Here is a 223,260-nt window from a genome sequence, read left to right on the forward strand (position 1 = left end):
ACTGGAATTGAATTGAAATTTATCCCAGACCTGTGATCTTTGGTGTTACAAACTGGAAGCGTCTCTTTCTCCCTCTGCAGGTCATTCTGTGCTGATAAATGATGGTGGACATTTCTTATCATTAATCACTGAGAGGGTGGAAGTGAAGTAATCTGTCATCACCTTATTTTAGGCCCTGCGAGACACAGTGAAACCTTATAAATCCTCAAGAGGAGCTGATGAGCGTTTAGGATTAGAGACCCTAAGATGGGCTTTCAATTGAGTCTGCTTCCATTCTGCTCCTTGAGTTAAAACATGCCAGAACAGGATAACACGCCGACTGTCGGGAAAAATATGCATCCCAAGTTTCAGAAGGAAGAGGCAGGTGACTCTTTCAGCTTGCCAAAAAATGATTTATGTGTGTTAAAAAGGAAAAACAATCTTTCCTCTACACAGTCATTTTGAAAGAACCACCACACAAATCATTTCAGATCTTGCACCGCTGCTTCCTAATGGGCTTGTGATGTCATTTAGTTTTATATTATGTAATTTGTAACATGTAATTATGTAACATTTGTATTACTTTCTGTCAGTGTGATATAATGGGGATTTAAAGATGAATATGAATGAAGATTGTGTATCTAACTTTGTTTGTGTGTGTGTGGTGGAGCCTGACAGCTTATCTGTTGTCACTGTGTCTCTCTTCAATTATAGCAAAATTATGAACGAATCTTCGATAACAACTTCAGTTTTGTTGTTGCTGTTGTAGTTTTGTTGTTGTATTTTTCACATGGAGATTCTGAGAAACAGCCAACATCTGTCTGTAATGCATTTCACGTGGGAGAAAAGTAATATGGTCTCAGTGCTAATGGTGAAAAAGAAAAGTGGTCTTTCATCCAGAATGGTTTAAAATATGGGTTTCCCTTAACTGATCAAGAGCACAAATTCACATTTTACTTGCGGTAGAAAATGTAGGTTAATCTGTCAGCGGCTGGTAAAACCCCTGATCTGTGAAAGTTCCTCAAGGAAAATGTGACTGTGCCACCCACTGACTGCTGGTGATAGTATCTCAATGCATCAGACAGCATGTGTTCTTACATAAGAGCTTTCACCAAACCACACCCTCTGCTACAAAACCATCCTGCAAAAGGTATTCTGGGGTTTACCTGCCAGCGTTACAAGGGGGCAGAGTGTGCACATTAGACAGGATGAGGTTGGCTGCTTGGTATTTCATCATTACTGCACTGACATTAACCACTTGTGGTATTTGGAATTTGGAAAAAGAGCTCTATACTTGAGCTTTGTTCAAGATCCTTATCAGAGCTCAATTTGGGCAAAGTTTGGATGCGAAGCTGAGTTATCAGATGTATTACTCCACAAAGTCAGTTGCTAAACCCTGCTCTGATAAAGTTTCCAAACCAGGAATGGGGCCACAAGAAAGCATACAGCAGAAAGCATTTTCCCTTTTGCACTGGGCCAGTAAGAGGAACTGCCAGTCTGGTGATAATTATAATCATTAGAGATGACGGGAGACTAAGCTAATTAACATCTAAGGACCATGTCTGTTAAATGAACTGCTCAAACAAATAGACCAAATAAACTCAAACCGCGACCACACTCAAGCTTACCCTGCTGTGTACCCTCCTTCACTGTTAGTTTACAGCACAAAAAAAAAAAAACACGATTGTGTTTTGATTTCTAAATAACAAGGCAGTTAAATTGAAACGTGGTATTTGCAGGGGCACTTAAGGTAAACCAGGTAAACCAAAACACTGGCTTCAAATATGATTCAAAACAACCTTTCTTTGAACTTCCAAACATGTGCAAGACATCTAAAATTGGTTTCAACTTCTCCATTAAACAAATCTTAGTGCAAGTTTTCTAGAACATATTTTTTTAGAATGAATGATGTTGATTTTATTGATATTGTAAATTATACTTTACTGTTAGCATTGCAGAGTACATGAGGATTTTTAGAATAAGCAAATGTTTTGGTCAGAAGAGTTCGGCAACATGGTACCACACTGCCTAAGTGGACAGTCCCCTGGGAATCTATTTGCATATTTTGTTTGCCCAAGATCAGATGTAACTAGCACCGTGCTGTTGTTTTTCTTTGCTTTCTATTTTCCCTGCCCTTTGAATAACCTATAAATGGCAATGCGTTTTTATGTCTCCACTTATTTCCGCAAAAATTGTTGCTTCCATATTTAAGTTAACTACATAAAATCTACAATCTAAATTTCACTGTTTGCGTAATTTCAACAGGTGTGTGCCTGAGAATGTACAAATCGTGTATTATGATTAGGTGTAACTTTATAAATGTTTCTAACAATGGCATTCACTGGTGACCCTTTGTATACCATTGTTCTCAAAGCTCTCTCTGTAGAGTGTTCATTGCGTGTGGTCTGCAGCTGTAGCTGCTGCAATCATTTTAACTCCCCTTTCTTGCTGCTGCTCATGGGCAACTCTTTTACCACTTTCTCTCAAATAACAGTGTTCTCTGTCTGCCTCAGAACCCCTAAAAGACTTTCCCAGCTCGCTCATTTCTAAGTCTTTGCATCCATTCTTTCTCTGTTTTTAAGTCTCCCTCCCGCCCACTGACCCCCAGCTTCTCTATCCCTTCGTCCTTTTCTTCGCCTCTATTCTCATGAAGTTTGCATTCCACACCTCCTCTGCAGACTGCACACAAAAGAGCAGAAAGCGCCACTCCTGACCTGTGGCAAACATTCCAGTCCTCTAGGCCCTCTCATTCAGCCAGAGTCCCTTGCCCTTCCAGTAACATCAGCCAGTCTGTCTCATCTACTGCTTAGGGATGCCACTAACAGGAAAACAAAAACAACTAATGGTCTGTCAATGCACTTGCTACATGCTCTGAAATATTATTGTAGAAATTAGTAAAATTTTTAAAAATGTATTTGAAATTTAGGGAATATTATTTAAAAAGCAGTGTCTACGTTCATTTGTTGCACAGTGTATATTTAGAGAAGTCTAATCACACAATCCATCTTTAATTATGATGATTCAAAACAGACACTGACTTTATAAGAGCTGGACAAGCAGTGAAAGTTCCAGAACCATCTGCTCATTCATCCTCAAAGTCAGTACACAGGAAATTGACTATTAAATATTATAAAGTGGGTTTGGGCGGAATGGAGGTGTCATTTTCTATTATTTGAACTTTGACAATGAGGTCATGGATGGCTTCGGCCCAGGGCACAGCTGGAGTATGCTCTGAGGTGTCAGAGGGAATAGACAAAAGTTCAGAAGAAGGATGTGGAAAAATTGATTGCTACAAGGAAGGTTAAATACTGAAGGTACATAGGTTTAGAAGTGCAGCAGAGTTGAGAGGAGAAAGTTTGGGGTTAGAAAGGGAGGAGGGTTTACAACAGGATTTTAAAAGCAGAGAAAGCACGTGGCATGGAAAAGCATGTATGGGCTTGTATTTTCTCCTCCTCTTTGTCTCCTTCCTCACTCCTTCTTTGTCTGAGTGCCTCAATCTTCAGAAATTCCACAGCAATAGCTTGAAGGCTGGTAGACATCTCTGGCTATCCAGCGCCCCTCCTCATCTCCATCCACACCTGTCCACTTTCTCTGGAGGCAGAAGGGAAAGCATGCCGGGAACGCCCCTTACATTACTGCACTGACTTACTCTAACACTTTTAGCACCATTTCCAGTGCTGGACTGGCCATCTGGAGCGTCAGCAGTTTTCCTGTTGGGCCACTTCATGATTGGACCAATGTTGGTTTATACTTTCTTATATTGTTTCATAATATGAAACTGGGGGACAAATAAGTTAAATTAGAACTGACTTCAGATTAAGGATTTGATAGCAAAATAGACAAAAGGTTATTTTTTAATTGCTGGCTTAGTGTTGGTGGGTTGGTCTGGGTCAAAGGTTCAGGACTATTTTTTTCATTCTCTGTTCCTGACACTGTCAGTTGCAGTAAGACTGTCAGCCAAATGTATAAAATCTGAACTGTAGCCAAATATAAATATATAAGCTAAATGTCACTGCAGTGCAAGTTTTGCACACTGTCATTGACAATGCAAATTCTGCTTTCATTATCCCATCATAAACTTCTGCTCTCCAGTGAGAGAAATGGGTCATGGCTTAGGGATGTTCTAAATAGGCAGACATCAGCTTTCTGAGACAGCAAGAGGAAATTGGGCCTGAACTCTGTGTAAGCTGACAGTGTGTTTTGTGTTGTCAGAATAATAGACAGTTTATTGCAAGCAGTGGTGATTGGAAGTCTATGAAATAGATTTTTCATAGATGTATTGAGTTATATATGTATCATATACTTTTTGTTGTTTTTTGTTTGTTTTTTGGGTTTGTTTTTGTCTTTTTTACAGCAAGGCCAAACCTGTCTTCACACCACCAGCCTGCTGGTTACTAGCTGACCATTGATGGGTCAGGCCAGGACTCCACTGATTGTTAAAATATGTCTTCTTTCAAAGTTAGGATGGAAATGGATGACTGCTCTTGATGATGGAGGTCCGTTAGATTACCCTCAGAGGACAAAAGCTGGCTGGAAAATTCAAGGACCCACTCCTGCCCTCTCCTGCTGGTCCCTCTGCTGATCTGAGTGAGTGAATCAGTGTCCTCTGTTTCACCTATTCTCTTGTCTTTTGGTGCTTCACACCGTGTTGACATGTTAAAGTGGGAATGGGGTTAAAGGGATTAACCAAGTGGGAGGATTATAATGTGTCATCATCAACTTTTTAAAGGGCAGAGCTGTTTTATGTCATAAAATTGTCATAATTGCCATGCGAGTTTTGGTTCCATCAGTGGAATCAGGTTAAAAGCTGAGTTGTTTTGTTTTGTTGAGAATACAGCCAAACTCATTTTACCTGGGTGGACTTTCTTTATAGCCATATGTATTAATTGTTCATTGTTATATTAGTAATCCTTTTTAAAATGTCATACAGGTGCAGCGTAATCCTCCACAACCATTTCCAAACAGGAAACAAAAGGCACCTAAGCTGCGCAAGATCAATCATAATAATCCCAGTTCAATTCATTCCTTAAAACAGTAACAAAGGTGCTGATTATTCCACTGTGTAATTATCACATTAACATGTATATTTTAGAACATTAAGAACATTAAAAACAATCAAAAAGCAAAAGGATCAAAAATCTAATAACAAACATTCTTAACTAGGGGAACCAGCAGTTGTGAAATTTGCATCATGTTGAGGTGGCATGAGATTTGATAAGTAGATGCAAAAACAGTTAAAGTGAGATAAAAGAGAGGAATATAAATCACAGAGTACTTTTAACAAATCATTCACTTAATAATCACTCCAGACTGCTCTTTGGAACATCCACTCATCCCTGCTTGGGGGTTGTGAGGATTGGTATTAAAGCAAATGGTAAACTTAAACTTACAAAGCTCCCCTGTACCTTTTAGTTTGCACGGAGTTGCATCACATTTAGCAACAGGCCCGAACACAGCAGACTCTGACTCTTGCACTTGGGCCTTTCATAAAAGAAAAAGAAGCATGTCTAGTTTGAGATCTTATCACTGACACTTACAACATTCATCAAGAACAGGGTCCACTAATCACCATAACAGCTGACAAACCAAACTAAAACAGCTGATAAGCTCTGAAAAATCACTCTTTCACTGCTTGTCCAAAACATTCTTATATTTAGTAAATATGTGGATTACAGTGATACTATCAGTATTATTCATTTGATGAGGTATTATGCATTCAGGAGGCCTGAGTGAATCTTAAGTGTGCTGCACCTTTTCTTACCACCAGATGGCAGTACAATACAACGCATTAAGTTACAACAACCACTGCCTTCTAAAGTTAAGGTAAGCTTGAGATAACATGTTTAACATGGTAATATGTGTGATTTTTATAGAGCTCAAATGGTCAGCCCAAATATTTAAGCACTTTTAATTGTGTTAAATTTTTATCAACGAATTGAACGAAATTAAATAATACTTTTAAAAAAAATAATATCAAATAATTTTTAAAAAGTCTAAATAAAAGTGGGGGCAGGTTACCATCAGTAATATATCATGGTAAAACTATAAGTCCTGTTGAGAATATTAATTGCAACACTGGACCAGAAATAACATTAGGTATCACAAATCACTACTTGTATACTGTATAGTATGGTTATTTGTTGTTAGGGTCACCAGCTCAGAAATCAAAATAAGCACTGCCCCCTCTACGACACGCACGTGCGCGCATGCACGGCCACACACATTTTGAAGGAATTAACTTCATTTTCAGGGCAGGCGGCACCAATCAAGTTTAAAAAAAAACTTGTCTGCAAGGGGTGTTTGCGATACCACGTCTTTATTTGGTTGCTGATTTTATTGAACATGTGACTGAATTAGACGCTCACATGGCTGCCGTGGCTGCATGATCCGCTTTAGTTTTTTAAAAGTCCGGTGATCGGTAGCTCCCTCGGCAGCGACCATCCGGAGCAGAGGACCGCTGAAAAACACAGCGCCTACCCGGACAAATCATGGCGAACAGCGGGCAGAAAGTTGTGCTGATCACCGGCTGCTCCTCCGGCATCGGGTTACGAATCGCCGTCACGCTGGCCAAAGATGAAAAGAAGCGTTACCATGGTAAATGCGCTTTCTTCTACATTGTTTCTTCGATCGAACCTATTAGTAGCAAGCCTATAGTAGTGTGGTTCGCCTGAGAAACCATTCCGTGTTTACTTTTTCCTGCAAAGCTCTGCTATTGCACCAAGCCTCCTTTACGCACAAAGTTCGGTTGAGTTTCATGCGCAACGCTCCGTCTTAACGCAAATAAGTGATTTCGTGTGGTGTCCATTGAAATAGCCAACCCTAGTGATATCGGATCCATATCCTTTTGTAAGGACTGTGATTCAGTCGCTCCTTTGGTGCAACTATTATCATTTGAAAGCGCAGTTTCCAGGGTAGGGCTCTGCAAGGATGCCGCTTGCCAGGCGGAATCATAAAAGGAGTCTTGTCAGTTCTCTTTCAAGTGACTTCTCCAGCACAAAGCCCCCTTTTATTGCAGTGAATTGTAGACCGCCTGCTCCGGTTTAGTGCCGTGTCTAATGTGCCTATAGTTCCCTCACTGGAGCGAGTGTTGAAAGGGGGACAAAGTTTGAGACCTGTACAAGCAGGGTTCACTCTAAAGCAAGGGCCTTGTTTGAAGTCTTCATTGGTGCACAGTGGAGTTAGGGTGTCCCACTTTAACATTGTTGGTCTGTGCGTCTCCTCTCCAGCTTCTCAGCCATCATTAATGTCACTCTAAGAATTGGAGATCCAAAACCTTTTCATGTCATGGAGCCTCAGAGGGAATTACATTAAACCACCTTCCTACCCCCACCCCTGTTGGCAGGAGTTTGCTTTCAAGACCCCCCTGTGACAAGATTTTGTTGTTAGATGTGACTTCATGCAGAATTACATAATTGGCTGCCTGCAGTCAGTGAGTTAATAGTGTAACCTTTTTTTTTACCATAGTTATCTTAAAAATTCTCTAATTAAAGTCTTTCAGCTTGTTTTCTACTTCAGGAACAACTGTGCAAGGGTTAGTTAAAGTTTCATTTTTTCTTTGAGGGCCTCTAGTATCTCACGGTCTTATTACAGTGAAATAGATGAGCAAAACAAAAGCGATTAACTGCTCCCTCAACTCTGGTTTGAGCAGATTTTTTTTCACATTGTGACCTGCTTTCAATAAGGCCACCTCTGAGCAATGAAGCTGATTTGCTCTTTTCCCAGGGTTTTAGGAAATCCAACAGAGATTAAATATTACATTGTGCATAAAGTAATAATTAGTTGCAGTAACATGCTCCAAACTCAGACAAACCCCAAAAAGACCTCTGTGTGTGTATAACGCAATGTGGTTCATTCAAGAATGTTTAAGCTGCCCAAGAGTAATTCCTGCAGGAGCCAGAGGAACAATGGATCTCTTGTTCTCTTCTCTACCAATAAGTAAATCTCTTTGTTGCTTCATGGACACCCAGGTCTCAAATCATAAGATTAGACTTAATTAGACTTCACGAGACATCATTAATGCACAGTGTGTATTTGACTGCTTGCAAAGACAAGTTTCAGGGTACTTTGAAAGCAAAATTCTCAAAAAATGAGCCTAGTTTCATTATGATAGATCATAATGAAACTAGGTTGCTGAGTTTGCACAGAAATTTAAAACCACAACAGTCTAGAAATACCTCTTTTACTTTTATATATGTCTTTGTTCAGACAAGAATCAGGTGAGTGTTTGCCTTTATCTGTCAAGGACAACAGGTAGATTTAGATGAGTGTGTGAACAGGAGGTTGTTTACTCCTACTGATTGCCATTGTGAAACAGCACTGTCTCTCTTTTCTCTGCTAGATAACGTCAATCAGCAAAGTGTAACCAGAAAACACAACGTGGAAGAAACCGTGAAAGCCAAGTCAACTCTGTGCTGATAGCTGCTGTCACTGGCCATGATAGATTCGTGTGCTGTGTGTAGGTTAATGTTGCCCAGTGTGTAAAGTTCAGAGGAAATCAATTCTGTGTTCTGTAAACTGAGAGGCGTGGTCTTTTCTAGGAACTCTGACCCTCAGATCTGATTCTGTCAACTGAGAGTGTTTGCGTGTTCTTGCTTGTGTGTGCGTGTGTGTGTGTTAAGGGAGTGGTTTAGTGGTGGCCTCACAGAGCACATCATAGGTTTCACAGGTGTGATAATGAATAAGGGGGAATAAGGGATTTTTCAACTATAGAAAATAATAATTTCTGATTTCCTTAGTTGATTCCCTATCAAGTGACGAATTGTGAAAGTACAGAATGTAAAATGTAAAATAATGTACAAAAATTGACTGAAATAAAAAGGCATCTCAGTGCTGATGGCTTGGAGTGCTCCACACATTCCTAAGCATGTCTTTGCAGTTGCAAAGACATTTTTGCATTGAAGCCACATCATACAAGTTTAATAATACTTCCCACTTCTTTGTCTCTCCCTATCAGTCATTGCCACCATGCGTGACCTGAAGAAGAAGGACAAGCTAGTGGAGGCAGCTGGAGATGCATATGGCAAGACCTTGATGTTGCTTCCACTAGATGTGTGCAGTGATGAGTCAGTCAAGCAGTGCATCAACAATGTTAAGGATCGTCATATTGATATCCTGAGTGAGTGGGACACACCTGAAACTTGGCCTGCATTTCTCATTTACGTTTTTTTTTTTTTTTTTTTTTTTTTTTACCTGTCCCCTGTGTGGATAAATGTGTGTAAAAGTGTTTCATATATTGTATTTTTTGTTGATAAGTAGTTTTAGGATATAACCTGAAATCATTATGTAATGTACCATGTGACCTAACTCAGTTTCTTAGCTGTGTGTTGGAATGATCACCAAATGCACAGAACACCAACCGTCAGTCCACCCCTCTATAGTAAACTGTAGTAGTGTCATATTTTTGAGCCTGTCGAGTGAAAAGGCAAAATACCATAGTACAGTGTAATAACTGTAATAATACAACTTTGGGACAAAGGTTTTGAAGATTTGTAACTGAAATGTCTTGAAGCTTTGGTCGCTCTCCATTGGACAAATAGCTTATGCACCCAAAAAAAAAAAGGACTACCATTCTAATCCCCATACATACACCATACTACCCCTGCAGCTGCATTTTCCCACATGTATTTTTAAACCCACAAATCTCAGCAGATGGTAGGGGTCAATCACTCGATGAAAACCCTTAAGTCGTTTAATGTAATGGAAGCTGTAAAATTATTTGTAACCAGATTAATAACTCATGAGTAGGTGACTCTTTCAATTCTGGGGTTTAAACCTTTAGTCTGGATTAACGTCCTATTTATAAACCTTTCTCCATCTCACTCTAAATCCAACATTGCATCCCCCTTCACCTAATTACTCAAGACCCAGAGGCCCTTGGACATGGAATGGTGTTACATCACACCTCTGTGTGGTTGTCACACACTGACATCTGGTGGCAATATCAAGTAATACCATCTCTAATGTGTGTCTGCATGTAGTAAGGTCAAGTGAACAGAATAAACTGTGCAGTTATGAGTTCATATCAAGCCGACAGTATCTTAACAGTTTTAAAAGTTTTGTTAATTACAATGTTAGCGATACAAACACTGTGTCATCTGCGTGTCTGTGTGTTTCCTGTCAGTCAACAATGCAGGTGTGGGCTTGCTTGGACCGGTGGAAAGCATCAGCATCGACGAGATGAAAAGAGTGTTTGAGACCAACTTCTTTGGTGTGGTCCGCATGATTAAAGAAGTGATGCCAGACATGAAGAAGAGGCGTTCAGGACACATTGTAGTCATGAGCAGTGTCATGGGTCTTCAGGGTATGATCTGGGTGTAATTACCAATACGTGTGAAAATCTGTTATGCAGTTAAGTTTGATACAAGAATACAGGAAAAGATACTTACAATTCCAAGTTTGTTTATTGTTTAACGGGCCTGCTGACGTGACTACAAATATTGCTATTTGTAGTCAGCAATTGCAAAGAATTTTTAGTTTGTTTTAACTTGTCTGAAGTGCCAGGTGGGTGGGGTTTACCAGAACAAGTCAGTGTATCTGATAAATTGTCAATCACATGCAAGTAAGCAAAACCGACTTTCACATTCTGTCTGGCACTTGTGTTGTCCTCTTTGACTGTCATCTTTTACTTTGAATCAAGTACTGTAGGTCTGTCTGTGTAAATAATGTTTCACTGATGTCTACTGATAATTAACACTGTACAATCTGATAATACAGTGCTGTTGTCCTTGATCCCCCTGTTTTTGTTTTGTTTTTTTCTTGGATCAGGAGTGGTGTTCAATGATGTTTACACCGCCTCTAAGTTTGCCATGGAAGGGTTCTGTGAGAGTATGGCTGTGCAACTGATGAAGTTCAATATCCGGTAGATTATCCTCTTTCCTCTGCTCTTCCCTCACATCTGTCTTTAGTTTGTATTGTACGTGCTCCTCACGAGCCTTTCTGTATCTGACTCCCCTCAGGTTGTCTATGATTGAGCCTGGCCCCGTGCACACTGAGTTTGAGACAAAGATGATGGAGGATGTGGCTAAGATGGAGTATCCAGGAGTAGACGCAGACACAGTTCGCTATTTTAAAGATGTTTACCTGCCATCATCCATAGATATTTTTGAAGCCATGGGCCAGACACCAGAGGACATAGCCAAAGTAAGGGAACATTTTTCTAACTCGCATTTTAATGAATCTATTCCAAGATTCAAGAATCAGTGTTGTGTTTCTCTGATCACTAACTGCTACAAACATTCAAGCTGCCTACACAATAATGGAATAAGTCAAAACCTCTTTTGTTTCTCATCTCTCCAGTGCACTAAAAAGGTTATTGAGTCAAGCAGCCCTCGCTTTAGGAATCTGACCAACAGCCTCTACACACCCATTGTGGCCTTAAAGTATGCAGATGAAACCGGCGGCCTGTCTGTCAACACCTTCTACAACCTGCTCTTCAATTTCGGCCCTCTCATGCACATAACCATGAGCATCCTTAAGTGCCTGACATGCAGCTGCCTGCGCAGACGCACAATCTCACCCAACTGAAGAGGGTGTCCAGTCCTGCCCTCTACACTTACCCTCACATTTTGTTGACCCCAACCAGTTCCTCTGTGCTTTCTCCTGAGGGTTTGGGCCAAGCAGGTAGACTAGAACCAGCGACCTGGAGGTGCCTTTTAGATCAAAGACACCACCATGATAACATAAAGACAACATGCACAATTGCACAAGTTTGTCACAGAGATGTTGTATGCAGGATGACCTCATGTATTCTCACAGAAACGTGCATACACAAAAACACAGAAGTGCAAACAGCATACACGTTGGATTATTGTACATACATATTATAAAGAGAAGGCCACGCCTTAGTCATTGCTACATGGGAGGAACTGAACAGAGATAAGTGGTTAGATGTCTATTTTGTTTGAAAGAGAACACATATACAGAACATAAGATACAAGTCCCATGGACAGACCACAAAGCACAAAAAAATGAACTCAGAGAGAGAAACAATAAAATTATAGAGAATTAACAATGCTGTAACTCGTAGCCTAGATAACTGTACACTCAGGCTCACCAGAGTTATAACATCTAAGACAGAGTCAGAAAGAATATATCTGCTTTTATTGTTGTTGTGCCCTTAATTTCATGTTTGCAGTAACATAGTGTTCTCATGGTCATAACTGCTGTTGAATCGTATTTTTAATCTTCTTTTGATAAACTGAATGTTTTTGGTTTTTAAAGGTTTGTGAAGGGGTGGGTCAGATATTTTTAATCTAGCAACTTGATTTAGAAATAAACAAAATCCTGATTTACTCTCAAAAGTATAGTTTTTGTTTTGTCAAAAAACAAAAATATCAATTTCAAAATGTGTACTTTGACCAACAATTCTTATTGATACTGATAGGTTTTCTCACTGTCTGCAGGACTCCTTGGGCACCAAGAGGGGGTGGTATTTCACTGTTTTTTTCCCTGGTGGCCAACCTGTGGATTTCACAGGATTAGAAGCAAGCAGTGTTGGAGCGTAGTGTAAAGGAATTTGTCCTCAGTGGCCTGAGATAGACAAGTGCAATAGGACAGATTTGTTAAAATCTTTTCTGACTATACAGTGTTGCAGACATGGCCAATCATGTTTTTTGTTGTTGTTTTTTTGTTATAGACAACATAAATTCATACTGATAATTAAGAAACTTAAATTGGTAAGACATATATTGATGGGACCATAGTCAGGTAAAGACATATATAAGACCTTTTGCAAAACACATAAATATGCATTTTTGTCAGTGTGCATGTCTGTGCACATATGCACACATTAGCATGTGTTTGCATGCATGCGTGTGTGTGTGAATGTGTTGTATGAGCATGTCTATGGGCCAAGTTAGTGATCTGTTGATGGATATAAAGAGGTCATGGCCTGCTCCCCATCAAAACCCCTCCCTTGAACCCCCACCCCTCTCACACACACACCCTGCTTTGTGCCGTGTGAGAGAATGTGACCTGGTTCCCATCCCTGAGGAGGGGTGAACCCTAATGACGGCCTCCTCAGACACATTGCGCAGCCCTGAGCCTCCCTCTCCAGCTGGCCCCCTTAGCCCATCGGGCCAGGACCCCCTGGTCCACACTGGGAGAGGACTGAGGTCTGGCTTGGAGCCTGAGTTTGCCCAGTGTCCACACCCTGTCCCATCCCATCCTGCCATGCCCCACTGTGTCCTGGTGAGTAACATTCACCTGGTCTGAATGAATTTAGCTCATCATCAGAAGACAGTGCAACACGTCGTGGACCTGTAGTTTCTGTGCAATGTACAATGAGCGCAGCGCCTCAGCTCTGTGTATGTGTCTTCATCAGAGGCGACAGCTCCACACAATGGAACAAAGACGCTGTCAATCACAATCAAATGGGTGTGTGCAGGGGGTGGAGGGGAAGGGGGTTAGGGGATCTGAGGAGGTCGGAGGAGGAGTCTGTGTGTCCTGAATGTTCAGGGGGGGATGCCAAGACCCAATGTGGGACGCTGAAGGCTAAGGGCAGGGGGTGGCTGGGGGGTGGGGGGCAGTAAGGGGTGGGGGTGTGTCGCATTTGGGAAAATGAGAATTGGGGTGCCCAGGCCTCAATAGAAGACCTGTTTACTAATTGAATGAACCCAGGAGTTACAGAAAAGTCTCATTAAACAAGAGGTCTTATCAAGCCATTGTTATGTACCTTTGTTTCACAATCAGGAACGTAATAGCAGTATAATGAGGGCAGCGTGATGTGGTTAGGTCTCCCCTTAATTGTATCCCTGTCACAATTACTGAGCCACTAAACATACATTAGCTCTTCCTGCATGCAGCCTTGCTGTGTACTAGCTAGCATGTCACTTGCATTTTTGGACAGTGAATATGTAGAGAGAAGGAAAAAAGGAAAACCTCAATAGTTATGTTTGGCATGTTAGCAGAATGTATGCTTTGCATTTGCAGTCTGTCTGACTTCTCTGTTGCTGGATCATTGCTGGTTCATTTTACCATACACATCCTCCTTTCTATGTCATCACCGCCAGAGAACCACACCTAAGCCTGACTCAGACTGTGATGAGATAGGCTAAGGAGTAAGATCAAAAACAAAAGGGAGCTGCAGATGTCTGAAAACTGTGAGACAGACAAGAAGAAGGTGCAAAAGAAATAGAGGAAGCGAAAAAATCGAGAGAGGTCTGAGAGCTGTGGGGTGCAAGCATTATGTGGAGCTAATGTCTAGACAGGGTGCTTCAGCCTGATCCCAGGTCAGGATGGATCTAATTCAGGCTCCACTTATCTGTTTCTGTTATTGCTTCCCTTGCTATAAAGGATCCATTTTAAATAATTTTGAAGAGTGACAGAGAATGGCAAACAGAATCACCATATGACCTGATGTGTGGATCAGAAATATATCCAAAGCATAACAAGACAGATGACAGCTGAAAAACAAGGTGGAGGTCAGCCACCATTTAACAAGGCTGTATGTGGCTGGAGATGTAGCCACATGGGACATATTACCATCCATAGAGCTGATTTGGGAGCTGAGGGGAGCTATCAATCTCTATATACTCAAAACAGGAGAAGCCCAAGTTGCCCTGTGGCTGGCCTGTGGCTGCCGGGTCCAACAGGGCAGCAGAGGCCACCGGGGAGAAACAAATACACAACCTCTATCTCGCCTCCCTCCCTCTCTGTCTATTCCCTTTCTCTTTCCTTCTCACTCTCTTTCTGTCTCTCTGAGGCCCACTGTCTGTCTGCCCTCTCCTCCTTCCATCTCCATAACTCCGCTGTGCAGTGACCTCTCACAGACCCAACGTGGGTCACTTGTTTATTCACACACGGAAAGAGAGGGGGGGGGGGGGGGGGGGGTCATCATCTCTCATTCTGAGTAGAGCTGCTTGTTTGCAAGGCCATTCAGGACCATTTGGAGGTCGGAACATAAATCAAAAGAATCTTGGCTATTGCCAGCCAGTCATACACATTGTTTTACAGACACAGAACCACTATTGTCACTATCGTTACAACATTAGCGTTTTCCCCTTTCCCTAATGCTCTTCCAGCACATAAACAATCCACAGGAATTTCCAGACTGGGCCTCAGTTTGCCCACTACCGTATTGTTGCGTTCCGCTCTGTTCACTCTTTCAAAACTACCAGTTCCAGTGACTGTGAAACTGTGTGATTAGAGGATTCAATCTGTGTACAAGGATTACAATTCTCAAACAAGAGGTTGATGGGTGATTGTGCTGGGCTTAGAAATGATGTAATCTGAACTGTGGTAACATGATCCTCTTGTTTTTATTGTGGACAATGAGGTAAGATTGGTGTAATATTCCACAAGAGGAGTCTGACTGGAAAGCCGCTGACATGAATGCACAGATTTCTGTCAAAACCTGAAACTCCTGTGGGCAGGACAGGCCAAGGGGCATGATAGAGATCAAAAAGCAAAACAAACAAGAAAACAGTTAAACAGATGAGGAGAAAACAACACAGACATTGCACTGGTTCACTCAATGTATGTTAAGTGGGCATGCCCACACACAAATCGCACTTTTCTCACCATTCTGTGCACTCACATTTCTTCCTCTAACATATCATCTTTCCTTTGGTTTCTAACCTCTTCCACCATGGATCAGTTGTTTCTCTCATTCAATGCTGTAATTAGATGTCTGGGAATCTGGTGCGGAGAAGCATTTATATTTTTAATTTACAGAAAAATAACGATATGCTTTGCTCTCTGGTGTGACCGACACCGAGGAAGGAATATTTTCAACCCAGAGATGATAATCCTTTTAATTTGTTTCCCAAGGTTGGCTGTGTTTTTCACTTATGCCTCTGACAGCGTGTGAGTGAGTCTAGTGAGTGTTTCTGTGCATGTGTGTGAGTAAGACAGAGGGAGAGAAGACTCTCTTAGACAGATACCAAGAAGAGTAGTATAGATAGATAGATAGATAGATAGATAGATAGATAGATAGATAGATAGATAGATAGATAGATAGATAGATAGATAGACAGACAGATAGACAGACAGATAGACAGATAGACAGATGCAAAGTGACAGAGACAGCCTGGCTTTGTGTGGTAGACAGTGACCTCATCAGAGAGCCTATCATTATTGAAGTTTCTCCTTGCCTGGCAACCCTGGCTGTATCCCAGCCTCATTTCCCTGCCAGAGAGCAAACCTCACTGTGGACCCCATCAGCACTGCCATGGATCTGATCTATTCACTGTTGCCAACCATAAAGATGAGAAACCAAACAGGCATGGCACACCCATGCCAGGAAGCCCGTCTCAGCCCAAAGAGACCACATCATTATTTATTCAGCTTGAGTGCATCACATCTTGGCAGCTATAGGGTGAGAGTCAATAGATGTTAAATATGTCAGTTCATAACATGGATTCAAGTAGTGGCTCACTAAAGTATTGGAAAAATGAAAATGGCTGTTGTGGCTGTTCATGCCCCTACACTCTAAAACCAGTAGCCATTTTGTTCATCTGTTTAATGCAAGAGCAGATGACCAGTAAACTTTGTGCTGCATTCATGAATCTACCCAGCCTGATTTCTTTTTTTTTTCTTCATCAAAACAAAAGAATGCCTCCGCCTATTGACCGTGAAAAGATGTTGGTAGATTTGTCCCCAGTGAAGAGATGTCTTTGTTTGTTATCTCCATTGGTGAGCCGCCTCCATTTGGCTCAGCCTAATCAGAACACAAACACGCCTCTGTCATTTGGCTGCTCTCCCTCTCACCCTTCATCTCTCCCTCTCTCTCACTCTGTCTCTTCTTAACTAACATTACAAATTAGATTCTATTTCTATCTCCCTCCCCCATTCATTTTCACTTCACTTTTATACCCCCTCTCGTTCTAACAGTTTTTATGGGAGAGTGTGTGTGTGTGTGTGTGTGTGTGTGTGTGTGTGTGTGTGTGTGTGTGTGTGTGTGTGTGTGTGTGTGTGTGTGTGTGTGTGTGTGTGATAGAAAGAAAATCACACCATACTGTTATTCTCTCTGGCCATCTTCCTTCCACCTTGGCCTCTGATGTATTTTCCTCTCTTTCATCTTCCTTCTATCTAATCTACTCATCTAGATGGTGCGTGTCTCTCCCAGAGGCACAGTAACTGAGGCCTGGTATACATTAACTTTGCTTGTCTGTTCACAGCCTGGTTTCGGTTGCTGGAGGGGAAGTGTTGTGATGTAAAGAGAGTCCCCGAGGGAGAAGACTTGTGCTGGATTCCTGATGGATACTAGGTGGATATGTTCAAGTTTACAGTTTTCTTACCCACAATAAGTTGATACACAATATACTGCTCTCCTCCAGATCCAAGCAGCCACTTTAGGCATCCAAACATGGCCTAAAGTGTGTTAAAGTGTGTTAAACATGTGCACATTTTAAAGTTTTTAATTAAATGTTTACGACTAAATCACTGACAAAACCTGTGTACTAAATAAATTAATGTACATTTGTAATTCTAAAGGCCACTTTTTGGAAAACTCTGCAAAGATACTACACTGCAGAATACATAATAGGCCAGTGGATCTGCACTTCTGAATCCTTTACAGGATTTCTTTTCAGTATTGGAAGGTATATGACTGCAAACCCTATGCACACATGCTTGTTCTTATGGAGTGTGGTCTTACTGATGTGGGCACTATCCACAGCTGGATACGTCACTGCACGTTCTGTATGCTGTCACTGGATCTGGACTGGAGGCAAGATATTTTTTCCTACACTACCCACAGCTTGTTCTCTATTGACTGTGCTCAGCATTTGTTCTTTTGTTTTGTTTTAGAGTTTTGTGTTTGCAATTTTTTTTAAGCAGATTTCTCTATGTACAGTATAGTGTTGTGTAACACAAAGACTCCATGTACAGTGTTTACAGCCCATTTTGCATGGTTACACCAGCTTTCAAAATTCTTAGATTTACTCTTTATTAACATTTTTGTAATTTTCAGAACTAAATATTCAAAGAGGACATTTTTTAGGGATCCATCTAGTGTGGAAGAAATTATTGGTAGTATCAGTAGTGTGATGTTAAAATGGACAAACAGAGGTCTGGTCTGTTCATTCATCACAGCATGAAGTTAATTAAGACAAGTGCTTGGAGAGACAGCATGAAGGTCTGTGTCTCAGCTTCTTCTGCTGAGTTCAGGGAGGATGTTGTGGGACTAGGGAGAATATAACAGCAAGGTCAGAGACTAAAATAGGAAGAAGTGTAACGTTTGTGATCATCACTCACAAAGCAAGATGCCTCTTCTGGAATCAGTGAATGCTGATTGGTTGAACTATTAGCATAACACCGGCAGGGAGGGATCAGAGACACAAAGAAAGGATGATATAAGAAAGGTTTAGGTGTGATGTGGTGGAGGACATTGATTAGCCTTTCCATGCGTAATTGTATATCAATTGATATCCTTTATATTTGTGGTGTAGATGTAATGTGTATTGGTCCTGGGTTGAGATCCAACTGGGGCCTATCCATGTTCTCCCTGTGTTCTCCCCAGTTTCCTCTGAGTGCTCCAGTTTCCAACCACCCTAAAAACATGCACATTAGGTAATATGAACACTCCTGCCATTGCCCTGAACTGCCATTGGCCACAGAACTGGAATCGGTCCCTGGGCACTTCACAGTGGCTGCCAACTGCTCCTGAAATAGGTTAGGCCCAATGCAGAGGACAAATATGGTCACAGGGATTAATAGAGTATAGTTTGAGATACAGACATTTTGAGTCTTTGAATGAAAAAAACAACAAAAAAACATTACAAATCTGCCGTTTTTTTTTTTTTTTTTTTTTTTTTGTGTATTCAAAAGTCTTTGAAAATGCAAACACGAAACAAGTCTGGGAATATTTCTTTTTGAAATCTCCCCTAAAGATTAAATTTAAGAGCTGAAATTCAAATGCATGATCAAGCTCTCTTGTGAAAAACAAATAAATGAGATGACTGTGTGCAGCAATATTTTCCTGTCTTTAGATAAGATCAGAGGTTAGTATTATGTGGCTTAGATTTCAAAGGTGATGTCACACAACACATTCTGTTCAGAAAATGTGCCACAACATGATTTGAACAGCATACAGTGAACACCAGCAAGAAAATGCCCCTTTTCTCCATCATGCCAGTGTTGTTCTTGGTGCACTGATCTGGAATGTCTGTATGAAACTGCTTTAGATGTTGATCTGTACAGTATTTATGTCCACATTCATCAGATAAAAATTACCAGATAATATCTGTGATAGATTTAAAGTAACACCAGCAGTAAACAGTACATAGTAAATTTCTTTAAATATTATTCTGTTGGTTTTGTAGCATCCATATCCTATGATCCCATTTCTTGGACTAAAGTCATGAATACAGTTGAATGTAAAAATATTTTTGATGGAATCAGACCCAAATGTTTCTATGCCATATTAGAGAAACAAGACTTTTCTCCCATACCAGGCCCTCTCCATATTTCTCCTGACCTGTGGAGAATGGCCTAACTGTGGAATTTGCTCAGGTCAGGTCCGCCATGAGTACTGGGCAAGACCCCACTCATGTGATCGCCCACTTTCTTGGATTTTTGCCAGGAAAGAACAGAGTGATGTGTTTGGGCCATGGTGGGAAAAGCATCCCTTGGAATTTGACTTTACAAGGACCGTGTGGGACTGGCAAAAGGGTCTTCCCTTTCTCAGTAAAAAGGCTTCTCCTCCTGAGGCTGTGGGAAGGTCAGAGGTCAGATGTACCCAGTGCCCACTCTCTGCTGCACACAAAACCCACAGATGATGCTGCAGCTCCATCCAGAAACCCTCAGGGCAATGGTTGGAAAAAAAAACTGGCTACACAGCTATAGACACACAACTCTTCTTACACTCAGTCCACCAAAACACAAATGAATGTGTGTTTTAGACTGTCACAGGGAAAGCTATTACAATGTATGGGTTTTACACATTCAACTTGACTAGAAGTGTGATACCTCACAACAACAGATGAGTAATGTCAACTCACTGTCATGTGAGACTAGATGTTGTAACCTGTAGTCAAAATGTGCTTGTGTCCAAGGAGGCTGTAATGTAATCTGGGATATTCTCGCATGTTTTTCATGTGTGTGTATGTGCTTTTTTACTTTCAAAGCTTCTTTTCTGTAGCTTTGTTTTCTGTGTCGTGTTGCCTGAGGTTAGCGTCCCCCTGTGTTTTCTTTCTCCATGAAATAAAGCAAACCAACCAGTGAAGCTGCCGAGGCACCTCACCTCGCAAAACTGCTTGCTTCAAAATCCTGGCCTAGTAAAAAAAAAGAAAAAAAGAAAACACAAACAGGGTTTTCAGAGAACTCACGTTTCCCAGTTCCCTTCAGATATATTTATGACTTGTTCATGTTCAAAAACCCATCATCCCAGTCTCTGGAGGTATTGTCAATGAAACATGGGAGAGTATTCCCTCTGTCTTGACCTCCGCAACCCCCCCCCCCCCTTCTCTTCTTACAACACAAGCCCTCACAGGAAAATAATAAACAGATGAGTAGGATGGGAACTGCTCTCAGCAAGAGCAGCCAGGCACTTAAGCAAGCAGGCATCGCCGCTCTGGTTCCCAGGCTGGAGGGAAGAGGGCAGGCCTCAGCTTGACTGTCCCAGTCACTGAGCAGAACCAGAAAAACTTGACAGAAATCACTGTTACCTGTCACTTTCATCCCCCAACTTACCGTCTGTACACACCTCTTTGCACAAGTCTGGACACACAAACTGAGAGTAAAACAACTATTTCCACACTGAAACCATCAGTGTTCTGCCTTTTGCATTGTGTGTGATTTTGTGACAAGAAAAACTCTCTATCACTGTGTACTATAGCTGTTTGTGATAGGTTGTGCTCCTGGTTGGGTAAAAACTATGGATTCTCCCAGGTCCGTGGCAGAGTAATCTGCAGACAGACACAGACTATTAACTACTCAGTTTCACAGTAACCCCCCTTCTCCCTCCCTGCACCCTCGCACACACCCACATACTGAAACATACTACCACTTGCACAACTCTTGCCACAGCAAACACAGAGAACCACAAGAAGGCTCAAAATGGCTCCGTCTGTCACACACACAAATCTCAGAGACGTTCAGCCTTGGCCTTATCATCTGCTACAGAGTTCAGAAACGCAGGTCTACTTGGCACTGAGGCACACAGACAAAAGTATTGGCTTTATTCCTCCAAGTCCCTCTGTCTCCCTCATTCTCTTTCTGTTTTCTGGCAAGGTCTGCTTTTGCAAATTAAACACAGATCTCCCATAGATGCTCGGCTGACAGCTCCAGCTACGTGCCAACACTACTAAATGTCTGGAGGTCAGTGGGCCTATGAACACAGGATTATCCCTACTGACTCTCTTGAGCCAGACAAGTATTTCAGTTGGCTCTAACTGTAGCCTATGTGCTTTGTGTCACTTGGATCCCTTTGTTGGCCTGTGACAGATAAGCACAACAATCATAGTGTGCTGATGATGTTTGCAACAGCGTTGATATCATAGAAATATTGGATGACTGACAGACACAAAATGCTGTTTGGACGTACACACAAATGCAACTACACATACAAGTGAGTACAGACGCATAATGTAGGGTGGTGCAGTGACACCATTCCGAGACTGAAGTGACGAAATCAAGGGTGCCTGGACTTGATCAGCATGCACTTGTTTGTTTGTGTCTATGAGTCATTTTATTGTCTGCAACGTCTGGTGTGTGGGAGTCTCCGGCCCCCACTGTAACCTGCTTTTTCACTTCTGCTTCTGCAGAGTCAAAGAGTCAGAGTCAGAGAGTCACATTACTCCTTAAAGACGCACTTCCATTGTCAAGAAGTTGATTCCGTGTGTAACCTGTGGTTGTTTGTCTATTTGCCTAACTGTAGGACTCTCACTGTGTTTCTCTTCGAGTGTGTGTGCATGTTTGTTACACAGTGTGCATATAGAAATAGGGACTTGCTTCATCACAACCAGTCTACCAGGAGCCTCTTCCTCCATCAGAACCCAAGAACATGTGTACTGAATGCAGATATACACTCTGAGAAAGAAGAAGAAAAAACGAACGACCCTCATGCATGTGCACACACACGCAAGAGAGAATGCTGCAGAACAAAAGCACATAGAAAATGTGCGGAAGCCACCAGAGTCTGGTCCATGTGACAACAGACTGGTCACTGTGGCAAGTGTGGTGGAGGGTTTCGGCAGGGAATTGGGTACAAAGAACAGGCCCTTGTATGGTGAAAAGATGCAGACCTTCATTCCTATGGCCTTACAAAAGACTATTTTGGGGAATTTTGAACTCTCCCACGCAAGCACAACAATTTTGGGGTTAGTTCATTTATTTATCTTTTATGTTTTTCCATCTAATGAAGCCCAAGAGAGGGACGTGTATAGTTGTTTTTGGCCTTAAAGTCAGGGAGAAAAGGAGGAGGGGTGTGAGTGTGTCTGCGTGCCTGAGTATGTGACTGTAGCCTGAACAATCATTGCTTTCGGCACTTTTGCGCCTTACCCCAAAGCACCACTGCTGCTATGACTCAACTTTAATGTCTGTAGCCTATTGCAAAAGGTGCATCTGTTCTGCAATACCACTGAACCTAAACCTGGTACTGTAACAGAATGACTCTCTGGTTCTGTACTTATTGAAGCTGGATGTGGCTGTGATTTATGGTCATTCTCACATGCAGAGGAGGGAAAGGGGCAATGGGGGAGATGGCGTGGGAGAGACCCTAGGGAAAGAAACTTCTCTCTCACAACCCCATTGCACAGGGCCAAGAGTGAGGTTATAACCTGAGTCTCTGTTCAGATTTTTTTTCTCTGAATGCCGGTGTGACACAAAAACTTAGACACACACACACTAACACATACATTAAGAAAAACGGTACATAGTCATGGCAAAAGCTTTTCTACTTTTGTAATTAATAGCTTTTGATTTGTCTGCTAATATTAACTGGCTTCAAGGACATGAAAATGCTTTGTGGCCCCACATTTTAGAGGTGATGACTTTGTTTTTCAGCCACTGTTGTGACAGCTTTAAAAGAGTGCTCTGTTTAAACAAGGTCATGTAACTCTTCTTGACGTATTTATTTGCTGTCCTCAGATTGTCTGTCAGTTTCAAGAAGGCACTTCTGTATTAACTCTCTGCTACTGAGCTGCACAACAATTAAAAAATATACCTATAAAATATAAAACGTAAAAGATAAAATAAAATGAGGGAGTATGCTTTATACCTCATCACTTCTTTTCCTCTTAAGGAGTCATCACAATGTAGTGTGTGTCAATATGGCAGTGCATTTATGTCTGAAGGTACAAAGATGAAAGGGTCACTAGGGGCCATTTGGACTGTGAGTTATGGACCATGACAGACTATATTAAATATTTCTGTTAGACTAAGACCCTCATGGAGTTGTGTGTTTTTTAAACAGTCAGCCAGATGAGACGAGGGGCTTTCAGCAGCAATGGTGTGTGACAGGGCATCGTTGGGGCTGGTGACAGTTCTGCTGTAGCTACTAGCTCTGACAGAATATTTCCAACAGTACTAGTAAGCATATATCCAATGACAAAGTGGTCACTTTCTCGTTCTACAGTTAATGATTATAAGCAGCTTATGAGTTTCAGAGGTATAATATCATTGATGATTATGTTGCAGCCTGTTCGTTTTAGGTTATTTTCTTGTCCATTTAAAGTTCATACTGTACAAAGCACTAGAACTTATTTTAGCAACACTACACAAGACAGGAGACAGCATCCGAGAGCTTTTGAAAAAATCTGGAATTAGACAAATGACATATTTTCAGTGGTGGAAATTTTTTGTTTGTTTGTTTGTTTACTTAACAGAACAGGGACACAGCACATCGATTTCCTTGCTTTAGATGCAAGACATGCAAATATTATATTACTTTTACAGTTGTTTGTATTTCTTTTACATGTGTAATCTTGTTTGAAAATGAATCAGTTACTAAAGCTGTCAGATACATTGTACAAGTACAATATTGTTGTCTGAAATATAAATGGGTAGAACTATAAAGTAGTGTGAAACAGCAATACTCAAGTAAAGTTAATTTATACTTGAGTAAATGTACTTATACATATCAATTTAATAATAGTTTAGCTGGAACTATTAGACTACCAGGACTTATCCAGCTGCACACTGACCTTGTTGTTGACCATGACGTCCTCCTCCTCCTCCTCAGTACTCTGTAGTGTCTACTCGGGATGCATGTTGTGCTTCCTAGCCTGACCCTCGTTCTTTTGGCATGTAAGCTTGTACACACTTCCATGAACCCTGATGTGGGCCTACTACGTGCTACAAGAGATAAGACTGCGGTTGTAGTGTAGTCTTTCTGATGTCTGCTTTATCAGAGGGGCCCCGTGAATGGGCCAGCATAGTTTCACTGAAAGTGCAACAATAACACACCTATCACACTCCATTCCCTCTCTCTCTCTGCTGGGATGAGTGTGAAGGATAAACTGTCAGACTATCTCACAGAGATCAGGTTCCATACCACACTACTAAGCCTAAAAAAACTCTCTGAACAAGATAAAGCTTGCACTGCATATACATTTACAAAGGAAAAGAAAATTACTTTTCACAGTTAGACTAATTGCTTGCACAATGACAGCCAGACTCTGCAAAATGTTTATTTAAACTCTATATCATAAGCCACGAATACAAAAGTTCAGTTTCTTCTCCCCTGCTGTGCCATGCTCTTACCATCCTGTAAACACCAACAGGAAGTGATTTCACTAAGTGGATCTATTTCATTCTGTGGAGGAGTCAAACTCACATATCCTCAGGGAACAGACCTCTGACCCCTTTGTGCAGTGAGCCAGGAGGCTCCTGCTCCATGCTCTCTTTTTCTTTTTCTTTTTCTTTCTCTTCCTTCATCCTTCTCCAGTCCACTTGTTTTCTCACTGGAAGCTCCAACTCAGTATGCATCCCACAGAACAACATTGCTGGTTTTTCTCAGAGTGTTACTGTGTTGTTGATGGGGAGAATGACAGGTGAAATACGACAAATTTTTTCACTGGAGAATTGAATTTTCCCAGTGTTTAGGACCCCCATTAGGATCGTAAGAACATGTGTGTGGGAGGAGGAAAAGAGAGACAACTTATGGTAGCAATTTAAAAGAGGCTTTTTTTAGTCACTCTTAAATGTGGGAAATTCAATGTCAGAGTCATTGAGCCTGGAGCGTCTGTGGGAAGGCAAGCTTGAGATTTGGGGAAGAGGGAAATTTAGATCTCCTGGTGGAATTCTCTCACTTTCAACTGAGGGGGGGCGGTTTGGTTTTCGGGGGCCATAGGTTTGTTGAAAGTTCGGAATGCTTATTTACATTAGCTTGATTCAGTCTGTCACAGTAAAGAGGGAGGCATACAAAGTTAATCTGCAGGAAACGGAACATGCAGCCCACACCACATGCAGTTCTCTGTAATGTGGGAATCCTGAACCATATGACGCTGCAAATGCTGGAAGAAAGCCTGGAACAGAACCACAGATTATAGTTTAAGCAGGAGGTAAAAGTCAAAAACTTAGTGCAGTTTGGTGCGATCTTGCTGTGTCTTTGTGTGTGTGAAAGAGATAGAGAGTGAAAGAGGAGTGAGCGAGAAAGAAAATAAGAGAGAGAGACAGAGACCATGCATGGGCTTGTAATGGAGTAAAGTGCGTCTTAGCCTTTCTCGCTGGTTCCCAGAGTCTGAGCCAGCTGGATGGTTACTGTCGAGTCTTTGCTACACAGCTGCCCCCCAAACTGATTAGAGAGAGCTGGCTCACTTCACCACCAACTATTGTGCCCTTCTATCCAATCTGAACTTGAAGAAAATGTGAAAATACTTACAAAGATTACTTTGGTGCTGTTTTTCACTGTCTATTGTACTTTGAAGATATCAGATGTCACCAGACAACCTGCCCTTGACACACTTGTGAGTGATTGCCATCTGTGAACTTAGAGTTTGTAAACAAAGGGGATTAATGTGAAAAATGATGCAGAGAGATTAGGTTTTTGAATGTACATATTCTTAAGATCCAACTTCAAAAGAATATAGCTGACAGATGTGACAGTTGACCAATGACATTACTGAAATATATCTGTTGCGCACATGGCTTTTTAAAAAAGTGGCTGAAATGCAATCTGCCCATCTGTACAGGGGCCAGAGCAGTCTGCTCTTGCCGGAACACAGCACGATGAAAAAGAGCATCAAATCGGCGTGCTAATCACAGTAAATCCTCTTAAAAGACTCCGTTCCTTCCTGTCACTCACACACATACAAGGGTCACAACCTCCAGAGTGTATGGCTACAGAAGTTTTAAAAACCAGAACGAAAACGTCACAGTCCAGCCACAGGCCCCAAGCTGCAGCATAAGAAATAAGATACCCACAAAACGGACCTGCTGCAGAAAGAAAAACCACAAAGAGGGGGTTCAAAGAGATAGGCATGCAGATGAGGAGTCTGAGAGGAGTCATGTTGAGTACGGAACGTGAGTTGGACTGACGTGGACGTCACACAGGTTTTGTTGTAGAGAGCAAACTTGGGCACAACTGGGTGGTGGCAGGTGGCGAGCAGATTTGGTTACCTGGAGCGAAATGTGGTCATGATTTCAAAGTGCATTGTCTCCCAAACAATAAAAAGGAATTGGACTCAGAGTAAACTTCCAGTATTCTTCCTTAAAAATTTGAAGGATCTTATATGTTTGTTTGACTGATTGTTAAACTATTAACCCTGTGGAGAAAATTATTTTCAATGTGAGGACAAAAAAAACATACACACACAAATAAAAAGCAAGTCAAATGCCCAGCAGACAACACAATAAATACTGTATTGGAAAAACAAATAAAGGAACTGTTACTTTTTGTGCTGCCCTCAAAACCTTTATCATGTGACCACAGAGTAAATACTGATGCTTTAATTACTTGTGTGGTCAGAATCTAATTTTCAGGCTGATGCTCGGAGTCTTTCCATGACTCTGTCCAGCACTGCCACTATCAGTGTGCATGGTTGGTTTCAAGTTGGCTAATCAGATTCAGTGTTGGTCAAGTTGTGTTATCTGGGCTGCCACGGTCCACCAGTCTGCCCATTCTGTGAGCTCTTAGTAGGAGTGCAGTTTCCATGCAGTCATGAACTATAAAGGGGAAGTCGTGTCGGCCTCCTGCAGTACTGTGGGAAAGTGCAGCTCTTGCTTCCTCTGCTTATTTGGACCAATCTGGTTATAAATGGACATTCACAAGCAGGCAGCCCTGCAAGAACAGCCCAGAGCTCTTTACTCACATTAGCCTCTTTAATATTCCCTCTCTCAAGAGACTAATGTTCTGATGGTGAGGTGCTGTGGGCCATTTCATTCAACAGAGCATTTCATCAAAAGATTTGATGGTATTATTTACTATATGTCTTGTTTTTGTTTTGTTGTTGTTGTTTTTTTTGTTTCTTTTTTTTTTATTATTATTCTCTCTCCTTGCCCTCTCTGTTTTTCATTCTATGATAAAAACACAATAAATAAGAGAATCAGATACAGCTTATAACTTGTGAATGTTTTGACACATGTGCTGCCTGGCTGCCTGTTGCACACTTGCACAGTCTCAAAGTACAACTCTGTAAGACTGTTTTGAAACCAAGCAATCTTGTGCAAGTTGCATTCCTGGACCTACTAGATCACCAGAGACATATTCCATATCATTAGATTACAGGCCCGCTGAGGTCAGGGCACCCAAAGAGGAACCTCATTGTTATGTGTGGTGTCAGATCAGGAGCCAGTGGGAGGGGATGGAGTGGGGTTCTGGCCTGTGTTCCTGGCCAAGGTTCAGATTGGACCCACAGCTGCACGGACAGGGTCCTGCAGAATCCTGGGCCTGAGCTGAGCCCTGACAGGTGCTGCATTAAAACTGCCCTGAAACCGCTCTCTTTGGCTTAATGTTGATCCTCTCTTGCAGACGCCCGTGGAATGGCACTTTCTTCGGCATGCTGTTAAACCCAACGCCGATCTGTGACGAAAGCACAGGACAGCATAACATCAGGCCTGGAGAAGACCACTAAAGGAAAGAAGAAGATTCTACGGAGAGACAGAAGTGAAACAAAGAAAGAACCATTCAAAAGAAAACTAACTTACTGAAGTGAAGACACAGGGGTGAGCTTTTATCTGAGGATCATCTTTATTCTGTTTTTCCACCTCATCTTTTGGATGACTGACAGTGCACTCTTTCTTGCTATGATTTATTTCATTCAGAAATCCCTATTGTCTCATTCCCTCCTTTTTCTCTCTTCACTTACACTTGTTCACAGTCTCATATACTCAAACTTTGTCATGAAACAACAAAGCAGCTCTACAGTTTTGCAGTGAGAGAAAGAACAAAGCACAATTCCCCCATCCTCTAGAGAAGTTGAGTCTGTGTTCCTAGAATCCCTCAGTTGGATGTAGTAGCAGCAGCTGTCACTGTCACTCTTTCTGTAGCCTGGCGCAGAACAGCATTATACGTTTAATGGGTGATTAGTGTCAGATATCTGGCTGTCGCTGCCTGGGCCTCAACTGTGGGAAATAGTCATGCTGGTTGCACCTGATCCAGGGCTCAGTTTAGAGTTTCCTCCTGTCTAAAGAGGAACACAGGGATGTAGCACACACAAAACCTGACTTAGAAGATCGACTCTACAAAATGCTATTTCATTAAGAGAAGCACAGCTCTGCCACTCAGCTGGAGCCAATCATCACTGGGCCAAGGGGCAGAGAACACAAGTTTACCCAAGCATTTTCTAGCCCCAGATCCTTATTTTCATTATACAATATGACTGACTGGCTTGTATTTTCTGTGAAACTGAGGAGACATGCTGACAGTTCTTGTGTGCATGCATTAGGGTCAGGTAAGGTAAATTCTTTGGCCTGATTATAGGAATAGCTGATGCTCCTGATGTTCAATAACCTAGCAGCCAAAATTTGAAATTAGACACTGATTCAACCCTGGTCTGTCAGTAAAAAGGAAAATAGAAAGAAACATTGGAAGACGGTCTTTTTTTTCTGCTACATTTCATTATTATTATTATTTTATTTATTTATTTATTTATGTACCAGAATTGTTAAATTGTGCTTTTTTCCTTCAAAACTTGCCCACTGCAGTTAAACATTGGGATCCCATTGTTGTATTTTTTTTTTTAAGTGAAGTATTTGGAGTGGATCACAAATATTCTGGTTCCACTTATCTACAGTTTCAAATTTACTGGACTTGGCTTTGTCCCTTTGTGTATTTCGCAAGGATTTGCAAACTCAGTCCCAAGGGGTCTCACTAGCAGCAGTGGGCTGAATCAATCACAACTCTGAAAAAGCATTGCCACCTAATCACCTGCGTGTTGCACAATAGCCTCTTGCAGCTGTTTAGAGAACACTGGCCGATGGAAACAAACACAAACATTCACATTTGGTTGTGTGGTGAAGCAATGCTCATTCAGATTGTTTAATGTGCTTCTTCATTTCTCTCCATTTTTAAGCCACTTCTTTGTCTCTCTCTCTCTCTCTCTCTCTTTCTGACTCTACTGGCACAACAGCATGTGAATGATGCCCCTCACCGCAGCTAAGAGCAGTGGGCAGACAGCAGTCTGTGTGACGGCTGTGGTGTCCTCTCTAAGACAAAGGGAACTTGGCAGGCTGCTGAGCTGCGGCTGGATCAAACAGTCCTTGTTTATTGGACCTCTCCCTCTTTGCACTGTGCTCATCAGTGGCTGTGTGTGAGACTGCAGTTTGAAGTGTCTGAGAGATCTGCTCAATCCTCGAAGACGGGAACCACTCAGACCACACACAGGGTTGCTTCAATCACCACAAAGGAGGACCAGAACAGAGGCTGACACACTCACTGTGCATATGCTCTCTTTATGACTTCTTCAAGTCACTCAGTTTGTATCTGTATTGATTTAAAGCCGCCTTAAGAAAGAATTTCTTTTTCTCACTCTTGACCTTTTCTTTAGTTTTAGCCTGTGGTGTTTTACAATCTCATTTTTTCTCTCTCTCTCGCTCAACTCCCTTCACCAACCCCCTGTCTTTCTTTATTTCTTTCTGTCCTTATACTCACTCTGGAAACAATGTCCTGCTCCTAGTTTGTGTTTTCCCATGGTACCAGCACTGGAATGTGTGCCTGTTAAAGGTGATATATATTTGCTATCGGGCAGAGAGAGAAGGCCTTCATTACTGTGTGATACAGATAGAAGGGAAAAGTCGAGGCTGAACACCAGTTCCCAGAGACATTATTCAGCAGCCTTCACTCTGCGTGCAGGGATGATATCTGAGATTCGTACAGTTAAGTCTCACAGTGGTAAATCTTGACAGCAGCAGGGAGACGGTAGTATGCAAGACAGTGTGTTTTAAGAGCGTGAGCATGATAAGTGAAAGATAAGGATCAACTTGATAAGTTTGAGTGGAAGATGTGGATGGAAAATCACGTATGGACAGGTTGCTGTCTTATCCTTACATCTACCGTTGGGTTCCCAGAGACTCATTGGCACTCGGGGCTGACACATGTACAGCACAAAAAGATTAAAGTTATAAGTTCAAGGAAGAGGAAAAAGAGATTCGGGTGCATTGGACTTTGCCTATTGGAGCCCCTTTCTTCCAAATGTTATGTGTTTGACTAACAAACAATTCTTATTCTCCCACATCCTCCTATCTCTGCCCTTGATTCCCACACTGAGCGCTGTCTCTGATGGGAAATATCCAAAAACACAGGGGCACCCAACAATTCCAGGACTCATTTGGTGTGTACAAATCTGTCACACAATTTTGAAAAGGGAAAGAAAGACTTGAATTTTGTGTCATGAATGCACAGTAATACCTTTGTTTCAGCCTTCTCCATAGAACAACACAGCCTGATGAATGTGTTTTTAGAATTTCAAATATCTGTGGTGATTGTATTTTACCAATTAGCCAATATTTACTTTATCCTACATTTTCCTTACTTTAATAATAATCATTAGGTTAATTCTTATGTTATCCTTACATGTAGCACACTTACTTCTGAAGCACTTTCCAAAATACTCAACTTACCCACTTGGATGAAGGAGCTGACAAGAACATCAAGACCCCTCCACAAGAGTGTTGTAACACTACAGTCTTTTAAGAATGGGAACATCCACATAGTGGATATTGGACTTGTATTGCACATTTGGAACTAGAGCACAATTGTTTGGTTTCACAAGACTCTGATTACACCACATGAGCTGTTTGTAGTAGCTTTATGGCATTTTTGGACCTCTGCTGGCCACATCTGTTGTTTTAGAGAAGGCTAAAATATAGCAGCTGCTAAATCACTGTGTGTCACACTGACACACACCTTCACCAGAGCTTTAACTGTTATGAGGGTGTCTACATTATAAATTGCAATTTTTACCTGATCTATTCCTCAGTCCTCATGCGTTGTCCTTGATTTTGCAGCACAAGGATCAATGTGCAGGGTGACCTTGCTGCTGCTCATATTATGGAAAAATTACAAATGGGAAAGAAGTTCTCACACGAGAAAATTATTTTCATGCATGCTCAACCGAGGCCACTGGGCACTCTTATCTCTACTTCATCGATCCCAAACATGGAGGGAGCAGTTTTTCCCACACAGAGTCTCCTCACCCAGCAGCATGAACAAATACACACAGCCTGCCATTTGCATGCAGACCAGCAGAGCTAATATGAGAAACACTAAGACCTCATTTAATGAAACATCAGAGCTGCTGAAACCTGCACATAGTGGCATGACTGTGACACATTTGGCAAGGACAGGAGGATAAAGAGAAAGTCTCATTAGGGTTTGAGGGTAATGGTCGAGGGAGGATGTAGTGAGCTGGACATGACTGAATGGTGGAAAACATTAGAATGTGCAGGGTGCCAGGCTGATTCACTTAGGGCCATAAAGCCAGCCGTTGGCCCACACAGAGCATGTGTTTCTGTCATCAGGAGGATTGTATGGCCTGAATGCCTGTGACTTTAGGAGTTCTTGTTGCTTTGAACATGCCAGCGTTCAGGCCACAGACCCCATCAGAACAGAGAGATGAAACACATTTTAGCCTTGTTAAAGCAGTGGTGTAGATCTTGTGTGAGCCACACGTGTGTAGAGAAGACCAAACATCCAAATAACTTGAAATCCAGAATGTGTAACAATGAAACTTTCACCTGTTCAGAGGTTTCACTCAGCTCAGTTAAGGTCAAACCTATCCCCTACAAATATCACATTAAGATTTGAAAACTGCATTTGGCTTTATTACAATTTTTTTTTTTAATATTGCGTCATACATTTCAACAGCATGTCCCAACAGAAAAACATTATTTGTAATTAGTTATACTTGTAGAATTGCAAACACCTGGCCTCGTACTTTTGATCCTGCATCATTCATTATCACTCAATAAATTCAGCCATCCACTCAACGCTCCTTTGTCCAAGATATGACATGATGGAAAATGTATTTTGTGAGGGCTGTGCTGAAAAGGAAATCCAGGCATTAGTCACTCGGGCTGCTTCAGTGTTGTCACAGGAGGGACTTTCTGACTTCAAGTAAACGAAAAGATTCCTAAGGACTTGCCACATTTTGCTCTCCTTTGATGTCTCCTTACTGAGTGTCAGATGTGATCATTATTTAAACTGTGCCCCACATTCATTCATTTAGCCTTGATTTCAGCAACCACAGGGGTGGTGGTGCCTAATTGCAGTGCGTGAAATGTGGTTTGTTTTGGAAGGGAACTGAAACAGATCCAGAAATTTACAGTGTTTCTATATAAATTTCTTTATTGTCTGCTGTGTTTAAAAATGAACTCTCACTGCCTTGTCCAGATCACTCCTACACACTGTCACTGGGACCAGTATTACACATGGAAACATTAAAGTTGAGGGCAGAACAAGCCTGCTCTGAGTAATGAGATCTGAACCAAGGACTTAGGTTTCAGAAGAACTTCAAACAGTCTGGGACTGAAGGCCAGTTTGCATAAAACCACAAAAAGAGCAGACCCCATGTGAAGGAGAGAAATTCCCTTCTATATGAGGGCGTGGGCTTCCCATTTCCGTTGTTTGCGACCCCCTCACTCCTGTGCCTCAAGCCCCACTGTGATTGCATTGACCCTCTTCCTCCTTGTGCCCCTAAGGCTGCTCTTATTGTAGCGATGTGCTTCCTGCTCCCTGTTTGTCCTACAGGAGCTTGGAGAGGCAAGGGAATTAAAACAAGCTGTCGAAACAGCACTTCCATGGGAGAGAAGGTCAAGGAGACCCCCAAGATGGCCTTTCTCATATACGTGGAATCCACCTCCAAAGCCCACTGTTAAGTGAAAAGAAGTTTGTGTCCCACATTTTTACAAGGTTCGAACAAAATGTTTAAGTTACAGCAGCCCAGTGTGGACTGAAGGGCAAAATTAATTACGGCCCTTGTCACCTGTGACAACACAAAACTGTTGTGTTGTTTACTGTATATTCAGCATGTTATTGTAGTACCATGTCTGAGTTCATGCATGTGCAATGGCGGCAAAAGAAGGAAATAAATCAATTGGCATCCACCAGTTTGAATCACAGAACAACTCCTAGTAATTACGTCCCATAACGGAGCCAATAGTGTAATTAGGGGTTAGTACAGAGCAGAGTGTGGACCACATCTGGGATCCCCCAGGGACTTCGTGTCTCAACATGTTCACCAGAGTGTGAGAAACTCAGCCCATAAGCACACCTAAACACTCCGGGTTGCTCCAAATACAGCACCACCACCACATAGTGACAAGTTTTATATCAAATGATAGAGTTTAATTTAAAAATGTTTAACAATTTGCTCTTTAATCCAATTTTCTCACATGTTTAGAACATTTCATTAGCACTCCAGATACTCAGCTTTTTTTTTTTCTTTCAAGTTGAGCATGGCTTCACATTTCGGGAGGAAGTCATGGCCACTGTGAGAAGCCTCCCAGATGTGAGATCTCACGACATACAGTGCAATCATCACTACACTATGTGCTTTGACTGAAGTAACAAGAACGAATCAGGACTAACAGGTGGTTTCAGGCCCGTTTTCTACTCAAAGCTGCAGGTGCCTGCCTCAGTCCAGAAAACCCAGCAAGAGCCTTTATCTGAACCTGTTCTGATAAAGTTTAGCCATGACAGATAGCGATGATAGATTTGAAAACACAGTTTATGTCAAAAGTTCCATATGCCAAAATAAACAAAAAACTGCCAACATCTTCATATACATGTAATTTCCACCAATCATTCCCATTGTTTCCATAGTATTTTGTTGTTTCAGGTATAATGGCTTGAGACATACATTCAAATAATACACAATAGTGTGAATGAGGTCTTAACTGATGGTGCACAAAGGTACATTTCTCTTACAAGGACCATCAGTTAAATGACTTATGTTTTTACTGCTGTAGACTGCTTCTCCCCTATCCTGTAATCTAGCCTCCATCCTACCTACCACAGGTGTTCTGTTGAGAGTTAGTGCCACAACCTTGGAAAGTGAGATAGGGGGCATCAGTTGCCCTCACACACACCCTCCTCCACCTCCTTATCCAGCTTTGATGGTTGAGGGTTTGCAGGGGCCTGACAGCTGTTCTTAAATTAGAGAGTAGGAGAGCACACAACAGAACCCAGGAATGTGTGGATTTTTTGGATTGCCTTTCTCTTCCGCAGAATCCTGGGAAGATGGCTGCAGCTAAGTTGGACTGGATGCTGGGTAATCCAGTACATCGTATCTATGCATAATGCATTCCTGACCTCATATTCTAAACATTCCTTTAGTATAGCCAGCTGGCTTGGAAGCATCAGGGGGGCACATATGCAGGCAATGAATACTGGAAGATTAATATAACTGAACAGCAGGGACAGAGGAATTGAACATGTTAGTTATTTGTGACAGGCTGATGGTGTCTGCCCTCGGCCCAATAGTCACACCATCCTGAGGTGAAACCTCCTCTCATGCATTATCACACAGCCTTCATTAGTTGCCGGGGAGACCAGTGACCAGGTCACTGGGGTCAGTGCTGCTAGAGGCATGGTTGTAAAATTGCCCAGACAATAAAGTCAGCCTCAATAATGGTGTAATGGCCATTCAGGAGATATTAGCACTACACATCCTGGGATCCACCCAGGAACACAACCTTTACCTAAAGCTGTAGAACACCAGGCAAAATACGGGACAAGACAGGCAGTAAGGGAGGAGCGTTACAGAGTTTCCAGACAGCAAAATCTGTGGGTCATGCAGTTGTGAGGGGTTCACATGAGGTGGATGGACATAGATAGCACGTCATGAGAGAGGAAACAGAGGAACAAGAGATTGATAGAGTGGGGGCGAGAGGATGGGCGGGATAGAACAAATGAAGATAGAGAGATTAAAGGAGTGGGTTGAGTAGTGATGGCTGGACAGCTGTTTGAACAACAGTAGATGGTGGTGGAGAAGGAAGATGAGAAGAAAGGAAGAAAAATAGGAAGAGGAGCACTGAGAGGAAAAGATGAAACATTCATGAAAGCTTAGAGGCACAAGCTTCCAGATAGTGAGAGGGAGGTTGGAACCAGCCGTCACGGTGATTTCTTTTCCTCCTCCTGCCATAGACCAGCATGATGTTTTTCTTCAATATGTTTTAATAAAAGGGGAATTACTGCAAGCCCTCCTCTCTCCTCTGCCCCTGGTATGGTGGGGTGGAATGTCTGCTGCTGTCCACCCACCCTACTCCACAATCAAGCATTTCTGAAAAAGGGCATTACTTGCTTCAAGTGTACACTTGTCCCATGTGACCATGTCTAAAGATCAATAGTCAGCTGGACTTAAAGTTGCTGTGGCCCATGTTTCATCTCAGTGTGTGAAAACAAAGCAATGAAGTTAGAATTGTCCACATACAAACAATAATTCTATGATCTTTCTCAGCGAGAGAGGCTAAGAAGGCCCCGTCACAAAAGATAATCTATTCGGGTAGTTTCTGCCTGAGTGTGCATGGATGGTGTGTTTGAAATGAACTGCAAACAGAGTGGTCAACAATGCTTTAAGAGTTTCCTTTTTAAAGTAGGATGGTTGGCCCTCAGGCACAGAACACTTAAGCCATATCGACCCCAAACACTTCACTCTAGACCCACCCTGTCTCATCCTATTACAACCTTCCTTATCACTAAAGTGTGGCTCTAGGCCAGCCATTGCCTGAGGAAAGGATGTGGCATGTACTGTTCAATCTGTGTCCAGCAAACCTGCCATTTCCCAAATTCACCCCTTTTTCTTGAACTGATTCTTCCTTTCACTCCCCATGCTGACCACAGAGCATCATCAGCCACTTTTAATGAGTTCCAGCAGCTGCTGTGAGGTGTCTACGATACCATTTTTTACTGAATCTTTTTCTGCTCCTGCCTTCCACAACTAAGCCAGTGTGATGAAGAGGAGAACGGTGGGGGTAATAACCACACATGTAATCTCACACCGCTTCAGTGGGCTTGGACAAAAGGGCTGGGGCTTTCGTGACAGATTTTGCGATCAGAGACTGCTTGGCCGACAAAAGCAAGCAGGCCTGTTGATTTTGGCAGGGAATCAGTCTCGCATTGGACAGCATTGGCAAGATTCATGCCAGACACTCACAAATAGCTGCTGTCCATCTACAAAGCCATAATATCATAGCAGCATATAAAACCAGACAGGTCAAATTAGCAAAGATATGCCAACAAGAAATACATCCATTGCTTGGCTTCTTACAGTAAGACTTTGGAAGAATTGAAAACTGCTATCTCTGATGTTGATGGAGATTTGTGTGATTGTGGGAAAAAGTCCTCGATCCAGCTATGTGCATGCATATGTGTAAATGAAGCAGGGGGTTGTTTGGGGGGATGGCAGGTACAGGCTAATTATCCCATTCTTGGTTGCTTTAGTAGTAATTATACCTTAGTGATGCACCAGAATTGTTACTCATTGGCTGTTGTTTTGATTGCGCACTAGGCAGGTTTAGTGTTTTCTCCCTGTTCTTTTTCTTGAGGAAGATCCTGGCTCAGGAGGGCTCTGCTGGGACATGTAGAGGCACAGGTGGGGCTGTGGGTGCAGCCTCTCTCACCTCAGTGTGTAAGTGTGGGAACCTCTCAGCCACCAGTAGTGCATGAGTAGCAAGGGCCCTGAGGGAGTGTGGCGTAATCTCCTCTAACGCTCTCGTCTCATCTCTTTCTCTCACTCAGCAGAACACACACATTCGCTCAGAAAACTGCGTTCACTCACGCATTTATCTCAATCAGCACGCATTTGCAAACAGCAATCTTCAAATGGAAGCTCAATCTGAAATCACATAGACACAGACATATTTGTATTGTAAATACAGTCACAGCCAGGTAAATAATACCCTGCACTGATTCCACTCAAAATCAAAATGAAAGAATTTTGCTGAAGGAGCTTGCATGACAAATCACATGTCACAAGTATGTTACATAAAGCTTTGTCTGGTTTTAGAAGGGTCATTATTATGTCCAGTGGATACAAACCAACCTGACCCTGTTTATATCATACAGAGATAAAAATGCATTTACCAAGTTCAACATCTTCTAAAGTAGTTGACAATACATGCAGTGCAAACATACAAGGTTTCTGATGTATCATCGTCCAGTTTCAGCTATGGTAGACTCCAGCCCCAGGCAACCTGCAAAGGACAAGTGCGTACAGATCAAGGATGGATAGATTAAAACACTTGATGACCGTAATGAATAAAGAAACAATAAATATGTAATTACCTTATCATGATTCCCACAGTGTATCGTTCTGGATTTAGCAATGAGTTTTACATTTCCAATTGGGAGAAAATATTTTATTCTAAAAAATTATTGTAATTTACACAAATCACCAGGTCATTAAGCCTTCTTTTCATCAGCAGACTATCATCTTCAGCTCTGGGAAGAGCACCGAAATATGGCATCAAAACAACTCAGCCACCCACAGAGAGAAAAATGACATAATTGGTAGTCAAGTGCAGGCAAAAATGAATGACATTTCCCCAAATGAATAACATTTGCAAAACCACATGCCGCAGAAAACTACATACATGATTTTTTATAGATATTCACCACAGTATGCTGTTCTCAAGTGAAAAGAATTGATTATGATGTATAATGTGATCATCTTTGTGAAGGAATGTAAAGGAATGACAATAAATTGCTGCTCTAATACAGATTTTATAGAGCTGTGTTGGTGGGGCAGTTGGGGGCAGTGGGCTGGCAGCTGTTGCTGCTGTGCAGGGGCCCTCAGGTCTCGGCCTACCCCTAATGGCCAGACCAGCTGTCGGAGTTCTGTCTGTAGGGGCGCGGGGCTTCAGGAGGCGGGGAGGGCATGAGAACTTCCACCCCCCTGTCCAGGGGGGCGGGTCCCCACCTTGTCTGCCCTCCTCTGAAAGGGGGTGATTGATGGCGCAGGGTTGACACCATGCTTCCCCAACAATTGACTCAGGAGGGACAGAGGATGAACAGAGAGCTCGGGACCCCTCCACGTCTTTCTCCTCTGGTTTTCAGAGGCAAATGTGGGATCAGACGCAGTTATAATTCAGTCATTTTTCTCAATATGTCTTTCATTTGACATTTTTAGTGGAGCATATGCCGCTCGAAACACTTTTCAAGCCTGTCACTGCAATAATTCTGCTGACAAGCTCAAGTTATTTTCTGCTTTATTTGTCTGATTACATGGATCTGAACATGTTTTTGTCAAATAGCTTAAATGACCCTCTGCCTTTGGGTAAGACAAACCCTCTTGTTGCAGCAAGCTGTCAGTGCCCTCCTCCTTGCACCAGATCAATTAGATATCCACTCTGCCAACAGAGTGGATATCCATGGTGCCCCTGGGGTGGATGGTATCCAAACCTCAAACGTGTGTCTCTGCTCATCAGTGGGTTTCAGCCCAGAGTCTCGGCACCGGGGCCTGCTAACACAGACCTGACCTTTTGTACTAAACCCCAGGATCTTCCCTGGATCCCTTTCAGCAAGTCGCCAACACCTCCGTTCTCCTTCAAGATTTACAGCCCCATGGAGGGAGAGAGGAGGTGGAAGGGGGTGGGTGGTGGTGGTGGGGGTTGGGGGTGGCACTGTCCGGCAGCTGTTCACAGTGGTCTTAAGTAGCTATTTCACACGGAAACAGTGTCATAGCTTTCTGAATTCCTCCAGCTGGCCAGTCTCCAGCTCTGTCTGAAATACATTCCTGCACAGAGATGTCTATTGCACTCACTGCCCTCCATTCTCACTGCTGTGAGAATGGAGGGCTGTGAATGCAAGTTCTCCCAGACCTTCCACTGATTCTCAGTGTACTCTCCACCCCTCTGCAGATTTATATCTCAAAGGGAAGGGACAAAAATTCTCCATCTTGATTACTGACAGAGGATCCTGATCTTGGAGAGAAGGATATTTTCCCTGCAAATTCCATGAGATCTCTTTGTCCCTCTGTCTTCTGGGGCAACACTTTAGCAAATACAGAAATACAGGACAGTGAGAAGAGATACAGAAAAAAAAAGATTCCCATAAGTAAAAATCTATTTCCTTCCCTCTCTCTGTCCCTGTCCTCTGCAGGAATGAGACATGTGTGCACATATAGGATTTAATAGCCGTTTAGAGAGCTTGTGTGAAAGTCAAACACTTTTTCCCACAATCCAAAGAAAGATCCATCATTCACATGTGTTTACTTTAGGCTAAAAGCTCCAGTCTCTAAGTCACTGTGTGCTGTGCTGTGAGCGTGTGCGTGTGTGTATGTGTCTGTGTGTCTGTGCACACGTGTGCAAGCGTGTGTGTATGTGTGTGTGTCAGAGTGGGTGGAAGGAAAAGAAGAAAAGAATCACTTGAAAGTAGATACAGGAAGTATGAATACATACACAACTCAAGTGGAATTTCCTAATTTGAGATTCCAACTTCCCCAAAGCAGAAACAAAAGAAGCTATCTTATCAATTTGGAATACAGTTGTGCGGGTGCTGTGTGCATGGGGGCTACTTGTACCTTTGTCACACATCAGGAGTGTGCCTACTATCTCTTCAAACCTCAGAAGCCCACCACACTTGAAGCTGAAGTGCTGACCCACAAAATCTGAATGATCATACAAGACAAGAGATCATACAATTCTGAAGCAGCGAGATCATCAACTTGAACGCTCGTGTGCAATTGGCCCCGATGACTGTCTGTAGGGTGTCTCGGCTGCTGATTGGCCGTGACCAGTTTTGTAGAGAGGCTTCTAATCCTCTCCACACTCTCTGTGGGTGCTCTTAGGGCTTTTCCCACATAAATCAGTCTGGCCTGGGTGGTAAAGTCATCACGTCCGCTGTGTCCACACATACTGCCTGTTAGCACCCCTATCACATGGAGCGTGCTAGCTCTGAAAGGCCACTGAGCATGAAAGGAGGGAGCTTGCTGACCACGGTAGATATGTAGACTCTTACTGGCAACTCCACTTGACACTGTACTGTTGTTACGGCAGAGAAAAAACACTGTATGTGAGATGTGACTAGAATTTTTTTTCATTTGCTCCTCCACAGCTTTGTTTCTCATGAGTATGGCATACAAACTCAAATTGTTAGAGAAATGTTATGTTATATTGGCCTAAGTGACCCCTGCAGTGTATGGACACACTCCCCTGCTGTGTGAGTGCAAAACAAGCCTGGGTTACAGAGGATAGGGATTGCATGAGTATACCGTTTTGCCTCACATCTATGGGTGGTCTTCGTTTGACAGGCTTTGGTTAGTCTTCACTCTTGACACTGCAATCGTACAGTATCATTCACATGCAGTTCTGTATAAAAGCTGCTCTGTTAGGAATGTGTGTCACAATAGTGCATGTTATCCCAAGGTATCAAGTGCTCAATGGAAGGAATTACAGAGTACTTTGTACAGCTGGGTATACAAAAGCAGAAAGGTGTTCCTAGAAAAGCAGATTCTACATAAAATGTGTACACTAACATAATTGAATGTAGACCTGCTATTTCTTCATATTTACATTTACATACATATTAACTATGAGCAATGCTAACAACAGTTCAAAGGGGAGTGCCGCTCTTTTTCCAACAGAGAGCAGAGTAATAAATCCTGACCTGTCACATCTTTGCTTGTGTGATTGCAGATTCCCCCTGAGTCCTGCGCGAGAATTTTGTCGCCAGGGCTTCTACACTCACACTTTCTCTCCAATACAAACAAAACACTGACTTATTTGTTCTGCTTGTGTGTGTGTGTGTGTGTGCTCGTGGAGAGAGAGGGAGAACAAAGAGAGGGTGAGAGACAGAAGAGATAACGAGACAAAGTTATAACGTGATTGAGAATTCGTTAAGATTACACATCACAGACTGTAGTACAAAAAATGCCCTCAGAAAGAAACCAGAGGCTGCCCTACTGCTGCTGTTGTTCAGACGAGATTTAGTTCACTGTTCTCTTTCATTTCTGAAACAATCGAGGAGAGGTCATATTTCCAGAGGGAAGGGCTGGAGCAGCCACTTCCACTAATGAGATCAGAGAGAAAGAAGACAAACTGGAATTTTCTCATTGGGCCTTTTTTTTCTGGAGTCAAGCAGCATAGATTGTAATCCTCTCAAACAAAGCATTTTAGCTTGTGAGTGAAGAATATTAGGACTCTTGTGGACCTATCAGCAGCACTCTTTCAAAGTCTGATTACACACTGGGTTTGAGGATTGAAAAATGCAGCTTTGCTGACATACCTGAATATTTTAAAGAAGAAAAAAATGAGAACTACATGTTCAGAATTCCATCTAAACAGAATCTAAAATCGTTCTATTTAACTGTTTCTTCGTTCTGTAATTCTTTTTGCAAGTGATAGAAGAAATTGTTATTTTGTTGTCTTTCTTTCTTCAAATCTACAATCCATGTTAGGATATTTAATACATCCTTCTATGAGCAGTTTTGTTAGAGTAACATGTTGATTGATAACAGCTTCTACTTGAGATATTTTGCCATGAAATCCTTGTTCGACATGAAGATGCCAGCACCTGTTTTCCATGGAATAAGGGCCATCAGTTTTTCATAGGGATGAGGAACATGAGGCATTTGTAGACTTTGAGTGCCTAGATAGCAACATTATGTAAATACAACTGTCTGTCCCTGAGCACACTGAGAAATCTCTCCCTGGGACCTCCTCCAACTGTAAGCCAGTCAAAATACTGCCAACACCTGCCAGAGTGAACTGAGAGTGCATCTACTACATCCCCAGGGGGTGAAAGACATATTTCACAACCAGATGAAAACACAAAAATCAGTTTACTACACGTATTTGTAATGTACATAAACTCTATTACACCTTTCTCCTTATTTCTTTCTAGTTTTCACTTGCAGATGGAGACAGTCAGAAACACACATGCACATAACAATCTTGGACATAGGCATGAGATTTTAAAAGAGTTGCAGTTATATCCAAGAGCTAATGAAGAATACAGGACTAAGTAATCATGTCTTTGTGCACAAAAAGCTAAATCAAACCATTGAAAACTTTGTACTGCCCAACTTTCATCACACGGTGGGTGCCAAATGAAGCAGGTGTCTGTGAAGCCTAACAAGCTCTTTTCACTGACCCCTATAGATGACGTCACATGCACTAACGAACTTCACTCCAAACCAGCCTGCCACATTCATGGCCCTACCCATGCCTGTAATTTATTCAAGAATAGTGTGATGAAGAAGGGGAGACGGTGGGGTAGGGGCAGTGTGCTTGAATATTAGTGTGCTACCCTCCCCTGCAGAGAGAAACTGTGTCATAATGCCGGACTCCTTTTATGATTCAAATCAAGCCTATTGTCTCTGTAAGCAACCGGCTCCGCTCTGTGCCGCAGAACAACTGAGGCACTATACACCGGCTGCAGAAAATGAGTCCACTGCCATAGGCTGAGGAGGCGCAGGCTGAGAGAGCAGGACTGCAACTCAGCACATGGGCCATGGGGATAATGGGAATGCTGTCTGCCTCTCTGCTACCATGTAAACACAATTCACTCTCTTATCCGCAGTTCATCAACTGTAAACACACAAACAAACAAGAACGCTTGCACGGGATTGGGCAAATTCCAGTCTGCGCATGGAATCATTAATTGGCATTTTTAAGACATACCAGTGGATTTCAGGTTTTCCTGAGGTGCTTGGGACAATTGTTGAAATTTCTAGACTTCTTTAAATTGTTGTCATTTGCAGTTGTTCTAAAGCAATCAGCTAAAAAATCAGCTCTATATTTTCACACAATACTGAGTTTATAGTTTAAAGTATGTCATTGGTAGCTGAATGGCTCTAAAATAACCTTCAGAAAACAACTGTTGATTCAGTGTAGAATCTGGAAACGGGTTGTGTTACAGTCAAAGTCTTGGTAAATTGCCCATTTCTATTGTAGATTTGGTCCAGAACTCTAATAACTCTGATTTTCCTACTTCCATTCTGTCAGTTTTTAGGGAATACATCAGATTATTCAGATTTTGTTGTGCGTGAGTAGTGGTGGGAGGGGGGTATAAATCCCTGAAGGGCCCAACGTTGGGAAGCTCTTCGCTAGGACTATCTAGTGTGGAGGAGAGAGAGAGAGGGAGAGAGAGAGAGAGAGAGGAGGCGGGGCCACCAGAAGCTGGGACAGATCGGGAAGGAAAAGTTTGTCAGAAGTTTCAGGAGGTTAACCGAGAATCACAGCAGCCGTGGCCGAGCTGCGGAGGATAATACGGATTGGGACCTAACGCTACGCTTTCCGGCTGACTTTATGAAAAAACTCGCCATCAGTTTTGGAGCCTTAATTTTTTTGTGAACTTAACAAAGGATGTATTTCTACTGAAAGATCAACTTAAAACGCTGGAAACTTTTCCACCGAAATGGAAGGGAATATTCCATGGATTACTTTGTCTTTTTTATTTCTTATGCATATTTGTGAAGGTAAGCCAATTTTACAATCAACACTCGCTGCATACAAGTGGGCTACTTAAGCATAGGTAGACTGGACATGTCTCCACAGCTCATCCACCGCCCGGTTCCAAATAAAATTGGGGTTATCCTTGACTCTCTAGGCAATCAGTGAGCACTGACATGTTTTGTGCCAATTTACTTCTTATTTGCTTCCTTTATCTTGGTAGTTTGTGTCACACAAATCAACGGATAAGCTTTTCCAAAAGTTTTCCAAAGCCCTTTGGAATAATTAAACCGCAACAGATAACAGTAGCAGATACCGAAGACGTTTACACGCATCACGTGTCGAAAGATCAGACACACAGTTGTCTTTGTGAATAAATCGCACGTTGCTCTTTGGGGGAAACGGATATTTTTTACAAAGTGCATCTGCTCTGTCTGCGGTAGTTGGTTTTCTTCTTTTGTGGGAAAAGTCTGATGATACTATGAGCGCTGCTGTTCCACCGAGTGATCAAAACCCGAAGCGTAGAAGTGGCTCCTGTAACATCAGCAGCAAAAAGTTTTGGCTGAGAAGCGTGGACTTGTGCTTGGATGCTCAGCGTAAAACTGTATTTATTGTAGGCAATGTTTGTTTAACCTGAACCAGGGGGTGATGAGCCGATGTTCTCCCCTTTCTCTCTGAACAAAGGGCTTTTAAGCAACTGAATATTTCTCCCTTCGAAGCGGTTGAGCAACGACTGTCAGATAAATGAATGTCTGGAAGACAAACTTGTGTCCAAGCAGAGACAATCTCAGTGTGCACATATCAGCCTGCATCTCCATCAAGGAAAGACAGAGGTTTATCTACTTTTGATAAAGTAAACAACAAACATGCGGGTGTGTCTGCAAGATGCCACAAGTGGCTAAGGCCTGCTATCTGGAAGGATATGCTTGAAGTAGTAGTGAGTTTGAAGGAGTTATATCAATTTGAGTATATCCAGGATATCTGACAGAAAGTTTATAGAGATCTCTTATATCTGTACTATTCCAATGGGGCATTATTTCTAGTTTTGCTGTGATTTATTACCTGAAGGATGACATGTTTCTCTCAAGGTGACAGTGAATTACATTAAATGATTTGTCAACTGTGTGGTTTTCTAACCGATTTCTCCAATTTCCGCAGGGTACCGTTGCGTGGATAAATACAGACCCTGTGAAAATGGAGGGACATGCTTAGATTCACCCTCTCGCTGCATGTAAGTGGAACATACAGTAATGTTAAGATGTACCAGGATAAAACTTGTGCACCAAGTTTCCTTTCAACAAAGCCTCCAATCTGAGTTTTGTTCTGCCTCAATACTTCATAAACTTTCAAAAACATTTTTGAAAGGCATTCCAACCTAAAGCATAGTTCTTGTGTGCAAATTGATCTACACATTTGTCTGTTGCTTCAGGGGAAAGATAGATTCCCGGCCTGATATTCAGTCTTAAACAATGATCCCAATATCTCTTCTTTGTATCCTGTGGGTTGTTAATTTACAACATTCACATACAAGTGGTGAGAGACAGGACAAATTGATTAGGCCTACAGAGGTGAGCATCAACAAGCTTCAACATGTTTGGCTGCTACACTCATCTCTTGCACCTGTTACAGAGCTTTGTCAGACATAAATCAGTATTATGCGGCACATAGAATGAGTAAATCTTTCCTTCTCTTTTTTTTTCCATTGTTATTTTCAATGTGTGGTATTTTTGTTGTACAGCTTAACTTTTACTAGCAATATGAGTTCATTTTAAGGTTTAAAAACTTCTCCAATGAACTGTGTGTGTTTCTCGCCTGCTTCAGGCATTTCGGAGCTCTCGCATCTTTTGGCAGTGATAAAGCTTTTGTTTTTCAAATTCTTAAGGGGGGGGGGTGTGGGAGCCTATTACAATAGTTAAGTTAAATAGCCTACAGTGTCTTGCCTGGGGGTCATTTGTCCTTAGGAAGCATGCCTGAGTGTTTCAGATGGAGGAGATACAGTCATTTATAGAACAAAAAACGTCTTGGTTGCCAGCTGCTTGCCCAATGTGTAACTAGACTGCAAGTGGAACAAGTAACTACCACCCACATTTTTTCAATCATTAGCTGGAGCTAAGATGGGCGAGTGTCATTAAGTGAGTAAATGTATAATTCTATGCAGCCAGATCCTTTTTCCAGTGTATCATTTATTTTCAACACCACACAGAAATGTCACTTACCTTCTACCAGTAAACATGAACACATAATCTCAATGTTTAGCTGAAGATTTAATGTCATCCCATAACAGGAATTTTTTTTTTTTTGGAAGAGGCCTTTCATTCATTCGTCCTTTGTGTTCCTCTAGTCCTTTGTGCTGTGTACATGTATCTGTTCACGTTAGGTGCATGGGAGCTGGGAATTTGTAATCACTATACTGGTTCAGTGCCAAGAAAAAGGAAGCACTTTAAGTGTAAGGTAAGGTTTTCTAGTGGCTGGGGAAAAATGTCATACCACACAGTGTAGAAAGAGTCCCAAAGCAAGGCAGAGCAGTGGAGCATGGAGCATGGCCACATGAGAGTGGTCAGACCAGTCCTAGACAGAGGTGAGTGGTGGAGCCACCCCACCCCTTCCCCTGGGAGAGTACAGAAACAGGAGATCCAAAACAGCAGAAAAGATCCTTTCTTTCACCAGATACCTGGCTGTAACCTGGCACCATCAGAACAGGGCGTAGAAAGAGAGAGAGAGAGAATAAAGGCCACAGTAAAATGAGGCCAATACGGAATAGAAAAGCAGAAACAAATGCCACTACAGATACATGTTTTGGGATTTGACAGGAATTTGGAGAACCACTGGAAAACAACCTTTCATATCTCTGCGGTTCCACAGAACCACACAAATAGTTCTGTCTCATCTACTCCTTCTTGCTGTCCAGTCTCTGTGTTATTTAATTTCTCTTATGGCAAACAGTTCCTCAAGCAGCAATGATACCGTGTGTATGGTAGGTACCATTGTTACTGTCCCAGATCCATTGTCCTGTTGGCAAACAGGACAATGGCACCACACTAAAGCTTTAAATCTCAAAGTTCTGTCATAGTTCTCTTTCTTAGTTTTCCGAGTCTTGAGTCTGTGGGCATGCTGGCTTCCTCTTCAGGTGATTTAGCAGAGGTCTCAGTCCAGAGTTGCTGATAGGGGATTACAGTAGTAATCCTCAGACTTTCTGTTTCCCATTTCATCCATTTCAGTGACCCAGTAAAAATTGGTTAATGCTTTTGCTCTGAAAGTGTTGAGTATTTCAACCAGGATCCATGACCCCCACCTTGAAACCAGTGTACAAACACTGCAGTGACACTAAGAATTTGCCATCATTTGACATAAGTGCAACTACAGTTGTAAACCTGGGTCAGATATGAGATGGCAGTGTGGCTTTTACTAAACCAGGCTTTGTTTGAGGCTTGCAGATAAGTACAACACGGAGGTGAGATTTTGTAGCTCTGCAAATCAGCCTTTACTGGTTATTTTGATGATAGACATTTAATAAGTAAGTTCCAAATATCACTACTGAACATTGCATAAAACGAGAATACAAACCCATCTTGTAATGTGAGGTTTTACGTACATTTTCTGACACATTATTCTACTTGATACACAATAACTATTTTTAAACATTCTCTCCATAATCTAACTGCAGTCCAGAGTTTTGAACTTGACAGTGAAGGGTTGATAGTGTCACAGAGAGTGCGGCCTTCTAGGTAAGCAGTCAGGAAGTCCTGTTGAAGTGCTTTTGGCCCCTCGGCTCTGCCCTGTGAGCAGAATGTGGTGCCTAGAGAGGGCCACAGCGACATGGCCAGAGGAGAGATAATTAGGCAGATTGAGAGGGTGTCATTCAGAGAGGATCCAGCTGGAGGGATCCGACTGGGGGTAGGGAATGGGTAGAGGGAGGTTGGGTAGGAAGCAGGAGGGGGGTTGTGGGGGGCTGTGTAGAGGACAGCTGGTGGATGTTGTGATGGTAATCCAGTGAAGTCAGATCTTGACAAAGGGGAAGCATAGGGCCAGGTGCTGCCATTGAGCAGTCAGCTGCCCCCATACTGTGAGAGACAAGCTCGTGGAGGAATGAAGCCGGTAGCCCACAGCCCCTTTAGCACATGTTGCTTCTCTCACAGTGCAGCAGCAACCAGGTCCACTCTTTCTCGCTCTGCATGTTGTCCCAGCTCTGGCAGCTCATTCTCTGCGTCTGTCTCTTAACACAGTGGCAGATCGCAGATTATGAGCAACTCTTTCCTCTCAGATCCTCTGAGCTGAATGGAAATAAATGGTGGGCTTCTCCGCTTTGTGAGGCCCATGGATGGATACACTGGTCCTCTTTATGTTATAAATGCTTTGCCCTTGGCCTCAGTAGCAGAGTTACCATATAAATTGTGAGTGTTTTGTTATTATGACCCGGTAGCAACTCCCAGCCTCTTAGAACATGATGAAAGAGGACATCTTTGACTTTGATAGGGGGCAGACTGTTCAGACAGTGTAGAGAGGCGTTTTTCGAGTAAAAAAATTTTGCTGTCGACTTTATTTCTCCTTTTTCCACAAGAAAGAATAAACATTGATAAACCATGAAAAATGCATTTTTGATGAACACAACTCACTAGGAAGTGGAAATATACAAACATACCAAGGCACATAGAGACAGCTTATATTGTTAGCTTAGTTCAGAGCACCTCAGGGCTAGTGTTTTCTTTGGCATCTTTATGGTGGATTAGAAAGGAATGCTTAGTAAGATTCCTCCTGTCCCTCTGGTGCCTTTAGGTTATTGTCCATACCTCCCATCCATTCACCCTAGAAGCCCCTTCAGGAATTCCTTTTAACAATACTGTCACCCCAGCCTCATTGAAAATGGGTTGTTTAGAATGACTTGTTTGATTTGCAATTAGTTATTCTGCGATTTTGTGAGGCAACTTATAGCCCATATCACTCATGCTGTCCTGACAGACAGATGGAGCCATTGTCATACTAGGATCATCATCCAGGAAAACTGATGCATTGCAGACCCAGTAGTTTCAAATGAATGATTGATTTGATGATTTAATAAGGAGAACAGTGGTCATGAGGAGATGAGTACTATGTGACCAAGAGGTTACACCATCACAGGGAGGAAGATTTGGGTTTGTTGTCCCTTCTTGTCTCTGGGTCATGACTGGAGACTGGGAGCTGTGGCTGTTCCCAGGCCCCATCACAGGAAGTGGTGCCTTCTGACCTCCCTGCTACACACATCCTGTCTTATCAGAAAAGCTTAAAAGTAGCTTACTCAGTCCATGCTACTCAGCGTTCTCATCTTTTGCTTCATTTTATTCCATCCTACCCTCTCACACATCACATACGAAAACTACTCTCTGTGATTAATGTAAAAATTTTCCATGATTGTCAGTTAGCACTGGAACCTCCAGTTGGGATTGAGCATTATTATTCTTTCTGGATTCAATGTATGTCTGAACCACATGCTTATGTAGGGATAAGCCTGCCTCTGAAATCTCATCCCCTGTCTGTTTGTTCTTAATCAGGAGACAATGACTTCTGAAGAGACGTTCAAACAAGCCTGATTGAAATAACTGAGGTCTGCCAGCAAAATTTCCCTAGTCTCTCCCTCCCTTTTAAAAGAGGAAGGGATGGGTCCATCATTAAATGATCCAGGAAAAGACATTCACTTTTCCACCAAGCACACTTTCCACAGACATCTTGATAGTTTAAGATTTATCAGAGGTTTTAGGACCTAAATACTTTGCCACATGGAAATAAAACAAAACTGCTACATTATAATCATTAGCTTTAGCTTTAGTCTTATTAAATTTTTCGTTAGGTATGACTGGCCCACACCCTTCTTTAACATCTCAAGTACTTCTTTGGGTGAAAGCAGTTGAGATAAATAGACGTTCTCTGGCTGTTTTTTTTTTTTTGTGGCATTCTCTTTGGCTTATCACTAAGGGCCTTTGCAAGTGCCACATAAACAAATCTCATTCTTTCAGCAGTATGTGAAAGTCTGTGCTGGTCTCAGTCAGTGTGTGCAACAGTTTCTGTCAACATTATTAAACTGGAGTGTAGTTTATCAGATGTTGTAGTTTAATTTAATCCACATTCATTGTGCAGCAAATGTTTGCCTTGAAATGACTAGCAATACTGGCCATTAGAAGGTCTAAGATATCTTTTGTCACATTATGTTTTTCTGTTATGTCTAACTTAAGCAAAAACACTGGACCAGGCATTGTTAAGTTGGGGATAGGGTCTTTTAAATTTCAATTTCAAAGTTTAACAGAAATCTGGTTCAGTTTAGGTGGTTGGGTGGGGTTTTTGTGGTCGAGTTTAGTGGAGAATGCTTTGAAAGACCTCGACCCTGGGATTCATGCAATGTGGTTATGGGCAAACGCATTGCTATTTGAAAAATGTCAGGGAGTATTCTTCCAAAACTCTATTGACACTTGAGGCAAATTTGTTCAGATAGTGTATGAACTACAAGTGTAAAAATGGCAAGCTTTTGTCTGGCCTTTTTCATAGCAGTATAACTGACCATTTAGCAACAAGAATACATTTTTATTCTCTTTGTGCAGCAGATCTTTGCAGTCTCCACTGCCAAGGAAGTGCCCAACACTTCCATTCGTGATTTATATCATTGTACATGTAGATCTGAGTGCTGATGCACTGTGAGAGGTGAGAAGGATGCACTGACAGCCTCTCTAGCCTTTTAGTCAGATTCATTACTTCTTTTCCTCAAGAGAAAGTTAAATGTCCTTGTATTCACATGTTTAATATTCATGCTCAGGGGGTGCTCTGGAACCCTCCTTCTGGAGATTTCAATACCTCCATTGTGTGTCTAAGCACAATTGTTGAAACAAACTTTGCACTTTAAACTGTGAAACACGCATCCTTTTAGACATGATCGTACTTAATTACCAGACTGAATTGGCTCCGCACAGTGCTCAGTGCTACCTGCATATGTAGGGGATCAGTCCTCTGAAGTGCTCCAACTGTCCTTACGAAACCCTGTCTCTCATCACCCCCTTTCTCCCACTCAGGCTCTCTCTCACCATGGGTTACTGTTGCCAGGTTACAGCCCAGGCCTGTTGGTCCGTGTAAACCCAGGCCTGAAAGACTAGCTGTTTGGGTCACTGCCCCCCCCCCCCCGCAACACTCTTATACAAAGGAGTTCTGACTACTTTAGCTCTTTTATTTGGGCCACAAAACAGTCCCCAACCCCCAATCTGGCTCTTTGCTGAGAAAAGGAGAGCCAAGCTGGGGAGAGCAGCGCAGCGCAGAAGAGGCTGTTCGGGAGAGTTGGGGTGGGAGGGGGGGCACTCCTGTTGGCAGTGTGGTGTCAGTATGGACTCTCATAAAGGAGTAGAACTGATTCTTGCTTGCTTGTGGAAGGAGGGGGTGAGGAAAAGAGGGTTATGTTGAGAAAAAGAGACGTTGTTCTAAGAGTTTTCCCAAAGATTCTAAAATTTCTTTCTAGCAACTTGAGGTTTGAAAGGATTTGTAAAACTTTGATTTCTTCTTCTCAAGCAATGTAGAAATGTAAATTGTGCATCATGTCAAAATATTTTTGTTCTGTTGTTGCTCTTCCTCTCTATTTGTCTTAGGAAATGAGATAGGAAGACTCCTTTATACTTTGTTTTGTGAAGCATGACTGTGTGTATGAACCATGTCAGAGATTACAGCCTCTTTGTTCACAGGTGAGCCACCTCCTGACCTCTGGCAGAGTAGCAGCTATTGTGTGAAAGAGCATGAGCTCAGGTTACCCTGCTTCAATGACCCAGAAAGCAGGAAAACTGGCATTGTGTTACACAAGTATAGGTGACAGAGCTTTCTCAACATAAATCAAATGGTTTTAGTGAGAAGAATTGTTAATGCTTGTACTTGATGCAGAACAAGCGAGAAATCATGGTACACTGCTGGAATGTCATATTTCAGATTACAGAAACATTTGAAAATATAATTTGCTGTTTAAACTCTTCTACATTAAATGTTTGACAAAACTGCCATCTATTTCCTCCTCCTTTTATAATTTCCTCAATGGATCTTCACTTTTATCGGTTCACAATATCACACTTCCTCAGACGTTGAGGCTATTTGTAAGTTTCTTTTCTTTGTGTTTGGGCGTGCAGTGATTATTGCATGTATTTGCTTTGTTGCAGTGGTACTTTTGCGTAACAGTCTTGAAAGTGTTTTAGGAGGAACTGTTAATGCATGTGTTTGTTAAGAATGACCACATTTCTTGAGTGGTGTGTGTGAGCCCATGTGTGAGTGTGTGTGTTGGTTGCTGGGCTGGTCTCATGAGCAAAACAGCGCAGTTGTTTTGGCTTAAAGTCTGGCAGAAGAGGTAAATGCCAGACACCAAGAGGTGGACTGACAGATGTGGACAGATGCATGGTGCCGGGGCAGCAGCTGGCAAAAACGCTCATATGTGTTGACATGGAGAGATTACCCGCACTGGCCATCCCTCCACTGCACTCAAAGACCTCCTCCTCATCTGCTGCAGTCTTTTTCTCAAAGGTCAGAAGTCGACACTCACTAAATATGACTCAGGGGCCCATTGCACAACAGCAGTCTGCACCTGCCTTGTACATCCGCCACAAATAAGGCTGGGCACAGTTCCTGCCCTGCTGTTCCCAGAGGCAGTTGTATCCACAAGGTTGTAAAGAGCCTGATAAGGAGACTCTCAGGTGCACCAGGACAAAGTTGCGCGTCTCTCACAGTCTCTACGCTGATATCCCTCTGATTTGTGTGTTGTGGGAGTAGCATGTTGGCAATGAGTCAGGTCTAGACAAAAGAATGTGTGTTTTGGCTTCTCAGCTCACTGTGCATTTGTGAGGGAGGACAATTACTTTATCAGACATTACTACTATCATCAGTCTCACACACCCACCCACACACATGTGCACACAAACTAACACACACACACACACACACGTAAAATCATCACACACTTCATTCTCACAGCTGAACACACCTTTATTCCGAATACCTAGTATTTTAGACTCTGTAGTGCAACATCAACCTGCACTTGGACACACAAGAGTTCCTGGAATGAGTTGCAAGTTATTCTCTGTCCACAGAGTCACAATAGTCTTCGTCGAACAACAGCCTCTTAAGACTGAGGCTCTGTGGCTTTCATCGGCAGTCAAATGCCCACAGTACGGCTCCAGAAGAATTTGACTGTGAGTCTGTGTTGTATTTTTCAACTCTAAAAGCAACCTCTTCCTCGGTCCTTTCAAAGCCTTCTTTGTGCCACATTTGTGTTTCATTTTTTAGTGATACCCTAGATTCCAGACATAGTTAATTTGCCTCTAAATAAACCCAGCCAAGCCATGACAAATAGCCATGGAGACCAAGGGTGGGTGGTGAGGGGGAGGGGTGATTGGTTGGGTATCAGGCTTGCTTGTCCGTCTGTGAAGTTGCTAGGACGACACAGGTTGTGCATTAGGAGTGAGTGCGGTGTTTTCAGAGCAAGGGACGAGGGATTACAGGAAATATGACATGACATTCTTGCTGGACCAGACCACTCTCTACTCCTCCTCATCATCCTCTCCACCAATTCCACCTCCTAATGACATTCTCTCCTGCAGAGCAGCCCCACCCCTCTCCCTGCAGCCGTGACATTATCATCACAATCAGACGGGGGACCTCTGACATCTGACCTCTCAGCGCGTGAGAGGAGGGGGTTGTTGGGGGTAAAGGCAAGCTGGCGTTCAGGGGGGCTTTAGGAGATAGAAGGGTAGCTGTAGTAACTGTGTAAACTCTCTTCCAACATGCCAGCTCCAGTGATGCTTCACTTTAACTTCCAAATCAAGTCTCAGCGCCTTAGTGCTGAACTTGTATAATAGCCATCGACATGGGAAAATCGTTTTTCCCCATGGTATTTATAGTTATTATGCTTAAATCTCTGATTAGTTTTTATATTATATTTACCAACAAACTTTGGAGACATTTTTCTACACTGTCTCTGTGTATATGCACATTCCTACGGATATGCTTGTGTGGTTGGCTCCTTCATGCTAAGCCCCGTGGCTCTTCTGTTACACTATTGTCTTTGTAAAGATGAAAAAAAAAATCAAATAAAACTGTTTTTCTGAGCCAGAGCCAGACTAGTCAGAAAGAAAGCAGACTATTTAGTGAATATCTAGATCTGGAGCAGCTTCAGTCTCCAAGCCATGGGCAAGAGCCAGAGAAATATTTTAGCCTTTGTTTTAGGTTTGGAGGGGCATTTAAAAAAAGTAAAAGATGAACTAAAATTAGTGTGGTGGTAATGCTCCTGTAAAAGGGAACAGATGAAACAGATGAAAACCTATTGTTGATCCTGCCCTGGGGATCCAAAGAAAGAGAAGACGGAGCCCAAGGGTGGGCCAAAACCCAGCCGTCACTGCCTTGTCATCAGCTTCAAACAGCCTGTTTGAAGAGGGGGCCTGTCCCTAGCCAGGGGCTCCATTGTGGGTGTAGAGTTACCAGCTCATACTGACCTCCTTAGTAGGTCCAAACCTTGTCTGAACTCCCATAGGACCTCTGAAGAGTGCTATAGGAAACCCTGTTTATATGTTTATCTGTACCTCTTGATGAAACAGGCTCAGGTCAGGCTCCCACAACGTCTACATAGCCCACGTAGCAAAAGCAGCAGATCCAGTCCTCCACCTGTGTCTACACAGGATGCGTTCATTCACCATAATGTCTCCTGTATTTTGGCAGCACTCAGAGCCCAATACACAATCACTGTAGTTACATGCGTAAAATGGAAGAAAATAGATTTTAAGTGTAAAAATATGCATCAGGTTGTATTACTATAGGTTAAAATAGAAGCATATTTGTTCAATAAGACTTGCGTGAGATCGACAACTGAAAAGTTCAGTCAAAACAACTTATGTGTAGACAAACCATTAGTGTTTTGTCAAGATAATGTGCCATTCTATCAGAATATAGTCATTGGGAGGGGGATGGGTCGTTTCATTCAAATACCACAGCTGCTTCTCTTGTTCGGTATATGCATGCTGTGTGTAGTCCTTCTATTTCTCATGTCCATATTTGTTGGCAGTTGTTAAGTTTCCAGACTGCTGTTTCTGGGTGTGTTCTTATAAGAACAGAAACAAGAGCTGAGGTGCGGAAAAACCGTAATAGTGGAGGAATGTTAGCAGACATGGAGAAACTGAAGCTTTCCAGCTGGAAATAACAGCGTTGGCTTTATAAGACACAGAAAGATGGCCTCCCTCCATCTTCACATTTTAAAGTTTGTTTGTGAGTGTACTGTATGTGTGTCTCATTCCATGAACAATGCATTGCGTGATTAGTACTTATTGGGTAAGTCATCGCATGGCCCTGAAGCATTACTTATACCAAGGCATGAGTCAGGCCTTGCCAATGTGCCATTGGGCCTTGATTGCCAAACCCAGAACATGATGGGAATTGGGCTGGAGTTGGAGTGTCACAGATCAGTCTTAAATACCTTATTTTTGTCAGCTTGTGACCTGTTTTGACCACCAGAACAAAGACGTCCTAACATTTGTGTGTGAATTTGTCTGTCTAGATGTCGTCCCGGATTCATTGGTCCTCTCTGTCAGTACCTGGATCCCTGTCATCGATCGCCATGTCTGAATGGAGCAGCTTGCAAGAGCCAGGTGGTCAATGGTGTCCCACAATACTCCTGCGTGTGCCAGAGAGGGTTCAGAGGTACAGTACATTTATCAGAGTTTGTCTTCATTAGAAAGATCAGATCTGAAAAGGGAAATCAAAAGGACTTATGTTAACTGAATGCAATTCACTATTTACTCTCCAGGCCAAGACTGCGCTAACATTGATGCCTGTGCCACAAGTCCCTGTGCCAATGGGGCTCGTTGTGCCAACTGGAATAACCACTACAACTGTTCCTGCCCACCTGGCTTCCAGGGAAAGAACTGCCGCAATGACATTGATGAGTGCCGCAAGCCAGGCGTGTGCCTCAATGGTGGTCTCTGCATTAACACCCAAGGGTCCTTCCGGTGTCAGTGCCAACCTGGTTACAGCGGGCGCACATGTGAGGTGTCCACCCTGCCCTGCGCCCCATCTCAGTGCCTTAATGGGGGCACCTGTCGACAGACCAGCGACCATTCTTATGAGTGTGCTTGCCTACCAGGTAGAATAGCTCTCTATCAGCATAATAGAAAACGCACACACTCACATAATCAAAGTCACTCTGCAGACCCCACTATTTTCCCAGTCCCTCAGCACAACGCTAAAGACATACAGATTTCCTCAGCTTGATGACGTAGCTGTTAGTACTGTTGCTGGGATTTACACTTATGTCCCAGGTCAGCTTCCTGTCTGCTATTAATAGCTGCTGATGGGAGATGGGATGGTGGGAGAGTTGAAGAGGCAGCCCGCCTGCACTCTACTCTACTCTACTTTGCTCTGTTCACAACAGAAGGAATTTACTTTATGGGCCTCCTGGTTTCCCACTGGGGAGTTGGCAGGAAATGTCTCTTGCCAGAGAGGAAGTCATTGAAACTGTGAGAGATTATAAAACAAGCAAACACTGCGGGGAGTGTAGACCTCTGAAGCAGGCAGGAGTCACGGCTGTTGCTGGCATCGTATGGGAACCGTCATGTGAAGATGTAAACAGTCAGACACCCTCTGAACCTTTTTACTGCCCACACTTTCTCTACTGTGGGAAATATGGCTCAAGGTTATCAGCAGAAATGTTTAGTGTCTGCAATAGGGGCCACTGAATGTTTAATAAACTCTTGTGTGTTACGGTGTCCATCATAATTCTTTTCTCTCTCCATCTGCCCCAGGGTTTGAGGGACACAACTGTGAGAATAATGTGGATGACTGTCCAGGTCACAAGTGTATGAATGGAGGAATATGTGTGGACGGAGTCAATACCTACAATTGCCAGTGCCCACCAGAATGGACAGGTACAAATCTATCTATCGAATTTTAAATTAAATTTAAATATATACAAGTATGTGTGACCACATCTTTGTCATGTAACCACAAAAGGGCAATACTGTGCTGAGGACGTCAACGAGTGTCTCATGCAACCAAACGCTTGCCATAATGGGGGAACTTGCTTCAACACCATCGGTGGTCACACCTGTGTATGCGTTAATGGTTGGACTGGAGATGACTGCAGCGAGAACATCGATGACTGCGCCATAGCCGTTTGCTTCAATGGTGCCACCTGCCATGACCGTGTAGCATCCTTCTTCTGTGAATGCCCAGTTGGAAAGACAGGTAAGTGGTGGTGGTTTGTCAAAATGCCCCTCTTTGTCTTGGCTCCTGAATTGTTGATAAGTGGCATCTGCTTTCTTTCTGTGTTTTTGCCACAGGTTTGCTGTGCCATCTTGATGATGCATGTGTGAGTAACCCTTGCAATGAGGGGGCAGTGTGTGACACCAATCCCCTTAACGGTCGCGCCATTTGCACCTGTCCTGCTGGCTTTGTAGGAGGTGCCTGCAACCAGGACATGGATGAGTGTTCAATTGGTAAGTCTGCTGTTTCTTTTTCTAACATTTGTCAGTGCCAGGGTCATATACTCTCACTCTCATCTTTCTTTTAAGTGTGTTTCATATACTGATCCCCAGCCTTCTGCCCACAGGTGCCAACCCGTGTGAGCATTTTGGAAAATGTGTGAACACAGAGGGCTCCTTCCAGTGCCAGTGTGGTCGGGGATATGCTGGTCCACGCTGTGAGATTGACATCAACGAATGCCTGTCCATGCCCTGCCAGAATGACGCCACTTGCCTGGACCGCATCGGAGAATTCACCTGTATCTGCATGCCAGGTATTGAGACCTGTTAAGTTAGATGTCAGCAGCGCCACTAAAACAATACAGAATACCTCAGTTCAGCTTATCATATATCATTTGCATAGGACAGCTCAAAACCAATAGCAGAGGAACAACTGATTATTTAAACCTGACCTTTTAAAGAAGCATTATCTACAGTGCTACCATACGGACTGCCAGTGTAGACTGTTATGTAATAGTTTCTCATTAACATTTGGGGTATGGAGGCACTCCTCTGCACTCAATGCACTGTACAGACAGACAGGGTATTAGCTTGGACTAAGTGATGGTTTGGACACTCAGTGACAAAAACACAGTGAAACTCTCACGCACAGTCCTACATGCATCCTGGGGTTTTGGGAACTATACAAATTAGAGCTGGGAGTTGGGTCTATAGGACTGGATGTGAGAGAGGGCGAGCAGTTAGGGGGAGGAGTGTGCTGTGAATACTAATCAGTGGTAGAGTGGTGGGAATGGAGCGGAACAATAGGGCCCCTCTGTGTTCCACTTTGCACCCCTCATACACACAGAGAGGGAAAGAGGCCTTTTCCCAGAGCCTCTCCCCCTCCCCCTTCATTTCCAGAGACAGGCCCTTCCTCTTCACCCTCCTCATCATCAGCCAGCCTGGCAAAGCTCATGTGGAGCGGCTGATTATTTCTGATTCCACGCTAGCCTCTCCCCAGGGGCAGCACTCTGATCCACACTCTGCTTCACCTCAATGAAGGAGCCCTCCATAGTTTGCTAACAAAGAATGTATAACATGCATCTGGTGAATGAGACACTGACCCAGGGAGGGGTCATGTTTTATGGACAGTAGGGTGTGGTGACTTCAGGTCAGTAGAGTGGGAACACTGGGGATGCTCCAGGGATCTCTTCCCCATCGCAAAGTGTACACACAATTGCATGAACACCATACCGGCTTGAACCAACTTACCATACATAACTGAAGATGGCGAATCTGTTTCAACTGCAAGAACTTCTGTCTTTCAGGCTACATGGGGACTTACTGTGAGATTGACGTAGATGACTGTGAGAGCAACCCATGTGTGAATGATGGCATCTGTCGGGACATGGTCAATGGCTTCACATGCACCTGCCAGCCAGGTGAGACTTTTCTGACTTGTGTTTCTATTCCATGTGTTTATTTCTACCTCTGTCAACACCTCCCAACTGAGTGTCAGTAGAAGTCGTAAGAGCAGAAAGCCAAAGTTTAAATGTCCCCAAAACCAGAGGAGGGAGGGTCAGCCTTGCTACTTCTGCCTGCTGGTGTTTAGAGCCACCACTCTTATAAAAAGGCAGACCCAAAAGGCTGCCTATCCTCTTGCCTGAACAAAGACACTATTGTGACCCCCGCTCCCCTCCTCTGTGGAATGTGGAAGGGACAGCAGTCTCCCTCATCCGACCCTGGTGGGGTGGGGGGGGTAGGGGGAACAGCAGTCCTGCTAATGAGATTCTTTTCCAGGTCCGCAATTTACATCTGGGACAGACGTCCCCCCTCCACCCCCCATCTAGCTATTGAGTCAGTGGAGCTGATGCAGGAAGGAGGGGGAGGGAGGGGGTGGGGGGTTCCCAAAAGAGAAAACAATCCCACTGTCTCCTCCAACCCCCCCCCCTCCCTTTAGCACCCCAAGCACCAACACACAGACCATCCTGACACTGTTAATCAACTGAGCGGTGTGCTACCAATGCACCAATTCACCCTTGTCTGGGCACTGTGCCCACGGATTTCAAGCCTGCTCAGTTTCTCAAGCTTCTGAAACAAGTAGATTTGACATATTATTGTTGTGATGATTTTATTATTGTTATTTATTATTATAATATTATTAGATTTTTAATACTATCGTTGTTGTTGTTCGTCCACACATTCTGTTTAACTTTATATACCACAAAGTCATGACATTCCAGCACAGTGCAGACATAGTGCAGACACTCTGAAACGTACCATAACCTGAAGTGAGGAGATGCTGCTGCAGTTGCCTTTTGCAGCCAAGACAGTCCATATCACCTGATAGGATTATTCATTTATTTTCAGATCCACCTTGTGTTCACCTAGAAACATTATTAAGGCCACAGGCTTTCTGTGCATTTTGTAGTGGTCATCTCAGCTCTGGTCCAAGTGCACAGATGGCATGTCCTTAACCAGTCGAGACACCCTCAAACCCAAACTTAGCCAGACATCACTAACCTAGCCAAAGACCCCTGCCCTTCTAAGAAGAGACAAAACTGCCCTCTGACCTGTGCATGGACCCTTCCACTGGACCTTCTCTCTGACCCTTCACCTATGTGTTTGCATGTCCCAGGGTTTACTGGCACCATGTGTCAGATCGACATAGATGAGTGCGCCAGCACACCCTGCCAGAATGGAGCAAAATGCTACGACCGGCCCAATGGGTTTGAGTGCCGCTGTGCTGAAGGTAAGGGCTTCTGTACCTAGTAGTTGTCAGTGGACAGTCCACAGCTCAATAGGTCTTCTCAGGCAGACACGCAGATGCTCCTTAACCACTTGTTGGATTGTATTTGGTCTTTGTTAAGCGCTCAGTGTTTTGGGGGGTCAGCTATTTCTCTGGATGTCTGCGGGTGAAGCAGACTGACTTGAGGCCCCTAATCCCCCTCTTTCCCTCAGCGGCTCTCAGGATCATGGGGTCACTGAAGACCAGCAGTTGCCAAGAAAGGAGCCTTGGTCATCACCTCGACATCTGTTCATCTGTTAAACCCCCCATACACCACCTTATGCTGCATCTTAACTTTCATTCCTTTACATTCATTCATGTCCATGTTTAATAACAGGCCCAGATACAGTGAGCTATGATAAAGTTTGCCACAAAGGCTACATGCATGTGCGACTGTGTGAATATATTGATATTTGCCATGTTTGTTTGGCCCTATGCCTACGGAGGAGCCTGCTTCATTGTTTCAGTGGCCAGCTGCTTGGTATTCCCTGTGTTTGTGGGCCCCTTCTGTTGAGTGAAGTGGCCCTGTTTGACGTGGCGCAGTCTATTGTTACCTCCGCCACTGAGAACAAAAGCAGGACTGGGAGGCCTGTGTTAGGCCCTTCTTTACTGCTTTGCCCAACTCAGCACGGCACTGCACACACACCACACAGACCAACACTTACTTGTCTAACACACAGACACTGTTGACATGGAAACCACAGTTAACAGAACCCAAAACCACGAAGGCTTATATACAGAAAAATGGGAAACAGACAGAGGAAGTTCAACAAAATAGCAAATAAATTAGAGAAAGAGGAACATTTGAATTTCAAGGAAAAACTTAAAATAAATGTGAATTAGATTGAAAACAATGGGGGGAAAAAAAGTTTTACGATGGAAAAAGGAAAGCCAAGATCAGGTGGTCAAGCAACAAAAGACAGAACTTCCTCTGCATCGAATGGCCAGATAAATGCCTTAACTTTAGAGATGCGACAGTGGGTTTTTTTTTTCTCAGTGCAGTTCAATACATGATATGGGGTTTACTATTCAATGCAGTCATGATATACAGTATTTAAAAGTTCAGTTGCATCAGTATATGACTGCAGAATACTTCCTTTACCTTAATATCCTCTTTTTCTTTTTCTTTTTCTGGCACTGATTTATTTAATATGTAAAAACAAATGTAAGTGCAGCAAATCAGCTCCTTGCAAAAAACTGTTAATGTTCAGGTGGCAATATCTATATTTCTGTGATGACACTACAGCCAATTTAAGGAATTCTGCAGTGTTAGTGCTTGTGTGGGATTCAAACAGAGGACAAGTTTGCAAGATGTAACCACCCATCTCCCAGTTACCCCTCATAATGAACGCTGTTGTTTTGATATAGCTCTGAGTAGTTGGTCCATCCATCTGTTATTAGCACAGTTAGCCACTTTCAAGCTTTCCATAACATCATGTCTTGTTCCTTTGTTGACATTTGGCAGGACTACTCTAGAAAAGTGTTTTCTTGATGGAACTTTGTATTTTGGCTCTACCACTACAAGCAGCTTTCTAAAGCCTTGGTGTTTTACAAAATGGCTGTAGGTTGGTTGGAATTAAATTTTGGATGACGTAACACTGTCACATCCAAAACTTGAATTCAGGTTGAGAATTTTATATCTCTGTATTACTAGCATTGCTTCCACCTTCTTCCATCTCTAAGGAGTGTGTGCCTCAGGAGACTGTTTTTTTTTGTGTTTTTTTTTTACAAAGAATGGAAATTGCGCCCTCTGCAGTACAAAGTATGGAACAGGCCAGGAAAAACATGCTTGGCGCTGGGTGGATATTCTGTTCTGTTATCATAATGGCAAAAATAAAAAGTAGCTGGTGTAATGAGAACACACAGGGCATATTGTGAAGAGAGACATTTTGTGAAGTTATTGTTATTCCTACTTAACATCAATCTCCATTAATGCTTTTTTCCTCTTTTAGGTTATGAAGGAACACTCTGTGAGAGTAACATCAACAACTGTCAGCCTGACCCATGCCACCATGGTACCTGTATAGATGGCATTGCCAGCTACACATGTAACTGTGACCCTGGCTACACAGGCTATCGCTGTGAGAACCAGCTCAATGAGTGCCACAGCAACCCTTGTCAGAATGGAGGCAAGTGTGTGGACCTGGTCAACAAGTATATCTGCCAGTGCCAACATGGAACCTCAGGTAAAAGGAAAAACTCTATAAATGCATAATTCAACCTTGTTAATTTAAACTTTTGAATTAATAATTGCCAAAAAAAATATCTAACCAACATTTACTGCAACTGCAGACCAGAAGGTAGTAACTCTTCTTTTATGAATACAGGCACAAACTGTGAGATTAACTTTGATGATTGTGCCAGTAACCCATGTGACTATGGCATCTGCAAAGATGGCATCAACCGCTATGACTGTGTTTGCAAGCCTGGCTTCACTGGTAAGGTCCCCTGAAAATGAATGATTAAAAATGATTCCTCGTCAGAAATACTGACAAACACATTTTAATTATGTCTAACATTTCTCCTGCCAGGTCCCAAATGTAATGTGGAGATAGATGAGTGTGCATCTAGCCCATGTAGGAATGGCGGGACATGTGTGGATGAAGAAAATGGATTTCACTGCCAGTGTCCTGAGGGCTTTAAGCCCCCTTACTGTTACTCCCAAGTGGACGAGTGTGGCAGCAGCCCATGTGTCCATGGCTCATGCAGGGATGACATCAACGGGTATGAACTGTTACAGCCTTTGTCACAGTTTAATGTGAGTCAGATGGCTATGTGATATCAAGGAGAAACTTGGCGTGACAACTTTGCAAGCTTGTTGCTAATCCTACAAGATTCAACTTGCACATCAGTTCATTGTTTTACTTTTACAAGTTGGCACCTTTTGTTTTATTGACTACTCCTGTATTTCCAGTTATCGCTGTGACTGTGAGCCTGGATGGGTGGGAAAGAACTGTGACCTGGACAGGAATGACTGTTTGCCGAGTCCCTGCCAGAATGCTGGCACATGCATCGATCAGCTTAATGGCTTCACTTGCAAGTGTCGTCAAGGCTTCAGAGGTGAGAGGGTGGCACAGTAGCACAACGCACAGTAACCAGTGGAGCCATCAACATCAAAAAGTACAGCACCAAGAGAGGAAAACATGTGCAGCACAGGCAGAAAGTGGAGTTATAACTGAGTATCTTATAGACTTTATTATCGTCTCCTAGTCTAAAATGTCTTCCATCATCTTCCTCTTCCTGAAGTGTTGTATTAGAAATGTCCAGATACATTCACCAATATCAGGCCAAGACAGCTCTGTAATATGTATTAATGTCTCCTCTGCCCTTCCGACAGGTAACCTATGCCAGGTGAACATCAACGAATGTGCTTCCAGTCCCTGTCTTAACAAGGGCACTTGTGTGGATGGTGTGGCAAGTTTCACATGTCTGTGTGAGCTTCCTTACAGTGGACCCACTTGCGCTGAGGTCCTCACCCCTTGCTCCCCTAACCCCTGTGCCAATCATGCTGTCTGCACCCACACACCAGACTACTTGGGATATCAATGTAACTGCCAGCCAGGATGGCAAGGTTAGCAATTTTTTTATTTCTTTGCCTGCTCATCTTTTGTGCGATAATCTGTCTGGAAGTTTAGAAGAAGTCATAATGCATAGAAACTTAGAATCATGAGTTAAACCTTATTGTACCTGTCTTTTGGATTCTTCAGGTCAGTTGTGTAATGTAGATGTGAATGAATGCATCTCAAACCCCTGCAAGAACCGTGGGACTTGCACAAACACACTTGGAGGCTTTGTGTGTTCCTGCAGAGCTGGATATACTGGGCTTACCTGTGAAACGGACATCAATGACTGTTCTCCTAGTGAGTGGCCAAGCAAACCCAGCATGCTGTATTACTATAATTGTCTGTTACTGTCAAATACAAAACAGGTCGATGAACATTTACTGTACTCCTTTTGTTCCAACAGATCCATGCCTAAGTGGAGGCTCCTGCACAGATGGTATGAACTCCTTCCACTGTAGCTGCCTTCCAGGGTTCACTGGGCCCCGCTGTGCTTTAGAGGTCAATGAATGCCAGAGTTCCCCCTGCAAAAATGGAGGCACATGCACAGACTATGTTAACTCCTACACCTGTACCTGTAAGCCTGGTTTCACTGGCATTCACTGCGAGACGAACATCCCTGATTGTACTGAAAGGTGAGTGTGTGTGTGCTTGAGTCATGGAAGTAGCTCATGATGTATTTTATCAACCTGCTTATATAAATATTTATAGCTGTTGAATGCGACAATAAAACTTGAAGATTTAAATTCATATTTCTACTCATATCCACAGCTCTTGCTTCAATGGAGGGACGTGCACAGATAAAATCAACGGCTATTCCTGTACCTGCCGCTCAGGCTTCACTGGCTCCCACTGCCAATATGAGGTCAATGAGTGTGACTCACAGCCCTGCCTTAACGGGGGCATCTGTCAAGATGCCCTAGAGTCTTTCCGTTGCTCCTGCCCCAAGGGTTATACAGGCAACCGCTGCCAGGTACACACACACTTGTGGACACTCTTGAAAAGGACTCTTTATTCAGTTTTTAGACCAATAAATGCTGATAATTTCTTCTTTCCCTTACCTACACAGACACCAGTCGACTGGTGCAGACGCTCATCTCCCTGCCAAAATGGAGGACGCTGTCGTCAAAAGGATGCTTCCTTCATTTGTGAATGTTCTAATGGTTGGTCTGGACGTTACTGTGACATCCCTTGGGTCTCCTGTGAGACAGCTGCTCGCCAGAGAGGTATTTTTATGTCCTGTACATCATGACATTTGACCTCTTGGTCTGCTTGTGTTGTAAGTAAGTTACATTTTCTCTAAAATCTTTCTTATCAGGGCTCCAGATAGATGAGCTATGCCACCACGGTGGTCACTGTGTCAACAGTGGAAATACCCACTATTGTAAATGTCCTGCTGACTACACTGGAAGCTATTGTGAAAACCAAGTGGACCATTGTGAAGACAAACCCTGCCGCAATGGCGCCACCTGCAGGGGATATGTGGGAGGGTACCAGTGTGATGTGAGTTCTTTACTTTTCTGTCAGATTTCTGCAAAGGTAGTATTAACACAGGGTTTTGTCACAATTGTGGAGATTATGTAATTCTCATCTGTATGTCATTACAGTGTATGCCAGGATATACTGGACAGAACTGTGAGATAGAGATCAACGAGTGCCAGTCTCATCCTTGCCAGAATGGAGGCACTTGCATTGATCTGGTGGGACATTACATCTGCTCCTGCCCCCCTGGCACACTGGGTATGCAAGCACATATTGAACAATCCTTTTTTTTTTTTAATATATGTGACTAAATATAACTAAAAGATGATAAATATTTAAGAGTGTATGTCAATCCTTTCCTTTAAAGGTGTTCTCTGTGAGATCAATGAAGATGACTGTGCTCTGCCCCTGAGGCTGCGCAGCGCTCCTCCAAAGTGCCTGAACAATGGCACCTGTGTGGATAGAGTGGGTGGATACCGCTGCAATTGTCCCCCTGGATTCACAGGCGAAAGATGTGAGGGAGACATAAATGAGTGTCTCTCTAACCCCTGCAATCCATCCAACAGTCTTGACTGCATCCAGTTGCCCAATGACTACCAGTGTATCTGCAAGCCTGGCTTCACAGGTTAGACAACTGCCAGCAGCTACCCCTGGCCTCTCAGTGTCCTTTCTCTTTGTGTAAAACACTCTCTTCCAGTTGTAGAGCTTTACTATCTATGTGTTGGTTTTAGGTCGAAGGTGTCAGAGCAGGTTCAGTGTATGTGAGTCTCAACCTTGTCAGAATGGAGGAGCCTGTTCTATATCCAGCGGTTCTGCACTGGGATACACCTGCACATGCCAGCTTGTAAGTGTACATTCACATTAAGGGTTTAAACACCTACTTTTATTTTGTAGTTTGAGCGTTACTTTTCTTGTTTGTGGAAGTGAAAGTCCACAATGTTCACATTAAGTGTATAAATTTTGTCTATCTTTAGGGTTATACTGGGCCCAATTGTGAAAGAAACATGTCTTGTCGGGAGCTGCCTTGCTACAATGGAGGCAGCTGTGCACTTACCACAAGGGGGGCTCGTTGCTCCTGCCCTCCAGGTTATGGCGGACCCCAGTGTCAGCATCGTAGTAATGAAGGTTGCTCTTCCCAGCCCTGTCGGAATGGGGGGTTGTGCACTGAAGAGACCAGCTTTCCATTCTTTCACTGCCAGTGTCCCAGTGACTGGACAGGTAAACGGTGCGAGCAGAGAAGCATATCCCATGAGCCAGCAATCTCATGCCCTCGAGCAGACTGTCATGGCAAAGCCAATGATGGTGTTTGTGACAAGGAGTGCAACACGTTGCCTTGTCGCTGGGACGGCGGTGACTGTTCTCTAGCAGCAAACCCCTGGGCTCGTTGCGCAGACCCTCGCTGTTGGCGTGTCTTCAATAACAGCCAGTGTGATGAGTCCTGCAACAATGCGGACTGTCTGTATGACAACTTTGACTGCAAAAGCAAGGAGAAAGTTTGCAAGTGAGTTTACTTTCACTGTTAACAGGATTTCCCATTTTTTTCTGTACTGATTTGACAAAACTTGAGCTGATCCTTCTTTTCATGTTGTCCCCAGTCCAATATATGAAGCCTACTGTATTGACCACTATGCTGACGGACGGTGTGATCAGGGCTGCAACACCGAGGAATGTGCCTGGGATGGCTTGGACTGTGCAGAGAAGGTTCCAGAAGACCTTGCTGAGGGTGTCTTGGTTTTGGTAGTACTGCTGCCTCCAGAGGAGCTTCTCCGCACCAGCACAGCTTTTCTGCAGAAGTTAAGTGCTATCCTACACACTACACTGCGTTTCCGGCTGGACCACAATGGAGAAGCCATGATCCGCCCCTACACACGCCGAGAGGCACGCCTCAAGAGGGAACTGCAGCCTCAGCAGGAGGTCATTGGGTGAGTCAGGCATATAGTAATCATAAAGCCTGTATTCTTTCCTGAAGATTGTACATTACACTAAACAACTGCCTCTCTGGTGTTCTTGTAGCTCCATAGTGTACCTGGAAATAGACAACCGTCTGTGCTCTCTGGACTCTGAGGACTGTTTCCCTACAGCTGACAGTGCTGCTGAGTACTTGGGAGCCCTATCAGTCGTTGATTTGCTCCGCTTCCCTTATCCCCTCAAAGAAGCACGTGGTGAGTAGAAATAGTTAAAGAACACAAAAAATGGCTAGCAAGAATAAGGAGGCACAAATTTGTAATTACTACTTCTCTTCTCACTACAGGTGAACAGATAATTGGTATTGACCCTATACCTCAATGGGCCAAGCTGATCCTGGTGGGAATAGCTTCTCTTTTCCTTCTAGTCATCCTTGTGATAGGTATGTTGATTGCTCGTAGAAAGAGAGAACACAGCACCCTTTGGTTCCCAGAGGGCTTCTTCCTCAAAAAGGAACCCAGCAGCAACAAGAACCGCAGGGAACCTGTTGGCCAGGATGCTCTGGGAATGAAGTAAGTTTTTGTGTTCAAATGCCTGCTGATGTTAGGACTTTGTTTTGAAATTAAACATGAGTTAACATTGTTTAATATATTCATTTAGACACATGCCAAAAACTGTTGAGGAATCTCTCCTTGGTGATCACAGTGATCAGTGGATGGACTCTGACTGCCCAGAGGCAAAAAGGCTCAAGGTCAGTTACACAACTTCTTCACCTTTATAAATTGCCCTAGTCAATTCAGACTGATTAGCAGTAGAAAGTAATCATGAAACTTTTACAACAGCATGTCAGCCTGCTCTTAAAGAAAGTCATGAATTTGGGTTTTCTAATTCTGGGAGTTCAGGTTGAGGAGCCAAGTATGTTCTCAGACAGTGAAGATGCAGTGGACAGCAGACAGTGGACGCAGCATCACCTTGCAGCCGCAGACATTCGTGTGCCTCCGACCATGGCCCTCACCCCACCTCAAGGAGAGTTTGAAAGTGACTGCATGGACGTTAATGTCAGAGGCCCAGGTTGGTAGTCAGATAAAGTCAGTTTTTAGAGTGTAACTGTGATTTGCACATTTATACTTTACTTTCTTTGCATGATGAGCCCCTGAACAGACATAAACTCATCCATGCCTGTTTTCATCTCCTACCAGATGGCTTTACACCACTGATGCTGGCATCGTTCTGTGGAGGCGGCTTAGAGCCTGAGGTAGCAGAGGAGGAGGAGAATGAGGAGTGTTCGGCCAACATCATCTCTGACCTAATCTACCAGGGCGCATCACTTGCAGCCCAAACAGATCGCACTGGTGAGACAGCGCTCCACCTGGCTGCCCGTTACGCTCGTGCTGATGCTGCTAAGAGGCTGCTGGATGCCGGTGCAGATGCCAATGCTCAGGACAACACAGGACGTACCCCTCTACATGCTGCAGTGGCTGCAGATGCACAGGGCGTCTTCCAGGTAAACAAACATGTACTGTTTATTGGCCACACCAGAGGTAGAAATGCCTATAACTTATTTTAGCTCCTGTTATATAAATCAAAATGTTAAACCCAATCTTTACAATCCTCCTAGATTCTGATCAGAAACCGGGCTACGGATCTTGACTCTCGTATGTATGATGGCTCCACTGCGCTGATTCTGGCTGCACGGCTGGCAGTAGAGGGTATGGTAGAGGAACTCATCACTTGTCATGCAGATGTCAATGCAGTTGATGAATTGGGTAAGAGTGTGTAATTTTTCACTCAAGTGAATGTCCTAATGCTGATTTTCCTGTCGGTTGATAATATGTACTGGAACCATAGATTTGTAATTTCATTGTTTGTTGTCTCTTTTAGGTAAATCTGCCCTACACTGGGCTGCTGCAGTTAATAATGTGGATGCCACTGTTGCCCTGTTGAAGAATGGTGCAAACAAAGATATGCAAGATCTCAAGGTATGACATTTACTTTTACTTCTAGTACTGGTTTAAATAGATATGTATATAACACAACCTCTGTTCTGTTTTTTTCTCTTCAGGAGGAGACACCTCTGTTCCTTGCAGCCCGTGAGGGCAGCTGTGAGGCTGTGAAGGTGCTGCTGGCTCACTTTGCAAACAGAGAGATCACAGACCATATGGACAGGTTGCCAAGGGACATTGCTCAGGAGCGTATGCACCATGACATTGTTCAGCTTCTTGATGAGTACAATACAGTAAGAAGTCCCCAGGGCCATGCAGGGGCTGGACACCACCTCACTGGGGGACACACTCTGTCTCCTCTCATGTGCCCTCCCAGTGCCTTCCTGCCTAGTCTGAAAAACACCCCACAGGGCAAGAAGAACCGTCGGCCTGGGGCCAAGGGTTCCAGCCTGGGAGGCCAACATGCTGCCAGTCTGAAGGATTCAGTCAAGTCCCGCAATAAGAAGCTGACCTTGGACATGCAGAGTGCCTTACTGGAGAGCTCAGTTACCCTGTCCCCAGTTGACTCACTGGACTCACCCCATGGGGGAGCTAGCAATGCTGGCTACATCACCAACCCCACTTCCCCTGTGGCCATGCAGTCACCAGGGCTCTTCCACTCCTCCATGTCTGTTCCAAACACCCCAATGGTACATAATAGCATGTTAGAGGGAGGTGGCCCTTTTGCTGTGTCTCTAGCACAGCTCAATGACCTGGGAAGTGGAGGAATGTCCTTGCAGGGGCGTGTCTCCATGGCGTCTGATGTCAACCATGGCTATGTGCTGAGTTCAGGTCAGATGGGGCTCAACATGGGCATAGTCAGCCCTGTCAGTGTGCCCTTTGACTGGCATAACCGGATGCCCCCCTCCTCTCAGTGTGGCCAGCAAGTGGTGAATCTTGTGCAGAGTAGCCAGGCAGGCATGCATCCCCAGAGCCCGGCCATGCAGCAGAATATGCTGATGCACCAGCAGCAGGTCTTCCGTAATCCTATGCTGCAGCCCACACCTGTTACCTCCACACCCACCATCAGTCCAGTCAAGCTGCCATCCATTGCTGAGCAACAGCAGCAGCAGCTCATCAACCACACCATCACCAACCAGCAGAGCATGGCCCGCATGGGCACTTCCACCCCACCGACACCCCAGACCTCACAACCGCCACCATCCTTCTTCCAGCAGCAGCAAATGCCTCAGCAACCTTCTCAGCCCCAGCCTGCTGCTCAGCCTCCACAGCCAGGCACACCAGCAGCCCAGCCTGCTCAGGCTATGCCCTCCCAGCCTAGTAGCAGCACTGCAGGAACGGAGGATTACCCAACCCCTCCCTCCCAGCACAGCTACTCATCCGCACTAGATGCCACACCCAAGCATTACCTCCATTTGCCCAGTGAGCACCCGTATCTGACCCCCTCCCCAGAGTCTCCCGAGCCCTGGTCCAGCCCTTCTCCTCACTGCGTCTCCGATTGGTCAGATTCCACACCCAGCCCAGCAGTTGCTGGCCCTGCCCAGACCCAAATTACTCAAATCCCAGAGGCCAATGGCAAAATGCAGGTGTTTGCATGAAGATCCCATGGCCTCTGCTTGAAAAGGGACCTGGGGTAAAAGAATTTGTGGACTGGCTCTTGTCTGCCTGTCTGTGTTTATATGTGTCAGCCTGTTTCCAAGATTTTCATTGGATTGGATTGACTATGTTTATCATGAGGACCGTCTGCTAGTGATTTTTGCAGAGAAAAAAAGTAAAGGGAAATGCGTGTTGTCTGAAAAAACAGCAGACAATTTAATGAAGTAATTCTGTCACAGATGGACTTGTTTTTTATTATAAAAAAAAGTATATGAAGAAAACCAAGTCTTTCATTTCAAAGACTTAGGGATCCTCTCCTGAAAACTAACATTTAAAAAGTAGATAAGAGAAAAAGGTAAAATGTTGAAGGGAATTCATTTATTTTTATTTATTGTTTTTATCTCTCTGAACTGCTTTTTTCTTTAGGTTTTTGTCACCCTTTTTCTGTCCCAGCCTCTTACCTAATGTGCTACCCCCTCTTATTTTATGCGGACCACCTACATTTCTATTTAGCCAGTGTGGCAGGTAAAATTATATAATTCATTATTCAAGCCAGTTAACAGACAAAAAGATGAATTTTCACCTCTTGACTGATATTTATTCAGGCCAACAACAGCTGGTAAAGATGATAAACTGATTCTAGCTAATACATATTGAGAGTTGCTCAGCAGTAATGATATGTTCTGATTTGATTGAATTGTGATAACTGATTACTTTCCATATGAGTATTATGAATATGAATGTAGATGAGTGTCTCTGAAGCACTTCAAGACCAGCTTCGTAGTGCAGGTGTGAGTAAAATAAAACGTTTAATTGCAGTGGATATTTATAATGTATGGATGCCATTTAATCCGTTGCAAATTTACTTATGGCCTTTCAAAGTAAATGAGCAGAATAAAATTTTAGGTTTAATGTTCCAATTTTATTTACAGGACTCTTACCTCCGGTTCTACTGCCAGCCCTGATACCTTCAGTTTTGAAGCTTGTTTTCATTCACTTTAAGAAACTGTTTCAAAGATTTGTTTGCCTCAAAATCAGCCACTCACTGCCCTTTTTAGTTTATGTATTATTTTATTTGTTTTTTCCGGTTGTTTTATACGCTGTATATTTGTGGAAACCATGGGTACCTTTTTTTGAAAAAAAAAAAAAAAAAAAAAAAAAAAAAAACATCACTTCAGATGTACTAAGCTATGCTTTTCAGCTGCTATTTTATATCGGTCTTCCCTGCAAACATTCCTGCATTTTGCCTGTCTTGTTGAGTCTGGACACTGTGCCTTTCAGCAGCATGTAACACAGAATAGAACCAGATGACAGGCGGAAGTTTCATTTTTTGAGGTCGCATCATGTCCTTCACTGGACTAAATGGAAACATCCCTTGACTATCTGTGGCAACTGAGATCTTGTTGACATTCTCGCCTCGTCTCTGATGGTGTCTGTGGTGGAGAAATGGTCAGTGAGAGGGTGTGGCTGCTGGGCTGTGACTGCTTATGCCCTGTCACTCCTCAGGGAGGTGTTTTATGGCATGCAGTGGGACATTTCCCCTGCATCTACAGTAGCTTCCAGTCCAGGGGCTGTGGAGTTGCATCTTAAGACGATTGTTAGAAGAGGCTGAGGTTAAAAACACTGCTATGTAGTGCTGCACCCTTTAACTTTTTACAAAATTCTGAGATGACACTCCCAGTCATCCAACTAACACCTTGTGTAAAGTCTGACCAAGTCTTTATCCTGACATGACCTCAGTGTGCGGGATAGAGGTCATCCTCTCCTTATCATACCACAGACATTTGAGCATCAAGTCAATTGATAATAGTAGAATTTTGAGAAAGTAACCTTTGCATTTTCATCTTGTGACATGAACAGAAATGACTAGGCCCCCCATTCTTAGCTACTACTTTTGTGGTGACCTAACACGGGCTCTTGTTGTGTCTTAGACTGATTTTATGATCCATTCATTGTTTTATCTCATTCACCACAGACTCAGCCACTGTTCTGTCAGACCTGGGAAACTTGTCGTTCACAGTCCAGTTCGATTTTTACTTACAAGGAAAACTGTTTGTTTTTTATTTTTATATAAAACTGGTCTTTTCAATTTCCCTACCAGGTCGCACTAAGTGTTTTGTACATTTCAACCACCCAACTTCTGTTTGTAAATATGTTTGCTCTGGGTAGATCTTTGCTTGAGAAGTCTTATGTTTCTAAAATGATTGTTATGTACTAAAAAGGACAAAAATAAAATGTACTTCATTTAGCATTATTTTAAGCTGCGGCTGTGACTGATATTTTATTGGTCTTGTGTTATTAGAACAGTCATAGATATTTTCTATCATTATTAATTTCAATACTTGTTTAAAAGTAGTTCAAAAATCATTGTACATAAACCTTTTCCACAGTTTTTCTTTCTACAGTCAAAAGTTGTAAAATAAGTACTTATAATAAAAACTGTAGGGAACTACACTTTTGTGTCTGTGTTAAGTGATTGTTTCATATTTTAAAGGAGGATGTTCACTAACTGTTCAGTCCTCATAATCATAACTATGAGATGTAGCTAGGACAGCTTACGCAGCAGTTTTATTTTCAGAGATGTTCCTAGCTCAGCACTGCAATAAATGTTATTTTGAAGATTCATAGGATTAATAATTCATTTCTGATTTTTGAAAGGAAGAGTTTGCAGTAATTTTGTAGAGGGCTGTATCATTTTGCAAGTAGCCTGTTGTTTTGCACTCCAATACAAGCTACAGCCTACAAAATTACCACAACAAGACACTTCTGATGATAATCTTTCTGCCTCAAAATAGTGCGCATTGTGAGCTTCACAATGTTCGTATTAGAGGTTTTCAATTTGGCTGCTTGATTTTGAAAGTATTCACCGGAAAGTGGTTGGGATGCTATCACAAACATTTCTAGTAGAGAAAATGGGTCTGGTTTTAACAGCCACGGATTTAATGTGGTTTTGCAGTTTGTTTCTGTGACCACTGGGGGGCAGTAAACCCACCTGATTCTTTACCAGTCTCCATACAAACACAGCACTGTACAATTCATAAACCCTTTAAAGTGTTGCAGAATATAGACTAGTCTGAAGTCTGCAGTTAAAACATGGATCTATTAACGTACTTATTAATGAAAATGTCACAGTTGTTATTTCTACAGAAAGCCTTTCCTGTCGTATGCAACAGCACCGACGTTGGTTTGTGTTGCAGTTCCTCTTTATGACCACGGGGGGGCGGTAAACAGTAATTGTCCAGAGGGTACACAGACAGATAAACCTTTGAAGATAAAGCTGTTTCCATTATTTTGGCCACATATTCATACTCTGTATATCAAGGTGAAAAAAACAATCATGGAGAGCTTAGCTATTTATTTAACTACTTTTCATCCTGGTTTGATAAATTACACCGAGAATACAGATACTGTTATTGTACCGGCACAGCTGTTTCCTGCGCACAGTATATGTGCTACCAATCCTGTAACTAGGCAAAAATGTCCACATGTCAGAAAACTGCTGTTAAAACATTGATTTATTAATAGAATTATCACCACCAAACATGCTGTTATTTTTAATAAAGACAATATTAATGATGATTATACCAGTGTGTGTAACTTGTATTTCATTTTGTGTTGCAGTTCCTCGCTGTGACCACTAGCATTTTGCTGCACGCAGACCATTAATATATTAAAGAGCCAGACGGAGTTTGTTCAAAGTAACTTCACTAAGAGGAAGGAAACAATGCCAGCTGTGTGATGACTTCAGGTATGTGGCACCATTTACATGAAACAATTAATTGATTAACTTTAGGAGGGTTAATTATTATTTTTGACAGAACTGATATTAGAACTGACAAATATTTAGCTCATGTGACAAGCGCCAACAGCTGTCTAAACTGCTGATATCCAAGTTTCAGTTTGTTGTTCACATCTACTGTGGCCATATTTGTGCTTTGTAACACAAAATGTTGGACTGAGACCTGTGGGAAGGTTTCATATATCTTTCCATACTGTCTCTTTCTCTTTGTTGTCACCAATAAAAAGAGGAAAATCTTCTAACCCTCAGCTGCAGTGGTACTCAGGTTACATTACCCCTATTCAGCGTTCATTTACAAAACAGTGGTAATGATGACCTTTATGGAGCTTAAACTGATGTGTTTTCATCGTTTTTGTTTTTGTTTTCTTTACTAGCAGGTCTCTCATTATGACATTGCGTGCAGTATTTAATGGCAATATTATAATCAAGGTTTTGTTCTGTTTTGTTTGTACTTTCCTTGTTTAAGATGTTATAGAGTCTTCTTGAGTTATGGCAATCATTTAAAATTAGTTATACTGAATATTGATTTAAATGGTCCATTTACTATCACCATCTATAACAAAATCAACTGTGGCGCATTTGCGAAACCAGTTTTATATTAATGAAATGGGAAAGTGTTTCCCATGCAGCCTGTCTGCACACTGAATCTCTCTCCTCTGTTTTACATATGGGTGTGACTGGGCCTTTTGTCTCATTGTTGAATGTACTTTCTTGAAATGGGAACAAACACCATGAATTTGGTGTTTGCAGGTACAAAACAGGGTATCGTGTGGTCTGTGCCAACAATAGGTACAATGAAGGTAATTCTCTTGTGACAAAAATGATAAGATACTAAGTCCGTCATTTCTGTTTGAGCCGCTTGTTTGTGTGTGTATGATTGTGTATACCAGAGCCAAGGTGGTCATTTAGGACATTCTATACAATGCTGTGGCAAATAATATTGCATGGGAACTGGGCGTTTCACTCACATTCTGAGAGTAAAAAACGTGAGCCTCCACCTCACATGATGTTTTGTCACAATTTGTGCCACCTGATCTGGCTGCCCTGCTAAATACTCTGATGGTTTTTTTTTTTTTTTAAATATGAAAAAATAAAATATTTCTGTTTCATAGATAAGTTTGTTTTTTAAGCATGACTAGAGGACCTGCAGTATACTGCAGCCTATATATATATATAGTATATGTTTCTCACCTTACAATCATTATCCACACATTCGCCTACCTGTACAGTAGTTATTTATGTGTATACTTACAGTTATATGTAAGTACTACTGTAAGTATACACATAAAATAACTTTGGTACTTCTAGCTGACCTTTATTTGATGTTGGTAAAAGTCAATAAAAAAATATATCAATGAAATTGGGTTGGCCCCTTGGCACAGAGTAGTCCAAACTAGATTTTCTTTGAGCACCATAAGATCATCTACAGAACAGAAATATTACTGGTTGCAGGGGTTGCAAAACATGTGTCTCTGTTTGTTTCATAATTCTTTCCCGTTTCTCTTGTTTCTGCTTTGGTTTCCCATTGGTCCATTGGAAAGTCCATTGACTGGTTTATGAGTTCAGGGAGTGGCCAGTTTTCCTTTCATAACCAGAGTTGGAATAAATAGTTACTTTGGACCAGACTGCGAAGATCCAGTTCTCGAATGCAAGCAACCAAACACTCCATCACAATGTAAGTACAGTTTTATTTTCCAGATTGTCTTAGATAGAAATCAATAAATAGAAATTTCTTTTTGTAATGTTCTAAGCTTAAATATTGTGTCAGAAGAACTGTCCTCTTTTCAATGGATGAACAAAAATGGCTTGTTAATGCTTAGTGCTGACTGAAAGCACTCTACGTGTGTGTCTCAGGATTTACCTTTCAGGCGTCGTTGGTTTTCTGCTGGTACTGACAGCTGAGGCCAGAGTTGGGTAAGAAACATGAATTTAATCTCCCATGTTAGCTGATTGCTGCATTTCACCAAAATTACAGAGTAAACAAGTCGTTTTTAAATGAAATTGTTGGTTATTAGAAAATTGGTGGCACTGTTGCGTCCACAACTTAAATTAGAAATTTACTAATCAGCTAATGAAGTAGATTGATTAATAAATGAGGAATTGAACATATCAGTCATATTTTCACTCAGAGCCTGGCACAGATGATTGTTGCTATCATCGTATATATCTCTCAATGTTTGCTTCTTCTCTAATTTCACAGAAACTCCTCTCAGTTAGAGTTCTGTTCTGAGACAAAAGAGTGCCTGCTGTTTGATCTGATTTGTAAGACTGACGAATATGAGGTGAGTGTCTCTGATCAAGACAGAAGCCATTTCTCATTTCAGGCGCCAGAAACGATTAAAAAGCCCACTCCACCCTGTGTTCTCATGTCCCTCAGGTCCGACACTATGACTCTGTGAAATGGGTTTCAACTGAAGAGACATCCTTCTTCATGGAGTTTGCAGCAATGAAAGCATTCAGACGACTCTACGAATACATCACTGGTGCCAACGAAAAAGGTTCATACATGAATGTGTGCATCCACTCCTTTATTTATGTTTTATTTAATACTTTTTTTGAAACAAATGGTCTCATTGAGATGGCATCTTTTTCAAGAGAGTCCTGTTTACAAGAATAAAGATATACACTATAAGCATGGACAAAAAAAGAAAACACGCAGTTTGCATACAAAATATAAAATAGTTCCACATTGAAGAAAACAATTACAAAGCATTCAAAAGGCTTGAGTATAATGTTTTTCAACTCTCCAAAAAAAAAAAAAAAAGAAAGAAACAAGAGATTTTACTTGCAAAACTTTTTGTAACTTTCCATTTGTAGGGAGAGTAGTATTTAAAACCAGTTTTTCCAGCCTCTTTTTAAACATGTGGTACAGCTAAAATTAAAATGTCCTTTGGCATGACACTATAATCACTGTATTTAGTTGTGATCAGAGAGCAGAGATAGTTTGGTGGTTTTATTGGATATTCAAGTCAGAACAACTACACATATTTTTGTATGTTTTCTTATTCTTTTTGTGTGCGTTTGATGTTTGTCATGTAATTCCGTTTTGTGAAATAGTTGTGTTTTCTTAATGTCTACCTTTAGGAAAGAAAATTGAAATGACAGCTCCTGTTGTTGTGAAAATGCCTGACAAGAGATTTTGGGAAACGGGTGTCTACACCATGAGTTTCTTGCTGCCAGCTGAGTATCAGGCAGATCCCCCAAGTCCTACTGATAAAAAGGTAAGCCTCTCTAGCATAAAGAAATGGCATGAAAAAAACACACTGACCCTCATTTAGTCATAAATGCCTTAATTATGTTTGAATCGATTCTGTCAAGTCGACTGTAAGCTCTGGCAAATAATGAAACTTTGCTGACTTGCAGGTGTATATCCATGAGACATCTGACATGAAAGTGTATGTACGGACCTACAGTGGATGGATGACGAGCATGTCTGACAAAAACACGGCAAACAGTCTGTCCACTGCCCTTGACTTAGCTGATGCAAAATACAAAAAAGGCTTCCACTATGCTGTTGGATACAACAGGTAAACAAATCGCCATCATTTTCTCAGTGATAGAAAGAAACACGCTGCGCAAATCCCAGAGGAAAAAGAAAACATGAATATTTGGAGTTGATTTTATATTCTGCAATAATTGTAAAAATGATTGTGTGTGTGTGTGTAATTTCTTTCTTGCAGTCCTATGACGATCTTTAACAGGCACAATGAGGTGTGGTTTGTTGCTGAGGATGAGCCTGCGTGTGCCAGCAGTGAGGAATTGGACTTTGCTCATTTCTCTTGAATACTGTGAGCACAGTGCAGTGACAGCTTAAATGAAGAGATGTTGTAGCTGGACTTTTGCTTCACTATTGCTTCAAGTCATAATGTGTCATCTAAATAACCTTGCAGTGACAGCCCAGATTTTGAAAATGTTCATGTACTGCATACACCATATATTACTTGTGGTCATGGTTTTAAACTAGCTTGTTTAATGGTTTTGTTTAATGGTTTTGTTTTATATTCAATAAAGTTACCTTTACGCAGTCATTTCTTGTGGTTGTTCTTGATTGATCCACCTCTGTAATACATGTACATGTAATAGATTAAGCCTGCAAAAGCCGTGAAAAGTGTGACGTGTCAGAGGCTAAAGAGACTGGTGAAAACTGGACTATTTTGTTGATGAATGTCATAATCCATTAACAAGCTAATGTGCAAGTGTCATAACTATCCACCCTTGGACTGTCCTCCCTTTCACTTTGACGTCACTGTGAGATTCATTAAAGCCGTCTGTGCCATTTGGGCTGTTGACTGGCACCTTATCACCTCAAGTGCTGGGAATGTGGAACAATAAAATCACACTCTGTGATTATTATTGTCTCACACTGACTAAAGTAAAGTTTTCAGATTTTATTGTCCTTTCCTTGAATGAATTATTAGGGTGGCTAAATTGCATTTAACTTTCAGAATGAACAAAGGACTTCATGCATAAATTCAGTGGTGGAAAGGGACCAAGTACATGTACTCCAGTGCTGTAATTGAGTACAGGTTTGAGATATTTGTCTGCTACTTAATACTTCTTCTCTTTCTACTCCCTACTTGGAATTAAAGATGTCTGCTCATAATGAAGTAGTTTAATACTGTTCTACTAGTTCTCTTTCATAAGTATATCATCTGTGTGTCTATTTTTCAACCACGGCATAAATTGTAATAATAATAATAATGATGCAGGAACTAACAAGAAAATTGAATAGCTGTAGTTTTGACACTAATCAACTGTACTCTCCAGTGGCCTCTTATCAGCTGAGCTCCAGGATGGCCTGATGATTTCACTAAAGTAGGAATCCAGCAGGTGGCTATCTGACTGTCTCCTGTGGAGGGGCTGGTTGGTTGGCTGGCTTTCTGACTGACTGACTGACTGGGTAGGAGTGCCAGTCAGGAGAGGTTTTATGACACTCACTATAGATCAAAGTCCATTTGTGGGATCTCAAACAACCATCAGTCCACCAGGGCTGTTGGGCCTGCTTGTTGGCCTTTCTCTGGCTTGCCTGCGGTGACTGTCTGGTCTCCTGATCTCTGGGACAATGCAGATCAGGCTGAAGTGACTGTGGAGTTCGTGTCCAGAACTGCCCGAATGGACCTACCTGGTTATCGCCCACAGCTGCCCCAGCCTCTTGTCCGCCACCCTGGTAACTGTACGGATAATCTGTTAAATTTGGAGGGATCATCAACATGTGAGTGCTAGATGGAAGTGCACTATGGGGAGATAATGCCCTTTTAAGAAGGCAATAGAAGATATTGTTTGAACTTGTGCAGTGTTATAAAGATATCAATATTTTAAATGTCTTATTTTGAAATCGGAGTATAACACATCATGCCATGGTACATTAAGGATATTTATCAACAACCTTTGAAAATCTGGAAGAAAACCTGTAGAACCAGTGATATCTGGGAATTATGTAAGGGTCATATCTGTGATCATAGTCAAGCAAATCAAGAAGAGTGATAAGGTACTGTCTGAAACAGAGGGATGGTCCTCCCATACTGCTCTTTACTTTCTCAACAGCTGAGCAATAAACATCTTTAGATTACACACTTAAATGTCAGCAGCATGGCAGTCCAGTCAGCTGCACTCCTCACCCAACATTCATCTCAGTCTAAGAGCATGTGTTATACATCAATCTTCTCTTGTTATCTCACTTTGTGCCATGTTGACCACATTAAAGAGCAGAAGTGTGTCATATTGTACATTTGATTTAATGATAACTGTGGTGTCTTTCTCCAGCTCAGGAGTTAAAAACAGAGCCAGATGGTAGACCAGAGTCAGAGGAGGGCTGTCCCATCTGTGGAGACAGAGTATCGGGGTACCACTATGGACTGCTCACTTGTGAAAGCTGCAAGGTAAGAGACGGGAAAGTCCATGAAAAAATATTTATTCTAACAGCACCACAGGGCACACTGGTGTTGTTGTATACACCGAGGAGCCATAGTCAAGATATATTATTTCTGTAACTATAATGATACACATTTTATATGGTCACCCAGGATTGTCTTGTAATCTGTAGAGAATGAAGCCGCGGCCTTACAGTCTCTCTCTGTCTCTCTCTCTCACTGCAGGGCTTCTTTAAACGCTCAGTGCAGAATAACAAACATTACACCTGTGCAGAACAACAGAGCTGCCCCATGAACCTTTCCCAGAGGAAACGTTGTCCTTCCTGCCGCTTCCAGAAGTGTTTGGCAGTGGGCATGAAAAGAGAAGGTACCCCCCTCACGCACACAAAAATGTAGTCCCATCACAGAAACATACACAAATACACTCGTGCATTTGGACACATATTCTGCTTCATTGTGACATGCCTTGTGTTTCACTGACATGCATGGTCTTTTCTCCCATAAGACTTATCTAAGAAGTCATAAACCAGTGCAGGTACTGCCTGTAATGACCTAGTTTTTATATGATGATCTGTATTGTGGAGCTAATCTGAACTCTCAAAGTCGAGTGGATTTATTTTCAGCTTTATAAACTAAATATTCTCTGTCAATGTCTGAATCAGTGTCTTGTAAAAACTTGATATTTCATCTACTGTCAACAGCTGTAAGAGCAGATCGTATGAGAGGCGGCAGGAATAAATTTGGCCCTTTGTATCGGCGGGACAGGCAGATGAAACAGCAAAGGCTGTATCACCAAGCAAACACTGCTCCCTACAGGATTAAGATGGAAACTACACAAACACACCGGCCAACAGCTCCAAATGACCTTCACGTAATGAGCAGCCATACAAGTGCTTCATTGTCCTCTGATGTTTTTCATCAATCCCACATGTGTCCATCTAGCATGGGCCAGTCGGGAGCATCCATGCCTCTGGACTGCACCTTGAACACAGAGAGGGTGCTCACTCCTCCATCTTTGCCCTGCCCAGGACTGTACCACCGCACATTCCCTGGATTTGTCCAGGAGAAAGGAGAAATGTCTTTTTGGTGCAGCCTGGCTCCTGCAAACTATCCAATGCACCCAACCCCAAATAATTCAGTAACACCAAAAAGCACCCCAGCATCGTCCCCCTGCTCAACACCAAGCTCAACCACTCCTCTCTCCCAAGCTCTCATCCAAACCCCAGACACTCCCCCGTCAGCCACTCTTACAGCCAACTTCCTAAGCCAACTCCTGGAGGGGGAGCAGGATGAGAGCCAGTTGTGTGCCAAGGTCCTGGCCAGCCTGCAGAGAGAACAGGCCAACCGAGGCAAACATGACCGCCTAAATACATTTAGCATCATGTGCAAAATGGCTGACCAGACTCTGTTTGGGCTTGTGGAGTGGGCCAGGAACACTACACTCTTCAAGGAAATCAAGGTAATGAATCATGAAGTCAGCGGATGAAGTGTTATGTAAACCTTTTTACAGAAGTAGAAATCTCTGATTTGCTGCATGAGCAGATCTATAGCATTCACTCTTTACTGTGTGTTGGGGTCTTAGTGGAGATCAAAGGCTGAAGCCTTTAATTTGCAACTGCATCAGAATCCTCTTTTTATGCTTCCCACAGGTGGAAGACCAGATGGTGCTGCTCCAGAGCTGTTGGAGTGAGTTACTGGTCCTAGACCACCTCTGTAGACAGGTGACCTATGGCAAAGAGGGCTGTATATATCTGGTCACAGGACAACAGGTAAGGTTTAACACTTTCTGTACAAGAGACTTTATTTTTATCATAATCAAAAATGTCTTTGTATTATAGTCATGAGATTGCACACACACGCAGAGAACCCTTACCTTTCTGTCATTCTGATGCAGATTGAGGTGTCGACCATTATCTCTCAGGCAGGAGTGACACTGAATAGCCTGGTATCGAGGACCCAAGACCTGGTATCCAAACTGAAGGCACTCCAGTTTGACAGACATGAGTTTGTCTGTCTCAAATACTTGGTGCTATTCAACCCTGGTGAGCTTTTCCCTTAGTGATTAGTGCCTCAGTAGAAGATACGTATTAGGTATATTTTTTTTAAATCAACTTTCTCAGCCTTTAGTTGGTCATTTTTCTTTTCACAATACTGTCATTTAGGGGTGGTTAATCGGTGCAATTTCCTGATTCAATTTGATTACCAATCGATTATTGAATTTCCATTTGACAACAGTAACCCAAAATACACCATAAACGTATTGCACCATTAAAAAACAGTCAGCTGCTGAATTACTCAAGTTTTATTGAGAAACATCTCAAAGCACCTTCAGTATTGTGTAGTATAGTTGTAACTTCCAAATTAGTTTTTTTTAAAAATCGTTTTAGATGTAATCTTTCACCGGGGCTAATTTTGTCAACACCTCGTGGAGAGTGCGTTGATTAGGCGGAATGAGGCTTCAGGCGGTTGTCTTTAGCCAACGCAGCCTCCTCTGCATGGAAGCGCGACATGTGAGCCCTCATCCATCCATCCATCCATCCATCCATAGTACTGTGATCATGCACTGATTTCGAGTAATTAGGTCACATGATCTAGAAGCTATTGAGCTAAAATGTTAATATTTTCATTGAAAAATTAATATAAAATTAATTACATTAACTTTTTGACATTTTTATTACATTTTGAGGTCTAAAATATGATGATTTTTGGCTGATTTTGAGGCCTTCCGGCCGTATGACGTTTTTTATGACATTTTGAGGCCGTTCTAAAATTTGACTTTTTTTGGGCGATTTTGACGCCTTACTATACTATGACGTTTTTTATGACATTTTGAGGTCAAAAAAATTTTTGACTTTTTTTGGCCGATTTTGACGCCCTACTATACTATGACGTTTTTTATGACATTTTGAGGTCAAAAAAAATTTTGACTTTTTTTTGACATTTTTTGACGCCTTACTATACTATGACGTTTTTTATGACATTTTGAGGTCAAAAAAAAATGTGACTTTTTTTGGCCGATTTTGACGCCTTATTGACTTGTTTTGACATTTTTTGACGCCTTACTATACTATGACGTTTTTTATGACATTTTGAGGTCGAAAAAAAATTTTGACTTTTTTTGCCCGAAAAAAACGCCTTACTATACTATGACGTTTTTTATGACTTTTGGAGGTCGAAAAAAATTTTGACTTTTTTTGTCAGGTTTTGACGCCTTACTATACTATGACGTTTTTTATGACTTTTGGAGGTCGAAAAAAATTTTGACTTTTTTTGTCAGGTTTTGACGCCTTACTATACTATGACGTTTTTTATGACTTTTGGAGGTCGAAAAAAATTTTGACTTTTTTTGTCCGATTTTGACGCCTTACTATACTATGACGTTTTTTATGACTTTTGGAGGTCGAAAAAATTTTTGACTTTTTTTGCCCGAAAAAAACGCCTTACTATACTATGACGTTTTTTATGACTTTCGGAGGTCGAAAAAATTTTTGACTTTTTTTGCCCGAAAAAAACGCCTTACAATACTATGACGTTTTTTATGACATTTTGAGGTCGAAAAAAATTTGGACTTTTTTTGCCCGAAAAAAACGCCTTACTATACTATGACGTTTTTTATGACTTTTGGAGGTCGAAAAAAATTTTGACTTTTTTTGTCAGGTTTTGACGCCTTACTATACTATGACGTTTTTTATGACTTTTGGAGGTCGAAAAAAATTTTGACTTTTTTTGTCCGATTTTGACGCCTTACTATACTATGACGTTTTTTATGACTTTTGGAGGTCGAAAAAATTTTTGACTTTTTTTGCCCGAAAAAAACGCCTTACTATACTATGACGTTTTTTATGACTTTCGGAGGTCGAAAAAATTTTTGACTTTTTTTGCCCGAAAAAAACGCCTTACAATACTATGACGTTTTTTATGACATTTTGAGGTCGAAAAAAATTTGGACTTTTTTTGCCCGAAAAAAACGCCTTACTATACTATGACGTTTTTTATGACTTTTGGAGGTCGAAAAAAATTTTGACTTTTTTTGTCCGATTTTGACGCCTTACTATACTATGACGTTTTTTATGACATTTTGAGGTCGAAAAAAATTTTGACTTTTTTTGTCCGATTTTGACGCCTTACTATACTATGACGTTTTTTATGACTTTTGGAGATCGAAAAAAATTTTGACTTTTTTTGTCCGATTTTGACGCCTTACTATACTATGACGTTTTTTATGACATTTTGACGTCGAAAAAAATTTTAATTTTTTTGCCCGAAAAAAACGCCTTACTATACTATGACGTTTTTTATGACTTTTGGAGGTCGAAAAAAATTTTGACTTTTTTTGTCCGATTTTGACGCCTTACTATACTATGACGTTTTTTATGACTTTTGGAGATCGAAAAAAATTTTGACTTTTTTTGTCCGATTTTGACGCCTTACTATACTATGACGTTTTTTATGACATTTTGACGTCGAAAAAAATTTTGACTTTTTTTGCCCGAAAAAAACGCCTTACTATACTATGACGTTTTTTATGACTTTTGGAGGTCGAAAAAAATTTTGACTTTTTTTGCCCGAAAAAAACGCCTTACTATACTATGACGTTTTTTATGACTTTTGGAGGTCGAAAAAATTTTTGACTTTTTTTGCCCGAAAAAAACGCCTTACAATACTATGACGTTTTTTATGACATTTTGAGGTCGAAAAAAATTTTGACTTTTTTTGCCCGAAAAAAACGCCTTACTATACTATGACGTTTTTTATGACTTTTGGAGGTCGAAAAAAATTTTGACTTTTTTTGTCCGATTTTGACGCCTTACTATACTATGACGTTTTTTATGACTTTTGGAGATCGAAAAAAATTTTGACTTTTTTTGTCCGATTTTGACGCCTTACTATACTATGACGTTTTTTATGACATTTTGACGTCGAAAAAATTTTTGACTTTTTTTGCCCAAAAAAAACGCCTTACTATACTATGACGTTTTTTATGACTTTTGGAGGTCGAAAAAAATTTTGACTTTTTTTGCCCAAAAAAAACGCCTTACTATACTATGACGTTTTTTATGACTTTTGGAGGTCGAAAAAAATTTTGACTTTTTTTGCCCGAAAAAAACGGCTTACTATACTATGACGTTTTTTATGACTTTTGGAGGTCGAAAAAAATTTTGACTTTTTTTGTCCGATTTTGACGCCTTACTATACTATGACGTTTTTTATGACTTTTGGAGGTCGAAAAAAATTTTGACTTTTTTTGCCCGAAAAAAACGCCTTACTATACTATGTTTTTTATGACTTTCGGAGGTCGAAAAAATTTTTGACTTTTTTTGCCCGAAAAAAACGCCTTACTATACTATGACGTTTTTTATGACATTTTGAGGTCGAAAAAAATTTTGACTTTTTTTGCCCGAAAAAAACGCCTTACTATACTATGACGTTTTTTATGACTTTTGGAGGTCGAAAAAAATTTTGACTTTTTTTGTCCGATTTTGACGCCTTACTATACTATGACGTTTTTTATGACATTTTGAGGTCGAAAAAAATTTTGACTTTTTTTGTCCGATTTTGACGCCTTACTATACTATGACGTTTTTTATGACTTTTGGAGGTCAAAAAAAATTTTGACTTTTTTTGTCCGATTTTGACGCCTTACTATACTATGACGTTTTTTATGACATTTTGACGTCGAAAAAATTTTTGACTTTTTTTGCCCGAAAAAAACGCCTTACTATACTATGACGTTTTTTATGACTTTTGGAGGTCGAAAAAAATTTTGACTTTTTTTGTCCGATTTTGACGCCTTACTATACTATGACGTTTTTTATGACATTTTGAGGTCGAAAAAAATTTTGACTTTTTTTGTCCGATTTTGACGCCTTACTATACTATGACGTTTTTTATGACTTTTGGAGATCGAAAAAAATTTTGACTTTTTTTGCCCAAAAAAAACGCCTTACTATACTATGACGTTTTTTATGACATTTTGAGGTCGAAAAAAATTTTGACTTTTTTTGCCCGAAAAAAACGCCTTACTATACTATGACGTTTTTTATGACATTTTGAGGTCGAAAAAAATTTTGACTTTTTTTGCCCGAAAAAAACGCCTTACTATACTATGACGTTTTTTATGACTTTTGGAGGTCGAAAAAAATTTTGACTTTTTTTGTCCGATTTTGACGCCTTACTATACTATGACGTTTTTTATGACATTTTGAGGTCGAAAAAATTTTGACTTTTTTTGTCCGATTTTGACGCCTTACTATACTATGACGTTTTTTATGACTTTTGGAGGTCAAAAAAAATTTTGACTTTTTTTGTCCGATTTTGACGCCTTACTATACTATGACGTTTTTTATGACATTTTGACGTCGAAAAAATTTTTGACTTTTTTTGCCCGAAAAAAACGCCTTACTATACTATGACGTTTTTTATGACTTTTGGAGGTCGAAAAAAATTTTGACTTTTTTTGTCCGATTTTGACGCCTTACTATACTATGACGTTTTTTATGACATTTTGAGGTCGAAAAAAATTTTGACTTTTTTTGTCCGATTTTGACGCCTTACTATACTATGACGTTTTTTATGACTTTTGGAGATCGAAAAAAATTTTGACTTTTTTTGCCCAAAAAAAACGCCTTACTATACTATGACGTTTTTTATGACTTTTGGAGGTCGAAAAAAATTTTGACTTTTTTTGCCCAAAAAAAACGCCTTACTATACTATGACGTTTTTTATGACTTTTGGAGGTCGAAAAAATTTTTGACTTTTTTTGCCCGAAAAAAACGCCTTACAATACTATGACGTTTTTTATGACATTTTGAGGTCGAAAAAAATTTTGACTTTTTTTGCCCGAAAAAAACGCCTTACTATACTATGACGTTTTTTATGACTTTTGGAGGTCGAAAAAAATTTTGACTTTTTTTGTCCGATTATGACGCCTTACTATACTATGACGTTTTTTATGACTTTTGGAGATCGAAAAAAATTTTGACTTTTTTTGTCCGATTTTGACGCCTTACTATACTATGACGTTTTTTATGACATTTTGACGTCGAAAAAAATTTTGACTTTTTTTGCCCAAAAAAAACGCCTTACTATACTATGACGTTTTTTATGACTTTTGGAGGTCGAAAAAAATTTTGACTTTTTTTGCCCAAAAAAAACGCCTTACTATACTATGACGTTTTTTATGACTTTTGGAGGTCGAAAAAAATTGTGAGTTTTTTTGCCCGAAAAAAACGCCTTACTATACTATGACGTTTTTTATGACTTTTGGAGGTCGAAAAAAATTTTGACTTTTTTTGTCCGATTTTGACGCCTTACTATACTATGACGTTTTTTATGACATTTTGAGGTCGAAAAAAATTTGGACTTTTTTTGCCCGAAAAAAACGCCTTACTATACTATGACGTTTTTTATGACTTTTGGAGGTCGAAAAAAATTTTGACTTTTTTTGTCCGATTTTGACGCCTTACTATACTATGACGTTTTTTATGACTTTTGGAGGTCGAAAAAAATTTTGACTTTTTTTGCCCGAAAAAAACGCCTTACTATACTATGATGTTTTTTATGACTTTCGGAGGTCGAAAAAAAATTTGACTTTTTTTGCCCGAAAAAAACGCCTTACTATACTATGACGTTTTTTATGACATTTTGAGGTCGAAAAAAATTTTGACTTTTTTTGCCCAAAAAAAACGCCTTACTATACTATGACGTTTTTTATGACTTTTGGAGGTCGAAAAAAATTTTGACTTTTTTTGTCCGATTTTGACGCCTTACTATACTATGACGTTTTTTATGACATTTTGAGGTCGAAAAAAATTTTGACTTTTTTTGTCCGATTTTGACGCCTTACTATACTATGACGTTTTTTATGACTTTTGGAGGTCAAAAAAAATTTTGACTTTTTTTGTCCGATTTTGACGCCTTACTATACTATGACGTTTTTTATGACATTTTGACGTCGAAAAAATTTTTGACTTTTTTTGCCCGAAAAAAACGCCTTACTATACTATGACGTTTTTTATGACTTTTGGAGGTCGAAAAAAATTTTGACTTTTTTTGTCCGATTTTGACGCCTTACTATACTATGACGTTTTTTATGACATTTTGAGGTCGAAAAAAATTTTGACTTTTTTTGTCCGATTTTGACGCCTTACTATACTATGACGTTTTTTATGACTTTTGGAGATCGAAAAAAATTTTGACTTTTTTTGTCCGATTTTGACGCCTTACTATACTATGACGTTTTTTATGACTTTTGGAGGTCGAAAAAAATTTTGAGTTTTTTTGTCCGATTTTGACGCCTTACTATACTATGACGTTTTTTATGACTTTTGGAGGTCGAAAAAAATTTTGACTTTTTTTGCCCGAAAAAAACGCCTTACTATACTATGATGTTTTTTATGACTTTCGGAGGTCGAAAAAAAATTTGACTTTTTTTGCCCGAAAAAAACGCCTTACTATACTATGACATTTTTTATGACATTTTGAGGTCGAAAAAAATTTGGACTTTTTTTGCCCGAAAAAAACGCCTTACTATACTATGACGTTTTTTATGACTTTTGGAGGTCGAAAAAAATTTTGACTTTTTTTGTCCGATTTTGACGCCTTACTATACTATGACGTTTTTTATGACTTTTGGAGGTCGAAAAAAATTTTGACTTTTTTTGCCCGAAAAAAACGCCTTACTATACTATGATGTTTTTTATGACTTTCGGAGGTCGAAAAAAAATTTGACTTTTTTTGCCCGAAAAAAACGCCTTACTATACTATGACGTTTTTTATGACATTTTGAGGTCGAAAAAAATTTTGACTTTTTTTGCCCAAAAAAAACGCCTTACTATACTATGACGTTTTTTATGACTTTTGGAGGTCGAAAAAAATTTTGACTTTTTTTGTCCGATTTTGACGCCTTACTATACTATGACGTTTTTTATGACATTTTGAGGTCGAAAAAAATTTTGACTTTTTTTGTCCGATTTTGACGCCTTACTATACTATGACGTTTTTTATGACTTTTGGAGGTCAAAAAAAATTTTGACTTTTTTTGTCCGATTTTGACGCCTTACTATACTATGACGTTTTTTATGACATTTTGACGTCGAAAAAATTTTTGACTTTTTTTGCCCGAAAAAAACGCCTTACTATACTATGACGTTTTTTATGACTTTTGGAGGTCGAAAAAAATTTTGACTTTTTTTGTCCGATTTTGACGCCTTACTATACTATGACGTTTTTTATGACATTTTGAGGTCGAAAAAAATTTTGACTTTTTTTGTCCGATTTTGACGCCTTACTATACTATGACGTTTTTTATGACTTTTGGAGATCGAAAAAAATTTTGACTTTTTTTGTCCGATTTTGACGCCTTACTATACTATGACGTTTTTTATGACTTTTGGAGGTCGAAAAAAATTTTGAGTTTTTTTGTCCGATTTTGACGCCTTACTATACTATGACGTTTTTTATGACTTTTGGAGGTCGAAAAAAATTTTGACTTTTTTTGCCCGAAAAAAACGCCTTACTATACTATGATGTTTTTTATGACTTTCGGAGGTCGAAAAAAAATTTGACTTTTTTTGCCCGAAAAAAACGCCTTACTATACTATGACGTTTTTTATGACATTTTGAGGTCGAAAAAAATTTTGACTTTTTTTGCCCAAAAAAAAACGCCTTACTATACTATGACGTTTTTTATGACTTTTGGAGGTCGAAAAAAATTTTGACTTTTTTTGTCCGATTTTGACGCCTTACTATACTATGACGTTTTTTATGACATTTTGAGGTCGAAAAAAATTTTGACTTTTTTTGTCCGATTTTGACGCCTTACTATACTATGACGTTTTTTATGACTTTTGGAGGTCAAAAAAAATTTTGACTTTTTTTGTCCGATTTTGACGCCTTACTATACTATGACGTTTTTTATGACATTTTGACGTCGAAAAAATTTTTGACTTTTTTTGCCCGAAAAAAACGCCTTACTATACTATGACGTTTTTTATGACTTTTGGAGGTCGAAAAAAATTTTGACTTTTTTTGTCCGATTTTGACGCCTTACTATACTATGACGTTTTTTATGACATTTTGAGGTCGAAAAAAATTTTGACTTTTTTTGTCCGATTTTGACGCCTTACTATACTATGACGTTTTTTATGACTTTTGGAGATCGAAAAAAATTTTGACTTTTTTTGTCCGATTTTGACGCCTTACTATACTATGACGTTTTTTATGACTTTTGGAGGTCGAAAAAAATTTTGAGTTTTTTTGTCCGATTTTGACGCCTTACTATACTATGACGTTTTTTATGACTTTTGGAGGTCGAAAAAAATTTTGACTTTTTTTGCCCGAAAAAAACGCCTTACTATACTATGATGTTTTTTATGACTTTCGGAGGTCGAAAAAAAATTTGACTTTTTTTGCCCGAAAAAAACGCCTTACTATACTATGACGTTTTTTATGACATTTTGAGGTCGAAAAAAATTTGGACTTTTTTTGCCCGAAAAAAACGCCTTACTATACTATGACGTTTTTTATGACTTTTGGAGGTCGAAAAAAATTTTGACTTTTTTTGTCCGATTTTGACGCCTTACTATACTATGACGTTTTTTATGACATTTTGAGGTCGAAAAAAATTTTGACTTTTTTTGTCCGATTTTGACGCCTTACTATACTATGACGTTTTTTATGACATTTTGAGGTCGAAAAAATTTTTGACTTTTTTTGTCCGATTTTGACGCCTTACTATACTATGACGTTTTTTATGACTTTTGGAGGTCGAAAAAAATTTGGACTTTTTTTGTCCGATTTTGACGCCTTACTATACTATGACTTTTTTATGACATTTTGAGGTCGAAAAAAATTTTGACTTTTTTTGCCCGAAAAAAACGCCTTACTATACTATGACGTTTTTTATGACTTTTGGAGGTCGAAAAAATTTTTGACTTTTTTTGCCCGAAAAAAACGCCTTACTATACTATGACGTTTTTTATGACTTTTGGAGGTCGAAAAAAATTTTGACTTTTTTTGTCCGATTTTGACGCCTTACTATACTATGACGTTTTTTATGACTTTTGGAGGTCGAAAAAAATTTTGACTTTTTTTGTCCGATTTTGACGCCTTACTATACTATGACGTTTTTTATGACATTTTGAGGTCGAAAAAAATTTTGAGTTTTTTTGCCCGAAAAAAACGCCTTACTATACTATGACGTTTTTTATGACTTTTGGAGGTCGAAAAAAATTTTGAGTTTTTTTGCCCGAAAAAAACGCCTTACTATACTATGATGTTTTTTATGACTTTTGGAGGTCGAAAAAATTTTTGACTTTTTTTGCCCGAAAAAAACGCCTTACTATACTATGACGTTTTTTATGACATTTTGAGGTCGAAAAAAATTTTGACTTTTTTTGTCCGAAAAAAACGCCTTACTATACTATGACGTTTTTTATGACTTTTGGAGGTCGAAAAAAATTTTGACTTTTTTTGCCCGAAAAAAACGCCTTACTATACTATGATGTTTTTTATGACTTTCGGAGGTCGAAAAAAAATTTGACTTTTTTTGCCCGAAAAAAACGCCTTACTATACTATGACGTTTTTTATGACATTTTGAGGTCGAAAAAATTTTTGACTTTTTTTGCCCGAAAAAAACGCCTTACTATACTATGACGTTTTTTATGACTTTTGGAGGTCGAAAAAAATTTTTACTTTTTTTGTCCGATTTTGACGCCTTACTATACTATGACGTTTTTTATGACATTTTGAGGTCGAAAAAAATTTTGACTTTTTTTGTCCGATTTTGACGCCTTACTATACTATGACGTTTTTTATGACTTTTGGAGGTCGAAAAAAATTTGGACTTTTTTTGTCCGATTTTGACGCCTTACTATACTATGACTTTTTTATGACATTTTGAGGTCGAAAAAAATTTTGACTTTTTTTGCCCGAAAAAAACGCCTTACTATACTATGACGTTTTTTATGACTTTTGGAGGTCGAAAAAAATTTTGACTTTTTTTGTCCGATTTTGACGCCTTACTATACTATGACGTTTTTTATGACATTTTGAGGTCGAAAAAAATTTTGACTTTTTTTGTCCGATTTTGACGCCTTACTACACTATGACGTTTTTTATGACTTTTGGAGGTCGAAAAAAATTTGGACTTTTTTTGTCCGATTTTGACGCCTTACTATACTATGACGTTTTTTATGACTTTTGGAGGTCGAAAAAAATTTTGACTTTTTTTGTCCGATTTTGACGCCTTACTATACTATGACGTCTTTTATGACTTTTGGAGGTCGAAAAAAAATTTGACTTTTTTTGCCCGAAAAAAACGCCTTACTATACTATGACGTTTTTTATGACTTTTGGAGGTCGAAAAAAATTTTGACTTTTTTTGCCCGAAAAAAACGCCTTACTATACTATGACGTTTTTTATGACTTTTGGAGGTCGAAAAAAATTTTGACTTTTTTTGCCCGAAAAAAACGCCTTACTATACTATGACGTTTTTTATGACTTTTGGAGGTCGAAAAAAATTTTGACTTTTTTTGTCCGATTTTGACGCCTTACTATACTATGACGTTTTTTATGACATTTTGAGGTCGAAAAAAATTTTGAGTTTTTTTGCCCGAAAAAAACGCCTTACTATACTATGACGTTTTTTATGACTTTTGGAGGTCGAAAAAAATTTTGAGTTTTTTTGCCCGAAAAAAACGCCTTACTATACTATGATGTTTTTTATGACTTTTGGAGGTCGAAAAAATTTTTGACTTTTTTTGCCCGAAAAAAACGCCTTACTATACTATGACGTTTTTTATGACTTTTGGAGGTCGAAAAAAATTTTGACTTTTTTTGTCCGATTTTGACGCCTTACTATACTATGACGTTTTTTATCACTTTTGGAGGTCGAAAAAAAATTTGACTTTTTTTGCCCGAAAAAAACGCCTTACTATACTATGACGTTTTTTATGACTTTTGGAGGTCGAAAAAAATTTTGACTTTTTTTGCCCGAAAAAAACGCCTTACTATACTATGACGTTTTTTATGACTTTTGGAGGTCGAAAAAAATTTTGACTTTTTTTGTCCGATTTTGACGCCTTACTATACTATGACGTTTTTTATGACATTTTGAGGTCGAAAAAAATTTTGAGTTTTTTTGCCCGAAAAAAACGCCTTACTATACTATGACGTTTTTTATGACTTTTGGAGGTCGAAAAAAATTTTGAGTTTTTTTGCCCGAAAAAAACGCCTTACTATACTATGATGTTTTTTATGACTTTTGGAGGTCGAAAAAATTTTTGACTTTTTTTGCCCGAAAAAAACGCCTTACTATACTATGACGTTTTTTATGACTTTTGGAGGTCGAAAAAAATTTTGACTTTTTTTGTCCGATTTTGACGCCTTACTATACTATGATGTTTTTTATGACTTTCGGAGGTCGAAAAAAAATTTGAGTTTTTTTGCCCGAAAAAAACGCCTTACTATACTATGACGTTTTTTATGACATTTTGAGGTCGAAAAAATTTTTGACTTTTTTTGCCCGAAAAAAACGCCTTACTATACTATGACGTTTTTTATGACTTTTGGAGGTCGAAAAAAATTTTGACTTTTTTTGTCCGATTTTGACGCCTTACTATACTATGACGTTTTTTATGACATTTTGAGGTCGAAAAAAATTTTGACTTTTTTTGTCCGATTTTGACGCCTTACTATACTATGACGTTTTTTATGACTTTTGGAGGTCGAAAAAAATTTTGACTTTTTTTGTCCGATTTTGACGCCTTACTATACTATGACGTTTTTTATGACTTTTGGAGGTCGAAAAAAATTTTGACTTTTTTTGTCCGATTTTGACGCCTTACTATACTATGACGTTTTTTATGACATTTTGAGGTCGAAAAAAATTTTGAGTTTTTTTGCCCGAAAAAAACGCCTTACTATACTATGACGTTTTTTATGACTTTTGGAGGTCGAAAAAAATTTTGAGTTTTTTTGCCCGAAAAAAACGCCTTACTATACTATGATGTTTTTTATGACTTTTGGAGGTCGAAAAAATTTTTGACTTTTTTTGCCCGAAAAAAACGCCTTACTATACTATGACGTTTTTTATGACTTTTGGAGGTCGAAAAAAATTTTGACTTTTTTTGTCCGATTTTGACGCCTTACTATACTATGACGTTTTTTATCACTTTTGGAGGTCGAAAAAAATTTTGACTTTTTTTGTCCGATTTTGACGCCTTACTATACTATGACGTTTTTTATGACATTTTGAGGTCGAAAAAAATTTTGAGTTTTTTTGCCCAAAAAAAACGCCTTACTATACTATGACGTTTTTTATGACTTTTGGAGGTCGAAAAAAATTTTGACTTTTTTTGCCCAAAAAAAACGCCTTACTATACTATGACGTTTTTTATGACTTTTGGAGGTCGAAAAAAATTTTGACTTTTTTTGTCCGATTTTGACGCCTTACTATACTATGATGTTTTTTATGACATTTTGAGGTCGAAAAAAATTTTGACTTTTTTTGTCCGATTTTGACGCCTTACTATACTATGACGTTTTTTATGACATTTTGAGGTCGAAAAAAATTTTGAGTTTTTTTGCCCGAAAAAAACGCCTTACTATACTATGATGTTTTTTATGACTTTTGGAGGTCGAAAAAATTTTTGACTTTTTTTGCCCGAAAAAAACGCCTTACTATACTATGACGTTTTTTATGACTTTTGGAGGTCAAAAAAAATTTTGACTTTTTTTGCCCGAAAAAAACGCCTTACTATATTATGACGTTTTTTATGACTTTTGGAGGTCGAAAAAAATTTTGACTTTTTTTGCCCGAAAAAAACACCTTACTATACTATGACGTTTTTTATGACTTTTGGAGGTCGAAAAAAATTTTGACTTTTTTTGTCCGATTTTGACGCCTTACTATACTATGACGTTTTTTATGACATTTTGAGGTCGAAAAAAATTTGGACTTTTTTTGTCCGATTTTGACGCCTTACTATACTATGACGTTTTTTATGACTTTTGGAGGTCCAAAAAAATTTTGACTTTTTTTGCCCAAAAAAAACGCCTTACTATACTATGACGTTTTTTATGACTTTTGGAGGTCGAAAAAAATTTTGACTTTTTTTGCCCGAAAAAAACGCCTTACTATACTATGACGTTTTTTATGACTTTTGGAGGTCGAAAAAAATTTTGACTTTTTTTGTCCGATTTTGACGCCTTACTATACTATGACGTTTTTTATGACATTTTGAGGTCGAAAAAAATTTTGACTTTTTTTGCCCGAAAAAAACGCCTTACTATACTATGACGTTTTTTATGACTTTTGGAGGTCGAAAAAAATTTTGACTTTTTTTGCCCGAAAAAAACGCCTTACTATATTATGACGTTTTTTATGACTTTTGGAGGTCGAAAAAAATTTTGACTTTTTTTGTCCGATTTTGACGCCTTACTATACTATGACGTTTTTTATGACATTTTGAGGTCGAAAAAAATTTTGAGTTTTTTTGCCCGAAAAAAACGCCTTACTATACTATGACGTTTTTTATGACTTTTGGAGGTCGAAAAAAATTTTGACTTTTTTTGCCCAAAAAAAACGCCTTACTATACTACGACGTTTTTTATGACTTTTGGAGGTCGAAAAAAATTTTGACTTTTTTTGCCCGAAAAAAACGCCTTACTATACTATGACGTTTTTTATGACTTTTGGAGGTCGAAAAAAATTTTGACTTTTTTTGTCCGATTTTGACGCCTTACTATACTATGACGTTTTTTATGACATTTTGAGGTCGAAAAAAATTTTGACTTTTTTTGTCCGATTTTGACGCCTTACTATACTATGACGTTTTTTATGACATTTTGAGGTCGAAAAAAATTTTGAGTTTTTTTGCCCGAAAAAAACGCCTTACTATACTATGACGTTTTTTATGACTTTTGGAGGTCGAAAAAAATTTTGACTTTTTTTGCCCAAAAAAAACGCCTTACTATACTATGACGTTTTTTATGACTTTTGGAGGTCGAAAAAAATTTTGACTTTTTTTGCCCGAAAAAAACGCCTTACTATACTATGACGTTTTTTATGACTTTTGGAGGTCCAAAAAAATTTTGACTTTTTTTGTCCGATTTTGACGCCTTACTATACTATGACGTTTTTTATGACATTTTGAGGTCGAAAAAAATTTTGACTTTTTTTGCCCGAAAAAAACGCCTTACTATACTATGACGTTTTTTATGACTTTTGGAGGTCGAAAAAAATTTTGACTTTTTTTGTCCGATTTTGACGCCTTACTATACTATGACGTTTTTTATGACTTTTGGAGGTCGAAAAAAATTTTGACTTTTTTTGCCCGAAAAAAACGCCTTACTATACTATGATGTTTTTTATGACTTTCGGAGGTCGAAAAAAAATTTGACTTTTTTTGCCCGAAAAAAACGCCTTACTATACTATGACGTTTTTTATGACATTTTGAGGTCGAAAAAAATTTTGACTTTTTTTGCCCGAAAAAAACGCCTTACTATACTATGACGTTTTTTATGACTTTTGGAGGTCGAAAAAAATTTTGACTTTTTTTGTCCGATTTTGACGCCTTACTATACTATGACGTTTTTTATGACATTTTGAGGTCGAAAAAAATTTTGACTTTTTTTGTCCGATTTTGACGCCTTACTATACTATGACGTTTTTTATGACTTTTGGAGATCGAAAAAAATTTTGACTTTTTTTGTCCGATTTTGACGCCTTACTATACTATGACGTTTTTTATGACTTTCGGAGGTCGAAAAAAATTTTGACTTTTTTTGTCCGATTTTGACGCCTTACTATACTATGATGTTTTTTATGACTTTCGGAGGTCGAAAAAAAATTTGACTTTTTTTGCCCGAAAAAAACGCCTTACTATACTATGACGTTTTTTATGACATTTTGAGGTCGAAAAAATTTTTGACTTTTTTTGCCCGAAAAAAAACGCCTTACTATACTATGACGTTTTTTATGACTTTTGGAGGTCGAAAAAAATTTTGACTTTTTTTGTCCGATTTTGACGCCTTACTATACTATGACGTTTTTTATGACATTTTGAGGTCGAAAAAAATTTTGACTTTTTTTGCCCGAAAAAAACGCCTTACTATACTATGACGTTTTTTATGACTTTTGGAGGTCGAAAAAAATTTTGACTTTTTTTGTCCGATTTTGACGCCTTACTATACTATGACGTTTTTTATGACTTTTGGAGGTCGAAAAAAATTTTGACTTTTTTTGTCCGATTTTGACGCCTTACTATACTATGACGTTTTTTATGACATTTTGAGGTCGAAAAAAATTTTGACTTTTTTTGTCCGATTTTGACGCCTTACTATACTATGACGTTTTTTATGACTTTTGGAGGTCGAAAAAAATTTTGACTTTTTTTGTCCGATTTTGACGCCTTACTATACTATGACGTTTTTTATGACTTTTGGAGGTCGAAAAAAATTTTGACTTTTTTTGTCCGATTTTGACGCCTTACTATACTATGACGTTTTTTATGACATTTTGAGGTCGAAAAAAATTTTGAGTTTTTTTGCCCGAAAAAAACGCCTTACTATACTATGACGTTTTTTATGACTTTTGGAGGTCGAAAAAAATTTTGAGTTTTTTTGCCCGAAAAAAACGCCTTACTATACTATGATGTTTTTTATGACTTTTGGAGGTCGAAAAAATTTTTGACTTTTTTTGCCCGAAAAAAACGCCTTACTATACTATGACGTTTTTTATGACTTTTGGAGGTCGAAAAAAATTTTGACTTTTTTTGTCCGATTTTGACGCCTTACTATACTATGACGTTTTTTATCACTTTTGGAGGTCGAAAAAAATTTTGACTTTTTTTGTCCGATTTTGACGCCTTACTATACTATGACGTTTTTTATCACTTTTGGAGGTCGAAAAAAAATTTGACTTTTTTTGCCCGAAAAAAACGCCTTACTGTACTATGACGTTTTTTATGACTTTTGGAGGTCGAAAAAATTTTTGACTTTTTTTGCCCGAAAAAAACGCCTTACTATACTATGACGTTTTTTATGACTTTTGGAGGTCGAAAAAAATTTTGACTTTTTTTGTCCGATTTTGACGCCTTACTATACTATGACGTTTTTTATGACTTTTGGAGGTCGAAAAAAATTTTGACTTTTTTTGCCCGAAAAAAACGCCTTACTATACTATGATGTTTTTTATGACTTTCGGAGGTCGAAAAAAAATTTGACTTTTTTTGCCCGAAAAAAACGCCTTACTATACTATGACGTTTTTTATGACTTTTGGAGGTCGAAAAAAATTTTGACTTTTTTTGTCCGATTTTGACGCCTTACTATACTATGACGTTTTTTATGACATTTTGAGGTCGAAAAAAATTTTGACTTTTTTTGCCCGAAAAAAACGCCTTACTATACTATGACGTTTTTTATGACTTTTGGAGGTCGAAAAAAATTTTGAGTTTTTTTGTCCGATTTTGACGCCTTACTATACTATGACGTTTTTTATGACTTTTGGAGGTCGAAAAAAATTTTGACTTTTTTTGCCCGAAAAAAACGCCTTACTATACTATGATGTTTTTTATGACTTTCGGAGGTCGAAAAAAAATTTGACTTTTTTTGCCCGAAAAAAACGCCTTACTATACTATGACGTTTTTTATGACATTTTGAGGTCGAAAAAAATTTGGACTTTTTTTGCCCGAAAAAAACGCCTTACTATACTATGACGTTTTTTATGACTTTTGGAGGTCGAAAAAAATTTTGACTTTTTTTGTCCGATTTTGACGCCTTACTATACTATGACGTTTTTTATGACATTTTGAGGTCGAAAAAAATTTTGAGTTTTTTTGCCCGAAAAAAACGCCTTACTATACTATGATGTTTTTTATGACTTTTGGAGGTCGAAAAAATTTTTGACTTTTTTTGCCCGAAAAAAACGCCTTACTATACTATGACGTTTTTTATGACTTTTGGAGGTCGAAAAAAATTTTGACTTTTTTTGTCCGATTTTGACGCCTTACTATACTATGACGTTTTTTATGACATTTTGAGGTCGAAAAAAATTTTGACTTTTTTTGTCCGATTTTGACGCCTTACTATACTATGACGTTTTTTATGACATTTTGAGGTCGAAAAAAATTTTGAGTTTTTTTGCCCGAAAAAAACGCCTTACTATACTATGACGTTTTTTATGACTTTTGGAGGTCGAAAAAAATTTTGACTTTTTTTGCCCAAAAAAAACGCCTTACTATACTATGACGTTTTTTATGACTTTTGGAGGTCGAAAAAAATTTTGACTTTTTTTGCCCGAAAAAAACGCCTTACTATACTATGACGTTTTTTATGACTTTTGGAGGTCCAAAAAAATTTTGACTTTTTTTGTCCGATTTTGACGCCTTACTATACTATGACGTTTTTTATGACATTTTGAGGTCGAAAAAAATTTTGACTTTTTTTGCCCGAAAAAAACGCCTTACTATACTATGACGTTTTTTATGACTTTCGGAGGTCGAAAAAAAATTTGACTTTTTTTGCCCGAAAAAAACGCCTTACTATACTATGACGTTTTTTATGACATTTTGAGGTCGAAAAAAATTTTGACTTTTTTTGCCCAAAAAAAACGCCTTACTATACTATGACGTTTTTTATGACTTTTGGAGGTCGAAAAAAATTTTGACTTTTTTTGCCCGAAAAAAACGCCTTACTATACTATGACGTTTTTTATGACTTTTGGAGGTCCAAAAAAATTTTGACTTTTTTTGTCCGATTTTGACGCCTTACTATACTATGACGTTTTTTATGACATTTTGAGGTCGAAAAAAATTTTGACTTTTTTTGCCCGAAAAAAACGCCTTACTATACTATGACGTTTTTTATGACTTTTGGAGGTCGAAAAAAATTTTGACTTTTTTTGTCCGATTTTGACGCCTTACTATACTATGACGTTTTTTATGACTTTTGGAGGTCGAAAAAAATTTTGACTTTTTTTGCCCGAAAAAAACGCCTTACTATACTATGATGTTTTTTATGACTTTCGGAGGTCGAAAAAAAATTTGACTTTTTTTGCCCGAAAAAAACGCCTTACTATACTATGACGTTTTTTATGACATTTTGAGGTCGAAAAAAATTTTGACTTTTTTTGCCCGAAAAAAACGCCTTACTATACTATGACGTTTTTTATGACTTTTGGAGGTCGAAAAAAATTTTGACTTTTTTTGTCCGATTTTGACGCCTTACTATACTATGACGTTTTTTATGACATTTTGAGGTCGAAAAATTTTTTGACTTTTTTTGTCCGATTTTGACGCCTTACTATACTATGACGTTTTTTATGACTTTTGGAGATCGAAAAAAATTTTGACTTTTTTTGTCCGATTTTGACGCCTTACTATACTATGACGTTTTTTATGACTTTTGGAGGTCGAAAAAAATTTTGACTTTTTTTGTCCGATTTTGACGCCTTACTATACTATGATGTTTTTTATGACTTTCGGAGGTCGAAAAAAAATTTGACTTTTTTTGCCCGAAAAAAACGCCTTACTATACTATGACGTTTTTTATGACTTTTGGAGGTCGAAAAAAATTTTGACTTTTTTTGCCCGAAAAAAACGCCTTACTATACTATGACGTTTTTTATGACTTTTGGAGGTCGAAAAAAATTTTGACTTTTTTTGTCCGATTTTGACGCCTTACTATACTATGACGTTTTTTATGACATTTTGAGGTCGAAAAAAATTTGGACTTTTTTTGCCCGAAAAAAACGCCTTACTATACTATGACGTTTTTTATGACTTTTGGAGGTCGAAAAAAATTTTGACTTTTTTTGCCCGAAAAAAACGCCTTACTATATTATGACGTTTTTTATGACTTTTGGAGGTCGAAAAAAATTTTGACTTTTTTTGTCCGATTTTGACGCCTTACTATACTATGACGTTTTTTATGACATTTTGAGGTCGAAAAAAATTTTGAGTTTTTTTGCCCGAAAAAAACGCCTTACTATACTATGACGTTTTTTATGACTTTTGGAGGTCGAAAAAAATTTTGACTTTTTTTGCCCAAAAAAAACGCCTTACTATACTACGACGTTTTTTATGACTTTTGGAGGTCGAAAAAAATTTTGACTTTTTTTGCCCGAAAAAAACGCCTTACTATACTATGACGTTTTTTATGACTTTTGGAGGTCGAAAAAAATTTTGACTTTTTTTGTCCGATTTTGACGCCTTACTATACTATGACGTTTTTTATGACATTTTGAGGTCGAAAAAAATTTTGACTTTTTTTGTCCGATTTTGACGCCTTACTATACTATGACGTTTTTTATGACATTTTGAGGTCGAAAAAAATTTTGAGTTTTTTTGCCCGAAAAAAACGCCTTACTATACTATGACGTTTTTTATGACTTTTGGAGGTCGAAAAAAATTTTGACTTTTTTTGCCCAAAAAAAAACGCCTTACTATACTATGACGTTTTTTATGACTTTTGGAGGTCGAAAAAAATTTTGACTTTTTTTGCCCGAAAAAAACGCCTTACTATACTATGACGTTTTTTATGACTTTTGGAGGTCCAAAAAAATTTTGACTTTTTTTGTCCGATTTTGACGCCTTACTATACTATGACGTTTTTTATGACATTTTGAGGTCGAAAAAAATTTTGACTTTTTTTGCCCGAAAAAAACGCCTTACTATACTATGACGTTTTTTATGACTTTTGGAGGTCGAAAAAAATTTTGACTTTTTTTGTCCGATTTTGACGCCTTACTATACTATGACGTTTTTTATGACTTTTGGAGGTCGAAAAAAATTTTGACTTTTTTTGCCCGAAAAAAACGCCTTACTATACTATGATGTTTTTTATGACTTTCGGAGGTCGAAAAAAAATTTGACTTTTTTTGCCCGAAAAAAACGCCTTACTATACTATGACGTTTTTTATGACATTTTGAGGTCGAAAAAAATTTTGACTTTTTTTGCCCGAAAAAAACGCCTTACTATACTATGACGTTTTTTATGACTTTTGGAGGTCGAAAAAAATTTTGACTTTTTTTGTCCGATTTTGACGCCTTACTATACTATGACGTTTTTTATGACATTTTGAGGTCGAAAAAAATTTTGACTTTTTTTGTCCGATTTTGACGCCTTACTATACTATGACGTTTTTTATGACTTTTGGAGATCGAAAAAAATTTTGACTTTTTTTGTCCGATTTTGACGCCTTACTATACTATGACGTTTTTTATGACTTTCGGAGGTCGAAAAAAATTTTGACTTTTTTTGTCCGATTTTGACGCCTTACTATACTATGATGTTTTTTATGACTTTCGGAGGTCGAAAAAAAATTTGACTTTTTTTGCCCGAAAAAAACGCCTTACTATACTATGACGTTTTTTATGACATTTTGAGGTCGAAAAAATTTTTGACTTTTTTTGCCCGAAAAAAACGCCTTACTATACTATGACGTTTTTTATGACTTTTGGAGGTCGAAAAAAATTTTGACTTTTTTTGTCCGATTTTGACGCCTTACTATACTATGACGTTTTTTATGACATTTTGAGGTCGAAAAAAATTTTGACTTTTTTTGCCCGAAAAAAACGCCTTACTATACTATGACGTTTTTTATGACTTTTGGAGGTCGAAAAAAATTTTGACTTTTTTTGTCCGATTTTGACGCCTTACTATACTATGACGTTTTTTATGACTTTTGGAGGTCGAAAAAAATTTTGACTTTTTTTGTCCGATTTTGACGCCTTACTATACTATGACGTTTTTTATGACATTTTGAGGTCGAAAAAAATTTTGACTTTTTTTGTCCGATTTTGACGCCTTACTATACTATGACGTTTTTTATGACTTTTGGAGGTCGAAAAAAATTTTGACTTTTTTTGTCCGATTTTGACGCCTTACTATACTATGACGTTTTTTATGACTTTTGGAGGTCGAAAAAAATTTTGACTTTTTTTGTCCGATTTTGACGCCTTACTATACTATGACGTTTTTTATGACATTTTGAGGTCGAAAAAAATTTTGAGTTTTTTTGCCCGAAAAAAACGCCTTACTATACTATGACGTTTTTTATGACTTTTGGAGGTCGAAAAAAATTTTGAGTTTTTTTGCCCGAAAAAAACGCCTTACTATACTATGATGTTTTTTATGACTTTTGGAGGTCGAAAAAATTTTTGACTTTTTTTGCCCGAAAAAAACGCCTTACTATACTATGACGTTTTTTATGACTTTTGGAGGTCGAAAAAAATTTTGACTTTTTTTGTCCGATTTTGACGCCTTACTATACTATGACGTTTTTTATCACTTTTGGAGGTCGAAAAAAATTTTGACTTTTTTTGTCCGATTTTGACGCCTTACTATACTATGACGTTTTTTATCACTTTTGGAGGTCGAAAAAAAATTTGACTTTTTTTGCCCGAAAAAAACGCCTTACTGTACTATGACGTTTTTTATGACTTTTGGAGGTCGAAAAAATTTTTGACTTTTTTTGCCCGAAAAAAACGCCTTACTATACTATGACGTTTTTTATGACTTTTGGAGGTCGAAAAAAATTTTGACTTTTTTTGTCCGATTTTGACGCCTTACTATACTATGACGTTTTTTATGACTTTTGGAGGTCGAAAAAAATTTTGACTTTTTTTGCCCGAAAAAAACGCCTTACTATACTATGATGTTTTTTATGACTTTCGGAGGTCGAAAAAAAATTTGACTTTTTTTGCCCGAAAAAAACGCCTTACTATACTATGACGTTTTTTATGACTTTTGGAGGTCGAAAAAAATTTTGACTTTTTTTGTCCGATTTTGACGCCTTACTATACTATGACGTTTTTTATGACATTTTGAGGTCGAAAAAAATTTTGACTTTTTTTGCCCGAAAAAAACGCCTTACTATACTATGACGTTTTTTATGACTTTTGGAGGTCGAAAAAAATTTTGAGTTTTTTTGTCCGATTTTGACGCCTTACTATACTATGACGTTTTTTATGACTTTTGGAGGTCGAAAAAAATTTTGACTTTTTTTGCCCGAAAAAAACGCCTTACTATACTATGATGTTTTTTATGACTTTCGGAGGTCGAAAAAAAATTTGACTTTTTTTGCCCGAAAAAAACGCCTTACTATACTATGACGTTTTTTATGACATTTTGAGGTCGAAAAAAATTTGGACTTTTTTTGCCCGAAAAAAACGCCTTACTATACTATGACGTTTTTTATGACTTTTGGAGGTCGAAAAAAATTTTGACTTTTTTTGTCCGATTTTGACGCCTTACTATACTATGACGTTTTTTATGACATTTTGAGGTCGAAAAAAATTTTGAGTTTTTTTGCCCGAAAAAAACGCCTTACTATACTATGATGTTTTTTATGACTTTTGGAGGTCGAAAAAATTTTTGACTTTTTTTGCCCGAAAAAAACGCCTTACTATACTATGACGTTTTTTATGACTTTTGGAGGTCGAAAAAAATTTTGACTTTTTTTGTCCGATTTTGACGCCTTACTATACTATGACGTTTTTTATGACATTTTGAGGTCGAAAAAAATTTTGACTTTTTTTGTCCGATTTTGACGCCTTACTATACTATGACGTTTTTTATGACATTTTGAGGTCGAAAAAAATTTTGAGTTTTTTTGCCCGAAAAAAACGCCTTACTATACTATGACGTTTTTTATGACTTTTGGAGGTCGAAAAAAATTTTGACTTTTTTTGCCCAAAAAAAACGCCTTACTATACTATGACGTTTTTTATGACTTTTGGAGGTCGAAAAAAATTTTGACTTTTTTTGCCCGAAAAAAACGCCTTACTATACTATGACGTTTTTTATGACTTTTGGAGGTCCAAAAAAATTTTGACTTTTTTTGTCCGATTTTGACGCCTTACTATACTATGACGTTTTTTATGACATTTTGAGGTCGAAAAAAATTTTGACTTTTTTTGCCCGAAAAAAACGCCTTACTATACTATGACGTTTTTTATGACTTTTGGAGGTCGAAAAAAATTTTGACTTTTTTTGTCCGATTTTGACGCCTTACTATACTATGACGTTTTTTATGACTTTTGGAGGTCGAAAAAAATTTTGACTTTTTTTGCCCGAAAAAAACGCCTTACTATACTATGATGTTTTTTATGACTTTCGGAGGTCGAAAAAAAATTTGACTTTTTTTGCCCGAAAAAAACGCCTTACTATACTATGACGTTTTTTATGACATTTTGAGGTCGAAAAAAATTTTGACTTTTTTTGCCCGAAAAAAACGCCTTACTATACTATGACGTTTTTTATGACTTTTGGAGGTCGAAAAAAATTTTGACTTTTTTTGTCCGATTTTGACGCCTTACTATACTATGACGTTTTTTATGACATTTTGAGGTCGAAAAATTTTTTGACTTTTTTTGTCCGATTTTGACGCCTTACTATACTATGACGTTTTTTATGACTTTTGGAGATCGAAAAAAATTTTGACTTTTTTTGTCCGATTTTGACGCCTTACTATACTATGACGTTTTTTATGACTTTTGGAGGTCGAAAAAAATTTTGACTTTTTTTGTCCGATTTTGACGCCTTACTATACTATGATGTTTTTTATGACTTTCGGAGGTCGAAAAAAAATTTGACTTTTTTTGCCCGAAAAAAACGCCTTACTATACTATGACGTTTTTTATGACATTTTGAGGTCGAAAAAATTTTCGACTTTTTTTGCCCGAAAAAAACGCCTTACTATACTATGACGTTTTTTATGACTTTTGGAGGTCGAAAAAAATTTTGACTTTTTTTGTCCGATTTTGACGCCTTACTATACTATGACGTTTTTTATGACATTTTGAGGTCGAAAAAAATTTTGACTTTTTTTGTCCGATTTTGACGCCTTACTATACTATGACGTTTTTTATGACTTTTGGAGGTCGAAAAAAATTTTGACTTTTTTTGTCCGATTTTGACGCCTTACTATACTATGACGTTTTTTATGACTTTTGGAGGTCGAAAAAAATTTTGACTTTTTTTGTCCGATTTTGACGCCTTACTATACTATGACGTTTTTTATGACATTTTGAGGTCGAAAAAAATTTTGACTTTTTTTGTCCGATTTTGACGCCTTACTATACTATGACGTTTTTTATGACTTTTGGAGGTCGAAAAAAATTTTGACTTTTTTTGTCCGATTTTGACGCCTTACTATACTATGACGTTTTTTATGACTTTTGGAGGTCGAAAGAAATTTTGACTTTTTTTGTCCGATTTTGACGCCTTACTATACTATGACGTTTTTTATGACATTTTGAGGTCGAAAAAAATTTTGAGTTTTTTTGCCCGAAAAAAACGCCTTACTATACTATGACGTTTTTTATGACTTTTGGAGGTCGAAAAAAATTTTGACTTTTTTTGCCCAAAAAAAACGCCTTACTATACTATGACGTTTTTTATGACTTTTGGAGGTCGAAAAAAATTTTGACTTTTTTTGTCCGATTTTGACGCCTTACTATACTATGACGTTTTTTATGACATTTTGAGGTCGAAAAAAATTTTGACTTTTTTTGCCCGAAAAAAACGCCTTACTATACTATGACGTTTTTTATGACTTTTGGAGGTCGAAAAAAATTTTGAGTTTTTTTGCCCGAAAAAAACGCCTTACTATACTATGATGTTTTTTATGACTTTTGGAGGTCGAAAAAATTTTTGACTTTTTTTGCCCGAAAAAAACGCCTTACTATACTATGACGTTTTTTATGACTTTTGGAGGTCGAAAAAAATTTTGACTTTTTTTGCCCGAAAAAAACGCCTTACTATATTATGACGTTTTTTATGACTTTTGGAGGTCGAAAAAAAATTTGACTTTTTTTGTCCGATTTTGACGCCTTACTATACTATGACGTTTTTTATGACATTTTGAGGTCGAAAAAAATTTTGAGTTTTTTTGCCCGAAAAAAACGCCTTACTATACTATGACGTTTTTTATGACTTTTGGAGGTCGAAAAAAATTTTGACTTTTTTTGCCCAAAAAAAACGCCTTACTATACTATGACGTTTTTTATGACTTTTGGAGGTCGAAAAAAATTTTGACTTTTTTTGTCCGATTTTGACGCCTTACTATACTATGACGTTTTTTATGACATTTTGAGGTCGAAAAAAATTTTGACTTTTTTTGTCCGATTTTGACGCCTTACTATACTATGACGTTTTTTATGACATTTTGAGGTCGAAAAAAATTTTGAGTTTTTTTGCCCGAAAAAAACGCCTTACTATACTATGATGTTTTTTATGACTTTTGGAGGTCGAAAAAAATTTTGAGTTTTTTTGCCCGAAAAAAACGCCTTACTATACTATGACGTTTTTTATGACTTTTGGAGGTCGAAAAAAATTTTGACTTTTTTTGCCCGAAAAAAACGCCTTACTATATTATGACGTTTTTTATGACTTTTGGAGGTCGAAAAAAATTTTGACTTTTTTTGTCCGATTTTGACGCCTTACTATACTATGACGTTTTTTATGACATTTTGAGGTCGAAAAAAAATTTGAGTTTTTTTGCCCAAAAAAAACGCCTTACTATACTATGACGTTTTTTATGACTTTTGGAGGTCGAAAAAAATTTTGACTTTTTTTGCCCAAAAAAAACGCCTTACTATACTATGACGTTTTTTATGACTTTTGGAGGTCGAAAAAAATTTTGACTTTTTTTGTCCGATTTTGACGCCTTACTATACTATGACGTTTTTTATGACATTTTGAGGTCGAAAAAAATTTTGACTTTTTTTGTCCGATTTTGACGCCTTACTATACTATGACGTTTTTTATGACATTTTGAGGTCGAAAAAAATTTTGAGTTTTTTTGCCCGAAAAAAACGCCTTACTATACTATGACGTTTTTTATGACTTTTGGAGGTCGAAAAAAATTTTGACTTTTTTTGTCCGATTTTGACGCCTTACTATACTATGACGTTTTTTATGACTTTTGGAGGTCGAAAGAAATTTTGACTTTTTTTGTCCGATTTTGACGCCTTACTATACTATGACGTTTTTTATGACATTTTGAGGTCGAAAAAAATTTTGAGTTTTTTTGCCCGAAAAAAACGCCTTACTATACTATGACGTTTTTTATGACTTTTGGAGGTCGAAAAAAATTTTGAGTTTTTTTGCCCGAAAAAAACGCCTTACTATACTATGATGTTTTTTATGACTTTTGGAGGTCGAAAAAATTTTTGACTTTTTTTGCCCGAAAAAAACGCCTTACTATACTATGACGTTTTTTATGACTTTTGGAGGTCGAAAAAAATTTTGACTTTTTTTGTCCGATTTTGACGCCTTACTATACTATGACGTTTTTTATCACTTTTGGAGGTCGAAAAAAATTTTGACTTTTTTTGTCCGATTTTGACGCCTTACTATACTATGACGTTTTTTATCACTTTTGGAGGTCGAAAAAAAATTTGACTTTTTTTGCCCGAAAAAAACGCCTTACTGTACTATGACGTTTTTTATGACTTTTGGAGGTCGAAAAAAATTTTGACTTTTTTTGCCCGAAAAAAACGCCTTACTATACTATGACGTTTTTTATGACTTTTGGAGGTCGAAAAAAATTTTGACTTTTTTTGCCCAAAAAAAACGCCTTACTATACTATGACGTTTTTTATGACTTTTGGAGGTCGAAAAAAATTTTGACTTTTTTTGTCCGATTTTGACGCCTTACTATACTATGACGTTTTTTATGACATTTTGAGGTCGAAAAAAATTTTGACTTTTTTTGCCCGAAAAAAACGCCTTACTATACTATGACGTTTTTTATGACTTTTGGAGGTCGAAAAAAATTTTGAGTTTTTTTGCCCGAAAAAAACGCCTTACTATACTATGATGTTTTTTATGACTTTTGGAGGTCGAAAAAATTTTTGACTTTTTTTGCCCGAAAAAAACGCCTTACTATACTATGACGTTTTTTATGACTTTTGGAGGTCGAAAAAAATTTTGACTTTTTTTGCCCGAAAAAAACGCCTTACTATATTATGACGTTTTTTATGACTTTTGGAGGTCGAAAAAAAATTTGACTTTTTTTGTCCGATTTTGACGCCTTACTATACTATGACGTTTTTTATGACATTTTGAGGTCGAAAAAAATTTTGAGTTTTTTTGCCCGAAAAAAACGCCTTACTATACTATGACGTTTTTTATGACTTTTGGAGGTCGAAAAAAATTTTGACTTTTTTTGCCCAAAAAAAACGCCTTACTATACTATGACGTTTTTTATGACTTTTGGAGGTCGAAAAAAATTTTGACTTTTTTTGTCCGATTTTGACGCCTTACTATACTATGACGTTTTTTATGACATTTTGAGGTCGAAAAAAATTTTGACTTTTTTTGTCCGATTTTGACGCCTTACTATACTATGACGTTTTTTATGACATTTTGAGGTCGAAAAAAATTTTGAGTTTTTTTGCCCGAAAAAAACGCCTTACTATACTATGATGTTTTTTATGACTTTTGGAGGTCGAAAAAAATTTTGAGTTTTTTTGCCCGAAAAAAACGCCTTACTATACTATGACGTTTTTTATGACTTTTGGAGGTCGAAAAAAATTTTGACTTTTTTTGCCCGAAAAAAACGCCTTACTATATTATGACGTTTTTTATGACTTTTGGAGGTCGAAAAAAATTTTGACTTTTTTTGTCCGATTTTGACGCCTTACTATACTATGACGTTTTTTATGACATTTTGAGGTCGAAAAAAAATTTGAGTTTTTTTGCCCAAAAAAAACGCCTTACTATACTATGACGTTTTTTATGACTTTTGGAGGTCGAAAAAAATTTTGACTTTTTTTGCCCAAAAAAAACGCCTTACTATACTATGACGTTTTTTATGACTTTTGGAGGTCGAAAAAAATTTTGACTTTTTTTGTCCGATTTTGACGCCTTACTATACTATGACGTTTTTTATGACATTTTGAGGTCGAAAAAAATTTTGACTTTTTTTGTCCGATTTTGACGCCTTACTATACTATGACGTTTTTTATGACATTTTGAGGTCGAAAAAAATTTTGAGTTTTTTTGCCCGAAAAAAACGCCTTACTATACTATGACGTTTTTTATGACTTTTGGAGGTCCAAAAAAATTTTGACTTTTTTTGCCCAAAAAAAACGCCTTACTATACTATGACGTTTTTTATGACTTTTGGAGGTCGAAAAAAATTTTGACTTTTTTTGCCCGAAAAAAACGCCTTACTATACTATGACGTTTTTTATGACTTTTGGAGGTCGAAAAAAATTTTGACTTTTTTTGTCCGATTTTGACGCCTTACTATACTATGACGTTTTTTATGACATTTTGAGGTCGAAAAAAATTTTGACTTTTTTTGCCCGAAAAAAACGCCTTACTATACTATGACGTTTTTTATGAATTTTGGAGGTCGAAAAAAATTTTGACTTTTTTTGCCCGAAAAAAACGCCTTACTATATTATGACGTTTTTTATGACTTTTGGAGGTCGAAAAAAATTTTGACTTTTTTTGTCCGATTTTGACGCCTTACTATACTATGACGTTTTTTATGACATTTTGAGGTCGAAAAAAATTTTGAGTTTTTTTGCCCGAAAAAAACGCCTTACTATACTATGACGTTTTTTATGACTTTTGGAGGTCGAAAAAAATTTTGACTTTTTTTGCCCAAAAAAAACGCCTTACTATACTACGACGTTTTTTATGACTTTTGGAGGTCGAAAAAAATTTTGACTTTTTTTGCCCGAAAAAAACGCCTTACTATACTATGACGTTTTTTATGACTTTTGGAGGTCGAAAAAAATTTTGACTTTTTTTGTCCGATTTTGACGCCTTACTATACTATGACGTTTTTTATGACATTTTGAGGTCGAAAAAAATTTTGACTTTTTTTGCCCGAAAAAAATGCCTTACTATACTATGACGTTTTTTATGACTTTTGGAGGTCGAAAAAAATTTTGATTTTTTTTGTCCGATTTTGACGCCTTACTATACTATGACGTTTTTTATGACTTTTGGAGGTCGAAAAAAATTTAGACTTTTTTTGCCCGAAAAAAACGCCTTACTATACTATGATGTTTTTTATGACTTTTGGAGGTCGAAAAAAAATTTGACTTTTTTTGCCCGAAAAAAACGCCTTACTATACTATGACGTTTTTTATGACATTTTGAGGTCGAAAAAAATTTTGACTTTTTTTGCCCGAAAAAAACACCTTACTATACTATGACGTTTTTTATGACTTTTGGAGGTCGAAAAAAATTTTGACTTTTTTTGTCCGATTTTGACGCCTTACTATACTATGACGTTTTTTATGACATTTTGAGGTCGAAAAAAATTTTGACTTTTTTTGTCCGATTTTGACGCCTTACTATACTATGACGTTTTTTATGACTTTTGGAGGTCAAAAAAAATTTTGACTTTTTTGTCCGATTTTGACGCCTTACTATACTATGACGTTTTTTATGACATTTTGACGTCGAAAAAATTTTTGACTTTTTTTGCCCGAAAAAAACGCCTTACTATACTATGACGTTTTTTATGACTTTTGGAGGTCGAAAAAAATTTTGACTTTTTTTGTCCGATTTTGACGCCTTACTATACTATGACGTTTTTTATGACATTTTGAGGTCGAAAAAAATTTTGACTTTTTTTGTCCGATTTTGACGCCTTACTATACTATGACGTTTTTTATGACTTTTGGAGGTCGAAAAAAATTTTGACTTTTTTTGTCCGATTTTGACGCCTTACTATACTATGACGTTTTTTATGACATTTTGACGTCGAAAAAATTTTTGACTTTTTTTGCCCGAAAAAAACGCCTTACTATACTATGACGTTTTTTATGACTTTTGGAGGTCGAAAAAAATTTTGACTTTTTTTGTCCGATTTTGACGCCTTACTATACTATGACGTTTTTTATGACATTTTGAGGTCGAAAAAAATTTTGACTTTTTTTGTCCGATTTTGACGCCTTACTATACTATGACGTTTTTTATGACTTTTGGAGATCGAAAAAAATTTTGACTTTTTTTGTCCGATTTTGACGCCTTACTATACTATGACGTTTTTTATGACTTTTGGAGATCGAAAAAAATTTTGACTTTTTTTGTCCGATTTTGACGCCTTACTATACTATGACGTTTTTTATGACTTTTGGAGGTCGAAAAAAATTTTGACTATTTTTGCCCGAAAAAAACGCCTTACTATACTATGATGTTTTTTATGACTTTCGGAAGTCGAAAAAAAATTTGACTTTTTTTGCCCGAAAAAAACGCCTTACTATACTATGACGTTTTTTATGACATTTTGAGGTCGAAAAAAATTTTGACTTTTTTTGCCCGAAAAAAACGCCTTACTATACTATGACGTTTTTTATGACTTTTGGAGGTCGAAAAAAATTTTGACTTTTTTTGTCCGATTTTGACGCCTTACTATACTATGACGTTTTTTATGACATTTTGAGGTCGAAAAAAATTTTGACTTTTTTTGTCCGATTTTGACGCCTTACTATACTATGACGTTTTTTATGACATTTTGAGGTCGAAAAAATTTTTGACTTTTTTTGTCCGATTTTGACGCCTTACTATACTATGACGTTTTTTATGACTTTTGGAGGTCGACAAAAATTTTGACTTTTTTTCCCCGATTTTGACGCCTTACTATACTATGACTTTTTTATGACATTTTGAGGTCGAAAAAAATTTTGACTTTTTTTGCCCGAAAAAAACGCCTTACTATACTATGACGTTTTTTATGACTTTTGGAGGTCGAAAAAAATTTTGACTTTTTTTGTCAGATTTTGACGCCTTACTATACTATGACGTTTTTTATGACTTTTGGAGGTCGAAAAAAATTTTGACTTTTTTTGTCCGATTTTGACGCCTTACTATACTATGACGTTTTTTATGACTTTTGGAGGTCGAAAAAAATTTTGACTTTTTTTGTCCGATTTTGACGCCTTACTATACTATGACGTTTTTTATGACTTTTGGAGGTCGAAAAAAATTTTGACTTTTTTTGTCCGATTTTGACGCCTTACTATACTATGACGTTTTTTATGACTTTTGGAGGTCGAAAAAAATTTTGACTTTTTTTGCCCGAAAAAAACGCCTTACTATACTATGACGTTTTTTATGACTTTTGGAGGTCGAAAAAAATTTTGACTTTTTTTGCCCGAAAAAAACGCCTTACTATACTATGACGTTTTTTATGACTTTTGGAGGTCGAAAAAAATTTTGACTTTTTTTGCCCGTAAAAAACGCCTTACTATACTATGACGTTTTTTATGACATTTTGAGGTCGAAAAAAATTTTGACTTTTTTTGTCCGATTTTGACGCCTTACTATACTATGACGTTTTTTATGACATTTTGACGTCGAACAAAAATTTGACTTTTTTTGCCCGAAAAAAACGCCTTACTATACTATGACGTTTTTTATGACTTTTGGAGGTCGAAAAAAATTTTGACTTTTTTTGCCCGAAAAAAACGCCTTACTATACTATGACGTTTTTTATGACTTTTGGAGGTCGAAAAAAATTTTGACTTTTTTTGTCCGATTTTGACGCCTTACTATACTATGACGTTTTTTATGACATTTTGAGGTCGAAAAAAATTTTGACTTTTTTTGTCCGATTTTGACGCCTTACTATACTATGATGTTTTTTATGACTTTCGGAGGTCGAAAAAAAATTTGACTTTTTTTGTCCGATTTTGACGCCTTACTATACTATGACGTTTTTTATGACATTTTGAGGTCGAAAAAAATTTTGAGTTTTTTTGCCCGAAAAAAACGCCTTACTATACTATGACGTTTTTTATGACTTTTGGAGGTCGAAAAAAATTTTGACTTTTTTTGCCCGAAAAAAACGCCTTACTATACTATGACGTTTTTTATGACTTTTGGAGGTCGAAAAAAATTTTGACTTTTTTTGTCCGATTTTGACGCCTTACTATACTATGACGTTTTTTATGACATTTTGAGGTCGAAAAAAATTTTGACTTTTTTTGTCCGATTTTGACGCCTTACTATACTATGACGTTTTTTATGACATTTTGAGGTCGAAAAAAATTTTGAGTTTTTTTGCCCGAAAAAAACGCCTTACTATACTATGATGTTTTTTATGACTTTTGGAGGTCGAAAAAATTTTTGACTTTTTTTGCCCGAAAAAAACGCCTTACTATACTATGACGTTTTTTATGACTTTTGGAGGTCGAAAAAAATTTTGACTTTTTTTGCCCGAAAAAAACGCCTTACTATATTATGACGTTTTTTATGACTTTTGGAGGTCGAAAAAAATTTTGACTTTTTTTGTCCGATTTTGACGCCTTACTATACTATGACGTTTTTTATGACATTTTGAGGTCGAAAAAAATTTTGACTTTTTTTGTCCGATTTTGACGCCTTACTATACTATGACGTTTTTTATGACATTTTGAGGTCGAAAAAAATTTTGAGTTTTTTTGCCCGAAAAAAACGCCTTACTATACTATGATGTTTTTTATGACTTTTGGAGGTCGAAAAAATTTTTGACTTTTTTTGCCCGAAAAAAACGCCTTACTATACTATGACGTTTTTTATGACTTTTGGAGGTCGAAAAAAATTTTGACTTTTTTTGCCCGAAAAAAACGCCTTACTATATTATGACGTTTTTTATGACTTTTGGAGGTCGAAAAAAATTTTGACTTTTTTTGTCCGATTTTGACGCCTTACTATACTATGACGTTTTTTATGACATTTTGAGGTCGAAAAAAATTTTGAGTTTTTTTGCCCGAAAAAAACGCCTTACTATACTATGACGTTTTTTATGACTTTTGGAGGTCGAAAAAAATTTTGACTTTTTTTGCCCAAAAAAAACGCCTTACTATACTATGACGTTTTTTATGACTTTTGGAGGTCGAAAAAAATTTTGACTTTTTTTGTCCGATTTTGACGCCTTACTATACTATGACGTTTTTTATGACATTTTGAGGTCGAAAAAAATTTTGACTTTTTTTGTCCGATTTTGACGCCTTACTATACTATGACGTTTTTTATGACATTTTGACGTCGAACAAAATTTTGACTTTTTTTGCCCGAAAAAAACGCCTTACTATACTATGACGTTTTTTATGACTTTTGGAGGTCGAAAAAAATTTTGACTTTTTTTGCCCGAAAAAAACGCCTTACTATACTATGACGTTTTTTATGACTTTTGGAGGTCGAAAAAAATTTTGACTTTTTTTGTCCGATTTTGACGCCTTACTATACTATGACGTTTTTTATGACATTTTGAGGTCGAAAAAAATTTTGACTTTTTTTGTCCGATTTTGACGCCTTACTATACTATGACGTTTTTTATGACTTTTGGAGGTCGAAAAAAATTTTGACTTTTTTTGTCCGATTTTGACGCCTTACTATACTATGACGTTTTTTATGACATTTTGACGTCGAAAAAATTTTTGACTTTTTTTGCCCGAAAAAAACGCCTTACTATGCTATGACGTTTTTTATGACTTTTGGAGGTCGAAAAAAATTTTGACTTTTTTTGTCCGATTTTGACGCCTTACTATACTATGACTTTTTTATGACATTTTGAGGTCGAAAAAAATTTTGACTTTTTTTGCCCGAAAAAAACGCCTTACTATACTATGACGTTTTTTATGACTTTTGGAGGTCGAAAAAAATTTTGACTTTTTTTGTCAGATTTTGACGCCTTACTATACTATGACGTTTTTTATGACTTTTGGAGGTCGAAAAAAATTTTGACTTTTTTTGTCCGATTTTGACGCCTTACTATACTATGACGTTTTTTATGACTTTTGGAGGTCGAAAAAAATTTTGACTTTTTTTGTCCGATTTTGACGCCTTACTATACTATGACGTTTTTTATGACTTTTGGAGGTCGAAAAAAATTTTGACTTTTTTTGTCCGATTTTGACGCCTTACTATACTATGACGTTTTTTATGACTTTTGGAGGTCGAAAAAAATTTTGACTTTTTTTGCCCGAAAAAAACGCCTTACTATACTATGACGTTTTTTATGACTTTTGGAGGTCGAAAAAAATTTTGACTTTTTTTGCCCGAAAAAAACGCCTTACTATACTATGACGTTTTTTATGACTTTTGGAGGTCGAAAAAAATTTTGACTTTTTTTGCCCGTAAAAAACGCCTTACTATACTATGACGTTTTTTATGACATTTTGAGGTCGAAAAAAATTTTGACTTTTTTTGTCCGATTTTGACGCCTTACTATACTATGACGTTTTTTATGACATTTTGACGTCGAACAAAAATTTGACTTTTTTTGCCCGAAAAAAACGCCTTACTATACTATGACGTTTTTTATGACTTTTGGAGGTCGAAAAAAATTTTGACTTTTTTTGCCCGAAAAAAACGCCTTACTATACTATGACGTTTTTTATGACTTTTGGAGGTCGAAAAAAATTTTGACTTTTTTTGTCCGATTTTGACGCCTTACTATACTATGACGTTTTTTATGACATTTTGAGGTCGAAAAAAATTTTGACTTTTTTTGTCCGATTTTGACGCCTTACTATACTATGATGTTTTTTATGACTTTCGGAGGTCGAAAAAAAATTTGACTTTTTTTGTCCGATTTTGACGCCTTACTATACTATGACGTTTTTTATGACATTTTGAGGTCGAAAAAAATTTTGAGTTTTTTTGCCCGAAAAAAACGCCTTACTATACTATGACGTTTTTTATGACTTTTGGAGGTCGAAAAAAATTTTGACTTTTTTTGCCCGAAAAAAACGCCTTACTATACTATGACGTTTTTTATGACTTTTGGAGGTCGAAAAAAATTTTGACTTTTTTTGTCCGATTTTGACGCCTTACTATACTATGACGTTTTTTATGACATTTTGAGGTCGAAAAAAATTTTGACTTTTTTTGTCCGATTTTGACGCCTTACTATACTATGACGTTTTTTATGACATTTTGAGGTCGAAAAAAATTTTGAGTTTTTTTGCCCGAAAAAAACGCCTTACTATACTATGATGTTTTTTATGACTTTTGGAGGTCGAAAAAATTTTTGACTTTTTTTGCCCGAAAAAAACGCCTTACTATACTATGACGTTTTTTATGACTTTTGGAGGTCGAAAAAAATTTTGACTTTTTTTGCCCGAAAAAAACGCCTTACTATATTATGACGTTTTTTATGACTTTTGGAGGTCGAAAAAAATTTTGACTTTTTTTGTCCGATTTTGACGCCTTACTATACTATGACGTTTTTTATGACATTTTGAGGTCGAAAAAAATTTTGACTTTTTTTGTCCGATTTTGACGCCTTACTATACTATGACGTTTTTTATGACATTTTGAGGTCGAAAAAAATTTTGAGTTTTTTTGCCCGAAAAAAACGCCTTACTATACTATGATGTTTTTTATGACTTTTGGAGGTCGAAAAAATTTTTGACTTTTTTTGCCCGAAAAAAACGCCTTACTATACTATGACGTTTTTTATGACTTTTGGAGGTCGAAAAAAATTTTGACTTTTTTTGCCCGAAAAAAACGCCTTACTATATTATGACGTTTTTTATGACTTTTGGAGGTCGAAAAAAATTTTGACTTTTTTTGTCCGATTTTGACGCCTTACTATACTATGACGTTTTTTATGACATTTTGAGGTCGAAAAAAATTTTGAGTTTTTTTGCCCGAAAAAAACGCCTTACTATACTATGACGTTTTTTATGACTTTTGGAGGTCGAAAAAAATTTTGACTTTTTTTGCCCAAAAAAAACGCCTTACTATACTATGACGTTTTTTATGACTTTTGGAGGTCGAAAAAAATTTTGACTTTTTTTGTCCGATTTTGACGCCTTACTATACTATGACGTTTTTTATGACATTTTGAGGTCGAAAAAAATTTTGACTTTTTTTGTCCGATTTTGACGCCTTACTATACTATGACGTTTTTTATGACATTTTGACGTCGAACAAAATTTTGACTTTTTTTGCCCGAAAAAAACGCCTTACTATACTATGACGTTTTTTATGACTTTTGGAGGTCGAAAAAAATTTTGACTTTTTTTGCCCGAAAAAAACGCCTTACTATACTATGACGTTTTTTATGACTTTTGGAGGTCGAAAAAAATTTTGACTTTTTTTGTCCGATTTTGACGCCTTACTATACTATGACGTTTTTTATGACATTTTGAGGTCGAAAAAAATTTTGACTTTTTTTGTCCGATTTTGACGCCTTACTATACTATGACGTTTTTTATGACTTTTGGAGGTCGAAAAAAATTTTGACTTTTTTTGTCCGATTTTGACGCCTTACTATACTATGACGTTTTTTATGACATTTTGACGTCGAAAAAATTTTTGACTTTTTTTGCCCGAAAAAAACGCCTTACTATGCTATGACGTTTTTTATGACTTTTGGAGGTCGAAAAAAATTTTGACTTTTTTTGTCCGATTTTGACGCCTTACTATACTATGACGTTTTTTATGACATTTTGAGGTCGAAAAAAATTTTGACTTTTTTTGTCCGATTTTGACGCCTTACTATACTATGACGTTTTTTATGACTTTTGGAGATCGAAAAAAATTTTGACTTTTTTTGTCCGATTTTGACGCCTTACTATACTATGACGTTTTTTATGACTTTTGGAGATCGAAAAAAATTTTGACTTTTTTTGTCCGATTTTGACGCCTTACTATACTATGACGTTTTTTATGACTTTTGGAGGTCGAAAAAAATTTTGACTATTTTTGCCCGAAAAAAACGCCTTACTATACTATGATGTTTTTTATGACTTTCGGAAGTCGAAAAAAAATTTGACTTTTTTTGCCCGAAAAAAACGCCTTACTATACTATGACGTTTTTTATGACATTTTGAGGTCGAAAAAAATTTTGACTTTTTTTGCCCGAAAAAAACGCCTTACTATACTATGACGTTTTTTATGACTTTTGGAGGTCGAAAAAAATTTTGACTTTTTTTGTCCGATTTTGACGCCTTACTATACTATGACGTTTTTTATGACATTTTGAGGTCGAAAAAAATTTTGACTTTTTTTGTCCGATTTTGACGCCTTACTATACTATGACGTTTTTTATGACATTTTGAGGTCGAAAAAATTTTTGACTTTTTTTGTCCGATTTTGACGCCTTACTATACTATGACGTTTTTTATGACTTTTGGAGGTCGACAAAAATTTTGACTTTTTTTCCCCGATTTTGACGCCTTACTATACTATGACTTTTTTATGACATTTTGAGGTCGAAAAAAATTTTGACTTTTTTTGCCCGAAAAAAACGCCTTACTATACTATGACGTTTTTTATGACTTTTGGAGGTCGAAAAAAATTTTGACTTTTTTTGTCAGATTTTGACGCCTTACTATACTATGACGTTTTTTATGACATTTTGAGGTCGAAAAAAATTTTGACTTTTTTTGTCCGATTTTGACGCCTTACTATACTATGACGTTTTTTATGACTTTTGGAGGTCGAAAAAAATTTTGACTTTTTTTGTCCGATTTTGACGCCTTACTATACTATGACGTTTTTTATGACTTTTGGAGGTCGAAAAAAATTTTGACTTTTTTTGCCCGAAAAAAACGCCTTACTATACTATGATGTTTTTTATGACTTTCGGAGGTCGAAAAAAAATTTGACTTTTTTTGCCCGAAAAAAACGCCTTACTATACTATGACGTTTTTTATGACATTTTGAGGTCGAAAAAATTTTTGACTTTTTTTGCCCGAAAAAAACGCCTTACTATACTATGACGTTTTTTATGACTTTTGGAGGTTGAAAAAAATTTTGACTTTTTTTGTCCGATTTTGACGCCTTACTATACTATGACGTTTTTTATGACATTTTGAGGTCGAAAAAAATTTTGACTTTTTTTGTCCGATTTTGACGCCTTACTATACTATGACGTTTTTTATGACTTTTGGAGGTCGAAAAAAATTTTGACTTTTTTTGTCCGATTTTGACGCCTTACTATACTATGACGTTTTTTATGACTTTCGGAGGTCGAAAAAAATTTTGACTTTTTTTGCCCGAAAAAAACGCCTTACTATACTATGATGTTTTTTATGACTTTCGGAGGTCGAAAAAAAATTTGACTTTTTTTGCCCGAAAAAAACGCCTTACTATACTATGACGTTTTTTATGACATTTTGAGGTCGAAAAAAATTTTGACTTTTTTTGCCCGAAAAAAACGCCTTACTATACTATGACGTTTTTTATGACTTTTGGAGGTCGAAAAAAATTTTGACTTTTTTTGTCCGATTTTGACGCCTTACTATACTATGACGTTTTTTATGACATTTTGAGGTCGAAAAAAATTTTGACTTTTTTTGCCCGAAAAAAACGCCTTACTATACTATGACGTTTTTTATGACTTTTGGAGGTCGAAAAAAATTTTGACTTTTTTTGTCCGATTTTGACGCCTTACTATACTATGACGTTTTTTATGACATTTTGAGGTCGAAAAAATTTTTGACTTTTTTTGTCCGATTTTGACGCCTTACTATACTATGACGTTTTTTATGACTTTTGGAGGTCGAAAAAAAATTTTGACTTTTTTTGCCCGAAAAAAACGCCTTACTATACTATGACGTTTTTTATGACTTTCGGAGGTCGAAAAAAAATTTGACTTTTTTTGCCCGAAAAAAACGCCTTACTATACTATGACGTTTTTTATGACATTTTGAGGTCGAAAAAAATTTTGACTTTTTTTGCCCGAAAAAAACGCCTTACTATACTATGACGTTTTTTATGACTTTTGGAGGTCGAAAAAATTTGTGACTTTTTTTGTCCGATTTTGACGCCTTACTATACTATGACGTTTTTTTGACATTTTGAGGTCGAAAAAAATTTTGACTTTTTTTGTCCGATTTTGACGCCTTACTATACTATGACGTTTTTTATGACATTTTGAGGTCGAAAAAAATTTTGACTTTTTTTGTCCAATTTTGACGCCTTACTATACTATGACGTTTTTTATGACTTTTGGAGGTCGAAAAAATTTTTGACTTTTTTTGCCCGAAAAAAACGCCTTACTATACTATGACGTTTTTTATGACTTTTGGAGGTCGAAAAAATTTTTGACTTTTTTTGCCCGAAAAAAACGCCTTACTATACTATGACGTTTTTTATGACTTTTGGAGGTCGAAAAAATTTGTGACTTTTTTTGTCCGATTTTGACGCCTTACTATACTATGACGTTTTTTTGACATTTTGAGGTCGAAAAAAATTTTGACTTTTTTTGTCCGATTTTGACGCCTTACTATACTATGACGTTTTTTATGACATTTTGAGGTCGAAAAAAATTTTGACTTTTTTTGCCCAAAAAAAACGCCTTACTATACTATGACGTTTTTTATGACTTTTGGAGGTCGAAAAAAATTTTGACTTTTTTTGCCCGAAAAAAACGCCTTACTATACTATGACGTTTTTTATGACTTTTGGAGGTCGAAAAAAATTTTGACTTTTTTTGTCAGATTTTGACGCCTTACTATACTATGACGTTTTTTATGACTTTTGGAGGTCGAAAAAAATTTTGACTTTTTTTGTCAGATTTTGACGCCTTACTATACTATGACGTTTTTTATGACTTTTGGAGGTCGAAAATTTTTTTGACTTTTTTTGCCCGAAAAAAACGCCTCACTATACTATGACGTTTTTATATGACTTTCGGAGGTCGAAAAAAAATTTGACTTTTTTTGCCCAAAAAAAACGCCTTACTATACTATGACGTTTTTTATGACTTTTGGAGGTCGAAAAAATTTTTGACTTTTTTTGCCCGAAAAAAACGCCTCACTATACTATGACGTTTTTTTATGACTTTCGGAGGTCGAAAAAAAATTTGACTTTTTTTGCCCAAAAAAAACGCCTTACTATACTATGACGTTTTTTATGACTTTTGGAGGTCGAAAAATTTTTTGACTTTTTTTGTCCGATTTTGACGCCTTACTATACTATGACGTTTTTTATGACATTTTGAGGTCGAAAAAAATTTAGACTTTTTTTGTCCGATTTTGACGCCTTACTATACTATGACGTTTTTTATGACTTTTGGAGCTCGAAAAAATTTTTGACTTTTTTTGTCCGATTTTGACGCCTTACTATACTATGACGTTTTTATGACATTTTGAGGTCGAAAAAAATTTTGACTTTTTTTGCCCAAAAAAAACGCCTTACTATACTATGACGTTTTTTATGACTTTTGGAGGTCGAAAAAAATTTTGACTTTTTTTGTCCGATTTTGACGCCTTACTATACTATGACGTTTTTTATGACATTTTGAGGTCGAAAAAAATTTTGACTTTTTTTGCCCGATTTTGACGCCTTACTATACTATGACGTTTTTTATGACTTTTGGAGATCGAAAAAAATTTTGACTTTTTTTGTCCGATTTTGACGCCTTACTATACTATGACGTTTTTTATGACATTTTGACGTCGAAAAAATTTTTGACTTTTTTTGCCCAAAAAAAACGCCTTACTATACTATGACGTTTTTTATGACTTTTGGAGGTCGAAAAAAATTTTGACTTTTTTTGCCCAAAAAAAACGCCTTACTATACTATGACGTTTTTTATGACTTTTGGAGGTCGAAAAAAATTTTGACTTTTTTTGCCCGAAAAAAACGGCTTACTATACTATGACGTTTTTTATGACTTTTGGAGGTCGAAAAAAATTTTGACTTTTTTTGTCCGATTTTGACGCCTTACTATACTATGACGTTTTTTATGACTTTTGGAGGTCGAAAAAAATTTTGACTTTTTTTGCCCGAAAAAAACGCCTTACTATACTATGTTTTTTATGACTTTCGGAGGTCGAAAAAATTTTTGACTTTTTTTGCCCGAAAAAAACGCCTTACTATACTATGACGTTTTTTATGACATTTTGAGGTCGAAAAAAATTTTGACTTTTTTTGCCCGAAAAAAACGCCTTACTATACTATGACGTTTTTTATGACTTTTGGAGGTCGAAAAAAATTTTGACTTTTTTTGTCCGATTTTGACGCCTTACTATACTATGACGTTTTTTATGACATTTTGAGGTCGAAAAAAATTTTGACTTTTTTTGTCCGATTTTGACGCCTTACTATACTATGACGTTTTTTATGACTTTTGGAGGTCAAAAAAAATTTTGACTTTTTTTGTCCGATTTTGACGCCTTACTATACTATGACGTTTTTTATGACATTTTGACGTCGAAAAAATTTTTGACTTTTTTTGCCCGAAAAAAACGCCTTACTATACTATGACGTTTTTTATGACTTTTGGAGGTCGAAAAAAATTTTGACTTTTTTTGTCCGATTTTGACGCCTTACTATACTATGACGTTTTTTATGACATTTTGAGGTCGAAAAAAATTTTGACTTTTTTTGTCCGATTTTGACGCCTTACTATACTATGACGTTTTTTATGACTTTTGGAGATCGAAAAAAATTTTGACTTTTTTTGCCCAAAAAAAACGCCTTACTATACTATGACGTTTTTTATGACATTTTGAGGTCGAAAAAAATTTTGACTTTTTTTGCCCGAAAAAAACGCCTTACTATACTATGACGTTTTTTATGACATTTTGAGGTCGAAAAAAATTTTGACTTTTTTTGCCCGAAAAAAACGCCTTACTATACTATGACGTTTTTTATGACTTTTGGAGGTCGAAAAAAATTTTGACTTTTTTTGTCCGATTTTGACGCCTTACTATACTATGACGTTTTTCATGACTTTCGGAGGTCGAAAAAATTTTTGACTTTTTTTTGTCCGATTTTGACGCCTTACTATACTATGACGTTTTTTATGACTTTTGGAGGTCGAAAAAAATTTTGACTTTTTTTGCCCGAAAAAAACGCCTTACTATACTATGACGTTTTTTATGACTTTTGGAGGTCGAAAAAATTTGTGACTTTTTTTGTCCGATTTTGACGCCTTACTATACTATGACGTTTTTTTGACATTTTGAGGTCGAAAAAAATTTTGACTTTTTTTGTCCGATTTTGACGCCTTACTATACTATGACGTTTTTTATGACATTTTGAGGTCGAAAAAAATTTTGACTTTTTTTGTCCAATTTTGACGCCTTACTATACTATGACGTTTTTTATGACTTTTGGAGGTCGAAAAAATTTTTGACTTTTTTTGCCCGAAAAAAACGCCTTACTATACTATGACGTTTTTTATGACTTTTGGAGGTCGAAAAAATTTTTGACTTTTTTTGCCCGAAAAAAACGCCTTACTATACTATGACGTTTTTTATGACTTTTGGAGGTCGAAAAAATTTGTGACTTTTTTTGTCCGATTTTGACGCCTTACTATACTATGACGTTTTTTTGACATTTTGAGGTCGAAAAAAATTTTGACTTTTTTTGTCCGATTTTGACGCCTTACTATACTATGACGTTTTTTATGACATTTTGAGGTCGAAAAAAATTTTGACTTTTTTTGCCCAAAAAAAACGCCTTACTATACTATGACGTTTTTTATGACTTTTGGAGGTCGAAAAAAATTTTGACTTTTTTTGCCCGAAAAAAACGCCTTACTATACTATGACGTTTTTTATGACTTTTGGAGGTCGAAAAAAATTTTGACTTTTTTTGTCAGATTTTGACGCCTTACTATACTATGACGTTTTTTATGACTTTTGGAGGTCGAAAAAAATTTTGACTTTTTTTGTCCGATTATGACGCCTTACTATACTATGACGTTTTTTATGACTTTTGGAGATCGAAAAAAATTTTGACTTTTTTTGTCCGATTTTGACGCCTTACTATACTATGACGTTTTTTATGACATTTTGACGTCGAAAAAAATTTTGACTTTTTTTGCCCAAAAAAAACGCCTTACTATACTATGACGTTTTTTATGACTTTTGGAGGTCGAAAAAAATTTTGACTTTTTTTGCCCAAAAAAAACGCCTTACTATACTATGACGTTTTTTATGACTTTTGGAGGTCGAAAAAAATTGTGAGTTTTTTTGCCCGAAAAAAACGCCTTACTATACTATGACGTTTTTTATGACTTTTGGAGGTCGAAAAAAATTTTGACTTTTTTTGTCCGATTTTGACGCCTTACTATACTATGACGTTTTTTATGACATTTTGAGGTCGAAAAAAATTTGGACTTTTTTTGCCCGAAAAAAACGCCTTACTATACTATGACGTTTTTTATGACTTTTGGAGGTCGAAAAAAATTTTGACTTTTTTTGTCCGATTTTGACGCCTTACTATACTATGACGTTTTTTATGACTTTTGGAGGTCGAAAAAAATTTTGACTTTTTTTGCCCGAAAAAAACGCCTTACTATACTATGATGTTTTTTATGACTTTCGGAGGTCGAAAAAAAATTTGACTTTTTTTGCCCGAAAAAAACGCCTTACTATACTATGACGTTTTTTATGACATTTTGAGGTCGAAAAAAATTTTGACTTTTTTTGCCCAAAAAAAACGCCTTACTATACTATGACGTTTTTTATGACTTTTGGAGGTCGAAAAAAATTTTGACTTTTTTTGTCCGATTTTGACGCCTTACTATACTATGACGTTTTTTATGACATTTTGAGGTCGAAAAAAATTTTGACTTTTTTTGTCCGATTTTGACGCCTTACTATACTATGACGTTTTTTATGACTTTTGGAGGTCAAAAAAAATTTTGACTTTTTTTGTCCGATTTTGACGCCTTACTATACTATGACGTTTTTTATGACATTTTGACGTCGAAAAAATTTTTGACTTTTTTTGCCCGAAAAAAACGCCTTACTATACTATGACGTTTTTTATGACTTTTGGAGGTCGAAAAAAATTTTGACTTTTTTTGTCCGATTTTGACGCCTTACTATACTATGACGTTTTTTATGACATTTTGAGGTCGAAAAAAATTTTGACTTTTTTTGTCCGATTTTGACGCCTTACTATACTATGACGTTTTTTATGACTTTTGGAGATCGAAAAAAATTTTGACTTTTTTTGTCCGATTTTGACGCCTTACTATACTATGACGTTTTTTATGACTTTTGGAGGTCGAAAAAAATTTTGAGTTTTTTTGTCCGATTTTGACGCCTTACTATACTATGACGTTTTTTATGACTTTTGGAGGTCGAAAAAAATTTTGACTTTTTTTGCCCGAAAAAAACGCCTTACTATACTATGATGTTTTTTATGACTTTCGGAGGTCGAAAAAAAATTTGACTTTTTTTGCCCGAAAAAAACGCCTTACTATACTATGACATTTTTTATGACATTTTGAGGTCGAAAAAAATTTGGACTTTTTTTGCCCGAAAAAAACGCCTTACTATACTATGACGTTTTTTATGACTTTTGGAGGTCGAAAAAAATTTTGACTTTTTTTGTCCGATTTTGACGCCTTACTATACTATGACGTTTTTTATGACTTTTGGAGGTCGAAAAAAATTTTGACTTTTTTTGCCCGAAAAAAACGCCTTACTATACTATGATGTTTTTTATGACTTTCGGAGGTCGAAAAAAAATTTGACTTTTTTTGCCCGAAAAAAACGCCTTACTATACTATGACGTTTTTTATGACATTTTGAGGTCGAAAAAAATTTTGACTTTTTTTGCCCAAAAAAAACGCCTTACTATACTATGACGTTTTTTATGACTTTTGGAGGTCGAAAAAAATTTTGACTTTTTTTGTCCGATTTTGACGCCTTACTATACTATGACGTTTTTTATGACATTTTGAGGTCGAAAAAAATTTTGACTTTTTTTGTCCGATTTTGACGCCTTACTATACTATGACGTTTTTTATGACTTTTGGAGGTCAAAAAAAATTTTGACTTTTTTTGTCCGATTTTGACGCCTTACTATACTATGACGTTTTTTATGACATTTTGACGTCGAAAAAATTTTTGACTTTTTTTGCCCGAAAAAAACGCCTTACTATACTATGACGTTTTTTATGACTTTTGGAGGTCGAAAAAAATTTTGACTTTTTTTGTCCGATTTTGACGCCTTACTATACTATGACGTTTTTTATGACATTTTGAGGTCGAAAAAAATTTTGACTTTTTTTGTCCGATTTTGACGCCTTACTATACTATGACGTTTTTTATGACTTTTGGAGATCGAAAAAAATTTTGACTTTTTTTGTCCGATTTTGACGCCTTACTATACTATGACGTTTTTTATGACTTTTGGAGGTCGAAAAAAATTTTGAGTTTTTTTGTCCGATTTTGACGCCTTACTATACTATGACGTTTTTTATGACTTTTGGAGGTCGAAAAAAATTTTGACTTTTTTTGCCCGAAAAAAACGCCTTACTATACTATGATGTTTTTTATGACTTTCGGAGGTCGAAAAAAAATTTGACTTTTTTTGCCCGAAAAAAACGCCTTACTATACTATGACGTTTTTTATGACATTTTGAGGTCGAAAAAAATTTGGACTTTTTTTGCCCGAAAAAAACGCCTTACTATACTATGACGTTTTTTATGACTTTTGGAGGTCGAAAAAAATTTTGACTTTTTTTGTCCGATTTTGACGCCTTACTATACTATGACGTTTTTTATGACATTTTGAGGTCGAAAAAAATTTTGACTTTTTTTGTCCGATTTTGACGCCTTACTATACTATGACGTTTTTTATGACATTTTGAGGTCGAAAAAATTTTTGACTTTTTTTGTCCGATTTTGACGCCTTACTATACTATGACGTTTTTTATGACTTTTGGAGGTCGAAAAAAATTTGGACTTTTTTTGTCCGATTTTGACGCCTTACTATACTATGACTTTTTTATGACATTTTGAGGTCGAAAAAAATTTTGACTTTTTTTGCCCGAAAAAAACGCCTTACTATACTATGACGTTTTTTATGACTTTTGGAGGTCGAAAAAAAATTTGACTTTTTTTGTCCGATTTTGACGCCTTACTATACTATGACGTTTTTTATGACATTTTGAGGTCGAAAAAATTTTGACTTTTTTTGTCCGATTTTGACGCCTTACTATACTATGACGTTTTTTATGACTTTTGGAGGTCAAAAAAAATTTTGACTTTTTTTGTCCGATTTTGACGCCTTACTATACTATGACGTTTTTTATGACTTTTGGAGGTCGAAAAAAAATTTGACTTTTTTTGCCCGAAAAAAACGCCTTACTATACTATGACGTTTTTTATGACTTTTGGAGGTCGAAAAAAATTTTGACTTTTTTTGCCCGAAAAAAACGCCTTACTATACTATGACGTTTTTTATGACTTTTGGAGGTCGAAAAAAATTTTGACTTTTTTTTGCCCGAAAAAAACGCCTTACTATACTATGACGTTTTTTATGACTTTTGGAGGTCGAAAAAAATTTTGACTTTTTTTGTCCGATTTTGACGCCTTACTATACTATGACGTTTTTTATGACATTTTGAGGTCGAAAAAAATTTTGAGTTTTTTTGCCCGAAAAAAACGCCTTACTATACTATGACGTTTTTTATGACTTTTGGAGGTCGAAAAAAATTTTGAGTTTTTTTGCCCGAAAAAAACGCCTTACTATACTATGATGTTTTTTATGACTTTTGGAGGTCGAAAAAATTTTTGACTTTTTTTGCCCGAAAAAAACGCCTTACTATACTATGACGTTTTTTATGACTTTTGGAGGTCGAAAAAAATTTTGACTTTTTTTGTCCGATTTTGACGCCTTACTATACTATGACGTTTTTTATGACATTTTGAGGTCGAAAAAAATTTTGACTTTTTTTGTCCGATTTTGACGCCTTACTATACTATGACGTTTTTTATGACATTTTGAGGTCGAAAAAAATTTTGAGTTTTTTTGCCCGAAAAAAACGCCTTACTATACTATGACGTTTTTTATGACTTTTGGAGGTCGAAAAAAATTTTGACTTTTTTTGCCCAAAAAAAACGCCTTACTATACTATGACGTTTTTTATGACTTTTGGAGGTCGAAAAAAATTTTGACTTTTTTTGCCCGAAAAAAACGCCTTACTATACTATGACGTTTTTTATGACTTTTGGAGGTCCAAAAAAATTTTGACTTTTTTTGTCCGATTTTGACGCCTTACTATACTATGACGTTTTTTATGACATTTTGAGGTCGAAAAAAATTTTGACTTTTTTTGCCCGAAAAAAACGCCTTACTATACTATGACGTTTTTTATGACTTTTGGAGGTCGAAAAAAATTTTGACTTTTTTTGTCCGATTTTGACGCCTTACTATACTATGACGTTTTTTATGACTTTTGGAGGTCGAAAAAAATTTTGACTTTTTTTGCCCGAAAAAAACGCCTTACTATACTATGATGTTTTTTATGACTTTCGGAGGTCGAAAAAAAATTTGACTTTTTTTGCCCGAAAAAAACGCCTTACTATACTATGACGTTTTTTATGACATTTTGAGGTCGAAAAAAATTTTGACTTTTTTTGCCCGAAAAAAACGCCTTACTATACTATGACGTTTTTTATGACTTTTGGAGGTCGAAAAAAATTTTGACTTTTTTTGTCCGATTTTGACGCCTTACTATACTATGACGTTTTTTATGACATTTTGAGGTCGAAAAAAATTTTGACTTTTTTTGTCCGATTTTGACGCCTTACTATACTATGACGTTTTTTATGACTTTTGGAGATCGAAAAAAATTTTGACTTTTTTTGTCCGATTTTGACGCCTTACTATACTATGACGTTTTTTATGACTTTTGGAGGTCGAAAAAAATTTTGACTTTTTTTGTCCGATTTTGACGCCTTACTATACTATGACGTTTTTTATGACTTTTGGAGGTCGAAAAAAATTTTGACTTTTTTTGCCCGAAAAAAACGCCTTACTATACTATGATGTTTTTTATGACTTTCGGAGGTCGAAAAAAAATTTGACTTTTTTTGCCCGAAAAAAACGCCTTACTATACTATGACGTTTTTTATGACATTTTGAGGTCGAAAAAATTTTTGACTTTTTTTGCCCGAAAAAAACGCCTTACTATACTATGACGTTTTTTATGACTTTTGGAGGTCGAAAAAAATTTTTACTTTTTTTGTCCGATTTTGACGCCTTACTATACTATGACGTTTTTTATGACATTTTGAGGTCGAAAAAAATTTTGACTTTTTTTGTCCGATTTTGACGCCTTACTATACTATGACGTTTTTTATGACTTTTGGAGGTCGAAAAAAATTTGGACTTTTTTTGTCCGATTTTGACGCCTTACTATACTATGACTTTTTTATGACATTTTGAGGTCGAAAAAAATTTTGACTTTTTTTGCCCGAAAAAAACGCCTTACTACACTATGACGTTTTTTATGACTTTTGGAGGTCGAAAAAAATTTTGACTTTTTTTGTCCGATTTTGACGCCTTACTATACTATGACGTTTTTTATGACATTTTGAGGTCGAAAAAAATTTTGACTTTTTTTGTCCGATTTTGACGCCTTACTACACTATGACGTTTTTTATGACTTTTGGAGGTCGAAAAAAATTTGGACTTTTTTTGTCCGATTTTGACGCCTTACTATACTATGACGTTTTTTATGACTTTTGGAGGTCGAAAAAAATTTTGACTTTTTTTGTCCGATTTTGACGCCTTACTATACTATGACGTCTTTTATGACTTTTGGAGGTCGAAAAAAAATTTGACTTTTTTTGCCCGAAAAAAACGCCTTACTATACTATGACGTTTTTTATGACTTTTGGAGGTCGAAAAAAATTTTGACTTTTTTTGCCCGAAAAAAACGCCTTACTATACTATGACGTTTTTTATGACTTTTGGAGGTCGAAAAAAATTTTGACTTTTTTTGCCCGAAAAAAACGCCTTACTATACTATGACGTTTTTTATGACTTTTGGAGGTCGAAAAAAATTTTGACTTTTTTTGTCCGATTTTGACGCCTTACTATACTATGACGTTTTTTATGACATTTTGAGGTCGAAAAAAATTTTGAGTTTTTTTGCCCGAAAAAAACGCCTTACTATACTATGACGTTTTTTATGACTTTTGGAGGTCGAAAAAAATTTTGAGTTTTTTTGCCCGAAAAAAACGCCTTACTATACTATGATGTTTTTTATGACTTTTGGAGGTCGAAAAAATTTTTGACTTTTTTTGCCCGAAAAAAACGCCTTACTATACTATGACGTTTTTTATGACTTTTGGAGGTCGAAAAAAATTTTGACTTTTTTTGTCCGATTTTGACGCCTTACTATACTATGACGTTTTTTATCACTTTTGGAGGTCGAAAAAAAATTTGACTTTTTTTGCCCGAAAAAAACGCCTTACTATACTATGACGTTTTTTATGACTTTTGGAGGTCGAAAAAAATTTTGACTTTTTTTGCCCGAAAAAAACGCCTTACTATACTATGACGTTTTTTATGACTTTTGGAGGTCGAAAAAAATTTTGACTTTTTTTGTCCGATTTTGACGCCTTACTATACTATGACGTTTTTTATGACTTTTGGAGGTCGAAAAAAATTTTGACTTTTTTTGCCCGAAAAAAACGCCTTACTATACTATGATGTTTTTTATGACTTTCGGAGGTCGAAAAAAAATTTGACTTTTTTTGCCCGAAAAAAACGCCTTACTATACTATGACGTTTTTTATGACATTTTGAGGTCGAAAAAAATTTGGACTTTTTTTGCCCGAAAAAAACGCCTTACTATACTATGACGTTTTTTATGACTTTTGGAGGTCGAAAAAAATTTTGACTTTTTTTGTCCGATTTTGACGCCTTACTATACTATGACGTTTTTTATGACATTTTGAAATCGAAAAAAATTTTGAGTTTTTTTGCCCGAAAAAAACGCCTTACTATACTATGATGTTTTTTATGACTTTTGGAGGTCGAAAAAATTTTTGACTTTTTTTGCCCGAAAAAAACGCCTTACTATACTATGACGTTTTTTATGACTTTTGGAGGTCGAAAAAAATTTTGACTTTTTTTGTCCGATTTTGACGCCTTACTATACTATGACGTTTTTTATGACATTTTGAGGTCGAAAAAAATTTTGACTTTTTTTGTCCGATTTTGACGCCTTACTATACTATGACGTTTTTTATGACATTTTGAGGTCGAAAAAAATTTTGAGTTTTTTTGCCCGAAAAAAACGCCTTACTATACTATGACGTTTTTTATGACTTTTGGAGGTCGAAAAAAATTTTGACTTTTTTTGCCCAAAAAAAACGCCTTACTATACTATGACGTTTTTTATGACTTTTGGAGGTCGAAAAAAATTTTGACTTTTTTTGCCCGAAAAAAACGCCTTACTATACTATGACGTTTTTTATGACTTTTGGAGGTCCAAAAAAATTTTGACTTTTTTTGTCCGATTTTGACGCCTTACTATACTATGACGTTTTTTATGACATTTTGAGGTCGAAAAAAATTTTGACTTTTTTTGCCCGAAAAAAACGCCTTACTATACTATGACGTTTTTTATGACTTTTGGAGGTCGAAAAAAATTTTGACTTTTTTTGTCCGATTTTGACGCCTTACTATACTATGACGTTTTTTATGACTTTTGGAGGTCGAAAAAAATTTTGACTTTTTTTGCCCGAAAAAAACGCCTTACTATACTATGATGTTTTTTATGACTTTCGGAGGTCGAAAAAAAATTTGACTTTTTTTGCCCGAAAAAAACGCCTTACTATACTATGACGTTTTTTATGACATTTTGAGGTCGAAAAAAATTTTGACTTTTTTTGCCCGAAAAAAACGCCTTACTATACTATGACGTTTTTTATGACTTTTGGAGGTCGAAAAAAATTTTGACTTTTTTTGTCCGATTTTGACGCCTTACTATACTATGACGTTTTTTATGACATTTTGAGGTCGAAAAAAATTTTGACTTTTTTTGTCCGATTTTGACGCCTTACTATACTATGACGTTTTTTATGACTTTTGGAGATCGAAAAAAATTTTGACTTTTTTTGTCCGATTTTGACGCCTTACTATACTATGACGTTTTTTATGACTTTTGGAGGTCGAAAAAAATTTTGACTTTTTTTGTCCGATTTTGACGCCTTACTATACTATGATGTTTTTTATGACTTTCGGAGGTCGAAAAAAAATTTGACTTTTTTTGCCCGAAAAAAACGCCTTACTATACTATGACGTTTTTTATGACATTTTGAGGTCGAAAAAATTTTTGACTTTTTTTGCCCGAAAAAAACGCCTTACTATACTATGACGTTTTTTATGACTTTTGGAGGTCGAAAAAAATTTTGACTTTTTTTGTCCGATTTTGACGCCTTACTATACTATGACGTTTTTTATGACATTTTGAGGTCGAAAAAAATTTTGACTTTTTTTGCCCGAAAAAAACGCCTTACTATACTATGACGTTTTTTATGACTTTTGGAGGTCGAAAAAAATTTTGACTTTTTTTGTCCGATTTTGACGCCTTACTATACTATGACGTTTTTTATGACATTTTGAGGTCGAAAAAAATTTTGACTTTTTTTGTCCGATTTTGACGCCTTACTATACTATGACGTTTTTTATGACTTTTGGAGATCGAAAAAAATTTTGACTTTTTTTGTCCGATTTTGACGCCTTACTATACTATGACGTTTTTTATGACTTTTGGAGGTCGAAAAAAATTTTGACTTTTTTTGTCCGATTTTGACGCCTTACTATACTATGATGTTTTTTATGACTTTCGGAGGTCGAAAAAAAATTTGAGTTTTTTTGCCCGAAAAAAACGCCTTACTATACTATGACGTTTTTTATGACATTTTGAGGTCGAAAAAATTTTTGACTTTTTTTGCCCGAAAAAAACGCCTTACTATACTATGACGTTTTTTATGACTTTTGGAGGTCGAAAAAAATTTTGACTTTTTTTGTCCGATTTTGACGCCTTACTATACTATGACGTTTTTTATGACATTTTGAGGTCGAAAAAAATTTTGACTTTTTTTGTCCGATTTTGACGCCTTACTATACTATGACGTTTTTTATGACTTTTGGAGGTCGAAAAAAATTTTGACTTTTTTTGTCCGATTTTGACGCCTTACTATACTATGACGTTTTTTATGACTTTTGGAGGTCGAAAAAAATTTTGACTTTTTTTGTCCGATTTTGACGCCTTACTATACTATGACGTTTTTTATGACATTTTGAGGTCGAAAAAAATTTTGAGTTTTTTTGCCCGAAAAAAACGCCTTACTATACTATGACGTTTTTTATGACTTTTGGAGGTCGAAAAAAATTTTGAGTTTTTTTGCCCGAAAAAAACGCCTTACTATACTATGATGTTTTTTATGACTTTTGGAGGTCGAAAAAATTTTTGACTTTTTTTGCCCGAAAAAAACGCCTTACTATACTATGACGTTTTTTATGACTTTTGGAGGTCGAAAAAAATTTTGACTTTTTTTGTCCGATTTTGACGCCTTACTATACTATGACGTTTTTTATCACTTTTGGAGGTCGAAAAAAATTTTGACTTTTTTTGTCCGATTTTGACGCCTTACTATACTATGACGTTTTTTATGACATTTTGAGGTCGAAAAAAATTTTGAGTTTTTTTGCCCAAAAAAAACGCCTTACTATACTATGACGTTTTTTATGACTTTTGGAGGTCGAAAAAAATTTTGACTTTTTTTGCCCAAAAAAAACGCCTTACTATACTATGACGTTTTTTATGACTTTTGGAGGTCGAAAAAAATTTTGACTTTTTTTGTCCGATTTTGACGCCTTACTATACTATGATGTTTTTTATGACATTTTGAGGTCGAAAAAAATTTTGACTTTTTTTGTCCGATTTTGACGCCTTACTATACTATGACGTTTTTTATGACATTTTGAGGTCGAAAAAAATTTTGAGTTTTTTTGCCCGAAAAAAACGCCTTACTATACTATGATGTTTTTTATGACTTTTGGAGGTCGAAAAAATTTTTGACTTTTTTTGCCCGAAAAAAACGCCTTACTATACTATGACGTTTTTTATGACTTTTGGAGGTCAAAAAAAATTTTGACTTTTTTTGCCCGAAAAAAACGCCTTACTATATTATGACGTTTTTTATGACTTTTGGAGGTCGAAAAAAATTTTGACTTTTTTTGCCCGAAAAAAACACCTTACTATACTATGACGTTTTTTATGACTTTTGGAGGTCGAAAAAAATTTTGACTTTTTTTGTCCGATTTTGACGCCTTACTATACTATGACGTTTTTTATGACATTTTGAGGTCGAAAAAAATTTGGACTTTTTTTGTCCGATTTTGACGCCTTACTATACTATGACGTTTTTTATGACTTTTGGAGGTCCAAAAAAATTTTGACTTTTTTTGCCCAAAAAAAACGCCTTACTATACTATGACGTTTTTTATGACTTTTGGAGGTCGAAAAAAATTTTGACTTTTTTTGCCCGAAAAAAACGCCTTACTATACTATGACGTTTTTTATGACTTTTGGAGGTCGAAAAAAATTTTGACTTTTTTTGTCCGATTTTGACGCCTTACTATACTATGACGTTTTTTATGACATTTTGAGGTCGAAAAAAATTTTGACTTTTTTTGCCCGAAAAAAACGCCTTACTATACTATGACGTTTTTTATGACTTTTGGAGGTCGAAAAAAATTTTGACTTTTTTTGCCCGAAAAAAACGCCTTACTATATTATGACGTTTTTTATGACTTTTGGAGGTCGAAAAAAATTTTGACTTTTTTTGTCCGATTTTGACGCCTTACTATACTATGACGTTTTTTATGACATTTTGAGGTCGAAAAAAATTTTGAGTTTTTTTGCCCGAAAAAAACGCCTTACTATACTATGACGTTTTTTATGACTTTTGGAGGTCGAAAAAAATTTTGACTTTTTTTGCCCAAAAAAAACGCCTTACTATACTACGACGTTTTTTATGACTTTTGGAGGTCGAAAAAAATTTTGACTTTTTTTGCCCGAAAAAAACGCCTTACTATACTATGACGTTTTTTATGACTTTTGGAGGTCGAAAAAAATTTTGACTTTTTTTGTCCGATTTTGACGCCTTACTATACTATGACGTTTTTTATGACATTTTGAGGTCGAAAAAAATTTTGACTTTTTTTGCCCGAAAAAAACGCCTTACTATACTATGACGTTTTTTATGACTTTTGGAGGTCGAAAAAAATTTTGACTTTTTTTGTCCGATTTTGACGCCTTACTATACTATGACGTTTTTTATGACTTTTGGAGGTCGAAAAAAATTTAGACTTTTTTTGCCCGAAAAAAACGCCTTACTATACTATGATGTTTTTTATGACTTTTGGAGGTCGAAAAAAAATTTGACTTTTTTTGCCCGAAAAAAACGCCTTACTATACTATGACGTTTTTTATGACATTTTGAGGTCGAAAAAAATTTTGACTTTTTTTGCCCGAAAAAAACACCTTACTATACTATGACGTTTTTTATGACTTTTGGAGGTCGAAAAAAATTTTGACTTTTTTTGTCCGATTTTGACGCCTTACTATACTATGACGTTTTTTATGACATTTTGAGGTCGAAAAAAATTTGGACTTTTTTTGTCCGATTTTGACGCCTTACTATACTATGACGTTTTTTATGACTTTTGGAGGTCAAAAAAAATTTTGACTTTTTTGTCCGATTTTGACGCCTTACTATACTATGACGTTTTTTATGACATTTTGACGTCGAAAAAATTTTTGACTTTTTTTGCCCGAAAAAAACGCCTTACTATACTATGACGTTTTTTATGACTTTTGGAGGTCGAAAAAAATTTTGACTTTTTTTGTCCGATTTTGACGCCTTACTATACTATGACGTTTTTTATGACATTTTGAGGTCGAAAAAAATTTTGACTTTTTTTGTCCGATTTTGACGCCTTACTATACTATGACGTTTTTTATGACATTTTGAGGTCGAAAAAAATTTTGAGTTTTTTTGCCCGAAAAAAACGCCTTACTATACTATGACGTTTTTTATGACTTTTGGAGGTCGAAAAAAATTTTGACTTTTTTTGCCCAAAAAAAACGCCTTACTATACTATGACGTTTTTTATGACTTTTGGAGGTCGAAAAAAATTTTGACTTTTTTTGCCCGAAAAAAACGCCTTACTATACTATGACGTTTTTTATGACTTTTGGAGGTCGAAAAAAATTTTGACTTTTTTTGTCCGATTTTGACGCCTTACTATACTATGACGTTTTTTATGACATTTTGAGGTCGAAAAAAATTTTGACTTTTTTTGCCCGAAAAAAACGCCTTACTATACTATGACGTTTTTTATGACTTTTGGAGGTCGAAAAAAATTTTGACTTTTTTTGTCCGATTTTGACGCCTTACTATACTATGACGTTTTTTATGACATTTTGAGGTCGAAAAAAATTTTGAGTTTTTTTGCCCGAAAAAAACGCCTTACTATACTATGATGTTTTTTATGACTTTTGGAGGTCGAAAAAATTTTTGACTTTTTTTGCCCGAAAAAAACGCCTTACTATACTATGACGTTTTTTATGACTTTTGGAGGTCGAAAAAAATTTTGACTTTTTTTGTCCGATTTTGACGCCTTACTATACTATGACGTTTTTTATGACATTTTGAGGTCGAAAAAAATTTTGACTTTTTTTGTCCGATTTTGACGCCTTACTATACTATGACGTTTTTTATGACATTTTGAGGTCGAAAAAAATTTTGAGTTTTTTTGCCCGAAAAAAACGCCTTACTATACTATGACGTTTTTTATGACTTTTGGAGGTCGAAAAAAATTTTGACTTTTTTTGCCCAAAAAAAACGCCTTACTATACTATGACGTTTTTTATGACTTTTGGAGGTCGAAAAAAATTTTGACTTTTTTTGCCCGAAAAAAACGCCTTACTATACTATGACGTTTTTTATGACTTTTGGAGGTCCAAAAAAATTTTGACTTTTTTTGTCCGATTTTGACGCCTTACTATACTATGACGTTTTTTATGACATTTTGAGGTCGAAAAAAATTTTGACTTTTTTTGCCCGAAAAAAACGCCTTACTATACTATGACGTTTTTTATGACTTTTGGAGGTCGAAAAAAATTTTGACTTTTTTTGTCCGATTTTGACGCCTTACTATACTATGACGTTTTTTATGACTTTTGGAGGTCGAAAAAAATTTTGACTTTTTTTGCCCGAAAAAAACGCCTTACTATACTATGATGTTTTTTATGACTTTCGGAGGTCGAAAAAAAATTTGACTTTTTTTGCCCGAAAAAAACGCCTTACTATACTATGACGTTTTTTATGACATTTTGAGGTCGAAAAAAATTTTGACTTTTTTTGCCCGAAAAAAACGCCTTACTATACTATGACGTTTTTTATGACTTTTGGAGGTCGAAAAAAATTTTGACTTTTTTTGTCCGATTTTGACGCCTTACTATACTATGACGTTTTTTATGACATTTTGAGGTCGAAAAAAATTTTGACTTTTTTTGTCCGATTTTGACGCCTTACTATACTATGACGTTTTTTATGACTTTTGGAGATCGAAAAAAATTTTGACTTTTTTTGTCCGATTTTGACGCCTTACTATACTATGACGTTTTTTATGACTTTCGGAGGTCGAAAAAAATTTTGACTTTTTTTGTCCGATTTTGACGCCTTACTATACTATGATGTTTTTTATGACTTTCGGAGGTCGAAAAAAAATTTGACTTTTTTTGCCCGAAAAAAACGCCTTACTATACTATGACGTTTTTTATGACATTTTGAGGTCGAAAAAATTTTTGACTTTTTTTGCCCGAAAAAAACGCCTTACTATACTATGACGTTTTTTATGACTTTTGGAGGTCGAAAAAAATTTTGACTTTTTTTGTCCGATTTTGACGCCTTACTATACTATGACGTTTTTTATGACATTTTGAGGTCGAAAAAAATTTTGACTTTTTTTGCCCGAAAAAAACGCCTTACTATACTATGACGTTTTTTATGACTTTTGGAGGTCGAAAAAAATTTTGACTTTTTTTGTCCGATTTTGACGCCTTACTATACTATGACGTTTTTTATGACTTTTGGAGGTCGAAAAAAATTTTGACTTTTTTTGTCCGATTTTGACGCCTTACTATACTATGACGTTTTTTATGACATTTTGAGGTCGAAAAAAATTTGGACTTTTTTTGTCCGATTTTGACGCCTTACTATACTATGACGTTTTTTATGACTTTTGGAGGTCGAAAAAAATTTTGACTTTTTTTGTCCGATTTTGACGCCTTACTATACTATGACGTTTTTTATGACTTTTGGAGGTCGAAAAAAATTTTGACTTTTTTTGTCCGATTTTGACGCCTTACTATACTATGACGTTTTTTATGACATTTTGAGGTCGAAAAAAATTTTGAGTTTTTTTGCCCGAAAAAAACGCCTTACTATACTATGACGTTTTTTATGACTTTTGGAGGTCGAAAAAAATTTTGAGTTTTTTTGCCCGAAAAAAACGCCTTACTATACTATGATGTTTTTTATGACTTTTGGAGGTCGAAAAAATTTTTGACTTTTTTTGCCCGAAAAAAACGCCTTACTATACTATGACGTTTTTTATGACTTTTGGAGGTCGAAAAAAATTTTGACTTTTTTTGTCCGATTTTGACGCCTTACTATACTATGACGTTTTTTATCACTTTTGGAGGTCGAAAAAAATTTTGACTTTTTTTGTCCGATTTTGACGCCTTACTATACTATGACGTTTTTTATCACTTTTGGAGGTCGAAAAAAAATTTGACTTTTTTTGCCCGAAAAAAACGCCTTACTGTACTATGACGTTTTTTATGACTTTTGGAGGTCGAAAAAATTTTTGACTTTTTTTGCCCGAAAAAAACGCCTTACTATACTATGACGTTTTTTATGACTTTTGGAGGTCGAAAAAAATTTTGACTTTTTTTGTCCGATTTTGACGCCTTACTATACTATGACGTTTTTTATGACTTTTGGAGGTCGAAAAAAATTTTGACTTTTTTTGCCCGAAAAAAACGCCTTACTATACTATGATGTTTTTTATGACTTTCGGAGGTCGAAAAAAAATTTGACTTTTTTTGCCCGAAAAAAACGCCTTACTATACTATGACGTTTTTTATGACTTTTGGAGGTCGAAAAAAATTTTGACTTTTTTTGTCCGATTTTGACGCCTTACTATACTATGACGTTTTTTATGACATTTTGAGGTCGAAAAAAATTTTGACTTTTTTTGCCCGAAAAAAACGCCTTACTATACTATGACGTTTTTTATGACTTTTGGAGGTCGAAAAAAATTTTGAGTTTTTTTGTCCGATTTTGACGCCTTACTATACTATGACGTTTTTTATGACTTTTGGAGGTCGAAAAAAATTTTGACTTTTTTTGCCCGAAAAAAACGCCTTACTATACTATGATGTTTTTTATGACTTTCGGAGGTCGAAAAAAAATTTGACTTTTTTTGCCCGAAAAAAACGCCTTACTATACTATGACGTTTTTTATGACATTTTGAGGTCGAAAAAAATTTGGACTTTTTTTGCCCGAAAAAAACGCCTTACTATACTATGACGTTTTTTATGACTTTTGGAGGTCGAAAAAAATTTTGACTTTTTTTGTCCGATTTTGACGCCTTACTATACTATGACGTTTTTTATGACATTTTGAGGTCGAAAAAAATTTTGAGTTTTTTTGCCCGAAAAAAACGCCTTACTATACTATGATGTTTTTTATGACTTTTGGAGGTCGAAAAAATTTTTGACTTTTTTTGCCCGAAAAAAACGCCTTACTATACTATGACGTTTTTTATGACTTTTGGAGGTCGAAAAAAATTTTGACTTTTTTTGTCCGATTTTGACGCCTTACTATACTATGACGTTTTTTATGACATTTTGAGGTCGAAAAAAATTTTGACTTTTTTTGTCCGATTTTGACGCCTTACTATACTATGACGTTTTTTATGACATTTTGAGGTCGAAAAAAATTTTGAGTTTTTTTGCCCGAAAAAAACGCCTTACTATACTATGACGTTTTTTATGACTTTTGGAGGTCGAAAAAAATTTTGACTTTTTTTGCCCAAAAAAAACGCCTTACTATACTATGACGTTTTTTATGACTTTTGGAGGTCGAAAAAAATTTTGACTTTTTTTGCCCGAAAAAAACGCCTTACTATACTATGACGTTTTTTATGACTTTTGGAGGTCCAAAAAAATTTTGACTTTTTTTGTCCGATTTTGACGCCTTACTATACTATGACGTTTTTTATGACATTTTGAGGTCGAAAAAAATTTTGACTTTTTTTGCCCGAAAAAAACGCCTTACTATACTATGACGTTTTTTATGACTTTTGGAGGTCGAAAAAAATTTTGACTTTTTTTGTCCGATTTTGACGCCTTACTATACTATGACGTTTTTTATGACTTTTGGAGGTCGAAAAAAATTTTGACTTTTTTTGCCCGAAAAAAACGCCTTACTATACTATGATGTTTTTTATGACTTTCGGAGGTCGAAAAAAAATTTGACTTTTTTTGCCCGAAAAAAACGCCTTACTATACTATGACGTTTTTTATGACATTTTGAGGTCGAAAAAAATTTTGACTTTTTTTGCCCGAAAAAAACGCCTTACTATACTATGACGTTTTTTATGACTTTTGGAGGTCGAAAAAAATTTTGACTTTTTTTGTCCGATTTTGACGCCTTACTATACTATGACGTTTTTTATGACATTTTGAGGTCGAAAAATTTTTTGACTTTTTTTGTCCGATTTTGACGCCTTACTATACTATGACGTTTTTTATGACTTTTGGAGATCGAAAAAAATTTTGACTTTTTTTGTCCGATTTTGACGCCTTACTATACTATGACGTTTTTTATGACTTTTGGAGGTCGAAAAAAATTTTGACTTTTTTTGTCCGATTTTGACGCCTTACTATACTATGATGTTTTTTATGACTTTCGGAGGTCGAAAAAAAATTTGACTTTTTTTGCCCGAAAAAAACGCCTTACTATACTATGACGTTTTTTATGACATTTTGAGGTCGAAAAAATTTTCGACTTTTTTTGCCCGAAAAAAACGCCTTACTATACTATGACGTTTTTTATGACTTTTGGAGGTCGAAAAAAATTTTGACTTTTTTTGTCCGATTTTGACGCCTTACTATACTATGACGTTTTTTATGACATTTTGAGGTCGAAAAAAATTTTGACTTTTTTTGTCCGATTTTGACGCCTTACTATACTATGACGTTTTTTATGACTTTTGGAGGTCGAAAAAAATTTTGACTTTTTTTGTCCGATTTTGACGCCTTACTATACTATGACGTTTTTTATGACTTTTGGAGGTCGAAAAAAATTTTGACTTTTTTTGTCCGATTTTGACGCCTTACTATACTATGACGTTTTTTATGACATTTTGAGGTCGAAAAAAATTTTGACTTTTTTTGTCCGATTTTGACGCCTTACTATACTATGACGTTTTTTATGACTTTTGGAGGTCGAAAAAAATTTTGACTTTTTTTGTCCGATTTTGACGCCTTACTATACTATGACGTTTTTTATGACTTTTGGAGGTCGAAAGAAATTTTGACTTTTTTTGTCCGATTTTGACGCCTTACTATACTATGACGTTTTTTATGACATTTTGAGGTCGAAAAAAATTTTGAGTTTTTTTGCCCGAAAAAAACGCCTTACTATACTATGACGTTTTTTATGACTTTTGGAGGTCGAAAAAAATTTTGACTTTTTTTGCCCAAAAAAAACGCCTTACTATACTATGACGTTTTTTATGACTTTTGGAGGTCGAAAAAAATTTTGACTTTTTTTGTCCGATTTTGACGCCTTACTATACTATGACGTTTTTTATGACATTTTGAGGTCGAAAAAAATTTTGACTTTTTTTGCCCGAAAAAAACGCCTTACTATACTATGACGTTTTTTATGACTTTTGGAGGTCGAAAAAAATTTTGAGTTTTTTTGCCCGAAAAAAACGCCTTACTATACTATGATGTTTTTTATGACTTTTGGAGGTCGAAAAAATTTTTGACTTTTTTTGCCCGAAAAAAACGCCTTACTATACTATGACGTTTTTTATGACTTTTGGAGGTCGAAAAAAATTTTGACTTTTTTTGCCCGAAAAAAACGCCTTACTATATTATGACGTTTTTTATGACTTTTGGAGGTCGAAAAAAAATTTGACTTTTTTTGTCCGATTTTGACGCCTTACTATACTATGACGTTTTTTATGACATTTTGAGGTCGAAAAAAATTTTGAGTTTTTTTGCCCGAAAAAAACGCCTTACTATACTATGACGTTTTTTATGACTTTTGGAGGTCGAAAAAAATTTTGACTTTTTTTGCCCAAAAAAAACGCCTTACTATACTATGACGTTTTTTATGACTTTTGGAGGTCGAAAAAAATTTTGACTTTTTTTGTCCGATTTTGACGCCTTACTATACTATGACGTTTTTTATGACATTTTGAGGTCGAAAAAAATTTTGACTTTTTTTGTCCGATTTTGACGCCTTACTATACTATGACGTTTTTTATGACATTTTGAGGTCGAAAAAAATTTTGAGTTTTTTTGCCCGAAAAAAACGCCTTACTATACTATGATGTTTTTTATGACTTTTGGAGGTCGAAAAAAATTTTGAGTTTTTTTGCCCGAAAAAAACGCCTTACTATACTATGACGTTTTTTATGACTTTTGGAGGTCGAAAAAAATTTTGACTTTTTTTGCCCGAAAAAAACGCCTTACTATATTATGACGTTTTTTATGACTTTTGGAGGTCGAAAAAAATTTTGACTTTTTTTGTCCGATTTTGACGCCTTACTATACTATGACGTTTTTTATGACATTTTGAGGTCGAAAAAAAATTTGAGTTTTTTTGCCCAAAAAAAACGCCTTACTATACTATGACGTTTTTTATGACTTTTGGAGGTCGAAAAAAATTTTGACTTTTTTTGCCCAAAAAAAACGCCTTACTATACTATGACGTTTTTTATGACTTTTGGAGGTCGAAAAAAATTTTGACTTTTTTTGTCCGATTTTGACGCCTTACTATACTATGACGTTTTTTATGACATTTTGAGGTCGAAAAAAATTTTGACTTTTTTTGTCCGATTTTGACGCCTTACTATACTATGACGTTTTTTATGACATTTTGAGGTCGAAAAAAATTTTGAGTTTTTTTGCCCGAAAAAAACGCCTTACTATACTATGACGTTTTTTATGACTTTTGGAGGTCGAAAAAAATTTTGACTTTTTTTGTCCGATTTTGACGCCTTACTATACTATGACGTTTTTTATGACTTTTGGAGGTCGAAAGAAATTTTGACTTTTTTTGTCCGATTTTGACGCCTTACTATACTATGACGTTTTTTATGACATTTTGAGGTCGAAAAAAATTTTGAGTTTTTTTGCCCGAAAAAAACGCCTTACTATACTATGACGTTTTTTATGACTTTTGGAGGTCGAAAAAAATTTTGAGTTTTTTTGCCCGAAAAAAACGCCTTACTATACTATGATGTTTTTTATGACTTTTGGAGGTCGAAAAAATTTTTGACTTTTTTTGCCCGAAAAAAACGCCTTACTATACTATGACGTTTTTTATGACTTTTGGAGGTCGAAAAAAATTTTGACTTTTTTTGTCCGATTTTGACGCCTTACTATACTATGACGTTTTTTATCACTTTTGGAGGTCGAAAAAAATTTTGACTTTTTTTGTCCGATTTTGACGCCTTACTATACTATGACGTTTTTTATCACTTTTGGAGGTCGAAAAAAAATTTGACTTTTTTTGCCCGAAAAAAACGCCTTACTGTACTATGACGTTTTTTATGACTTTTGGAGGTCGAAAAAAATTTTGACTTTTTTTGCCCGAAAAAAACGCCTTACTATACTATGACGTTTTTTATGACTTTTGGAGGTCGAAAAAAATTTTGACTTTTTTTGCCCAAAAAAAACGCCTTACTATACTATGACGTTTTTTATGACTTTTGGAGGTCGAAAAAAATTTTGACTTTTTTTGTCCGATTTTGACGCCTTACTATACTATGACGTTTTTTATGACATTTTGAGGTCGAAAAAAATTTTGACTTTTTTTGCCCGAAAAAAACGCCTTACTATACTATGACGTTTTTTATGACTTTTGGAGGTCGAAAAAAATTTTGAGTTTTTTTGCCCGAAAAAAACGCCTTACTATACTATGATGTTTTTTATGACTTTTGGAGGTCGAAAAAATTTTTGACTTTTTTTGCCCGAAAAAAACGCCTTACTATACTATGACGTTTTTTATGACTTTTGGAGGTCGAAAAAAATTTTGACTTTTTTTGCCCGAAAAAAACGCCTTACTATATTATGACGTTTTTTATGACTTTTGGAGGTCGAAAAAAAATTTGACTTTTTTTGTCCGATTTTGACGCCTTACTATACTATGACGTTTTTTATGACATTTTGAGGTCGAAAAAAATTTTGAGTTTTTTTGCCCGAAAAAAACGCCTTACTATACTATGACGTTTTTTATGACTTTTGGAGGTCGAAAAAAATTTTGACTTTTTTTGCCCAAAAAAAACGCCTTACTATACTATGACGTTTTTTATGACTTTTGGAGGTCGAAAAAAATTTTGACTTTTTTTGTCCGATTTTGACGCCTTACTATACTATGACGTTTTTTATGACATTTTGAGGTCGAAAAAAATTTTGACTTTTTTTGTCCGATTTTGACGCCTTACTATACTATGACGTTTTTTATGACATTTTGAGGTCGAAAAAAATTTTGAGTTTTTTTGCCCGAAAAAAACGCCTTACTATACTATGATGTTTTTTATGACTTTTGGAGGTCGAAAAAAATTTTGAGTTTTTTTGCCCGAAAAAAACGCCTTACTATACTATGACGTTTTTTATGACTTTTGGAGGTCGAAAAAAATTTTGACTTTTTTTGCCCGAAAAAAACGCCTTACTATATTATGACGTTTTTTATGACTTTTGGAGGTCGAAAAAAATTTTGACTTTTTTTGTCCGATTTTGACGCCTTACTATACTATGACGTTTTTTATGACATTTTGAGGTCGAAAAAAAATTTGAGTTTTTTTGCCCAAAAAAAACGCCTTACTATACTATGACGTTTTTTATGACTTTTGGAGGTCGAAAAAAATTTTGACTTTTTTTGCCCAAAAAAAACGCCTTACTATACTATGACGTTTTTTATGACTTTTGGAGGTCGAAAAAAATTTTGACTTTTTTTGTCCGATTTTGACGCCTTACTATACTATGACGTTTTTTATGACATTTTGAGGTCGAAAAAAATTTTGACTTTTTTTGTCCGATTTTGACGCCTTACTATACTATGACGTTTTTTATGACATTTTGAGGTCGAAAAAAATTTTGAGTTTTTTTGCCCGAAAAAAACGCCTTACTATACTATGACGTTTTTTATGACTTTTGGAGGTCCAAAAAAATTTTGACTTTTTTTGCCCAAAAAAAACGCCTTACTATACTATGACGTTTTTTATGACTTTTGGAGGTCGAAAAAAATTTTGACTTTTTTTGCCCGAAAAAAACGCCTTACTATACTATGACGTTTTTTATGACTTTTGGAGGTCGAAAAAAATTTTGACTTTTTTTGTCCGATTTTGACGCCTTACTATACTATGACGTTTTTTATGACATTTTGAGGTCGAAAAAAATTTTGACTTTTTTTGCCCGAAAAAAACGCCTTACTATACTATGACGTTTTTTATGAATTTTGGAGGTCGAAAAAAATTTTGACTTTTTTTGCCCGAAAAAAACGCCTTACTATATTATGACGTTTTTTATGACTTTTGGAGGTCGAAAAAAATTTTGACTTTTTTTGTCCGATTTTGACGCCTTACTATACTATGACGTTTTTTATGACATTTTGAGGTCGAAAAAAATTTTGAGTTTTTTTGCCCGAAAAAAACGCCTTACTATACTATGACGTTTTTTATGACTTTTGGAGGTCGAAAAAAATTTTGACTTTTTTTGCCCAAAAAAAACGCCTTACTATACTACGACGTTTTTTATGACTTTTGGAGGTCGAAAAAAATTTTGACTTTTTTTGCCCGAAAAAAACGCCTTACTATACTATGACGTTTTTTATGACTTTTGGAGGTCGAAAAAAATTTTGACTTTTTTTGTCCGATTTTGACGCCTTACTATACTATGACGTTTTTTATGACATTTTGAGGTCGAAAAAAATTTTGACTTTTTTTGCCCGAAAAAAATGCCTTACTATACTATGACGTTTTTTATGACTTTTGGAGGTCGAAAAAAATTTTGACTTTTTTTGTCCGATTTTGACGCCTTACTATACTATGACGTTTTTTATGACTTTTGGAGGTCGAAAAAAATTTAGACTTTTTTTGCCCGAAAAAAACGCCTTACTATACTATGATGTTTTTTATGACTTTTGGAGGTCGAAAAAAAATTTGACTTTTTTTGCCCGAAAAAAACGCCTTACTATACTATGACGTTTTTTATGACATTTTGAGGTCGAAAAAAATTTTGACTTTTTTTGCCCGAAAAAAACACCTTACTATACTATGACGTTTTTTATGACTTTTGGAGGTCGAAAAAAATTTTGACTTTTTTTGTCCGATTTTGACGCCTTACTATACTATGACGTTTTTTATGACATTTTGAGGTCGAAAAAAATTTTGACTTTTTTTGTCCGATTTTGACGCCTTACTATACTATGACGTTTTTTATGACTTTTGGAGGTCAAAAAAAATTTTGACTTTTTTGTCCGATTTTGACGCCTTACTATACTATGACGTTTTTTATGACATTTTGACGTCGAAAAAATTTTTGACTTTTTTTGCCCGAAAAAAACGCCTTACTATACTATGACGTTTTTTATGACTTTTGGAGGTCGAAAAAAATTTTGACTTTTTTTGTCCGATTTTGACGCCTTACTATACTATGACGTTTTTTATGACATTTTGAGGTCGAAAAAAATTTTGACTTTTTTTGTCCGATTTTGACGCCTTACTATACTATGACGTTTTTTATGACTTTTGGAGGTCGAAAAAAATTTTGACTTTTTTTGTCCGATTTTGACGCCTTACTATACTATGACGTTTTTTATGACATTTTGACGTCGAAAAAATTTTTGACTTTTTTTGCCCGAAAAAAACGCCTTACTATACTATGACGTTTTTTATGACTTTTGGAGGTCGAAAAAAATTTTGACTTTTTTTGTCCGATTTTGACGCCTTACTATACTATGACGTTTTTTATGACATTTTGAGGTCGAAAAAAATTTTGACTTTTTTTGTCCGATTTTGACGCCTTACTATACTATGACGTTTTTTATGACTTTTGGAGATCGAAAAAAATTTTGACTTTTTTTGTCCGATTTTGACGCCTTACTATACTATGACGTTTTTTATGACTTTTGGAGATCGAAAAAAATTTTGACTTTTTTTGTCCGATTTTGACGCCTTACTATACTATGACGTTTTTTATGACTTTTGGAGGTCGAAAAAAATTTTGACTATTTTTGCCCGAAAAAAACGCCTTACTATACTATGATGTTTTTTATGACTTTCGGAAGTCGAAAAAAAATTTGACTTTTTTTGCCCGAAAAAAACGCCTTACTATACTATGACGTTTTTTATGACATTTTGAGGTCGAAAAAAATTTTGACTTTTTTTGCCCGAAAAAAACGCCTTACTATACTATGACGTTTTTTATGACTTTTGGAGGTCGAAAAAAATTTTGACTTTTTTTGTCCGATTTTGACGCCTTACTATACTATGACGTTTTTTATGACATTTTGAGGTCGAAAAAAATTTTGACTTTTTTTGTCCGATTTTGACGCCTTACTATACTATGACGTTTTTTATGACATTTTGAGGTCGAAAAAATTTTTGACTTTTTTTGTCCGATTTTGACGCCTTACTATACTATGACGTTTTTTATGACTTTTGGAGGTCGACAAAAATTTTGACTTTTTTTCCCCGATTTTGACGCCTTACTATACTATGACTTTTTTATGACATTTTGAGGTCGAAAAAAATTTTGACTTTTTTTGCCCGAAAAAAACGCCTTACTATACTATGACGTTTTTTATGACTTTTGGAGGTCGAAAAAAATTTTGACTTTTTTTGTCAGATTTTGACGCCTTACTATACTATGACGTTTTTTATGACTTTTGGAGGTCGAAAAAAATTTTGACTTTTTTTGTCCGATTTTGACGCCTTACTATACTATGACGTTTTTTATGACTTTTGGAGGTCGAAAAAAATTTTGACTTTTTTTGTCCGATTTTGACGCCTTACTATACTATGACGTTTTTTATGACTTTTGGAGGTCGAAAAAAATTTTGACTTTTTTTGTCCGATTTTGACGCCTTACTATACTATGACGTTTTTTATGACTTTTGGAGGTCGAAAAAAATTTTGACTTTTTTTGCCCGAAAAAAACGCCTTACTATACTATGACGTTTTTTATGACTTTTGGAGGTCGAAAAAAATTTTGACTTTTTTTGCCCGAAAAAAACGCCTTACTATACTATGACGTTTTTTATGACTTTTGGAGGTCGAAAAAAATTTTGACTTTTTTTGCCCGTAAAAAACGCCTTACTATACTATGACGTTTTTTATGACATTTTGAGGTCGAAAAAAATTTTGACTTTTTTTGTCCGATTTTGACGCCTTACTATACTATGACGTTTTTTATGACATTTTGACGTCGAACAAAAATTTGACTTTTTTTGCCCGAAAAAAACGCCTTACTATACTATGACGTTTTTTATGACTTTTGGAGGTCGAAAAAAATTTTGACTTTTTTTGCCCGAAAAAAACGCCTTACTATACTATGACGTTTTTTATGACTTTTGGAGGTCGAAAAAAATTTTGACTTTTTTTGTCCGATTTTGACGCCTTACTATACTATGACGTTTTTTATGACATTTTGAGGTCGAAAAAAATTTTGACTTTTTTTGTCCGATTTTGACGCCTTACTATACTATGATGTTTTTTATGACTTTCGGAGGTCGAAAAAAAATTTGACTTTTTTTGTCCGATTTTGACGCCTTACTATACTATGACGTTTTTTATGACATTTTGAGGTCGAAAAAAATTTTGAGTTTTTTTGCCCGAAAAAAACGCCTTACTATACTATGACGTTTTTTATGACTTTTGGAGGTCGAAAAAAATTTTGACTTTTTTTGCCCGAAAAAAACGCCTTACTATACTATGACGTTTTTTATGACTTTTGGAGGTCGAAAAAAATTTTGACTTTTTTTGTCCGATTTTGACGCCTTACTATACTATGACGTTTTTTATGACATTTTGAGGTCGAAAAAAATTTTGACTTTTTTTGTCCGATTTTGACGCCTTACTATACTATGACGTTTTTTATGACATTTTGAGGTCGAAAAAAATTTTGAGTTTTTTTGCCCGAAAAAAACGCCTTACTATACTATGATGTTTTTTATGACTTTTGGAGGTCGAAAAAATTTTTGACTTTTTTTGCCCGAAAAAAACGCCTTACTATACTATGACGTTTTTTATGACTTTTGGAGGTCGAAAAAAATTTTGACTTTTTTTGCCCGAAAAAAACGCCTTACTATATTATGACGTTTTTTATGACTTTTGGAGGTCGAAAAAAATTTTGACTTTTTTTGTCCGATTTTGACGCCTTACTATACTATGACGTTTTTTATGACATTTTGAGGTCGAAAAAAATTTTGACTTTTTTTGTCCGATTTTGACGCCTTACTATACTATGACGTTTTTTATGACATTTTGAGGTCGAAAAAAATTTTGAGTTTTTTTGCCCGAAAAAAACGCCTTACTATACTATGATGTTTTTTATGACTTTTGGAGGTCGAAAAAATTTTTGACTTTTTTTGCCCGAAAAAAACGCCTTACTATACTATGACGTTTTTTATGACTTTTGGAGGTCGAAAAAAATTTTGACTTTTTTTGCCCGAAAAAAACGCCTTACTATATTATGACGTTTTTTATGACTTTTGGAGGTCGAAAAAAATTTTGACTTTTTTTGTCCGATTTTGACGCCTTACTATACTATGACGTTTTTTATGACATTTTGAGGTCGAAAAAAATTTTGAGTTTTTTTGCCCGAAAAAAACGCCTTACTATACTATGACGTTTTTTATGACTTTTGGAGGTCGAAAAAAATTTTGACTTTTTTTGCCCAAAAAAAACGCCTTACTATACTATGACGTTTTTTATGACTTTTGGAGGTCGAAAAAAATTTTGACTTTTTTTGTCCGATTTTGACGCCTTACTATACTATGACGTTTTTTATGACATTTTGAGGTCGAAAAAAATTTTGACTTTTTTTGTCCGATTTTGACGCCTTACTATACTATGACGTTTTTTATGACATTTTGACGTCGAACAAAATTTTGACTTTTTTTGCCCGAAAAAAACGCCTTACTATACTATGACGTTTTTTATGACTTTTGGAGGTCGAAAAAAATTTTGACTTTTTTTGCCCGAAAAAAACGCCTTACTATACTATGACGTTTTTTATGACTTTTGGAGGTCGAAAAAAATTTTGACTTTTTTTGTCCGATTTTGACGCCTTACTATACTATGACGTTTTTTATGACATTTTGAGGTCGAAAAAAATTTTGACTTTTTTTGTCCGATTTTGACGCCTTACTATACTATGACGTTTTTTATGACTTTTGGAGGTCGAAAAAAATTTTGACTTTTTTTGTCCGATTTTGACGCCTTACTATACTATGACGTTTTTTATGACATTTTGACGTCGAAAAAATTTTTGACTTTTTTTGCCCGAAAAAAACGCCTTACTATGCTATGACGTTTTTTATGACTTTTGGAGGTCGAAAAAAATTTTGACTTTTTTTGTCCGATTTTGACGCCTTACTATACTATGACTTTTTTATGACATTTTGAGGTCGAAAAAAATTTTGACTTTTTTTGCCCGAAAAAAACGCCTTACTATACTATGACGTTTTTTATGACTTTTGGAGGTCGAAAAAAATTTTGACTTTTTTTGTCAGATTTTGACGCCTTACTATACTATGACGTTTTTTATGACTTTTGGAGGTCGAAAAAAATTTTGACTTTTTTTGTCCGATTTTGACGCCTTACTATACTATGACGTTTTTTATGACTTTTGGAGGTCGAAAAAAATTTTGACTTTTTTTGTCCGATTTTGACGCCTTACTATACTATGACGTTTTTTATGACTTTTGGAGGTCGAAAAAAATTTTGACTTTTTTTGTCCGATTTTGACGCCTTACTATACTATGACGTTTTTTATGACTTTTGGAGGTCGAAAAAAATTTTGACTTTTTTTGCCCGAAAAAAACGCCTTACTATACTATGACGTTTTTTATGACTTTTGGAGGTCGAAAAAAATTTTGACTTTTTTTGCCCGAAAAAAACGCCTTACTATACTATGACGTTTTTTATGACTTTTGGAGGTCGAAAAAAATTTTGACTTTTTTTGCCCGTAAAAAACGCCTTACTATACTATGACGTTTTTTATGACATTTTGAGGTCGAAAAAAATTTTGACTTTTTTTGTCCGATTTTGACGCCTTACTATACTATGACGTTTTTTATGACATTTTGACGTCGAACAAAAATTTGACTTTTTTTGCCCGAAAAAAACGCCTTACTATACTATGACGTTTTTTATGACTTTTGGAGGTCGAAAAAAATTTTGACTTTTTTTGCCCGAAAAAAACGCCTTACTATACTATGACGTTTTTTATGACTTTTGGAGGTCGAAAAAAATTTTGACTTTTTTTGTCCGATTTTGACGCCTTACTATACTATGACGTTTTTTATGACATTTTGAGGTCGAAAAAAATTTTGACTTTTTTTGTCCGATTTTGACGCCTTACTATACTATGATGTTTTTTATGACTTTCGGAGGTCGAAAAAAAATTTGACTTTTTTTGTCCGATTTTGACGCCTTACTATACTATGACGTTTTTTATGACATTTTGAGGTCGAAAAAAATTTTGAGTTTTTTTGCCCGAAAAAAACGCCTTACTATACTATGACGTTTTTTATGACTTTTGGAGGTCGAAAAAAATTTTGACTTTTTTTGCCCGAAAAAAACGCCTTACTATACTATGACGTTTTTTATGACTTTTGGAGGTCGAAAAAAATTTTGACTTTTTTTGTCCGATTTTGACGCCTTACTATACTATGACGTTTTTTATGACATTTTGAGGTCGAAAAAAATTTTGACTTTTTTTGTCCGATTTTGACGCCTTACTATACTATGACGTTTTTTATGACATTTTGAGGTCGAAAAAAATTTTGAGTTTTTTTGCCCGAAAAAAACGCCTTACTATACTATGATGTTTTTTATGACTTTTGGAGGTCGAAAAAATTTTTGACTTTTTTTGCCCGAAAAAAACGCCTTACTATACTATGACGTTTTTTATGACTTTTGGAGGTCGAAAAAAATTTTGACTTTTTTTGCCCGAAAAAAACGCCTTACTATATTATGACGTTTTTTATGACTTTTGGAGGTCGAAAAAAATTTTGACTTTTTTTGTCCGATTTTGACGCCTTACTATACTATGACGTTTTTTATGACATTTTGAGGTCGAAAAAAATTTTGACTTTTTTTGTCCGATTTTGACGCCTTACTATACTATGACGTTTTTTATGACATTTTGAGGTCGAAAAAAATTTTGAGTTTTTTTGCCCGAAAAAAACGCCTTACTATACTATGATGTTTTTTATGACTTTTGGAGGTCGAAAAAATTTTTGACTTTTTTTGCCCGAAAAAAACGCCTTACTATACTATGACGTTTTTTATGACTTTTGGAGGTCGAAAAAAATTTTGACTTTTTTTGCCCGAAAAAAACGCCTTACTATATTATGACGTTTTTTATGACTTTTGGAGGTCGAAAAAAATTTTGACTTTTTTTGTCCGATTTTGACGCCTTACTATACTATGACGTTTTTTATGACATTTTGAGGTCGAAAAAAATTTTGAGTTTTTTTGCCCGAAAAAAACGCCTTACTATACTATGACGTTTTTTATGACTTTTGGAGGTCGAAAAAAATTTTGACTTTTTTTGCCCAAAAAAAACGCCTTACTATACTATGACGTTTTTTATGACTTTTGGAGGTCGAAAAAAATTTTGACTTTTTTTGTCCGATTTTGACGCCTTACTATACTATGACGTTTTTTATGACATTTTGAGGTCGAAAAAAATTTTGACTTTTTTTGTCCGATTTTGACGCCTTACTATACTATGACGTTTTTTATGACATTTTGAGGTCGAAAAAAATTTTGAGTTTTTTTGCCCGAAAAAAACGCCTTACTATACTATGACGTTTTTTATGACTTTTGGAGGTCGAAAAAAATTTTGACTTTTTTTGCCCGAAAAAAACGCCTTACTATACTATGACGTTTTTTATGACTTTTGGAGGTCGAAAAAAATTTTGACTTTTTTTGTCCGATTTTGACGCCTTACTATACTATGACGTTTTTTATGACATTTTGAGGTCGAAAAAAATTTTGACTTTTTTTGTCCGATTTTGACGCCTTACTATACTATGACGTTTTTTATGACATTTTGAGGTCGAAAAAAATTTTGAGTTTTTTTGCCCGAAAAAAACGCCTTACTATACTATGATGTTTTTTATGACTTTTGGAGGTCGAAAAAATTTTTGACTTTTTTTGCCCGAAAAAAACGCCTTACTATACTATGACGTTTTTTATGACTTTTGGAGGTCGAAAAAAATTTTGACTTTTTTTGCCCGAAAAAAACGCCTTACTATATTATGACGTTTTTTATGACTTTTGGAGGTCGAAAAAAATTTTGACTTTTTTTGTCCGATTTTGACGCCTTACTATACTATGACGTTTTTTATGACATTTTGAGGTCGAAAAAAATTTTGACTTTTTTTGTCCGATTTTGACGCCTTACTATACTATGACGTTTTTTATGACATTTTGAGGTCGAAAAAAATTTTGAGTTTTTTTGCCCGAAAAAAACGCCTTACTATACTATGATGTTTTTTATGACTTTTGGAGGTCGAAAAAATTTTTGACTTTTTTTGCCCGAAAAAAACGCCTTACTATACTATGACGTTTTTTATGACTTTTGGAGGTCGAAAAAAATTTTGACTTTTTTTGCCCGAAAAAAACGCCTTACTATATTATGACGTTTTTTATGACTTTTGGAGGTCGAAAAAAATTTTGACTTTTTTTGTCCGATTTTGACGCCTTACTATACTATGACGTTTTTTATGACATTTTGAGGTCGAAAAAAATTTTGAGTTTTTTTGCCCGAAAAAAACGCCTTACTATACTATGACGTTTTTTATGACTTTTGGAGGTCGAAAAAAATTTTGACTTTTTTTGCCCAAAAAACACGCCTTACTATACTATGACGTTTTTTATGACTTTTGGAGGTCGAAAAAAATTTTGACTTTTTTTGTCCGATTTTGACGCCTTACTATACTATGACGTTTTTTATGACATTTTGAGGTCGAAAAAAATTTTGACTTTTTTTGTCCGATTTTGACGCCTTACTATACTATGACGTTTTTTATGACATTTTGACGTCGAACAAAATTTTGACTTTTTTTGCCCGAAAAAAACGCCTTACTATACTATGACGTTTTTTATGACTTTTGGAGGTCGAAAAAAATTTTGACTTTTTTTGCCCGAAAAAAACGCCTTACTATACTATGACGTTTTTTATGACTTTTGGAGGTCGAAAAAAATTTTGACTTTTTTTGTCCGATTTTGACGCCTTACTATACTATGACGTTTTTTATGACATTTTGAGGTCGAAAAAAATTTTGACTTTTTTTGTCCGATTTTGACGCCTTACTATACTATGACGTTTTTTATGACTTTTGGAGGTCGAAAAAAATTTTGACTTTTTTTGTCCGATTTTGACGCCTTACTATACTATGACGTTTTTTATGACATTTTGACGTCGAAAAAATTTTTGACTTTTTTTGCCCGAAAAAAACGCCTTACTATGCTATGACGTTTTTTATGACTTTTGGAGGTCGAAAAAAATTTTGACTTTTTTTGTCCGATTTTGACGCCTTACTATACTATGACGTTTTTTATGACATTTTGAGGTCGAAAAAAATTTTGACTTTTTTTGTCCGATTTTGACGCCTTACTATACTATGACGTTTTTTATGACTTTTGGAGATCGAAAAAAATTTTGACTTTTTTTGTCAGATTTTGACGCCTTACTATACTATGACGTTTTTTATGACTTTTGGAGATCGAAAAAAATTTTGACTTTTTTTGTCCGATTTTGACGCCTTACTATACTATGACGTTTTTTATGACTTTTGGAGGTCGAAAAAAATTTTGACTATTTTTGCCCGAAAAAAACGCCTTACTATACTATGATGTTTTTTATGACTTTCGGAAGTCGAAAAAAAATTTGACTTTTTTTGCCCGAAAAAAACGCCTTACTATACTATGACGTTTTTTATGACATTTTGAGGTCGAAAAAAATTTTGACTTTTTTTGCCCGAAAAAAACGCCTTACTATACTATGACGTTTTTTATGACTTTTGGAGGTCGAAAAAAATTTTGACTTTTTTTGTCCGATTTTGACGCCTTACTATACTATGACGTTTTTTATGACATTTTGAGGTCGAAAAAAATTTTGACTTTTTTTGTCCGATTTTGACGCCTTACTATACTATGACGTTTTTTATGACATTTTGAGGTCGAAAAAATTTTTGACTTTTTTTGTCCGATTTTGACGCCTTACTATACTATGACGTTTTTTATGACTTTTGGAGGTCGACAAAAATTTTGACTTTTTTTCCCCGATTTTGACGCCTTACTATACTATGACTTTTTTATGACATTTTGAGGTCGAAAAAAATTTTGACTTTTTTTGCCCGAAAAAAACGCCTTACTATACTATGACGTTTTTTATGACTTTTGGAGGTCGAAAAAAATTTTGACTTTTTTTGTCAGATTTTGACGCCTTACTATACTATGACGTTTTTTATGACATTTTGAGGTCGAAAAAAATTTTGACTTTTTTTGTCCGATTTTGACGCCTTACTATACTATGACGTTTTTTATGACTTTTGGAGGTCGAAAAAAATTTTGACTTTTTTTGTCCGATTTTGACGCCTTACTATACTATGACGTTTTTTATGACTTTTGGAGGTCGAAAAAAATTTTGACTTTTTTTGCCCGAAAAAAACGCCTTACTATACTATGATGTTTTTTATGACTTTCGGAGGTCGAAAAAAAATTTGACTTTTTTTGCCCGAAAAAAACGCCTTACTATACTATGACGTTTTTTATGACATTTTGAGGTCGAAAAAATTTTTGACTTTTTTTGCCCGAAAAAAACGCCTTACTATACTATGACGTTTTTTATGACTTTTGGAGGTTGAAAAAAATTTTGACTTTTTTTGTCCGATTTTGACGCCTTACTATACTATGACGTTTTTTATGACATTTTGAGGTCGAAAAAAATTTTGACTTTTTTTGTCCGATTTTGACGCCTTACTATACTATGACGTTTTTTATGACTTTTGGAGGTCGAAAAAAATTTTGACTTTTTTTGTCCGATTTTGACGCCTTACTATACTATGACGTTTTTTATGACTTTCGGAGGTCGAAAAAAATTTTGACTTTTTTTGCCCGAAAAAAACGCCTTACTATACTATGATGTTTTTTATGACTTTCGGAGGTCGAAAAAAAATTTGACTTTTTTTGCCCGAAAAAAACGCCTTACTATACTATGACGTTTTTTATGACATTTTGAGGTCGAAAAAAATTTTGACTTTTTTTGCCCGAAAAAAACGCCTTACTATACTATGACGTTTTTTATGACTTTTGGAGGTCGAAAAAAATTTTGACTTTTTTTGTCCGATTTTGACGCCTTACTATACTATGACGTTTTTTATGACATTTTGAGGTCGAAAAAAATTTTGACTTTTTTTGCCCGAAAAAAACGCCTTACTATACTATGACGTTTTTTATGACTTTTGGAGGTCGAAAAAAATTTTGACTTTTTTTGTCCGATTTTGACGCCTTACTATACTATGACGTTTTTTATGACATTTTGAGGTCGAAAAAATTTTTGACTTTTTTTGTCCGATTTTGACGCCTTACTATACTATGACGTTTTTTATGACTTTTGGAGGTCGAAAAAAAATTTTGACTTTTTTTGCCCGAAAAAAACGCCTTACTATACTATGACGTTTTTTATGACTTTCGGAGGTCGAAAAAAAATTTGACTTTTTTTGCCCGAAAAAAACGCCTTACTATACTATGACGTTTTTTATGACATTTTGAGGTCGAAAAAAATTTTGACTTTTTTTGCCCGAAAAAAACGCCTTACTATACTATGACGTTTTTTATGACTTTTGGAGGTCGAAAAAATTTTTGACTTTTTTTGCACGAAAAAAACGCCTTACTATACTATGACGTTTTTCATGACTTTCGGAGGTCGAAAAAATTTTTGACTTTTTTTTGTCCGATTTTGACGCCTTACTATACTATGACGTTTTTTATGACTTTTGGAGGTCGAAAAAAATTTTGACTTTTTTTGCCCGAAAAAAACGCCTTACTATACTATGACGTTTTTTATGACTTTTGGAGGTCGAAAAAATTTGTGACTTTTTTTGTCCGATTTTGACGCCTTACTATACTATGACGTTTTTTTGACATTTTGAGGTCGAAAAAAATTTTGACTTTTTTTGTCCGATTTTGACGCCTTACTATACTATGACGTTTTTTATGACATTTTGAGGTCGAAAAAAATTTTGACTTTTTTTGTCCAATTTTGACGCCTTACTATACTATGACGTTTTTTATGACTTTTGGAGGTCGAAAAAATTTTTGACTTTTTTTGCCCGAAAAAAACGCCTTACTATACTATGACGTTTTTTATGACTTTTGGAGGTCGAAAAAATTTTTGACTTTTTTTGCCCGAAAAAAACGCCTTACTATACTATGACGTTTTTTATGACTTTTGGAGGTCGAAAAAATTTGTGACTTTTTTTGTCCGATTTTGACGCCTTACTATACTATGACGTTTTTTTGACATTTTGAGGTCGAAAAAAATTTTGACTTTTTTTGTCCGATTTTGACGCCTTACTATACTATGACGTTTTTTATGACATTTTGAGGTCGAAAAAAATTTTGACTTTTTTTGCCCAAAAAAAACGCCTTACTATACTATGACGTTTTTTATGACTTTTGGAGGTCGAAAAAAATTTTGACTTTTTTTGCCCGAAAAAAACGCCTTACTATACTATGACGTTTTTTATGACTTTTGGAGGTCGAAAAAAATTTTGACTTTTTTTGTCAGATTTTGACGCCTTACTATACTATGACGTTTTTTATGACTTTTGGAGGTCGAAAAAAATTTTGACTTTTTTTGTCAGATTTTGACGCCTTACTATACTATGACGTTTTTTATGACTTTTGGAGGTCGAAAATTTTTTTGACTTTTTTTGCCCGAAAAAAACGCCTCACTATACTATGACGTTTTTATATGACTTTCGGAGGTCGAAAAAAAATTTGACTTTTTTTGCCCAAAAAAAACGCCTTACTATACTATGACGTTTTTTATGACTTTTGGAGGTCGAAAAAATTTTTGACTTTTTTTGCCCGAAAAAAACGCCTCACTATACTATGACGTTTTTTTATGACTTTCGGAGGTCGAAAAAAAATTTGACTTTTTTTGCCCAAAAAAAACGCCTTACTATACTATGACGTTTTTTATGACTTTTGGAGGTCGAAAAATTTTTTGACTTTTTTTGTCCGATTTTGACGCCTTACTATACTATGACGTTTTTTATGACATTTTGAGGTCGAAAAAAATTTAGACTTTTTTTGTCCGATTTTGACGCCTTACTATACTATGACGTTTTTTATGACTTTTGGAGCTCGAAAAAATTTTTGACTTTTTTTGTCCGATTTTGACGCCTTACTATACTATGACGTTTTTATGACATTTTGAGGTCGAAAAAAATTTTGACTTTTTTTGCCCAAAAAAAACGCCTTACTATACTATGACGTTTTTTATGACTTTTGGAGGTCGAAAAAAATTTTGACTTTTTTTGTCCGATTTTGACGCCTTACTATACTATGACGTTTTTTATGACATTTTGAGGTCGAAAAAAATTTTGACTTTTTTTGCCCGATTTTGACGCCTTACTATACTATGACGTTTTTTATGACATTTTGAGGTCGAAAAAAATTTTGACTTTTTTTGCCCGATTTTGACGCCTTACTATACTATGATGATTTTTATGACATTTTGAGGTCGAAAAAAATTTTGACTTTTTTTGCCCGAAAAAAACGCCTTACTATACTATGACGTTTTTTATGACATTTTGAGGTCAAAAAAATTTTTGACTTGTTTTGACATTTTTTCACGCCTTACAATACTATGACGTTTTTTATGACATTTTGAGGTCGAAAAAATTTTTGACTTTTTTTGCCCGAAAGAAACGCCTTACTATACTATGACGTTTTTTATGACATTTTGAAGTCAAAAAATTTTTTGACTTTTTTTTGCAGATTTTGACGCCTTACTATACTACAATGTTTTTCATGACATTTTGAGGTCGAAAAAAATTTTGACTTTTTTTGACATTTTTTGACGCCTTACTATACTATGACGTTTTTATGACATTTTGAGGTCAAAAATTTTTTTGACTTGTTTTGACATTTTTTGACGCCTTACAATACTATGACGTTTTTTATGACATTTTGAGGTCAAAAAAAATTTTGACTTTTTTTGGCCGATTTTGACGCCTTACTATACTATGACGTTTTTTATGACATTTTGAGGTCAAAAATTTTTTTGACTTTTTTTGGCCGATTTTGATGCCTTACAATACTATGACGTTTTTTATGACATTTTGAGGTCAAAAATTTTTTTGACTTTTTTTGTCCGATTTTGACGCCTTACTATACTATGACGTTTTTTATGACATTTTGAGGTCAAAAAATTTTTTGACTTTTTTTGGCAGATTTTGACGCCTTACTATACTATGACATTTTGAGGTCAAAAAAATTTTTGACATTTTTTGGCCGATTTTGACGCCTTACTATACAATGACGTTTTTTTATGACATTTTGAAGTGAAAAAAATTTTTGACTTTTTTTGGCCGATTTTGACGCCTTACTATACTATGACGTTTCTTATGACATTTTTAGGTCAAAAAAAATTTTGACATTATTTGGCCGATTTTGACGCCTTACTATACTATGACATTTTTTATGACATTTTGAGGTCAAAAATTTTTTTGACTTTTTTTGACATTTTTTGACGCCTTACTATACTATGACCAGAGCTCTGTTGTGCTCCAGCAATAAAAACACAGTACATATAAACTTAAGTTCAGAAAAACAGGTAAAAAAGACTGCAAACATATCTCTGTTCTGCATCATATCTCAACTACACCAAAGCTAGAAATGTTTAAATGTGTTTTAATAACACCTGCGTACATGCCACAACCATTGTAAAATTGCTTTTAATCACTAAAACATTCTCAACCTCCATCCACAAACTCTAACCAACACTAAGGTGATTTACAAATAACACACTGTCCATCAAACCAAATTACATGTTTTATCTGCACAGATAATTCATCTTACAATGTAGATCAACATTTGTACTGCCAAAATAAACCCCATCTAACCAAAAACCAACACACTATACAAATTATACAAAGCTTTAACTATTACCAAATCATCCAGATGGCAAAAATGTCTACTTAAACTCACCTTGTTTTATTCACACATCGGCAGATTTCCCAAAACAAAAGGGGGTGTGGCGACAGACATCATTCATCAATCATAAGACACCACTGAACCAAACAACTAGTTCCACTCAACTAAAGTCCCACCTCCCTATATTTAATCATGAAATGTGTATGTTAAAATACAAATTATACATTGCTTGGAAAAACAATGGCTCCATTAACCTGCTTCATCAACATCTCTCAAACTGAACACTGACTGCGTGAATTATCCTCTGACAAACTTCATGATACTTTTTCTTAACACGTGCAACTTTCTTGTAACCACATTACACATGTAGTAACATAAACACAACTCACTCAAAGTACAAATGTCCATTAAAGTTAACTTTTTCATGTATATATCCACAAATACCAGGATATATTTAACCAAGGACATCCTGGTATTCTTAACATATGTGGCTGAAAATAACACCATTGAAATGTCTACACAAACTCTAAACAGCACTAAAGTAATTTACAAATAACACACTTAAACCAAATTACATGTTTGCTATACACAGATAATCAGGATGACCTTCACACTCTCAACTCATTTATATGCTAATATGATGATACACTCATAGCGCCCCCTGCTGGGAGGGGGCCATGTTTTTTCTGTTGCAGTATGCTGCTGTGCTTCTCTGGTGAGAAAAGCAGGAGAGAGGACATAGGAGGACTCTTGTGCGTGGCTGCGACTGGCCCGCCCATCACTGTTTGCAGCTTTAATTCCATTTTAACATTCCTGAGATTTTTTATACATTTTTCATGTAAATATTAGCATTTTAGCTCAATAGCTTCCAGGTTATGTGACCTAATGACTCAAAGTCAGTGCATGATCATAGTATCAAACTGATTGGTTGAGATACACCTTTTATATTCCATTTTAACATTCCTGAGATTTTATATAAATTTTTGATGTAAATATTAGCATTTCAAACATAACATTGTGCCAGCCACCTTTCTCCCTCTCTCTCTTCTCCGCGCTGTCACCTAAGGACGTTACGTCATGAACTTTATCAATCGTCTCCAAATTAAAACATATACTACTGAAATAAAACTGAAAAACCACACAAGGCATTAAATAAAGTATGTTTAATATTTAATCTTTATCTCCTATATAAGTGCGTTGCATTTTTTCAACTCCACCAAATCCTGCAGCTCCACCTAAAACCTCTCTATCTGAAACAGTCAGGTTTAAAACACAGCAGCATCATTATGATCTCTGTTGTATGCTGTGTGTCGCGGTTGCACGGGGTCGAGCTAGTCGGGTCGGACTCGGGGACTGTGGTGGATGTACCTGCGTGTAGCTGCCACTTAGCTTGTTAGCCTAGCTGATTAGCTGATTAGCCTTAGGCTAGCTCGGTCGCTCCTTGCTAAGTGGCCGGGTTCTCGGCCGGCTGACCCGTAGAGTAACCGCCTATTCGCCAAATATGGAAAGTACACTCCCACTAAAATCCAAGATGGCGCAGCTCAAATGCCCATGGTTTGGTCACTAAACCGACTCCCCGAAACCGATGGGTGACGTCGCGGGTGCTACGTCCATGTCTTATACAGTCTAAACTCGCTCGCTGGCTCTGTTATAGGGTGTTTTGATATGACTGTTAGTCAACAGCTCTGCGGTTAAATCCTGTATAACAGACAGTAACTGGAGAGTTACTGCTATGTATTACAAAAAAAATTCTATCTTTGGAAATTTAATAATCGACTCATAATCGTCCATAATATAATCGTGATTAATGGATTTTTTTCACCAGCCCTACTGTCATTCATGCAGCTTCTGTTAACACTGAATGTGTGTGCATATATGTTGATGAAGAATGTGCATTTATCTTCTTTCTGCCCTAGATGTGAAGTCCGTGCACAGCCGCAGGCAGGTGGAGCAGACTCAAGAGAGGGTGAACAGGGCACTGATGGAGCACACCCAGCGGAGTCATCCAGGATACTCTGACAAGTTCGGCCAGCTGCTCCTCCGGCTGCCTGAGGTACGCAGCATTAGCTTGCAGGTTGAGGAGTATTTGTACCAGCGCCATCTTCTGGGAGATTTACCCTGCAACTCTCTACTCACGGAGATGCTTCACGCCAAGCACAACTAAAACGTGCTGCTGTCAATTTTTGCACTTCCTCTTCTGCATTTCGGATCCAGCTGTCCTTTTACTTGTGATTTTTTACTTGTGATTTTTCAGTGGGATCAGCACTGAGGGGGGCTTAACCTGTGCCATGCTTTGCCCATTATCAACAGTATTACCACAGCCACACAGCCTAGTAAATGTTTTTTTTTTAAGTAAGCAGGAAGAGCCCAACTGTTCAAAGAAGAAAAAAAAAAACACATTATTGAATAAAAAGCAATAAAAGTAATTTGGTTTTGCATATCCCTATGTGTTTTAAAATTCTAACAACATAAACAATACTAATGCAAATGGGAAAATAAACATGGGAATGAAAAAAAAAACATAGATGACAATGATTTAAAAAGGACTTTTATTTTTTCTGGTCCAGTTGCCAAGGATAGTTAATTTATGAAATGAACATACACAATGTGCTGGCACAGATTTGATAACAGAAGAGAAAGAAAACATAAATGTTATGACAACTTCTATGAAATGAATGAGTGACTTACCACCTTAACCAAAAAACACATAAGTAGAAACTGAAACTAAACATCAAATGCAACATCTATTGCAAACCAAATAAATACACCTCTGGGTGATGTGGGGATTTCTAGGGACAATTGCACGGAATCAAAATATAGTGTTGAACTACCACATACTACTCTTTACAAACACATAAATACAAACATCCAGTTATTCCATATGCACTCCTTCACACACTTTTAATCAATCATCTTATTTACTTTTTCAAAATGCTGCTCTCGACATGTTTTTCACATCTGTACTGGAATCTCATTCAAACAACACAGTTGGAGGCAGTTAGTGATTTGAAAGAAAACAGCTGCTCCAAAGCAGCTGCTGTAGTGCTAAGCACTGAAAAGGAGGAGAAGTGGGCCAGTTTCCCACAGATCTTGGGGTGATATTGACCTGATTAGAAGTAAATACAAGGGTCAAGGGTTTTTTCTAATGTGTGGACTGGCAAAAAAAATCATGAAAAACTGTTTGGCATTTACATTCCCCCAGTTATACATGAAGGTGTCTCTAAAGACTGCGTGGGGAAGATGAGGGCTGTTACAGTCCAGAATTATCCTTCATAAAGAAAACTACTGCTCATATGCCGAGACACACAAACAGGGAATCATACGATAGGAAACAGACTCCTAGTGACCTAAAGGATTTATTAATCCCAAGACAAAAGGTTTCAGCAATTCAGCTGTCAGACAATTTCTATTCATTCTCATTCACTCATTCTCATCTCATTCGTCTCACTAATGGTCAAGCAGCAGGCTAGCTTATTCATAGCTTACAAAGGTCAACTTACTTTTTACAAATCATTGTCAAAAAAAAAATCAAAGTAATCAGCATTCAGTATATATTAAATTAGCATTGATTATCATTTTCACACAGAGCTGTATCCAAATAATGATAAACATGATAAAGCTCTCCTTCATGTTTCCAGTATTGTTTTTCAAGATAAGCTCAGACAACATTTCAATTCATCACGTTGAAAATGAGAAAGCAATTTAAGAGGAAAAAGTCACATGAATTTCATTCTTCTTTCAGCTCTCAAAGGCTGAAGCGATTTGTCCAGCAAAAACATGTCAAAACAGTATAAAAAAAACATCCAGATGTCTACAGCTGAAGGAGAGTGGAGTGGAGTGCACGAACTATGGGAGCACAGGCAGTTTCTAGGTGTGCAAGTCCAATGACAACCACAGTAGCCACCACCAGTGCAGCCCACAGAGGAACCACCCACTATGGTATTTTCTGGTCCTGACCAACCAGTAAAAACACCCCTGAATGGAATGAGTGGTTAGTGTGTGCCCTACATTCATATGAGAGCAGTGTTACCTGCTGTTAATTTTCAGCTGAGATCTCCTATCAGAACTGAGAGCTGAGCTGCTTGTCTCAGTAGACTGGAGAGAGAGTGAGCCCTGGAAGAAGAAGAAAAGGCAGCAAAAGGAAAAGCAAGCAGAATTGAGAGGGGCAGGAACTACTCTGGCCCAAAATACTGTTGTCTGGGCAAAGGCAGTATGGTTGTCTCCTCTTTTTCTTACCTAAGAGTCGCAAAAATGACTCTGAGGGCAGGGTAAGGCAAGGCATGGGGAGGCAGGGTGCAAGGGAAAGAGAATTCTTCATCCTGACAAAATCAGCTGCATTACATTTTACAATCTAGGACCAATCAGAAGCTCTTGAAACTATTGTAACTACATTGGCTGACTGAGTGAGTGATTGGCCCTTTCTCTTGGCATGTACAGTTGACTGGATTGTCCCGGGAGTCCAGGCTGATAGCTCAGTCATGCTGTCCACTGCTAGTCTAACTGGGTAAAACAATCAAGTGCCTCACTGGCCAAAATACAGGACTACAGGAGTCAAGCTGGGAGTTGGTTCCCTGAATGGTAACATCTCTACCCATCTTGTGTATGTCTTTATTTGGGGGTGCCAAGCTTTTTGGGAGTTCCTGGACGCTTTTGCCAAAAGTGTCCAGGGATGGTGAAAGCGTCAACACTCATGGACATGGTTTTGGACGGGATGACTGTGAACTGCTTGCGGTCAGAGCTGTACTTGTAAATGGACTCTACCATCTCAGGTGTGATAATGCGGGGGCCAATGCCAGTGAGCCGTACCATCTCCTCTGTTTCAGGGTTCATGGTGTAAACTGCTCTGAATTGGCAGCTCGTGTCTCTGAAGAGAATGAGGAAGTGATTGGCCGCGCTCTTCTCCATTTCCTAAAGAGACAGAGAAAGAAAGAAGTTAAGTGCAGCTAAATACAGAAATCAGGGTCACTAACAGTCTTGTTAGGGTGGACCTCTTCGTTGGACTCTGACACAGTGGGGTGGCTTACTTCAACAATCTTGTTTTTCTGTGGTTCATTGACCTTGCCGGCCAGGCAGCAGCGAGTGATAGCATTATGGATGATGAACTTGTTGGACTTAAAGCTAGGCTCCTTGTACAGCTTTGGTCCTGTAAGATATGGCATTTCCAAATGTCATTTACCCAACAAAACAATGCTTATTGGATTAATTAAAGACTCTCGCAGTTTGCAACATATGACTGACCTGTGTATTCTGGGATTGAGGCAGGGGAGGAAATAGTGGAGCCATTCTCCCAGTCCCGCTCTCCATTATGAGCACTCGTTCGTCCTGGTGACATTAGCCGGGAAGGAGAATGCGAACGGCTAGAGGGAGTCACAAAAAGATTTTCGGAGCTTGAGACTGTGTATACATGTGCCTTTGCCCCCCATAACACTGATAAGAGCTACCACAGGACCTACAAATATTGAACACCTTGATATCAATATTCTGGCAATATTTTAGGTAAGGCAATTGTGCTAAGAGAAAATATTTAAAGACATATTTATATGAAAAATGATCAGTAATAATATGGACATAGTAAAGTTATTTTTCTGGTTCATTTTATTCCACTGAATAATAGTTAATCTCATATAGTGATAACAATATTATGGTGATATAACTGATATATTTTCCAGCTCCATAATGTCATAGTAAATTTACTAATATGGTATAAAAGACATTTTTACTCTTTTGGTAGTTAAAATATTCCTTAGGTCGGTTCATCTTTATTACTGTATGTGGCTCCTACTTTCCGAGCATTTATTAAAGAAAAAAACAAGCTGTTGTGAATGTGCAGGTTACCTGGGAGACTTTCTAACAGACAGGCCTCCAGGGTCATTAGCCATGGAGGACAGGTTCATGGTTGAGTGGGAGTACACTTTGTTCAGCTTTGTGCCTAAAATGGAGGAAAGGAGGAAATCACCAAAACCAAATACATGTGAGAGTAGAAGAAGGCATATAAAGGCTAAGATTAGAGTGTGTAAATATTACAACTATTTACCCATGAAACCCTTGACAGGGCTATGAGAGAGGACGGAGTCATCTCTGAACACAGTCTTAGGTCTCTGCTTCTTGACACCACGAACCGTGGTGGGTTTCTGCCTCAGCACCTTGTCCAAATCTTCCATGATCTTCAGCTGATGTCTGCGTTCGTACTCCTGCCTAGTGAAGTCTCCTCTGCGCTGGGGAGTCCCCTCCACTGGCGGGGTGCGTGATGTTGGAGGGGTGCCTGGGGTCTGGGGTCTGTCCTCATTCTTATTCCCCCAGCCCTCAATGATCATCCACTGAGGCTTGCTGGAAGTAGACAATGTGTAAAACTTTCGAAGTGTGACACTGACATTGCAAAAACAATGGTAAAAGCACAAGGAAACTGATATATCAGACAGGTAAAGGCACTTGGGAAAATAAATAAATCCTAATCAACATCAGTTATATGCTGCAAAAACATAACAGTAATATTCTACAGCAACTTTACAAATCTGACCAATAATAAATTTAAATTAACGTAATGTCTTCATTTGTTTATGAATGAAGGTGTCTGAATGAAAAGGATCTCACTTTGATTCTTTCTCTTTTTCCTGTTCAAGTTTGCGTCTTTTCATCTCTTCTGCTCTCTTCTGCTGTTTCTCCAGCAAAGCTGCTCTTCGCTGGGCCATCTCATCCTCAGGTCGCTCCATGTCATCCTAATAAATAAAGACCGAAATAAAAAAGCAAGAGTGAGTTGACCTTACAAAAACAGCATTTTTAGAATGGCACATACAGTAATAATATTTAGTCACCCACCTTGAAAAAGAAACCAAGCCCTCCTCTTGCTTCTGGCTCTGTCGGGTCACTCATCGAGTCAGAGAAGGCATCAGGTACTTGGTCGTCCTCCTCCCCATCTCGCAGAGCAGACAGCGAGATCTCAATCAGGCTACTGCGTTTGCCATTCAACATCCCTGCAGGGGCATCACTCTCGAAGGAGCACTCTGATGGGGCACCAGAGCTGCAGCCCCCACCTGCAAGCCCTTCCTTCTTAGGCGGATGACCATGCAAGGACCCTGCCTCCAGGTCCATGCTAAATATACTATGATCGTCAGTGGAGCCTACCTCTGACAGGGTGTCATCTGCAGCAGGATGGGGAGTCTGGGTAGGAGTTGGTATTGGGGTGAGTGTCGGCGTAGGAACAGGAGTTGGTCCAGATGAGCGCAGCTCATCTAGGCTGCCAGAGTCACCAATAGAGAACGACGATGAAGTCTGCACTTGGGATTGCCAGGGATTTACACGACGAAGGTGGGGGATGCGGTCCACATTTTGAGGTGGGTTGAGAACCCTCGACAGGGTTGGGACCTTAATGTCCAAGGGACGACTGTGTTGGTGGTGTTTGGGACTTTTAGGGGGTACAGACTGAGTTCTTCGATGGACTTGAGGAGATTTAGGAGGAGTGGTGTGGTTTGTGATTTTGCGTGATGGAGATGGAGAGGAGGAGGCTGAATTTAAATCTCGTGTGGATTCTCGAGACATGCGTGCAGGGGCAGGGGCTGGGGTGGAGGTTTTTGGGCTGGCTGGAATAACCCAGGATTTGTTGTTGGAAGCTGCAACTTTCTTCTTGATTAGCTGGTTCTGCTGCTCAGTCAGTCGCTGCATGTCACTTTGCAGGGAGCTAAGAGCCGCAGTCAGCTTCGATACAGCATTGTTATAGTCACCTAGTGGAGCTACCATTTTCTCACCAGGTGTCCCAGTGCCCTTCTCTGCTGGGGTACCTGCCTTTTCTTTGGAGTGACTGACCTGTCTGTTGAGTGTAAGTTCCCCTTTAATATTACCCTCATCCTCCACTGAAGGGCGCTGTCCATCTTGTTCCTGCTGCTCTTCCTCCTCCATACGCGCTAGCCTTTCTTCCAGTGTCAAGCGAGAGAGGTCTTCTTCTGTGGAAGAGGTGCTGACCTGGCCATCCCCCCCTTCCCCTTCGCCTTCATTCTCACGCTGCTCCTTCTTTAACTGCAGAAAGGCACTCTTCCCCAGTCTTTGCCGGTGTTTTGCAAAAATGGCCTCAATGCGTTTCTTCTGTGCTTCAATGGCTTTGCGCTTTTCTTCAAGCCGAACTCCCAGCTCAGACATGTCATTACTGAGTTGTGGGCTCTTGCTGGGGCTTTCCTCAGACTTTTGTGCCCATGTGGTCATCTGAGGAGAAGAGGAATCGCTGGCTTTGGGAGAATCCATAAGCTGCTTCTTTTTGCGTTCTGCAAAACTAGTCATCTTCACACCGCTGTCAGACTCCTCTTTGCCATGGCCCCTAGCAGAATGTGCACCAGCAGCCGGTGTGGTTGGAGTGGACTGGGCCTTAGGCATGTCTTCTGATGCATCTGAGTCCACACTGCCATCTCTTAAGACTGAGTCGTCATCTCGTGAGCATTCAGAAGTGTTCCTGGTGCGAGTGGGCTCCCTGGCATCCCCTGGGGGCCGGTACATCATTCCTGAGCGTGTAGGGGCAGAGCAGCTGACAGCTGCTAAATTGCTGTTATGTCTAGAACTAGCAGGGTCATCAGGAGAGTGGAGGTAGAAGCCATCAGGAGCACCATCAGGGTGTAAACGAGGCTCCATCTTGCTCTCATTGTGGATAATTTGGAGAGCCTCTTCAATAGTAGGCAACTCTCCTGTTTCACTCCCTGCAAGGCCATTCTCCTCTGCCAGCCTTGGAATAGTGGGACTCTGGGTGGCCCAGGAAGCTCTCTGTGGGCCATTGGGGCCAGGGGGTTTGCTAAGCAAATGGCTGAGGTCTTCCGGAGGAGTGTAGGGCACTCGGGTTATGTTTTGGCCTGCTGGGTTGAGTTGGTCTGAGCTAACAGAGCGGGTTATCACAGGGTTGCCCATCACAATGTCCACATCACTGTCCAAGCCAAAAGGAATGCTGAAGGATACTGCTGACAAGGGGCGGCTAGGAGGGAAAAAAAAACAAGTATAAGTACAATTAAATTAAAAAGCACAAAAGACAGTGTCTAAATGTTACTGAATATGTGGGTCCTACCTGAGGGGTTTCTTACTCCATGTCTTTCCAACTCCTTCTATATGAGACATTGAGGTAGACTGAGTCAAAGATCCTGAGTACAATGGGATACACACAGACATGTAAAGGCATGCACACCACACAGGGATGCACAACACAAGGATGCACATATCAACCAAACAATACACCAATAAAAAAGGAAAAATGTGTACAAAAAGTTAGCAAGGACAATACAAGTAAGAAAACAAAAAGGATCATACAACATGAAACACAACTAACATACAGACAAGCACTGAGGGGAACAAGTGAACCAGACTGTAAAATGATAGAAACGTACAAAACACTGTAGCTTAATGTAATGATGAGAGGACAGCCTTAATCTTACCCGATGCAGGGGAGGAGATGGGGAGGAAAGGCTTCTTGAAGATAGAAGGGGAGGTACTGTAAGGCAAAGAAAAAACCTTTCAGTTCAAACAAGTGCATCCAAAGAATATGCGAGCAAAATAATATTCAGAGAACTTCTATACCTGTTACCACTCAAGCTACTTGGTGTTACTGGTGTGGATCCACCTAACAACAAGGAAAACCCACAATAGGACTTTTTAAAAGATATTCAATATGATCTTATTTGTAGGATTTCACAGTATTTACAAAGCACCATAAAAATAGTGACACTTACCTAATGTGTCTATTGGCTGAACAAATTCTGGCCTTTGTACTTCAAACCAGCTAAGCAGTTCTGCTAGGAAACTCAGCAAGTTGAGCTAAACGAATCACACAGAATACATCAGGCATTAAGAAGACAATACAGTACTTAATATATATATTTTTCGAATGTGTTATTCAGTCTATTGATGACTGGGTGAGTAAATATAAGTACCTGAAGCTCCTGTGGTGTGTATAGCATGTCCTCCAGTGCCAAGTGACAGCAACACTTCAGACAGCTGTCACAGAATTCACGGATGAACTGCAGGTTGTACAGGTTGTCTGATACAGACATGGAATCCTTCATACACACATCTTACAGAGAGAGAGAGAGAGAGAAAAAAGTGTTAAACTGACTTAAAAACATTAAGTACTAAAAAGCATGTGTTTACAGTGTTTGTTGGTACCTTCAAGTCTTAGCAGGCCAGGGCAATAGTAATGTATGACAGCAGCAATAGCACAACCACTGGACAAGTCTTTGACTTCATTCACCGCTGGAAAGATGGGCTTTTGTTTGGACTGAATTTTATCTTTCCTGTAGCGGAGCTATAAAAAAAAAAAAAAGAAAAAAACAGAAAGAAAAAAACAATCAAATACTGCAGTGTGATCTTAAAATGTTTATACGTTAGTTACCAACCACCAAGGCCGGGTTTTTCCAAACATGGATCAATACTTTAAAATCTTCAAAAAAAAAAAAAAAAAAGAAGAAAAGAAAGAAGAAGAACCGTAGCATGAAGGTGAAAAAGAGGACAAATAGAGTTCATGCTAATGTGTGCAAAATAGAGAGAGATTAGGTGAACAAATGGCAGATGCAGAGGGAGCGATTTAATCAGAGCAGAAAGAAGGTAGGTTTTGTCAAGAAAAAGTGGGACGAGTGAGGGTCTCAGGAGGCAGAGAGAAGAGGCAAGAGAGAAAGAGAGAAAAAAATGTTTCAGGTACGACGATGGTAAACAGAAAAACAGCACACTGTCAGCAGGGACGAACTGACTAGAAGCCTGTTTCTGTAAACCCCTTAGCCTTTCACACACAAACACACACCTCTGTTACACAGACAACCAGAGAAACTGGTTGTACATTGTACACTTTCAAGGCCTGCTTGAGGGCCAATTGTGATTCATGCACCACTCAAGTGTCAACAAACAATGCCTTTCACGTCCCTATCATGCCCTGCCCTATGACATTTATGCTGTGACATGCAATTTAATGAAGACTAGATTAGAAAGTGATGCACACTCGCATTCTCACACCAACATATGGAGGAAAAAAAACACACCTGACTATCAGATATTTGCTGATAAATTTGATGGAGACACTGGAGGGATGTAGGGACAGGGGGAAGGAGCAGAGGAAAGGAGGGAACTTACAGGAACAAGTTTCCAGTACCAGCGAGTAGGACACTGCCAGAGAGGAGGAGGAGGGACAGGAAATAGAGAAAGACGAGGAAGTGGAGAACAGGAGTGCAAGGAGAGGTATTAAGCCAACAGTGGGAGAAGTAGACAAAGAAGAGAAAGGGTTGTGATGACGGTAATTTCTTGACATGACAAGACAAACTTGTTGACAAAGCAGTGACGCTGCCCTTAATTTATTGTGTCAACCAGTACTTGCTAGCTGAGTAAGAGTGGGTGAGGGCCTGCCAGGGCAGAAAACCAATATGAGCTTAATAGATGGGTGCTTTTTTTATAGTATTGAGTACATAATCCTAGACAGATTATTGTGTGTTTGGATATTCTAATGTGTGACAAGAGACAGAAATTCACTAGATGTGTAATGTAATACTCACAGAGGGTTGAACAGGTTGGGGCTCTGTAATAGCTTGAGATGAGTCATCCTGGGATCCATCAGTAAGTTCTCTCAGCTTCTGGTTTAACTGAGAGCATGGCCAGAAGAAAAAATAGTTATTACACATTGATCAAGAATCTGTACTATGTATTGTCACATTTATAAAACATATCATAAAAAAAAATTACAAGATCCCAATTCCCCAATAAACATACATGGGGTTATCAACAACAGAGGACTTAGGAAAATTAAAGTCTGAACAACAAGAAATATCTGACAGGATACAATAAAGATGTGTACTTGTGTACTTGAATTAAGTGTTGTTTTTCTCTGGCTCGCTCCTTACCCCGTTAACCCAATGAAGCAGAGCATCCTCCCATCTGGAAGCTCCACCCAGCAGCTCAGCAGAACCACATGTCTTCACCGCAGTCACCGTCTCCATGGCTCCCACGGCCATCAGGGCATCTATCACTGCCAGGTGAGCACTCTGCACCAATCACATGGAAGAAAAAAGAGGAAGTGTCAGAGATGAGACCAGTCACAGTGGAGGCCAGACAGAACCCAACAGCATAAATCAATTACAGCTAACAAAATAATGGCAGACGCTGATATTTTCTACTGCTCTAGCAGTACACAGCTTGCTGCAGAAGAGAAGTCACCTCTTACCACTGCAGTACTACTAATATTTACAAGCAGTATCCTCTAGGGGTCACCAGAAGCCAGCTCCGAGTCAGCAGAAACACTAACTAGAGTTCCCAGCAAGCACTTCAGTACATGTGGGTGAACTCTGGACCTATGTTTGTACAATCATTGAATCATTAAAGAGGCAATGGACCTGTAATATGATAACATGTGTGTTCCTGGACTGTCATTCCTCAGCTGCTTTCCCTTTATTTGCCTTCTCTCCAGAGCGCTTCCCTTCTTTTTTGCGCAGTGAAATATTGCTGTATGACTCATGTGTAAGAGACTGCAGGATAAAATGAGGTGTTGTAACTAGATCACCAGGAAGTATGACAAAGAACTGCATTCTCTGTAAGAAACAGGTGTTCCATGTCTTTTCTGGATTTTTGGTGTATGAATGTGTTTTTCTGTCAGACAACAAATTGACCAAAAAAACTAATTACTACAGATAGTTTTTTCCCCCCACACATATACAAGAAACAACAATAACAACAACAACATTGCTTACATATATTTTCCATTCCCAAGCATTTGTAACCAACAGACATTTCCTCATACTCGAGGGACCATTACTGTGCTCTCTCTAATGGCCAGAGCCCATTAAAATGCACCACCAACATTATCAGCTCAGTCAGAGAGAATGGCTTAACTCTATAAACCTGTTAGCTCATTAGAAGTTGTGCTCCATTCATGCCATGGAGCTGAAACCAACAGTACTTTATATGTCTAACCTCCATATTGCTCTAAACGATTAAGAAACTTAAACCATTTGCATGTGCATTTCATTCATACAGACATCTGGCAAATAAATTAACTCTTGAGTGAATTTATGATAGTACTCCTGTCCCTTGCCCTCTTTATCCTTGTCAAGTCTTATGTATTTAATGGATGATCCTCCTATCTTTGTCTCTTCTTTCTATATTACTTTTAGTTGCCATCCAAAAGCAGGCCTGAGCCCCCTCTCCCCTCACTACTAGCTAACTGCTACAAGCCCCTTGTTATAATAACTAATTCTGGCCAACGGAGGGGGCAGGTAGGTCACAAACAACACATTCCTGTCATGGGGCCACTCCTTCAATCTCCAATCTTCCGTTTTGAGCCTAATCTGTGCAAATCAGTGCCTGCTCCCTTTTACTACTTACAAATTCCACTTTCGAGGCCAGACATTCTTACTCTAACCTCTTACGTTGCCCCCGATATGGGCTGGTTGTAGTCCAGCTGCGTGCATGAGCCCTGTCTGCATGTCTGCCTACTCAACCCTGATGTAAAGTGCTGACCTGGACAGACCCTGTGCTGGGGCAGGCAGGGTGGGCTATGCCAGCAAAGGCTTGTCAGATAGTATTGGGCCAAGCTCTCTGGATGTGCTGTAGTCAGTCACTGGGAGCCTAGTGGCCCTGGCTGGCCTGGCCTCCTAACACTGTTGCCAAGACTGTTTGTATGTTGTATGTTCAGTGGAAATGGCTGCAGTACAGATGGGGACAAATAATCTGACATAGGGACTAGCCACAATCTTACTGATCTGACTGATTCAGAGCATGATTGCTTTGCACTGATAACTGAAACATGGTAAGGATGGACACAAATTAAAACAGACAAAATGAAAAAATAACAAATCTGAGCAAATTCAAGTTTTTGTTTTACAATTTTTCAGCCTGACGTAAACAGACAAGAGACAGTTTAACTGTATTAAAAGTTAATTTGATGTGTGATTTTAAATAAAGTTAATATTGTGATATTGATTTCTCTGAGCCCTACAACATGGGCCACTGATGTTGAGCAAAATTCTGCCAAAAGCTGTCTGAAACTCTCAGGATAAAAACAAAGTGATTTAAGGTAGGAACATATTTTTGCATTTAGCCACAAAGTGTAATCATAGGTTGGAGCAATTGTCATAGGGTTAAAAGGAGACAAGATGACTGAGAGAAAAAGAAGAAATGAACAAGCGAGAATGACAGACTTAGCGAAAGTGGCCCACCCTGTTATCATACAGTACAGTAATTATTCAGAGGAGAGGGTAGCGGGTAATTCATGACAGAAAGTGCAGAATGTAAGGGGAAGAAAAGGGGCTGCTAGTGGATTTCCCCTTGCAGACCCAGGAGAGCTCACTAAGCTAAATCACAAGTCTCCCTAATGAGAGGGGAGAGAGGAGCAACTCATGAACACGCAGCACAGAGCCTGCCAGATCACCATAACAACCAACCAGCTGACCCACAATGCATCTCAACACAAGCCTGACCGCAGCACTGCTCCGTGCTCCTGGCTTAGCACCGGCTCTCAGCTCGCAAACATTCAGCCAGGAAACAGTTAGCACTTTGCAAACTAATGTGACACAGAGGGGGAAATTATTGCCTCATCAATTAACCCCATTGACATGAAGTCTTTATGGCCTAATTATGGCAAAATTTATTGTGTCAACAATGTGCCAAACAAAGAATGCAAAGGTATCTTGTGGATCACCAAGTGAGATTATGGTGAGGGCAAAATCTGATTATGTCTGAAATATGACTTAACCCCATCCCCCTACCCTGCCTGGGGCCTACTGAGGGGGACACAAACAGGGGGATCAGGCAGGTCTGGGGACCAACAGGGGGACTTTGGACAGGAGGTTATATGGTAATGCGATTGCTCATATGAACATGAAGGAAGGAAGGAAAACCACTCTAAAATAGCTTTACACCTTTTTATTATACAAGTTTGTTACTATCCCACATTAGTTTCCCTTAAGCAAAGGCCCAAAGCAGAACAAACAGTGCAAGATGATCGTTAGTGTTTCTGATAGTCTGCCACTTCTATTTTCAACTAAGCTCCTGACTGATGCTCACTTGAGCAGAAACTTGCCAACACAGCAGTATGATTTAAGACAAAGTGTCAGTGCCCATCCAAAATCAACAGGGGACCAGAAGAGGGTTAGCTGCATTATGGCTACATGACTTACTTTGTCAGTGTGGGTACAAATATTTAACCCCGCCTCCAGTGCAATCAATTTCAGTGTGTTTGAAATGGATAATATATGATGATATCCTACTGTCTCAACCAACAATGGACGAAACAACTTTGTAACAAGTTTGATGTTGTGAGAGATGTTAGGTGGATGGTGAGTCAGTTGTCATCTCTGGCGTGTCATCCATTCGTGGATGATGACGTTCAGTCTGCATGGCAGATTATCTCTAATCTTCACAGATCTTTATCCTCAATCTCAGGAGTGATGGGGGCTGGGCTACCACCCGAAGGACAGTTTCCAGCAGGATACACATTCACACAGAAACAGCAAGTAAGAGGTGGAGCCAGGTGGAGGCTTCATAGATGATGCCCACTCCAAAGATGCCCAAGGATGCACCATCTACAAATGCTTTCATTTCTGGGTAACTAATGCCTATAAAGACACTCGAGCTATCGCAAGATAATACTGGAATGAATTATAGAACACATAGTTTCTAATATTATTGTCAGTAGCATGTACACAATGCATGCATGGATTTACAAGACACCACAAATTAATATACTAAGTATATAACTAAGTAATATAACTAAGCCCAGAATTGCACATAATATGGCATATTTCACATAGGTCAGACTTTCATGTTTCCCTCTAAATTAAAAGGTTATATATACAGTATTTCTATAATTTCAATAACAAGACATTCAAAACAAGATGAAGTCTAAGTAAATAAACCTTGACCCTCTCATATTACATACAATTCAGAGGAAAAGGTGACTCAGTTTCCATGTCCTAGATCACACAGCTCACACCAGTCATTTTCTTCCTGAATATTTCTGAATCTATTAACTAAGGAATGTCAAGGTCTAGAGGCAGGGACAAACAAGAAATGCTTCTTCATCCTGTAGCAACAGCTTTAATGAAGAGACTAATCGCTGTAGTAGTTAAGTGAACTATGATGCCTCTGTTTTGCCCTACTTTGATCATGGCACCAACTGTGTTGTTTTGTAAAGAGAAGGTCACTGGCGGTCTGTACTAACATCGGTGCAGCAACCCAAGCCAGCATGAGCATCTTTATGGGTCAGGACAAACCTACATCCCTGGATTTATACATGAGCCAACTTTCATAATTATTAGCAATGAATAGCAATGATGTAAAATGTGTGATGTATCAATAACAAACTGAAAAGTCATCAACAGTGCATGGCAAGGCACCTTAACAAAAAGCATGACTCAGCGTACTTTTATGTAAATGCGCTATATGTTATCGTCTTTTTTTTGACACAGATATGCGAAGCTGTTATATACTGCAGCAGATTGCTGCTATACCAAAGCCGTTTACCAGCCAAGACCCACACTGATGCTCCATCCTTCTAATGCTGCTGCAGCATGACCCACTTTCCTTGCTTGCCACACAGTAGGTACAGTGCCAGTCAGTAGCAGACATGCTCAGACAGCAGCCTTGGGCCAAGCAGCAGCTAGAAGGCTCATACACCAATGCAGTAAACATCAAATACAACACTAACAGTAACAATAACAACCATAAGAGTATCATGATTAGGACTACAGGCTGAGATGGTCTATAGTCTGCTCTGGAAGCAACACCAAGTCTGAGACACGTGCGTGCAGACTGATTCGTGCACACACAAATTACAGCCACATCATGGATATTTATCTAAAATATTTTTGCCATTGAAAGCCTTGTTGGTGCTTTTGGTGTGAAGAGGCACATCTGTCTGTGCAGGTGGTTGACTGTCAGAAATCCTACAAGAGCAAGCAGGTGTGGGGTTTAGAAAACAGTCCTGCACAAAGGACTATATGACCTCACATTTAGTGCAAGCGGATTTATATTTCCATAGATTTTGTCATATTAGGTATAGCTACACCACAATAATACAAAACCAACGTCCAAATTCTCATTCTCATTCCCAAGCTCTACTGCTAATGGTCACAGAATTTCTGTGCTATTTAGTTAAGATAATGTCACAGGTGCATGCAAACCTTTTCAAGCATACATTTAAGCTTATCATCACAACAGCCAGCACCAGCAGTGGCGCACCTGCTGCAGTGGCCAGTAGACAGCAGCAGTGGAGCAAACCGTGTTCAACTAACAACAACAACACTACACATACAGATCCCTAGAGACTCCCTACGAAGCTTTGAAAAACACAGCTTGTGTGTGCATGAACCAAGATGCCTGGGAAAATGCAGCTGTTTGTCATTTTGTGAGGAAGACAATCTGTATAAAGGGATGGTTTACTAGAATATTTCAAAAGAGAGAGAGTGAGTGAGTAAGAGAGAGAGATCCAAGAGATCCATTGTCAAGGGCTAAGAGGACAAACCAGTTTCTCTTGATTTAACTCACGAAGCCAGCCCAGAGTATTCTTTCAACACAGTATCTAAAGTTTCACCAGAACTGTTTAGCCATTGTTCTGGTCTGGACCATCTATTGTATCTATATTCTCCCTCCCTCTCACGCCCATGAATTAAAGTAGTCATCCCTTGTGTCACCACGACTGCCCTAGCCCTAGCAGCTGGATCCACTCATCCTCTCGGATCAGCTGGGGGCAGCATTGGGGGATGGGACTGGGGCTCAGAGGGTGGGGGTCTTTTTGATGTCCTTTAATCCCTAGAATCAAAGCATAAACATGCCCCTATATCAACAACCAAGCCCACTCAACCCCTTCTGCTTTTCTGCAGACTCATAGGTAGCAGAGCATCTGGTTCCCCAGGAGAAGACATTCACTTCTTAGCCTGACAGACAAACATAAAGCAGTTTCTACCCAAACAACTGTTGTGACATCTCCTTGAATCAATCCATGCAGGCTAATACTGCCTGCCAGAACAGTGTAGCATCATCTACTATGTGTTTACTGTTCACATAACCCATTCAAATCAGTTAGTTCCTATATAAGCACCATAACTTTACCATTTTGATGGGTTTATGCCGGAGGTCTGCATCAGTCACTAGCATGTTCTCGTCTTTGGAGACTATGCCTTTCTGAGTGAGGAGCTCCAGCAGGGCAACGTTGTCTTTGGGTTGTGCCTCGGCTCCGGTGCCTCCCAGTAATAGGCTGTAGGTCCGGCAGTAGAGTTCTGAGGACTGCAGAAGGCGTGTGACTGGTGGTTTAAGATGCTCCTGCTCATACTGGTCACAGTAGAAAGGGTCACGCAGCTCTGCAGGGACATTCTCTACCAAGAGAAAAACATACAGACACTGTTTGGTATGTTCCTGCAGTAGGAGAACTAGGTGCAGAATTTAACAAACAAATGTGGTGAGTGAGATGTATAAATAAGATAAAGTTCTGAATACTCTGAAAATGGGAGTAAGTTCTCTCAATAGCAGTCCCTTCATTTCCGCAGTCAAAGGTCATCATGAACATATTCTATTATTACTGGCTTGGAAGGAAAACTGCTTTCTTCCAGGTTCAGTGGCAGATTAAGACAGCTGGTGTGAGCAGAGCAAGCATCAAGGTCAGTGGGGCATGATGAGCTCAGAGGTTGGCATCTGCAGATTATAAGAAGCTCTGCCACTTGTTTCTTCCATCTTTTTTAAACCTCGTTTCATTTTTTTTAATGTGAATGTCTGTGAAAATTGCTCTTTCAGATCTTCACAGAGATATGTAAGTCTCAGAAGCAGAAATCAGCAACCTGACTGAAATCTGCAAACTCAAAACTATCAAAAGCAAATAAGAAAATTCTAAGTCTGTGTCGCCTCAGAGAAATTGTTGTAAAGCAATAATACACCATTAGTGGCTATCTGAACGTTGCTAAATAATCTGTTCAGACTGGTCTTTCTGTAAATAAGATTGGCACAGCCTAGAAAAATGATCCTAAAAACACACACTTGACACACCCTCTGTGAAACTGGTTTCTCTGCATCCAGACCAAACCAGCAGCAAACTCAATAGCCTGTGTCCCTGTGCAAACATACTGGAATAAGCGTCTCAGTGTTTTAAAGGGCCTTCGGGAAAAAGGTTGACAAGCTGAAATACCAGCAGTCTGCCTGAAAAGAGAAAGTACGAATTTAACAGTAATGTGTGTAAATGAGCGCCTTAGATGGTACAAAACAGAAGAAACAGAGAGGTCATTACAAGGGAGGTGTCACTATATTGTTGTATAATTATAAAGTCATGTAATAGATTCACTGACATCAGACAACAAAACAATACAGCCAGCTTCAAAGGTGAGACAATGCCCTGTTCTCTGTCCATGATGACTATAGATGTTAGACAACATTGTCGGTCACGCCACATGGTCCATTTTGTTGTAAATATGCTCCTGCGTGCCAAAACTACAACGCACACTTTACTGCTGTAAACAGTGACACACCAACCAAAACGTACACCTTTAGCCAGAGGTTCACATAGTTACATGATACAAAAAAAAAAAAAGTCTTCCCACGATGACGTGTATGAAGAAAAAGAGAAACTTCACCAGAAGGCAAAGCAGGATGCAAATGCCACAACTCTGTGAGATGAGCGAGGTCGATATGAGCATGATTTCCCTATGAGACCGTCTGGCCATGAATAATGACTTTGTGTGTCACATACAGTATATTACAAAGAAAAACTGGATACAAATTTAGAGCTGCAAATACATACACTATTTTCCAAAACTGTACACATCAAAAACAACAACACCAATCACTCGATAAAGCACATAACTAAGGTGAAAAAAAACAAAAAAGGAATAGGAGGCAATAAAAAGAATGACAAGTAGGAAGGCTTTAGAGTAACTAAGTCTCTGCTGACATCACCATATCTCCAGGGGAATATTTAGATTGAAAACACAAGCTTGTGTGTTTGTATAAACTCGAGCAACAGCCTCTCTGTCACTCTCACAGGTCATGGGGTTGCTGCTTATCTACTGGACTGAGTAAAAAGGCAAAAGTCAAATGTGTGCAAAGATGATTAACTACCACACCATCATAGTAGGTGAGCAGGGAGATCATTCTTCAAGTAGAGACGCTGAAGCAAGCATTTACCATCTACTGTGGACATTTTGACCCACAGACTTTATTCTTATCACCTGCAGGAGCTCTGTGTGGTAGCTAACCTCTTACCTTTTTGTGCAGGAGGAAAGCAAACAGGTTTTTTTTCAACAGCAGTGTCGTTGTTTTTATCAAGACTACAAAACTATTTCAGTGATCGGCCAGTATGCACAATACTTAAATTAGCTAAACTCTTAAAAGGTACACTGAAACAGCTTGCCACTGTGGCTGTAGTCAGTTCAGCTGTGTGAGCTCCTATCTGCACTGACTTGCACTCCTCCTGCTGATAACAACAGCCATGTGTCCTTCTACTTCATTGACTGATTGAGCTAGCATGTTGGTCATGTCACAGACTTTACCACACGTGTCTGACAGTAATCAACACATACAGAGCAACACAAACATTGTCCAAACAAATACTGCCTAACGTCTGCCACAGTTTGAACCAACCTGGCTCCTCTGGAAGAAAAACTTTAGGCAAGACCCCACCACTCACCCATTCTCATGTACATTTAAGTGAAACGACATCACTGGATTTCAGGAAGGTTGTCACAGTAACAATAGTAACTATCTCTATTAATAACATGGCACAGCAGGTTGCAAAACCTGCTGGATTTGACAGTCTAAACTGTCAGGTTGCTTACTGGAACCATTCAGGAAACCTGGCACAGATTAAATAATTCATAAGAGCTCAAATATGCAGAACTGTGCAAGGTAAGCATACATAAGTTCAAATGACAAGATAAGCCACTTCCACCCCCATGTCATCTTTAGGGACCAGTACATGCCTGCTCAATTAAATTTACGTTCGGTGGCTAGTTTTCTTTTACTCTACCACTTGAAGAGAACTTTTTAAGAAATTAATAACTCAGAATTGTATGTGTTTTGATAAGGAAAATTCTCCCTGAAGAATTGAGGTATAAACATCCTCATCATGTGGTGAAAAGGATCAAACACCGATGATTATCCGCTCTCATTTTTAGAACAAAGCAGGCACTGTTTTGCTGCCCTCAAATCTAGCGGCAGTGAGAGGGGGCTATGTTAACACCCTACCCTACATGTGACCACTAACTCTGAGAGAAATGCAGATGCCAACATAAACATTAAACTACTGCTTAGGCATCTTGGACAAGACTGGAAGAGATCGTTATTTGATCTGCCTACATGTTAAGACTGTACTGTTCTTTTTATGATAACAATATTTCCTAATTTCAGCATATTTCAGTAGCCAACTGTAAGACATCCAATGATGCAGTTATCAAATGATGTACATTTTCAGATGATCATGTATTTGATTAATAAACCAACATCTGACATACTTCAAGCACTACACATGAGGTGGCCTTTCTCCCTGTACTTTCACAGGTCCACTTACCATAAATAAGCCATGCCTAACAGCCCCGTGTGTCCTGTAACACATCACCACAGGCGGCCCTCTAGTATGACATAAGCACAGTAGCCTTATATTGCATTAAAGGGTCAGTGTGCACAGAGGCACATCCTATAGACGATAATAGAGTCTAATTACATTTCATGTGCTGTAGAGACTAACAGGACAACACTGGACTACAGAGTGACAAAGTGTGCAGGACGTGATCGCCTAGCAGAAGTGTTCTGTAGCTTACTCTGATCCTTGGCCTCCCTGTGTGGTGTGGCAAGTGACTACTCTTACAATAAAGTATCACAATATCTTGAAACACACTTTGGAACTCACTAACTGTATAAAGGGGTTTTCCTAAGTCTGAAACCTAAGAGTTTCATATAGTACACCAATAGGATTTCCTATCTCTTGAGTAAACACTAATACCAAGACAACATCCTCCTCAGGTCCTTGTCTCTTGTTGACTCACCATAGTTACAATGATTGGTAGAGGATGAGTAATCATTCCAATAGGATTTCAGTATGATCCAAGCAGCTCTGTAGCTAGGTGCGGCTAACATACTAAAGAAACACAATGTTTGATACCTGCAGGTACAAGGTGGGTTGGTTTAACTTCTAGAAAAAAAAATAAAAAGAGGATAACAAAGACACTAATGACCAAAACAAAGAGTGTTTAAGCCTGGCCATAAGCTGTTTTGTAATTGGTGACTAAGTTGTTTACAGATGGATTTCAAAGACACACAAATCACATTAACAGAATAGACTCAGAAGTAAAACAAAAACAAAATTTGCATATATCAATCACCTTATGAACATGCCAGTTTATATGAGCATGTTTCCCCCAAGCCTACAAACTGGTGAATCAAGAGTTTCTGGTCTCATTCCAATGTAAAGGCACAAACTAGTTTGACTTGCACTTAAATGATCTGTCAGGTGATTGCAACTACAAGGGCAGATCATAAATTACACCTTTCTCTAACCACTTTTCCTTCATCTTCTGTGGAAAACAGACATAATCTAAATGTCAAGACATTACAGAAGATCATTAGACAGTGTTTTGGTAATGAGTAGCCAAACATCTATGATCAAAATCTTAAAATACACAGAATTACAAAATGTAGAAAATATGATTGGACCTATATATGTTGCATGAACTAACAGACAAAAAGAGTAAAATATTTATTTAAGTACTTTTGGACTTTTGGTATGTATAACCCTGCACTACCTAATTCCTGTATATAAAAGCATGTAATGATGAGATTTTAGGCTGCTTCTAAGTGTTATTGTGAAACTCCAACCATAATGTTATTTGGTAGATCAAACTAAGTCTAGAGGGAGAATCTACTTTGTGTACAGTCTATTGTTAGAGCAAGGAGCTGTGGGGATGATCTCCTTTCCATTCAAAAAGGATGGCTCTGTGTTTCCTTGGCTGTTGTGGGTCTTTTTTTTAGCATTTAGAGAATTTAAGCATTATGTTTCAAACTGTTATACTTATGAAACAATTAGAGTTGGTTAACTTTACACACAATTAGAATTGGTTAACTTTATGTTTTTAATTTGGTTGTTTTATGTCATTAGGCCCTTTTCAGCTCCATCTAAATAAAGACCAGTGATGTCGACCGTATGCAGTCCATGTGAAAGTTCATTTTGTACTGCAAAGACTCAGAGATTAAAAATGTTGTCTATTGTCACCATTAGGTGAACTGACCTGAAAGAGCCGAGGACCAGATGACCTGGTCTGGCTCCTGCTGCGCTATCTGTTGTTCTTCCCAGCTGAGTTTCTGGGAAGGGACTTGATGATGTCATCCTGACTTTGCAGGAAGCTATCAGTAAGGCCGTTGAGTTGATTAAGACAAAAACTGCACATCAACACAGTCTCGGCCTTCATATTCCTGTAGCTTGGCATGGAGGGTGACTTTGACCGGAGGGCGTGGTCGAGGTGCTAAACAGAGTACACAGAGGCAGCAGCCTAAGGCCCTGGGCCTAGGGCTTGCCTGGGATTGTGTAACATGCAAGTCATGTTGTTAAAGTAAAATAGAAACTGAGTAAACTCTGTGCTTAAAACCTTGACCATTAACCTGCAGCTGAGTATTTATTTTACATGCACATCTCAGGAATGTGAATGTGTTTTCTTAATTGTTTTTTGTCTCGTGCTGCTTTAATCTTACCTGAATAGGAGCCTAAAACAAAGAGACTTATCACCTCAGGGTCTGAGTTGATGCTGCTCTGAGATTTGTCTTAAGACACCACGACAACTCTGTCTTATGATACGTATGCTCTATGCAACAAGATCATTTCCTTAGGTGGGTGTGTTTTGCATCATAGATGCTGGATGGATTCTCACAAGCGCCTCTTGAGGTTTGTTGACTAAGGGTTTTGGAAGAGAACCCCTAATAAATTTCAAAGGCACAGCAGTCTGTGCAGTTTATTCACTCAGTGCACAATGAGCTATTGCGTGCAGCTATTTGATCCTAATTTATTAAATTGTTGGTTGGGATTGGTTGGGGCTTATAAAACACTGGAACTGTGAGAGTTAAGAATGGTACTGAAACCCATCTCCGCCCCATGCTCCATATTAAAAAGATTAAAACATACCCAGTGGCCAGCAAATTCTCACTGAAGCCTGGCGGCTAGAAATACGACAAAACTGGTTAGCGTGATAAGGCCTAGGGAGGAGGCCCGGTTCTATGAGACACACATACCTATAAAATGTGACCACCCATTCAGTGAGAACAAATGACATGTGTCAGAGTCAAAAAAAAAAAAAAAATGCATACAGCGCATGGTCCCCCTTTCATATGCTGCTCTTTGTGCTGAAAATCGCTGAGCTGTACACACACTGCAGTTCCCCTACATGCATGTGATTTTCGCCTCACTGCTGAACAGAATATAAACATATTTCAGGACAACAAAAGGATGGTGGTCTTCATACAAGCTCTGTGAATAATGTGATAACTCACCAGGCCTGCAGCCTAAACTGTAACCTACCTGCACTGCCGTAGGACTTTGCCAGTAGCCATCCGACACTTGCGCATATTTTTGCTTTAGTGGAGTCATACAAATCCAATGGCTTTATGTCTGGGATCACAAAAGTCTTCCTCATGGTAGGGGAGTCCACCATAGCGAGTCTGTGAAAAAAGGGAAGCGGTGCTGGCAAAAAAAGGGCTACAAGACAGTATAAAAATATTCAAGCAATCATTCTTTTAGTAGGCTGTTCCACACGACCGGGGCTTGGATTACGGATGTGGGAATGGGTTTTGTCAGGAAAATATCCGGCCCGGAGCTCCTTCCAAGTCACTTGATGTCCCTGTCTGTGTGGTTTTGGAAACAAAAACCCTGTGAAATTACGCCTTACGACCAAGCGAAGTCCCGACCCGCCGGGTTAGAAGAGAAAACCGGACTATTACCCTCCTTTTTGCCCTTCGTCCGCATTGCTGTGTACCTAGTTCGCTGAACGGCGCTCCACTGAGAACACCGCCGATGACTGACTACCAGGTGCTCCACACTGGCAGCACTCGCTCATCCCGGCGTCCAATAGGAATTGAGCTTGGGCAGCGGGGGCGGGATCTCCCTGTGTGAACGCAGACAGCAGCAGAGGTGTTGTGAGTTTTCCTACAGGTGCATCTGCTGGTACACAGGTAAATGCAGCTTCCAACTGAGAAGGTCAAACAGCTAAAAGTGACCTAATAATAGACATGTTACACCTCCCATTAGCTCCACGGGTACTGCTCTATGGATGATCCTAACCACCGACCGCTCGCAGATGAAAAACAAAACAAGGTCTACGATCAACGACGTACTCCAGGTAGATTGTATTAGTAAATATTTTTAAGTTTGAATTAAAGCACAAGATTAGGCACTACATTTACGACCTGGTAAAGTTAGTCTTGTACAGATGAGCAGTCAAACACCTGCAGATATGGACACTTGTTTATATACCTTACTGCCTTTAAAGCAGCTTGCAGTACATTCAAAAAGCTGCGATAACGCGAGCAGAGTAAACATACCAGTAACCTATTCAGGGAAGAAGAAGGAAATTAAATTCGCAAAATAGTTTTGTTGGTTGCTTCCAATTATTGTGACTCTAGAGTTTCTTTCCAGTTCTTTTTGAAGTCGTTTCCAGTTGCACTGTCCACGCTGGAAAACAGAAATCTCAAATTGACTCGTCACATGATGTTGCTCAAGGTTCCAAGAGCTCTCCAAGCGCCCCACCGCAGTAACTTTGTAAGAGGATTACCTCTCAGCTATTTTAATCTAATTATGAAAGAAACAATTTCTCCCCAGTCCGTACTTTTTTTCCTGCTCCGTCAAACTCTAATGATGGGATGGCAACAATTAAAAGCACAAGGCCTTTTACATCATCTTTTACAAGAGTACACCTTTAAATTAAATCTTCCAGCACACTTGAGTTGAACATGTATTTCTGCAGCACTGTTTTAATTCTCATTTATTTTTTAATAAAGAACTTGAGCAAGATAAAAGTCACTGTATTAACATATATAAAATCCATTTTTATCACAAGTGTGTTTTCAAGACACTGTACAGAAAATGTCAGAGGTTCAAAGAGACCAGCTTGACACAGCCAGAATTACTGATGCATAATTCACAAATATTGCAAAGGTATGCAGTTTGGCAATAAGGGAACTTTCAAAAAAACTTGTTGTTTACCCTCCTGTGCTGGGTCACAAGTAGACCTTCAGCAATGCAGACTGAAAGACATTTCTACAACCTACAGCGAAAAAGTAATCAGTGAACCAATTATGAGTAGTTCTCAAAATTTCGTACAGCTCTACTACTATTTGTACCAGTTGTACAAACTGTTCAATGTACTTGTACAATTTATTATTTGGATGGCGATTTATGTATACAAGTTATGAAATCTTTTCAGAAACACTGGCGTTTACAAGACACCCACCTACTATGGATCCTCAAGCCAACAATGCAAGGGTTGAATGCTCCGCTCCACTTTCAAATGAATGCTCCCTGTTGAAGAACCTATGCTCCTCCCCTAAGTTTTCTAGGGCAGAGCTTCCTGTCAGAGAAAGATCTCTGCATAGTGTAGAAAAGTGTTGTACCCCTTAATTCTTTTACAAAATGTTGTTCAGAAACAAAGCAAAACTACATCAGACTTCAGCTACAGTTTACATGTAACCACATATAAGCATTTCACAGTAGAAAACAGCTCACTTGCACTCATCTTGAGGCTTATATGCGAGAAAGACTGACACCATGTGGCCAAAACTAACAGGTTCATTTCTTTCTATAGAGAACTACAGAAATCCACAAAGAAATTTTACAGAAGGCACAAAATTTGCCATTCTGATTGTTTTTCAACTCATCACATTCCATTAAGATAAAGCAGATTCTACTGAACATTTACATAAAATTGGGGCCTATTCCGTGAGTACAAGAGAAATCAGAAGACTGTATCTGGTAAACCTAGTGAGTAAGGAAACTTTCAGTCATCTTTAAGCCCCCCAAAGACAGCTGTGGGAACACTCTTCTGCTCAAGCTGTACCTCTGTAAAGGCCAAGAGGAGAATACAATTAGTACACGTATTTTCATGGATAAGACATGTCTGCACGAATGTTTAAACCAAAATTTTCCCTATCTGTCACTCACCCTCAGGTCCTTGGTCTTCATCATCATCCTCGTCATCATCATCAATGTCAATCTCATCAGGATTGGCTTGTTTGGAAAGCTCAGCCAATTCACTGCGAGAAGTGTCACTCCTGCATTAGAAGATGAGGAGAAATGACTCAAGTGTCTCAATTCCTTTTTGAACAGGTAGTCAAATTTTAAAAAAGGAACAACTTCTCAGATACTTTGTAAAAGGAGAAAAAACTAGATGAACAACGAACCTGACAAAGAGAATCTTCTCTTTGGGCTTAGGTTTGTCCTGCTCGGCTTCTGCAGCAAGATGCTGTGCTTTCTGCTCCAACATCTTCATGTCATCAATTCCCATCTGGCCTGGAGCAAGATCTGACACTAGACACACAATCGAAAAATTGGGTGGACAAACAGAGAAACATTAGAAAACATATTTGTATATTAACTTGTGTGCAGCTTTGGGGCAAATATGTGGCAAACATTACCCCAATATCCATACAGCCCATACAGTGCATTCATGGCAGCAGCCCAATACAGATAATACTTGTCAGAGGCTAACAAGCGCAAGCTCACTCACCAGTGCCCGTGGCGCTTGTTGTGGCCTTCAGCATCTGAGAGGACATAAAGTTCACCTGGGTGTTGTATGTGGCCTGGACACTGCGTTTGATCCTCAACATTTCTCTAATGGTATCCTCATTTCCATGGCGGATCTCAAATTCTTTCCAGGTCTGCCAGAAATTAGCTGTCACCTGAAAGATCAAGTTCATAAATAAGTCAAGAGGAATTCTGAAATGTGTGTGCATCATTTATGGAAATGTGACATTTTATTCAGACACAGGTAATTGCAGGAGGTGGTTTGTCTCACCCTTGGGTCACAGATCTGGGAGCAGTAGGAGTAGATTGCTCTGGCCCGATCAATCTCCCCAAGTTTACTCTCCATGTCAGCAAATCGGAGACACATGTCCCTCGCATGCTCATCAGGAAGGACCTGGATAAATACAAAAGTACAATTCAGATTTTAGTTATTTAAGTACTGAATTGAACAATTCAAAATAATCTATGTGTTATTTTCAATTTCTCAGAAAAAAGGATTATTATTATTATTTCATTTGATTATTACAAGAACAGAGCTACCATACCTCAATAGCCTTCTGGTAAATTGCTCTGGTATAGGTAACTCCATAAATTTCAGCAGCTCTCTTGATGTAGATATTGAACATGTGATGTCTCTCCTCAGTTTCTACTGCCTGTGTTGCTCTTTCATAGACAGCCATGGCGTGACGTGCCAAACCGTACTCCTCCTCCAATTTGGCATACAACAGGTAAATGGCTGAAAAGCAAGGCATCATGGTACGTTTGGCTTCAGTATATTTTTTTAATTAAAACAACAATGTGGTATGTACAAAAGTTGTCAATGCCATTTTAACAAAGCTACTTACTCTTGGCAAACTTGGCGGGGCAGCCATCTAGGGCCTGCTCAAATAAATCTCTAGCTCTCTCCAGCTTCTTGCCCCCATAACGATCAATGAACTTGGTGAGGTAAGTGTTCCAGATGTCATATACATTTGGCCACCTGAAGAGAGCAATACCGCGCTCATATGCCTAAAAAAGTGTTAAGAAAGACATTAAAGAATCCCTTAAATTGGTACTAGGCAAGAATACAAACTGAAAATAAACATGGGTTTAGTTAGTTTGCAGAAAGTTATTACTTTGAAGCTTTCCTCAAAGTAGTTGTGCTCTTCAAGAAACATGGCATAATTGATGATGATCTGTGGCGTCGCAATGCGGAGGTCAATAATGCGGTCGTACACTGCTTTCGTAGACTGAGATAAAAGAACAGGAAAATGGAAAAGAATTAGTATTAAAAATCTACAACTAATAGAGATGAGGATTCTAAGACAAATACTAGATATCTATGTTTATCTGCATAACGTTTACTCATATAATACACTGGAAAATCAAAAACATGTAGTGAACATACCTGGAAGGTGCCAAGACTCTCCTCCATGTCTGCTAGCATAGACCAGACCTTCAAGGACTTGTACACTCTGTTTTGGACTGGCTCAGATGCATCAAAGTACTCTGCCTTCTTGGATGGGATGGCCGTAGCTTTCTATTTTCAAATCATTAAAGAAACAAATGTCTTACAATTATATCCACAAAGCATTTATACAAAAATTTATGGGTGAATTCATATATTTAAAAAGGTATGATCTGGTTTTACTCACTGCTCAAAATTGCCATAACGCATGCGCAGGGACATGCAAGTATTGCTAATCAATGTCAGTCATTTCTCTGTTGTTGAGATTTCACAATCATGCAGAGCTGGCCCAAATCTATTTTGTAGTGAATGCTTTATTCTCCTAGAGCACAAAACTACCCCATGTGCGCTATGCACTTTTGTTTAACCACAAGCACGTGAACATCTGTGCAATGCCTGAAAGGTGGAGAGAGCTAACGACAACCATCACGCTAAAGATTTTATTCTAAAGATTACTACAATATGTAGCACTAGTTCTTATCTATGGTCAACTTTATTGGTTACCAGGGCATAAGTTTGAAAATATGCACTGAAAAACATTTGGAAGAAAAAAAAAACAATTGGCAGTGTTGTAGTTTCTCAGTCCTGCCACTAGATGTTCATCTAGCATAAATGGTGCTACCATTTTGCTGACTTGTAATTATGCCTGCAGATGTGGTACTAATGTCTCACCCTCAATATGCGGAGTGCTTGTTCATAGTTCTCGTGGCGAAGCTCCATCTCTCCATATTCACACCACACAGCAGCAAGGTCATCCACCTGCTTGTAGTTCACCTTGGTAGCTTTCTCAAAGATTGTCCTGGCCTGAATGACAGTCAGTGAACATAAGACATATCAGGAACACAGAAACACATCTGATGTGAAGTGCAGATGGTTTGAGAATCCCTTTGGAAAGACTTACATCATCCAGCTGTTCGTTTTCCTCATAGAATTTTGCAAAGGAAACCCAGAGAGAGTGAGGCTTCCCTGTGGCCTTCATTGGATCCACAGTCTGTACTGCCTCAGTATATGTGTTGATAATCTGCAACGCATATGGTGAGCGAGAAATCATTAGTGATGTATGACATAAAGGCAGCGTTACCCATATTGTGTTTATTATCAGTTACTCACCTGCCGTGGATTACCCTCATACAATTTTACCCGCTTGTGCCACTCATGGACATTATGGGGGTTCTGTCTCAATAGCACACTATTCAAGAGGAGGGGCCGTCGGGCTATCAGCTGCTCAAAGCGGGCAAGTCTAAGTTCCAGGTCTATGTCATCTGGGAGTAGAGGGACAAAGAGTATGGCATGCATGAGAAGAAAAGTGAAAGCAAGGAGTGTACACATAGAAATTAGTATTAAAGAACCCACACACACCATCTTCATCCTGCCCCATCTCAGCAGTGGTCTCCATCTTGGCAGCAATCATGCTCTCCTCAAACTGGGCATAACTATCAAACACTTGTGTGAAATCCCTTACTGTTACCACTGTAAGGATGGCCTCCTCATACACATCACGGGCCTGAGAAAGTAAGGACAGAGTAGTATTTCAGATAAACAGTTTTAAATATGTTAAGTGCTTTATGATAGGAATAAAAATGGAAGATATTCAAAGGAAACACACTTTCTCAAAGTGACCGCTCCTGATGTAATAGTCAGCTAAAGAGCACCAAAGTTTTCCAAGTTGGTCTGTGAAACGAGTGAGGCCTCCTCGGATGATGGCTCCCACATTCAGAGAGGTCACCTTATCAGGGTTCTGGGAGATCAGGTCACATAGCTCATGCCACAGCTGTCCAAGAAAAAAAATGTCAGAAAAAGAATCAATGATCAATTTTCCTACTCAACTTCGAAAAAAACAAAACAAAACAAAAACAGTCATGAGATGAAAATAAAATCTTACTTGGTAGTTAGACTTGCCCTCTTTGGACACAAAGCTTTCGTCATTGACAACAGCAGCTAGTCGAACTGCTGCTTCATCCAAGCGGCCAACAGACCGTAAGTAGTCTATGTATTCCTCTGCATTCTCTGGAGAAAGCTACATAGTACAAAGAGCCAACAGTACATTTTGAGGACATTTTCATTAATGTAGGAAACTTCACTTAGATCTTAACGTCATGATCTATTGACAGTTTTCCTTTTCAACACTAATTATACTCATGAACACTAATCCTATTCTGTTGAATGAATAACATTTTTAGGAGATGTGTTTTGCTTCTAATTCAGTATTAGAGCTCTATATAGTATGATGTTGAAGCCTTTCAGGTGAACTGCAAAACCAGTAGCCTTTCACTTAGCTTTCTTCAGACATTTACATAAAATGTTTACAACATGCATTCAGACATATCAAAGACATCAGAACAAACTGTAAAATCATACTCCATCGCATCCATTTCCATAAATGCCAGTGAAAGTGGGCAAATATCATTATCAGTGTAATCAGAAATCTTCTAATGTGACACCCCAAAGGACAACTGCTGTATGGAACTCAGCTGTGCACTATGCTCTCACCTTCAGGTACCTACGATACACCCGGATAGCCGTCTCAGGCAGGGGCAGTTTTCGGACAAAGCGGAGATACAGAGGCCAGATGCGTGGGTGCTGAGTAACAGGCAGAGCTCTGAGTGCACGGTCAAACGTTCGACGACTTCTCGTTATCTTGCATTGAGACACAAGGAACTGGCAGTAATCCAGCCATATTCTAGGCATCTAGTTTAAGGAAAGACAGATGCTTAGTTTCAAGCACAACTTCCACAGACCATAATATAATGTTATTGTTTTACTGTCAATATGTTCACCATGTAGTTTTACAGGAAGAAATACCTTATGCATGAAGACAAGTGCCCTTTCATGGCAATTATTGACCTCTTCATAGGCTGGTTCGGTGACACATTTTCCTTTGGCTTGTTTCCGTCTCTCCCTCAGATAACTGTACCACAGCTTGTAGCTGTAAGTAAACGGAAAAAGGTTAGACAATAAGTTCACAGTTCTTGCACAGAATCTTAAACGTGACAAGGCCATTTTGACTCTATCATCCAATTAAAAGTCAACATAAATTCTAATTCTTTTAACAATGCACAACAACGCTAGACATAGTTTAACCTATGACAATGCTTGTCAAATGTCCTAACTTAATCGCCAAAGTACTCTTGCGTGTACTGGTTGAAATAATCTGTGGATTTGCAGGAATGCGTAGCCACCTGCTCTTCGATACAATTATGATGGTTTCATTAATCCGCTCCCGTGTGTTAGTTACCTGCCAGGCAGCTCTTTCAGAGCCCGCTCATATATCATGTTCAGGGTGGATTTGGGTCCATTCTGCTTGAATTCGATGTAACGCATCCAGCACTTGACTGAGTATGGGTTCCTGATAATCTCCTCTTCGTAAGGCAGATCATCGTCCTCCTAACATGGCCAGAAATCACAACGCAGAACACTTCAAGCTCAAATAACTTTTGAAACGCTGCATTTACCAATGCTAACATTAGCGTGACAGCGTAACGTTACCATAACGTTAACTCTTTCATCTCAAATTAAAATAGCCATTAGCAAATTAACGATAACTACTACGAATTCACATTATAAATACCTTAATAGCTATTTAGAAGGCAAGCAAGTGTAACTAAAAACCTCTCTGATTCCTAGCTTACGAACCACAACAACTTCAACAGTTAATCACACACCCGGTAAAAGTTAGCAAGCTAACAGTCGTTCTCACCAACAAATAGATATCAGTATTCTCTGTCGTATAACTTACAAACACAACATCCGTTTTTCCGTTTGACGAAGGCATTTCTTCCTAAAGACACAACAGTGGAGTGGAATAACCGTTCCGTAGATAATAAAGAGTGCTAACTTTTGCTAACACTGGCTAGCAGACTTTTCAAAGTGTGCGATCTTGTATGATACTTCCGGTTTCGTCTTCTTCTTTGTTTCTGGCAGACTAGGCTCGGCTTAATGCATTGCTACCTCCCACCGGTGTCATAACGTCATTGCTACTTGTATCCTCTGACTTTTACCTTGTGATAGAGATCTGTAGTTTTGAGGATGCGGATTACTTCTCTAACTCTCTTTTTGAAGCACCCCGAAGCCAACCAGTGCCCTATCAGACAATTTTGTAATTTCCAGTTTGCCTAATTCCATGAATAAGATCATCCTTTTTGCAGCTTAGTACAGGCGATGCATCAAGATATGCTGTACTGTCTTAAGGACCCCACAGCATTCACAATTGCTGTTTATGTGCTTCAGAGAACACTAGCATATAAAACTACACAGAAAGTGTGTGTGTGTGTGTGTGCATGTACTATGGTCAGTTTCTAAAAGTTAAAATGGTTTTTAAGTCAGGTTGACAATTATAATTTTGAATGTAAAGTTATAACAAGACTGGGTCAAACCTAGGCTGTGGTCTATGAATTAACTTCACATCTTTCCTTGACCTCTTGATGTTTTCCATTGAGGTCAAAGAAAAGTGGTAAGGAAAGGACATTTTTTTTACCCTTGCAGCACTAGTATGGTAAATGTGCGAAGTTGAGGATGTACTTGAAAACTCTAAATGATTTCTTTCAATGGTAAGTAGCTAAAGCCTGCTCGAAATTTGCTAAATGTCACTAGATGACATAATACACTAATAAGCATATGCAAGATGTCATCATCATGAATGTATTTGCATTCTCCCAGTGTCAACTTTATGTTTGCTCCTCTCCCATTGTCAGTGCTAACACAGACAGTATTTTCATACTGTTATGCAAGGGGCTAAAAACACTAGTAGGACCCAAATGCTGAACACAGTAACTGGAGAAAGGTGTCACAGCTCACAGGAATTTATTACAAGGAGTTTGAATCAAAGTCTGTGACCAAGTGGGCAGGCAGGTGAATGAGAGGGGAAAATCCGGTTTCTGGAGATATCAGAGAGGGGCTGGGGTGATTCGGAGGCTCCAGAGCATAGGTGTGGATTCAGTGTTCATTGATGAGTGGCTCGAGACGATGCAGAGGGCAAGGATGGTTCAGGTGGTCCTGAGACAAAAACAAAGAACAGGGTGAGCGAAAAAAGATTTGACTTCAGCATAGAGACTAAACTAAGTATTTATAGACTGACTTAGCTACTGGGTGGTTAAGCAGACGAATTGGTGAAGAGTGGAGAGCTGAGTTAGGCTTAAGTGCAGGCAGGAGGAAGGAGTGATGGCCGGATTGGATGTAGGTGTGCAGGTGAACTGGCGGGAAGGTCTGAGGTCCCCACATTCTGTACAAACCACCCCAGCAACAAACACTGACAAAATCACAACACATATAAGTTAAAGATGGCTGTGCTATGACTTTGGCTATATTTGCTAGTAAAATGATCAGTCAGAGAGACAGTTGGAAGCTCTCTCACGCTTATTTCAGCTGCCGTGCAGTCAATTGAATGAGATGCATGAAGATGTGCGCCCGTGGAGGGAAAGCCCAACCTTGCGCTTGTGGGACAATACTGGTGACTCTCTTCAAAGGATAATAGCTAAAGTTTGTCCAAAAAGTTGCTAGATTTGTCACAAGGTGCATTTTTGAAGAAAAAAAATCGTTGAAGAGGTCTGAAAAGTCAGTAAATCTAGCGACAAAGGTGCTTAGTTGACAACACTGCATGAAAACACAACAGTTCACACTAATTCATTTTGAAACAGCCAAACTTCACTCAGTCACATGGTATTCGGCTGACCAATGGTGTAACGTGATCACTCGCTCAGTCAGCAACTAGCATTCGCGTTTTTAAGGCCGGCCATGCTGTTGAGGTCCAGCCAAAATTTATTTAAAAACTATTATTGTGAAATTCGATGTTAATATTAATTAAATTAATATTAACATAATACTTTTGAAATGCATTCAGACAGTTGACTGTTGTTTTCAGGATTATGTAGGTCATTTTATTTTGGAGCCAATGTCAGTAATAGTGGAAAACCAGAGTCACATAGTTTTTCAAGGCCACTGAGTTTCCATAACAGCAACAACATCCTTAGAATCAAATGTAGCACAAGGATAAAGATCTTTGATATCCGAGTGGGACTTATTATAGCTCTTATCTCAGCCTGGCAAACATCTTTCTAGTCCTTTTAAGGCAGGGTGTAATACCACTTGAACTTTATGGAAAAGGCCTTACATTCAATTTTATTAGAGGAATATGAGATGTGCCAATGTCCTGCAACAATATACCATCACCGCTTGTGTGCTTCTCCAAAATAAAGTTCAATTCTGGGCTATGAATATGTTTAAGGGTAAGCAGAGACAACATCTCATTATAAAATGATGAAATTATTATATCATTATTAAATGATGAAATCCCTCTCAAGTAAGTCAGAATCTAAATTTCTATCTAAATAAGTAAATTACTTATTGAAGGATTAGTCGTTGAATTTTATTAGAGGAATATGAGATGTGCCAGTGTCCTGTAACTATATACCAGCACCACTTGGGTGCTTCTCCAAAATTAAGTTCCATTTCTGGCTATGGACATGTTTAAGGGTAAGTAGAGACAGCATCTCATTATAAAATGATGAAATCATTATATCATTTTCATTTTAAAATGATATTATGTCATTATAAAATGAAGAAATCCCTCTCAAGTTAGTCAGAATCTAAATTTATATCTAAATAAGTAAATTACTGGAGGATTAGAGGTTCAAAAACCTGGATATGTTTTGAACAACATCTATTTTGGGACATACTTTGGACATTACCATCACTCTTACATTTTATGAGCCGAAAGTAAGTTAAGTCCAATGCTTCTGTATTATACACATTACATTTTCTTCAAAATTATTTGGTGCATCAGCATCTGATATTAGTGAAAAAAAAATGGCCATGATCCTCAGTTTTACTGTATTTCAAATATCTGAAATGTGCACAAGTTCTGATACTCAATACCACTGACATTTAAGTGTATCTTACTAGAGCAGAGTTTATCGGTTCAAAAATGGAAGTCAAAGCACAGCTCCCTTAATGGATTATTTAAAAAAATATTTGTCAAAGCAGTTATGTTTTAATTTTATTATATTATATTACACATTATGTACGATGCAGTGAAATGCCTCATGCAATAATACAATCTAAAGCTGCTTTATTTAGCTTATTTTCTTCCTTTTCATTTGTAATCTTATTAAAAATGTTTCTAAAATTCTGATCCTATCTTGCCGGAGCAACTGAAATAATTCAGTTGTCTTCTTCTATTGCTGTTTTAACAGCAGAGCAATGTTATATCTTCGACACAAAAAAAACCTGCAATGTCACAAGATGGGTGTTAAGATGACAGGGATGCTTGACCAAATCGAGTGGAAGGCTGCTGCTGACCAGGCAGTTCCAGCCTCTATATAAGCAGCAGCTTCAGTCTCCTCTGAGAACTGACAGGCATCCAACACAGGTTAGTGCTTTGTGTGTGTTTATGCTCATCTAATTTGCTTTAACTTAATAAGAGTCTTAAATGTCACATGACTCTTTATCATGTTTTTCATGACAAGTAATCTTTTAAGGGATACTATCATTACAAAGATGTTGTTGTTACAAAGATGTTACCCTAGATTTTGCAACTATTCTTAATGGTTAATGTAGAAAAGCTCTGCAGCAAATCTGTGATTTAATATTCTTAAAATGACTAAATGCTTTGGATTTACTGTGACTATGAAAACGTCCTTCATAGTGGTAGAAGTACTCATACAACTGAGTTAATTATAAAAATTTTCTGAGTCATGAAAGCTTGCAGAAAATAGGTCAAAAGTTACTGCTGTTTCCTGCTGTAGGCACTAGATAGTAAGATAGTAAATTATTTTTACTCTGTGTATGCTTCAATGACCATCTTAATCTCTCCTTAAAAGCATCCTTGGACAACAACAGACCTGTGCCACTCAGTTGGGATAAACTGAGGTCTTTTCAGATCTAGTCAGTCTCATCTAAAGTGCCACCATGAGCACAGACGCTGAGATGGAGCAGTATGGCCCGGCGGCCATTTACCTCCGGAAACCAGAAAGGGAGAGGATTGAAGCCCAGACTGCTCCATTTGATGCCAAAACAGCCTACTTTGTGGTTGATCCTGATGAGATGTATGTCAAGGGCAAGCTCACCAAAAAAGAGGGTGGCAAAGCCACGGTTGAGACACTTGGAGGAAAGGTAAGGGAATCAATGCTACAGTTGAAATTCTTGAAACATTGGAATAAGACGCCATCAAATTCTATAGCAGATTATTTGAAATATATCCTAGTGAAACTGAACTAATTTCCTGCATTTCCTATTCAGACACTAACTGTAAAAGAGGATGACATCCATCCCATGAATCCTCCAAAGTTTGACAAGATTGAGGACATGGCCATGATGACCCACCTCAATGAGCCTGCTGTGCTGTACAACCTCAAAGAGCGTTTTGCATCATGGATGATCTACGTAAGTGTTTAGCTTATCACTTAGATCAGAGTGAACATACATGATCATTATCATTAAACAAGAATTAAACACAGTAAACGTTTTCTAGTGGTGGTTTCTTTTCTCCACAGCTACTACTCTAAATGAAGTTCTAAATGAAGTGATGTAGATGAGAAATGCAGAAGCAATGATTTTTACAGTGCACTCTTCTCTTTCTAGACATACTCTGGCCTGTTCTGTGTCGTTGTGAATCCCTACAAGTGGCTTCCAGTGTACGATGCTGTTGTTGTTGTGGCATACAGAGGCAAGAAGAGAGTTGAGGCACCACCCCACATCTTCTCCATCTCTGACAATGCCTATCAGTTCATGCTCACTGGTAAGATTTACCTTATTTTAAGAAGACACGCAAGTCTATCTTTACATGACACACAAAATGAGACACAGCAAATATGACATGAAGTGTGACTCTAATATAACCATATCTAGTATTTCATGAGACAAGTATTTGTTCATTTCAGATCGTGAGAACCAGTCTATCCTGATCACGTGAGTAATATACAAATAACGGAATAACATTATAAGATTATGTATGAAAAAAAAAACACCTCAAGATATCTATCTCTTCCCCCAGTGGAGAATCTGGAGCGGGAAAGACTGTGAACACTAAGCGTGTCATCCAGTACTTTGCAATAATTGCAATGACTGGATCGAAGAAGGCAGAGCCAACACCTGGCAAAATGCAGGTAAAATGGTTGCCTTTACTGAAAACTATTTGTTTATGGATTCCAAACAAGCCACAAAATATATTCTGCTATCTTTATGTAGGGTTCACTGGAAGATCAAATCATTGCAGCCAACCCTCTGCTGGAGGCCTATGGTAATGCCAAGACTGTGAGGAATGACAACTCCTCTCGCTTTGTGAGTGAAAATAAGCTAAATAACCATAAGCATTTTTAGCTGCATATCAACAATCACGCTAACCTAAATCTCATATGTTTAGGGTAAATTCATCAGAATTCACTTCGGAACTAGTGGCAAACTGGCCTCAGCAGATATTGAAACATGTAAGTAATTTTCTGTATTTTGTTCAGTCACCTTTGTTTGAATGCACACATGGGTATGATGCTAGTTTGGAAGAAGTTTAAGAAACATTTGTTGTATGATGTTATACATGCAGTACACTGTTGTCTGACCTTGATTTAATGAACGCAGATCTGCTAGAGAAGTCACGTGTCACTTTCCAGTTGTCTGCTGAGAGGAGCTACCATATCTTTTATCAGCTGATGACTGGCCACAAGCCTGAGCTCCTGGGTATGATAAAACGTGGAATAAAAGAAATTTAAGTATAGAATAAAGACAGAGGACTTACTCATGTATTTTTTTTGCAGAGGGTCTTCTGATCACCACTAACCCATATGACTACCCAATGATCAGTCAGGGTGAAGTGACTGTCAAGAGCATCAATGATGTGGAAGAGTTCATTGCAACAGATGTAAAGTGTCGATTCATAATTATTCGAGACTGCAAAATTAGAAATCCATGACAAAAATCTTACAAATGTTAATTGTTTTCTTTCATGTGCAATGCAGACCGCCATTGACATTTTGGGATTTAGTTCAGAGGAAAAGATGGGCATCTACAAGCTAACTGGTGCTGCGATGCATCATGGAAACATGAAATTCAAGCAGAAGCAGCGTGAGGAGCAGGCTGAACCTGATGGCACTGAGGGTAAATTTGATATTGATGTCCTCTAACAAATCTGCCACAAGTTAGAGTGTAAATCTAAACATGTCACAGTTAACTGGAAGCTAAACATTTGTCTTTCCATCAGTGGCTGATAAAATCGCCTACCTCTTGGGCCTGAACTCAGCTGATATGCTGAAAGCTCTGTGCTACCCAAGAGTCAAGGTCGGAAATGAGATGGTGACCAAAGGTCAGACAGTGCCCCAGGTACAAGAACTGAAGAAACGTGAAACATCTACCAATATCCATGTCTGGTTTGAAAGCCAAGCAGGTTTTTCAAAATTCTGCTCCTGTTTCTAGGTCAACAATGCTGTCATGGCTCTGTGCAAGTCTATCTATGAGAAAATGTTCTTGTGGATGGTCATCCGTATCAATGAGATGCTGGACACAAAGCAGCCAAGACAGTTCTTCATTGGAGTGTTGGATATTGCTGGATTTGAGATCTTTGATGTGAGTATTTGAAAGATATTTGAGCACTCTCAAAGTTATACACAATTTTGCCATGAAGTTCAACACCTGTCCATAATTACAGTTCAACAGCTTGGAGCAACTCTGCATCAACTTCACCAATGAGAAACTGCAACAGTTTTTCAACCACCACATGTTTGTCCTGGAGCAAGAGGAGTACAAGAAAGAAGGCATTGAATGGGAGTTCATTGACTTTGGTATGGACTTGGCTGCCTGCATTGAGCTTATTGAGAAGGTAAGTAGCCACTCGGATAGACTTGACTTCTTTTTTTCATGAGAAAATGGCTGCTTCTGTAGGTTAATTCTTAACATTACATGTAAATTCTTCTCAGCCAATGGGCATCTTCTCCATCCTTGAAGAGGAGTGCATGTTCCCCAAGGCCTCTGACACAACTTTCAAGAACAAGCTGCATGATCAGCATCTTGGCAAGAGCAAGAGCTTTGAGAAGCCAAAGCCCGCAAAGGGCAAGGCTGAGGCTCACTTCTCCCTGGTTCACTATGCTGGTACAGTGGACTACAATATCAATGGCTGGCTGGACAAGAACAAGGACCCTCTGAATGACTCAGTTGTTCAGCTCTACCAGAAATCCTCAAACAAACTGCTTGCTCTTCTGTATGCAGCTCATGCTTCAGCTGAGGGTGAGAAAAAAAAGTGAGAAAGTGTACTAAGTTTGTAGTTATAGGTAAGAGTCTGTGTCTGTTACATTTGGTTAAGGCCTAGATAGAAATTTTCGAAAGAAAACACCATTACAGCACTATATTTATTCATTTTCATTAATAAAATTCGGTGTTTTTAAAAACAGAGGCTGGCGGTGGCAAGAAGGGTGGCAAGAAGAAGGGTGGTTCCTTCCAGACTGTGTCTGCTCTTTTCAGAGTATGTATTGTTCCAGATTTTTGGATTACAATTAAAATAAATACTGAAATTGTCTGACCTGTTATCTCACGATGGTGATACACAGGAGAACTTGGGCAAGCTGATGACCAACTTGAGGAGCACTCACCCTCACTTTGTGCGCTGCCTGATTCCAAATGAATCAAAGACACCTGGTAAGAAGTTTGTAATCCGCCTTTCTGGATTTTCTGTAGGTTAAATATTTTAACCAAAGATCTTTACAATGTCTAGGTCTTATGGAAAACCATTTGGTCATCCACCAGCTGAGGTGTAACGGTGTGCTGGAAGGCATCAGAATTTGCAGAAAGGGCTTCCCCAGCAGAATCCTCTATGGTGACTTCAAGCAGAGGTCATGATCATTTTCATCATACTAAAGTCAAGCTGATTTCAGAAGAAGCATTGTGATGGTTAACACCAGGAAAAGATGCAAAGAAAATATATGTAACAACAACATTTTCTCTCATAGATACAAAGTATTGAATGCCAGTGTCATCCCTGAGGGACAGTTCATTGACAACAAGAAAGCTTCAGAGAAGCTGCTGGGCTCCATTGATGTGGACCACACTCAGTACAAGTTTGGACACACTAAGGTGCATTTCTAAGTAAAATATCAATAGCTATTGGTGTATATATGTCCCGTAGTATCCATGTGTATTGATGATTTACTTCTTTGATTTGACAAAATAGGTGTTCTTCAAAGCTGGTCTGCTGGGTACCCTGGAGGAGATGAGAGATGAGAAACTGGCTGAGCTGGTGACCATGACTCAGGCTCTCTGCAGAGGATACGTCATGAGGAAGGAGTTTGTTAAGATGATGGAGAGGAGGTAGGCTTATCATAAACCACACACACTGTTGTATCCTTTTGAATATCCTATTGCAGTACAATTGTGATTTTTATGTTTGTATTAATGTTTCCAGAGAATCTATCTTCTCCATCCAATACAACATCCGCTCCTTCATGAATGTGAAAAACTGGCCATGGCTGAAACTGTACTTCAAGATCAAGCCTCTTCTGAAGAGTGCTGAGACTGAGAAGGAGCTTCATCAGATGAAGGAGAACTATGATAAGATGCAATCAGACCTGGCTACTGCTCTGGCCAAGAAGAAGGAGCTGGAGGAGAAGATGGTTTCCCTGCTGCAGGAAAAGAATGACCTGCAACTGCAAGTGGCTGCAGTAAGTAAAATATAATATAAATATCTCTTTTGTTCATTGACTTTGAACTAATTTAAACATTATTAATGTCTTATTTAGCCTTTTAGACTGTAACGCAATTCATAGATCTAATCTATGGAGAAACAGGCAGACCAAGTGCACTGTATGCATTATGTACATGTTTCACCAAAGATCCATTTTATTCTCATTTTCTCACTGATCTATGTACCATACCAATACTGTACATTAACTAAATGATAAATAATGATAATTAGCAATAGCAATGAATGATCTGATAGCAATGAAGTCTTTAATAAAGACAATTACAAGAAAATTATCCTACTGTGTCCAAAATGTACTATAGGAAGTTGAGAATCTCTCTGATGCTGAGGAAAGGTGTGAAGGTTTGATTAAAAGCAAGATCCAGCTGGAGGCCAAACTCAAAGAGACAAGTGAGAGACTGGAGGATGAGGAGGAAATCAATGCTGAGCTGACTGCCAAGAAGAGGAAGCTGGAGGATGAATGCTCTGAGCTAAAGAAGGACATTGATGACTTGGAGCTCACCTTGGCTAAAGTGGAGAAGGAGAAACATGCCACAGAAAACAAGGTTCAATTTTTACTGTCTTTAACAAAAAAAAAAAAAAAGAAATGTAATGTTATGTTATGTTGTGTGGCCTTTTAATTAATTCCCCTTTTTGGGGAAAATATTCAACTTTTCACACCATCTTCAGGTGAAAAACCTGACAGAGGAGATGGCATCTCAAGATGAGTCTATCGCCAAGTTAAGCAAGGAGAAGAAAGCCCTCCAAGAGGCCCACCAGCAAACACTGGATGATCTCCAGGCAGAGGAAGACAAAGTCAACACTCTGACCAAGGCCAAGACAAAGCTTGAACAGCAAGTGGACGATGTAAGACAACAACTCTTTTGACTTTGTGATTTTGCCTTGTAATGACATGAATGGTTTTGGTATGTTTTTGGTATTGATGTTCTATATCTAAAATGCCTTTAAAAATGTTATTTTATAGCTTGAGGGATCACTGGAGCAAGAGAAGAAGCTCCGCATGGACCTTGAGAGAGCCAAGAGGAAGCTTGAAGGAGATCTGAAACTGGCCCAGGAATCCATAATGGATCTGGAGAATGACAAGCAGCAATCTGATGAGAAAATCAAGAAGTAGGTCTTTGTTTTAGGTTACCAACTCTCTTTTCTTAATTACACAAATAACGCTCCAAAAATTGTATGAATTGTGACACTGAAAGCTTTGTTGGTTTCCTCATCAAGGAAGGACTTTGAAATCAGCCAGCTCCTCAGCAAGATTGAGGATGAACAGTCTCTTGGTGCTCAGCTTCAGAAGAAGATCAAGGAACTCCAGGTAACACTATTTTACATGGATAATAAACACAGTGAGTCAAAAACAGCATGTTTAAGTTAATAAGCCTTCTTGATGCCACTATCGTCAAATCTAGGCTCGTATTGAAGAGCTGGAAGAGGAGATTGAGGCTGAGAGGGCTGCTCGGGCTAAGGTTGAGAAGCAGAGGGCTGACCTCTCCAGGGAGCTTGAGGAGATCAGCGAGAGGCTTGAGGAGGCTGGTGGAGCAACAGCCGCTCAGATTGAGATGAACAAGAAGCGTGAGGCTGAGTTCCAGAAGCTGCGTCGTGACCTTGAGGAATCAACCCTGCAGCATGAAGCTACTGCAGCAGCTCTTCGCAAAAAGCAGGCTGACAGCGTTGCAGAGCTGGGAGAGCAGATCGATAACCTCCAGCGTGTCAAGCAGAAGCTGGAGAAGGAGAAGAGCGAGTACAAGATGGAGATTGATGACCTCTCCAGCAACATGGAGGCTGTTGCCAAATCAAAGGTGAGTGGTTTGTTTATAAGTGAGAGTTTTGTCTTTTATCATGCTCATAAATATGAACAGAAATATGAAGTGCACAATATACATGTTTTCTTGGTGACAGGGCAACTTGGAGAAAATGTGCAGAACTCTTGAGGACCAGCTGAGCGAGCTCAAATCCAAAAATGATGAAAATGTTCGCCAGCTGAATGACATTAATGCACAGAGGGCAAGATTGCAGACAGAGAATGGTGAGTCATCTATAACAAAACTGATCTGTGAGTGGGTTAATCAGTTTTTACAAACTCATTTATATATATTTTCCTACAGGTGAGTTTTCCCGCCAGCTGGAGGAGAAAGAAGCTCTTGTTTCTCAGCTGACCAGGGGAAAACAGGCTTTCACTCAGCAGATTGAGGAACTGAAGAGACACATTGAGGAGGAAGTGAAGGTATTACAATAGCCTTTCTCTCCATAAACTATATAATAAAATAAATAAAATAATGATGAAACAAAGATATTGGTGGAAGACATCAAGAAACGTTTATCACCAGTACCCCAAGTAACTGAATAACTAAATCACCATGTTTCACGTTAATGAAGTACTTATACACATATTTTTCTGTTTCACTGGGGAGTTAAAAATGTTTTTTCATGTTCAACAGGCCAAGACTGCCCTGGCCCATGCTGTTCAATCAGCCCGCCATGACTGTGATCTGCTCAGAGAGCAGTTTGAGGAGGAGCAGGAGGCCAAGGCTGAGCTGCAGCGAGGAATGTCCAAGGCCAACAGTGAGGTGGCTCAGTGGAGAACCAAATATGAGACTGATGCTATCCAACGCACTGAGGAGCTGGAGGAGGCCAAGTAAGTCACTACCTTTTCAACATTTGAATTAGTTTTCATTTCTATTGCTTGCTTTTAACTAATTAAAATGTTTTTCTTCACCATAGGAAAAAGCTTGCCCAGCGCCTGCAGGATGCTGAGGAATCCATTGAGGCTGTGAACTCTAAGTGTGCCTCCTTGGAGAAGACCAAGCAGAGGCTGCAGGGTGAGGTGGAGGACCTCATGATTGATGTGGAGAGAGCTAATGCTCTGGCTGCCAACCTCGACAAGAAGCAGAGGAACTTTGATAAGGTAAATGGTTAAAGTAAAAATCAAAACCCATCTGAAGAAACACAAAGCTGTATTAGTAACCAATCATTTAATCAACCTATACAAATCTAGGTCCTGGCAGAATGGAAACAGAAGTATGAGGAGAGCCAGGCAGAGCTGGAAGGAGCTCAGAAGGAGGCTCGCTCTCTCAGCACTGAACTGTTCAAGATGAAGAACTCTTATGAGGAGGCTCTGGATCATCTGGAGACAATAAAGAGAGAGAACAAGAACCTGCAGCGTATGTCAATCTTTCTATATTTAATTGGACTGTAATAGTAATTCTTTGACCTTCAGGGGTAATGTATTCATTTTTATCATGGCAAAAAACCTTGACACTTACCATTCCATAGATATGAAATATATTCCATACAGGTAATGTATGTTACTCAAACTGTATTCTGTTTGAATTGTTCTATAGAGGAAATCTCAGACCTCACTGAACAGCTTGGTGAGACTGGAAAGAGCATCCATGAGCTGGAGAAAGCAAAGAAAACAGTGGAGACTGAGAAGTCTGAGATTCAGTCAGCACTGGAGGAAGCTGAGGTACAACAACTTCAGGAGTTGACAGGGAGTTATAAAAACCATCCAGCAGTCAGTCAGCTCTTGAGTTGGTAAACTGACAATGACATGTTTCACTTTTGCCTCTCACTGATTTTTCAGAATTAGGTTGTCACTACAAACAACATCTTTGCTCTTATTGAAGATACTGAAAATGGTTGTCTGAATTTTTTTTTCAAAATCTGAGTTACCTTTTGAAATGCTGATACATATAAATCTTTCTCTTAGAAGTAATTAAAGGGAATAGCCTAATGAAGCTAGCACTTTTTAGCTTTAGATATGTTAATATTTACTAGTATGAGTTATTAGCTTTTATAATTCAATCGCTGATATTATTTGAAGGGCACACTGGAGCACGAGGAGGCCAAGATTCTCCGCATTCAGCTTGAGCTCAACCAGGTCAAAGGTGAGGTTGACAGGAAGCTGTCAGAGAAGGATGAGGAGATGGAGCAGATCAAGAGGAACAGCCAGAGGGTGATTGACTCCATGCAGAGCACTCTTGATGCTGAGGTCAGGAGCAGGAACGATGCCCTGAGAATCAAGAAGAAGATGGAGGGAGACCTGAATGAGATGGAGATTCAGCTGAGTCATGCCAACAGGCAGGCCTCTGAGGCCCAGAAACAACTGAGGAATGTCCAGGGACAGCTCAAGGTGAGTTTTGTGCAGCTGCTAAGTGAAAAAATGTTCAAAAGTAAAGAAAGTTAACTCATTTTTTTTCTGTTCATTGTCAGGATGCCCAACTGCACCTTGATGATGCTCTCAGAGGACAGGAGGACATGAAGGAGCAGGTCGCCATGGTCGAGCGCAGGAATGGCCTGATGCTGGCTGAGATTGAGGAGCTGAGAGCTGCTCTGGAGCAGACAGAGAGAGGACGCAAAGTGGCTGAGCAGGAGCTGGTTGATGCTAGTGAGCGTGTGGGACTGCTTCACTCTCAGGTTTGTTTTCAGTAATTTGTGAAAATGTCTTTGTATTTAATAAATATACAGATGAGCTTTCTTAAACATAAATAAATATCAAATTACATGTGACTATTTCTAATATTCAGAACACCAGCCTTCTGAACACCAAGAAGAAGCTTGAGGCTGACCTTGTGCAAGTTCAGGGTGAAGTGGATGATTCTGTTCAGGAAGCAAGAAATGCTGAGGACAAGGCCAAAAAGGCTATCACTGATGTGAGTTTACAGCTCATCAACTGCTCAGTGTGGTGCTCTTGGATGTGTTCAATAAGCTTTGTTAAGGATTTTTCAGATGAAACTGGAATTGGAGACCATTTTTTTAATTTCAGGCTGCCATGATGGCTGAAGAGCTGAAGAAGGAGCAGGACACCAGTGCTCACCTGGAGAGGATGAAGAAGAACCTGGAGGTCACAGTCAAGGACCTGCAGCACCGTCTGGATGAGGCTGAGAGCCTCGCCATGAAGGGTGGCAAGAAGCAGCTCCAGAAACTGGAGTCTAGGGTATAAACTGTATATAAAAACTACATGATTTCAAATCACACTTACACTGTGTGGACTTCAATTTTTATTACTTGGTACTTAAATAGTTTGTACATAATATTGATGTATTATTTATTATTACTTTACAGGTGCGTGAGCTGGAAGCTGAAGTTGAAAGCGAGCAGAGACGTGGAGCTGATGCTGTGAAAGGAGTGCGCAAGTACGAGCGGAGAGTGAAGGAGCTCACCTACCAGGTAATTCCCGCTAAAACGACTTTTCTTTCTCTTTAATTCTCTTTTTTCCATGACTTACTGTATGATCCTTTATCTGTACAGACTGAGGAGGACAAGAAAAATGGAATCAGGCTTCAGGATCTGGTGGACAAGCTGCAGCTCAAAGTCAAGTCTTACAAGAGACAGGCTGAGGAAGCTGTAAGTCAAATACATAATGTGACACATCTCTTTAAGTTGATTTAATAATATTATCACTATTAACTCTCTTAACCCCAAACTCTTCACAGGAGGAGCAGGCCAACACTCACATGGCCAGGCTCAGAAAGGTTCAGCATGAGCTGGAGGAAGCTCAGGAACGCGCTGACATCGCTGAGTCCCAGGTCAACAAGCTGAGAGCCAAGAGCCGAGATGTTGGAAAGGTGAGTTATGTGATCATATTTTATGGAAAATTATTATGTGGGACATTTGTATCATGAGATTCTTTAAGTTAATCACAGCATCAATTGTGTTGACATTAGAAGTTAACTTTATTCCTAAATTTGAATATTTGCTATTGCTAATTGATTTTCCCTTCTTTTCTTTTAGTCTGAATCTGCTGAGTAAGAGTCATCATCAAGATGAGGCCTTTCAACACAGTTCATAAAATATGAACCAGTGGTTGGGGGCTCTAATATTTCAATAAAAATGATGATTTTCATCACTATTCTGAATCCTGACATTTTTTTCCCCTGATGATTACTTTGTTTCATTGCCGAAAATGAAATAGGGCAATTAGCCATGCTTTAAGGTCTTCCAGTACAGTACAGTTTGGACGCACTGTAATGTCGGTGTAAGTACTATTCTTTACACTGAATATACGAAATATTTCCCGCTGAAAACTACAGCTGTAAAGCTGCACAAAATGGAAAAACATATTTGGGATGTACTGAACAGACAAATAGATATACAACATGAGGCAAGAAGACATCTATTGAGACATCTATTTTATTTTATTTTTTTTTTGCTTTTGTTGAATCGGTAATGTTTAGTATTGAAGCTTAGTTCCAACATTGCTGGCACGGTTTGGGGAAAAAAAAGAATGGGGTAAAGAAAGTGCAGATGTAGGTAGAAGTGAAAGTGGACAATAGATGTTCAGGAAGAGCTGAAATAAACCTTGAGTTCTCACTCATCATCATTACATTTGTAATTAAAATCCAAACATGTAAAAGCAAAAATGGCATTTGATCCCAAATGAATACATTTAAGGAATCAGATTGTGCACAGGGCTCAAAAAAGGCTCAGGCCTGCCCTGTATCCATGCAATGCTCTATTTGAAATGTCACAGGCGACAAATAGGTGTAAGTTACCAAGTCATGCAAGTATTTGAACTGTCTCCTGGAAGACATTAAAGCTTGACTTGGAGTCTTGGAGCAGAAAAAGGTCTCCACTCATCACCTTTGATCGCTGATCATCTTCAACCCGTTGAAATAATATTTAGATTTGATGAGCCTCCAGATTGTCCTTTCTATTACAAACATAGCAAATTCCCTACAACAAAAATTGCTTTTCATTTTTTACAGCTGTGGGATCATTGCCCTGGAAAAAGTGTAATTTCTCCACTGTCTCATCTATTTATAAAATGATGAACATGTGTCATGTGGCATATATCCATCCTTTTATAAATAGATCCTTAGATTTAGAAGAATATCAATTTTGAGGCAATTAGCTGATGTACTAGGTATCAGCAGCACCAAAAAAAAAGTAAAAAAAAGAGTGATGGAAAATACGTGCGTTGGTTACTTGGGCACTTTGAGACCTCACACCATGTGCTCAATTTAGTATGTGACCTGAAGGGAAACTCAAAACAAATCAACATTAAGAAAAAAGATAAGAAAGGTATGTTGTATTAAGGTAATGTATGTTTGTATGTATTCTGTAGTCTGCCAATTTGAATCAAAAATGCCATAATGGACTTAAGCCCTCAAGATTTGCCAGGACGGTTGATTCATGCTTCTTTAACAGATGTCACCTCCTATCAAATGTAGCAAGCTGTTTTTTTCCTGTTGTGAAACTTATTTTTGGGCCTGATCTCAAACAAGTTGGCAACTGTTTTCATGCCCATTTAGAGAGTTATATAACGGGCGCTTGAACTTATATGGATAATTAATCTTATTACAGGAATATGAGATGTGCCAGTGTCCTGTAACTGTAGACCACAGACATTTGGTGGCAACTCCAAAACTAAGCTCCATGCATGTAAAAATTAAAGTGATGCAATGTCTGTTACTAAAGTTATTTGATTTTGATTTTGATCAAACAGTGCACAAACTTACAAATCCACAAATTATAAATGATAGAGATTTTAAGGTATTCTTCAGGTATTATTGACACATACAAGTTATAAGTTTATGATGAACACAAAAGTTTTAAATAGAGCTTTTTATTTATTTAATACGTGTCACTTAGGGGTGAATGTTCTTTCATTTCAGATATCGCAAACGTGCAAGTGTTCTGCAACTGAATATCAATGATATTTGGAAGACTTTCCATAACCAAACCCTAGAGCTACTCATAAATTTAAAAAAAAGACTGTAAATGTTCACAACACATTTCAACATTAGTGTCCTTTAAATCAAGTTTTATATTATTAAGAGTTGTACACAAATCCAATTCTGCACTATTTCATGAGTGATACAATTCATGAAATAATCTAAGGTTGCAATCAAATCAAATCGACTGGTGTTTTTTTAAGAATTATGCATATCATTTCCTTAAACATCATTGCCACAAAATAAGCTATGGGATGAAAAAAGGCCATGACCAAACTGAGAAACACAGCTGCTGACCAGGCACTCCCACCCTCTATAAATGAGGCAGCAACCTCTGCATGAAGTGATAGGCGTCAGACACAGGTGAGTGTATTCCCTGGGACCTCAGTACTCTTTTTGATTAGTTGGTAAAGTGAATGTGTTGCTATTATTTATGCATATTGGTTTCAGATGACAGGTGAAATTTCATGGCATATCAAAGTAGTCTTGAGTGGGAAACATTATTGTAAAACAAATGTTCTTAATGTTCTCTTAATAAGAGAAAGTTTAACAGTTTCTTCAAAAAAAGAATTTATTAGTTTTGTGTTGACATCCAGTACACATATTCTCTGAGCACACACATACTAAGTGATTGAAAGCAAAACTATATATTGTAGTGAAAGTCAGTTGAAGAGATGAAAGAGTATTGAACTTCAATTATTCAACTGAAGGGAGAGAGCATTTATTAGTTACATCTGAAGACCATTTACAGTCTTCACCATCTGATGTTCTCAAACTGACTGAATTTCCACAACTAAAATTTGAATGGAATAAACAAACTGAAGCTTTTTTTTGCTCATGTTTAAACATCTCTTTACAGCAACTCCCCAGAGAATACATCACTCATCCTTTTCTGAAGCAAGCTGAGGTAAAGGATGTCACCATAAAAAAACACTCTCTCCACTATCTCCACTATGAGATGGAAAGAAGACCATAACGATACCAAGCTGATTTGTTAACTATTGTGGACTCTGATCTTTTCAGGCTCGACTAAAGTGCCACCATGAGCACAGACGCGGAAATGGAGGCCTATGGCCCTGCGGCCATTTACCTCCGAAAACCAGAAAAGGAGAGGATTGAGGCACAAACCACTCCTTTTGATGCCAAAACAGCCTACTTTGTGGTTGATCCTGATGAGATGTATGTCAAGGGTAAACTTGTCAAAAAAGAGGGTGGCAAAGCCACAGTTGATACAGACGCAGGAAAGGTAGGTGTGATTCACTATTTTTACTTTTTTTTAACAATAACATCCCAATCTATTTCCATCCAAGAGCCTGTCTGTAGAAAATGACCTTCTTTTTATTTACACTGATCTGAAATAATAACTTAAGAAAAAATTTACTGAGCTATTCTTTTAGCATTGTATGTTAACTTCAAACCGACACCATGAATCACAAGGACATCCATTTGATGAGCTTTTTTATTTGAAATTATTTCTCAGTAAAAATGTCTGACTGTATTTCATTTTCAGAGTGTCACTGTAAAAGAGGATGACATCCATCCAAGGAATCCTCCAAAGTTTGACAAGATTGAGGACATGGCCATGATGACCCACCTCAATGAGCCTTGCGTGTTGTTTAACCTCAAAGAGCGTTATGCATCATGGATGATCTATGTGAGTTTCAACTTTACATTATACATACATTATACGTGTATATAAATGTAAATATGTGTGTACATAAATGTTACTATTGCGTTTATGCTCCCTACTTTTATAGACCTTGTGAATTTCCGTTGGGGATGAATAAAGTGTCTATCTATTTTTCTAGACCTACTCTGGGTTGTTTTGTGTGGTCGTGAATCCCTACAAGTGGCTTCCTGTGTATGATGCTGTAGTTGTGGCAGCATACAGAGGCAAGAAGAGGATTGAGGCACCACCCCATATCTTCTCCATTTCTGACAATGCCTATCAGTTCATGCTCACTGGTAAGATCAAAGTTACAAGTGTTAAAGTGTGTATATAGAGAAGTAGAATTCAACTCCAACATATCCTTGCTGAAGGAACGCTGAAAATGGAATTCATATGAAGTATGTATGTTTGGATTTCAGATCGTGAGAACCAGTCTGTCCTGATTACGTGAGTATTACACAAACTGTCACACTAAATCTCTGTAAATCCTATGCTAAAGAAGCTACATTTTGAAAATGTTCCCCTTCTACCCCAGTGGAGAATCCGGTGCAGGAAAGACTGTCAACACCAAGCGTGTCATCCAGTATTTTGCAACAATTGCAGCTCTTGGAGCAAAGAAGGCTGAGCCAACACCTGGCAAGATGCAGGTAAAATTGGTTATTTAAGATAACGGTTTTTGAAGGAGTAAAAGTTAATATGAATATATAGCTCATGTAACGTGAGTATTCTCCTGCAGGGCTCCCTTGAGGACCAGATTGTAGCAGCCAACCCTCTGCTGGAAGCCTATGGTAATGCCAAGACTGTGAGGAATGACAACTCCTCCCGTTTTGTAAGTAACAAAGGACAATTTTTTTGTGTGTGTTTGTGTGTTTGTTTGTTTGTTTGTCTAAATTACTTTTAAAAAACTGATGTTATTAATGATCTGGCTCTCCAGGGTAAATTCATCAGAATCCACTTTGGTACTACTGGAAAGCTGGCTTCAGCTGATATTGAAACATGTAAGTTCCAACCACGATGTGAGTCAAGATTCATGTGGACTAAAATATGGTCACTGTTTAACTAAAACACTATAATGTAATACAGCAATCTCATATTCTCCAAATTAATTTTCTATTCTTAGATCTGCTGGAGAAGTCTCGTGTAACATTCCAGTTGTCTGCTGAGAGGAGCTACCATATCTTCTATCAGTTGATGACTGGCCACAAGCCTGAGCTCCTAGGTATGTCAATAGACATTTTGAACTTAATTTCAACAACACTAAAGAAAATAGACTAAAATCTCATCTATTTGCATGTATTTCTGCTCTTCTAGAGGGTCTTCTGATCACCACCAACCCCTATGACTACCCAATGATCAGTCAGGGTGAAATCACTGTCAAAAGCATCAATGATGTGGAGGAGTTCATTGCAACAGATGTAAGAGGACAATTTACTTAAATGAGCCATATACTAGGTTGTATGTTGCAAATACCAATAAGATTTCTTCATTTGCAATGCAGACTGCTATCGACATCTTGGGCTTCAGCGCTGAGGAGAAATTGGGTATCTACAAACTGACTGGCGCTGTGATGCACCATGGCAACATGAAATTCAAGCAGAAGCAGCGTGAGGAGCAGGCTGAACCTGATGGCACTGAGGGTGATTACCAAAATAATACCATTCTCAAGCAAGTTTTCCTGTGTGGAATATACCTCTAATCAATGTGCACTAATTCTCTTTCTTTCCATCAGTGGCTGACAAAATCGCCTACCTCTTGGGCCTGAACTCAGCTGATATGCTGAAAGCTCTGTGCTACCCAAGAGTCAAGGTCGGAAATGAGATGGTGACCAAAGGTCAGACCGTTCCACAGGTAATGAAGAGAAAATTGAATGTTTGGGGAAAAAGAACATAAATATAATAGTCTGAGAAACTTCTATGCTAAAATCCTCATTTCTAGGTCAACAATGCTGTCATGGCTCTGTGCAAGTCTATCTATGAGAAAATGTTCTTGTGGATGGTCGTCCGTATCAATGAGATGCTGGACACAAAGCAGCCAAGACAGTTCTTCATTGGAGTGTTGGATATTGCTGGATTTGAGATCTTTGATGTGAGTATTTGAAAGATATTTGAGCATTCTCAAAGTTATACACAATTATACAATATTTTGCCATGAAATTGAAACACCATTCCATAACTACAGTTCAACAGCTTGGAGCAACTCTGCATCAACTTCACCAACGAGAAACTGCAACAGTTTTTCAACCACCACATGTTTGTCCTGGAGCAAGAGGAGTACAAGAAAGAAGGCATTGAATGGGAGTTCATTGACTTCGGTATGGACTTGGCTGCCTGCATTGAGCTTATTGAGAAGGTAAGTAGCCATTCGGATAGACTTGACTTCTTTTTCATGTGAAAATAGCTGCTTCTGTAGGTTAATTCTTAACATGAAATGTAAATTCTTCTCAGCCAATGGGCATCTTCTCCATCCTTGAAGAGGAGTGCATGTTCCCCAAGGCCTCTGACACAACTTTCAAGAACAAGCTGCATGATCAGCATCTTGGCAAGAGCAAGAGCTTTGAGAAGCCAAAGCCTGCAAAGGGCAAGGCTGAGGCTCACTTCTCCCTGGTTCACTATGCTGGTACAGTGGACTACAATATCTCTGGCTGGCTGGACAAGAACAAGGACCCTCTGAATGACTCAGTTGTTCAGCTGTACCAGAAATCTTCAAACAAACTGCTGGCCTTCCTGTATGCAGCTCATGCTGCAGCTGAGGGTAAGAAACAATAGAGAGAAAGTGTACTAAGTTTGTAGTTATAGGTAAGAGTCTGTGTCTGTTACATTTGGTTAAGGCCTAGAAAGAAGATGATGACTGCTCTGTGGAAACATGTTCATTCATGTGACTTGATTCAAAATTTAATTTTTGAAAGAAAAAACAAATACAGCAGTATATTTATTCAGTTTCATTAATAAAATTCTGTGTTTTTAAAAACAGAGGCTGCCGGTGGCAAGAAGGGTGGCAAGAAGAAGGGTGGTTCCTTCCAGACTGTGTCTGCTCTTTTCAGAGTATGTATTGTTCCAGATTTTTGGATTACAATTAAAATAAATACTGAAATTGTCTGACCTGTTATCTCACGATGGTGATACACAGGAGAACTTGGGCAAGCTGATGACCAACTTGAGGAGCACTCACCCTCACTTTGTGCGCTGCCTGATTCCCAATGAAACAAAGACCCCAGGTGAGAAGCTCACAATCATACTTTTTGCATTTAATATTACACAAAGAAGAAAAGAAATATATTAATTCATATGAATTTGTAACCCACAGGTCTTATGGAGAACTTCTTGGTCATCCACCAGCTGAGGTGTAACGGTGTGCTGGAAGGCATCAGAATTTGCAGAAAGGGCTTTCCCAGCAGAATCCTCTACGGTGACTTCAAGCAGAGGTCATGATCATTTTCATCATACTAAAGTCAAGCTGATTTCAGAAGAGGCATTGTGATGGTTGACACCAGGAAAAGAAGGAAAGAAAATATATGTAACAACAACATTTTCTCTTGTAGATACAAAGTATTGAATGCCAGTGTCATCCCTGAGGGACAGTTCATTGACAACAAGAAAGCTTCAGAGAAGCTGCTGGGCTCCATTGATGTGGACCACACCCAGTACAAGTTTGGACACACTAAGGTGCATTTCTAAGTAAAATATCAATAGCTATTGGTGTATATATGTCCCGTAGTATCCATGTGTATTGATGATTTATTTCTTTGATTTGACAAAATAGGTGTTCTTCAAAGCTGGTCTGCTGGGTACCCTGGAGGAGATGAGAGATGAGAAACTGGCTGAGCTGGTGACCATGACTCAGGCTCTCTGCAGAGGATACGTCATGAGGAAGGAGTTTGTTAAGATGATGGAGAGGAGGTAGGCTTATCATAAACCACACACACTGTTGTATCCTTTTGAATAATGTACAGGTATTCATAGAGTGTATCTGTCATAAACCCCATTGCAGTACAAGTGTCATTTTGTTTGTATTGATGTTTCCAGAGAATCTATCTTCTCCATCCAGTACAACATCCGCTCCTTCATGAACGTGAAAAACTGGCCATGGCTGAAACTGTACTTCAAGATCAAGCCTCTTCTGAAGAGTGCTGAGACTGAGAAGGAGCTTCAACAGATGAAGGAGAACTATGATAAGATGCAATCAGACCTGGCTACTGCTCTGGCCAAGAAGAAGGAGCTGGAGGAGAAGATGGTTTCCCTGCTGCAGGAAAAGAATGACCTGCAACTGCAAGTGGCTGCAGTAAGTAAAATATAAATAAGTATCTCTTTTGTTCATTGACTTTGAACTAATTTAAACATTATTAATGTCTTATTTAGCCTTTTAGACTGTAACACAATTCATATATGTAATCTATGGAGATACTGACAAAGTGCACTGTATGCATTATGTACATGTTTCACCAAAGATCCATTTTATTCTCATTTTCTCACTGATCTATGTACCATACCAAACTAAGTGATTAATGATGATAATTAGCAAATAGCAATAGCAGTGAATGGTAATAAGATAAAAAGAAAATTACAAGCAAATTATCCTACTGTGTCCAAAATGTACTATAGGAAGTTGAGAATCTCTCTGATGCTGAGGAAAGGTGTGAAGGGCTGATTAAAAGCAAGATCCAGCTGGAGGCCAAACTCAAAGAGACAAGTGAGAGACTGGAGGATGAAGAGGAAGTCAATGCTGAGCTGACTGCCAAGAAGAGGAAGCTGGAGGATGAATGCTCTGAGCTGAAGAAGGACATTGACGACTTGGAGCTCACCTTGGCTAAAGTGGAGAAGGAGAAACATGCCACAGAAAACAAGGTTCAATTTTTACTGTCTTTAACAAAAAAAAAAAAAAAAAGAAATGTAATGTTATGTTGTGTGGCCTTTTAATTAATTCCCCTTTTTGGGGAAAATATTCAACTTTTCACACCATTTTCAGGTGAAAAACCTGACAGAGGAGATGGCATCTCAAGATGAGTCCATCGCCAAGTTAACCAAGGAGAAGAAAGCCCTACAAGAGGCCCACCAGCAAACACTGGATGATCTCCAGGCAGAGGAAGACAAAGTCAACACTCTGACCAAGGCCAAGACAAAGCTGGAACAGCAAGTGGACGATGTAAGACAACAACTCTTTTGACTTTGTGATTTTGCCTTGTAATGACATGAATGGTTTTGGTATGTTCAATATCTAAAATGCCTCAAATCAACTTTCATTAAAAACTGCTATTTTATAGCTTGAGGGATCACTGGAGCAAGAGAAGAAGCTCCGCATGGACCTTGAGAGAGCCAAGAGGAAGCTTGAGGGAGATCTGAAACTGGCCCAGGAATCCATAATGGATCTGGAGAATGACAAGCAGCAATCTGATGAGAAAATCAAGAAGTAGGTCTTTGTTTTAGGTTACCAGCTCTCTTTTCATAATTACACAAATAACGCTCCAAAAATAGTATGAATTGTGACACTGAAAGCTTTGTTGGTTTCCTCATCAAGGAAGGACTTTGAAATCAGCCAGCTCCTCAGCAAGATTGAGGATGAACAGTCTCTTGGTGCTCAGCTTCAGAAGAAGATCAAGGAACTCCAGGTAACATTATTTTACATGAATAATAAACACAGTGAGTCAAAAACAGCATGTTTAAGTTAATAAGCCTTCTTGATGCCACTATCGTCAAATCTAGGCTCGTATTGAGGAGCTGGAAGAGGAGATTGAGGCTGAGAGGGCTGCTCGGGCTAAGGTTGAGAAGCAGAGGGCTGACCTCTCCAGGGAGCTTGAGGAGATCAGCGAGAGGCTTGAGGAGGCTGGTGGAGCAACAGCCGCTCAGATTGAGATGAGCAAGAAGCGCGAGGCTGAGTTCCAGAAGCTGCGTCGTGACCTTGAAGAGTCAACCCTGCAGCATGAAGCTACTGCAGCAGCTCTTCGCAAAAAGCAGGCTGACAGCGTTGCAGAGCTGGGAGAGCAGATCGATAACCTCCAGCGTGTCAAGCAGAAGCTGGAGAAGGAGAAGAGCGAGTACAAGATGGAGATTGATGACCTCTCCAGCAACATGGAGGCTGTTGCCAAATCAAAGGTGAGTGGTTTGCTTATAAGTGAGGGTTTTGCCTTTTATTATGCTCGTAAATATGAACAGAAATATGAAGTGCACAATATACATGTTTTCTTGGTGACAGGGCAACTTGGAGAAAATGTGCAGAACTCTTGAGGACCAGCTGAGTGAGCTCAAAGCCAAAAATGATGAGAATGTTCGCCAGTTGAATGACATTAATGCACAGAGGGCCAGACTGCAGACAGAGAACGGTGAGTGATCTGTAATAAAAAATAAGTAATGAAAGTCAGTGATGATCATTTTGTTAAATATCACGTTTACGTTTTGTCATTCAGGTGAGTTTTCCCGCCAGCTGGAGGAGAAAGAAGCTCTTGTTTCTCAGCTGACCAGGGGCAAGCAGGCTTTCACTCAGCAGATTGAGGAGCTTAAGAGGCATATTGAGGAGGAAGTCAAGGTATATATGTCATATAATAGGGTTTTAAATGGGCAGTACTGAGCTCTCCTCTTCAAACTCAGTCATTAAAAAATGCATACAGTATATTCCAATACTATTTTTTTTATCTAAGCTCAGTCCCACAGCAAAAACATCCATACAAACATACTGCTAGTACTGCTAACTAAAATCTTTTTATGAATTACATTTTTGTCAGATATTGAACAGATAGATCAATGTTACTTGATGCTAAGTAGCAAATATGATACAAAAGTAGATGACTAAATAAATGTTGCAAGTTAATTAATTACTTATTTACACAGTATTTTTCTGCTTCATTGGTGTTTTAGAAATGTGTTTTCATGTTCATCAGGCCAAGACTGCCCTGGCCCATGCTGTTCAGTCAGCCCGCCATGACTGTGATCTGCTCAGAGAGCAGTTTGAGGAGGAGCAGGAGGCCAAGGCTGAGCTGCAGCGAGGAATGTCCAAGGCCAACAGTGAGGTGGCTCAGTGGAGAACCAAATATGAGACTGATGCTATCCAACGCACTGAGGAGCTGGAGGAGGCCAAGTAAGTCACTACCTTTTCAATATTTAAATTAGTATTTATTTTTATCACTCGCTTTTAACCAATTAAAATGTTTTTCTTCACCATAGGAAAAAGCTTGCCCAGCGCCTGCAGGATGCTGAGGAATCCATTGAGGCTGTGAACTCTAAGTGTGCCTCCTTGGAGAAGACCAAGCAGAGGCTGCAGGGTGAGGTGGAGGACCTCATGATTGATGTGGAGAGAGCTAATGCTCTGGCTGCCAACCTCGACAAGAAGCAGAGGAACTTTGATAAGGTAAATGGTTAAAGTGAAAATCAAAACCCATCTGAAGAAACACAAAGCTGTATTAGTAACCAATCATTTAATCAACCTATACAAATTTAGGTCCTGGCAGAATGGAAACAGAAGTATGAGGAAGGCCAGGCAGAGCTGGAAGGAGCTCAGAAGGAGGCTCGTTCTCTCAGCACTGAACTGTTCAAGATGAAGAACTCTTATGAGGAGGCTCTGGATCATCTGGAGACCATGAAGAGAGAGAACAAGAACCTCCAGCGTATGTCAATCTCACTAAAATTGCAAATGTATCCCTTTCTGGGTATTATCATTTTCTAACTATCTTGCTGAACACCTTCTGTGGGTCACTAGTAAACTCAATTTTTGTTTTAATTGTTCTATAGAGGAGATTTCAGACCTCACCGAACAGATTGGTGAGACTGGAAAGAGCATCCATGAGCTGGAGAAAGCAAAGAAAACAGTGGAGACTGAGAAGTCTGAGATTCAGTCAGCACTGGAGGAAGCTGAGGTAAAATCTAGATTATAATATCAGAGCGCTTACATCATAAAATACAATATCATATATGTAATCATGCATTCATTTTGATTTTGAAGGGCACACTGGAGCATGAGGAGGCCAAGATTCTCCGTGTTCAGCTTGAGCTCAACCAGGTCAAAAGTGAGGTTGACAGGAAGGTGGCAGAGAAGGATGAGGAGATGGAGCAGATCAAGAGGAACAGCCAGAGGGTGATTGACTCCATGCAGAGCACTCTTGATGCTGAGGTCAGGAGCAGGAACGATGCCCTGAGAATCAAGAAGAAGATGGAGGGAGACCTGAATGAGATGGAGATTCAGCTGAGTCATGCCAACAGGCAGGCCGCTGAGGCCCAGAAACAGCTGAGGAATGTCCAGGGACAGCTCAAGGTGAGGATTATGGGATTCTTTTATGAACACAAAGTACAAAAAGTACAGAAAGTTTATTGTTGATTTTTTCTCTTCATTGTCAGGATGCCCAACTGCACCTTGATGATGCTCTCAGAGGACAGGAGGACATGAAGGAGCAAGCTGCAATGGTGGAGCGCAGGAATGGCCTGATGCTGGCTGAGATTGAGGAGCTGAGAGCCGCTCTGGAGCAGACAGAGAGAGGACGCAAAGTGGCTGAGCAGGAGCTGGTTGATGCTAGTGAGCGTGTGGGACTGCTTCACTCTCAGGTTTGTTTTCAGTAATTCACCAGAAACTAGAGTTTTAAAAAATACGTTGTAAGTATTATATTAAATATGACTGTTTCTAAACATTCAGAACACCAGTCTTATGAACACCAAGAAGAAGCTTGAGGCTGACCTTGTGCAAGTTCAGGGTGAAGTGGATGATTCTGTTCAGGAAGCAAGAAATGCTGAAGAGAAAGCCAAAAAGGCTATCACTGATGTGAGTTTACAACCTTAACATTGCTATTTCAGAAATAATTTCATACTTCTATGTACTGACAATAATCAGTTTATTCAAAAATTAAATTTGAACCATGTCAGGCTGCCATGATGGCTGAGGAGCTGAAGAAGGAGCAGGACACCAGTGCTCACCTGGAGAGGATGAAGAAGAACCTGGAGGTCACAGTCAAGGACCTGCAGCACCGTCTGGATGAGGCTGAGAGCCTCGCCATGAAGGGTGGCAAGAAGCAGCTCCAGAAACTGGAGTCTAGGGTACAAAAATATATACGTTAAATCCTACAATATATGAGTTTGAGGATGCACCTTTTTGGTAAATTATTTATCATTACTTTACAGGTGCGTGAGCTGGAATCTGAAGTTGAAGCTGAACAGAGACGTGGAGCTGATGCTGTTAAAGGTGTCCGCAAATACGAGAGGAGAGTGAAGGAGCTGACCTACCAGGTAATGTTTAATTTAACCTAAAAATTATTGTGAGTTCTTAACTTCTTTATTCTGTCTCTATACTTCATTAGTAAAAATTCTGAATTTGTACAGACTGAGGAGGACAAGAAGAATGGGCTCAGACTCCAGGATCTAGTGGACAAGCTGCAGCTCAAAGTCAAGGCTTACAAGAGACAGGCTGAGGAGGCTGTGAGTCAAATGTTTTACATTATGATATTACATATGGGAATGTTGTACAAATCAATAATGACTTAAAAAAAAACCACTAATATAATGGAATATTTAAAAAACAAACAACATACTGTAACCCCAACCACTTCACAGGAGGAGCAGGCCAACACTCACATGTCCAGGCTCAGGAAGGTCCAGCATGAGCTGGAAGAAGCTCAGGAACGTGCTGACATCGCTGAGTCCCAGGTCAACAAGCTGAGAACCAAGAGCCGTGAGGTTGGAAAGGTGAGTTATGTGATCATATTTTATGGAAAATTACCATGAGAGAACCTTCTTTTAATGAGGTTATTTAAGCTAATTAATAAGCTACATTATTTTTTTTAATCACTCTTTATTTACATTGCATAGATTATGCAGACTTATAATAAAGCAAATACCCCCTAAAAAATAACTTGCTTAACCATATCAGATGGATAGCTTAAATTTTGTTAATATGTGCTGGATAATTTTCTTTTCTTGTTTTGTTTTTCAGTCTGAAAGTGCTGAGTAAGAGACAACATCCTTTTGGAACCTTTTGACAGAGTTCATAAAATATGAACTTGAGCTGTTGAATTGTCTTCTTACAATGTATTAATTCAATAAACGTTTTCCTCTTTTATTTACTGTCTGTTTTATCTGTTAAAGTCACATCTGAGAACAAAGTGTTCAACGCAGCAGTTAGGTGAAGCTGCATTAACTTAGCTATGTGGGGAGCTCTTTCAGTCTAACATTAACATTTTCTTTCTCACATAATAATCATGGTTTATACCCACAGAGCAAAGTGGAGTCAAGTGTGGAGAGCAATTTTGCTTAGTATTCCCATGGCTTTTAGTACATTTTACAAAGCACAAATTAAGAGGCATCATTTCAATATAAATATAGAATATCTACAGAATATCTATGGATTGTATGTAGGCAGAAACTCAGTGTACTGTACTATGCACTACAGACTAATCTCAAGATGGTGCAGTCAGCTGACTTTGACCACTCACTCCCCATCAATGCAGCCTCACAAAAATATTCTGATAAAACCGTGCATGTGTTTAATGCAAAATTCCTAATACCTTTTACATGGGTGAAATGCACGTGCTGCAATATAATTGTGTAATCTGAGGCTAATTATGAAGCAGCAAACAATTTTTTAAACTTGGCAGTAA

At 38.0% G+C, this 223,260-nt stretch overlaps 8 protein-coding genes across 10 annotated transcripts; 6 read left to right on the forward strand and 2 right to left on the reverse strand.

Moving 5' to 3' along the window:
• The first annotated feature begins 6,187 nt into the window (after positions 1–6,187).
• On the forward strand, positions 6,188–13,354 carry rdh8a (retinol dehydrogenase 8a). The gene is made up of 6 exons (XM_041061697.1): positions 6,188–6,573; positions 8,933–9,094; positions 10,100–10,279; positions 10,744–10,837; positions 10,935–11,118; positions 11,275–13,354. Exons 1-6 carry the CDS (start codon positions 6,468–6,470, stop codon positions 11,500–11,502), a joined length of 954 nt encoding a protein of 317 aa, XP_040917631.1. The 5' UTR covers positions 6,188–6,467; the 3' UTR covers positions 11,503–13,354.
• A 30,111-nt stretch (positions 13,355–43,465) lies between these two features.
• notch3 (notch receptor 3) lies at positions 43,466–72,844 on the forward strand. The gene is made up of 33 exons (XM_041063606.1): positions 43,466–43,715; positions 44,848–44,920; positions 55,217–55,359; positions 55,466–55,801; positions 56,460–56,582; positions 56,668–56,901; positions 56,997–57,152; positions 57,266–57,451; positions 58,445–58,558; positions 59,755–59,868; positions 61,857–62,090; positions 62,232–62,342; positions 62,436–62,628; positions 62,819–62,964; positions 63,242–63,475; positions 63,612–63,764; positions 63,871–64,099; positions 64,236–64,437; positions 64,534–64,690; positions 64,783–64,967; positions 65,072–65,204; positions 65,314–65,571; positions 65,678–65,790; positions 65,921–66,447; positions 66,542–66,868; positions 66,960–67,108; positions 67,198–67,423; positions 67,512–67,602; positions 67,754–67,922; positions 68,051–68,355; positions 68,470–68,617; positions 68,733–68,830; positions 68,914–72,844. The coding sequence occupies exons 1-33, from the start codon at positions 43,655–43,657 to the stop codon at positions 70,390–70,392; spliced, it is 7,407 nt and encodes a 2,468-aa protein (XP_040919540.1). The 5' UTR covers positions 43,466–43,654; the 3' UTR covers positions 70,393–72,844.
• A 1,193-nt stretch (positions 72,845–74,037) lies between these two features.
• soul5 (heme-binding protein soul5) lies at positions 74,038–78,217 on the forward strand. Its single transcript, XM_041063653.1, has 8 exons — positions 74,038–74,138; positions 75,731–75,864; positions 76,044–76,103; positions 76,390–76,471; positions 76,567–76,687; positions 77,274–77,410; positions 77,553–77,716; positions 77,870–78,217. The coding sequence occupies exons 2-8, from the start codon at positions 75,836–75,838 to the stop codon at positions 77,970–77,972; spliced, it is 696 nt and encodes a 231-aa protein (XP_040919587.1). The 5' UTR covers positions 74,038–74,138; positions 75,731–75,835; the 3' UTR covers positions 77,973–78,217.
• Positions 78,218–79,285: 1,068 nt separating this feature from the next.
• On the forward strand, positions 79,286–163,704 carry nr5a5 (nuclear receptor subfamily 5, group A, member 5). The gene is made up of 7 exons (XM_041063637.1): positions 79,286–79,401; positions 79,953–80,068; positions 80,285–80,426; positions 80,761–81,518; positions 81,709–81,828; positions 81,954–82,101; positions 163,457–163,704. The coding sequence occupies exons 1-7, from the start codon at positions 79,302–79,304 to the stop codon at positions 163,702–163,704; spliced, it is 1,632 nt and encodes a 543-aa protein (XP_040919571.1). The 5' UTR covers positions 79,286–79,301.
• A 374-nt stretch (positions 163,705–164,078) lies between these two features.
• On the reverse strand, positions 164,079–186,507 carry camsap3 (calmodulin regulated spectrin-associated protein family, member 3). Of its 3 annotated transcripts, none has more exons than XM_041063617.1 (17): positions 186,022–186,507; positions 179,589–179,851; positions 173,387–173,527; positions 173,042–173,128; positions 171,669–171,807; positions 171,437–171,576; positions 171,236–171,320; positions 171,084–171,126; positions 170,942–170,997; positions 170,578–170,611; positions 168,357–170,487; positions 168,132–168,256; positions 167,575–167,867; positions 167,376–167,469; positions 166,779–166,897; positions 166,565–166,683; positions 164,079–166,448 (listed from the first exon to the last, which is right to left on the reverse strand). In XM_041063617.1, exons 1-17 carry the CDS (start codon positions 186,152–186,154, stop codon positions 166,149–166,151), a joined length of 4,302 nt encoding a protein of 1,433 aa, XP_040919551.1. In that variant the 5' UTR covers positions 186,155–186,507; the 3' UTR covers positions 164,079–166,148. The 3 variants fall into 3 exon arrangements, with proteins under 3 accessions (XP_040919551.1, XP_040919550.1, XP_040919549.1); XM_041063616.1 differs by having other exon boundaries at positions 170,578–170,614; XM_041063615.1 differs by having other exon boundaries at positions 170,578–170,650.
• Positions 186,508–187,523: 1,016 nt separating this feature from the next.
• Positions 187,524–194,945, reverse strand: xab2 (XPA binding protein 2). Its single transcript, XM_041063621.1, has 19 exons — positions 194,421–194,945; positions 193,920–194,068; positions 193,487–193,610; positions 193,175–193,372; positions 192,567–192,701; positions 192,291–192,455; positions 192,044–192,188; positions 191,795–191,946; positions 191,586–191,705; positions 191,357–191,488; positions 190,625–190,756; positions 190,353–190,466; positions 190,083–190,245; positions 189,783–189,973; positions 189,509–189,631; positions 189,221–189,392; positions 188,895–189,021; positions 188,656–188,765; positions 187,524–188,553 (listed from the first exon to the last, which is right to left on the reverse strand). The coding sequence occupies exons 1-19, from the start codon at positions 194,454–194,456 to the stop codon at positions 188,492–188,494; spliced, it is 2,550 nt and encodes an 849-aa protein (XP_040919555.1). The 5' UTR covers positions 194,457–194,945; the 3' UTR covers positions 187,524–188,491.
• Positions 194,946–198,498: 3,553 nt separating this feature from the next.
• On the forward strand, positions 198,499–209,202 carry LOC121199118 (myosin heavy chain, fast skeletal muscle-like). The gene is made up of 39 exons (XM_041063608.1): positions 198,499–198,790; positions 198,917–199,060; positions 199,259–199,415; positions 199,558–199,585; positions 199,671–199,782; positions 199,865–199,957; positions 200,040–200,103; positions 200,252–200,350; positions 200,428–200,531; positions 200,629–200,767; positions 200,871–200,989; positions 201,083–201,232; positions 201,315–201,485; positions 201,583–201,889; positions 202,054–202,124; positions 202,210–202,297; positions 202,374–202,491; positions 202,609–202,732; positions 202,830–202,966; positions 203,061–203,316; positions 203,660–203,902; positions 204,027–204,203; positions 204,322–204,467; positions 204,576–204,666; positions 204,761–205,150; positions 205,251–205,377; positions 205,457–205,575; positions 205,790–205,986; positions 206,073–206,256; positions 206,347–206,512; positions 206,693–206,817; positions 207,175–207,483; positions 207,564–207,767; positions 207,878–208,003; positions 208,117–208,287; positions 208,416–208,520; positions 208,602–208,697; positions 208,787–208,918; positions 209,085–209,202. The coding sequence occupies exons 1-39, from the start codon at positions 198,587–198,589 to the stop codon at positions 209,100–209,102; spliced, it is 5,811 nt and encodes a 1,936-aa protein (XP_040919542.1). The 5' UTR covers positions 198,499–198,586; the 3' UTR covers positions 209,103–209,202.
• A 2,658-nt stretch (positions 209,203–211,860) lies between these two features.
• On the forward strand, positions 211,861–222,722 carry LOC121199117 (myosin heavy chain, fast skeletal muscle). Its single transcript, XM_041063607.1, has 40 exons — positions 211,861–211,934; positions 212,051–212,273; positions 212,538–212,681; positions 212,836–212,992; positions 213,116–213,143; positions 213,232–213,343; positions 213,433–213,525; positions 213,631–213,694; positions 213,817–213,915; positions 214,008–214,111; positions 214,195–214,333; positions 214,426–214,544; positions 214,632–214,781; positions 214,875–215,045; positions 215,141–215,447; positions 215,667–215,737; positions 215,823–215,910; positions 216,000–216,117; positions 216,235–216,358; positions 216,456–216,592; positions 216,719–216,974; positions 217,295–217,537; positions 217,659–217,835; positions 217,954–218,099; positions 218,208–218,298; positions 218,393–218,782; positions 218,883–219,009; positions 219,094–219,212; positions 219,565–219,761; positions 219,848–220,031; positions 220,122–220,287; positions 220,412–220,536; positions 220,623–220,931; positions 221,015–221,218; positions 221,307–221,432; positions 221,534–221,704; positions 221,789–221,893; positions 221,987–222,082; positions 222,218–222,349; positions 222,597–222,722. The coding sequence occupies exons 2-40, from the start codon at positions 212,070–212,072 to the stop codon at positions 222,612–222,614; spliced, it is 5,811 nt and encodes a 1,936-aa protein (XP_040919541.1). The 5' UTR covers positions 211,861–211,934; positions 212,051–212,069; the 3' UTR covers positions 222,615–222,722.
• Positions 222,723–223,260: the final 538 nt, after the last annotated feature.

Source organism: Toxotes jaculatrix, chromosome 18 (genome assembly GCF_017976425.1).
Source record: "Toxotes jaculatrix isolate fToxJac2 chromosome 18, fToxJac2.pri, whole genome shotgun sequence".
NCBI lineage: Eukaryota > Metazoa > Chordata > Actinopteri > Toxotidae > Toxotes > Toxotes jaculatrix.

What these genes read in the sequence shown, in the direction of transcription:
- rdh8a (XM_041061697.1), top strand. Translation starts at nt 6,468, where the DNA reads ATGGCGAACAGCGGGCAGAAAGTTGTGCTGATCACCGGCTGCTCCTCC. An exon ending in CAGTGTCATGGGTCTTCAGG is followed by an intron (nt 10,280 to 10,743) that starts GTATGATCTGGG and finishes TTCTTGGATCAG; the next exon opens with GAGTGGTGTTCAATGATGTT. An exon ending in CACCAGAGGACATAGCCAAA is followed by an intron (nt 11,119 to 11,274) that starts GTAAGGGAACAT and finishes TCATCTCTCCAG; the next exon opens with TGCACTAAAAAGGTTATTGA.
- notch3 (XM_041063606.1), top strand. Translation starts at nt 43,655, where the DNA reads ATGGAAGGGAATATTCCATGGATTACTTTGTCTTTTTTATTTCTTATG. An exon ending in GATTCACCCTCTCGCTGCAT is followed by an intron (nt 44,921 to 55,216) that starts GTAAGTGGAACA and finishes TTGTCTGTCTAG; the next exon opens with ATGTCGTCCCGGATTCATTG. An exon ending in GTGCCCACCAGAATGGACAG is followed by an intron (nt 56,583 to 56,667) that starts GTACAAATCTAT and finishes TAACCACAAAAG; the next exon opens with GGCAATACTGTGCTGAGGAC.
- soul5 (XM_041063653.1), top strand. Translation starts at nt 75,836, where the DNA reads ATGCAAGCAACCAAACACTCCATCACAAT. An exon ending in CACTGGTGCCAACGAAAAAG is followed by an intron (nt 76,688 to 77,273) that starts GTTCATACATGA and finishes GTCTACCTTTAG; the next exon opens with GAAAGAAAATTGAAATGACA. An exon ending in TATGCTGTTGGATACAACAG is followed by an intron (nt 77,717 to 77,869) that starts GTAAACAAATCG and finishes TCTTTCTTGCAG; the next exon opens with TCCTATGACGATCTTTAACA.
- nr5a5 (XM_041063637.1), top strand. Translation starts at nt 79,302, where the DNA reads ATGGACCTACCTGGTTATCGCCCACAGCTGCCCCAGCCTCTTGTCCGC. An exon ending in AGTGGGCATGAAAAGAGAAG is followed by an intron (nt 80,427 to 80,760) that starts GTACCCCCCTCA and finishes TACTGTCAACAG; the next exon opens with CTGTAAGAGCAGATCGTATG. An exon ending in ATCTGGTCACAGGACAACAG is followed by an intron (nt 81,829 to 81,953) that starts GTAAGGTTTAAC and finishes ATTCTGATGCAG; the next exon opens with ATTGAGGTGTCGACCATTAT.
- camsap3 (XM_041063615.1), bottom strand. Translation starts at nt 186,154, where the DNA reads ATGGTGGACTCCCCTACCATGAGGAAGACTTTTGTGATCCCAGACATA. An exon ending in GGCATAAACCCATCAAAATG is followed by an intron (nt 173,528 to 179,588) that starts GTAAAGTTATGG and finishes TGATTGGTGCAG; the next exon opens with AGTGCTCACCTGGCAGTGAT. An exon ending in TGGAGTAAGAAACCCCTCAG is followed by an intron (nt 170,488 to 170,577) that starts GTAGGACCCACA and finishes TTTCCCTCCTAG; the next exon opens with CCGCCCCTTGTCAGCAGTAT.
- xab2 (XM_041063621.1), bottom strand. Translation starts at nt 194,456, where the DNA reads ATGCCTTCGTCAAACGGAAAAACGGATGTTGTGTTT. An exon ending in CTGAAAGAGCTGCCTGGCAG is followed by an intron (nt 193,611 to 193,919) that starts GTAACTAACACA and finishes GTTTACTTACAG; the next exon opens with CTACAAGCTGTGGTACAGTT. An exon ending in AGAGTCTTGGCACCTTCCAG is followed by an intron (nt 190,467 to 190,624) that starts GTATGTTCACTA and finishes CTTTTATCTCAG; the next exon opens with TCTACGAAAGCAGTGTACGA.
- LOC121199118 (XM_041063608.1), top strand. Translation starts at nt 198,587, where the DNA reads ATGAGCACAGACGCTGAGATGGAGCAGTATGGCCCGGCGGCCATTTAC. An exon ending in ACAAGTTTGGACACACTAAG is followed by an intron (nt 202,733 to 202,829) that starts GTGCATTTCTAA and finishes TTGACAAAATAG; the next exon opens with GTGTTCTTCAAAGCTGGTCT. An exon ending in AGGCTGTTGCCAAATCAAAG is followed by an intron (nt 205,151 to 205,250) that starts GTGAGTGGTTTG and finishes TCTTGGTGACAG; the next exon opens with GGCAACTTGGAGAAAATGTG.
- LOC121199117 (XM_041063607.1), top strand. Translation starts at nt 212,070, where the DNA reads ATGAGCACAGACGCGGAAATGGAGGCCTATGGCCCTGCGGCCATTTAC. An exon ending in CAATGAAACAAAGACCCCAG is followed by an intron (nt 215,911 to 215,999) that starts GTGAGAAGCTCA and finishes TGTAACCCACAG; the next exon opens with GTCTTATGGAGAACTTCTTG. An exon ending in TGCAACTGCAAGTGGCTGCA is followed by an intron (nt 216,975 to 217,294) that starts GTAAGTAAAATA and finishes AATGTACTATAG; the next exon opens with GAAGTTGAGAATCTCTCTGA.